Below are 219,507 nucleotides of genomic sequence, written 5' to 3' on the forward strand. Positions count from 1 at the left end.
CCCCATTGAACACAGCCTCACCCTCCAGGACCCTGGCTAATGTCCTGGGACCCTGGCTAGCCCAGCAAGCTGGTGGCCACAGGGATGCTGGAGGCCAGCAAGCCTTGTGCAGATAGGTGTGTGCTTCCCAGGGCCCTGGTCCTCTAGGTTTGTGGTTAAGGCAGATCATGGATGTGGTGCCCCTGGGTAGCCTTGCTGAGGCTTTTCCACCACAAGGGCTCTCCTCACCTCTGCTAGTGCCCACATAGGAAGGGCAGAGCTGCTCCCTTCTGATTCCTAAAGCTGAGTTAATCCTTGTCTGGGAATCAGTAAGCAAGCCAGGGAGGCTGCAGGGCCTTAGCTGCAGTAAAAGGGGAGAGCAGTGCCTCTCTTGGAGCTGCTGTGAGGATCAGAGGGTCGAAAGCAACTGAGAGGGGGCTGCCTGGGTGGCTCAGTGGGTTAAGCATCCGACTTCTGCTCAGGCCATGATCTCACTGTTCATGAGTTTGAGCCCTGAATTTAGCTCTCTGCTGTCAGCACTAAGCCCCCTTTGGATTCTCTGACCCTCCTCAGCTTGTTCTCTCTCGCGCGTGCTTCAATAAATAAATAAACAAACCGTTTTTTTTTTTTTTTAAAACAAGGATTTGAAAGCTGCTGAGAATGGCCAGGGCTGCTCAGTGAGGGTGGGGGATTACAAGTCTCAGTGTGAGGCTCTGAGCGAGGATGGCCCCAAATGCCTGTGCTCCAGCTGCTCGCCCTGAGCAATGGGTGCATTGAAGCCTTTCCAGGAAGGAAGTGGCAGGATCAGATTCAGGGATCTGTGGGTGTGGTGGATGAATTGGCCTTTTCTCTCTTTCCCCAACACTCCGGACTCATTCCTGCCTCAGGACCTTTGCCTTTTGCTCAGTTGGCTTCTTCCTGTCAGTTAGGTCTCAGCTCGCTTGCCTGTGTGAGAGTTCACTCCACCACCTTGTCATTACCTTATTTTTCTCCGTAAAGCACTGTATGAGCAAGAGCAAGTATCTTATCTATTCTGTTTACCAGCGCACCTTGGCTCTTACAGTGGGATCACCACAGCTCAACAGATAATTGTCCAAAGGATAAAAGAGCGTGATGATAAAGCCTCAACAGAGTGGCAGGAGTGGGGACGGAGAGGGGAGGGACGAAAGCAATATTAAGGAGGTAGGATCTTGGCCACTCATTAGAAGAGGACATTAAGCATCTCAGATTTCTGGGTGAGTGGAGCGAACAATCACTAAGCCCAGATTTACAGAGAAAGGAGCTTCGCTCAGCCTGTTTGTTTCTCTCTTCTGTTTCTCTTTTCTCGAGAGCACTTTGGTTACAGCAGTGTGGCCAAATCACTCAGGGAGTGTGGAAAGGTTTGACGCACTGCCTCTCCCTCGCCCCTTTTAAGCTGATCTTTGCATTTATATGATACTGAAGTAATTGGACCTCCCTGTGAGAACCTGGGAGCACTTAACTTCCCTAGTGACTGTGTAATTCCAGGGTTAAAAGGGCTGCTGGTGCTGGGCTGATACATCTTTAGAGCACAGCAGTTCAAAAGCAAGTGTGTTGTGTAGGAACACCTCCTGGTTAATACTGCCACAGGGCCCCCGCACTTGGGACAGCCGCAGGCATCTGGGGGGGGGCGGGCGGTAGTTCTCCCAAGCTGGTGGCAGGCAAAGAAAGCTGAGCCTTGCCCACTGAATCAGCATGCGTCCTCCGGGCCCGACTGCTGAGTCAGGCCTGCATAGCTGGCGATGCAGCAGTATGAGGCCCAGGAGCGCTCTCTGACCTGGAAGCACTGCCCTTCAGGCGGGGGCTGGAGGTCGTGGCACTGCGGCCAGGGGTGTGGGCTGGTGAAGGCTGCTGTTGGGGGGTGGGGGAGGGGTGCAGCAGCAGGAGGTGGCACGTCTGCCCTCGCCAGGCACTAGAGGTGCAATTTGTGCGAGGCCTTTGTGGCTGAGGGGAGCGCCTGGAAACCCCGCTTGAGCTCTAATTCTTGAGGATCCGACGACACTAGGGCGAAGGAACAATAAGATGGGGAGGGTCAGCACGTTGACCAAAGACTAGATTTCCCTGGAGAAGAAAGAGAGGCCTCATGGCTTAGCCTAGCTCCTCAGGATCCTTTGGAGGAGCTGGGGACCCCTTCCTTTGGCCCCTCCTTGGGGGTTCCAGAGCGATTGAAACGCGCACATAAAACGCGTGAATAAGGGGCATGGCACACAGTGAACATCATTCCGGATACGGGAGAGCAGGAGGGCAGGGCCGGGGCGCAGGCTGGGGCAGCCGTCGGGCGCGCAGTGGTCTCGGGCGGTGGCGCAGGGCCCCAGCGCCCTTCTCTAGCGCGTGGGCCGGGACCCCGGTCGCGCGCGGGCCTCAGTTTCCCAGGCAGCGCCTCGCCCCGCCTCGCCCCGCCCCCCGGCAGCGGGCGAGTGACGTCACGGGCGGCGCGCAGCATTGTGGGGCGGGAGCGCCGAGTCGGGGGAGGGACGCCGAGACGCCATTTTCGGCGGCGGGAGCGGCGGAGCCGGAGCAGAGCTGGAGCCGGCGGGCGCAGGGCGGCGGCTACGGGGAGGAGCCGCGGGGGACAGCGCTCGCGGGCGGCCGAGGATGCTGCGGGGCGGCCGCGCCAGCGCCCCTCGCTCGTGACCGCGGCGCCGCTCCTGAGGCAGCCGAGGCGGAGGGCCCCGCGCATTCCTGCTCCGCGCACGCGCCCCGCGACCTCCCGGTGCTGACAGCGCGAGCGCGCGGCCCCGCGGGAGCAGCACGGTGAGTCCGCGGTCCCCTTCAGGTCCGCAGCCCGGCCGCACCCCCCTCCTCACCCATGTCCCCTCCCGGGACCGCGGTCCTCGGTCCCACGCCCTCATCCACATCCCCTTCGTCTCCTCTTCCCGGGCCCAGCCCCGCCCGGCTCCTCATCCCCGTCCACTTGTCGTCCGTGCCCGGTCCCTTCTCGGCGCCGCGGCCCTGGGTCTTCATCCACGTCCTGTGCCCGCCCCCGCCGAGACTTCATCCCCGGCCACAGCCCCTTCCCCGTCTCGGTCTCCGGTGCAGGTCCCGGCCCCTCCCCGTGTACGTCCCCCTGTGCGCATCCCCGGCCCGGGCTGCGGGCGGGCGGGCGGCCCCGGGGAACAGCTGCGGACCCCCGGAGCCGCGCGACAGGGGGATAGGGCCGCCCCCGGGAACGCGGCGCGCGGGGAGGGGCGGCCGGCCCGGCTGGCTTTGTCCGAATCCTCCCTCTTCCTTCCGGCCCCCGCCCTCTCCGGCGGCACCGCCCTGGGCGGACGCGCCTGTCATGCTCACCGGCGAAGGGCTGCCGGGCGGGTCGGAAGCGTGCAGGGTCTGTTTCTCGCACCGTGTTCACCTGGGCTGGCGTTGCTCTTGTGCGAAACTTGCAGCGGCCCTGGTCTTGGAATACTTACGCTGTTGTCAAGTATGGTGCGCCTCTTTCCTTAAACAACAACAACAACAACAAAACAAGCTAAAATGAAACACGAAGGAAGTAAAATTGGTGCCTGGTGGGTTGGATGGTTTTATAACGTGACGTTTGTAGCTCCAGGTGATTTTGTGATCGAATTGTTGCTCCTTGTTGTTTTGTCATTCAAAAACACACTAAGATTTTACATGTTACACGTTTAATAAGGAGTACTTGCAAAAATGTTTTTAAAAAGTGTGAGAAGAGACCATTTGAAATACGCTATTTAAACTGGTATGTAAAAGGGCAGTTCTTTGAGTCTTTGCATTAAATTCTAAGGCCTTTTTTTTTTTTTGGGTACAGCATGACTAAGCCATTGGTCCGAATGATTAGCTCAGAATACGTTGTAATAGTTCAGTGAAAAACCCATTAGGAATTTGGGAAACCTTCTTAAGTCTCTTGGTCTTATTACTGAATTCACTTCTTTCAGGGATTGGCAGCAAGCCTTCTTGGGGGTGCGAAATTTGATTCGTTGTTCTGTTTCTTAAATATGTTTAGGAATACAACGAGACTAAATATTAATTTCAGATTGTGGGGAATTACACGTGGGAAGCAGTCTTAAGAGCCATTTTCTCCAGGTCATCAGAGAATGCAACATCATGATGCAGTGGAGCCTTGGCAGCCCTGTGATGTTGCTGAGGGTGTGGGAGACCCCGGGTGGTAACTTCACTGTGACCTGGCTCATTCGCTTTGCTTTCGAGCGCCTTCTAAAAACGCTAGACAACACATAGTTAAGCTAGAAAGACATGCATGGGAATCAAGACAGTACCTGCAGGAAGAAGAGAGAAAATGCCACTGGGGAGGGGCGTATAGTATCGTAAGTATTTTAAAATAAATAAAACGTTAACTGTAGTTACTTAAAATTGTACATTAAAAAATTATACGTTCTTAAGCGTGTTCTGTAACGTTGAAAAATAGGTAAGCCGATGTGTAACTTTCCATGTGGGACTATAAAAGTTGATTAATTTGTAAGATTCATATAACATGGAAACATAAGTGGAATATGATAAGAAACCAGGACTTTATGTAACAGTCATCAGTAATACCCTCAACACAAGTACAGGCCAGTTTTAAGTGTCAAATTTCAGGACATAGAATGAAAATGATTAGCATGGTAAATGATGAAAGCTTGGTCTTTTGTTTTTTTAAATCAATCAAACCAAGAGTTGATTTTTTTTTTTTTTTTAATTTGTATTAAAAAATTTTTTTTAATGTTTATTTTTGAGAGAGAGAGACACACACACACAGGGCACAAGCAGGGTAGGAGAAGAGAGAGACGAAGTCACGGAATCCAAAGCAGGCTCCAGGCTCCGAGCTGTCAGCACAGAGCCTGACGCGGGACTCGAACTCAAGAACTGTGAGATCATGACCTGAGCCAAAGTTGGATGCTCAACCGTCTGAGCCACCCAGGCGCTCCGAAAGCTTGTTCTTAAATGTCTATCACGAACCAGCTGAGTGACACCTGAGTGGCTCAGTTGGTTAAACTTCCGACTTTGGCTCAGGTCATGATCTTGCAGTTGGGGAGTTTGAGCCCCGCATCAGGCTCTGCTCACAGCTCAGAGCCTGCTTTGGATCCTCTGTCTCTCCCTCTTTCTGTCTCTCTGTTTTCTCTCTCAAAAACAAATAAACTTAAAAAAACAAAAAATAACCCAACTGAATGGCAAGTGCTGTGCTAAGTAGTTGGGGAAATAGAGACTGTTCTCTTGGAGTTCAGTCTGGTGTGGAGACAGAGGAAAATTGATGGGTACTGCAGATTAGGTTAAATGCTGTGCTGAGTGTCCCGAGAAGGTGATTCTGGATATGAGACTCAAAAGTACCAAATGCCAGGGATTGGTAGTGGCCGTTCTGGAGGACACAGGCCCTGAGGCGGCATTGCAGTAGAGGGGAGTGAAGTTGGGGAGGGCAGGAGTGGAAAGGGAAGATGAGAGAAGGAAAGCAGGAAGGAGGATTGGGGGATTCTTGAGAGTGTGGTGACACTTTAGAAAGCGTGGGTAGTGTGGCAGGTGATTTGAACCAAGGTGAGACTCGATGGGAAGCTTTTAGCCCCACATGCGGACTGAGAGCTCCTGAATTGGGGCCGCGACAGTAGGAACAGTGATACAAATGGACTAGGGATGGCTTCAAGGGTTCCAGGGGCCCTGACTTGGGAGTGAGCAGACCAGTAAGAGTCGGACTGCAATCCGGAAGGCATGGAGCTGCAGGGGCGGGCGTTGGACCGGGTCACTCCTCCGCCGAGTCCCGAGAGCACTCTGCCCCCATGCCTTTCCTTCACATTCCGACTCTTGCCCTCACTGAAGCACACCCCGGCTCCTGCCGAGCCTGCTCTTCTGTATGTCCCCGTGTCCCCGCTTCCCCGTGTTCCTTAGCACTTCTGTCATTGTTACGGTATGCTTTCATTGTATTTAATTTCTTCGTTTATTGTCCGTCCCTTTCACTTCATGTCCACGATCTCCATGAGGGCAGGGATTTTTATCAGCGCTTAATAAACGTTTATTGAAGGAATGCATCTAGAATTACTTCCTTGTCACTAACGGGAGGCTCACTGGCTGGTGATACCCACCAAGATGGGGAAAATGAGAGGAGGACGAGGTGGTAAGCTTGGTTTTGGATAGGTTAAATCTGAAGTGTTTGTGGGGTGCCCAAGTGGATGGCGGGCAGTTGGAGATTCAGGTTTGGAGTTCAAGACAAATATTTAGGCTGCAGTCAGATTTGGAAGACCTTATCGTCTTGTTGAAAGCCAGTGGTGGTGTCTGTAATGACCTCTCTGGGAGCTTCTGACGCTTGTAGACACTGTGGAGTTGACCCTAAGATAGGTGGCAGAGGAGGTTGACGTCCAGGTGGCTAAGAAGTCAAGGAAGATTTGGATAGACAGAGCTACTGATGTGGCTTCTAGCAGGTTATCAGCGACCTTTCGAATTTTTCCTGAGAATATTACCTCCTAAGGCAGGTGTGCTAATTCAGAAATGATCTGCATGCTGTCTCCCAGGGCATCCTTGTGTCTTTCTGCCCTGAAGTCTCCCAATTAATATACTCTTCTGTCAAAATGAATTCAGATTTTATTTTTGTCTCAACTATTAAAAAAATTTTTTTTAATGTTTATTTTTGAGAGAGGGTGAGTGGGGGAGGGGCGGGGGGGGGGTGGAGACAGAATCCCAAACAGGCTCCAAGCTGTCAGCGCAGAGCCCAACACAGGGCTCAAACTCACGAACCGTGAGATTATGACCTGAACTGAAATCAAGAATCAGACGCTTAACTGACTGAGCCACCCAGGAGCCCCTCCCCCCAATTTTAAAAAAATGTTTATTTTTGAGAGAGAGACCAACGAGTGTGTGTGTGTGGGGGGGGGGATGCAGAGAGAGAGAGAGAGAGAGAGAGAGAGCGAGCGCGAGCAAGAGAGAATCCAAAGCAGGCTCCAGGCCTTGAGCTGTCAGCACAGAGCCTGATCCAGGCTCCAACCCACGAACTGTAAGATCATGACCTGAGCCAAGTCAGATACTTAACTGACTGAGCCAATGCAGGCACCCCAGTCTTAGCTATTTTTAAAAATTCACTTTTTTTTCATTTATTTTTTTTTAAACTTACGTATTTTGAGAGAGAGACACACACACAGCGTGAATGGGGGAGGTGCAGAGAGAGGGAGAGAGAGAATCTCAAGCAGGCTCCACACCATCAGCACAGAGCCTGATGCAGGGCTCGAACTCACAAACTGAGATCATGACCTGAGCCGAAACCAAGAGTGGGACATTTAATCGACTGAGCCACCCAGACACCCCCAACAATTAACTCATTTTAATTGAAGTATAGTTGACGTACAGTATTAGTTTCAGGTGAACAACATAGTGATTTGATGGTTAGAGACAGTACAAAATGCTCACCATGATAAGTGTACTTATCATCTGTCAACATACAAAGTTATTACAATACTATGTTTTAACTAAATTTTGAAGGCAGATGAAAGCAGTTTGGATCTGTGCTTTTAAATATGCTTGGGGGTGCCTGGGTGGCTCAGTATGTTGAGCATCTGACTTCGGCCCAGGTCGTGATCTCACAGTTGGTGGTGGGTTCGAGCCCCTTGTCAGGCCCTCTGCTGACAGCTCAGAGCCTGGAGCCTCCTTCGGGTTCTCTGTCTCCTTCTCTCTCTGCCCCTCCCTGCTTGCACTCTGTCTCTCAAAAATAAATAAATGTAAAAACAATTTTTTTAAATATGCTTGGTATGATGTCCATACTTAAAAAATAAAGCAGGTGGGTTAATATCAATAGAACAAGCATTTTAAGTTGAGTGAAGTGCATATGTAAAGTATAAGTTACTTCCTTGGTTCTAAAATATCCCAGTTACTTAAGTTTAAGCCTTGGATTGTTCCTTGATTGTATAAGGTGTATATTTATGTCCCAGCCTCTCTGAAGTTCCCTATACCACTACTAATAAAACTGATAATAGTGAAGTTAACCCCAAACCAGTTAAAATTGGTGCAGTAGTACTCCTCTCCATTCTACCGTGGAGGAAACTGAGGGTCAGAGAGGGCGAGTTACTCAAACCAGAGGTGCGCAGCTGTGAAGTCAGGCCTCTAATTCAGGTATTTTTGCTTGTACACTTCAAGCTTTGAGTCATTTTGCTGTCAGGAATCACAGTAATGCTAGGCTGCAGTTGCCTTCACCCGGGAACTCCTTGGCCAGTTCCATTTCGGAAGCCCAAGTGATGCAGTGTCCGTGGTGACTCCTTGGGGTCTCTGGCTAATGTGTACCGTTTCAGCCACCACATTGGCATTGTAGTGTTTGTGTTCTCCACAGAGTCTGGTGTGGAGTAGGTGACCAGTTAAAAGCTGCTTGTCAGGCCTTCCTTTTTATGGTGAATCCAGGTGGGCTGTTTTTCCTTAAGTGCACTTATTCTGCCTGCTTTTTTTTTTTTTTTTTTTAATGTTTATTTATTTTTGAGACGAAGAGAGACAGAGCATGATGAGCAGGGGAGGGGCAGAGAGAGAGGGAGACACAGAATCCAAGGCAGGCTCCAGGCTCCGAGCCATCAGCACAGGGCCCGACGCAGGCCTCGAATTCGTCAACTGTGAGATCATGACCTGAGCCAAAGTCGGACGCTCAACCGACTGAGCCACCCAGGCCCCCCTTATTCTGCCTGCTTTAAAAGGATTTGTAGTACTGACCAAACAGGGGGAAAATGTTAATTTCTTTTTTTTTTTTTAATTTTTTTTTTTTTTAACGTTTATTTTTGAGACAGAGGCAGAGCATGAACGGGGGAGGGTCAGAGAGAGAGGGAGACACAGAATCCGAAACAGGCTCCAGGCTCTGAGCGGTCAGCACAGAGCCCGACGCGGGGCTCGAACTCACGGACCGCGAGATCATGACCTGAGCTGAAGTTGGCCGCTCAACCAACTGAGCCACCCAGGCGCCCCAGTTAATTTCTATTCTTTTACAGATATGGTAAAAAATTAACTATATTTACATTGTTGTGCAACTGATGTCTAGAACATTTTCATCTTGCAAAACTAAAATTCTACGGCCGTTAAATAACAGCTTTCCATCCCTGACCTCCCCACCTGCAAACACAGTTCTTTCTGATTCAATGAATTTGACTACTTTATTATTTTTTTAAAAAGTTCATTTATTTTGAGAGAGCGAGTGGGGGAGGGGCAGAGAGGGAGTGAGGGAGAATCCTAAGCAGACTCCATGCTGTCGGTGTGCAGAGCCTGATGTGCGGCTCAAACCCATGAAACTGAGATCATGGTGTGAGCCAAAATCGGGATCTGACACTTAACCGACTGAGCCACCCAGGTACCCCACTGGTCTGATTTTTATAAACACAGGTTCTTCCTATTCTAGAATTTCACGTAAATGAGATTATACAATATATGTATTTTGCAGCCAGCTTCTTCCAGCATACCATTTTTGGAATTCGTCTGTGTTGTTGCCTGTGTCAGTGGGTGGTTCCTTTCTGTTCCTGAGTAATGTTCTGTTGTATGGATGTGTACCACACATAGTTTAGCCATTTTCCTCCAGATGCACATGGCCGGGGCGGGGGGGGTGCTCTTTCCTGTGTGAGACCATGTGGACATAACGTTTTCGTTTCTTTTGGATAAATAAGGAGTGGAATTGCTCGTAGCATAGCTGTATGATTAACTTTTAAAGAAACAGACCCAAAGTGCTTGTACAGTTTACGCTTGGACCAGCAGTGTGTGAGTGTTCTCGTTCTCCGCGTCCTCTCTGGCCTTTGCTATCACTTGTCTTTATTTCCACAGTCTAGTGGATGTGTAGTGGCACCTTGTTAGGGGCTTTGTGAGCATTCCCTGATGACTGATGATGGGCACTTACTCATAGGTACCTGCTTTTATGACATGTCTGTTGAGTCTTATCTGTGTAGAAAGGTTGTCTTTTTATTATTGAGAATAATAATTCCTTACGTATTGAGTATGAGTCTTTTTGCCAGATGTATACGTTGCAATTATTTTTTCCCAGTCTAGAACTTAACTGTATGCTTTTTGACTGTGCCTTTAATAACCACTAATTTTAAATTTTGATGAATTCTACTTTGTCAATTTTTTTCTTTTATGGTTCTTGCTTTCTGTTGTTTTAACTGCTTTTAAATCATTAAAAGATGTATGCTTTTTCTGGAAAATGAAAGATGTAAGGTATAAGTAAGTTGTCTATCTTCCCATTTCCTTTCTCCCCAGGGAACTGAATAAAATACATATGTATTTTTTTATTTAAAAATTTTTTGAAAACTTTTTTTTTCTTAAGTTTATTTATTAATCTTGAGAGAGAGGGAGAATGTAAGCAGGGGAGGGGCAGAGAGAGAGGGAGAGAGAGAATCCCAAGCAGGCTCCGCATTGTCAGCCCAGAGCCTGATGGTGGGGCTGAAACTCACAAACCGTGAAATCATGACCCGAGCCAAAATCGAGTCAGATTACTTACCCAACTGAGCCACCGAGGTACCCCCAAATATATATTTTTTTAAAGATTTGATTAAAAAAATTGTTTTTTAATCTTTATTTATTTTTGAGAGAGAGACAGAGCATGAGCAAGGGAAGAACAGAGAGAGAAGGAGACAGAATCCGAAGCAGGCTCCAGGCTCTGAGCTGTCAGCACAGAGCCCATCGCGGGGCTCAAACCCATGAACTGCAAGATCATGACTTGAGCTGAAGTTGGACGCTTAACCGACTGAGCCACCCAGGCACCCTGATTTGATTTTTATTTTTATTTTTTATTTAAAAAAAATTTTTTTTTAATGTTTATTTTTGAGACAGAGAGAGACAGAGCATGAATTGGGGAGGGTCAGAGAGAGAGGGAGACACAGAATCCGAAGCAGGGTCCAGGCTCTGACCTGTCAGCACAGAGCCCGATGCGGGGCTTGAACCCATCAACTGTGAGATCATGACCTGAGCCGAAGTTGGATGCTCAACTGACTGAGCCACCCAGGCACCCCGAAAGGATTAGATTAAGTTAGGTTAGGTTTGAGGAAGATTAGATTGGAGGAGGTACAGTGTACAAGAAGAATATGATGAGTCCATAAAATTTCCATTTTGTAATGGGTTTGTGGCAAGCTCTGGAATTGTCTCTCTCAGCTGTCTCTGTCAGTTCATGGCCCAGAGATGAAGTTTCTCATTAGGAGGTTCCTGATGGAGCATATCCTCCCTTGAGTGGAATTTAGTGACTCTTTTTTTTTTTTTTTTTTAATGTTTATTTTTGAGAAAGAGAGAGTAGGGGAGGGGCGGGGGGGGGGGGGGCGGCGACAGGATCCAAAGCAGGCTCCATGCTGTCAGCACAGAGGTGCTTGAACCTTTTGTGGGACTTGAACTCACGAACCATGAGATCATGACCTGAGCCAAAGTCAGACGCTTAACTGACTGAGCCACCCAGCTGCCCCAGAATTTTTTTTTTTCCTTCAGTTAATGATACGTACCAAAGAAAATAAAACACAGAACCCCACTTTGGAACCTAATCTATTTAGCTTTGTCAAGAAATCATAGAAAACTTCACTTTTCACTATTTTTATCCTATGTTCCCCTTTGTTAAACAACTAAAATCTCAAGTCCTCTTCAGTTTATTTAGTGACTTCCAAAAACAAAACACATTACCTATTGTGACTAAAAAGCAAAGTGACCAATGGTAATATTAGAGGTAAAAAATGTACTTATGTTTTGGCTCTGAAGTTGCAGGACAAAAATTATATGGTGCAGAATCAAAGGGGGAATATTACTTGAGTCAGAAGAGGTGAAAGTGGGCGCCTGGCTGGCTCAGTTGGAAGAGCATGTGACTCTTGATCTTGGGGTTGTGAGTTCAACCCCCACAGTAGGCTACGGATTACTTAAAAAAATGTGAAAACAAACAGTGATTCTTGAGTTATTTATTATTTTGAGAGAGAGAGCGAGCAGAGGAGGAGAGAAACCCAAGCAGCCTACTTGCTGTCAGCGCAGAGCCTGATGCAGGGCTTGAACCAGTGAACTGTGACATTATGACCTGGGCCAAAACCAAAAATCCGGTGCTTAACTGACTGAGCCACCTAGGCACTCTTGATTCTTGAATTTTCTGACGTTTGCTTTTCTTTTTGGTGGAGGCAGGAGAGGGTAAACGGTGGGGAGGAGAGGTGTTATTCCCCTAGCTTGTATAACAGTTAAGGTTCACATTTTAAGCCAAATCCAAAAAGGCCTCCTAGGGTCTTTCAATCAACTTCCAACCATGACATCTTTAGATAAAAAGACAAATGATACACCCCTTTATAGTCTCACAGTCCTGACTTATTTTGTTTTCTAAATATAACACAGTATTATTATAATAAATATATTTTAGACAGCTGCATATTGCCTACTCTTTCCCAAATAAGAATCACTAAATTTGGGGCGCTTCGGATTCTGTATTTGCCTCTCTTTCTGCCCCTCCCCTGCATGTGCTCTGTGTCTTTCTCAAAAATGAATAAACATTTTAAAAATTAAAAAAAATTCTGGGTATATTATACTGAAATGTTTCTGTTATGAAAAAATTCACAGGGTCACACAAACTTCTGATTCTAGAATATTAAAAAAAATTTTTTTTAAGGTTTTTATTTATTTTTGAGAGAGAGAGAAAGTCAGAGCGTGAGTTGGGGAGGGGCAGAGAGAGACACACACACAGAATCTGAAACAGGCTCCAGGGTCTGAGCTGTCAGCACAGGACATGATGTGGGGCTCGAACCCACACACCATGAGATCATGACCCGAGCCAAAGTCACACACTCAACTGACTGAGCCACCCAGGCGCCCCTAGAATATTGTTTTTAATGTTTATTCATTTTTGAGAGAGGGAGAGACAGAGTGTGAGGGGGGGAGGGGTAGAGAGACAGGGAGACCCAGAAACCTAAGTAGGCTCCAAGCTCTGAGTTGTCAGCACAGCCTGATGTGGGGCTCGAACCCATGAACCATGAGATCATCACCTGAGTGGAAGTCAGACGCTTGGCTGACTGAGCCACCCAGGTGACCCTGATTCCAATATTTTTATAACCCCAGAAAGAAACCCTGAACCCATTAGCAGTCAGTCACCACCCTGCTTTCCCTCCAGCCCTTGGCAACCATGAATCTACTTCTGTCTCTGTAGACATTTCATATAAATGGAATTATGCAATATGTGGCCTTTTGTGTCTAGCTTGATTCACTTAAGTACATGTTTGTGAGGTCCAACCATGCTGTAGCATGAGTCAGTATTTTGTTCCTTTTTATAGCCAAATAATACTCCATTGTGTGGATAGACCACATTTTGGCTGTTACGAATAATACCAAACTACTGGTGTGAAAATTCTACATTTGTCCAGCATTGGTTTTGGACCATTTGTGTGCAGGTTTTTATGTAAACACGTTTTCAGTTTTCTTGGGTATTTACCCAGTGGTGGAACTGATTGGTCCTTCACTTAATTTAAATTTTTTTTTTTTTTTGAGAGAAAAAGTGTGTGTGTGTGTGTGTGTGTGTGTGTGTGTGTGTGTGTGTGTGTATGAATTGGGGAGGGACAGAGAGAGAGGGGAGCCCAGGCAGGCTCCATGCTGAAAGTGCAGAGCTCAATCTCATGAACCATGCATGAGATCATGATCTGAGCCGAAATCATTTTAAAGTTTTGACACTTGTGTTACTTAATGCACAACACACTCTGTAATCTTGAGTTCCATGATACTGAATGTCTTGGTCTGTTTGGGTGGCTATAACAAAATACCATAATCTGGGGGACTTATGAACACCATGAATTTTTCTCATCGTCCTGGACTGGGAATTCCAAGACCATGATGCTGGTAGATTCAGGGTCTGGTGAGGTTTGGTTTTTGCTGCATAGATGGCTGTCTTCTGTGTGTCCCCACTTGGCGGAAGGGGTGAGGGAGCTCTGTGGAGTCTCTTTTATACGAGCACTGATCTCATTCCTTAGGGCTCCACCCTCATGACCTAAGTACCCACCTCAAAATAGCATCACCTTCGGGGTTAGGTTTCAACATACGAGTTTTGTCGGGACACAGACATTCATTCAGATCATAGCACTGAATATTTCCTTGAATACAACTTCAGTCATTTGCTATAGGCTCATTAGAGGTTCTCTGGCTGCTTCTCGTTTCTCCCTCTCTGTGCCTAGTGCTCAGTCCGGCGTCTGGTTGTGTGTAGAGAGATGGGCTGTGAGTCTAGCTGGCTGCGTTTCCCACTGGTTCAGCTCACATATCTCTTGGGAAAACATCTCGGTCGTGATGTTCTGCTACCAGTATTGGCAAAGTAAACATTTATCTGTTCTTCTATCTTATTTTTCTTTTTCTGTGCTAGACTTTGTTTTTCTAGGAACTTCATTTCATAGTCAAACTGTCAGGGGCACCTGGGTGGCTCAGTCCATTGAACATCCGACTTCAGCTCAGGTCATGATCTCGCAGTTCGTGGGTTCAAATCCCACGTCGGGCTCTGTGCTGAGAGCTCAGAGCCTGGAGCCTGCTTCAGATTCTGTCTCCGGCTCTCTGTGCCCCTCCCCTGCTTGTGCTCTGCCTCTCTCAATCTCTCAAAAATAAATAAAGGTTAAAAAATTAAAAAAAAAAACCTGTCAGAATAATTCATGTTTCTTTCTTGGCTGTCCTTCACTCTGTCGTTTTTTTCTATCACATTCTTTAAAAAAATTGAAATTTAAGTCCCGTAAAATAAAAGTTATAATTTTAAAGTATACAGTTCGGTGAATTTTTTCTGTATTTTGGGCAACCGCAACCACTGATCTAATTCCACACGTCTTTTAAATATATATATATTTAACTTTCTTTACCACATTAGTTCTTTCTTTCTTTCTTTCTTTCTTTTCTTTCGAGAGTGTGAGCAGGGGAGAGGGGCGGGGGGGGGAGGAGAGAATATCTCAGGCAGGTTCTGTGCTCAGTGCAGAGCCCAGTGGGGGGACCGTGAGATCATGACTTGATCCAAAATCAAGAGTCAGGTAGATGCTCAACTGACTGAGCTACCCAGATGCCCTTTTTTTGGTTAATTTTTGAGAGGGGGGAAGGTTTGTTAAAATTTGTCAAACTATTGAAAATTGTATTCCCTGTTTGTAGAATGTGCGTGTATAATCTCATTGTCTGTAGGCAGTATAAATCTCATGTAAGTATAAAGGGAGTATAAATGTATGAAAAGATCAGGTGGTAGAGATGGGAAATAACATTACATGAAAATTGATAATTTGGTATGACAAAAATTCAGTATGTATGATCTAGTATAATCTTTAAAAAGTGCTTTTAGCGTCCACCCAGTTCTGGTTTAATTTCTCTGTCTTATAAAATATTCAGTGTATTCAGCATTTCTATTCTTGTCTCACTTAGGTTGGTCTATTTTTATTGTGGCCGAAGTTTCAAATCCTTTCTATATTTGAGGGTTTGAGATGTTCCTTTGCCTGCAACCCCAGGCAGTCCGGAGAGGTGCTTGTCTGTTTTCTGGGTGAACCAGCAGAAGCACAGGGTGCTTGTGGTGTGTGTACGCGTGCGTGTACAGCAGTGTGGTCACTAAATCAAAGGTGCACCTGAACGCGGTGGAGGGAGCTTGGATTCTGTTCCTGTTCTGGGTAGTGTGGGCTGCGTGTCTTCAGCAGTCCGTCTCCTCATCTGTAAGCGGGAATTGTAATGATTGTTGACTAAACCACTTACAGACTTTGTCTTTTGTCCTTCTAAAACAATACACGTGGGGCCCCTGGGTGGCTCTTTTGGTTGAACGTCTGACTCTTGATCTCAGTTCAGGTCTTGGTCTCAGGATTGTGAGTTTGAGCCCCGCGTTGGGCTCCACGCTGGTAATGAACCCTACTTAAAAAAAACAAAAACCATACCCTTATGGAAATACTCCAGAAACGAAAATCCTGCACAGATGTGAGTTCTTACTATGCATAGCACGTGTATGCTTTCCCGGTTTTGTCTTTATCAAAGTTACATGCATACTTTTTTGTATTCTTTGTAGGTAGATTTTTAAAGAACAGACTTTTTAGGATAGTTTTCTGTTGACAGAAAAGTTGGAAGACAGTACAAAATCCCTGCATGCCTGCACTCAATTTCTCTTAATGTTAACATTCTACATTATTATGGCACATTAATGACAACTAAGGAACTAGCATTGGTACATAATTTTAACCAAGCTCCACATTTTATTTGGATTTTACTAGTTTTCCCCTAATATCCTTGTTCTGTTCAGAACCCCATCCAGGACACCGTATCACACGTAGCCATCGTTTTTCCTGGTCTGTGAAGTACTGGCCAGTATTTTGTAGAATAGCTCTCAACTTGCGTTTGTCTGACATTTTCCTCATGGTCGGACGGGTTTGCAGGTTTTGAGAATAAGCTCGCCGGGCCCAATTTTGGTTTCCGAAACCATTTTACCATCAAACAAACCAAGGCCCCTTCAGATAATGGCTGATTCTAGGGCTGGGGCAGGGAGAGTACAAGACGAGCCTGGGACATCTTGTGGTGCTAGAAAGTGCAGAAGTGCTCAAAAAGCAAAGGGGGGTAGGAGCATGTGAAAAGAACATGAGAGCCAGTTGACAGAACTCTCACTGGCCCAAACTGAGACAGTTTGAGCCACAAAATAAGTAACGTGGTGTGTGTAATAACGAGTATTCTTTAGATAAAACCTGAAGTATAAAACAAACCGCTCCTGTCCATATTGACATTGATGATTAAACAAGTAAATGAGGGATGAGGCAGAGAGGAGACACTGTCCTGTACAGAAGAACTCCAGACACCTTATAATCCCTCTTCACATTCGCCCTCCCCACCCCTCTGGGGGTGGGCTGCCCCCCTAGTGACGTGCTTCCTGCAGATGAGCGTCAAAAGGACAGCTGGAGTGGGTGTGTCTAGTGGAGGTAATCCTGGCCAGGGGAGGCCTGCACAAACCACGGCAGCCGGTGGTCAGGACTGGCACCGTTGCCTTTTAAGTCAGGGGGAGCACAGGGACTCTGGCTGTGATGCAGTGAGAATGGTACCCGTGGGTTTCAGAGTCACATAGTTTCATAAGTGTTGGTTTTTGCCACTGGCTTGCTCCCCCTTTCCTTCTTCCTAGAAGTAACTTTTTGTTGTTGTTGTTGTTGTTTTTTAATTTTTAATCTCTTTCTTTCTCTCTTTTCCTCTTTCCCTCTCTCTCTCTCTCTCTCTCTTTCTCTCTCTCTCTCTTTCTCTCTCTCTCTCTTTCTCTCTCTCTCTCTCTTCCTCTTCCTCTTCCTCTTCCTCTTCCTCTTCCTCTTCCTCTTCCTCTCTCTCTCTTCCTCTCTCTCTCTTCTGCTTCCTCCCTTCCTCCCTTCCTTTCTTCTTTCTTTATAATGTTTATGTTATTTTTGAGAGAGAGAGAGACAGAGCCCGAGCGGGGGAGGAACGGAGAAAGAGGGAGACACAGAATCTGAAGCAGGTTCCAGGCTCTGAGCTCTTAGTACAGAGCCCGATGCAGGGCTCGAACCCACAAACCACGAAATCATGACCTGAACTAAAGTCAGATACTTAACCAACTGAGCCACCCAGCCCCCAGTAAACATTTTTTTAAAGTTTTAAAATTTATTAGGGGAGGTGAATGGGGGAGGGGCAGAGAGAGAGGATCCCAAGCAGGCTCTGTGCTCTCAGCGCAGACCCCACCTGGGGCTCGATCTCACTAACCCTGAGCCGAAATCAAGAGTCAGATGCTTAACTAACTGAGCCACCCAGGCACCCGTTTTCACTTATTATTTTAAAATTATTAAAAAAATGTATTTATTTTTGAGAGAGAGTGCAAATGCATGAGCAGGGGTGGGTGGGTAAAGAGAGGGAAACAGAGGATCCGAAGTGGGCTCCACGTTGACAGCAGAGAGCCCGACATGGGCTCGAACCCACAAACTGGGAGATCACGACTTGGGCCAAAGCTGGAGGCTTAACTAACAGCCACCTGTGAAACGGTCCCGTTTTCACTTCTTTTAAGTGAAATACAATTTTTACATAATTACTGCTGTTTCTAAATAACAGGCTTATGTTGCTGTCTGATGATTTTTTTTTTTTTAAGATTTTACTTTTAAGTAATCTCTGCACCCAACGAGGGCCTCACACTTACAGCCTTGAGATCAAGAGTCCGTGCTCTACTGACTGAGCCAGCCAGGCGCCCCTGATGGTTTTTCAGTTTTTGACTTCCCGTTCTAGATAATTGGGACTGAGCTCTTTCTCTGCTTCGCTTTACCACACAGGTGCTCCTCCTTTGCATCTGCATAAGCTCCCGCAGAATTTAAATTTTGTTTAGGTGTGTCTTTACCGTTTATATTCTTATGACCGTATAAATGCCAGAGCTGATTTATGTAATGAACTGTGTGATTGCTTTTCCTATTTGACCTTTTGTTTCCTTAGGAGTTAATTATCTTGTTTTCATTTCCTTTGTAAGTTGGCGCTGATTCACCCGCCGTCTCCAGCACTCGTCCGGTGGTGGGTGCAGAGCCCCGTCTTCCCCCCGGGGGACCCTGTGCCCTGTGTTCCATGTTTTCTTCTTGACTTCTCATTTTGCTTGAGCGCATCTTCCTGTAGCCTGAGAAATGGTGCATGAGAGGTAAAAGTTTGTGAGACCTTGTATGTCTGAAAATGTTATTATTCTGTCCCCATGGTTGATGGAGAGTTTAGCTGGCTTTGGAATTGGAAATTGGAAATAATTTTCCTTCAGAGCTTTGGAGGCATTTGTTTAATTGCCTTTTGCTTCCAGTTTTGCTCTTGAGAAGTCTGAAGCCATTCTGATTGTTTAATTCTGTCTGTATGACCCCTACCCCTGAGCCCCTGGGAGCGTGTAGGAGATATATATCTATATCTGTTCTGTATCTATATATTTAAGTTTATTTATTTTGAGAGAGACAGAGACAGTGCAGGTGGGGAGAGGCATAGAGAGGGAGACAGAATCCCAAGCAGGCTCCGCACTGTCAGTGCAGAGCCTGACCTGGGGCTCCAACCCATGAAACCATGAGATCATGACCTGAGCTGAAATCAGGAGTCAGATGCTCAACCGACTTGAGTCACCCAGGTGCCGCAGGATATTCTTTTGTCACCACATTTTTATTTTCTTTAAAAAGTGTTTTTTTCATACGGTCCACATCCTATGCTTAGGACAGTGTCTGGCATAGGTAGAGTTGGTGCCCAATAAATAATTAACCGTCACTGAGCTGGTTGCACCTCTCACCTCCTCCTTTGGAGGCCAAGGCCTAGCTGTTGGTGTTCTGCAGGCCAGGTCGTAGGTGACCGTTGGATCCTTCAGCCTCTCACGTTGCCTCGCTCAAGTTCCTGCAGCTCACCCGCCATGGCTCAGTGGACATAGCGGGGCTCGATCTCATGAGTGAGATCATGACCTGAGCCAGGATCAAAAGTTGGACGCTCAACCGCCTGAGTGAGCCACCCACATGCGCCCAGAATTGTCCACTTTAAATTTGTCAGTTTTCATCATCCCTAACAGGAGTTGATTTTGTAACACTGAAGATTTCTCTTAGTCACTGGTGTGTTAGAGCGAGTAAACTCAGTCTTGGAGCACTTAGCTGGCTCAGTTGGTAAACGTGTGACTGTTGATCTTGGGGTCATGAGTTTGAGCCTCACGTTGGGTGTACAGATTACCTAAAATCAATAAATAAAATTTAAAAAACTCTCAGTCTTTGCCTAACAGACCGGTTATGTTAAAGGACAAATTAAGAGAATAATTTCAGTATTAGTAGGGGCTATTTTCAATTTTGCATATTACCTCTGCTTGGAGTATTTCAGAGTAGAAGTAAAGCAACAGAATATGCAAATTAATATTGCTGTCTGGTATTTTTGTCATACTTGAGTAATGGTGCGTTAGTGATATGCCGGTGTATTAGTTACTGCTAGTCGTATCTTTAGTTACTGTCAAGGTCTAAATCCTCTCCTTATGTGTATTCCGAGAAATTCATGATACAGACGAAGATGGATGGTTCAGTTGCCTTGTCCATTTATTTCAGGTTTGAGCATGTAGGGATTTAATTTTCTTTTTATTTTTAATGAAAAAAAATTTAACGTTAAAAAAATTATTTTAGAGGGGAGAGAGAGCATGCGAGGGGGGGGGAGGGGCAGAGGGAGAGAGAGAGAGCGAGAAAATGAGAATACCAAGCAGGCTCCACACTCAGCACAGAGCCCCATGCAGGCCTTAATCCCATGACCTGAGCCGATATCAAGAGTGACCTGAACGGAAATCAACAGTGGGCTCGGTGGACAGGGTGCTCAACTGACTGAGCCACCCAGGCGCCCCTAAATTTTTTTCTGGGAGGGGGTTGGGAGGGGAGAGGGAGAGGGAGGGAGAGAATCTGAAGCAGGTTCCTGCCCAGCGTGGAGCCCTGTGCAGGGCTCGACTTCATGACCATGGGATCATGACCTGAGCTGAAATCAAGTCAGACGCTTAACTGACTGAGCCACCCTAGCGTCCCTAATTTCTTTCTTAAATCAAGGGCCTGTTTTGGTTTCCTGTATTTCCAAAGGGAAGTCAGGCCTTTGAAAGGACAACATGGTATAATTGACCCTTCAATAACACAAAGGTTCTAGGCCTCGACACCCAACACCTGACAGCCCCGTACAGTCAGAGATCTGCCTGTAACTTTGGACTCCTCAAACACTTAGCTACTAATAGCCCACTGTTGACTGGAAGCCTTGCTGATGACATAAATAATTGATAGACATGTATTTTATGTTACATACACTATACGCTATATTCTTACGATAAAGTAAGGCAGAGGAAAGAAAACTGTTAAGAAAACCGTAGAGAAAATGTATTTACGTTACAATACCGTAAAATATCCACGTAGACGTGGACCTGCACAGTTCACACTCGTGTTCAGGCGTCAGCTGGACTCCCTCAGTTCTGCCCTCCGGTAGTTCATAAGAGAGCATGTCTGTTTTTACTGTTTTTCAACTGGCATCTTAGAAATAAATATTGCCGAATTTTGGGGTTACAAAATGTTACATGTAGGATTTAACTGGGGATCTGAATGCGGAGATAAACTAGGTTTCTTGGGTGTTGTGTCACATGAGTCACATGAGTGATGTGAATCCTTGGATATGAGAGTCGTGTGTCTTAAAAATACACATCAAAACCATTATACTACCCAATAAAAATAGCAAAGATTGAACCATGATTTAAAACAATGGAGACAAAAGTAGTTCTAAAATTAAAGAAAGGTGGAAGATCAAGCTTTAGGATTATTTTTCTCTTTATTATTTTAGGTAGTGACTTTTGTAATCTGTGGACACAGTACAGACTTTGTTGAGGATTTGAATGAGACAAGCAGCGTAATAGACCATAATAGCTTTGCCTGTTGAACGGTGGATTTGAGAGGTTTGACCATAAGAAGGGCTTCTCTTGTTTAAGGAGCTTAGTTCAGATGTCAGATTTGTCAGGTGCTGTGTTGGAGATTATGCATTGAGCACTGAGTTCTTTTGCTTTCACAGAGCAAATAATGGGACTTCAAAGAGTTCTCTCTCTCTCTTTTTTTGGAAGTAAAAGCATAGACATAATTTTCCATGGCTAGTAAGAATAACCTGGGGCCACATATTGAGTGTGTTACTCAGAAGGGAAGCGGGAGGGGAGTATTTGAGTACCATGTTCCAGGTGGGTTGGCTGTCTGTTGCCCCTTACATGTGGGGATTGAGGTTCCACGATAGGTGAGGGGATAATAGGGAGTTGGAATCAGATGTGCTGGCTCCCAAGGCTGGTTTATTCATTCATTTTAAAGTTTTTGTTAGGTTGTTTAAGTAATCTCTGCACCCAACCCGGGGCTCGAACTCACAACAGGGAGATCAAGAGTCACACGGTCTTCCACCTGAGCCAGCCGAGCACCCCGTGTTTCATTGATTTATTGAGCACATACTTCCTGCATGCCCGTGGAGCAGCAGGCATTGTTCTGGCTGACTCATTGTTCCAGAATCACTGGGAAGCACACACAGCCCAAGAGTTGCAAGAAAGTCTTAGGGATGCTGTGGTTGCTAGGCTGACAAAGTGTGGCGTTTGAGCAGACGTAGAGTCCCAGTATTTTACCCTTTAGAAATCAGTGTAACCGTTACAAGAACCCTTTCAACTGAGAGTTTATTTGGCAAATTTGAGAAGTTTCTTATTTTAAGCGAACTCTTACCTATCTTTCTTCTAGTTTTCTGCCATTTTGTTCAGGGACCGCTCTTTACCTTCACCTAGATGCATATATGTCTTCGCCTGAGGTTTCTTCTAGTTTCTTGTGGCACTTTCTTCACTTAATTTTTTTAATCAAAATGGAATTTAGTGTACAGTGACGGTAGAAATACAACACCTTTTTTTCCCCTTTAGCACTCTTTTTTATATAAGCTAGGTCATAATGACTTAGCCTAGAACTTAAGAGAGCTACGGAGCAGTCTAGGCATGTATGCTGCTGTGGGTTTCCCTCTGAAGAAGTGGCATGTGTAGGTCTATTTATATGATGGTGGGTTGGATGAGGGGGTATGGAAACTGCTATGATTGAGGGGTACCTGAGGGTGGCATGAGGTATGAGCTCGGGAAATGGAAGATTTGGAGAGTCTTCTGACTGAACCACAATATTTGAAATGTCTAGTAAGATAGTAAATATATTCTTTGTTTATATTAGAGGGGAGAAGTTGCCTCAATGGATAGAAATTTAAGGAGGGAGATTGAACTCAGCAAAAGGAATAACTTTCTAACTACCTATCCGAGCAGTCTAACAAGGAATCAGCTGTCTTGCAAAGTACTGAGGCCCATGTCAGAGGTGTGTCTGCAGGTGTTGAGCGGTCACTTATCAGGGATGTTCCTGATTGCTTAGCTCCCAGGTGGAAACTGCACTGATCACGGTCAGCCACTGTGCTTGGTGACTCAGCTGCATTCTCCTGTGCCTTTAACTGCCCGGATAGTAGGCCCCCTCTAATCCCTGGGACCCAGGGTAGTTTGGGGACTTCGCCTGTGCTGTGGCGGTGGAGCCAGGCTCTGCACCTGCTTGCTCTGGATTCTGAGGCCCATGCTTTCCACATAGCACCCCGTCCTCTCAGTGCCTTTTTTTTTTTTTTTTTTTTTTTTTTTTTTTTTAGTTTATTTATTTTGAGAGAGAGAGAGGGTGTATTAGTCGGGGAGGGGCAGAGAGAGAGAGAGAGAGAGAGAGAGAGAGAGAGAATCCCAAGCAGGCTGCACACTGTCAGTGCAGAGCCCAGTGTGGGGCTCTAACTCACAAACCTCGGGGTCATGACCTGGGCTAAAGTAAGCCCTGTAGGCGCCCATCATCTCCGTTCTTAAGAGAGCTAAGTGCCTCCCAAGAGCATTTGGATTCTTAACTGATTTTCTGTTAAGAACAAGTTAAAAAGAAATCTACCTTAACTGCTCCCCCACCCTTTTGTTTGTGCCCGTCCAGATACATTTGTATTTATTATCCTTGTCTGTGGTTAAAGCCTGTACCAGAGTGTGAGCACGCCGTGCAGTGTCACCAGTTCTGTTGCATATTCCCTGAGGAATTCAATTTGGATTTCTTTTTTTAAGTTTGTTTATTTTTAGTAATCTCTACACGCAACGTGGGGCTCAAACTCATGACCCTGAGATCAAGAGTCACACGCTCTACCGACTGAGCCAGCCAAGTGCCCCAGATTTGGTTTTCTTCAAATGTGTTGACTTATTCTTTAAATGTATTTACTTACTTGAAGTATCACCTCAGTCAAACGATTAAATTTTCCCATTTTGTTGTGATTTTTTTCCTGTCTATGAATCCTACCTGGTAGGATTTTGCTATTCCTGTTTAAACTCTTTGCCCCTCCCCATTTTTTCTCTTTTGCATAAGCAAAACTGCCCTCTCTTCCCCTTTTATCAGCCTCCACTCGAACCTCTAAAGATAGGACACTGACCATCTTTGTGATTGGTTGGGATTTAATTTTTTTTTTTTTTTTAAGTTTTAAATGTTAGATCTGCTATAGTTAACATGCAGCGTGATGTTAGTTTGAGGTGGACAATATAGTGATTCAACAATTGCATAGGTCCCCTGGTGGTCATCCCAAGTGCACTCCTTAATCCCTATCACTTACTTCCCCCATCCCCCCATCTACCTCCCTGCTGGTGACCATCGGTGTGTTCTCTGTAGTTACGAGTCTGTTTCTTGGTTTGCCTCTCTCTGTCTTTCCTTTCTTGTTGGTTTTGTTTCTTAAATTCCACATATGAGTGAAATCATATGGGATTTGTCTCTCTCTGACTTATTTCACTTAGCGTTACACCCTCTAGATCCATAGAGGTTGCAAGTGGCAAGATTTCCTTCTTTTTTTTTAATGGCTGAGTAATACTCCATTTTTGTCCATTCATCAGTCCATAGACATTTGGGCTTACCATAATTTGGCTATTGTTGATAATGCGGATGTAAACATTGGCGTGCGTGTATCCCTTCAAGTTAGTGTTTTTATATTTTTCGGGTAAATACCTGGTAGTTCAGTTACTGGATTGTAGGGTAGTTCTGTTTTTAACTTTCTGGGGAATGGACAGGATTCATGGACATTGACACTATTTACTGCCCATTCATGCCGAGATAGGTGGTTTGGGTAATGAAGTTGCTCTCACTTCTCACTAGAGTCTCCAGACTCTCCTTTGCATCCCCGAGTTTAATAGTGTCTGAAAAGACTCCGAGAAGGTGCTGGCTAGGTGTTCTGCTTTCCAGGGAGAGGCATGAGCCTCATTCTGGCAGGGGGCTAGGGAAGCAAGTGCAGCGTATCTGCTGGGCTGTGATCATGCCACCACCACCGAGTTGTCTTCCCTTTCCCGGCACTGCCCGGCCCCATTCATTCTCCCCGCCGGCTCCTGCCTTCAGAATGCAGCTGTCCTCTGGCTTACTCCCCTGGACTCTGGCCTTGTCACCACGAGCCTCGAGCACCATGACCTGTGGCCTGACGAGGCTGCTCGCAGGCAGTGGGTGCTTTCCCGCCTCTGCCCTGGCCCCTGTTGCTCCCCTGGCTGGGAGTGCCCTCTGCACTCCCGTCTGGAGGAGATGGGCTCATCCGGTAAGACTGCCTTGCCTCAGGAGCGGTTTCTTCGTGTGTCTGGCCTCCCCTCTCCAGTGGAGGTGCCTGCTGTCCCCCCCCCCCCCCCCAGTTCGTGCTCCCACCTCGCAGGTCCCGACAGTGCCTTTAGCTCTTGCTGCTCATATGTGCTTACTTTATCTTCTGGTAGCCTGTGGGTCCCAGCTGTCTGCATTCTAGGCCCTAGCGTGGAGTTTCAGTAAGACACTTGGATCTTCTAGTTTGGGGCAAAAAAGACTAAAATGCTGAATCATTTGGAAATTGCTGCCAAAAGTGGAGAGGGAGGTCTTCAGTTTGATTTTCCTCTTTTCTCTAGAGACACCTGCTCTGGACATCCACCTCTTCACCATCCTCCTCACTGTGCATGACGATCAGGCTGACACTTTGACGTAGTGCCGTTGAGATGTGAGCATTGGAAGCTGCTCCTGAAATGTTTTGTTAATTTGTTCAGCAAATATGTAGTTAGCATTTACTGTGTGACAGACTGGGACCGAGGCGGCCTGCTCTCCTGGATTTGCAGTGGGGTTGGAGAGCCATAAAGTAGATACATGACAGATGTAATGGTAATACAGACTGTCAGGTAGAGGAGTTACCTCTGTTCTTTTGTTGTTTTCTGAGTTCTTTGTGGTACAGAGGTGGATTTCTCTGAATAGTCCTACAGAGATAGCCTCTAAATTTCAAGAGAAATTGGCTCTCTTTATTTTCATCTGGTCAGTTAAAAGGATTACTGGGTTTTTTTTTTAATTTAATTTTTAATTTTTAAAAATTTACATCCATACTAGCATATAGTGCAACACTGATTTCAGGAGTAGGTTCCTTAGTGCCCCTCCCCCACTTAGCCCATCCCCCCCCACAACCCCTCCCATAACCCTCAGTTTGTTCTCCATATTTATGAGTCTCTTCTGTTTTGTCCCCCTCCCTGTTTTTATCTTATTTTTGTTTCCCTTCCCTTATGTTCGTCTGTTTTGTCTCTTAAAGCCCTCATATGAGTGAAGTCATGTGATTTTTGTCTTTCTCTGACTAATTTCACTTAGCATAATACCTTCCAGTTCCATCCACGTAGTTGCAAATGGCAAGATTTCATTCTTTTTGATTGCTGAGTAATACTCCACTGTGTGTGTGTGTGTGTGTGTGTGTGTGTGTGTGTGTGTGTGTGTGTATACACACACACACACACACACACCCCACATCTTCTTTATCCATTCATCCGTTGATGGACATTTGAGCTCTTTCCATACTTTGGCTTTTGTTGATAGTGCTGCTATAAACATGGGGGTGCGTGTGTCCCTTCGAAACAGCACACCTGCATCCCGTGGATAAATGCCTAGTAGTGCAATTGCTGGGTCGTAGGGTAGTTCTATTTTTTAGTGTTGTGAGGAACCTCCATACTGTTTTCCAGAGTGGCTGCACCAGCTTGCATTCCCAAGGAATTGACTTTTTGCAGTTATGCAAAAACAGCAATGTTCCACTGTAAAACTGTGTGTACAGTTATTAACATGGCCCTTTCATTAACTGCTTGGAGCCTTTACTCCCAAATCCTGGAATGAGTGGCCTGTATTTGGTATTTTGACACTGCTTCCCTTCACGCACCACTATCAGTACCTGCGTTCACCAGGTGGTCTGCCAGGGCTCAGGAGCTGCCCTAGGGCCTGTGATTTAGTGGGGCATGAGATAAAGTCCCTGGCCTTTTTTTTTTTTTAATGTTTTTCTTTATTTTTGAGAGAAAGAGACAGAGTGCCAGTGGAGTAGGGGCAGAAAGAGGGAGACAACCGATCTGAAGCAGGCTCTGAGCTGACAGCAGAGAGCTCAGTGTGGGGCTCGAACTCATGAGCCATGAGATCATGACCTGAGCTCAAGTTGGACTTCTAACTGAGGGAGCCACCCAGGTGCTCTGAGTCCCTTGCTTTTTATTTTTTTGTGTGTTTTAAGAGCTTATATATTTGTTTTGAGGGAGAGAGCAGGAGAGAGTGCACGGGGGAGGGGCAGAGAGAGAGGGAGAGAGAGAATCCCAAGCAGGCTCCATATGGTCAGCACAGAGCCCGTCGCAGGGCTCCATCCCACGAACTGTGAGATCATGACCTGAGCTGAAATCAAGAGCCAGATGCTTGGAGCACCTGGGTGGCTCAGTCAGTTAAGTGTCTGACTTCAGCTCAGGTCATGATCTCACAGTTTGTGAGTTTGAGCCCTGTGTTGGGCTCTGTGCTGACAGCTCAGAGTCTGCTTCCTATCCTCTGTTCCTCTCTCTCTGCCTCCTCCCCCCCCGCCCCACTCAAAAAATAAACGTAAAAAAGTCAGATGCTTAACCAACTGAGCCACCCAGGTGCCCCCCCCCCCCCCTTACCTTTTAAGTAGAGCTTACATTCAAGGCTGGAAGGCAGTATGTGGAAACAAACAAGATTTCAGGTGGTGCTAAGTGCTCTGGAGGAAATTACTTTGATGTGTAATCTGACTTCAATCCCTGTCTGTGAACAGCCTTTCTTTTTTAAATGTTTTTTTTTTTAAGATTTAAAAAAAATTAAAAAAAAATTTTTTAATGTTTATTTACTTTTGAGATAGGGCATGAGCAGGGGAGGGGCAGAGAGAGGGAGACACAGAATCCAAAGCAGGCTCCCGGCTCTGAGCTGTCAGAGCCTGATGCAGGGCTCGAACTCAAGGACAGTGAGATCATGACCTGAGCCGAAGTCAGAGGCTTAGGCTTAACTGACTGAGCCACCCGGGTGCCCCATAAAAATCTTTTTTATTTTAAAGAGGGAGAATGAGGGAGGGAGGGATGTTTAAAAACATCCACAAACCTAGACAGTTGGTAAAGTGGGGACAGTTGCTTAGTGTCCACAGTCACCATGATTTTGCTGATGCTGTTTTATGCCCCTTTCATTTTTCTTTCTCATTGTAATTTTAGAGCCCGTTCCAGACACTGTATGATTTCATGAAATGTTGTTGGCCTCTCGGCTATTCTGATCCCAGAGGCCCGCGGGGCCCCCGTTCTCCTTGAGTCTTTACAGTGCTAATGATCCTGCTCATGTCACTCTCTCACCGTGTTTCAGACGGACCTAGTCCTTCTCCTGCTACTCTGATTGTTCCCATGTTCCTTTGCTGGTTTTCTTCCTTCTTCCAACTGTGACCACTTCTCAAGGCTTTGTCTGGTAAATATGTTACCAAGAATTTACTGTCCTTTCTGCATTTCATTAAGGGGGAAAAAAGCTTGCAAACATTCAGAGAACTTTTGTTCACTGAGGCTTTGTGCTTTGGAAATGCCATTTGGTGGTTTTGCTGCTTTTAATCTTTGGCATTAATTTCAGTTGCTGTCATTTGTTCCATTAAAAAGAATTCAGACCTAAGCCAGAAAAATAATTAAATTGGTCTGCAAAGGGAAAACAAACAGTACAGTATTTCAACAAGTCACAAATACATGTTTATTATTCACCTAAAAAAATGTTAATTTAAGACTCTTCACACAATGTTTTTTATTAAAGATGTAACATAAATCAAACCTGTAATGAGATACCTAATTTGTTTTCCTTTTTCCATTCTAGAATGTATGACAACATGTCCACAATGGTGTATATAAAGGAAGACAAGTTGGAGAAGCTTACACAGGATGAGATTATTTCTAAGACAAAGCAAGTGATTCAGGGGCTGGAAGCTCTGAAGAACGAGCATAATTCCATTTTACAAAGTTTACTGGAAACACTGAAGTGTTTGAAGAAAGATGATGAAAGTAATCTGGTGGAGGAGAAATCAAACATGATCCGGAAGTCACTGGAAATGCTGGAGCTTGGCCTGAGTGAGGCACAGGTATACGTGAGGTCGCCTCAGACAGGAACATGCACTTGACAGTCTGGAGAAATGGAGACTTCATCTGAAATACGTAGTTTAATTAAACTAGAGGGAAGATACTTACAGAATAACATAGATCAGCTTGTATGTAATATAAATGGTGATTGATTTGGGTATGTGTGAGTTTTAACAAGTAGAGGCAGTAAAATGGAGGTAACCCTGTTTGTCATTTAGGATTTGATTTTGGCCGCATGTGTCATAAATGAAAACAGTGGCTTAAACACAGACATGTATAAGAGAAATACCAAGGTAGGCCTCCCCAGACAGGTTGTGTAGCTGCACAGTCCTCAGGGATGCCCAGGCCTCTGCATTATGCTGCACACAGCTTCTTTTGTGGAGTCAGAGCTGCAACCTTTTATGGAGTCCAGCTGCAGCCACATGACCACATTCTAGGATAGGGAAGGGACAGGAAGGGTGTGCCTCCTCCCTTTACTTCCTCCAGCTGGTACACAGCATTGCTTACGTTTCTTTGGCCACACCTTGTTTCATGGCCACACCTAGTTGTGAGGGAGACTGGGGAATGCTGCCCTGCCCACTTACATTTCCACCTTCTTAAGCCTGAGGAAGAAGGGAGAATGGATATTGGCCAACAGCTAATAGTCTCTGCAGTACCCTAAGACAAGATTGCTAAACCTTTGTGGGTTTGTTTGTTTTTTAAGGGCTTATTTATTTATTTTTGAGAGAGAGAGGGCAGCGGAGGGGCAGAGAGAGGACAGAGGACGCCAAGGGAGCTCTGTGCTGATAGCAGAGAGTTCCACGTGGGCCTCAAACTCACAAACCGTGAGATCATGGCCTGAGCCACCCAGGTGCCCCTAAACTTTTTTTTTTTTTTTTTTTTTTTTTTTTAAATGTTTCTTTATTTTTGAGACCGAGAGAGACAGAGCATGAACGGGGGAGGGTCAGAGAGAGAGGGAGACACAGAATCTGAAGCAGGCTCTAGGCTCTGAGCTGTCAGCACAGAGCCCGACGCGGGGCTCGAACTCACAGACCGTGAGATCATGAACTGAGCCGAAGTCAGAAGCTCAACCGACTGAGCCACCCAGGTGCCCCTAAACCTTTGTTTTTTGAGTAAACCTTTGTTTTTATCATGCTGGACATACAGGTGAAAAATTAGAAACAGCTAGGTGGTAACTGTTCCCCTGATAACTGTTGGCTCTGCCAGCACATTTCAGGTAAAATTACATACACTGAAATTTGGCCTCTTTTTTTCTTGGCTCTCCTCTTGTGCGGTGAATGAAGAAAGAAGTGGGGCCTGCTAGGTTACTAAGTCCCACGTCCATGAAGAGGACACTGTTCTATTCCACAGTGACTATCCATACCCTCATTCGAGAGTTTTTCATTCCCACTGTGTGAAAGACTAATTGTGGAACTTTAACTGTGTTTGCTTATTGTGAATCTGTTATAAGGCAAATTCTGTTGAAAAGTGATAGGAATATGGACTTCCTTTTTAGTTTGGCAAGTACTAGGGTTAAGAACAAAGGAGAAAACAGCCTTACTTTCTGGAGTTCAGGTTTGAAACTAGGAGGATGGTAGAGGGAAAGGCAGTTGCATGGTCTAAAGACAGAACGGACTGGGGCCGACTTTTCCCAGCTCACTCTGCGCGTACACTTCTAGGAGCTTGCTAATGCCTCAGGCAGGTCTGTCCCTGAAACTAATCAGTGTACCACAGGCAGAGCCCTGGGGCCGTCACCAGATTTTACAGCCTGGACTTAAGCTTATGAATGCAAAGTACATTCTGACAGCCTGGCGAGCTACAAAGATTTCTTCCCTTACCTTGGAACATCAAAGATTTGTCTGCCCGCCCTTCTCTGGCTCCGTCACCAGCCCCTCCCTGAGTGACCCCCGTACACATAGGCCTGCTTGGGCACACGCTCTCAGATGTGGAAAAGGGTCTCTGAGAAATTATGTTGGAGACACTTAGATAGAAAGTAGAAAAGTAACAGTTTTGTCAGAAGAGTTAGCCGTGTGTCCATTGCTAGTCTATTTGAGATGCTGTCAAGCGGCAGAGCAGCGTGGGGTTCCTGTACGTGTTCTGAGCGCACGCCCCTGTGTACGTGAGACCGAGGGTGGGAAGGGAAGTGAGCAGCAGTGGTACTTGTCCGTGTCACAGCACATCCCTGCCCGCGTGAGGAGAGCAGGCACAGTGTGCGCGTGGGCGGGAGGGGGACGTGTGGGCTGGACCCTGCAGTGCTGTCAGCGCTTCTGTCTGTCCAGGTTATGATGGCTTTGTCCAATCACCTGAATGCTGTCGAGTCGGAGAAACAGAAGCTGCGGGCACAGGTTCGTCGCCTGTGCCAGGAGAATCAGTGGCTGCGGGATGAATTGGCCAACACGCAGCAGAAATTACAGAAGAGTGAGCAGTCTGTGGCTCAACTGGAGGAAGAAAAGAAGCATCTGGAATTCATGAATCAGTTAAAAAAATACGATGATGACATCTCTCCATCCGTAAGTGGTTCAGAAGGAATGCAGTATTGACAGTTAACGCTGCTGTAGTTAGTAGGTTCTTTTGGTAAAGCCGTCAGTGTTTTCCGCCCCCGCTTTAGTGGTTGCATGTAGCAAGACCAAAGATTCTAACTTTTGGGACTTAGTCCCTGGGCAAGTCATGGAGGTTCTCCTTGCCATGTGCTTTTCATATATGTGTTTGCAAGTTCTTTTTTTAAGTTTGTTTTTGAGAGCGAGAGAGAGAGAGCACATGCGCGTGAGCGAGGGAGGGACAGAGAGAGAGAAAGAGAGAATGAATGAACGAGTGAATCTGTCCCAAGCAGGATCCAGACTGTCAGTGCAGAGCCCGACGTGGGGCTTGATCTCAGGAACTATGAGATCATGACCTGAGCCGAAATCAAGAGTTGGACACTCAACCGCGTGAGCCCCCTGGGCGCCCCTCATATGTGTGTTTTAGAACAGTGGTCAGAAATGTAAAAATACTTTGTAAATGTGAGGCACGATGCACAGAGGCACTTGACAAGGTTTGTCCCGGCTGGAGATCTCTTGAACGTTTTAACCCATGGAGTCTGGCTTCCACACCCAGCGCACTGCTGGAGCTCTCTCAGGTCAGCGTGCGTCCCACGCAGTCATTTGTCATCTAGCCTTGTAATCTGTAACTAAGTCTGTGGCCTGTGGTGCTGTGGGTCTTGACTTTCTCTTTGAGACTCTCTTCCCCCTGCTCCCAGGACACCACCTGGGTCTCCTGCTCCTTCACTCATGTTTCCTTCTTGCCTAATTATGCTTGGAATGTTAGGGTTCACCAGGGATTTTGCTTTTCTCCTTTTTTGTTGATTCTCTTTGGTGGTTCATCTCAGTCTTGATTATTTTCCATCCACCATTTATATCTGTTCAGTTAACAACTTTAAAAGAAATTTTGGACTAATTTCATTATTATTTTTTATTATTATTTTTTAAATGTTTATTTTGAGACAGAGTGCACGTGCGCAAGCAGGGAGGGAAAGAGAGATAGAAAAACAAAGCAGATGCCAGGCTCCAAGCTGTCAGTGCAGAGTCCAACGTGGGGCTCGAACCCACAAACTGTAAGATCACGACCTGAGCTGAAATCAGATGCCTAACTGACTGAGCCACCCAGCCACCCTGTAGTAATTTTAGATTCACAGAAAAGTTGAAAAGATAGTGAAGAGAATTCCCATATATCCTTTACTCAGTTTCCCCTAATGTCACATCTCCCGTCACCACGGTGCGTGTCTTCATCCACTCTGGCCACTGTGATGGAATACCATAGGCCACGTGACTTATTTCTCCTGCTTCCGAGATCAGGGTGTCAGCAGTCGGGTGCTTCGCGAGGGCCTTTTTCCTGGCTGTGTCCTCACATGGCCTCCCTTCGTGCGTGGGTAGAGGAAGAGAGCGAGAGAGCAGTCTAGTGTCTTTTCCTTTTTCCTCTTCGTGTAAGGAAGGACGCCAGTCCTGTCATGACGTCCCCATCCTCATGACTTCATCTAACCCACGTTGCCTCTGAAAGGCCCCTTCTCCACGCGCCATCATGTTGAAGGTTAGGGCTTTAGTAGAGGATTTGGGTGGGGGCGGGGGCACATCAGTCCACAGCACCCTGTTTTGTTAGGCTTGCCGTATTGCGCCCTTGTGGAGTAACTGAACGTTTTGCTGTAAAAGCAGCACTGCTGTACACTGCTGTTGGAATGAGAATAAATGGAGATGCTGAAGCCAGCCAGCGATTCACCTAGAATACTGGATAGTTTTGGAAGCTTTCATAGAGACTTTGAAAACTTTTTATTTTGAAAAAATATCTAGCTTGGAGAAGTGAGCTAACAGTGAGCTAACTCTGCCTCTCAGCATCTACACAAACGACCGTTTCTTGTGAACTGTGTTCGAATAAGTGGCATACCTCGTGCCACATTCCCCTGCTGCTGGGCCTATCCCCCTGGCATGAGGACAGACTCCTGTGGAATCCAGGGCCAGGTCAAGTCAGGCAGTTTGACACAGGCACAGTCGTCACCTGCTCTTCACTTTGTCCCGATTGTCTTGGCAGAGCCCTTCGTAGCACTGTTTCACCATGGCAGCGTCTGGTTCACTTAGTCGTCATTCATCTGAAACTGGTCTTTTTTTTTTTTTTTTAATGTTTATTTATCTTGAGAGAGAGAGACAGAGTGGTGCGTGAGCGGGGAAGGGGCAGAGAGAGAGAATCCCCAAGCAGGCTCCTTGCTGTCAGTGCGGAGCCTGACGTGGAGCTCAATCCCATGAATTCTGGGATCCTGACCTGAGCCAAAATCTAGAGCTGGACGCTCAACCGACTGAGTCGCCCAGATGCCCTTGTAACAGGTCCTTTTCAAAAGAAGCAAAAAAACCCACCTTTCTTCGCTTTTCATAACATAGACATCTTTGAAGAGTATAGGCCAGTTGCTTCATAGATTGTTCCGCAGTGTGGGTTTGTGTGATGTTTCTCTGTGAGTGTATTTAGACGACGCATCCCAGACAGGAATCTTATCTAGGTGACTTCTGTGTACTTCTTAGATTAACCCGTCCAGATGCGAGTGATGTGACCTGCCCCCGGGGTGATGCTGATTTCTCACTTGGTCGAGCTGTCGTCTGTTCTGTCCATTGTGTAGCCCTGGTTTTGACCCCTGCACTAATCTGTGGGGACACTTGAGTCACAGACTCAAAGCTGGCAGGTTTCAAACTGCTCTTAGGGATCTTGTGGTGGAGGCAGTGAGCAGGGAGGAGAGATCTAGCCTCCAGGTCTGTGGCATTCAGAGATGGGCCGTTTTGGTCTGTTTTTACATACTTGGTTTCCAAGTAAAATTTATTTCAAGTAAGAGTTTCCCCTTCTCTATTTGAATTGCTTCAGAATGCAGTGAAGAATCTAAGGCAGCCTTTTGCCCCCCTCACCCCCCGCCCACCTTCCTTTAATGTTTGAGTTCTAGTCCTGAGTGCTTTTTATTACTCTTTGCTAAATTGATGGATAAGCCAAATTGTGGATAATCCTGTATTTTATTTTGTTTATTTTTTGTTGAATCGTATTTATTCTCAGAAATGTCTCGTGTCTAAAACATAACTTTATAAGGTTATACATGTGAAATCTCCATGATGACAGTACATTTTATAGAACAAATATAAAATGTTTTTGCAACTTAACACAGCCCTCTGTTGTGTTTAGTCTTCCGATTTATTATCCACCATCTTTTCTAGGTTTTCCAAGAATGCACTATATTTGATTTTAAGACAGATGATCTTTTCTAAGATATTTTGTTAAAATGAAATTTACACTAATGATTTCCAGTACAGGATTTATAGCACTCGTAAGACTAAAGTTGTCCTGGGTTGATTTTATAGGAGGACAAAGACACTGATTCCACCAAAGAACCTCTGGATGACCTTTTCCCAAATGATGACGACGAACCCGGCCAAGGAAGTAAGTTGGCGAAGGGGAGTGGTTAAGTGGCAGCCTAGAAACGGAAGGTGGTTTGTCCTGTTGTGATGTCATTGCCACAATCAGTGGGCATCTTCGCGCCGGTGGCCTGCCTCACGGGAGCGGCCCTCTGTGCACTTGGATGGCGTTATGTTTCCCAAAAGAACTTCAGAGAGTTTCTTGGCGGGATACAGTAGTACGTTAGACCAGCCCCTGTGAGATAGGGTCGTGCATAGACGGTTCAGACGTGAAGTGTGGGCTCTTACGGGGTTGGAAAGGCAGAATTAGTTTGGTGCCGAGGGCAGTCTGCCTGCTCTGTTGGGGGCATCACACCACCCCTGACAAGTTACTGATGTTACGCAGCCTGCCTGGGGAGTGCTGCGTGGGTGGGTGTCCGTAGCGTGGGGCCCGAGCACCACCCTGGACCAAAGCTAGAGAAGAAAGGTGTAATTCAGTGCTGTCGTCCGGAGGATTGCCTCTCGGCACATCTCAAGCGAAACTCTGTCTGTGCAGTCCAGCAGCAGCACAGCAGTGCGGCGGCCGCGGCGCAGCAGGGCGGCTACGAGATCCCGGCGCGCCTGCGCACTCTGCACAACCTGGTCATCCAGTACGCCTCCCAGGGGCGCTACGAGGTGGCCGTGCCGCTCTGCAAGCAGGCCCTGGAGGACCTGGAGAAGACTTCCGGCCACGACCACCCAGACGTGGCTACCATGCTGAACATCCTGGCCTTGGTGTACAGGCTAGTAGTTCTCATTTTCTCCTCTGGTCTTTTCCCGGAGGCCGTGTTTTTAATGAACTTGCCCGTAAGCTGCTTCACCAGCTTTATGGTTCGCTTCTCCTCAGACAGCCAGGGGGTTAAATTCGAAATACTCAGCGAGCTCTGTGGCGAGGCTGTCACCCTGTGGAACAGATGCTGCCCAAAACGACCTAGGTCAGCCTTTCTAGAATAGCCCACATGCACCCTTCACTCTGGCCAAAGTCAACTCTTGATTTTTTCCAGCAGGCTCTGTACCAGGTTTCTTTTCTCCAGAACAGCCTTCCCACCTGTCTGTCAGCTCTCTCTCTTTTCTGAGTCTCGGATCCCACTCTCCCTTTGCCCCTGTTGTGTCGCCAGAGCCCTTAACCGCTGCCTTTCTTCTGGCGCCTGTGCACTGTGCTCGGCATCGGGGCTGTCTGCGCTTTGTTCTCTCTTCTCCCAGAGTCGTGTCCCATAAAGGTGGGGACCAGCCTGTGTCTGTGTCCCTGTCTCTCCCGTCACTCCAGCACGCTTCCTCCCTTAGGAGCCCCTGGCGAACACTTTGAAGGGAATTGAGGAATTAGCCCTTATGGCCCAGGGAATGACATGTTGGAGCCCTTTGTGCGTGTCTCTTAGCTGACCTAGCCTGAACTAGATCAGAGACGGGTCAGTGGGGACCTGAGGAGGGGGAAGTTACTGCTCACACAGTAGGAGTGGTTTGCTGTGGCCCTTCCAGTTTTGTGGGTTGCAAATAAAGGGTTTGTGTTTCTTCATTGTCCCCATTCAATGTGTTTGATACACACAAGTATAGGTAGGATTTTAGGCTGGTTCCTGTGAGGCCCTAAAGAGGAATATGTAATTCCTGTCCTCAAGGAGAAGCCAGAATACTGAATTTACTTTTTTATTAAAAAAATTTTTTTTAGTGTTTATTATTGAGAAACAGAGAGAGACAGAGCATGAGCGTGGGAGGGGCAGAGAGAAGGGGAGACACAGAATCCGAAGCAGGCTCCAGGCTCTGAGCTGTCAGCACAGAGCCCCATGTGGGGCTCAAACTCACGGACCATGAGATCATGACCTGAGCTGAAGTCGGACGCTTAACCGACTGAGCCACCCAGGCGCTCCCAGAACACTGAATTTAAAGCCAGGACAACTCCGTTTGTATCTCTGCTAAATGGCCCCAAGACCGAAGATGTTGTCCGGAGCCTTTAACTTTTCTGAGTCTCGGTTTTCTTCCTGGTTTTCTTTCCTGGTGTGCTGGTTCAAAGAGTGCTGGCTGGGTTTCTCATGTGTTCGAGCTGAGGCTGCTTGTCCTTGGTTTGGGGCCACGCCTGAGAACCAGTGTGGTTGCTCTTCGTGTGACTTCACTTTGGCCAATTGGTTTATAGTCCCTGACATGTTATGGCACAGTTTAGAAGGGTGCTCAGTATACCTTGTCTCGTTTAGTTGTTGTTGTTACTAATTACAAGTTTCTAGCAGGTTTTAAAACTGTCATACTTGCTGATTTTCACAAGAAGTTTGAGCCAGTTCATAATGTGTAGTAGGATAATTGGAGGAAAAAATCTCAAAACACTTGGCCAGAATTAGTGTGCTTCAGAGGTTCCATAGGCCTTCTGAACCCTTCCCATGTTTTGTAGGACAGACTGGATTCTGTAGGGCGAAGCCTTGCTGGGCAGCTCATACTCAGTTAAGAAACATGTGTGCTAGCTTTTGTATCACATTGTCAGTACATAAACCAAGGTGGGCAGAGGCTGGGTCTGGTCTGATGGTGTTTCTGTCTTACCACAGTCAAAAAAATATCCTCATTCCTCTTACTACAAGCAAATGGTGGCAAGTTGCATACCAGATTAAGACACTATAATGTGCCATATTTATTTTTAACTAGCTTTTTCATTATACACATAGCATATCATTACCTTCCAAAGCAACTCTGTGAGTTAGGTCATACACTTCCTTTCTAGATGGGCTGATTGGGACTGTGGGAGGCTTCTTCGTGTCCCAAAGCCTTGTAGCCGGTAACTGGCAGAGCCTGGGCTCAGATGCTGGCATCAGTTCTATCTGTTAGATAGATAGAGCAAGCTCACTTGTTCTGTGTGGGGCAGCTCGCCTTGTGGGGGTGGCATTGTCCTGGTGATCTAGAGGGGAGGGCAAGCTTCAGAAACTAATCAGGCCTGGATTCCAGTTCACATTTATTGGGGGAAGCTTTTTCTTGTACACTAGAGGTGTTTTTATTAGTTTTAATTGTTGATTTATTTTTTAAATAGTTGAAGCTTTTATTTCTGTAGTTTCAAAATTACATTTTAAAAAGATGGAGTAAGCTATATCCAAAACACTTACTGTATGTCTTTCAATTTAGAGACCAGAATAAATACAAAGATGCCGCAAATCTACTGAACGATGCCTTGGCCATCCGTGAAAAAACTTTGGGCAAAGATCATCCCGCGGTTTGTATATCTGGTTCTTTCATTCTTTTTACATTTTATTTTCCCTATTTTTTTTTTACCCAACTCATTTTAATATTAAACTCAACAGGGAAGGTTTAAGAGCTGCCTTTCCACTAGATGGCACAGGTAGGTGTCTTGACTTATTTGATAGCAGTGACAAACTTCAGTCCTGGGGACTCTGATATTTAGCATGTGCTGGTGCACACTCGTTCATCATCACCATCTCAAATGGATCACGTACTGTATTTTTTTTTTTTTTTTGTCTTAAATCAAATTGCATGTACTTCTGTAATTTTTTTTTCTGAAGAATTTATGTTATCTTCTTCTTAAAATCTGGTCAGATTTGCAAACAGATCTGTGTTTGCGTTGGTTGGGTTGGCTTTGTGGCTTCCAGTGAAATTAAAAAAAAAAAAATCAAGATCATGTCGCTGATGTTGATTGTTGAATTTTTGTATCCTGCACTTTACTTCGTAGAATCTGTACATAATGAATTGCTCTTTTGCTTTTAACCGAAGTCCTATTTCTTCCTTCACTGAAGAGCACTTCACTGTGCACACTGAGCACCGACGGATGTGTGAGCTCTGAGTCCTGTCCGTCAGTCCCGTACCGCTCCTTGACGTTCCTTTTGTGTTGGTAGGTGGCGGCCACTCTGAATAACCTCGCAGTGCTGTACGGCAAGAGAGGGAAGTACAAAGAGGCCGAGCCGCTGTGTAAAAGAGCCCTGGAGATCAGAGAAAAGGTGCGGCCAGAGGAGTGGTGCTTATTGTCTTGAGATGTGGTGTTTTGTGTCTTCTAAGTATTTCAGGTTTTAAGTTTTGAGAGGTGACCCCTGTGGTATGCGGTGACTGACCATTTCCTGAAAATAACTCATTGGATAAGGTATGAGGTGGACAGCCTGCAAAACACAGCCGATTGGCCCATTCACAGCATTCACACCGGTGTTTAAGAGGGGTGGGGGTGTCCGTGTCTGCCCGCCCTGCCTGATGTGGCCTGGGAATGCCTGCAGAAGGAGGAACTTCTGAGCACTGGCCGTGGGAGGCCTGAGGGCACACCATTTCACAATGGGGCATGTACCTGTCGAGAAGAAACACATTGAAATTTAAAAATAAAGTCACCAAATACGCTTGTAAAGCTTAAAAAATGAAGTTATTTTGAGAACTAAAGTGTAACTCAGAACTGTAGATGACGTCAGTGTCATGGATGTTAATTACGCCAGGAGCTACAGTTTATGGTAATTAGGTATTGGAAAAAATGTAGCTTGTCAATTCCAGCAGTAGGGAGGCTCAGGTGTCCGGTCCATTCCATGAATGACCAAGGGTAGTACTTTAACTTGGTATTTTTTGTGATTATTTACCCGCGATACTGCAAGGTCACTTAACTTTCAGCCATATGACAAGAGGAAGTAAAAAAGGGCTCATCATCAAATTATGCAGGAGAACTTCTTTTCTGCTGCCGTCTACGTGATATTTATGAAATAAAATGGTCAGATTTTGAGTAGACTAGGGTTAAAGTCAAGGAGAACCCATAAGTATCAAATTAAGGATTATGAACTCTATACGGTGATCTACCAGATTCATTTGTACATAGTGGCTTTCATTTACTCATTTAGCAATGCGTGTTGAGTTCTTGGGGGCCCCTGCTTGGTTAGAGCTGGTGAATTACAAATCAGAGAGAATGCTCCTTCCCAGGGGGCACAGGATGTAGTTGGCTTCCAGGATAGAATTCCAGGAGTGTGCAGAGAGCATGGGCCCCCCAAAGTCCCAGGAGGGGGCCGGGGTGCACCGGGGATGGCTTCCCATAAGTGGTCGGTGTTTGTACTGAGTCTTAAACAGGGTTCACAGGCAGGGAGAGCAAGGGAGTGCAGAGAGGGAGGGAGGGGCAGCATGCCTTCTTGGGGAGGCACCAAGTTGAGAGAACGAATCCCTTGCCCAAGGTACTGAAGAAATGGTTCAGCATTTATTCATCCGTGTGTCCATACCTCTGTGGATGCGGACATTTACACTGGCGAAGGAGATGTAACATTGGCACTCCTGGTTGTAATGGGCAGCAGACTACATACATAAATGAGATAGTTTTGGTTAGTGATTCTTGCAGAGGAAGAAACCAGGATGCTTGTGAGTTACCAGGGTGAGGGCGGGCTGGGGCTCCCTTCAGTCAGATGTAGGGAAGTGTGCCCTATGAGGGTTCTGCAGAGACCTGAGGGTTGATTAGTCAGTGGGTGGTGTGGCTGGGGGGACTGAGAGAAGGACGTCAGACATCTGGGATGAGAGTTCGGAGAGCCCTGAAGGGGGACTTTGCCGTGTGAGGGGAAGTGGTTTGGGGCGACTGCAGAGGCTTAGTGCGAGTGGAAGAGTTGGAAATTCCCTTTGAAGGCTGTACACATCGGGATGAGTCTTGTGCAACAGCTGGAGTCAGAAAGGGCCCTTCCACACCTTGGCACTTATGCCAGCACGGCCTTTATAGAACAGTGTCCTCATCTTTAGACCGTGCATGATCCACCACTGCCAGCTACTGTGTGGCTTATTCTAAGAATTGAAGTTTAAAGCATGTACGGTTCCTTCTCACCCCCAAGAATAAGAGTTCTGGTGAAGTTATTTTTATTATTACAGGGCACGGGGAGGCATGGCATTAAGCCTGGAGGTTAGGCACAGTCCCGTTTCTGTTTAGAAGGATCTTTCTCGTAGGTGGAGAATGGATTGGATGGGAGTGAAACAAATCAGTGTTTCTAATACACTCTATTTTGTTCCAGGTTTTGGGAAAGGATCACCCCGATGTTGCTAAGCAGTTGAATAACTTGGCCTTACTGTGCCAGAATCAGGGCAAATACGAAGAAGTAGAATATTATTATCAAAGAGCCCTTGAGATCTACCAAACAAAACTGGGGCCTGATGACCCCAATGTGGCCAAAACGAAAAATAACCTGGTATGTTGATAGAGGCACACTCTGTAGATAGAGCCAGAATTGTTTTTCTTTGAACTTTTGAAGTTTGTTTTGTAATTTAGCCTGTAGGTAAGAGTGTATATTTCATTTATATGTGAAGATTACTGAGTACTTTATTTTCTTTTAAGGCCTCCTGCTATCTGAAGCAAGGAAAATTCAAGCAAGCAGAAACACTGTACAAAGAGATTCTCACTCGTGCACACGAAAGGGAGTTCGGTTCTGTGGATGGTAAGAACTACACTACTGCTTCTGAGCGTATACAGTTGTAGAATGCATTAAGAGCGATTTCCTGCTGGAACTTGGTAATACCCAAATCATCCTAGTATTTTCAAGAGACAATGTAATTTGAATTTTAGAAATGATTTTGCAGATAGTGCTTAGAGGAGAGGACATGGCACAGTGTGAGTAGTCCTAGGCTCATTCGCTCACCTACCAGCCAGTGAGCGTTGGAGAACACCCGCGTACTTGCTCTGGTGTCACCAGTTACTCCAGTTACCCCCAGGGTGTCGTGCCTCTTGTAGTGAGGGGTGACGGGCCACCCACCCCACATCTTGCCTCGTTGCCCTCTCCAGAGTCCAGCCTTGCTTCATGCACAGTTCAGAGCATTAACTCCAGAAAGTCTCTCTGGAGACATCAACGGTTCTGGGATTGTCCTGTCATCCTGGTTCTCAAAGTGCCAGCAGGGATCAGTAGCGTCAGCACCACTTGTGACCTGTCAGACAGAAGTGCAAGATGTCAACTCCATCCCAGGCCCACTGGATTATTAGACTGCCTTAAAGAGCCAAGGCCTGTCTCCATATTCCTTAAAGTATCATAGGTACTTAATACAGTTTTAGAACAAATATTTTGTAGGATTTAAATTGCTCAATAAAACAGTGTTTGTATGTTACATAAGGGACCCCCCCCCCCCCCCACACACACACACATCAGGTGTTACATAAAGCATTTGGAATGAGGACAGTTGTTACTGGTGTGCAGGAAACCTCAGAATGCATAGGGAAAGAGGTTTTGGTTAATAAGTGTTTTCTTTATCCTTTATTCTTTATGTTTTTTTATTTATTTAGAGAACGAGTCGGGGAGGGGCGGGGGGGAGGGAATCAGAGGATCTGAAGCAGGCTCTGTGCCGACAGCAGAGACCTCAATGCAGGGCTTGAACTCATGAACCATGAGATGGTGACCTGAGCCAAAGTTGGATGCTGAACTAACTGAGCCACCCAGGCACCCCAGTAAATATTTTCTTTTATAGAGAGTTCCTAGAAACCACTCTTGAAAGATCTTTGAAGTGTAGTAATATTATTTTCCTCCCGTTAGTAAGTGGAGCGGTAAATCTCTTTTTCTCTGAGAATCTAGGAATGCCCCAGGCTCACCATTCTGAGCGTGGATTGTGTTTCAGTTGACACAGGACGGGACAGCAAGTGCCTCCCCAGAGTCGTACAGTTCACAGGGGCTTCCATATCCTCGCCTAACTGCAGAGGCTGTCTGGACTTTGTAGTGATTTCAGGTCCTTTCCTTAATGCTGCTTTTGCAAAATTCTGTTCTTGGGGAATATTTGTTTCCTTATGACTTGCTAGCTTCATTTTGCTAAAAACCGTAGTATAAAGTCCACAGTTAATTGGGTTCCAGTTAAAAAGGCAGTGTTCCTGTATTTGGATTTGCCTTCCATGCACATGTTAAAGCGTAGGACAGAAGGCATTTCTTTTTGGGCAAGATATGTGTGTCCTGTGGCCATCGATGTGTGACCTCCAGTCTCCCAGGGCCCTTGCTGCTCACGGTGCACATACTGACATGTGCGACCTGTTGTGTTGTCTGGGAGTCGTGCTCTATTAGCTGGTGTGTAGTTGGCTATTCCAGCAACAGAATAGTTCGGAATAGTTCAGTTAGATACGGCTAACCCTGCACCCACAGTGCAGCCTCACATACTGTTCACTTTGTCAAGACCAGTATTTAAAATAGGCTTTAGTGTCCTGTGACATGCCAGGTAACAATCATAGTTCTGTCAGGCAGTCTCGGTGTGTGATCTCGTTTCATTTTCTGAACATTCCTGTGAACTGGATCCAACCTTAATCCATTTTAGGAGTGAGGACACTGTAGACTAAGTGACTTCGCCCAGGTTAGGTGGTTAGTGAGCGGGTGACCTGGTGTGAGCATAGGTTTCTTCCTCGGGAGCCTGAAACCGGTCCTTGAAAGGTTCCTGCGTGCAGACACGGAAGGTGAAGGTCACCCATGATTTCAAGAGTTTTCCTTCTTTCTGTGCCAATTGATTTACACGATTAAAACCATGCTTTACATATAATCACAAATACTGCTTATTTTTCTTCAGACTTGTACCCTAAACATTTTTCATGTCATAAAAATATTCTCATAAGTGTCACTTTTCAGACTGCTTACCCTCCGTGGTGTGGTGTGGACACGCCGGTTGTCTAGAAGCGCTGGATGGAGTGGCGTGGTATAGGTTCCGGAAGGTTAAGACCGTAAGGGAGTATCTCGCATCTTTTGCCAGGTTCTCTCCAAGCACCTTATTCCTTTTTCTTGGACTTTTGTTTAGTGCTAGCTTTGTCAAATTCTGAATACTCCCCAGTGTTACGTGAAGATTCTAGCACTAAAGTTTCGTTGTAGGAGCCTCAGCATTCGTCAGGTTCGGTAGACAGCCGCCAACCTCTGCAGTTACGTCTGATTCTGCAGTTTCTACGGTCACTGAAACCTGACAGCCTCCCCTCAGTGGGCTCTCCCGTGCTTCGATTTCATAGTATGTTATGTTTTCTCCCCTAGATGAAAATAAACCCATTTGGATGCACGCTGAAGAAAGAGAAGAATGCAAAGTAAGAACACGACGTTTTGAGAGATTTTCTGAATTGAATACGTTGCTTTAAAAATAATTACTCATTTGTTATAATTTAGGGAAAGCAAAAGGATGGGACATCTTTTGGAGAATATGGCGGCTGGTACAAAGCCTGCAAAGTTGATAGGTATGTCTTTTTACCTAGAGAAATACAATTACTTGGAAGGTGCTGGTGCTTTAAGGGCAGCTTGTAAATGACCGAACACGTAAAGTTCCGTAAGATGGTGTGCCTGCACAGTCCCCTGTTGTTTCAAATTCCCGTCCAAAAACCTGTAATTTTGTGTTTTAAATGTTCATTTATTTAGAGAGACGGGGAGAGAGTGCTAGAGCATGTGCCTTGGGACGGGGGCAGAGAGAGAAAGAAAGAATCCAAAGCAGGCTCCATGCTGTCAGCATGATGTCAGCCTGATGTGTGGCTTGAACTCACGAACCATGAGATCAGTGACCTGAGCCAAAATCAAGCATGGGATGCGTAATCTACGCAGCCCTTCAGGCCCTGTTTCTTTGTTTCTGTACCTTAAGCGCCTATTATTAATAAGAAAGAAGCCTCTTGAAGTACTTACATATGCTAAAAGGAACTAGGTTTATTTCAAGTTTCTTAGTAAGACTGTGGTTATGGGCAGAGACACACTCTTCTTCACACACGTCGCACTCTTTCTGGCTCCTGTGTGCTCATTCCGTCTCCCTCTATGTGGAGAGGAGGGAGACCGTGAGCAGCAACATTAGGAATACCGTGTCCTTGGGGCGCCTGGGTGGCTCAGTCGGTTAAGCGTCCGACTTCAGCTCAGGTCACGATCTCGCGGTCCGTGAGTTCGAGCCCCGCGTCGGGCTCTGGGTTGACGGCTCAGAGCCTGGAGCCTGCTTCCGATTCTGTGTCTCCCTCTCTCTCTGCCCCTCCCCCGTTCATGCTCTGTCTCTGTCTCAAAAATAAATAAACAAACAAAAAAAAAATTTTGGGGCGCCTGGGTGGCGCAGTCGGTTAAGCGTCCGACTTCAGCCAGGTCACGATCTCGCGGTCTGTGAGTTCGAGCCCCGCGTCAGGCTCTGGGCTGATGGCTCGGAGCCTGGAGCCTGTTTCCGATTCTGTGTCTCCCTCTCTCTCTGCCCCTCCCCTGTTCATGCTCTGTCTCTCTCTGTCCCAAAAATAAATAAAAAACGTTGAAAAAAAAAAATTAAAAAAAAAAAAAAAAAAAAAATTTAAGGAATACCATGTCCTCTTTACTGCCCAGCGAAGAATAAGCTCAGCCCCCAGGGGAGGCATGATGGCTACTAGCCACACCCAGCACAGCTGTTTCTGTTGCCAGAGGGCCTGGGGGCAGCCACAGCCTGGAAAGCACACAGGCGTGTCCCAGCGGCCACAGGGCTCAGTGCAGCGTGCCCTGGCCCCTCAGAGAGTCTACGGTAAGGGTCGGGGTCGCCTCACTGCCTCACACAGCACTGGTAGGCAGGGGATCCTTGGGATAGAAGAACTATTTTAGAATTTTGCTGCTTAAGAAAATACCGTAGAAACTTAAGTGTTTCTCACGAACGTGTCTTTTAGTCCTTTAGATTATGTGTTGTTGACAGTTCTGAAACTTGTATTTAATACTCTGTGTATCCTGGGCTTTCCTACAGTCCGACTGTTACAACTACTTTGAAAAACCTCGGGGCACTTTATAGACGACAAGGCAAATTTGAAGCTGCGGAAACATTGGAAGAAGCAGCCATGAGGTCCCGTAAACAGGTCAGTGACATGCCTTCTATTTTTAACTCGCCTGTTAGAGGTGTTTTTTTGTTTTGTAATTAAAAAAACTTTTTTTTTTTTTATGTTTATTTTTTAAGAATGAGAGAGACAGAGCTGAGTGTTTTTAATATTTATTTTTGAGAGAAAGAAACAGTGTGGGGGGGGGAGGGGCAGAGAGAGAGGGAGACAACAGAATCCGAAGCAGGCTCCAGGCTCTAAGCTGTCAGCACAGAGCCTGATGTGGGGCTTGAACCCAAGAACTGTGAGATCATGACCTGAGCCAAAGTCAGACACTTAACTGACTGAGCCACTCAGGTGCCCCAAGATATTTTTTAAAGTTTATTTATGTATTTATTTTGAGAGAGCGCGCGCGCGCATGAGAGGGGAGGGGCCGAGAGAGAGGGGGACAGAGAATACCAAGCAGGCTCCATGCTGTCAGCACAGAGCCTGATGTGGGGCTTGAACCCAAGAACTGTGAGATTATGACCTGAGCCGAAGTCGGATGCTTAACCAACTGAGCCACCCTAGGCGCCCCTCACCGCTTAGAGCTTTAATTGAATGGGTTGAATGAGTCTTTTTTTTTTTTTTTTTTTAATATTTATTTATTTTTGAGAGGAAGAAACAGTGTGAATGAGTGAGAGAGGGGCAGAGAGAAGGAGACACACAATCAGAAGCAGGCTTCAGGCTCTGAGCCGTCAGCACAGAGCCCGACGCGGGGCTCGAACTCATGAGCAGTGAGATCACGACCTGAGCTGAAGTCGGACACTCAACCAACCGCCTGAGCCACCCAGACGCCCCGAATGAGTCTTTTTTAATATGACTTATCAAAAGCTTGACTTAGAAAATATTTAATATTTTAGTTTGTACAAACAAAACTATATTATTTAAAAGGTCGTAACTATAGGGATGCCTGGGTGGCTCAGTGGGTTAAGTCCCTGAACTCGAACCAGGCGTTGGTCTCAGGATCTGGAGTTGAAGTCCCACGTTGGGCTCCGTGCTGGGTGTGAAGCCTACTTAAAAAAAAAAAAACAGACCATAACCATGACACCGAAAGCACAAGCAGCAAACGAAAACCTCGATCGGTTAGATTCACCAGAATTAGAAACGTGTGTGCACTCAAGGACGCTGTTCAGATAACAAAGATACCCACAGAATGGGTGGAAGTGTTTGCACATCGCATCTGATGATGCTCTAGTGTCCAGAATGTATAGAGACAGGAGGATTTCCTAGTTAAAGAATGAGCAGAGGAGGAGGAGCTGAGCAGACATTTCTCCAGAGATGGTGCACAGATGCCCACGGGCGCGGGCGGGTGAAGTGCTCCCCATCGTCAGCCACCACCCTGCTTCACCCCCATGGGGACGGCTCAAGTGCGACACAGAATGTAACAGGTGTCGAGGGAAAGATGTAGAAGTTGGAGCCCCCATGTGCTTCTGGTGGGGATGTGAGGCGGCGCAGCTACCATGGACAGCAGCGTGGTGGCTTCGCAAGAAGGTGAACATGGGATCATCGGAGCGTTTCCTTCATCTACTGAGGCGTTTAGTCATGTGAAATACGGTGTGAGGAGATGGAGGGAGGGGTGCCCTTTAATGAGCAGCTTTCAGAGTAATGAGTAAGGGTGTTAACCCTGTGTGTGTATGTGTTTTTGTGTTACCTTGTGTGCACACGTGAGCATGTGTATGTGTGTCTGTGTAAATATATAAAAACGTATGTGGAGATGGCACATTTGGTTTTGTCTTCTATCTCTTTAGGACTGGAGAGGCAGGTGTGAGTTTTTCCCTCCGCCCCCCGCCTCTTTTTTAAGTTTATTTTATTTTTGAGAGAGAGACAGGGAGAGAGAGTCTCAAGCAGGCTCCGCACTGTCAGCACAGAGCCCAGTGTGGGGCTCAGACTCACAAACCATGAGATCATGACCTGAGTGGAAAGAAAGAGTTGGCCGCTAACCACCTGAGCCACCCGGTCACCCCAAGTTTTTCCCTCTTGAATGGTACATATGGAGGCGATTATGTGCTTGCTGGTTTATTGCCGCTTTTTGTCTGGGGTTAAAGTGACCCGTGTATACCTTAGAATTCTTTTTCTGAACAAAATCTGTGTGGACTGAGGAGAGAAAACCCAGGCAGAGTTGGTAGCAATGATGTGTCCCAGCCTGTGCCCCTGGAGGAGCCCCTTTCTTAAGTCTGGCCATACTTCCTGGGTCTTCTGACTCTGGAAGGCTGCTTGGGAGCTGGGCATGCACAGGGGAGAGCGCCTGGAGGCATTGGGAGGCCTGGTGGGGGTCTGGCTGTGTGGGGCTGCATGGCATTCCGGCACAGTGTCCACGTTTGCCACCCCTGGGGATGGAAGGTGGCTTCCACCGCCTTGATGCTCATCCCAGCTCTAGACTTCCATGACCTGTCATCAGGATTAGTGCCAACAATCCAGGCTTTGTTTTAAAGTACCAGGATGATGTATATCAACTGAGCGGAGTCTGGGGATCAGGAGTTGTAGAAGCTTAAAGAAGGGGATTGTCAGTGCTTTACCGAGAAAGGTCTCCTCCTGCCTGGTGAGGGGGCACGTCCGCTTTACCGTAAAGTCACATTAGTACATCATCTGTCTGAGATTTGTACCTTTTGAGAAAGACCCTATGGGAGTCAGCGCAGTATTTGCACGAGTTGTTGGGGTTGAAATCCCATTTAGAGTATAGATCGTTAGAACTGAAACGCACCCGGAGAACAGTCTGTGCTGTGGGAGGCCGTCCCTGCCGCAGTGAAGTGAAGTGAGCTTGCTGCTGCCCTCTCGCCCTGACACTGGGGCCGTCTGGGCGTTGTCCCGGCAATGTCTGATGAGACTTTGCAGACGGAGAAGTTGAGAGGGTTCCGCACTCGTGTACCTGCCTCCTAGGTTCTGTCTTGAACGTGTCCTTGCTCTTCGGCACATCTGTCCCAACTGCCCATCCACAGGTCCTTTCTTGGGGAGGGCGTTTCAGGTTTGTATGTGTCAGTTCATTTCCTTGTAAATACTTGAAGTGTGCGGTTTGCTTGCTGGAGCCCAATGTTTGTTGTTTTTTATTTTTATTTTTTTATTTAAAAGTTTTTTTTTTTTTAATGTTTATTTATTTTTGAGAGGCAGAGAAACAGGGCACGAGCAGGGAAGGGGCAGAGAAAGAGAGAGAGAGAGAGAGGGAGACAGAGAATCCGAAGCAGGCTCCAGGCTCTGAGCTGTCCGCACAGAGCCGGATGCGGGGCTTGAACTCACGAATTGCGAGATCATGACCTGAGCTGAAGTCAGATGCTTAACCAACCGAGCCACCCAGGCGCCCCTATCGTTTTTTAAAATTCGAGGTAAAACTAACCGAGTGGAATGCCTAAGTGTTAGGTGTACCTTCCTGAGAATCACTGCTCTGAGTTTTTCTTTCCAGTGTTTAAGAGCTGTTTTGTTTTTCTTTTCCTTAGTGAAACTTAACTATCTTAGAAATCCTGAACGAAACTTAAGTTCTAATGGATCAAACCCTTTCCCCCTTGCCTGGCTCACAGGGTCTTGACAATGTTCACAAACAGAGAGTAGCTGAAGTGCTGAATGACCCTGAGAACATGGAGAAGCGGAGAAGCCGGGAGAGCCTGAACGTGGACGTGGTCAAGTACGAGAGCGGCCCTGACGGAGGGGAGGAAGTGAGTATGAGCGTAGAGTGGAACGGGGTAAGTACAGTACACAGCCGCCGGCGTGCTCGGCCAGGCGCTCTGTCCCCGCGTCCCCCGGCCGCGGCCTGGGCCAGTGTCCTGCAGGGGTGCCTGCCAGCACTTTCCTCTTGTCTTATGTGCCAGACACTTTCCTGTTCTCAAATTACGTACAAAATTAAGATTTTTGTAAGTTTTTACCTTCTGCTAATGATGAAGTCTGTTACTTGTTTGAAGTGGTAATTTTCTTCTCCATAGGAACCCATGAAAGCTGTTTGGCTTAACTTTGAGCACTTAAATGCTGATTGAGTGTCCTGGTTATTTAAAGCATAATCCATAACCTGGATTTATTTTAATATTAGGATTAGCGTGGCAGATAACTAACTCGCTTTGTTAACTTAACCCATTTTCATCGCTAACTCCAGCGCTCCTAATTTCACTGACCAGGCTGCTGTTGATTTTGTTAGAAGTAATTCAGATTCCTTAAAGGGAGGTGATGTTGTCAAGTAGAACTTGTCTCTAGGAAAGAACAGGTTGGGATGGCTGCTGTTCGTGTCCCACTTCAGTGCTGAATATCATGTTTCCCCTGGGGGTCCAGGGGCTCATCTCTCCCCACTATCATCTGCGAGAGGTTCTCGGACGCAGAACTGCAGAACCCGTGCCTGTGTTTGGGACCTATCCCTCCAGGCTCTGCCTCTGGGTTTCACGACTTTGCCTTTATGGATGTTCTTACCACTGCTGTTTACCCAGTGGTTGCCGAAGAGCGTGTGGCCTTCTGAACATTTTTTTTCTAGTGTATTTTGGTCACACGTGGGTAATATTTTTGTCTATTGAGCTGGTATCTGTGGGATTTTGCTTTTATCAGAGAGGATTGAAAGCAGGATTAGCTTTAACACATCCAGGTGCGCTCTCGATTTTTTTATCATTATTATTTTTTGAAGTTGTGGTCCAGTTTGATTAGCTGATATGGTGCAGATGTTTTGCCAAATAGTAGTTTCGGGTTTTTCTATACTCCATCTTTTTGAGTGTATTTATTTGGGATTTTTCTATAGCTGTAGCGGTTTGGTAAGGATTAGCAATCTAAGCAGACACTTTGTACGTAATGTTAGGGGTCAGAGTTTCAGAGAGAACATCTTTTGACCGTCTTTATCTGGCAGCTGCCTCGCTTTGGGTTTTCCTGTGCCAAGACAACCAATCAGCATCCGCTTTGACCATCCCCCTGTCGGGCTGTAGTCCAAACAAAATGATGATGGTGCAGGCCCTCCTCTTGCCCACATCTGGCCACACTGTGTACTGTACTCTCCCCATGGTTCCTGTCGTCCTGCATGCCTGTGTAGAGGGCCACGTCCCTTCTCCGGCCTTTGGAAGCCAGGGTGCAGATTTGATACTCTCGAATGAAGTTCTGGAGGAGGTGTTTCTTGAGACAGTATTTCTAGGTCAATCTTCCTGTGAAATCCTATCATAAAGTTATTGACAACGTGGAGTTGTGTTACGTCTTCAAGACTGAGACTCAGGGATGAGGGAGAGGCGCTTCCCATCCAGGGTGGAGGGCTCGTAGGCAGCTAGTCAGGCCTGCCGCGGGGTCCCAGAGGCCGTGGGCACAACAGTCACTCCTCTGGAGCACACGCTTGGCCCTCTTTCCATTATTTCACATTTCCCGTCTCACTTTGGACACGCTCTCACTTAGGACGCTCACACGCCAGGCTTTGGACCCCTTTTTACTCGACATTAGACACTAGGAGCTCTGCATCTTTGACAGGATCCATCACAGGGCTCATCGATTGGCTGTGGGGTCCATTGGCTGAGAGAATCTAGATTCCAGATCTTAAGTCCTTCCTAAAACTCGCTTTGAGCAGCAGAAGGATCCCTTTTTTCAGAGTCTCAGCTCAAACAGTGGCGAGTTGAGAACTGCCCAGGTTAACCAGGCGGGGAGCCGCCCAGGTTGGCGTGAGCACCGCTGGGCCCCCGAGGTGCCTGCTCACATTCCGTCCGCCCTCACCTTTGAGGGAAAGCCACAGCTCCCAGCTTCTGAGGTGGTGGTACTGAGCTGTCCTGATACATGGTCGAAGTTTCACTTTCAAAGCATCCTTGTTCTGCTTTAAGAAGAGACCTGATAAAAGGCAGTATGCACCCTTGCATTTTTTTTGAGTGAACCTGGGTGAGGGGTAGTTTTGTGCAACCAAATGAGCCCGTTTTAAGTGTCAACTTCTAGTGAGAAGCTGGTAGACCGCAGTCCCCACGTTAGTCTTTGTCCAGGTGTGAGAATAAGTGTCCCTTGCCCTCTGTGTGTGAGTGCGGAGTTCCCCCAGATGGCAACAGGTTTAAGGACCGTTGCCACCTGCAAGGGCTAACCAGTGTGCCGCAAGAGTTTCTAGTGTTACGCAGTCCAGATAAACTAGAAACGAGTTGGGAGTTGAGGTGGGCGTCAGGGCTAGGCCTGTCCTCTCTAATTTCACGCCACGAATCGTGAGTTTCTGTTGGTGGCTTCAGGGTTTTCCTGGCTTATTTTATCATCCCAAGAACCTGTTTTACATTTATAATGAGAAAATGCCACCTGGATTTTATGTTGGCGTTCCGCATTAGAGTTTTTAAGTCTTTGGAAAACAGTTTCAGTGCTCTTTAAAAAGTTTAAAAACCGCTACCTTAGGAAAAAGCATCGTGTCGCTCTGTCGGGCAAGTGCTAGTCTAGTGGGGAGGATGGCGGGCGTAGGCCTGGCTGCCCGGTTCCGTGATCAGAGCCGCTTACGCCAGACTGAGTACGTGTCCTCATTCTCCACACTCAGAAGTAACGTCTAAAACGAAGGGCAGCTAGTCCGAGATCAGGCACACTAGGCATAGTTGCCCCCTGCAGACACTGAGAGTCTGGGTCTCAGCACAGGACTGAATTCTGTGCTATTAAAATGCAAGAAAAGTAAGGTTACTGGATATATGGTGACAATTCATAGGAAATTTTTGGATCAAATTCTTAGGGAAGTGCAGTTCTGTTCTTTTAGGTATGTACCATAAAGATTGTGATTAAAGTGCTTGAAAAATGTGACTTCCTCAAACTTATTTTTGTATAAAGTGTACAGTTCTGAAAAGCATTGTCAGGAGAAGCCTGAGTTCTCTTTTATGGTCCTGCTAAAAGTGCAGATGCTGTGTGCACAGGAATGCTTCCTGATACATCGGATTCCCTTTACCCTCTGTCCACCTGGCTTTGTGTTCACTGAGGGCTGGTTCCCTTCAGATACATGGGAGTCCCTGGGCTGCCTAGTTACTAAGCAGTCGTATCTGCAGCCATGCCACGAGGGCCCCAGGAGACCTCACAGGAGGACCCAGGGCCCCCAAGTCAGTCTTCTGCGCTCTGTCTCGATTCGCGCTGCCAGTGCCCTGCAGGCTCCTTCAGGAGGAGCCCGCCCCGCCTCCCTGTGTTAGTGCTTGTGAGAGCTTGTGATCCACTGAAGTCTTGCCTGAGATTATGAGGAATGGGACGGTACGTGCTGTTAATTAGAAATAGGCTTTTTACCTTTGAAAGTTATATTAGGAACACGACTAGAATGTGACAAAAAACAGCAAATCACCTGAAATCTGTGCTTAATAACTACTGCTCTATGTTTCTCAGCCAATACGCTATACACTTCTGTTCAGAGCCCACTTTTTTGACGTAAATACGCTTTCATGGCAGTCAGTGGAAGTAGTAGAGGCTCCCTGAATAGAAGCCCACCGGGGTTGGGGTGGGTTCCCACTGCACTTCCCGCTGGTCCTGGATGGCGAGGGGAGGGTGGGCAGCCTGCCCCAGCGCCCCTTCCCCAGCGGGGGGCTGCTTCCGGAACCTAGGTCCTGTGAGCCTGCGGGGGAGGGGGATGTTCACCGTGAAGTCCTTCTCCTGCGGTCCGCAGAGGGTCTAGTCCGGGAGCACTACACGTAACACCGCTGGAGCGTAGCGATGAATTGGGGGGCGAACAGCAGGTGCACGGTTTGTGGAATTAACATTTTAATGTCCTTTTTCTGAAAGAGCAACAAGAACTTATGTTTTCTTGTCCTCCCAGCATTCGTGGGGAGTTGGTAACAAATTTTATTTTTCCATTTTAAAGATGAGAAAAATGAAGCTCGGGCTGGTTAAATGACTTGCTCAGCGTCCCATGGTGAGTCAGAGCGGGCAGGGGCTCAGGTCCCCGCTGTCTGGGGCTTCGGTACAAGACCATTGGGTTTCCGGTCTGCTGAGACCCAGGATGCATTGCTGCCTGTGGAATCCATTTTCCATAACTAATTTTATTTTGGATTACCGACTGCATGTTTAAAATGTGCTGAAGATTCTTAAAGTCCGTGGTTTCTTAAAGTTTCTGAAATGTCTAAACTGTTAGTGCTTTCAAGGGAAAGTCCTCCCTGATTTCAGAGAGAACTTTATAGTCTAGGGATGCAGAAGGATTTCCGACGAAGTTAAAGATCATGAACGTGCCATTCCCGTGTGTAGCCTTTTTTTCCGGTGACTGTCAAGTCATTTCATTGTGGGATCTCCTTTATGTACAGTTGCCGGAAAACCTCGTTACAGTAAGTACTATGGAGATTTCTAGCACAGTGCCAAGCCATGCTCTGAAACTGGAATTTAATTTTGATGGCAGGAGTAACTAGTCTTAATAATGTATGTAACCGATAACGTGTGGCCCGGTGCCTCTTTGTGCCCGGCTGATAGGAGCAGGCAGAAGGTAATCCCAGATACTGAAGCGATTCAGAGCACCGCCGAGATCCGTGACCTAGAAATACTGTGAGCCGCGCTGCGCTCGTGGGGGTGGCTCTCTGCTCACAGCGGTTTCACTGGGCTCTCTCTCCGTTTCTGTCTGACAGGCCTAGCTGCCCTCTGTGACGCTCACACCGTCTCCTGCATGACGGGCGGCTGCTCCGGCTTTACTTCCCTCTCCAGTGCTGCCTGCTGTGTGTAGCAACCCCCTAGGATTCTTGTCAGAGCTCCACCTCTCTGTGACTGGCCATTCCTTTCGGTGCTGCTGTCCTTTCGGGGGGTTCCTTATCTCTGTGTACATGTAGCTTTGCCAGATATGTACTTAGTAATATAAACTGTGTTAATAAAAACCATTTACCGTGTGATACATGAGTTTAAAAATTAAGAGCGATTAGCTGTTCACTTTGATAAAAGGTAGTTAGAAGTACCTGCAGGTGTTGATGCAGTGGCATGACAGTGACCGTGGACGCTAGCTAGGCTGTAAGAATAGGGCATGTGCCGCCCCCGTCGCACTCCGAGACCTGGTGAGGCCCCCCGGGCCCCGGGCTCTCCCCTTAGGATCTCGCTCAAGTAGCATTTGCTGTGTAGTCTCTGTGAAATTTTGGCAACTTGGCTCTTCTCCACTAACCCTTAAGTGGTCAGTGATTTGTGTATTTGTGTCTTTCTAACTTCTAATAAACTCACTCCAACTGACCTGTGTCTTCGTGTCTGTCTGCTTAGTGGGACTTTTCACTTTTTCCATGGAATGCGGCATTGTGTGGCTTCTTGAAGGAATGGGGCTACTGTTAATCTTACTAAGTCATTCATTCTGAGAATAAAAGTTGCTACAGACACATTTTTTTTACTCTCTGTTCTTCATTTTCATATCCAGATAACTGCCAAATGTTTCACTTATTAATGTCTGAGTCCGTTGTGATGAAAGCTGGGCAGTCTTTTACTTCCCACAAGGTGTTTGAGGGTTTTTAGTTTTTGTATGGAATGAACGTTTTATTTCATTTTCCAACCTCACTTACAATCCAACATTTAATAAAACTTTTTAAAAAACTTACTGAAGGGTCGCCTGGCTGGCTCAGTCAGAAGACCATGCGACTCTTAATCTTGGGGTCTTGAGTTTGAGCCCCACCTTGGTGGAGGGTCGGGGAGGGGGGACTTATAAATAAATAAATAAATACATGAGAATTTTTACAAAATTATAAAATTTACTAAAGAAGCAGTATACCTAAGTATTGTATTTACATGGAATTGTTAAAAAGAAGTTGTCTCTGTCAGCTCAGCGTTTGGGGTCCAGTACTGTTACGTGGCCCAAATGCTTCTGTTTTTATTAAACGTGGAATTTGATTTTGGTGATCTTCCAAGAAGCAGCCTTCATTTTCTTAAGACTTTTTCTGTGTGTAGTTACCTTTTGTTTTGAAACAGCAGTAAAATTTGGGGGATGTTTTTTTTTGTTTGAATGTACTTCTTAATGTTCAAATGTTTTCATGATCATTGGATTATCTTTAATGAGATTTAAAATGGATCGAGTTCTATTTCAAGTGTGTTTATATGCATGGCAAGTTGGTAATTTCTGTAGCAGTCGCATTGCCAGCAAGTCACAGACAAGTAGGTCAGCCGTGACGTGAATTCTTGTTTTCATGCAGCTCTGCCTCTTGGGAGGTCGGCGGAGGACCGTCTGCGGTTTCACATTTGTTCACATTTCTTTCAGGACGGCACTGGATCTTTAAAGCGCAGTGGCTCCTTTAGCAAACTCCGGGCTTCCATTAGACGCAGCAGTGAGAAGCTGGTTAGGAAGCTGAAGGGAGGAAGTTCTCGAGAGAGTGAGCCAAGGAACCCCGGGTAACTATCTGCAGCCCCGCCGGGTGCCCGGCGGGCCCTCCTCCCCCAAGACAGCGGTGCCCGGCGGGCCCTCCTCCCCCAGGACAGGCTGAGGGATGACCGAGGGCCTTCCGTGCAGAGGCCGAGAGGGCGGATGCCTTCAGAAGACATCTGTGCAAATCTTTGACTTTGTGGCATGTTCAGAGGAAGCCTTAGTGGTGGAAAGTGGGAACTTCGTATTAAAACACCCGAGCGTATTCATTTGTTTACTCTAGACAGGCGTTACTTATTTTTTAAAATTAGCACTGGTTCATATCCTTTAAAATTAATTTTTAGTTAAAAAAAAAAATTAGTTTTTATTTAATTTTTTTTTTTTTTTGACGTTTATTTATTTTTGAGACAGAGAGAGACAGAGCATGAAGGGGGGAGGGGCAGAGAGAGAAGGAGACACAGAATCGGAAGCAGGCTCCAGGCTCCGAGCCATCAGCCCAGAGCCCGACGCGGGGCTCGAACTCACGGACCGCGAGATCGTGACCTGAGCTGAAGTCGGACGCTTAACCGACTGCGCCACCCAGGCGCCCCAAAAATTAGTTTTTAAAATCCTTTTAAAATCAAATGATAACTGTGATTGTATTAAGCCCACACGGGTATTAATACAGGAAGAAAAATTGTTTTAAATAGAAGGATGACAGTTTCAAGACTTTGTTATAAGGTGTTTCTTTAGGAGATTAAAAAACAGATTTCCCATGTGTTTAACAAAAGGTACACTCCTGCGTCCTGGAGTCTTTTGAACAATAACATGTAAGTTGTCAAAGGAATTTGGTTTCGAGGCATTCTGGTTTTGATCGGGTGTGTCAGCAGGAGATCGGCTGTGAACAGTGTGTGCATTTCTGGGTCACTGCTGGGGTCAGCGTCCTGTTTGGGATGCATTTCCCACAGAGGCACTGTTTTTTCTGCTCTTTGAAGCTCTCAGTTCCTAAATGGGGCCTGCTTTTTAGAGATGGACTCTCAGTGAGACCCTGTCGTACACCTGATCCCACCGTCCGCTCTGCGGGCGACGAGTCGCCCGCTGCTGGGGCACGGGGTCCCCTCCTGTAACGTGCTGGAGACACCGAGGGGAGGGGCTCTTCCCGCTGCTTCCCTTGCCGGTCCCAGAGGTGTCCGGTCTCGTTCTTCTGACCTCTAGGCCCGGGGAGCAGAGCCCTGGTGGGGCTGCCGGCCGCCCTTGGCCCCCACTCTGCCTGTGGCTGCACACACTGCTCGATGGCTCGCGAGGCAGGAGGCGCGATTTGGTTGTATAGGTGGCTGTCCCCCTGCTTCTCAAATGTTCACGAGCCCGTTTCCGTGGAGGGAGTTTTATGGGCTCCACACATTTGTCCTCAAACTACCTGGAAGGAACAGTGTTGGAAGCCGGTCGGGGTTTGTGGGATACGTGAGGCTTAGCAGCAGGTTGCCGTCCTGCCCTGCCGACGGTGCCCGAGGGCCTGGGACCCGACAGGAGCGTGCGTCAGGGAAACAGGTTTTAATTTGCCTTTGGGATAAAGTGCTTGTTTTAAAATATTTGCAGAACTAAATGATAGGTCATCGTTTGCCTCACCGAGTTTTGAAAGTGTAAACTTTTTTTTACCGCGATGTGAGGATCCGCACAGACTGTTGTGCAGTCGCCCAGTTACGTTCCCGGGGCGGGTCTGGGAGCGGAAGAGATTTGTGTCACCATGTGGGCGGCTCCTCCAGGACGGACACCCCGGCTACCAGGGGTGCTGGGTGTTCTGAGACTTTTTAAATGCGGAGTCCCGTGACCTGGACCTTCTTCCCACGTGACGGAGCCCACGGTTTTTCTCTTGGTCTCATCCGTGCCTTCTGTCTTGACTGTGACACAGAGGTAGGGACCCTCCGCAGTGCGGCCCGGCTTGCGGTGCTAGGACGCTGTCCGCCCGACTCCACACTTTACACCTAGCACTTTTCCTCTGTTATTCGAGATGATGCCTTACTGAACTTGATGAAAAATTAATGACCTTAGAAATGTTATTCCATAAAGTGCAGAAAACTGAATACTCTTTCTAGGTACGAGTGACCATGTTCATTAACTGGACAGGTGGTTCTCCAGCCACAGCATCAGCATCTCGTGGGGGCCGGGTGGGGTTGTGAACAGACTGTCAGGCCCCACCCCACCCCTATGCTAGTGCCTTTCTAGCAAGTTCCCAGCAGGTGCTAGTGCTGCTGGTCCAGGACCATGGTTTTTTTTTTTAAACTTTTTTTGATGTTTATCTTCAGAGTTGAGAGAGCAGGGGAGGGGCAGAGAGAGGGGGAGACACGGAATCTGAAGCAGGCTCAGGCTCTCAGCTGTCAGCACAGGGCCCGACTCTGGGCTCGAACCCACGAACCGCGAGTTCATGACCTGAGTCGAAGTCAGACGCTTACCCGACTGACCCCCCCAGGCACCCCAGGACCACCTTTTGAAACTCACTGAACTGGGCATTCTTCTGTGTTGCACACCCCGGTTTAAAATACCCGAGTGTGAATGCAGCTCCAGGAGGCTGGGGAGACCTGCTGGGAAGTCACCAGTTGTCCTTACTTTCATCTTGTAAGGAAAGGGAATTTGAGGAAGAAATTTCTTAGAGAAAGCCAACCAGCAAAAACGTATGGACAAAGTGAGGGCTTATGGGGGGTGGAGGGGAGGGAAAAAGCGGTGATGGGCAGGGAGGAGGACACTTACTGGGATGAGCACCGGGTGCTGTATGTAAGGCAATTTGACAATACATTAAAAACATAAAATTTAGAAAAATATGCATAACACGTGAAAAAAGCCAATTTGCTGTTTAACAGAATAATTAAATGTGGCAGAATATAACTTCCTTGTCATTTGCTTTGATTTTATCCTTTGTTCTTGGGTAGTGTTACGTAGAGAAGAACTCGTTCAGAAGTGTAGCAACCTGTGGGATACGTTGGGATGTTTTTGGTTTTTCTTTTTATCCTGGTTGGGGCATTTTGGGAGTGTGTTTTACTTGAGAATAAGTAAATTAAGGTCTGTGGTTTTGGTGTAGTTTATTCAATGAGAACTTGATAAATACCTGTCGTTTGCCGGGCGCTGTGCTCACAGTTGATGCTGGGCACTCGTGTCGTGACCCAGGCCTTGGTCCACATTCCTAGTGCATTTTGTATGTGTCTGGTTGTGCTGATCCTTTGGATCTGTGCTTCAGTGTCACAGCTCTGCCCTCAACTCATAGAGTAAATAGTGTGCCCTGTGTCATAGGTGGTTCAAGTTCATAATTACAGTTCCTGTTGCAAACATTTAAAAAAGAACCCTTGAGGGGCGCCTGGGTGGCTCAGTTGGTTGAGCATCCAACTTCAGCTCAGGTCATGATCTCACGGTCTATGAGTTCGAGCCCTGAGTCAGGCTCTGTGCTGACAACTCGGAGCCTGGAGCCTGCTTCCGAGTCTGTGTCTCCATCTCTCTCTGCCTCTCCCCTGCTCATTCTCTGCCTCTCTGTCAAAAATAAAGTAAGTTAAAAAAAAAAAAAAGAACCCTTGATATTGGTTATTTTAACTTGAAAAGCTAAGGGGACTTTCTGTTTGAGGGCATCCCTGGTAGTGGTAAGCAATTATGGTAACTTTATCCATAATTTAAGTTTGGGTTTTAGGTTATTTTGCAGGATATTGCATCAAGTATTTTAAAGGTATCAAATGGGGGAAAAAAGTAAACATTGACATCACTGTATTTCCTTAAATATAAAGCATGAAATTTCTCTTAAATTTTGATTTTAAAAAAAAATTTGCTTTTGAGAGAGAGAGAGAGAGTGCGAGCATGAGCCGGGGGGGGGGGGGGGGGTGGGGGCAGAGGGAGACACAGAATCCAAAAGCAGGCTCCAGGCTCTGAGCTGTCAGCACAGAGCCCGATGCGGGGCTCGAACCCACGAACTGTGAGATCATGACCTGAGCTGAAGTTGGATGCTTACCCGACTGAGCCACCCAGGTGCCCTAAATTTTGGTTTCTAAGCTTCGGAGTTTATTTTACTAGTAAAAAATTGGTTTTCCTTTTAATAAAAAAATATAAAATACATGAACGTATATATGTATCTGATCTCAACAGTGAGCTTCGAGTGTCTTTCTTTTACATGGTCATTCCGGGTGAGTGTTGGGATTTGGAGGAAACCCCAGGCTCCCTTCTTTAAAAAATTTTTTTAATGTTTATTTTTAAGAGATAGAGCACAAGTGGGGAGAGGCAGAGAGAGAGAACAACACAATCCGAAGCAGGCTCCAGGCTCCGAGCTGTCAGCACAGATCCTGACGCAGGGCTCGAACCCACAACCCACGAGGTCATGACCTGAGCCGAAGTCGGATGCTTAACCGACTGAGCGGCACCCCCCCCCCCCTCCGCCGGCTCCCTTCTTAAATCGAACCTGACACAAAGGCTTGTGCTGAGTCTGAGGGTGGCGCTGGCCAAGCCTCTCGGCTCCTATACGTGCCAGGGTTCACAATGTGACGACATAATGACACTTGGAATTTACACACACTACCTGAAGACAGATACTTTGCAGAGAAAGTGCTTTTTTTCCTGTGGGGCTCTAAACACAGAGCTGGGGCGTCTGTGCTAAGAATTGGGCGGACGTCCCCATCCGAGCGAGATCTAGGCTTGCTCTCCATCAGGGATGGTGCCAGGGACTCCCCCATGGTGACCGGGGCCTTTGAGGGTGTCTTTGTCGTGTGTCCTGCTCCCGGTTAACTGATGTGCCGATGGTTTGTCCTTTGCATGTCTACCGCCCGGTTGCAGCATGAAGCGTGCCAGTTCTCTGAGTGTCCTTAACGTGGGTGGCAAGGCAGCCGAAGACCGTGGTTTCCAAGTAAGGAGCCCTGCCCCACTTAATGCCCTTGACCGCTCAGGCCTACTTCGCCAGACGGCTGCTGTTTGAGCAGCCGTGGGGACGTTTCAGTATTTCTGAGTCTTAGATAAAGAGGCGTTGTAACGATATTTCTGTATTCTGCATTAATTTGAGGAGGTGAATTATGGGAATGTTCACATTGTGAACGTTCTCAGTATATCAGTTACCGATCTTTAAGTTTGATTAGCCTAAGTAAAATTTAAATATTCTGATAAAGTAATATCAGAATTTGGCCACTTAATTTTTGTTACTAATTTGTATGATTTTAGCCTGGGGTAAGTTTGTAAGTAATTGTCAAGTTACACTGTTGTTTAGCATCTTACAACTTTTCAGAACTTTACAAATGTAAGTAACTGACGTAATGTCGCTTTTACACTCAATCTTCAGCGCTCTTTTTTTTTTTTAGCTGTGTGAGGCTTGCACGAACCCGTCACATTTAAAACTGTTGGCACCTTGTCTATGAGAAATGGCCTTTTTGCTTCTGTTAAGTGTCCAGTGTGGCTGTCGGGGTGCGGCCCCGTGTGCCAGGCAGACCAGCAGCTGAGCTTCTGGGGAGAGAGAACCTTCTCAGCCAGACCTGCCCGTCATCACACCCGTTAGCAGCTCCCCAGGTGCCCCAGCCCAGCTGCTCCAGCCCAGCTGCTAGACTCCTGGACGCTCACCGACAGGAGCAGGCCTTCCTCCCCACCCTGCACCCGCGGGGGCGGCTGTTTCCAGGGGCCTCTCAGCAGGCCTTTGGTGAGCGGACGCGAGACGCCAGTGGTGTCTGGGCATATTTTGGGCGTGCCTGCTAATGGGAATACGAGAGGCGTCCTCTCCAAAGGTCTGGGGCAGCCAGGTCCCCTCACCCATGTCTCTCGGTGTTGGCACCTGTGGACGTGAGCGTCGGGGCTCTCGGAGGTTGACTTAAGAGTCGTGCAGCTGTCGCTACAGCTCTGAGACCGCTTGAAGCTGGCGTCATTTGACGCACGGGTCGAGTATAATTTCTGGTGGTTTTCTCACGCGGGAGCGAAATGATTGGCAGACTCGTGAGCTCCGAGCGCCGGCCACGCTGACCCGGCCCACTGAGGGTCGGGGCAGAGCTAGACAACAGTCCCCGACACTTAACGGGGACACGGAGACCCTCGGAGCTGGGCCACGCTCCTCTACTCTGCCCGGGACTCACCTCCCCACTGACTTCCGTTTCTAGGTAGTGACCTCTGCCGCCTCGTGGGGGTCTGCCCCGAATTCCGTTAAGCTGCCTGCAGTCCTGGCGAGCTAGAGCCGCCGGCGCGTGAGACTGGCCAGGCGTGGCGCCGGCAGCCTCAGCACGCGTGGGACCGGCCGCTGTCCACGGGCGCTTGCACTTTCTGCCGCCACGCCAAGATCTGTTTTCGATTTTAGTGTTAAGGCTACAAATGAAGACTCTGGAACCTTAAACCTAGAATGAGCATCTGATGGTCTGGGGCCATGCTGCCCGGAATTAAGAGGACAGTTGGTGCTCAGAGCTGGGAGAGACAGGTGACCCTCTCTGGTGGGGGTGGCTCTCTGCCGAGTCCCCAGTCCTGCCGTGTGGCGCCCCCCCCCCCACCCCCCCCCCCCCACCGCTGGACGCGCGTGGGTCCCCACCCCTCCGGGGCCCATCTCCCCTCTCCTGGGCCCTGTACACTCAGCATGTAGGCATCCGGGCTTAAAAAAAGGTTTTCTTTGTAGGGTTAGAACGGTTCCCAATCAACCCTAAGGGAATCTGCCAGCCAGACTGGCCGGCGAAGAAAATACTGAACAAATACTGTTTGTAATTCCGGATGACAGCAGCTGTAGGAAGGGGCGCGTCCAGGCCACCGAGCTGGAGGAGGACGACTCATCACTTAGCTCCGAAGGGGATCTGAAGAACTTGGGGTACCCCGTGAGATGCTGCACGTTTGCACTTTCTTTTCATGTCATGTTACCGGAGGGGTCACAGCAAGGGCACTTGCTGCCCCCCCAGCCCCCTGCTCAGAAATTGCACCGTGCTGGGGTCTGTGCTCCCCGGGGGCCCTCCGGCGGGGCTCACAGGGCACCTCGGCACTCGCCGTACAGACTCCCCGGGGGTCCCCGCGGGGGCACCCACCTGCCGCACGTGTCCTTCAGGCCAGGCGTGGATCTGGGGCTGCGGGCCGGAGGCGGCAGCATCCCGGGGCCTGGGGACTTCGTTGACGGGTGTCCTGGGACAATACCAGAGCACGTGGCCTAGACCACCTGTTTGGAACACTGCTCGCTCCCTCCCGGAGGCCAGCGTGCGGTGCCTGGGCCCGGTCTTCCGTGGCCGCGCCTCCTTCCTCAGCGCCTGGCCGGCTGGGCTTTGCAGCCTCCGGCTTTGTAACTGTTGTCCACTCTGCGGGCTGCGAGAGACCGCCGCCGACAGAGTGGGCTGTGTGTCCACGCCGGCACTGTGCACTTTGAAGTTCCCGTTTGAGGGGCGGGGGAGCACGGTGTCACCTGTGGAGCGGGACAAGGGCTGTCCCGTCTCCCCTGTCCCCTCCATCGGAAGTGCTCTTCCAGCCACGACGCTGATCCGATACGTTGGAAACCTACCCCCTTTCCCTTAGTGACACGTCTCCCTGGGAAACCAGGGCACTCAGGAAGGATGCACGTGGGGCCAGGGGTAGGATTTAAGCTCCCATTTGGTGGAAACGGGGCCCCGCCTGTGAGCCCGCCAGCCCCCTTCTCTGAAGGCCAGCCTGCCTTTGTGGGCTGTGAGGAACCACGCAGCCTCCTTACGCCGCGTCGTAAGAAACCCGTCATGTTTCAGAGGGGACGCTGCCTGGAGATGTGTAATTTCTGATTTTTGAGCTGGTATCAAAACAAATGAGCCTGGTTGTCCTCTGCTCGTTTGTCTGGCCGTCTGGGTTTTAATGTTCTCGAGGAGGAGAAGCAGTGGGGCGGCCGGCCCTCCTCCTCTTCAGTGTTTTCCTCTCCCGGCGAGGGGGCCTCAGGCCGGCACCCATTCCACATCCCTCCCGTCGAGTTAGAGGTCCCTGGCCAGAGGACAGGCAGGAAGTGACGTGAGCTGGCTCTGTGGGTCTGAGGGGGAGGTTGTGGGAGGGCTGGGCCGTCCGCCCTCAGCTCTCCGCAGGGTCTCTGTGTTTACAGTACTGGAGGGAGTCAGGTAGTTCTTTCCCGGAATTCGAAGAGATTCCGGTCATGTTTGGTCAGAAAGCCGCCAGGAATATCACGTAATGAGAAATTCAGTGTTTACAGTAACCTATAAATATTGCTAAAAATAGTTTATAGACAGCTCTTTCATTGTCATAACTTCATAGAATATTCTTGGGAAGCAGGTGCATACATGAGGCTATACTCTGGTATGTTTGCACTTGCTGTTGAGCAGTGCACTGCATGACCATCAGACTTCTGAAAATTGCCAAGTGCTACTTGATAACACCGATCGAAGGAGAGGCTCCAGCCAGCTGCGGGCGTCTCGTCAGGGCTCCCAAGCGTCATACAGGTGGCTGGGGCGGTCATGGAGACGTGTCATTTTGCATTTGTCCCATTATTATGGGGGGAACTGACGTGGCTTCTACGGTGTTGTGGACGTAACCATGGGGACCACCAGCCCGGGAGGACTGCCTGACAAGCCCTGGGGGTGGGCGGTGTGGGCAGGGAACTCCTTAGGGGGTCCAGGGCCGTCTGTCACTGAGACAAAAGTCCTGCTGCAGCCCTGTCCCTCGCCTGTGGTGGGCAGGCACCGTGCACCTGCACCCTGCACCCTTCATGCTCCAGTGGGCCTGCAGCTTCTGGGGAGGGGCTCGTTAGCACATTCGGTCTTGGGGGCTGTGGTTTGCTCATTGTTGGTGTGATTTGCCTAGAAAATCATCCGGAATTGTTTGTATTTAATTACGATAGTAAAATGGTTTATTTCCTTTTGCAAAGTCCCTGCACTTGCGGAAAGGCTCTTTTATAAAATTCCAACCCTAAAAGAACGGTTTCCTACTTAACACGAGCCATTCTCAACCTTCTGAGAGTCCCAGACTACTTAAAAATGGGATGGAAATCAGAAGTGAATTTTTCTGCTCTAGAATGTCAAAACAGTGCGAGTCTGCCCAGTTACGGGGACCTCTGCCTCCACCCTAGTACTGGGTCAGGTTATGTCCCTGCCCTCCTGGTACCAGCCTGGGGATCAGCGTCTGGCTCATGGAGTTGCAGGAGGTTGGCCAAGTCACTTCACTCTTCTGTGCCTCAGTTTCCCTGAGACCAAGGACGGTAACTGCCCATCCCCAGGGGCCGCGAAGGAGACGCACTCCGATGTGGATGAATTACTTAGGACAGTGCCCGGCAGAGAACAGGCCATAGCGAAAGGGTCCAGGGCCCGCGCTGTGCCAGGCAGCGTGGGGGGCAGTGGGGCGTGAAGGCAGACAGCCCTGCCCGGGGGGAGGCCACGTCAGGCGGGTCATCCGTGCTTACTGCCTTCCCGCCGTTGAGAAGGGGTAGCCAACCCTTGGAGCAGATCCTGTCCCAGCGATAGGTGTCCTGGGTCAAGACGTCAGTCCCCTGTGCCTGCAGAGTGTGGAGGGCTCCGCCAGACTCGGGGTTTCTTGGGACCTGGCCTGCCGTTCTGCAGCTGCCATATCAACGGGCCTCGGTCCCGGGAGTCCCCCGTACCCCCTCCGTGCTGACGGTGTAGGAACAGGATGAGGGGGGCAGGTGAGGGGCGAAGATCACCCGCAGGGTGCGGTCAGGGCGGCCGGGCGGGGGGAGGACGGCTTCCTCCTCGGGGCGGCGCCGGCTGACCATCAGCCGCATTAAGAGCTGATTGGACCAGGTCATTCCGAGGGCCGGAGAGACCCGCTCCTCCCAGAGACTGAGACAGAAAACAGGCCCAACGGTTACCGACAAAACCTCGGGGGACCCACTGCCACCCTCACTGTCCCGCCCGTGGGCTGGGCCCGGCTCACCCTTGTGGCCCGGGTGCCGCGCCCTGCTCCTCCATGGCCTCTGTCACCTGGGAGGTCCAGACCAGGGTCAGTTGCAGCAAGGACCCCACCGCCACCCGCCCCAGCATGAGTGGCCTCACTCCTCCACCCCCACCCCCCTGAACTTCCCTAAAATCCAAGCTGAGGCGGGGGTGGGGATGGGGGTGGGGGGGTGTCGGGGTCGGGCCCACCTGGTTGATGCACAGCACGGGGCTCCGGAACGTGCTGCTCAGCCGGCGCAGGGTGGCCCCCAAGGCCTGCAGACGCCTGGCCCTGGGCATTGAGGCCAGGCCGTCAAACTCACAGCGGAACGGGGCCGCCACGGAGTCGATGACCACTAGGCGGGCCATCCCCCGCGACAGCAGCACGGGCACCTTCTTACTCACACACTCCAGCAGGGCGTCCTAGAGGCCGAGGGAGGTGGCGGTCAGCGCCTGTGCCCTGCACTGAAGAACCCCTCACGGCCTTCCCATTTTACTCCTCACCCCGTGGGCCATCACAGTGACCAGGACTTCATCCTTTGGTGGCCCCGTGCCAGGAGCTGACCCCTGGGGTGCTGCCATAGCAGAAAGCCGGCTCATAACCGACCGCCCTGGTCGCTGGGACCATACTCTCGTCAGGCGGGTCTAGGGGTGGCGGTGAGCCCTGTCCCCTGCCCAGCCCCACCCCATGGCGGGGGGGGGGTGGACAGGGGCAGGCCACCCCTGCCTACCTCTGGGGCCCGAGTGCGGTGCCCTGAGCGGCCCTGGCCAGGCTCCCGGGTGGGGCCGGGTGGCCTCAGGCCCTGGTGCCAGGTGACCACACACTGGCCGTCCCGCCAGAGAGCAGCCAAGTGTCTGGTTCCTCGCCCTGAATGAAACCCAGTTCTGTGCTTCCACCTCTAGGGCGTCTTCGGTAGAGCCTCTTTTTGTGGAAAATGATGGCAGCAGCAGTGGCCTCGAGGACGCCAGCATTAACGTGAGTCCCGTCCCCTTTCCGTCACCGCAGGCAGCTCTGGGGACACCTGGGGGCTGGGCAGGTCATGGCTGCACTCGCTCCCTGCGGAGCCAGGACTCGGGCCCCCTCCCCCAGGAGGTGGAAACGGGGACCGCAGCCCTGAGGCCCTGCTTGTGCACAAAGGGCAGGCCCCGTCCCCACAGCAGGGCCCCGGGCTCCAGGCCGACACTGGGCAGGAAGGCAGACGCCTGGTGCCCCCAGCACGGTTTTCAGAACGGCTCTCAGAAACCACCGTGGGCCTCAAAGCGCTGGCCCTGACTGCTGCCTTCTCTTGCAGTGAAACCACACCCGGCCCTGGAGGACCCAGGACAACACTGCTTGTGTGCAGCCAGAGCCTGCCCTGTGACAGCCAGGGGACGGTCACCGAGGCTGGAGGGCCCTGGAGCTGAGAGCCTGCAGCACTAACCTCGTCTTCTGTGTCCCCGTGCCACCAGCACACTGTCCTACTAACAGCCACACCGCTCACCAGGACGCGTCGCTTGCAAAGCCACGGCCACACTCGGCCCCTCCAGGGTGACGGGGTGGGCGCAGCCTCCCTCCTGGGCCGCGGTTCCCGGGACACCCGTGTCCCGAAGGTGCAAGGAAGAGGCATTGGCTGCGTGGGCCCGTGTGCCCAGTCTTACCGTGTTACTTCCCGAAGCTGTGTGTGATATGTTCTATTGTAAATTTTTTTAAAATTAAAAGTTTATATGCCTTACCCTTTACTTGCAGTTTTTATAGCAATTCTTAAGTGGGGGAAGGTCCCCCGGGAACCGGGGACCCTGCCCAGCGGGTGCGGGGGTGCACTTGGGAAGCCGGGCTGCAAGGAGAGGCTCCCCCCAGCCCCATGCGGAGGCTTTCTTAACTTTTTTTTTTTTTGTCCTGCTATATGGTTTATTCTCAGCTTTTGAACCCTTTCCACTCGTTGCTCGTCCCTCCCTCAAATAATGATCTGAGTGGAGCACGGACCAGGTCACAGGGCCGCTTCCCCTGCCTGCCAGGACCACTGTGCTCCTAGCCCTCTCCCTGGGGCTTCCTGCCCCACGGCTGCCCGTCTGCAGGGAGGGATGCTGCTGATGCTTCCGGATACGTGTCCCCCGCCCCCGCTCGGAGCAGCCAGGTGGGAACCTCCTGTGCCCCGATGCACTTTCTGCTCCGTCAGGGGTAGAAGTCAAACCCGACAGACTGCTCTGGCCGGGACAGCCGGCCTGTCCTCTGGGCAGTGAATGGTCACCGCAGGGTGGCCGGGTGGCCAGGAGGCAAGGGAGGTGCTCCCTGCTACTGAGGGGACTGAGGGCTGAGGGGCACACCCCGTGGGACGGGGACGGTGGGTGGCGTGTGGGGCCTCCCTCCGCAACTCCCCGTGGGCGGGGTGACCGGTTCAGCCTGAATTTCAGGTCACGAATCCTGTGGCGGCTCACTGGCTGCCTGGTGCTGGTGGTGGCCCGGTGTGGGGGTCGTGGGTGCGCTCTGTCCACTGGCCCACCTGACCACCTTCCCCACAGAACTCGGGGCCAGAGAGGGAGGACGCTCACCACGTCGGCCACGTGCTCGACGAAGATCTGGTGGCCAAACTTCATCTTGTCGATCACCTCTCCCGGAACGTCCGGCCGCAGGTGCCGCTGCCCCGCAATGAGCTGCTGCAGACGCAGGTCCGGGAAGACGTCTTCGGTGCAGATGTACACGGCCCCTGGGGCGGCACGGGGGGGTGGTCAGCCCGCCCCCCCCCCGCGGCTTCCCCGCACAGGGGCTGGTCTCCCTTGCCGCCCCCTTGCTGTCAGGACGCCACCCCGCGGGTCTGCCCTAGCCTGTCTCGAGTGAAGCCAGTGGGATCATCAGGGCCCGCGGGCTTCTGGAAATGCCCTGCCTGCACACGCCCTCGGATTCCCCTCAGAGGCTCTGCCGGAGCACGCTTCCCAGATTCCCAGATTCTCCTTTCGAGGCTGCTCCTGTGATCCTGGGCTGCTGTGACCTGAACACCCTGGGGTGACGCCCTGGCTCCCCTGCGCCAGACAATGTACCCCAGGTCCGCTGGAGAGAACTGGGGACCGTCACAAACGAACCCTAACGTCTGTGGCAACTGATTTTCAACGAAGGTCCCGGGACAGTCTGGTGAGAGAAAGAAGTCTTCCCCGTGAATGGTGCGGGGACGCGGGGACGCGGGGACCGGGCCCTCCCTCACCCCCGGCACGGACTCCATCCGCCCATCGAACGCCAGAGCCGACGCTTTCAAACTCCGGAGAGCACGCGGGTGGGTGTTCGGGACCCTGGGTTGGGCGAGGGGGTCTCCGATGTGGCACAGACCGCACGAGTGAGAAAAGGCCGAGAGAGAAACTGGACTCGGTCACAGGATAATCCACAAGAAAACGAGGAGACCCCTGCAGAAAACACGGTGAACTCCGTGTCTGGGGAGAGGCTCGCGTCCGGATCACACGAGGATCCTACAAGTCGGCCACAGAAGGCGACCCAACCGCGAACCGGGGCGAAGGCTCCAAAGAGACATTTCGCCACAGGAAACGTCCGCTGACCGGCTTCCAAGGCCAAGTCCGTCCACCCGGCGCCGGGCACCTGCACCCTCGCCCAGAGGTGCAGGGGCAGGGGTGACACAGAGGCCCGCCGCGGGTGAGCAACCCCCATGCGCGGCCCGGAGGCCCCCGCCCATGGCCGGGCTCACGGGAGCGGCACCGACCCCAGTCCTCGGCTCTCGGGACACAGGGGAAGCAGGAGAGGTCCCCGAGCGAGGCCCCTGCTGCCAGCGCCCCACATGGGTCCCAGCGGCATGCGTGTGTCACCGCGAGGTCTGGCCCCGGCCGCGTGCCCCGCCCACCGCGTGGCCCAGCCTGTCCGGGAAGCCGGGCGAGCGGATGAGCTCGAGAGGAACCGTGCAACGTTTACCGAGGAGCTACCGAGGTGCAACCCGTCCGCTCCGGCACCACATTTAGTAAGAACGATTGAAGTTTTTAACGCTCAGAGACCCGCACGGGCAGCCTGGAAAAATCCCTCCACCGCACGCCCTGTGCAGACTTGACAGATGCAAAACCGGGTCAGGGGCCGGCCGCCCCCGCCGTCCTCGGTGGTCCTGTCTGCCCCGTCCCCAAAAGGGAAAAAGAGGAAAACGTTTGTCCGAGGTGTCCGGCTCCATGGACCACGTGGTTTGCAGGCTGGCGGCGGGAGAGCGCGCAAAAGTGCCCGAGGGGGACTTTGTGCCCAGACGGAGACTGTCCCTGGGTCCTCGAGGGAGCAGGGGCCGCTTCCTACGGAGGGCAGGCTGCAGGGCCCACGGCCCTCGGACCTGCCCTCTCCCTCGGGTGGAATCCACGGCACATGTGGAGAGAGACGGGGACCCGGGAAGATGGCCCTGGAGGTGGCGTCGGGCCCCGACTCGATGAGCGCGACCTGGGCACGGCCGGGACCCCCGCCTCCCCCAACTCTGCCCCCGCCTGCCTGAGAGGACAGCCACTCACCGGCCTCCAGGCCTCCGTGCCGCGGAGGGAACTGCACGGTCAGGCAGAGCTGCAGGGCCAGCTGGGTCTTCCCGGCGGAGCTGTGACCGGCCAGCTCGGTGACACCGTCCAGGGGCAGGCCGCCGCGGAGAAGGCCGTCCAGCACGGGGCAGCCCAGGCTCAGGCGCTGGTGCTGGGCGGGGAATCTCTTCTTCTGCCGGTGCAGATGCAGAGCTGGGGGCGCAGGGGGCGTCGGTCACCATGTGCCGGGGGCCCAGGCGACCTCGGAGCCAGAAGGCAGGGAGGAGGCGGGCGTGGAAGCTTCTCCTAGCTGCTGTGCTCTCTGGGCACCCGTGGGCTCTGGCTCTGCTTGCCAACCCACCCCCGCTTCCCGTACTGCCTGGCCTGGTCCCATCTCTTCTGTCCCCCTGCCCTTCCCCTGTACACCTGCTGTGTCCCTGTCCTGATGCTGTGACCGTGGCCCTGCGTCAATCCCTCCCCAGGCATGGGCAGAGCAGAGGCCCCTCCCCACCCCCCCCACCCGCCCCCAGTGCCCACCTGTGAAGACGCTGCTTCCCCGCAGGTGCAGGGAGGCCGTTCTCAGCAAGTGTTGCACGTCGAGGCTGGAGAGGCCGGTTAGTCTCTGCAGGTCTGGTCCAGAAAAATGCAAAACCTCCTTTATTGACTTCAGTTTGGCTGAAATTACACAAAGACAGAACAGGACAAGTTCAGACTACAGTAACGCAAGGCAGCATGGCAAAGACGACGGTGTTTTCCAGAGCACGGTCTTCCAGTTCTGGGGACCCAGCGGGCAGGGGCTAGATCCATCCACTCCCTGAAGCCACGGGAGCCCCTGGACAGAGTGTGAGGACAGCAGTGGGGAGGGAAGGGGCCCGAGAGGGGGACAGGCCTCTCCCAGGTGCCCAGAGCACATCAGCCACCTGCTGTGGCCACATCCTGAAAACATGTCCCAAGGAAGGGCATTTCTGTGGCCAGGCAGGCCGACACCAAGGCAAGGCTTGAGGGTGACCCCGGGGCAGGGTGAGAACCGTGCAGTTAGGAAAGCCAAGCCGGGCTCCAAACAAACGTCACTGCAGCGGAAAGCCGGGAAGGCGGGGACCGAGCTAAGACTGCGTGGCGGTTACAATGCCAGTGGCGACAGCCGGGTTGGGGGGGGGCGGGTCACAGAGTTAACACATCCAGAAGATCTGGTATTTGGAGAGGAGAGGGCATAAATTACTGTTGGGGGTGGATAAGTACATTACTTGCGAGCTAGTAGGAAAAAAAATGCGCTAAAAAATGTATCCAACCAACCCAGATGGCAAAAAAGGGAAAACAACACAAAAAGCAACAGAATAGGTAGCTCAGCATAAGAGAGAGTTAGACCCAAACATACCAGGAATTACCTTAAATACATGTGCACTGAAGGCTCCAGTGAAAAGACAGATGGACAGACTGGACCAAAGGGAAAACACAACACAATGACTGAAAGGCTCTGGAAGAACCAAGAGCCAAGGACGAAGGAACAGGACCAGAGACTGTGCCCCCACGTAAGACATCACCAAGTCACCCCCACGTGTGCTCCGGCTTCCACGCTTTGTGATCAACAAGCTTCCCTGTCACGTGCCCCGGGAGACGGGGGAGATGGGAGGCCCAGCACGCCAGCTGGTGCAGGGCAGCTGGGGAAGGACGCACCAGGAGACAAACACAACAGGGAAGCCGTCCAGCTCACCCATTTGGGCACTTAAAAAAGAGGCAGCCGTAGCTGACATACTGGACAATGTGGGAAAAGACAACGAGATGTACACGGAAAACACAGAATTTGAAAAAAGGAGGCAACTACCAACTTTGGGGGGAAGTAATAAAGGAAACCGTCAAAACCTCGCAGTTCAGCAGCAGTAATGATGTCCCCAGTCACAGCCCTCACGGCCCAAACTGTGCTCCAACTGTGGTGGGGGAGGGGGAAGTAGGTGCACCAGGAAGCCAGCCCTCACCCCTGTCACAGGCACCCCGTGCGTGATCGCAGACACTGACAAACCGAACACAGCGACGTAAGCACGTTTTTAGAAGTCCAGATATAAACACAAAGAAATTGCCAAAAGACTCCTGAGTGGCGGAAGTAGTTCCGTTTCACGTTTTAGAAAATAAACGTGTATTACTTTGATGAAAATAAAATTTAACTTGAAAAAAGTCCACACACACACACACACACGCCCCTGAAGACCCTGCAGCACACTCCAGCACTGGCTACTCATCAGGAGTAGCTGTCTTGGGGAAGGGGGACTCGGCAACCTCGCTGTGTCTCCCGGACACGACACACAAGTCCACCCACACGCTTCACGTATCTACTCGACACAAACACCGGTAAACATACCTTTCTTGACCGCGGCAGTGATCCTGGGATTCAGGTCCAACTGATCCAAATCCATTTCTTCAACAGGTTGACTGCGACCACGGATAATCTCCCAGGGACACGAATGCCGATGCGCTTGTTGTCAGTGCAAACCCCCCAGGAGCAGAGCACCGCGGGGTGACAGTGGCTTGGGTACGCAGTCTCCTTTGTGACGGGTTCACCGTCAGCCCTGAGGTTGGAGGAGAGACTTCACCGCACCAGGAAAACCACTGAAGTAAGTCTAAGGCGACACCCGGCTTAGAGGAACCATCTGCCACCTCAGAAACCAAGACTCGATCCGCACAGTGGTGCGGCTGAAGGGATGTCCCCCGGCCACCCCCACTCTAAAGGCCAGGGCGGCGCAAGGCAGTCCCCGTTCCGTCCCCTGCAGGAAGTGTTAGAAATGAGCATGTGCTCCAACCCGGAGTCCCGGCCTGGAGACCTGGTACACGGGTGAGCACCCTGCCTGGCCCACCTCTGGGGTGAGGACGACGCAGACAGGGACCACGCTCATTGGGCTCGCGCGAATGAAGCGTCTTCTGCGTGCGGCAGAAGTGTGTCCCCGCGGGGATTTGGAAAGAATGGAAAGAGTGACTTTTGAATCCCGCGAGACGTTTTCAAGCGGGAACCTCCACAACCACCCAGCTGTTTGAGCAGAGAACAGCGGAGACTGTGTGTCCGGCCCCCGCCCCTCTCCTGGCCAGCAGCCCTCCCGAGGCCCAGACCGCGCGCTGAATGCCGTGGGGACTGGAGCCCAGCCCGACCCTCGCTGGTCGCCCTACTCAGCCCAGGGTCACCCAGAAACCCTCTAGCAAGCCACGTTTCCATGTTGGCCTCCCAGATCAGCAAGGGTGAGAAGGCAGCAGGGCGTGTGGGAACACCAAGGCCAGCAGCCACTCGGGCTGAACCCAGGGCCCAGGTCCACCAGCAAGGCCTCAGCCGAGGGGAAGGTCGGAGGTCGCCTCCCCTTGCAGCGCTTAGAGTGTTACTGATTTGGACAACATCAGGTTGATTTTGGAGCTTCGAGAAGCAGGTCGCCTGCACGGTCACGTTCACAGGCTGGTCGGGGAAACCGGTGTGGCAGGGAGAAATCCAAAACACCCAGAACTGACAGCACAGGAGCCTGACGCTCAGGCGTGAGCAGGAGCTCCCAGGCCAGGGCTGACAGGAAACATGCCGAGGCCGGGGAGGACACACACAGCCCCGGCTCCCCCGCGGCCCCCCGACGGCCACCAGGACTGCAAATTGGAGGACAGCGGGGTCACCGTCAGAGGTGCCTGAATGCAGGGCCCCAGTGCCAACTACACACAGCGAGAGGAGGTGAGGACGGTGACGAGCTCCGAAGGTGCCCTGAGTATATGGAAGGTTCTAGCGGGCTGGTGATGTGTGTGACGTTTGGTTCCTGAAGACAGAAAGCAGGTAAGCAAGAAAAAGGTCATCTCCAGGACAAGTAGTAAGTTGCCAAAGGACACGCGGTGTGCCTTCCTGGCTTGGTGGGGAGAGCACCTCTGGGAGCCCTGAGGACAAGAGCGGGAAGAGGTGACCCAGGGAGGCACCACCCAAAACCTCCTCCAGGACAAGAGAACGCCTGGACAAGATACCAAGTCTGTTGTTTCCAAATTCCAGAGACGGTGTGTGTCCCCCCACCCCCAGACTGTGGAAAGACCCTGGGGCGTGCCTGGGGGAGGGAAGGCCTTGATGTGACACACACGGCCAACAGGCTGGACTGGGGTCTGGACTGTGAAGATGAATGGACAGGAGAGGGACGTGCCTGGATACTAAACTCAGATTCTGACCAGCCACTAGACACAGGGCAGGATATCAAGGCCGGTGACCACAGCGCCTCGAACCTATGTGGTGGGGGAACGGGGCATCCGGAAGCAGAGTGACCACTGGTGGAGCACCTGCGTAAGGCAGATGCTGACCGGGAGCTGGACAGACAGGCCCAGGTGGCCGCCCTGTCCCCCCGCCTCCCTGGGGGCAGGGGCGTGAGCCAGCCATCCTCCAGGCCGGCGCTCCTCCAGCAAGGGAGAGGCCTGGGCACGGAGCGCGCCCACAGCGGGCCCGGACAGAGGCAGCAGCTTCCCGGAGCATTAACGTTAAGTTCCTGTTTAAGGGGACAGTTAACATGCCATGCCGCTGGGCGAGGGGGTCAGAGCTGTAGGAGAGAACCCAACGTTTGTGGGAACCAGTAGAATCGAATACGACTTTCAAGCAGCTCAGGTCCCGCCAGAGGGAAGCCCTGAGGAGGGCCAGGGGGAATCACACTCTCCTGCTTCAGGGCCCCTTGGGCGGAGGCCTGAGGACCCCGACTGCCAACCCCACCCCACCCCTGCCCCTCCCAGGGATGGAAAGTTCCAGCTACAGATAGACTGGCCCACCGGCCCACCTGCACCCCGGGCAGCAAGACTCAGGTTTCCAGTAGCTTTGGCGGACTTACAAAAGAGGGCAGGGCACGGCGCCCCCACGGGGAGGGCTGCCCAAATCTCCCACAGAACAGAACCAAAGCCCGTGTCTCTCGCAAGTTCAAAGCTGAATACAGGCAGCCCCACTGATGCCCCAGACTCACCAGAGGAGTGCAGACGGTTATCAGACACACAGTCCGTTCCCAGGACTGTTCCAGGCACCTCGCACAACGCAAACTCAAGCCTCGCAACAGCAGTGTTCCCACCTCGCTGTGGCTGACTAGGAAACGGGCAAGCCAAGGTCATACAGTCAGCAAGCGGGATGCAGGTCCCGGCTGTTTGTTCCAAGTTCTTGACCCGCCTGTTAACAAATCCCACAGGAGCTGCTCAGTCTCCCCGCTCTCCTGCCTGCGGGGTGCCTCCCCGGGTGGGAGCAGCCGGCTCTCGCTCCAAGACCGGGCATCTTTTCTGGCTTCCCCTCCCCGGAGGGGGTGATGAGCCCTCCGGGCAGGGAACGCCTCCCGGTGACTTGGGGACCGTGCCTGGGCACCACGGTGGTTTCTCCAGAGCAGCCTGGCCTGGACACCTGGGCCCTCGTCCCTTCTCGAGACCCTCTTCCTCCTTTGAGAGCCCCTTCCCTTCCCAGCCCCTGAACCACCTTGTCCCGTTCCCCGCAGCGGCTCCTCCACACCTGGGGGTCCCGCAGACCCACCAAGACCCCGCCCTCCCCCACCCCTGCACACCCCGACTTCATGCAGCCCTCGCTCACCTTTCACCCAGCGCGGCGGCCTGCTCCGGTCCCTACGGGTGACAGCCCCGAGGGCGGGCCTCTGCGGCCCCCGCACCCCGGCTTCCGAGCCCACCTTCCTTCCCACCGCCAGGACCCCGGCTTCGGCTGTCCCCTCCGCCCGCCCGCGGGCTTCGACGGTGCGGACGACCCGCGCCCCCGCGCCGCGCGCCCCACGGCCAGCCACTCTCACCCCGCGCGCGCTCCGCTCGCCTCTTCGCACTGCCCCGCCCCCTACCACCTCCTCTTCCAATGAGAGCCAGGCGCCCCTGCTTGGATTCGCCAATGAGAGAGGAAGCAGCATACGACGCAGACTAACTGGCCAATCCAAAGTCTCCATCCTCCCGAGGGGGGCGGGGCGTGCCTGGGCGGGCCCTCACTGCCGATTGGTGTCGGGCCGCGGAGTGGCCGGGGAGGTGCCACTGCGTGGATCGAACAGCTCAGCGTTGGGGCGGGTCCCGGGTACCGATTGGCCCGCTCTCCCGGACGGGCGTGGCGATTGGACGCGGCCGTTGTCATCCACGCGGGCGGGGCGGGGCTCCTGGCGGGGCGAGGGTCCGGGCCTCGGGCGAGCGCTGTGGCGGCGTCATGTCCTCCGAGGTGGCCGCGCGCCGCGACGCCAAGAAGCTGGTGCGCTCCCCCAGCGGCCTGCGCATGGTGCCCGAGCACCGCGCCTTTGGCAGCCCCTTCGGCCTGGAGGAGCCGCAGTGGGTCCCGGATAAGGAGGTAGGTCGCCACCGCCCGCCAGCTTCCCGCCCCCCGTCCGCGCCCTGTTCGCCCGAGACCCCCGTCCGCGCCCAGGATCCCCTTCCGAGGCTAAGGCTACCCGGTCCGCGCCCCAGCCCCGCCGTGCCTCCCTGGTGCCCCGACCCGGGCCCCCGAGGCGCTTCGTCTGGCTCCTGCTGCCCTTCCGGGGCCCCCCACGGCCGCCGTCGGTACCCCGGGTTCCCGGTGACCGCGCTCCGGCCCTCCCGGGGCCTTGGGCACAGTGCCCTCTGCCTGGCTCCCTCTCGGGGCGTCCAGGCTCGCCCACTCCCCACTTAGGTGGGTCCCGCAAGGACCGCCCCTCCTGCTCCGTCCGGGTCTCGGCCCACCTGCGAGGTCACGTGGGAATTCCACTTCCATTGGATGAGCTGCTCAGCTGGGGCCCCTGAGACGCCGTCGCTGCCCCTGCCCCGTGGTGGGGGGTGGAGAGGCCCCCCGCCCCCTTAGAAGGCGGCGCGCTCCGGGTTGGGGGGGTGCCGCGCGGTGCGAGCGGAGGGCTGGCTTTGAGTAGGAGGGTGCAGGTGGACAGTAAGGAGGGCGTCCTGGCGGGCACCGCACCTGCTTGCAGGGGTGAGGGGTGGGGAGGCCCCGCGCTGTCCCTGTGGGCGGGGTGGGTGCGGCCCCTTCTGAAGGCCCTTGCGTGGCAGGCCAGGGGGTTTGGACCCGATCCCATAAGCCAGCAGCTCTCAGCTCCGGGGGGCCACGGGGAGGAACTCCGTGCGTTCCTGTAGATCAGTCCGTCCTGAAGAAGTCAGCGCGCCGTGATGGTCGAGTCGCTTTAAGTGACAAGCGCCCCTGCGTCCTGAGACGCCTTCCTCCCCCAGAACCGTAGTTACCGGCGGCAGGCTGTCAGCACCGGAGTGAAATCAGGTGTCCGAGGCGAGGCAGGCCCGCCCGAGCTGGGGAGGGGCGGCGGGGCAGGGCGGCGGCGAGGAGAGGCCCAGGGGCCGCCGCCCCCGCCCTCCTGCCCTCCCCGCCCTCTTGCCCTGCCCGCCGCCGCCCCCGCCCTCCCCACTGTGGCGTGCTCCCCGGGCCCTTCCCTCCCCTTCCCTGTTGCCCTGTTTGTGCTCTTTATTTTGCGCGCTTTTACTCTTGGTGCCGGTGCTCTCTGAACTGACAGCGCATACCTTCCCCACTTGGGCTCCCCGGTTCGTGCTGTGGAAGGTCAGAGATAAAGGAATGTGTGTCTTTCTCCTGAATGTGTCCGTGTCACAGAGTTCCTTCCTGGGTTACTGGGGCTGACACGTGTTACTGGGGTTGGGGAAGTGGGAATCGCAGGGAGCGTCGTGGGGACGGGCGGGTGAAAGGTCGTGCACAGGGAAGGGAACCGCGCACTCCCGCAGCGGGGAGGGAGGCCGTGAACCTCTGGCACTTAATCTGTGGCCACATCGAGGGTGGTCGGGGACTCCCGCCCGCCCCCCCAGGAGTCCGGAGAGACTCTGCCCGATTGACACCCTGCGGAACTTTGCCCCGCCGGACTCGGTGTCTGCAAGGAGTCCCAGAAGGGTGTCTGGACCCAGGCACGGTTCCCCTGCCCCCACTTCTGCACCCTGGGGTAACAGCTATAGCTCCGTGTGCCCTCTTGCCGGGCCCAGGGGTGTTTCCTGGAAAAGTGCCTGTGTTTTCGGGCCTGAGTCGAACAGCAGGAAGTGAGCAGAGTTGGCCTGATCTATTTGAGTCTGTCTCTCTATTGGGGGGGGGGGGGGGGCTCCTTTCCACCTAGAAAGAAAGGCCCCTCGGAGCCCCCCTGCCCCCTGCTTGTGGGAATTCTTACTCGTGACCTGAGGAGCCCTGGAGGCCTTCCAGGGAGCCTGGGGGAGGAGGGACGGGAGGGTGGACCTCCGCGAGCTTCGAAAAGGAAGCGGATTTGAAGCCTACTGGGGCCTGGTCCAAGAGGCCAGAGGTTAGCACAGCGAGTGTTCTGGAGGAAAAGAAACAGTCTGGGGCAGAATGGGCTAGGAGGTTCTGGAGGCTCCGGGGGAAGGGGGTGGGGCGGATCCCCTGCCACTAGCCTGGCCCTCAGCTGCCCCCTGCCTGTTCAGTGTGTGTACCAGGACCCTCGTGTGCAGGGGGGAGACTCGGGTGTTGGGGATGCCGGTAGTGAGAGGCAGGTGGGTCTGGGTGGTTTGGAGTGGGTGAAGGGAAGTAGGTAGAACGTGGCAGGAGGGTGACCCATAGGCCCTCAGCCTCCACCCGCTTCCGGTTGTTTGCCAGTTAGCATTGCTGACCTATCTGTGGATGGTCCTTCGTGTCTCATCTCGGCCCCGCTTTCCATCGGGTCACTCTGAGGCCAGCCCGTTCCACGTCTGTTGTGTACTTACTAGGTGCCTGACCCTGCACCAGGCTGGTCGCGTGGGCCTGCAGGGACGTCCCTTGAGAGTGTTGACAATTTGGGGTGTGTGTGTGTGTGTGTGTGTGTGCGCGTGCGTGCGCGCGCGCGCGCGCCTGCCCTGAGCCAGCTGTAGCTCCCAGCCTCCCAGCCGGCCTCCTGCCCCGGAAACAACAGTTGCTGGTCCCCCGAGGATGCACAGTCCGTGGCTCCCTAGTGGCTTCGGGGAGGAGGAAGCCTGGGGGTGGGCTCTCTGGGCACGAGGCCGTGAGATACTGTTTTAGCCGTAAAAGCCCTGTAGTTTTGCACCCCTCTTTCTTCCAACTTCCGCGCTGGGTATAACCAGCGATGCCGGCAGCTCGGGGCCATCATTTTGACACGTGGATACTCTGTGGTCACAGAAGTGGGAAGGAGAGCACGGGTGTCAGATCAAAACCAAATCCCAAGTTGGGAGAGACTGTTCTAGGCGGGGGGGGGGGGGGGGGACTGCTGCCGGAGGGAGACCCCGAACCCGGGGGATCTGCCGGTGTCTCCGGCCTGGCAAGGGCTTGCTCTGTGCGGGAAGGGACCCAGGACCCAACTGGACGAGAGCAGGTGGGAAGGGGAGGCGTCCACTCAGCGAGGGGGCGCGGATCGTGTGACCTGTGACCTGCGATCGGGGGTTGCGGCACCCCAGGTCAGCCTGTCGCACGCGGGTTGAGGGTGGGATTTCATCCGTGGGCCTGAAGGAAGGAGAGAAGCTTGACTCAGGTTTGAGCAAGCGAGGTGAATGGGCCTTTGTTCCGACCGACGAGTCTGGACAGACAGGGCAGCCGGTCGAGAATGGGGTGAGGAATGGGGATTTGGGGTCCATGTGCAGCCTTGTCACAGGTGGTCGGGGGCAACTGTGAGTCATCGAGGTCACACGGCCAGGGGGTCCTCTGCACACACTTGCCAGGCACAGGACAGGCGGGGGCTTTCACCCGCCTCGGGGACCGCGAGGCGGGGGGCACGCCACCTAGCGCATGGGGGTGCTGGGCCCTGTGGCTGCGTAGAAGCCTCTGATGTTGGGGGGGCGCCGGGCGGGCCCAGCACTTGCTCCCGGGGCGGGCTCGTGCCTGGGGCGCTGCGTCCGCCGCTGGCTCAGAGCCCCCGGTGACGGGGGTCTGGGTGGGGAGACGCAGGCGGGCCCTGTCCCGAGAGGAACACGTCTCCTGCGTCTCCTGCGATGCCAGCTGTTTTGCATCCACTGTCACATTCGTCCCCTCCCCAGGACCTCCTGTGTCTCTTTTGAGCTGGTTTTTTAACAGTTTACTGGTTCCCTCACTCATGAAGGAGTTAAATCTTTGAGAGGAGTCATTTAATATTTTAGGAGTAATTCTCTTATTCTCTAGAAAGGATTATCTTTCAATAAAGATACATTAATACATATATTGGGTTTTTTTATTTGTTTAAAAACATTTTTTTGTTTATTTTTTTTCGGAGAGGGTGGGAGGGGCCGGGGGAGGGAGACAGGATCTGAAGGATCTGCGCTGGTCTGTGCCGGAACTCACACACTACAAGATCAGGACCTGAGCCGAAGGCAGCACTTAACCGACTGAGCCACCCAGGCTCCCCTGTGCATATATCGCGAAAACTTATTTTCCGGATTTGTTTGTGTCTGAGAAACCTAAGACAGGGAGTGTCGAGGGCCTGGCTCCAGCCAGCAGGGGGGCGCTGTGGGAGCGGGTGGGCCCCCAGGGAGGACGGGCAGGTGTCCCCAAGCTCTTTTGTTACAGTGGCTTTGTTTTTGACATTCCTTTAAACTCTCTAAATTCTGTTTTCCACCAAAAAAATTTTTTTTGAGAGAGAGCGAGAGCGTGTGCGGGGAAGGGGCAGAGAGAGGGAGAAATTGTCCCAAGCAGGCTCCGCCCGCCGTGGGGGGCTCCAGCTCACGCACCCTTGATACGACTTGGGCCAAAGTCCAGAGTCAGACGCTCAGCCACCTGAGCCATCCAGGCCCCCCTCTTCCAACTATTTAGACTTTGAGGGGAGACCCTCGGGGCCAGTGCTGGTCCTGCGGTTGCCCGGGGCACCTCTGGGGCTCCTTGCGCGAGGGTCCGGTGGCGGAGGCCCTTCTGTGACCCGGCCTTGGCCTCTCCTCGCGCTCCACCCCGCGCGCATCCACCAGGAAGCTGACCTTGTGGCACCTGCCTCCCTCTCGTCTCAACTTCCACATCCGCGGGCGCGGGTCCGCCGTGCCCCCCCCCCCCCCCCCCCCGCCCCGCTCCGCTCCGAACCAGCACGGAGTCGGGGGCCAGGGGGGTGTGTGCGGCGTGCGGAGCTGGAAAGTTCGCGAGGAGCGCTCCCCGTGCCCCGGCCCCAGTCGCCCCTCCTCCGTGGTGCCTCCTTGCCACCAGCGTCCCGCCCCGCTGCCGGCCAGGCCTGCCTGCGGGGTGAGCGTGGGGGCCCCCCGCCCCCCCCCCACCCCCCCAGAGGCCGGAGCCTCCCCCAGCGACCCTAGCGGAGGCGTCCGTCATCTGGCCAGAGTGGCGCTTGTGCGGGACCCTCCTGGTGGGCCCTGCCCCCACTCGTCCTCCCGCCCTGCGGTGGTGCTGGGGGGCGGGGCCTCGGGCTCGGCAGGGTGGGTAAGGGGGGCCGGCCGCCCGTGTCTGGGCTGTGGCCGCCCTCGCCCTGGTTCCAGGCCCGCGGCTGCCGGCACCCGGCTCGCGCGTGTGGTTTCTGTTCCCTCCTGGTGCAGTTCGTTCATCAGACACCATAGCAGTTCTTTGGCCGTATTTTTACTCTCGTCTCTGCCTTTTTTCTTTCCTTCCCGTTCTCTTCATGTTAAATTGCTCCGTTGAGAATTTTAGAAGGCTCTCTTCTGTTACGTAATCAGAAAGTTACTTGTCTTGAAGATCTGCCCGTTTTCCGAATCACTTCGTTGCCTATTTACAGTAATAAAATCCTACGTCGCTTACGTTGCTAAGCACATTTTACGTCCTGGCCGTCGCCTTACATTTACAGATTGGTCTTGGGGCGCCTGGGTGGCTCAGCCGGTTGAGCGTCCGACTCTGGATTTGGGCTCAGGTCACGATCTCGGGGTCGTGGGACCGAGCCCTGCGCCGGGCTCTGTGCTGAGCGTGGAGCCTGCTGGAGATTCTCTCCCCCTCCCTGCCCCTCCCTCTCAAATAAAAACAAAATAAGATAGAAATTGGTCTTTCAACGTACCCGGACACACAAGCCCTACAGTAAGCGTGAGACCGTCTTTGTTAGCGTTGCTGGAGAGGGAGCAAGGGAGGGGCCGCCACGGGAGACCCCAGGAGGCGCCCGAGCCTTCCCGCGGAGTGGGGCAGGCTCTCCGGGCTGCTGGGCCTCACCAGTCACACCCTCGCGGTCGGTTTTTTCCGGTGGATTCTGTGGCTGGCACTGCGGGGGTCACACAGAGGCTGGGGCCCTGCCACGCTTCCAAGGCCCGAGTTCCAGAACTCACAAAAGGGAGAGGCAGCGGCAGGGCAGCGAGTATCCCGCTCACACTCAAAGCCGGTGGGGATTCTGTAGACGATTCTGGAAGGCCAAGGTGGGCCAAGCCCCGTATCCACGTCCAGAAAGCAGCTTAGGAGCAACGGGGTAACAAGAAACTGTTAGTCACACGATCTCGAAAAGCTTAGACCCCGCTCCCGGCGCGGGGGCAGCGGCCATACGGAGCCCGTCTGGCTGCAGGGTGGTGTCCGAAAAGGGTGCCCGCCGTGGGAGGACACGTGCCAAGGCCCAGCGTGGCTGTGGGTCCGAGGTCCCTTCCAGGAGCATTGCGGGGTCCCGGCACCCCTGGCCTCTGCTCTGGATCAACACGGGTTCGCGGGCACTTGGCTGTGTCTCGAATCCCTTCGGAGCTACTCGCTTGCCCGACTCGCGTGCGCCAGCCTACGGCTGCCTGGAGGAGGCCGAAGCCCAGAGGGGACACACAGAGCCAGGGGAGAGGTCACCCGGCGGGAGGCGTGGGCTGGCGCTTGCCCCTGCTGCCCTGCGGGACGAGCGTGCCCCTGGCTGAGTGGAGAGAAGGTGGTGGGTGGGGACGAGGGAAGGACACTGGGGGACGGCCCCAGCTGGGCAGGACTGACGGGTTTGCCCGGGTTGCGTGCGGTCTGGCTGTCCTATGATCAGAAGCCCTCCTGCGGGCGGGCGCTGCCCGGGGGGCCGGGAGGGGCTCTCCCACGGCGGGGGAAGCTGAGCGTCGTCAGCGGCGGGATGGCCCGTCGGTGCTTCGCGGCAGGTCTGGAGCGACTCTTGGCTTGTGTTAGAGAAGAAACCCGAGCTCGTCCCTTTGGTGACGATGTGGCCATTTGGAGTCCCTTGTCTTCAGTGCCGGTCGCACGGCCGCTGCACTCAGTCTGTTCCCTGCGCGCTGGGGTGAGGGAGGCCTCCCCTGCAGCACAGCGCCGTGGTCCCTGCCCTCCCGGGCGCTGCGGGGCCTGGACACCTGTCCCCCGGAGCCCAGCCGCCGGTTCCCTCTGCTTCCCTTACTCCCAGGAGCATTTGGGGGCATTTCCGGGGCCTGGCAGTGACCGCCTTTAACCCATATCCGACCCGCACCATCCACATCCCGCTTCAGCCTCATCCCGATGCACGTGTGGCCATGTCACTGAGGGACTCGAGGTGTCCCTCGTGGGGGCCTCCCCCCCGTTCGGCCGCCACGTCACCTACTTCACCTAGAAAGCGATGCTCGCATGTCGGGGCCACTTCCCACTAGTTCCAGCCGTGGAACCACGTGGTCCTTCCGGGACACCAACCCGTGGTTCCGGCACCAGAACTGGGGGTCCTTAGGTGGCTGCCCTAGCGTGGCCGTTCGGGCTCTGACCGCTGCCCCCGGCGTCCCCGAGATGCCCCCCGAGCTCATGCCCTGTCCCTGGCCTGTGGGACCCGGAGCCCACCTGTGCCTGCGACGTGTCACCCCCCCAGTCACGGGGCGGCAGGGCGGCTCTCCGGCAGCACCCCAAGCTGGGTCCTGACGCTCCTTCCCTCCTAGTGCCCGAGGTGCATGCAGTGTGACGCCAAGTTTGACTTCCTGACCAGAAAGGTGAGCTGAGGCCGTCGAGTGGGGGCCAGGCCGGCATCGAGCCCCTTGGGGGGCGGCCGACGCACCTGAGTGTCCTGGGGGCTGCATGAGAACAGCAGACGGTGACCCACGCCCGTGCCACCAGCTGGGCGCCGCCACACCTGTGGGTCTTGCCCTCAAAGGGGTGTCGTCCTCTGAAGAAGTGGGGCGTCCTGGCAGGTGGGCCGGGGACGCAGGGCGGCCTGCCGTGTGCGCGGCGCCCTTGGCAGCCCCTCCTTCCAGTGGTGAAGACCAGCATGGGGCCGCATGTGTAGACGGGTGGTCCCGAGGGGGGGGGGGGGGGGCACAGGGGGCAGTCCTCTGTCCCCTCAGCACCACCCCTGCGCCCGCAGCACCACTGTCGCCGGTGTGGGAAGTGCTTCTGTGACAAGTGCTGTGGCCAGAAGGTGCCGCTGCGGCGCATGTGTTTCGTGGACCCTGTGCGGCAGTGCGCCGAGTGCGCCCTGGTGTCGCACAAGGAGGCGGAGTTCTACGACAAGCAGCTTAAGGTGCTCCTGAGCGGTAAGCCCGGGTCGCCGGGTCCTGGGTGTCCGTCTGGCAGTTGACCTGGAAGAGCGCTGTCTCCCCCCCCCCGCCCCCCCCCCCCCCACACCCGGCTTCCCGTGGAAGGATCGAGCTGCCTCTGCTCTACAGAAACAGGAATGCGGCCTAAAGTGGCAGCCTGACTCCGCTGGGCTTGGGACGGCCATCGGGTGTGGGGCCCTGGGCCGGGATGGAGCGTGTGCGGACACGGGGCCCTGTGACGTGGGTGGCATCGGAGGAGGTGCTCCACGGGCTGTGGATCTTCCTCCCCAGGAGCCTCTGAAGGCTGGCCCCCCCCCCCCCCCCCACCGTGGTCTCCCTCCTGCCACCTGTCCCACGATCCTTCCGGGCCGGTTCTGTGCGCCTTCTGTCCCGTTCCGGTGCCGCCCTGGCTCCCCCGGGAGCGTGTGGGTGCCTCGTGGGGAAGGACGGGACGTTGCCGGCAGCATTGAGGGTGCGCAGAACCTCTCCCGATAGCAGTGCCCTGTGCTTTACAAAACTGCAGCATCTCCTCCGTCATGGCCTTGCCGCCTCACCTCGGGGACCTGCGGGCACAGCCACCGCTGTTGACTCGCTTGGTCTCGTCTCGTCCCGTCCCGTGTGCGCGCCTCCCCGGGAGCTGGCCTTGCCGGGCCGGGGGGCGGTGAGGGGTGGAGGGGCTGGTTGTGTTCTCACGTTTGTTTTTGTATCCTAAGGAGCTACTTTTCTCGTAACTTTTGGAAACTCTGAGAAGCCAGAAACCATGGTTTGCCGTCTCTCCAACAACCAGAGGTGAGAGGCAGAGGCTGCTGGGCACGGACAGCCTTGTCACATCGGCCCCGGGGTAACGTGGTGCGGACACCCTGTTTCCTAGATACTTGCTTCTGGACGGGGACAGCCGCCACGAGATCGACATTGCACACATTTCGACTGTGCAGATCCTCACGGAAGGCTTTCCGCCCGGAGGTGAGTGCGGCAGGAAGTCTGGTGCCGGCGCGGGCGACTTTGGGGATGACACAGGGGCCTCGAGGACGGAGTCTGTCGGCAGGGTCTCTGAGGAGCCAGCCCGTCGTCCTCTAGGGGCTTGGATTTAGTACATGGTTTTAGGAACTTGCCAGGTGAATGGGGCTTAACGTGTAAGATAGCGAATTCAGGAGAACCTGCCTGAGCGTGTCACATACAAGCTCTCCGGTACCGTTTATCGTTGGCCTCAAACCAAGGATGACGTTCCCAGTGCAGCGGCGTCATCCGTGTGCTCAGAAGGGTGTGGCGTGGTGGCCGATTGGGAACTAGCACTTCCTGCTCCTGTCAGGCACCCGTGGGGACGAGATTCCTTTCCATTTCCTCGGTGAGCTTCCAGAACGTTCAGCCCATTCTGGGTCTTTCCACCTGAACTTCTACGCTTCTGGCTGTTTTTCCACGGGAAGAGAGTTTGCATTCCGTGCTGACCAAAACCCACGTGACTTAATCCTTCTTGCTTTCTGTTTTCTGATTGGCTCTTGGTTGTTCTCCTCTCCTGCCTGCCCGCCTTCTTGATGTAGAAAAAGACACTCACACTTACACCAGCCTCCTGGGGAGCCAGCCCGCCTCTGAAGGTCAGCCACCTGCTACCCTCCTCCGGCCCTGCTGCCGCCACCGGGCAGTGCAGCCCGGGCCACGCCTCTGAAATGCACAGTCGCTTCTGTTGGTCGATTTGAAAGGGGGTTGGGCCCCAGACGCGGGTATATAAAGCATGAATGGAAACATCGGGGGTAGAGGTGGATTTGATCTGCTGGGTTTCTCAGCCCCGAGGGGGTTTAGTGTTGCGTCTAGCGGCCCTAAGCCGGCCGAGCGCAGGGGCAGCGGGGCACGGCCGGCGCCCTCCCGCCCCTTCCCAGCCAGCTCCGCACTTCGGCCTGAGCTCCCGGATGCCGATGCCGATGCCGAGGTCACAGGGCCAGGCCAGCGCTCCGCCGCCTCTGTGCCCTCCGCACCGTGTGCTCAGGGATTCCAGGCTGCTTGCCGGTGGCAGGGTGGGCATCGAAGACCCCCGGGTACAGAAGGCAGGGCCCAGAGAAGCTGGGGGTCAGCGGGGGTGTTCCTGTGCCTGCCTCCCGCTAGGAAGGCCACCTCGTCCCGGCCCCTCCCCGGCCAGGGAGAAGGCCACATCCCAGCTGGCCTGGTGCATGGTCTCCCTGGGCGGGGCCCGGGGGCTTCTGGCGCCACACGCCCCCTTCTGGAAATTCTGGGGGTGCAATGAACCCCGCCGTGCCAGAAGTTTTCTAGAACCTTTAAAACCGTAGACCCTTGTCTTCCCTGGGGCTGGCGGGGGCAGGTGGCACACTTGCCTGAGGTGACGGTGGCCGAAGGAGCTGCCTGCCTGCCTGTGGAGAGCCAGGTGGTGCGTGTTCTTAGCTTTGCCGGCTGCCTGGATCTTTGCAAAGTGCAGAAGCAACTAGAGATGACCCAGGAACGTGGCCGTGGCTGTGCCGATTAAACCTTACTTAGAGAAGCAGGGGGTGGGCAGAGTCGTGGTCTGCCAGTGGGGGCACTCGCCTCAAGGGGTCCCATCAGGAACCAGCCTGTCCACACGCACGGATGGTCAGGCCTCTAATTGTCCGCGGGGGTCATCTGCAGTCCGTGGACCCCAGGGGAGAGGTGGGCCCTTGGTTTTGACTCAGAGATCAGTGTCTGCTAGAAGGAATCTTCCACAAGGTGGAGTCCTGCTCAAAAATGGAGCTTGCATGTTGAAGCGGAGCAGAAAAGCCGTAGACGGGTTTCACGGTGACCCTTGGTCCCCACGGGACCGTTCTGTGGTCAAGGCCGTGAGAGCCACCCGTCCTTGAGCGGCTGGTTGTGGGAACAGCCGGGTGCGGCCTGCAGAGGCCGGTCCCCTCACTGCATCTCTGCAGGGGCTCACACGGCAGGGTGGGTGTCAGCACCTCTCTGGTGCTGGTCCCCGCTGGTCCCTCAGCCTGTATGCCAGCTCTCAACAGCAGGATGGCTCCGAGGCGGGAGCGACGGCCAGTGGGATCAGTACTGGCGTGGAGCCAGCCCTGGCTGGGTTCCCTGACCACAGGAGTCCCCACGTGGGACCGGGTGGCACTGTGGGTTTTCTCTCGGCTCAGTGATGTGGTTTTTCCTGGGCCCTGGAGGGCCAGGCGACTCGGTTCCTTTCCCATCCTGTGAATTTGGGGTCATCTTCCAGACGTCCACCGGTGCCCCTGGGACCCCCGCACCAGCATGAGGGGTGGGAAGGAGGCACCCTGGCCTCCACCGCAAGGGCACGTGGGATCCTGGGGTCCCCGCGGGCCTCACCTCGTCTCCCTTCTCCAGGAGGCAATGCACGGGCCACAGGCATGTCCCTGCGGTTTGCAGCACCGGGGGCGGAGGGCCTGACGCAGCTGAAGCTGACAGCTGGGGAGGACGCACACGCCAGCAGGAGGCAGTCGACGGCGTGGCTGGCGGCCATGCACAAGGTACCTGGTGGGCTGCGGTGGGCAGGGCTCGGGAGGCGGGGCCCTTCTTTAGGTACAGGCCCACCTCTCCCAGAGGAAGCCCTGCCCGCCCGGTGGGGGTGGGGGGAGCCCGTAGCAGCTGGGCACGGGACTGGTCACACTTCTTTCGTCACGTCGTAGGCCACCAAGCTCCTCTACGAGTCGAGGGACCAGTGACTCCATGTGGGACGGACCGTCAGCAGGGGACCGTGGAGCCAGCTCTGCACACACAGGCAACTAACCCCACACGTGCTGGGAAACGCAAGTCGAGCGTTTGGAGAAACAGATCTAGTGCGATATGCACAGCTCGTTAACACTCTAAACAGCTTCGTGCTTTAGAGTTTGTGCACTATCCTGTTGATACTTAATTGGAGGCGGGAGAGACTCAGCTACACTACTCACTACTGCTGAACTCTTTTTAGTGTAACTTCAACCATGTTTTTATGGGTGCCCAGGTTTGCTAGAAGGTTCTGGCCCCTCAGTGTTCACTCTTGCAGAGTAATGATTTGGGCAGTGGGAAGTCGGGCCCGATCTGTTTGCGATCCTGGTTTCTAGTGCGTCAGTTTACAGTCTCCCTGAGCCCGTTTTATAGACTGTCCACTTACCGCATCACTAATCTGGGCTACGAACAAACCTTTGACACTTCACTGAGGGGGAGAAGCCAGCTTTGCTTTTTGTACTTTCACTTACTATTTCCCTTTATTAAAATAATTGTACAACAATTTGTATATAAAGCTTATGATTAAAACTTATTTTGAAACTAACAGATCGGCCCTCGCCTCACTGTGTCCGGAAAACCCGAGCTCTCGTGCCACGGCTCCGCTCTGGGTCCAAAACACAAGACTCGCAGCCGCCGGTGGGAGACAGCGGTTTATTGTGCACGTTTACACGGCCTCTGCGGCGGTGGCTTCCAGCAGCAGAGGCTGCCCCACGGGCGCTCACTTTTCGTCAGCACACTGTGTACAATCGCTGCTTACAGGTGCCTGGCTACACGTTTATACATGAATTATACGCAGGACTCATACATGGAAAATAAAGCCTAAGGGCCTGGATTTTAATGAGAGAAAAAAAAACATTTCCATCATTCTGGTAGTTTCGAATGATCTAGTCAAAAAATACTTTTGGTATATAAAAGTCTGTACGTACAGTTCAAACTTAAGCGCCTTACTTGAAGTCCGGACCGGGCACAGGTTATTGCATCGTGGCCGGGCCAGACCCGGGAGGCTGGGCCCCCCCACCCCAGCTGCCCCTCCTGACATGCAGGCACCCCCACATCTGCCCCACCCTGACCTTGGGCTGCCGGCCCGTGGGCTGCACATCGTGCAGAGGAGGGGACGGTGCTATCTCGAGGCTCCTGACTGCTCGTCACTTGGTATTAAGGGCTCTGGAGCCCGGGACGCGTGTAGGTGACCTCTGCCAATGCTCAGCACACACGCATCACGCCCCACCAATGCCAGAAGCTTCCGCACAGGGGCCCTCTCGGTAGGGAGAGGAAGAGATGCGTGTGGTCGGGGTGGAGAGGATGGCGGGCGGCTGCGATTTCCGGTAGCAGGGGGCGCACACCTCACAGCAGCTGCGCGTTCTCAGTGCTGGGGTGGAGGGACGTAGAGGAAGGCCTTGGGGCCAAAGTCAGAGGGTTCGTCTTCACTGGCAACTGACCAGGGGTAAATGACAGAGCTGCTCATTGGCAACGGGGACAGCTGTTTAGAAAGCTGCATATTTATTTGGATTTACAGTAATTGGCAAAATTCAATCTTCCTGGAGGCAAAAGTACCTCTCCCAGTTACGGGCAAACTGAAGAAAGGGCCTCACCGAGAAACTGCAGGATTTCACATTGTGGATGCTGTCTGCGCAAGTGAGCACCATTATAAACACGTCTAGCTGCAGCTCCCGCAGAAACGGCAGGGCGGTCTCCCCGGCGGCTCCTCGCGGCGGGCAAGCGCGGGCGGCGCTCCAGACGGAAGCTCAGGCTAGCGTTCGCTGTCGGGGTTTGATCCGTGGATACAACTGCGAAGCGACGGAAACAGTTAGGACGAGGGCACGGCACGCCGAGCGGGAAGGGGCGCCCGGTGGTGCCCGGACGGCCGCCACTCGGCTGCCACGCGCCTGCCGAGACCCCGACTCCCCCTACAAGCCGCGCCCCCCAACCCCGGAGAACCTCTCTCGCAGCACCTGGCACCGCCTCAAATCCGCGCCGGTGGCCATAAGCCCCCAGCTCCCTCGAGGCACGCGGGGGGAGCACAGCGGCACCTGCTCTAAGGTCTGGTGTAGTTACAAACGCAACAGAGGGAGCAACGTGTGGGCTCCCCACCCCGGGCCGTTTCTGGGCTGCAGACAGTGGTGGCTGGCTGCCTGCCCGGGCTCCTGCATCAGGCGGCTGGGGGCTCCTCCGCCGGCACCCCCGCTGCTCCCACGGTGTGAGTGTGGGGCCTGCCGGATCCCCGTGCCAACTCCGCCAACTTGCCCGTTACGAGGGTGGCGCAGAGAGCGGACGAGGGCAGCCACCCGCCGTGCTCACCCTGCAGCGTGCAACCCCGCACAAAGCCCGGCGCCCTGCGGTTTACGGCTGGGCGGAGGGGACAGGACTCGCAGGAGTGACGGCGGCAGGGGTGGCCGACCCTGGACGAGCGGGCTCACGGTGCTTACCCCCAGCAGGTTTTTGGGCACGTAGCCCTCCCGGTCCCCAAGGCGAGCCCACCACCACTCAGTTTCACTCTCGTCCTTGCGCCTCAGGATGGTGATGGCATCCCCCTCGTGGAAGGACAGCTCGTCGCTGTTCTGGGCCTCGTAGCCCCACAGGGCGTACACCACTCCTTTGTTCATCACGCCCAGCTTCTCCTGCACCCCTGGGACGACAGGGCGAGCGGTCAGGTGTCCGCAGAGGGCGGGCCGCCGGCCGGGGCCGTGTCAAGACCCTGACGAGTCGTGCTACTGCTGTGTTGGGTCCCGGGGCCGAGGCGTGTTGCCGGACCAGGCACGCCGTGCGGTGAAAGTCACGACTCTCACCCAGAACTACTTCCAGAAGTCGATGGCCAAAGAGGCGGTGCGGCCGCTCCCGGGTCGGGGAGGCCCTCGACAACGCACCGCCTCGCCACAGCCACCAAGCAAGCTCGTGCCCCAAGTGACCACGGGGACCCCGAGAAAGGCCCGGGTACCTCCCGCCTCCATCCCGCCGGCACAGCTGTCCCTGTGACCACGGCCCCCACGAGCTCACCACTGCCCCTGTGCTCGGAGCCCGGAGCCCGCCTCAGCGAGCCAGAGCATCCCCACGTCTACCACAGGGCAGGGCCACGGCGCCCGAGCCCGGGGTGGAGCCGGCAACCTGCGGCTCTCTCACCCTCAGAAAGGCCGATCCTGGCTCAAGCGGCTTAGTCACGACAGGGCGAGCTCCACTCCGTGGCTCACTCGCCGATGGTCACCCCAGGCCGGGGACGTGGGTGCTCCCCCGCAGGCGGACCCTGGAGCGCCTTCGGCTGTGCTTCAAGCCCCGGCGCGCCCCAGAAACGTACAGCCCCCCAAACCCCCCAGCGGCTCTGCCCAGAGGCACCGCATCCACACAGAAGCACGGTTTTTAGCGACCAGGCACAGAATCTTTCCGCAACACGGCCCTTCAAACAGGTCTGCAGGAAGGAGCCCAAGGGACGGCGTGACCTCCATCCCGAGGAGCTTGGCGGGTGGCTCCCAAAATGGAAGGGGGCTCCTCCCCGGCCCCGCAGCACCGCGCCCAGGGGAAGGGCCCCCGCCCCGTGCCAAGACGCCCACGTACCGTAGAGGAACTGGGAACACTGGATGTAGCCTTCCTCCGTCTCTTCACACTTGTCCGCGGCGGTTTCGATGTCGCTGATGGTGGAGGCAAAAACGGCAGCGCCGCTCTCCACCAGCTGTTTGCAGAGGTGGACGCTGTTGCAAGAGGCGGCGCAGTGCAGCGGCGTCCTGGAACGGAGAGCGGGTGAAGGCACGCGAGGCGCTGCCCGGCCGGCCAGGCCCCGGCGGCCTCCCGGGGGCCTCTGGGGCCGTGCTGCGCCTCGAGGCCCAAAGGTTCCCGCGTCGGTCCTCAAAACGGCAGGACTCCTGCTGGCCCGTCTGTCTCTCGGCCGGGCCGCCGCCCGCTGCTGGGCGGTGGGGCCTCGGGGGCGGGGGGGGGGGGGTAGAGGCTGGGAAGCGGCCTATCAAGTAGGTGCCCCTCACGCGAGAGCAGGGGCGCGCTGCGCACGGCTGACGCGCCTTCACGCGGCCATGGTGGTAGGCGTTGGACGGATTTTGCCACAATTAAAAAACCCCAGATGTTCAAACCACACAAACAGGAGCCTGACGTTGCCAACAAGACCTAGCAGAGGCCCGGGGGCCCCGCACAGCAGCCGAAGGGCCCTGCGGGCAAACACCGACAAGGCAACCGCAAAGCGGGACTGAGTTTCTGCCACGCAGGTTATCCGGCCATTTCAAACCCGACGAAGAGTGACACTTTGCAAAACGCGCAGCCCGCGAAGTTGCTAGCACGTATGCGAAGACACGATCCCAGCTGTGCCTTTCACGAGAGGACTCACGGAACTAAAGTGGGGAGGAGGGGACCAGGCCAGGCGGCCCCGGGGTGCGACAGTAGGCCCGCCCACCCGTGTCCGCTTCTGCACTCGCCCGACTCCTGGACCGGGGGCCTCCTCCTACCGTAGGCCACGTGCCCCAGGGGCCCTCACCAGCCATCGCTGTCGGCAGCATTCACGTTGACCCCAAAATCCAGCAGGAACTTCACGATGTGGTGGTGGCCGGCGCAGACGGCATTGTGCAGCGGGGTGATCCCTTCGTCATTGGGCTTGCTAGGGTCTTCCACCTGAGGACACAAGGCCCTCGTGAGCCCGGCCTCCCAGCAGACGGGGCAGCCCAGGCCTGCGGCTGCGCTCACTCACCTCGTAGATGACCCTTTGCACCAGGTCAAACTCGCCTTCCAGAGAAGCATCTAGGAGCAGCGCCAGGGGGTTGAACCGGACTCTCAGCCCGTGCCCTGTCCGCTCCGAGTTAGGCTTCTTCAGGTTGGTCCGTTTGCTCTGCCGGGAAGGAAACATGCTTCTGATTTATAGGTAATGTGCCAACGCACCAAGCCGCGGTGGAGACGAGGGACAGGGCGAAAGCCGTGGGCAGCGTGTGCACCCGGCAAGGCTGAGCGGCCCCTGGCATCGAGAGGAACGCCCACTCCCAGGGCCCAGCCAGACCCGTTGTGCCACATGCAGCGTGCTCCGGGGGGACGGCACTGCTCAGGGGCACCCACGGTGGGTGACAGTCAAGCTCGGGAGTCAGCAACTCATTCCTACCCATCCCCGTGGACATTCACCTCCCCCTCTCTGCTCCACCAGTACTGAGCTCCCACCAGAAGGCTGTCTAGGAGGTTCTCATCCCCCTCGCCGCCTGGCCCTCAAATCCCGACGGCAGCTCCCCTTCCTCGGGGAAACCCGGCTGGGCCCTCCAGGAAGAGCTCTGCAGCCTTCCACACCTCTTCAGAGCCCCACCTGTGGACTGCGGCACTGTCCTCCCCCTGGGCCTCAGTGAGGGTGGGGACGAGTCTGGCAAGCCCCACAGTCCCCGGAACTACGGCTAACACAGCCGGGTCCTCTACAAACACTGGCTGGCTGACTAGGACGACACCCACCGTAGAGGCTCCAGGCGGGGGCACGGTGGGGGGCAGCAGTGGGGGGGCTTGGTCTTCCCCCGGTGAGGGGGCCTCGGCCCCAGGGCTGGGGACCTGTTCTGTGGACGGGGCTGTGGCCACGTTGTTGTTGTCATCCTCGGCAGGCTCGGCCGTTTGGTGGGTGCTCTGGGGACAGATGAGCCCCTCCGGTTCAGGGGAAGGGAGCTCATTGTCATTGGCGTCCGAAGACGGGGCAGGCTCGGAGGGGAGCGGGGCTGTGGGCTGGGCGGGGCCAGCCTCTCCCAGGTTCCCGTTGGCATTGGTATTTCCATTGTCCACGTCGGCCAGGGTGCCCATGAAGTCCTGCGAGGGGCCGGGCTGGTAGAAAGGGGTGCCCTCCATGCCGCCGGCCAGGGTGTTGAAGCGTTGGTACAGCAGCTTCTGGATGTTGGGCCCCCCGGGGCCCTCGGGCTCCGTGATGGAGCTGCGCTTCTTTAGGGGCCGGGGCGCGTTGGCCAGCTTCCTGCGCAAGGCCTCCAGGTCGGCGTCACTCTGGTAGCGCAGCGGCGAGTGCACGATGGGCGTGAGCTTGGTGGGGCTGAGCGGCCGCGGCAGGCTCTCCACAGTGCCCGTGCCGGTGCCGCCGTCTCCAGGAGGGGCAGGGCTGTCCTGCTCCGGCTCTTTCTCAGCACCTTCCGAAGGCGGCTGGGACTGCGACGTGCTTGTGGCCGGCGACCCGTGAAGAAACGGTAAGGGTGACGGGGACGTTGACCCGGATGGTAAAACGGGTTTACCGTACACTGGAGGAAACACAGAGGACAGGGGCAGCTAGAGCATCCTGCGGGGCCAGGGGTCTAGTCACCACATCCCTGCGGTCACACAGGAGGTGGGCTCAGGGGTCTGCTCTGGTGCTAAGTCCTACCTTTAAATCCCGGAGGAAATCTCTGTCCAAAGAACCCCACTGACTCCTTTTGGAAGATAGAGTGCCCCTCTTAACTGGTTTTTACATTTGGGCTTCCACAATTTAGGCTTTTTCAAATGAAAAAAACAAAAACAAAACATGGCTGCAGGCCCAACTTCCCCACCCCAAACCAACCTTCCTTGTTTCTAAGCCGGGGAGAAAGACCCACCTCTAAACAGCATCTGCGCCCCAGGCCAAGTCTCATGCTACGGAACACAGGCTGCCTCGGACAGGAAGGCCCGGCCTGCTGGCCCAGGCACTGTAGGGCAGGGGGCCAGAGCCCTGCCACAGGTAGCCGGGCTTCCGCTTAGGCGGGGGGGTGGGGGGTGGGCGCTCCCAGGAGTCTGGAAGCTGCAGCCTCTGCCCAAAAGTCTGTGGGGAGGCCCAAGCCCAGAACTGACCTGCAGGACCCCGCTGTGCAGGTCAGAGTCACCTCCTGCCTCCACGTCCGTGGGGCCAGGCTCCACTCTCTCACCCTTCCTAGGACACCCCAGCTCCCAAAGCAGCAGATGCTCCCTTGCCTCCCCTCCAGGGGCTTGGCTCAGTCACCGCCAGGAGGCCAGGAGGACCACGACTGGGCAGAGCACCCTCACCAGCCCCTGGAAAGCCCCTGCACAAATTCCCACAAAGCAGGAGAAAAAGAGGAACCTCCTTCTGGGAACCGGGCTTCCTGAGTACCACAGGAAGGCAGGTGCTGAGGCAGGAAGTCAGTTCCCATGTGATCCAGCTACAAAACTCCACCCATTGCCTTTTACCCCAAACTCACATGGACACCTAAGGCCTCACTGTACACAAGAATTAAAATTTTAATCCCAGGGGCACCTGGGGGGCTCAGTCAGTTCAGTGTCCGACTCTTGGTTTTGGCTGTCATGATCTCACGGTTCTTGACTTCGAGCCCCAAGTTGGGCTCTGTGCTGTTAGGTTGGGATTCTCTCTCTCTCCCCACCCCTCCCCGACCTGTGCTCTGCTTCTCTCAAAAATAAACATTGAAAAAAAAGTTTTTTTAATCCTAAATAGTTTGTGACCCGAATGTAAGGCTATGGACTGGCACTTTAAGTAAAAGTATGACTCCCTAGCCCCAAGACAAGGTACAAACCCACTGTACCTGCTTTAACAGACTTATTTAAGGTGCTGTGCACCGCTGGCTGGTAATTCTTAGGAGGCGTGGCTTGCTGGAGGTACATGGAGTAGATGGAACTTGAATTCACTGTCTGGGGTCCTTTCCTGGGGGACTGTGGCCTTGACCCTTTATCAGCCAGAAAGGGCCTAATGGCCACAGTCAGTGGGAGTTCAGGTTTGCTGTCCCCAGCCGGGAAAGCAGGCGGCCCCGCCGGCGGGTACGTGGGACTCGGCGGCACAGAGATCCTCTGCTGAATCTGCTGTGAGGAAGCAGACGTGTGGCCACCCGAGGTGGGCAGCGGGGCGGGTTTCTGCCGGCTGGGCGGGCCTGCGCCGGGCCTGGGCAAGCTGCCCTCCTTCCTCCTCTCCAGGGAGTTTGTGGAGCCGGGGCCCACGGGCGCAGGGCTGGGGTATGTCCCGTAGCTGGGAGGCAGCTGCTTGCCGACACTGGGGAGGGGGGGTGGCACTTTACCGATCTCGACGCCCTAAATTGAGATGTTAAGAAGAAAAACAAAGTCACCCTTTGAAAAGTTAAGCGTTATTTCTAGCCACAGTCACAAGAGAAAACAAAGTCGGACTTGTAACCCTTCAAATCAGCTTGTGACCGGGCACAGGGCCCACCGTGGGAATCAGGCCCATCACCCGCCCATGATGGAACAATCCTGAGCGAAACACATCTCCACTCGCAGGCGCTCAGTGCTGAGGGACCGCGGTCTTCTTCAGACTCGGTCATAATTTAGATACAAGCAGGATTAACTTGCCTCGTGACACCTCCCACCTCACAGCCCTCAGATGAAGATAAAGGCTGAACAGTGATACAGCGAGGACCCTGTCTGTGTTTCGTGACAGGGACAAACGGCCTACCAGCTTCTCTGTGGCTCCTAAAGTTGACAAGGGCACAGGCTGGCTCGAGACGGCCCCTTGCTTGAGAGGACCCTCCACGCTTGAGTCCTTCCAGTCCACACTGGCGATCTGCGTCGGCTTCACTGAAGAACTAGAATTTTGTTTTAACGTTGGCCAGTTTCCATCATTGGCTTGAAAAGAACACAGAATTTGAGTATAATTTTTCCTCAGTGTAGCTGAACCAACCTAAGAACAGCCCTCTGCTAGAAACAAAGATCGGCTGTGATGGAGCTCCGTTACCCAGGCGGCCGGCCACCCCTGCCCGCACACAGGCTTGTGCACAGCAAGACCAAGGGCGGCGTCTGCTGGCCAGGCCCCGCCAGCGCCCGCACCGCCTTCCCGTGTACAGAGACTCAGTCACCGTGCACAGGGCTGCTCCAACCCAGGCGAGGGGCCGGAGGACGGTGGAAACGCTCCCGGGCCCCTATCTAAATGCAGGTCAAATCGACTACATCAACACCAGGAAATAAAATGAGCCTGAGCACTTACTTTTCAAACATTACTTACAAAACCAGTCACATACAGCAACGGTCACATACAGCAATAGAAACCAAAGATTTATCCTTTGACTTCATAACAGGCTTGACCTGTACCACCTTCCACATTAAAAGAAAAATTTGCCTTTCCTCTGTTAGAAACTTCTATCCACTCAAAATAACTTAAGAGCAGAAGAGGCCAGTACAAGCTCCCCTGATTGGCGTAGCCAGTTATCATTCTGTTGCAGCGATCAGAAAGCAAAGTCACGTCCAGGTTTTTAGGAAAGCTGCTGAAAAGCTGCTCTTTAACAAGGCACTTTCCAAACTGAAAAAGGGTGCAGAAGCAACCCCTCCAAGCAGCCACAGCCACGTGAGTACATTCTAGCACCTGCAGGGGCCACATTACAGCCTCCGACTCAGGCTCCCGCTGCCGGGGCAGGCCCAGGTGCCGGACTGGACCCGAGTGGAGAACACCCAGCCATCAGCCACAGGGAACGCAAAGCAAGCAGAAGGGACTGGTCTGGGCGCTTCTGACAGCGACAGCACATCCTGGCTCCTCACCCACCCAGCCAGCGCCAGCAGGTGGGCATAACTAAGGAGCAGGAGGAAAGCCACTCCCCCTCAGAACAACAGCGCCAGAGCCAAGACCTGAGACCCGGGAGACAGCGTGCTCCGAGCCCAAGTGCGGAAGGCCCTCCCGTGCAGTGACCTCTGGGCGCCCTCGCCGGGCCCTGTCAGCGGCAGCCTCACGCGGCGCCGGCCGGGCCGCAAGGGTGCTGGCGAGGCAGTCCAGGGCCCCAGCCCGGACCACCCTGCTCCGCGCGTCCGGTCAGCCGCTTCCAGGCAAGAAGCGCGTGCGCCTTCACGAACCCTCGGCTGTACCTTAGATCTGGGGGCCGTCTGGGGGGGAGGGGTGTGGGCCAGAAGCACGCAGGCTCAGCAAGGATACGCGGAGGTGGCAACTGGGCCGATGGGGAAACGAGCAGGGCCCAGCAGACCAGAGAGGGAGGGAGGGGCCGGCCCCAGGGGTCTCAGAGAGTGGCGCCGGCCAGCTGCTCCAAAAATCCACAACGGGAGCCCCAAAGGGACTGAAAAAGGGACCGGGAATTTCCTTCTTCGGACAGGGGGTGCAGAGGAAAGAGCCTTTATTTTTACTATAAAGGATTAAAAGGGACGATTATCTTCAAGTACGATGGGAGGTTCTCGCACAGGAGGTAAAACTAAAGTTTTTAATGAACTCAAAAAATCATCTGGATTTCCTAAAACAAAACCCAAAATCCCCTGCTGTGCCAGCATCTGTCAGACCCCTTCCTGAGGAGGGGGTGGTGTGTGGCCCGGCCCAAGCTTCACACCTGTCTGTTGAAGGAAGGGACAAATTGCGTTTATGTGGCATTTTTCTCAAGCCTAGATGTGATGAGCAGACCCTTCTCAGTTTGGAAAAATAAACGATTGCTGATTCAGCAGTATCAGAAAGGGCCAGAGCCCCCACTGGGCCTGCCAGCTGACGTACAGTTTGCAAACGAGTCTGCAGAGTGCCCTGAGGGGCTGCGGTCAGGCCCGACGTCGAGGTCTGATACTGTCCGCGAGCTGGTCACTCTGGGCTTCCCGTGGCCATCTGTGTGACACGGCACCAGAAGGACAGTCGACAGCATGAGTTAGGGTCCCCACGGGGAGGTTTCTCACCCCAGCTCCACACCTGGGTGGGATTCTGTCCCCAGTGTGGGGGACACAGGTTTCTTGTGTGCGATCACCTTACACTGCAGTGGAAAGAACAAGGCTGGTGCTGAACTTCTGAAAGACACGTTCTCCAGGCCCGGAAGGGTGTCCTTTCCTCAAAACCCTTGTGAGGCGGCCCAGCCTCACACACCCACAGAGAAGAGGGGAATGGGAGACGTCCTTGGCTTGGGAAGTCAGCAGAGGGGAGCCTGGGGGGCTCAGTCGGTTGAGCGTCCGACTTTGGCTCAGGTCATGATCTCGTGGGTTGTGAGTTCGAGCCCCACGTCGGGCTCACTGCTGTCAGCCCGTCAGCACAGAGCCCACTTCGCATCCTCTGTCTCCCTCTCTCTGCCCCTCCCCCACTTGCACTCTCCCCAAAATAAATACAAAAATAAATAAACAAACAAACAAATAAATAAATAATAAAGTGAGCAGAGAAGTAGCTGGCTGTACTAATTATCTGCCCTGGAAACAAACACCTACTCCCACAGTGGGGCGGTTCAAACTATAAATAACCGCTTCTCAAAGAAAGCTGCAATTAGAGACTCGCACCAACCATGCACTCCACGTGGCTGCTGAGACACGGCCGTGGAGAGAGCCCAGCCAGGGCGCGTGGCCCACGACGGCTGGTGACGCTTAGCCTGCCGGGGTCACAACAAGCCCTGACACCCCACAGCAGGAGTGGCAGACTTGTTGCTGCTCAGACTGGGCAACAGGGAAGAGAACACGAGCGAACGGAAGACTGCCAAGCTCCACCCCCAATCCTGACAACAGGGGCCTGGCCCAGCCTGGCTCAGCCTGGCTCAGCACGGCCTAGCATGGCCCGGCCCAGCCCTGGACTGGTGAGCGAGGGAAGGCCGTGCGGTTTGCACCTGTGCTCCGCAATTCCACGTCTTACGGGGAGACGTTCAGCCCAGCGTAAAGAAAATCTTACTGCAAAGCAGCTCTGGCTTCCTCATGTTTGGAAAGCAGCCGCCTTCTTCCGAGAAGGGAGAGCAGCCTCCCCATGGAGAACCCAGCCTGCCCTTGGTTGGGAACCGGAGGCTGCACAAGGCTTCCCAGTGTCCCCAGGAGTGCTACTCGCCAGCACGGTGCTGGTCCCACCGCACGATTCGGTGTGGCCGAGGGCCAGAGTGATGGTCTGCAGACCTCTGGATTGGTTATGAACGCGCCGAGTGGGGAAAGGGAAGACCAGCCCCAGCGCACTGTCCACGGACAGGCTACCCCTCTGCCGGGATGGGCAGCAGGCACAAGCGCCCTCACCCGGACACAAAACCTGCGGCATCAGGTCCGAAGTATTCTGTGGTTTCAAAAGCCACACAGTAAGACACTCAGCTCAATAAAGAGAAATCTGTTCTCATTTTGGGGCCGTATCGCTGCCGTGGTGGCGCACAGCTCCCCAACACCGCCCTAGCGGACCGAGGGGGAGACAGTACTTGGGGGAGACTGAGGGTGGGCAGAGCCTGGGGCGTACCGTGGCGGCCTCCTCTGAGGTTCCTGGCCCCCAGGGTGCCCCTTCCCTGTTCACCTGCTTTCCTCCAAGACGAGGGCCCGGGCCACTCACCGGATTTGGATCTTCCGTGGGCAGCACTTGAGGCGATAGTGAGAGACTGGGGCTTTATGGGGTCCCCTGGGACAGAATAGCCACCGGCACTGGGGACCTGGATATAAGGCCCCACTGCAGCAACCCTGCCAGGCGTGCTGAGCGGCGACTGCGGTGACGACGTGCCATTCACACGGCTCAGCTACAAAATGGGAAGAAATGAGAGTTAAGGTTCTCCTAAATTAAAGAAATCACAAGCCTAGTATGACTGACTGCTCTCACCTGAGCCGCTCACTAAATAATGTGCCCTCAGGAAGCTCCATCACCCTAAAAAATCAGTATCTAGAAAGGGCAAGTGTTGAAAGAAGGGCCTCAACCCACAGTCCCACACAAGTGATTCTCTTTGACAACTCCTACCTATTTGCGAGCTGGGAGAAACAGGGGCTGGTGATGGAATAGAACAGCTTCCCAGGACACCTCTGCGGAACCCTCTATACTGGGGGATGCTCGCTCTCCCTCCCTCCCCAAGGTGGGCAGAGGCATCGGTCAAAGCCTGGGCTCTGAGCCTGGTTTCAAATCCTGCTTTGCCACTTATTCACGGTGCTGCCTTGGGCAAGTGAAAGTGACCTAATGGCTCTGAACCTCAGTGCCCATGTCTGTAAAGTCAAGCTGAGGCTTGCTGTAAGGACTGAACAAGCCGTGCAGGGCATAGTGACAGGGCCTGGAACCAGGAGACCCTCTGACCAGTGCCCTGAAGACAACCCTGCCATTCTCGGCAAGGACACCACACTACAGCCAAAGACACTGATCACGTGATGCTGCCTAACAACGAGAGGGTCCACAACAGGGATCTGAATGGAGAATCACGGACACCTTAGGGACCCCAGGTAGGCTGTAAGAGATCCATAAGCTCCTACAATTGTTTGCAAAATTCTGCATCCATGAGCATGTATCATTTTAGGGAGAGGGTCCAGGATTCTGACAATTGCCCAAAGGGGCCTAGGACCTTTGGGTGGAGACACATTTCTGCAGAGGCACCACATTCTTCAGGATCACCTCAACTATCAGGTGGAATGTAAGAAGTAACGTTTACCTAGCCATCTGTGATGGTTCATTTTATGTGTCAACTTGGTTAGGCCATAGATATCTACTCAAACAGGCCTAGATGCTGCTGTGAAGAGACCAACGTTTAAATCACTAGACTGTGAATGAAGCGGACTGTTCTCCACAGCGTGGGTGGGCCGTGTGCAATCGGCTGAAGGACTTGAGAGAGAAAAGACTGACGTGCTCGGAGAAAGAGGCCCCTGGGCCTGCAGACGACCTACAGACCTGAGCAGCAGCATCAAGGGCCCCTGTGTGTCCGGGCTGCAGGTGTCAGGCATGCAGCCTCCACAACCACGTGAGCGAGTTACTTAAAGTCAGTCTATACACCCAGCAATCACTCTCCACATCCCTGCTCATTCCGCTTCTCTGGAGAGCCCTGACCGATGGAGCACAGCCAGAAAGTGCTGTGTGAGCAAGAGGACGATACTCGAAAGAGCAAGGAGAACCATCATTTGACCATGGTATCTCCCCTGCCAGGTAAGTATGGGAGAACCGTCATTTGAAAACACAGAGTCCTACAGATCAACCACGAACTCTCTGGTTTAAAAAAAAAAGGGGGGGGGGGTAGATTGGTTTGTAAATAAGAGATTTCACCTGACACCACTCATTAGGACAAAGAAGTGGCAGTCCCCACCCCTCACCCCAGCCCACCCAGGCAGAGCCCCAGAAGGGCTCTCACTGGTCTCCTGGGAGCTGCCTCCAGAGCCGCAGCAGCTGACAAGAGGTTACTTGTCAAACTGTCAAAGTACCAATTACGGAGTGTGGACGAGGACACTTGGGGAGCTGTTCCCAGCTAGCTGGTGCCCGCGCCCGCCCACCTCCCCGTCCCGCTCCAGCCCTGCACTCAGGCACTGCTTCCTTCAAACCCTGGCGCCACCATGGAAGGCAGGCCAGGAGCCACACATAGCAGTGCCTCGTCCCCCAAGCTCTTGGGAGTGCTCCTGCTCACTGATGTGCCGAAAGTTAACGGCAGGACTCGGGGACACTGGCGAGGAGGTCAGGGAAAGGGGCCACAGGCCCCGGGATGTGGGGTGTTGCAGAGAAGCTGCAAAAGGAGTGAGGTAATGACCTAGAAAGATACCCATGTTGCAGTTCAAAAAGACGAGGAGAAGAGTGCAAATGATAGAATTCCTACAATTCCATTTTCAATTAAAAATTAAGTACCTTTTTGTCTGTATTAAGCAAAAGACTGGAATCATTAAAACTATCCTGTTTGGAGAATGGGAATAGGGTGGCAGGAACTTTCAAATTTTCTTTTAAGTATTTCTGCACTGTTTTCATTTTCCAATGAGCATTTATTACCTTTGAAAGTCAAAATACCAAATAAAGATTTTTAAAAAGCACTAACCCTTTATAGAGCACTTTGCTGCAGAGTTTACAGAGCCCTCCCACATGGGTTATTCTAAGAATGCTCACGACGACTGCTGGGGCAGGCAGGACATACCAGTTTGCAGCGAGGACTCGAGTCTGCACAGGTCAAGGAGTGTGCCCACGTGGCACAGCTTCAAGTGGCAGAGTGGGACCGACCATGCCCGGGTGCTGCCAGGCCAGAACCACAGCTTCCCCGAGGGTGGAGACACAATAGCACAGGGAGGATGGGGGTGGGGAGACAGTGGCTGTGGCTGTGGCCAGGGAGGTTTTGATTTCACATACCAGGAAATAAATGTGGCTTTGGAAAGAGTTTTCTACTGTCTTTTTTTTTTTTTAATGGTTTATGGCCAATTTATGTTTTATCAGCTGTGGCAGATGGGGGAGCAAAATGCCATTATAGTGAAGATGTGCAACTGTGCATTGAATCATTTTTAGTAGCTTATCTTACACAAATATTTTCTTTCTCACATGCCTGAATTTTCTTCCCATAAAGACGTTCACGCAGTTCATTGATCCGCTTGTCCATCACGGCCACCTCCATGTTGCGTTTATTCAAGAGTTCCTTCTGCTGCTGGAGCTTTGAAGTCTGTTCCTGGTTAAGCTGATTACGAATCTGCAAAATAAAAAATGCGACTTTTATGATTGGCATTAAACAAATTCTCACTGCCAGGGAAAGTAAAAACAGAAGAAAAAGTAGTAACGCTAAGTACTTATGTGTTTTTATAAAATGCACTGTCACCCATGAGCTCAATGTTCCACAGGTGTACATGGATGGCTCCAGAACGGAGTTCTTCTGTACCTGCAAGCAAACGTCTTCTTGAGAGCACACGGAGTGACTGGTACTAGTGACGGCTACGGAAGATCATGACCGTGGCCCTTGGCAATGGCACTTTACCGAGCATGTCCTCCAGGGACCCAAGGACAGGTGACTGCTCCACCCCACACAGTCCACTGAACGGGGCATCCTACTGCGGAGGCGGCAAGAAATTCACAAAGGATGGCCTTGCTCTCCAACTGGAATGTGCGGTGGCATTTTAGCGGCTTGTAGCCAGCACTTAAAACAATGAAATACAGAACAGAAGGCGTCAGTGTGTGTACCACACACAGAAGGTTAAGCCTTGTTAAGCTCTTTCAGATGCACATGTGTGTGCCAGACAGGAGGCAACGCGGACTTTGTAACCCAGGTTGCAGTCAGAAAACTTGGCAAATGAATCAGCGTAAGTCAATATACATCCATCACGCCTCAAAAAAAAAAAAAAAAAAATCCTTAAAAATCCTGCACTTCTGGAGCACCTGGGTGGCTCAGTAGGTTAAGCATCCGACTCTTGGGTTTTGGCTCAGGTCATGATCTCACGGTTTTGTGAGTCTGAGCCCCATGCTGGGCTCTGCGCGGGCAGCACGGAGCCTACTTGAGATTCTCTGTCTCCTTCTCTCTCTGCCCCTCCCCTGCTCACACGGTCTCGGTCTCTCTCAAAAGAAATAAACTTTATTAAAATAAACCCCTGAACTTTTAATAATTGCCTAAAATGTAAAAGAAGCCATACATTCTTTATTTCTATGCATTTACATTAGAGAACTTAACAGCAACAAAAGTAATTTTACTCTCTGTAGTTATATATTTTCATTTCATAAAAATGATATAATAACTTTTCTGGCAAGTGCCAACAGAACTGTAAACCTTGTTTCTGGCTTGAAAAATCATCTGCTGAATGATAACTTCTGAGAAATGGAAATCTTGAGGACTGTTCTGGACTGAATGCATCATCCCCAAATCCCTATGTTGCCTTCAGTGTGATGGTAGCTGGTGGTGGGGCCCCCGTGACGGGTCGGTGCCTTGTCAGAGGAAGGAGAGAGGCCGGAGCTGTGAGGACACAGCAGGCAGCCAACCCTCACCAGGAACCCAATGTGCCGGTACCCTGCCCTTGGACACCCCGCCCATGCGGCTGTGAGAAAATCGACGTCTGTGGCTAAAGTCCCCCAGTCTGTGGAGGTCTGTGACAGCAGCTGAAGCTGAGTGAGGCGACGATTTAACAACAGGCATCTCTCTCATCAAAACACAGTGTACACAGAGACATCAAACGTCACCGAAAGCTTAACTTTTCCCCCAGTTCATCATATTGCCAATTAAATTCCGTACTGAATCTCTGCACTGAAACGTGCTTAGTGAAAGAGTCACCAAAAAACACACACTGCGTGACTTGCTCATATGAAATTTCCAGAATAGGCAAATCCAGAGACAGCAGAGTCACGGTTGCCAGGTTAGGGGACAGGGGGTGTGGGGTTATGGTGAAGAGGGACGGGGCTTCTTTCGGGGGTGATGGAGACGTTCTAAAATGGACCGTGGTGGTGGATGCAGAACTCTCTGAAGATACTCAAAACCAACTAATTGTACACTCGCCGTGGGTGAACCATATGCTATGTGAACTAAATCGCAAAGCTGTTTTAAAAATTCGTTGTCCCGGGGGCGCCTGGGTGGCTCAGTAGGTTAACCGTCTGACTCGATTTTGGCTCAGATCACGATCTCACAGTTTGTGGGATGGAGCCCCACATCAGGCTCTGTGCTGACAGCCTGGAGCCTGCTTGGGATTCTCTCTCTCCCCGTCTCTGCCCCTCCCAGGCTTGCGCTGGCTCTCACTCTCCCTCTCAAAGTTAACAAACGGCAAAAAAAAAAAAAAAAAAAAAAAAAAAAAAAAAAAAATCCTTTTTACTGAGTACATTTTGTGCCTACTATTAAACTCTTAAGAAGAAAGCCTGAAAGAGGCCTTAATGTCACTGCTCCCCACACCCAGCGAAATCACCTGTAGCTCTTGGTACAGTCTTTTCAACTCCGCCGCCGCCGGTCCCGCCAGCTTGCCGTTGTAAGACTGGAGCCCGCTCAGCTTTCCTTTCTTTAAATCTTCCAGTTGCTGACTGAGCTGATCAACTCTTAATATTGCACTTTGTACTTCCTGCTTCTTTTCCTGGAACATGGCGCTGAACCTTTCTATTTCGGCAGCTAAAATGTCCCCCCAGTAAAGAAAAAGACATCATTTATTGATATTTGTGTGCATGAGTGGCATTTTGTTATTTTGGTTTTGTGATTTCTTCACTTCTGTGCATTCAACTCAGCTGTGGCATCACCTAGTGCTAGACTTTGGGGAGAAAACTGTGATATACGTAATCCAATGCACTTCCTGACGAGCCTCTGGAATACATGATGTGACTGCCCGTACAGCAAACTATGTGTGCACTAATTACTGAATATGCTTTAATTGGGGCAGCCAGTCCAAAGAGTAGCTTGGCCAAGCCACTTAGGAATCTCAGTGCACCAACAGACCAAAGTCTCTGTAAGGGGCATGAATCCAAGTCTGTCTTGCTGGTCACCGTCACACAAAGTAGGCACTAACCAAATTGATAATGGAACAAAGAACCACACACACAAAAGTAAGAAATGAGCATCTGTATGGTTTCTCTTACCACACAGATGAAGTTTAAGCCGTTCAATTTAAAGAGACCCTCCTGATGAGTGGCGTCTCACGGTGCCGTGGCCCCAACGCAGAGGGCAGCTAACATGTTACAGATGTTAACAACGGGCCTGCCCACCGCACTGAGAGACTTTCTAGGATCCCTTAACCTATCCGCATCCTTGGAGATGCAGCTATCGGAGCAACTCGTCACTGCGCTTTCTATAGCAAGATGTGACACTGGTCCACGCGTGCAAAGCGTCCAGAAGCTGGACTCTCATCTTATCTACGCCTGAGCATGGGCGCCGGGCGAGGCACAAACGTACACAAGTTGCCGTTCATGATTTTGCTGTAGTCTACTTGTCCTCTCATGGCGCGGATTTTCTTCAGCTTGTTTTCCTGGGCTTCGACTCGCTCTTTCAGTTTCTGAAGCTTTTCATTTTCAGAGATAGACTGCTGCTGACGGCGCTCCTGCTGCTTTAGGAAATGTAAACGTTGTTCCTGACAAAAGAACGAAATAGGTGACTGCGAAAATCGAAGTAGACGATCACTTTTATACATTAAAAAAAGGTCTCAGTGTGCGATAGCACAGCATCAGCTATCGGTAAACTGCTCACGGACCCTTGCAGACGTCAGCCCACACAAAACGGAATGACTGGGCACATACAGCTGAAGACTTTGATGAGGGCGCTGTACTCCGCACACCGATCTACACACTCAGTTCACATAAACACCTCCTCAGAGTCTCTCAGCAGGAGGACGGCCTGCGCGCCACACCCGTTCACACAGTCTCATCTTCATCCTGTGTGAAGCCCCGTCCAGCCTAAGTTTCCTGCTGTCGGTTGCACGTTTCCTGCTGCCACAAAGCAGCTTCCCAAGGTCCCTTATTTATCTCTTAAAGGAAACCGGCACTGAAGCAAAGGGCTTTATACTGAAAGAAGACAAGTTGATCAGTAAGGAAATAAACCTCTAATTTGCTAGGTCACAATGAACAGTCAAGGAAGTGTTTGTTTTCTTTAGGGTTAAGTTTCTTTGAAACTAACGAAACATTCCAAATGAAAACAGGACAATCCTAGAGTAAAAATATACACAATACTCTTCAATAGTCTTTTCTCTATTAGTGTGATGGGGTAACAGTTGACGTGAAATACAGTCCCACATGTACGTGTAAAATATACCTAAGTAAGGAGAGGATTAAGTGTGATTATGTAGGAATCACACGTGACACTCCAAAGTAAGGAAATATGCGCTTGAATGCGTACAGCATATACTTGTGTTAGCATTAACTTGTAATTTATGCTGCTGAAAATATCTAAGAATTTCCTTATTGGTAATACTCTTGGATCAGTATTTGGAAAGGAAACAAAAAGCAGAACTAGAGAATGTCATAACTGCATAACACTACGTGCACTTCATCTGAGAAACCTTATTAATGGGATGAAATACTTCCCAATTTACTTAACTCTAAACTGTTTTTTTTTTATTCTTGTATATCCAATAAACCTTGCAAGACAACTTTTCTTCCTGCAAGACAACTTTTAAAAACAAGCCCAATTTATGCTATAATATATCCACATAAAAGTGGATATAGTACAATGAATTATATGGTCACTCGATAAATGAAAAAAGTGGGATTGGACATTTGGCTATGAAGCAAATCTCTCCACAGAGAAAGCAGTAAGAACCCAGGCAGAAATGTTTCCATATTCTCCATATATAGCAGTTTCAGAGATCATTACAACAAGAATATTCTCCAGCAGGCCTGGGTAATAGGGCTGATTTTTCAGTCTGTGATAAGAAACAGTTCAAATTTTGTTACAGCATCTCAGTGACAAATGCACAACTCGGTGTAGGTAGAGAGCGTTAACTCCGCCCTGCGTCGTCACAAACCAAAGTCCACGTAGAGTGGCATAAAGGAAGCCTAGATAACCAACTGTCATTGTTTTGTGGGCCCATGACCAGTGTCTTCCTCCAGATTTCAGCTACAGTTGACTAAGGTCAACCACCTCCTATTCTGGGGTATCTGAGTGTGGGTGTCAAGGGTCTTGCTCAGATACCTTCCCAACTCGAAGAAGCTACAGTATTCATGTATCATTACGAAAGAGGGAACAAAGACAGGAGGACACTGTGTTCGATACTTCCATGACCTGGTCCTACCTACAAGTGCTGCCCATGGGTGTGTTCACTCCAGTCTAAAGAAACTGCTGAATAACACTCTTTACGAACATTTTCCCACCTCTGCTTTTATAAACTCACCTTGGCAACCAACATTTGCTGCTGATTTTCAATTTGCTGCTGTTGCCTGGCTGCCATATCTTGGAGCTCTGAGAGGGTAAGTTCTACACGTGGATTTCCAACCTATGGGGAGCAAAACACGGTCAGGCTGCAATGTAAGGTCTATCTGCATAATCGTTTTTCTCGTGTCAGAACAAATATACATCAGGATCTTAAAGAGCCTCCTTTGTAGAAGTTAGGATAATACAAATTACTTGGTACATAAGAACTTTTCTCACTCGTTGACAGCTTTTATTAAATATAAATAACAGCTTTTTAAATATATTCAAAAGGGACATGGATGCCTGGGTGGCTCAGTCGGGCAAGCACCCGACTTCGGCTCAGGTCATGACCTTGCGTTCACGGGTTCGAGCCCTACGTCAGGCTCCATGCTGACAGCTCAGGGCCTGGGGCCTGCTTCAGATTCTGTGTCTCCCTCTCTCTCTGCCCCTCCCCCACTCATGCTCTGTCTCTGTCTCTCAAAAATGAATAAACATTAAAAAAATTAAAAAAAAAAGGGACGGACACACACACACACACACACACACCCACCCCAAGAGACACACTTGTGGGAATGCAAACTGGTGCAGCCACTGTGGAAAACCATATGAAGTTTCCTCAGAAAATTAAAAATAGAACTACCATATGACCCAGTAATTCTACTACTGGGTATTTAGCCAAAGAAAATGAAAACACTAATTTGAAAAGATGTATGTACCCTTATGTTCACTGCAGCATTATTTATAATAGCCAAATTATGTAAGCAGCCTAAGCGTCCACTGACAGACAAATGGACGGAGAAGATGTGGTGTGTATACATACAGCGGAACAGTACTCAGCCATAAGAAATGAAACAGTGCCATTCAGAACACGGATGGAGGGGCGCCTGGGTGGAGCAGTCGGTTAAGCGTCCGACTTCAGCCAGGTCACGATCTCGCGGTCCGTGAGTTCGAGCCCCGCGTCAGGCTCTGGGCTGATGGCTCGGAGCCTGGAGCCTGTTTCCGATTCTGTGTCTCCCTCTCTCTCTGACCCTCCCCCGTTCATGCTCTGTCTCTCTCTGTCCCAAAAATAAATAAAAAACGTTGAAAAAAAAAATTAAAAAAAAATAAATAAATAAATAAAAAAAAGAACACGGATGGATCTAAAGAGTACAGTGTTACGCAGTCAGAGAAAGAGAAATACCGTATGATTTCACTCACGTGGAATTCAAGAAACAAAACAAAAGAACCAAGAAAAGAAGAGACAAACCAAAACGCGGACTCTGGAGAACTGATGGTTACCGGAACTGGGGGTGGGGAGGGGAGGGCGGTGGGGGAGGGGAGAGACAGGGGAAGGGGATTAAAAGTACACTTATCCTGATGAGTCACGTGCGGAACTGCTGAATCACCACATTGTACACCTGAAACGAATATACCACCGTATGTTAACTATACTGGGGGAAAAAAAGGGGGGGGTCCCAAACCGTTTTTTGACTGGCTATTTAAGGATGAATCTGAATGAATGGCGATGTCAAATGTTTGAGAATACACAACCTAAAAAATGAATGTGTAGCGACCCTTGGGGACAAATGTCATTTTACTGCCACCCGGTCTCAAGAAGCTGAAAAATACAGACGATTCTAAAAATACAAATAGCTCCTTAAAAACACCTAGGACTGACCCACCGCTGACAGAATTCTGTACGAGGAGCGAGTACGAAACGGGAAGATCCAGGGGAGCGGTCACTGATGGAACTGGAAGGCACGTCCCTGTGCTCTGCTGCTGATTAGTAACACCAGGCTCTGGACTAGGTGCCTCCACTGGTGAGGGTGCCTGAGCCTCACCGTAACAGTACCAGGTGGGAACGTTACATCCCCGTCCTACAGGGGAGAAAACGAGCGTGGAGGAGTTCGAAGAATCTTCCACAGGTCAGACGGCTCACGTGGCAAAGCAGGGCACGGGGTCCTTGTTTCTGACCATCGGTATAGCACGCTCTTTACTAAACACGAACTGCCTGTAGCTACCACGCTGGGCATGTTACAGGCAGTGTGACATGATCTTCGTAACAAGTGTGTGTGGACTGTATGTGCGCCCCATGGTGGGGGAGGAGTCACGGGGGAGAGGTGCAGGGACACGTGTTAGGGCACGGAGGCGGTGAAGGGGCAGAGTTACAATTCCAGCCAGGCCGCTCTCCCTCCGATCCCTCCTGTGGCAGCGTCCAGCCCCTCCCCAGGCCACTACTCTCTACTTTGTTCATCTGTACTCTTAGCAACCCTTTTCCCTTCCACCCTCTTGTAACCCCTGTTGCGCTGACTCTGGGCTTCCCCATCTCCCAAGGTGCTCAAGCACATTCTTGAAAAATGTCCACCGCTGCCATCTGGAACCCCCACTCTGTTTATCTAAGATCCTAAGGAAACAATATGGAGCAAACCCCTTTTCAGAACTAGACACCGTGAACTGCCACATTACAGAAACTTCCATCTGAAAACAAATTTGTTTATTGCACGAGAAGCAAAAATGCCCGGCCATACCCTCAAAATGCCTGAAGTTTCTGTTTTAACTCTAATAAGGGCTTGCTAATTTCCACCTACTACAATGCTCTAATCACTGCAATAAAAGGTATTTCTCAAACCATTAGAACTCTTACTTCTTGAAGGTATTTTTGACGAGAGAAAAACTATGTCCAGTCACCAAATCTCTCAATTTATGTTAATTTCTTAATTTACAACTTCAACAAACAAACCTTATTTGGTCTCCCCTCCAGTGACTTACAGCAACAGTGAAAAGAGCACAGAGGAGACCTTCAACCGGTCACCATCACACTGCACTGCTCTGTCATTCAGGGCAGTGCCGTGGGGCATAAGTAATTCAGGTAGATCTTACGCATACGCTAGTATATATTGTGACTTAACACTGTCCACCTTCAAGAAGACCTTATATACAGAAAACTGTGCATCAGTGTGCACAGCTCAACAAATTTTTTCAAAGTGAACATTCTTTTGTGAATTTTTGTTTTTTATTTTCATTTTAGTTCCAGCATAGTTAACACAAAAAATATGGAACGCTTCACAAATTCGTGTGTCCACCTTCCACAAGAGCCACACTATTCTCTACTGTTCCAGTTTTCTGGCACGTGTGCGGCACCACCCGTGTAACTTCACTGACAAAGTGTGAACGGGGCAGGGGCAGAGACAGAGAGGGAGACACAGAATCCGAAGCAGGCTCCAGGCTCCGAGCTGTCAGCACAGGGCCCGATGCGGGGCTGGAACCCACGAACTGTGAGATCGTGACCCGAGCCGAGCCTAAGTCAGATGCTTAACCGACTGAACCACCCAGGCGCCCCTTAACTGTATTTTAACTGAGTTCTAAAAACACCAACCACCATAAACTTCCGAGTCAACAAATATGCTACATTTTGTATGTTAGTATATCTTCCCTGAATTATTCAATGTGAAAATTCAGCGAAAAGAAGCACCTTTTCAGTTTTCAGGACAACGAAACCCTTCAATGCAGTCCTTTTACGAGGGGCCTGTCACTGTGCTCCCTCCAGGTCAGCTCAGCCCTCCTCCCAGTTGCCAGGTCTCCACGTGCATTCAAACAAACCTATGACCGAATCCCTCGTTTGTTTCTTGTCATTGCATGGAGTAAGAAGAAATCAAATCCCGTTCCCTGGGCTCCCGGAGGTCCCTCCTGGCCGAGTCACCTCGTGAGCTCAGCTCCAGGTCACAGAGAGGACGAGCCACTTCCGCAAGCAGCACTACTGGCGCAGAAGTGGGTGCTCGCGCTGTCTCTCAGAAGCGGCCCAGCAGGCTCCTCCACGCAGGGCCCAGAGGACAGGAAACACCTCGCCGGCCTCCCGCTGCTCTCATACCCTTCCTCTCTCCTACCCTTCCCTGCAGGGGCTGCTGCCTGGGCCCCACGGCTCGGGCCCCTCTCACGAGACGTTCTACCTGCACCTGGACTCTGGGGACATGTCTGTGTTCCCTATGAACGCGGGCTGCTCTCCCATTTCTCACAACAAACGTGGCCCACCCAACTCCACGTCTAAACTCCCCACTCCCCGCAAGAGCAGAGGAAAACAGGCACGTTGGCCCCCAGCCTTCACCATCACGTGTCCGGTCATACCCCTTCTTTCTCCAAACGTCCACACATCTACCTACAAAAATGATAAAAGACTCAATTCTCTAAGTTACAATACTTTTACATACAAAACACTGACCCGACAGAGAACTGACACTGGGCCGTCTAACTAATGAGACACATCCAGAGACTCCTGGCCCCGGCAGCTGCAGGGTCCTAGCCCGCCACTGGGCAGCGGATTTACAAACCAGTCGGGGCTTCCTCATACTCCAGTGTGGACGGCATTTTCCCAAACTCAAAAGCCCACACTTTTCATTCTGTCGTCCTACAAAGAGCCTACATCCTCCTCACCATTTCAACGGCCTCTCCAGGTTCTTTTTAAAAATGATTTAAGTGGGCGCCTGGGTGGCTCAGTCGGTTAAGCGGCCGACTTCGGCTCAGGTCATGATCTCACAGTCCGTGAGTTCGAGCCCCGCGTCGGGCTCTGGGCTGACCGCTCAGAGCCTGGAGCCTGTTTAGGATTCTGTGTCTCCCTCTCTCTGACCCTCCCCCATTCATGCTCTGTCTCTCTCTGTCTCAAAAATAAATAAACGTGAGGGGCGCCTGGGTGGCGCAGTCGGTTAAGCATCTGACTTCAGCCAGGTCACGATCTCGCGGTCCATGAGTTCGAGCCCCGCGTCGGGCTCTGGGCTGATGGCTCAGAGCCTGGAGCCTGTTTCCGATTCTGTCTCCCTCTCTCTCTGCCCCTCCCCTGTTCATGCTCTGTCTCTCTCTGTCCCAAAAATAAATAAAAAACGTTGAAAAAAAAAAAAATAAATAAATAAACGTTAAAAATAAATAAATAAATAAATAAAAATGATTTAAGTAATCTCTACTCCCACTGTGGGGCTCGAGCTCATGACCCCGAGATCAAGAGTTGCGTGCTCTACTGACTGAGCCCTCCGGGTGCCCCCAGAGTCTCTCAGCACCTCGTTAACGCAAGCCCCCTCTGGCCCTTATCGCCTTCCTCCTGATCCCTTCCCCTAATGCCTGTCTGCCTGGAGAGGCTGGAAGCGGCAGTGGCAGTGGAGCTCTGTAAATGAAGAAACTAAACTATGTGCTCTGACGGGCGTCTGGGGAGCTCAGTCGGTTGAGCATCTGACTTTGGCTCAGGTCATGATCTCATGGTTTGGGAGTTCGAGCCCCACATCGGGCTCTGTGCTGTCAGTGCAGAGCCTGCTTTGGATCCTCTGTCCCCACGCACCGTCCCCCCCAACCTTCCCCAACTCATGCTCTCTCTCAAACAAACACTAAAAAAATAAAACAAACTACGCGCTCGAGATCCCAGCGCGAGTAAGTGACCGAGACAAGTGGCAAGGCAGTCGTGAGGGGTGACGGGAACTGGAATCGTCTGGAGTGCGATACACATCGCACACCACACCAGGATCCCTCGCTGACCCTGGCTATGCCAGCCAGGATCCGAGACGTGGCAGGTAAGATAAAAGACAAGTGAAATGTCTCCCTGTGTTCTGTGTGTCACTACTCTGACCAACGAGATAAGAATCTCACAAGGGAAGCAATTAGGATACTCATCAAATTCGACTATGAGGAACAGAACCTGAGCTCAGTTTTCTTTATACTTAGGATCTTCACTGTGAAATAATAAAAACAGCATTTCTCAGTGTAGCAGTGAGGACTCTCGTAAAAGTGCATGTTCAGCCTGTCCCCTGCCCTAGGAAGGTCACGAGGAACCAGAAGAGCAGGATGTTTCACAACCTCACTCAGCCACCCTGGGTCTAGTCACTATGGGAGCTGTGGGTCTAAAAACAAAAAGATTCTCTTAAAATCTCCTTTCCCAAAACAATGAAACCAAACAAGAAGCTAACCCCTCCGTATGTTATTGTTCCTGACTTTACAGAAAGTTCTAATAAAATTATTTCACAACGCCCAAAATAAGCAAAAATAAAACAAACTTTTATGGTCTTAAATTTAAGATGTTAGCAACTTTTAAAAAATTGACAAGCATATAATCTAGACCATTTCATACACAAAATGGCCAAGATACCCATACTGGTAGTGATTAAAACAGAACGACAACTGGCTAGTTTAGCAAATACACAGTGAAACCAATGTTTACTTTTAAAATCAACTTTATTGAGGTATAGCTTACAGGCAGTAAAAAGCACCCATTTAAAGTACACTGCTGAATGAATTCTGACACCTGCTGGTCAATTCCACTCCTTTTGCCCTGCCCCCGGCCCCACCCCCCTCCCCCACAACTCCAGATGTGGGGCCTGTCATTCTGTCCTGATAGCCTCGTTCTGTTTCCTGAGAATTCCATGCAAATGGGACTGTACAGTGTGTGCCTCTTGGGGTTGTCTTCCTTCACACCCACAATGCTTCCGAGATTCACGGTGTCGTTCCATGTGTCGGTAAACTTGTCCTTTTTACTGCTGGGTAGTATTCAGCTGTACGGAGACACCACATTTCGTTTATCCATCTGTTAATGGACATGGGAGCTGTCTCCACTTTTGGACTATGATGACTAAAGGTGTCTTAAGTACTCACGTAGCGGTATTTACGCAGACAAGTGTTCTGGCTTCTCTTGGGTGACCAAAGTCAAGGAAGTAGAACAGGTAGGTTGTGTGGTAAGTGTATGCTGAACTCACAGAAACTGCCAAACTGTTTTCCAAAGTGAAGCGTGACATTTTACACCACCACGAGCCACGCAGCAAAGTTCTAGTTTCTCTGCATCCCTGCCAACGCTTGCTGTCAATGTTTACATTTTAATTATCTTCTTTTTAAATAAAATTTTAACATCTTGGCAAAGAAAGGATTTCATAAATATAATTTTAAAAGTTACAAAAAAATAATTCTAAAAAGGGTAAACATGTCCACAATTAAGTGATCAAAACCAAACATACTATGACCAGATTTTCAACAAATAAGCTATCAATAAATAAAATTTGCCAGAAGTTAGATAAGGAGAAGGGGCTTATTTCCCAGGCAAAGTCTCCTTTGTACCAATTATGTGTAGGAGTCATGACTCATGAAGCCATCATCTGCCTGAAAAACAGGCTACTAGAACTAAAATGTTAAGATGTTCAGAAAAACTATGACTTACTTGATAATTATGATGGAAACCTTTAGATCACACGTCAAATTGGTACCATGGCTTTAATTAAAAGTTATTTTTTTTTTTTTTGTCTCTTCAGGTAATTTTTTTTTTTTATTATTAAAAAAAATTTTTTTTTAACATTTATTTATTTTTGAGACAGAGAGAGACAGAGCATGAACGGGGGAGGGTCAGAGAGGGGAGACACAGAATCCGAAACAGGCTCCAGGCTCTGAGCTGTCAGCACAGAGCCCGACGCGGGGCTCGAACTCACGGACCACGAGGTCATGACCTGAGCCGAGGTCGGCCGCTTAACCGACTGAGCCACCCAGGCGCCCCTCTTCAGGTAATGTTTTAAACTTGAGAGTGGTGTTACCATAATTGAGGCATTAAAAATATGTAATAAAGTTTCTCAAAACAAACCACTGTAGACAATTATGCAATATATACACGCACATCTCCCAACCTAAGCTGCGAATGACATTAGGAAGAAGACTTCGTTTTATATCTTATTCAAACAGCCTGTCAGTATGTGCCAAGTGTATTTTTCTAACGTGCAAAAAACTTATCAAAGATTGCAGTTTTATCTATGAAAACAAAAGGATTCACCACCTTGCATAGTGTCCATTCAGTTAATGACTCTATCCCAGTTCCTGAAAAATTATGCCATTTTTCAGGCGGTTTTTTTTTCTTTTTGGTATAATGACTTTCACTCAAAACACACTAGATGCTCTGTAAGGAGTGATATTTTGACATTACTTTCAGACAAACAGTCACCAATTTACTCAACCCAGCCGCTGCTCATCAGAGGACAGGATATGGCACAACTCTAAACTGTGCACCAGGCTTGGATGAGTCCCAACGATGTGTTCTGGGTGCACATGCCAAGTGACGAAGAGGGGGTGTCTTCTACGACCCTCTGGTCCACTGTGCAGGAGGGTTAGCTCTACCTGTTTTTTTAAACATTTTTTTTTTTTTACATTTATTTATTTTTGACAGAGTGAGATAAAGTGAGAGTGGGGGAGGGGCAGAGAGAGAGAGAGAGAGAGAGAGAGAGAGAGAGACAGACAGACAGACAGACAGACACAGGATCGGAAGCAGGCTCCAGGCTCTGAGCTGTCAGCACAGAGCCCGATGGGAGGCTCAAACCCACAGTCCATGAGACCATGACCTGAGCTGAAGTCGGACGTTCAGCTGAGCCACCCAGGTGCCCCTAGCTCTACCTGTTTTGAAGTGCTCTCTTGTTTAGCTTGTGTTACCCTAAAGATGCTTTCCTGTCCTATAACTTTATTTCTGTTTAAATTTTATTTAGTTAACATACAGTGCAATATTGGTTTCAGGAGTAGAATTCACTCATTTATCCCTTACAACACCCCGAGCTCATCACAAGTACCTTCCTCAATTCCCATTCAGCCCATCCCCCCTCCCCCTCCCCCAACCCTCAGTTTGTTCTCTATAGTTAAGTGTCCATAGGGGTGGGGCGCCTAGGTACTCAGTCAGGTGGCCGACTTTGCCTCAGGTCATGACTCACAGGTTCGTGGGTTTGAGCCTCTTGTGAGCTCACATCCCTCCTTGGGATTCTTTCCCCCCACCCCCTTTGCCCCTCTCATCTCAAAATAAATAAACCTAAAAATAAAAGTCTATTGTGGTATGCTTCCCTCTGTCCTCTTCACCCTCCTTGCCATACATTCATGTGTTTTGTTTCTAAAATTCCACGTATTAGTGAAATCCTATAACATGTCTTTCTCTGAATGAATTACTTTGCTTAGCACAATTCATTCTAGCTCCATCCACGTAGTTGCAAATGGCAAGATTTCATTCTTTTTGATGGCTGACTTATATCCCAGGGTGTGTGTGTGTGTGTGTACATCTTCTTTATTCGTGAGTCGATGGACATTTGGTCTCCCTCCATCGTTTGGCTATTGTTGACAATACTGCTATAAACACTGGAGTGCACGTACCCCTTCAAATCTGTATTTCTGTATCCTTTGGGTAAACACTTAAAAGTGCAATTGCTGGGTCGTAGGGTAATTCTATTTTCGGTTTTCTAAAGAGCCTCCGTACTGTTCTCCAGAGTGAATGTACCAGTTTGCATTCCCACGAATAGGGTGGGAGGGCTCCCCTTTCTCTGAATCCTTGCCAACAGCTGTTGTTTGAGTTGTTAATTTTAGCCATTCTGACAGGTGTGAGGTGGTATCTCAATGAGGTTTTGATCTGTAATTCCCTGATGATGAGTGATGTTGAGCATTTTTTCATGTGTCTGTTAGCCATCTGGATGTCTTCTTTGGAAAAGTGTTTATTCATATCTTCGACCCGTTTCTTCAATGGATTATTTGCTTTTTAGGTGTTAAGTTTGTAAGTTTGGTTTTTTTTAACTTTTTTAAAAATCTATTTTTGAGAGACAGAAACAGACAGACCATGAATGAGGGAGGAGCAGAGAGAGAGGAAGACACAGAATCTGAAGCAGGCTCCAGGCTCTGAGCTGTCAGCACAGAGCCTGACACGGGGCTCGAACCCACGAACTGTGAGATCATGACCTGAGCAGAAGTCGGACGCTCAACTGACTGAGCCACCCAGGTGCCCCAGTTTGTAAGTTCTTTATAGATTTTGGATACTAACCCTTTATCAGATGTATCGTTTGCAAACATCTTCTCCCCTTCTGTAGGTTGTCTTTTAGTTTTGCTGACTGTTTCCTTCACTCTGCAGAAGCTTTTTATCTTGATGAGGTCCCAACAGTTCATGTTTGATTTTGCTTTTGTTTCCCTTACCTTCAGAGACACGTCTAGTAAGAAGCTGCTCTGACCAAGGTCAGAAAGACTGCTGCCTGCATTCTCCTCTAGGACTTTGATGGTTTCCCGTCTCACATTCAGGTCTTTTACCCATACTGAATTTATTTTTGTGTGTGGTGGAAAAGTGGTCCAGTTACATTCTTCTGCATGTTGCCATCCAATTTTCCCAGCACCATTTTTCTTGAAGAGACTTTTTTTGCATTGGATATTCTTTCCTGCTTTGTCAAAGATTAGTTGACCATACAGTTGTGGGCTATAACTTTATTATTATTACTTTTAATATTTATTTATTTATTTACTTACTTATTCATTTATTTATTTATATGAGAGAGAGCGCGTGCACGCAGAGACTGCGCATATGCACACTGGCAGAGGAGAGGCAGAGAGAGAGGGGGAGACACAGAATCCGAAGCAGGCTCCAGGCTCCGAGCTGTCAGCACAGAGCCCGACGCGGGGCCTGAGCTCACAGAACATGAGATCATGACCTGAGCCGAAGTCAGACACTTAACCGACTGAGCCACCCAGGCGCCCCTAAACTTTATTTTTAAGTTTGAGTGCAATCTCCCCAAAAGTTGGAAAACTGGTGACAAAAATGATGCGGAAGTATAACTTACATATCAAAACCATTCCAAAGAATGAGTCCTTTGCACTTCCCTCCTCACCAACCACACATACCGTGAAGCCTGCTTTTCCACTTTTGGCATTGGCGAGTACAACACACTCTCATTACGTGACACTTTATTTTCCAACTGCATCCACGTATTGTTTATTATTTACGTAAGGACGTCTTCATTTGTTCAATTCATATATTTCATACTTGTGAGAATGATTTGGGCATCCACAGCTCACATTATTCATTCCAAGGATACACATTAGTTCTCTATTGCTGATAACAGGTCACGTCTAAACTCATTGGCTTAAAACACAACCGACGTTCATTATGGCTCATAGCTTCTGGGGATAAAGGATTAAGGAACAGCTCGGCTGGGCAGTTCTGGCTCCAGATTTCTCAGAAGGCCCAGCCAAATGTTAGGGCTGTAGCTGTCCTAAGGCTTGACTGGGTTTGGAGGAACTGATTCCAAGATGGCACACTCTCATGGCTGCCAAGTGGACTCCTCACAGAGCTGCTTGTTTGTGCCTACTCACAACACGGTGGCTGGTTTCCCCCAGAGCAAATAATCCAAGACAGAGTGCCGGCGGGAAGCTATCTTTTTAGTGAACTAGCCTCAGAAGTCACACTGCACCACTTTCTCCAAATTCTATCTGCTAGGAGCTAGTCACTAAGTTTGGGAGAAAAGAGGGGAATTTAACTCCACTTTATGAAGAGAGGCGTTTTAAAGAATCTTCATATTTTATTTTATTTTATTTTATTTTATTTTATTAACTTTTATTTATTTTTGAGAGAAAAGAGACAGAGCATGAATGGGGAGGAGCAGAGAAAGAGACACAGAACCCGAAGCAGGTTCCAGGCTCTGAGCTGTCAGCACAGAGCCCGACACGGGGCTCGAACCCATGAACTGTGAGATCATGATCTGAGCCAAGGGTGGACGCTTCGAAGCCAGACTCTGACTGAGCCACCCGGGCGCCCCAAGAATCTTCATATTTTAAAACTGTCACATCCATTTGCTGTAAAACCTCATAAAGACTCTATACTTCTATCATCCTATTATTTATTACGTACAGGAGTTTAGTTGTTATTCCCAACAGCAGCGTTACAATACAACAAAGAAAGAGAATGTTTATGTTATGAGCATATGTTTACGAGAGCTAGCTAAGAGTGCAAGCAATAGAGGTTTTAACTATAAATGCTGCTTTTATCCTCAATGCTTAACATATATTCCTTGGTAGTCAGTTATCAGAAAAGGTTCGTGGATTCTGTCAGCAATTAAATACCTACTGGCTAATGGGTCACTTCAGATGTCAGCTCTCTTTTATTTATTTTATTTTATTGTATTGTATTTTTTGGTATTCTGATTTTAATACTCAACTAAATAACTTCAGCTTTGGTTATAACAGACAAGAATGTCACTATAATTTTACTTGGGAAAAGAAAGTTCCCTAAGCTTTCAAGTTGTGGTGAGATGGCATGCTGTAAGCTCAAGGGTCTGTCCTACTCATCCCTTTCTGGGCTAGTTTGCATGGAAAACACAAAGGACCTTCCGGAGGGTCTAGCCGCCCACCCGTGGCCTCCTCAAAGGAGCCCAGGTACCATCGTTCCTCCCCCCAGAGTCACACTCTGATTTGTACAGCACGCCAGCACTTTACCCTTGGCATGTGTGAAACCAAGCTCCTCCCTGTCCTTCCACCCTGGCTTCCTCCTAAATTTCTTACTTCCATTAATGGCTGTAGCATTTCCCCAGAAACCTCAGCCTCATCACTGACTTGAACCGACGTTGCTCAAAATGGAAGCTGCTGCTCAGTGTGGTCTCTCTCTCTCTCTCCCTCGTATCTGTGTCTGCCTCTCCATTCCAGAGCCGACACTTCCCCACCTTCACATTTTTGCTCAGATTGTTCCTTTTGGCTACAGAGCCCTTCCCCCAACTTCCTAAACTCTACCTATCCTTTAAGATCTAGTGGCCATGCCATCTGCTTCCTGAAGCTTTTCCTGATCCTCTGCAGAACCTCTCATGCAATTGTTCTGACACTCAGGATCTGACATCACTTCCAGAGATGGGAGAGAACTCAGTATTTCATGCATTCTGAATTCTAGAGATTCAACAACATACAACAAGCACTTGCAAATTAGACATGTATATAAACCTGAATTTATGGTTATCTTAGTAGGCGTTTACACAACCCTCCTAGGAAAGTTCTTAAGCCTGTTTCACAGACGAGAAAGCTGAGCTCTGGCAGCAGGCTGAACAGCTCTCCCAAGCACAGGGGTGGGCCAGGAGCAGCGTCAGGGTCTCCGGATGGCAGGCTGCATGCTCTTTCCCTCACACAGGATGTACTGGCCTCCCATTTTTTCTCACCAGGCTGCAGCACAGGCACATATGATTGCCCCTAAATACCACTCATTTATTGTACCAAAGGGTAAATGCTTTACCAGATGCCATCTGATTATGAGTTTGAATCATATGAAAATGCTGTTTTTGTAGATCGAAAAATGTAGATGGTCAGACATCAGCAATTTCATATGGTTCAATGTAAGAGGAAAGGATTAATTTCCCCCACTGAGAAACATAAAATCTAAAGATAACTTGATTCTAGCAAATAATAATAAAGAAATAAAATAGAAGAACGAGAACTCTAGGCTACTCTATTTTTGGAAGATTATGAGAAATGACAAAATAGACCGCTCAGTGATAGTGGAGGGCTTCCTGGAGGAGGCATGCCTAATCATTGCTCGTACTGTTCCAGAGGAAGTCTAAAAAAGCCTAACTCCCTCTTTTTACTTTCTTGGGATAATTTCATATAAGCAGATGCACGTGAATTACAGGAAGGAATGAAGTGAAATCTCCTTTCTTCTAAATTGTAGTTTACAGATGTGCCTTTTGAGCTTCTATCTCCATAACCTTGAAATTCTTCTTTCCAAATACTTCCTTTGAATGGAAGTCTCTCTCTGGGATTCCAGTTGTGGCAAGCAGTGACCTCACAGGGCTGCCTGCCTCCAGCCATTCCCATCCTCTGTGCTGGACACAGAACTCCAACAGCACTAGCACCAGAGGGCTCCCTCCTGTCCTTCTCTCGTTTTTTTTTTTAATATGAAATTTACTGTCAGATTGGTTTGCATACAACAACACCCAGTGCTTATCCCAACAGGTGCCCTCCTCCATGCCCATCACCCAATTTCCCCTCCCTCCCACCCTCCATCAACCCTCAGTTTATTCTCAGTTTTTTTTTAATTTTTTTTTAACGTTTATGCATTTTTTGAGAGACAGAGAGAGACAGAGCATGAGTGGGGGAGGGGCAGAGAGAGAGGGAGACATGGAATCCGAAGAAGGCTCCAGGCTCTGAACTGACAGCACAGAGCCCGACATGGGACTCAAACTCACGGACCATGAGATCTTGACCTCAGCTGAAGTCGGATACCTAACCAACTGAGCCACCCAGGTGCCCCTATTCTCAGTGTTTAACAGTCTCTTATGGTTTAGCTCCCTCTCTCTCTTTTTTTTTTCTCCTTCCCTTCCCCCATGGTCTTCTGTTAAGTTTCTCAGGATCCACATGAGTGAAAACATATGGTATCTGTCTTTCTCTGTATGACTTACTTCACTTAGCATAACACTCTCCAGTTCCATCCACGTTGCTACAAAAGGCCGTATTTCATTCTTTCTCATTGCCAAGTAGTATTTCATTGAATATATAAACCACATCTTCTTTATCCATTCATCAGTTGATGGACATTTAGGCTCTTTCCATAATTTGGCTATTGTGGAAAGTACTGCTATAAATGTTGGGGTACAAGTGCCCCTATGCATCAGCACTCCTGTATCCCTTGGGTAAATTCCTAGTAGTGCTATTGCTGGGTCGTAGGGTAGTTCTATTTTTAATTTTTTGAGGAACCTCCACACTGTTTTCCAGAGTGGCTGCACCGGTTTGCATTCCCACCAACAGTGCAAGAGGGTTCCCGTTTCTCCACATCCTGTCCAGCATCTATAGTCTCCTGATTTGTTCATTTTAGCCACTCTGACTGGTGTGAGGTGATATCTCGGTGTGGTTTTGATTTGTATTTCCCTGATGAGGAGTGGCGTTGAGCATCTTCTCATGTGCCTGTTGGCCACCTGGATGTCTTCTTTAGAGAAGTGTCTATTCATGTCTTCTGCCCATTTATTCACTGGATTATTTGCTTTTCGGGTGTGGAGTTTGGTGAGTTCTTTATAGATTTTGGATACTAGCCCTTTGTCCGATATGTCATTTGTAAATATCTTTTCCCATTCCGTCGGTTGCCTTTTAGTTTTGTTGACTGTTTCCTTTGCAGTGGAGAAGCTTTTTATCTTCATGAGGTCCCAATAGTTCATTTTTGCTTTTAATTCCCTTGCTTTTGGAGATGTGTCAAGTAAGAAACTGCTGCGGCTGAGGTCAGAGAGGTTTTTTTCTTGCTTTCTCCTCTAGGGTTTTGATGGTTTCCTGTCTCACATTCTGGTCCTTCATCCATTATGAGTGTATTTTTGTGAATGGTGTAAGAAAGTGGTCTAGTTTCATTCTTCCGCATGTTGCTGTCCAGTTCTCCCAGCACCATTTGTTAAAGAGACTGCCTTTTTTCCATTGGATATTCTTTCCTGCTTTGTCGAAGATTAGTTGGCCATACTTTTGTGGGTTCAATTCTGGAGTCCCTATTCTATTCTATTGGTCTCTGTGTCTGTTTTTGTGCCAATACCATGCTGTCTTGATGATTACAGCTTTGTAGTAGAGGCTGGAGTCTGGGACTGTGATGCCTCCCACTTTGGTTTTCTTCTTCAATATTACTTTGGCTATTCGGGGTCTTTGGTGGTTCCATACAAATTTCAGGATTGCTTGTTCTAGCTTCGAGAAGAATGCTGGTGCAATTTTGATTGGGATCGCATTGAATGTGTAGATTGCTTGGGTAGTACTGACATTTTAACAATATTTATTCTTCCAATCCATGAGCACAGAATGTTTTTCCATTTCTTTGTATCTTCTTCAATTTCCTTCATAAGCTTTCTATGGTTTTCAGCATACAGATCTTAATACCCTACAGGATTAAGTCCCAGCTTGTGGCACAGTGAAGATCCCGCCCCTCCCTGACCAGAACACTTCAGCTCTCTTCCCTCTTCAGCATCACCCCCTCCTCGTCCCCACAATTTATGCTCTCTTGTCCCCACCGTGTTTCTCGATCTCTGCTTCTCAGAGTGCCTTGTGCTCTTCCCTGTACCTTTGCAGACTCGTCTGACCTCTGCGGGGAGATCTTCCCTGATACCCACCTCAGTAAGTTAACCAAACCATAGCCTATTATTCTGGTGCCTTGTTCTACTTTTACTGCACTTCCCACACTGTACTGTGATTTGTTTACACACCTATCTCCAAAAACACCGCTGTGGAATTTGAAACAGACTTCAAGTAGCCATCACCAAACACCTTGCTTTTAGATCTCTGGCCTGTCTAAAACCAAAATAAATTGGACAGAATTGTTTTAGAAAGAATAGAGAGAAATTTAAGCCTAGGTAGTCGTTATCTGGACAGGGTTTTGTTTTGTTTTGTTTTGTTAGTAATTTCTTCACCTGTGCGTATTTTACACATTCTTCTGTATATTTCACAATAAAAAAATGTAAAAAATAAAAAATTAGACCAAACAGCCAGCATCCTATGTGGGAATGTAATCATAATGAGATATTTGTTTGAAACTATTAACTGATTTTTTTTTTTTCAACGTTTTTTATTTATTTTTGGGACAGAGAGAGACAGAGCATGAACGGGGGAGGGGCAGAGAGAGAGGGAGACACAGAATCGGAAACAGGCTCCAGGCTCCGAGCCATCAGCCCAGAGCCTGACGCGGGGCTCGAACTCACGGACCGCGAGATCGTGACCTGGCTGAAGTCGGACGCTTAACCGACTGCGCCACCCAGGCGCCCCTAACTGATTTTTTGAAGTATAACTGGATTCTCACGTGTAATGTCACTCCAAAAATGACCAACATGCCTTAAAACAAAACTCTGACAAAACAATTATGATCAAATCCATTTAAATTTTTTTCTTAACGTTTATTTATCTTTGAGACAGAGAGAGACAGAGCACGAACAGGGGAGGGTCGGAGAGAGGGAGACACAGAATCTGAAACAGGCTCCAGGCTCCGAGCTGTCAGCACAGAGCCCGACGCGGGGCTCGAACTCACGGACCGCGAAATCATGACCCGAGCCGAAGTCAGCCGCTTAACCGACTGAGCCACCCAGGCGCCCCTGGTCAAATCCATTTATACCCACATAATCTTCTAGCACATTAAATCACTTATCTTTCTGCCGTCTCCATGGTTATAAATGTTCAGGTTTGGAGGGCAAACGAAGTAGGTGATAATGATATCAAGATAAATATTATAAACATGTAGACTTATTTGTATCCCAAAAAACATTCAGTGACACTGAGTCTCTCTGACACTTCACTCTATTCTGGAGCTGAAGTATTTCATATTCCAACAATTACTAAGCCTCACCAATTAATAAGAGTCAACTAGTATCTAAAATGTATACTGGCTCCCCACCCCCTGTAATAGTACCGTAATATGCTATTTTATCCTACAAACGTGAATTACTCTTACGATTAAAACTCACCCAAATAAATTCAGTTTGGTTCAACACAGATTTATACCCAAGGCAAGCAGCTAGGAACGATCAAGGCTGGAAAGATCAGCAGGAAAACAGGGCTATCAAGGAACACAAATAACACGAAGAGAAAAACCACCACATGCCGCCTGAGAGCTACAAGCAAAACACCACGGGAACTGCTCTGTGTCTGACAGCACGGCCCCCAAGACACACAGAACTGCACTCCTGATCACCACACCTACAAGGTAAGATGAAACATAAACACCTATTTTTGACAGCATCGCTGGGCTGACACACCAGTGAGGAAGTTACAGAGAGGTGGCGGAAGCTCTGGGCGATGACGGAACACTGAAGCTGGCTTGTACCCTGGGGCCTTGTGTCTTTGTGGCTCCCCCTCCCGCCGCCTCCTTGCTCCCGGCTCCCAGGTTCACAGGCCACCACCGATCTATCTTCTGCTACTAGAAGTTGGTGACATTTCCCAGAGTTTTATGCACAGAGAATGAAGCAGTTTTGTACTTTGTGGTCTGGCTTCTTTTCAGCACAGTGAGATCCGTCCATGCTGCCTCAGGTATCAGTGGTTTGCTCCTCGTTACTGCTCGTAAGATCTCACCATACAGACGTGCAATGTTTTCTGTCCATTCACCTGTTACTAGACATTAATTCTGCCTCCAGATTTTGGGTACCACAAATCAAAATGCTATGAACGTTCATGTATAAGTCTGTATACACATTTGCTTTCTTTTCTCTTTGGTAAATACTTAGATCACATAAAAGATTCATGTCCAAGTTTTAAAGAAACTGTCACAGTTTTCCAGATTGTACCACCTTACATTCCCAACAGCAGTGTTTGAGAGTTCTGGGCTCTCCACAGTCTCATCAACACTTCTTAGGATGAGTCTTTTTAGTTTTAGACATTCTAATAGGTGGTATTTCTAACAGTGTGGTTTTAAATTGTATTTTCCCAAAGACTAATGATGTTGAACATTTTTCCATGTGCTTACCCTAACATATATTCTTTGGTGAAACATCTATTCAAATTTTTTGCCTGTTTCTTATTTGTTTGTTTGCTTATTTATTTAAATTTTTAAGTTTTTTAGGGGGGAGAGAGAGTGCATGCACACACAAGTTGGGGAGGGGCAGAGAGAGAGGGGGAGAGAGAGAGAATCTCAAGGCAGGTACCCCTATCTGTTTCTTTCTAAACCGGGTTGTTTATTTTCTTATTGGGTTTTAAGAGCTCTTTACATATTCTGGATACAAGTCCTTTGTCAGATATAAGATTTGCAAGTATTTTCTCCCAGACTGTGTCTTGTTTTTTTGTAATAAATAATATTTAAAGTACATTATATATACTAAACAGCCAAATAAACACAAGTAAAGACACAATTCATTAACTGCAATATATATCCTAAGAAACTACCCAGAACACAACATAAAGAGACAAAGAAAGTAAAAACATAAAAGAGAAAGTAAGCAGGGTGCCTGGGTGGCTGGCTCAGTCAGTTCAGCGTCCGACTCTTGATTTTGGTTCAGGTCATGATCCCAGGGTCATGGGATTGAGCCCCACGTTGGGCTCTGCCCTGAGAACACAGAGCCTGCATGGGATTCTCTCTCTCTCTCCCTCTCTCACTGCCCCTCCCCCCACTCTGTCTCTTTCTCTCTCTCTCTCTCTCTCAAAAATAAACTTAAAAAAAGAGAGAAACTGGGGCACCTGGGTGGCCAGTCAGTTAAGCCTCCGACTTCTGCTCAGGTCATGATCTCAAGCCCCTAGTGAGTTCAAGCCCCGCCTCGGGCTCTGTGCTGACAGCTCAGAGCCTAGAGCCTGCTTCCGATTCTGTGTCTCCCTCTCTCTGACCCTCCCCTGCTCACGTGTGCTCTCGCTCTCTCTCTCTCTCTCTCTCTCTCGCTCTCTCTCTCAAGAATAAAACATTAAAAAAAATCTTTTTTAAAAGAGAGAAATTAAGAGAAAAGGAGAATAAAATGAAAGATATAACATGTCTAATAAGCATTCCAGAAAACAAAAATAAGAATATGGAAGAAGAAATACCTGCACAGATAATAGTAGAGAATTTTCCAGATGTGTTGATAGATGGTAACACTCAGAATCAGTATACTCAACAAATCCCAACAGGGAAAACTGAAAGAAATCCACACCTCATCTTGCTTACAATGGAGGATTATTTAATCCTAATGTCCTTAAATCCCCAAACCAATACGTGACAGTAAAGGGATTTTGGCATCAAATAATATAAAACCACAGAAATAAACTAACAGGAGAGGAGACAACAAAAATGGTCAGAAGTGAACAGACAGCAGCCACAAAATAAGCACCTTAGCAGACCTGAGACACACTTGAACTAGACGAGGGGAGACTGGACAGTCCCAGGTGCATCATACAAGAGTTACGTCTTGAAACTGGCAACCTTTGACTCTAGACGTGGAATCTACAAGTTTATTCTCTAGACACTTGAAATGTTACTTGATTTGGAGACACTAGGCACAGGTGAGTCCCAGGTACCATATGTTACACAGGGGGTCCAAGTCACTATATTAATACCAAATACTTCCAGAAATAAACTCTCACATTTATGGCCAATTTTGATTTGACAAAGGTGCCAAGACAATTCAGTGGGGAATAACAGTTTTTTCACCAAATGCTGCAAGGGTAACTAGGTATTTTTACAGGCAAGAGAACAAATCCAGACCCTACTTCATGCACCATACACAAAAATCAACTCACAGTGTATCACAGACCCACATCCAGGAGCTAAAACTACAAAGCGCTTAGAAGTGGGGGGTAGGGGACGGATCAACTGGCCTCAGCAGCTTACCACACGTACTGGAATAGAGCGGAAACTGACTCACAGAGAAAACAGGAAAAAGCACTCCCAGGACACCTACATGAAACGGTGCTGGACAGAAGCATCCACACCGCTCTCCTAACAGGCCTGCTTAAAGGCGAGCCCTGGGTTGCCCTCTGGGAACTCAGACCGGGGAGGGATCCCACCGTTCCCAGAAGTGACGAGAGGCTCGCTGAACCTAAAATGTTTGTGCGAGTAATATGGTTTGTGTTAAATACTTGCTTCCTTCTGGGAGTCTGGTGCTTTCCTATTTGCTACAGAGAGGCTGCCCACAGGACTGGCTCTTAGTAGGGACCCCGGGCACTGGGGCTCTACTGAGCTTCCCTGGTCGACAATGTGTCGCACCTGTTGTCCCGGCTGGTGGCTGGGAGGACTGAGTGCATCCCGTGTGGCTCCGCCGGGGGAGGACTCTTGGAAGCTGGTGCCTGGTGTCCTCAGACTTCGTCCCACACAACTCTGTGTCCTCTCACACAGGAAATCCCAGACGTGAGCACAGCTAGATCCTGAGTCCTGTGGGTCCTCCCAGTAAACCACTGAAACTAGGGGTGGGCCTGGGGAGCCCCGGCACAAGTATATACAATGAGGAAGAAAATCCATTTGCCTTTCTATTACATAGTTAAACCAGATCTCCAAAGATGTTGGACAAGTTCTTTTTTTTTTTTAAATAAAGTTTATTTTGAGAAAGGGAAAGAGAGAGGGAGGGGCAGAGAGAGAGGGAGATAATTCCAAGTAGGTTCCGCATTGTCAGCACAGAGCCTGACGCAGGGCTTGAACTCACAAACCGTGAGAGCGTGACCTGAGCCAGAATCAAGGGCTGGAGGCTTAACCGACTGAGCCCCCAAGACGCCCCTGGACAAGTTAGTTCTGAATGCTTAAGACAGTGTGTGCATGTAGCCTGGTGGTTCCCAGATTCATTGAGCCGAGAGGCCAGTGGTCTGGGCATTTCTTTCTTAGAAAACCTGACTTGCTGACCTGCGACTTTTGGACAGCGGAAGTCCCCACCTTCTTGCCCCAGCAGCTGCTCATGGGCACGAATCATAGCAACTCGGTTTCCTGTCCTCTTTCAGCCTACACACCCTCCTCCTGCAGCTGCTGCTTGATCTACTCCTGGACGCTGCAGCCCACTGAGCAGAGGGTTCTCTGTCCAGGGTATATACAAAACAGTTTGGAAGAAAGAGGTTTTTAACATCTTACGAACTTTAAAACTGCACGTGAAAGTGCTTTGTAGACAGTAAGGACTCTGCAAATGTAATGCATTATTGGGCTTAACAGGCAGGTGTGTGTGCCATAAAATACAGCAGCGTCTTTGATGCGATGCTGCCAGTGCAAAGTTACATCCCCCGACGGCTCTCTGCCTTCCTCTAATTAAAAACTCACATAAAGGCTACAGACACATTTTTAATTTTGCTGTCAGGTTTCAGTTTTGTTGATCTTGAGACAGAAATATCATCTCTCCGTGAAGAAACAACTTCAGGGAAAAGATCACAGACTCATCACGTGAAAACATCAGAAGTCACTTTAGGACTGGAATCCTCTCCTTCTGAGTCCCTTCCCCGTATCATATGCACAACCCCGACTTCGATACAGAGCACTTAACACTCGATAGGTTTATCCTTCCCTGAAGTTCAGGTCACAGGCAATCTTAGAACTCAAAAGAATCTTTGCAATTCGGCTGCACAAGCTCTGAATGCTTATGACAGCATATGCATGTAACCTGGAGTTTCTCACACCAGACAGGGCAACACGGTCATATGGGGAGCTTTCCAGGCCCACCCCAGACTCACCGAGCCAAAAGTACTGCCCATTTACTGGGGTCTGGCCATTTATTTCTTGAGACTTCCTGAAGCAGATATGCCTGGCAGAACCTCACAGAGGCTCTAGATTTGAAGGGAGGAGAAGAGGATTTGTGGAACGGCCTTTAGAAATTGGAGGCTAAGGAAGGAGAATCCATAACCTTGACATCAGGAAGAGTTCTGAGTGGCACAAGGATTATGAGGTTGGAGGCAAGGAAAAGAAAAGGGAATCTAGTATACCATCTGGCTCTGCAGAATCTAAAATAATAAATACTACTAAATGGTTTTCAAGAGGCTTAGACAACAGTACAAATATTACCAACCTCGACAACATAAAAGTATAACCGCATGAGCTAGAAGGTAGGAGGGAAAGGGGAAGTGAAAAAAGGGGAAAGGTGCTAATACCCTCATCTTACAGAGAAAGAGAGAGTAGGAGATCACCTAAAGTCACAACAGTAGCCCATAAAAAAACAAAAGTCACATTTCAGTCATACTAAGTTGGCAAGTAGAGAGGCAAACCAACTTGCTCAAATTTAGCTAGCTAGAAGGTTCTAAAGCCCATGTGGGACTATGGGCCCTCCACGCTCCGGACCGTGTGCTCTTTCCCCACGTCTGGCCGTGCAAGCTCTGTGCCAGGAGGTAACTCGCCCAAGGTCACGCACCTAGTTGGTGGCAGAGCCAGAAAAAGACGCGAGTTCTCTAGCCCGAAGATCATTTGGAAAAGTCATTACTAAGATTTCCAGAAAGATCACATCAAAAACCCCTCTCGTTCTTCATCGTGCTCTCACTCACCTCCACGCCCTCATTTCCGCTCACACTCGCAGCACACGCCAACATTTCCTAACGCCGCTCCCCCACGGGGACGCGTGCCCTCCCTGCCCACCCGTCAGGCCTGGTCTCCCCCACGCCACGCCATCTGACGAAGGAAGTCCTCTCCGCTGGAGGCGACAATGAGGAAGACTTCAACTCACCAGCCATTTTGTCTTTCAGAGCCTGACAGAAGGATTAAGACATCAACATGAAGCACGAGGCAAGTCTGCCCGTTCACCTCTTAGACACGGAGACCATCGCTCCCAGGGCCCGGGTCACTGTCACACGCACTGAGGAAAGCTGCTGCCGCTCAGCTGTGCGCGGGCCACACTGTTAGAACCAGTAAGACCACCAGAGACGCTGCAGAACTTCACAAGTTTGGAAATATTCCATGGAAATGATACTTTCTACCCCCAAAGGAGTTCTTTAAAAGTAAATTATAATCCAACCCCATTAGTACCTGTAAAAAGCAATTTAAAAACTTCAATTTGATTCACTATTACTTACGCCATTTTCTGTGCGTTTTTCTGCGGGTACATTTATTACATTTCTCTGAGTTCTCTGCTCTTGGGTCTGACGGCCACCTGAAGAAATGAGAAGGCCAGCCTTACTAACAGACGTATTAGTACGATGATATCCTCCCATCCCTTCGCTTATTTATTCAACACAAGTATAAATTATCAGGCTGAACAATTCAACACTTAAAACAGTTGAAAAAATGCTTTATAATTAATTCTTATGAAGTTGTTTATGTGAAATGTTTTTCTCTCCTATTTTCAGAATCTTGAAAATGACTTATATTGAAAGATTTCTAACACTTAAAAATGGTCAAGATGGTAAGTTTGATGTTATATGTATTTTACCACAACTAATTTTTATTCAACATTTCTTAAAGACTTTTATATTTTATCAGGGACTAAAATAGAACTGAATATCCAGAAATCACACTGGTGCACAGAACTGGTCTTCACTGACAGGGTCCCCACTGACATGGGGCACCAACACAAATCAGGCAGTCTTAAGAATTCTTCTTTATTCCATAAAAATTCCAATGTTTCGGGGAGCCTGGGTGGCTCAGTAGGTTAAGTATCCGACTTCAGCTCAGGTCATGATTTCATGGTTCATGAGTTCGAGCCCTGTGTTGGGCTCTGTGATGACAGCTCAGAGCCTGGAGCCTGCTTTGGATTCTGTGTCTCCCCCTCTCTCTTTGTCCCACCCCTGTTTGTGTTCTCTCTCTCTCTCTCTCTCAAAAATAAATGAATAAACATTAAAAAAATGTTTCCCCCAGGGGCGCCTGGGTGGCGCAGTCGGTTGAGCGTCCGACTTCAGCCAGGTCACGATCTCGCGGTCCGTGAGTTCGAGCCCCGCGTCAGGCTCTGGGCTGATGGCTCGGAGCCTGGAGCCTGTTTCCGATTCTGTGTCTCCCTCTATCTCTGACCCTCCCCCGTTCATGCTCTGTCTCTCTCTGTCCCAAAAATAAATAAAAAAAACGTTGAAAAAAAAAATTTTTTAAAATAAAAAAAATGTTTCCCCCAAAAGGCTTCAAATTTAAACTGGAGAAATTATATGTCCTGTCATATTTTCTTAAATATATATATTTTTTAATTTGAGAGAGACAGCACCTGAAAGGGGGGAGAGGGCCAGAGGGAGAAAGAGAGATACACTCCCAAGCAGGCTCCACACTCAGCGTGGAGCCTGACACAGGGCTCAATCCCACGACCCTGGGATCACGACCTGAGCTGAAATCAAGAGACGGGCACTCAACCCACCGAGCCACCCAGGTGCTCCTGCCCTGTCGTATTTTTGTTTTTTAAACAAAATGAAGCATGCTGCACAATTGTGCACCTGGTGACTCTGAAGTCACAGAGACCAAGGTCTTTGGTGTGTCCAGTGCCTGCCTCTACAGCTATTACTTAATGTAACTGGAGAATTACTGCACTCCAGAGCCTACTTTAGTACTTAAAATGCATGACTTCAAAGGCACATAAACCTCATGTTTTAAAAAAAAAAAAAAAAAGAAAAAGGAAAACACTTTTGTTCTATATCTTTCCTATTACTTTGAAAATTTGCAGAAAAATGCTATAATGGAAATATGGCTCACTTCACCTTAAAGCATGCATTCTCAAAGACAGTGAATTGTCCCCAACGGGGCAAAGACTGGTTCTTGGGGGAACAGAAATATCTCACTCTTTTTATGTATTCAGCAGAGTTATATAGTACATAAATATATAGTACATCTGATGGGGAAAGATGCGGGACAAGTAACAGAATATCCGAAAAAGGGTCCTTAGGGAAGCGGAAATTCAAAAAGAGGTTAACCAAATATTTGTGGCATGGCACGCAAGTGAACACAGGCATACGGTATACAACAGCCATTTCATAGAATCTAGAGTAGTTTCCTAGTAGCAGGAATCACACAGGCACACACGTGCACGCACACACCCCCCCACACACACACGCACTTCCCTTAAACTGTGGCATCTAGCAATTTATGGGGTTAATTAAATTCTTAGTTATTCTTGGTATTTTTAAGGAATAACGTGTTCAGGTTAATTTAATATTTCATCATTTCTGCCTCTTCCAAACAACAGGCTATCAAGAAATTAGAATACTATGAGACACACAACATGAAAATTATACCAAGTGCCACTTAATCTTTGATGGTAAAGAAACCTGAAGACCTTGCAATTTAGAGTCAGAAAATAATGAATCGTAAGAGGTGACATTTAGTGAGCACTTTGCAGGTCACCTCACTAACCCCAATCACAGCCCTATGCACCCCACAGGTGAGGAGACGGGGCGCAGGGATGGGAAGTCATTTGCCCAAGTCCCACGCTAAGTAAGCAGCCTCGCTCCCAACTCCAGTGCACCGGCCCCTGGGGTCTACTCTGTGCTCTGCATACGGCCTTCATCGAGTTACTTTCCATTCCAAGCTTGTCCCCGAAGTGTACAGGTGATGGGAAGTGAACATTCTCTACGCTCTCCTCCAGGTTCCAAATAGAGAATCTTTACATTCTGGTGAGGCAGGTCTTTTACTTTTTGTTATGTATCTTGTAGTTCTACACAATAAACACTCAAATGTAATTAATTAATCCCTTTTTTTTAAAGTTTATTTTTGAGACAGCGAGCGAGTGAGCGAGCAGGGGAGGGGCAGAGAGACAGGGAGAGAGAGAATCCCAAGCAAGCTCCACGCTGACATGGGGCTCAAACTCACAAACTGGGAGATCAAGACCTGAGCCAGAATCAAGAGTCAGATGCTTAACCACAGATGTTAATCCCTTTTAAATAATATCAGTCGGTGACAACTACCTTGTACTCAGCTCTGTGGGAAGCACAGAGGAAACATGAGCCTTGGATCCTCAACTCTGGCTGCTTAAAGTCTGAACTGGAGGAGCAGCTCAGTGAACACGAACAAAACGGAACAAAGCACCTGTTCTACGTGCCATGCCGTCTCCTTCCCTGGGTTCTGAGACAGGGTCGCAGTATGCCCAAGCACGGGCAGAGAAACCAGGGCCGAGGGGAGAGCACAGGGGGCAGGGTGTGGGGACGGCCTTGTGAGTTGGGGACAACAGAGAATGAAGATGCCAGAAGGGACGTGGCTGAAACGGAGAAAGAAGGGGCAGGGAGGCTGAAGAGGTGGGTAGGGTCCTACTACAAATGCCACCTAAGCCAAGCTGAGGAGTGCCGAGTAGGATGGCAGGGACTTTGCCGGAAGTTCTGCAAAGCCATGAAAGTTGTGATGAACTTGGTTCTTCCAGTCCTGCCCAACAGTCCCAGCCAGCCCGGGTTGCCCTGTGAATTCCCCATCACCGCACCTTCCTGGGATCTTCCTCATCCCGGTGCCCTGCATTCTCCCCTCCGCATCCTGCTCATCCCTCGAGGTCCCTAGTCTGCCTTCTCTAAATGCTCTGCTCTGTGCTGACGGCAGTCTCCTTCATGCCATGCAGCTCAACATCCTCTCCTCCCATCTGTGCACCTGCTGTGTCAGCACCACTGGGCTGAGCAGTGCTGTGGGGTGATGATGAAGGTCCACCGGAAGGTCAGCGTTGTCACCTTCCTCGTGCCCGAACAGTTCTCTTTAAGTATCCCTGACGCTTCCGAACTCCGTGAGGTGAGAATAAGGCCTTACCCCCATCCCTCCACCCAGGACACTAACGGGGATGTACACATACTGTGTTAGTACGAGTAAATCACAAAACCTTTAAGTTAAGTGTAGCTAGGCCCAAGAGGGATGTATTTGGAGAGCTCAGCTAGGGAGCTGATACAAATTCTCTGCACGAGAATAGCACTTCAGCTGTCAGCTAGTCTAGCCCTCCTTCTTGGGAAGCTTTTGGGCAGAGAGGCAGGGCCCTCGTCTAAGACAAAAGCGGACGAGGAGCTGGATCTGGTCTCCTGACTCCAGATGGCCAGCAGCAGATAGAAGCAAGCCCAGAAGTGAAGGTGCATTGTAAAAACAGCACTGAACTCCATTTACAACCGTGGAAACAGGATTTTAAAGTAGCTGGTAGCTCATTCTAGGATCAGAATGTCTTTTCTGATAAAATACAAATAAAAGGGAATCATGCGCAATAAGGGAATATTCTTTTTACAAAAGGATGTCCCATTATTGTTTATTCTTTAAAAAAAATTTTTTAACGTTTATTTATTATTGAGAGACAGAGAGACACAGAGCATGAGCAGGGGAGGGGTAGACAGAGGGAGAGACACAGAATCTGAAGCAGGCTCCAGGCTCTGAGCTGTCAGCACAGAGCTCGACGCGGGGCTCGAACTCACAGACCGTGAGATCATGACCCGAGCCGAAGTTGGACATTAACCGACTGAGCCACCTAGGTGCCCCTCGTTTATTCTTTTTAAATACCGGAAGTAATCCACAATCACTGTTGAATAACAAGTTAAGGATCTCTTCAAGGCAGTATACATACTTTTACAAGAGATTCTCTTTGTTTAAATTCGAATTCAAAAATAGGAAGCATATTCCCATGGTTCAAAATTCAAAAGGAACGAACAGGTATACAATTAGACATCTGCCCTCCCTCCCTCACCCTGCAGCCATCCCACACGGCTGGCACTGTTACCAGTTTCTGACCGTGCTTCCAGAGCCACTTTACACAGGGACGAGCCGATGCGGATGGACAGAATTACGCTCTGTCCCTGGTGCACGGCAGCGGCACAAGGCGCACGTGGTGGGGCACGGTGCTCACTCACCTGTTCAGGAGACGGTCTACACCACCAGCTCAGGGCACAGAGCTACTCCTGACTTGTGGCCAGAGAGTGGCGCCCTGCGCGGCCGCACCACCACTCCCGTAACCCGACGCCCACGGCAGGCCCTCCTGTGGCTCCCACCGCAGGTTTCCGTGACTACTAACGCTGCGTGCACATCACTGTGCGTGTGTGTAGGCACAGCTTTAGGGTAAGTTCTCAGAAGTGAGGCTGCTGGGTGAGAGGTCTGGTGCCTTCCTAAGTCTCACAGATATCGCTAAACTGCCCTCCACAGAAGCCGCTGACCGACATTCTCATGGCAACATGGCAGAGCGTCTGTTTCTCAAGCTCCTGGCCAACGCTGTCATTAAATGTTCTAGTCCTCGCCGACGTAACAGGTGAGATACACTATCCTCCTGTCTTCTCTGCATTTCTTTTATGAGGAGTAAGGCTGAACACCTTTTCGCATACCCTAGGGCCACGTGGATTCACTTTTCTGTGACCTGTCTTTGTAGACTTCCCCTTTTCTTAAACGGGTTTTCCTTATCAATTTTTAGAAACTTTTATACATAAAGATAGGCAGCCCTTTACAATCTGAGCTATAAATGCTGTTTCCCAGCTTATAATTTGCCTTTTGACTTTGCCCAGGGTGGTTATTGCCACTCAAACCGTGTTGGGGGCGGGTTCTTCTGTTTTCGGTAATTCAGTTCTTTTATGGCCTAGTGTCAGGCTTAGAAAAGTCTTGTTCCCTCGAAAAATTTTAAGTAAAACCTGTATCTCTCAGAACTCTTCTAATCCTTTCGTGGTTTCGTTTATTCTTAAACTCTGGATATTCGATGCGTCCGGTATTTATCAACGGTTTCTTTCAACAGCAGGAGCCCTCACATGTCTGAACACATCACCTGACTGACTCAGGGTCCTGAGACGGAAGCAAGGGCAGAAGTAAGGGCGGAGTAACTGTCAACTGCAATAACAGAGGGCAAAGAAACGGGAGATCCCACCTCCCCCCTCCCCACTGGTGAGCAAAGGGAAAACAAAACGTGAACGATTTAACATCTATTCCTATTTTACTTAAATTAACTGTTACGGCAGGAATTAACAAACGGGGAAAGCACTCGGCTACCTTGCTCACTGCTCTCGGTTGGGGAATCCTCATGTCGAAGGAAAAATTTCACTTCTTCCCTGCGTGGCCCCCACTTCTGAAGATGTTCGTACATCATGTGATCAAAGGGTATGGGACGCTCTAGAAAAAAACCACATCTTACTTATTCCAGAAATAAAATGACTCCAACCAAAAGCAAAAAATAAATAAAAATAGATTTAAATAAATATACACATATACATTAGAATTCAAGGATATTATAAGCACTAAATTTTAATTCTAATGAAGTAAAAGCAGGAGTGTGAGTGGGAAATAATCTAGGTAACACATAAGCACGAGAAGTGTACATAAAAGCGATTCTGCAACATTAAATAGGGAACACTGGAAACTGCCCTCTATCATACTTATTTACTGTATCAGGAAGCAGTGTGCCTCTCAGTCTTCAAAGAAGCACATTAACAACCTGGCCCAGCATGGCCATTCACTACAATGCTGCGTGTGGCCATCAGACGCGCACGGGGCGCACGTCTAGGCCAGTCAGGTACCGCTACTGGGAATGCTGGCCAAAATGCAGAGGCTAAAACTACCAAGTTCATAATAAAAAATACATTCTACAGAATTAAATGTACTAATGCACTTCAAATATTAAAGAAAAAAGCTCAGAATAAAATCCTAGTAGAATATTGACACCAGTGACTAGAGAAGAGCACGGACGTATTTGTTAAACTTACGAGGTACATTTCTTATGTTTATAATCCTAGTTTCCTTAGAACTGCATCATGTGTAGAAACAGAAAACAAAACAAACACAAAACAAACACAAAAAAACCTCGGTTGTTTGCCTTCTTCTTAGATATCTGAAGAACTGCTTATGTTCTGGATACTGATCCTGGGTTGATTACATATATTGAAAATAGGCTTGTCTTTTAATTTTGTTGTTGCCTTTTGTTATACAGAAGTTTAAAAATAATGTAAGCACTTATCGATCTTTTCTGATTTTGAGGTTTTTGAACAAATTCTCTTAACTCCAAGGTCGAAAGAATATTCTATATTTTTTTTCCTACAAATTATAAAGTATTGCTTTTCATTGTCCTTATGGAACTGGTTTTGCTTTTCCTACTTTCATCATCAATGGTCCCCACATCATTTACTTGCTAGTGTCTCCTTTCCTCATAGAGACACCTCTGAGCCGTCTCAGGGCTCCTCAGGCCCCGATCTCTTCTAGCGGGCGGGCTGTCACTCTACCTCCACGCCGCGGCTGCAGTCTCCACTGCTGTGGTTTTACAGTTGGTGCTGCCATCGGCTAGGACGAGTCCCCTCGTGTGGCTCATCTTTGAAACGGTCTTGGCATTGCCCAGCCCTTTGGGCTCACAACTATTTGAAAGGAGCTGCTTGTCAAGTTCTTTTTTGAAAGGTAGGCTTTTGACTGTAATCATACTAATTTATTTACAAGTAAAATTTGGGGAGATCTGAAATCTTTGTAAACCGGGTCTTCTAGTCCATGAACATGGTTCTGTCTCTCCATTTTTTTCAAGCATGTTGTGTTTTTCAAGGATTTTTTTTTTAATCACCATAGAGATCTTATAAATCTCTATTCCTTTGTACCTTACAGGTTTTTTGTTTACATAGCATTTAAAAATAACTTTCATTTTATCTATTTTTTTAATGTTTATTTTTGAGGGAAAGAGAGAGAGGCGGGGGAGGGGGGGTGGGGACAGAGGATCTGAATCAGGCTCCAGAGAGCCCGACGCAGGGTTCAAACTCACAAACCGCGAGATCATGACCTGAGCCGAAGTCAGGTGCTTAATCAACTGATCCTCCCAAGCACCCCCAAAATAACTTTCATTTTAGAATGATCTTAGACCTCTAGAAAAGTAGCCAAGACAGTACAGAGTTCTGATACCCCTTCGCCCAGTTTCCCCTAACGTTAGCATCTTAACTGAGTATCTCTGTCAAAGCTAAGAAATTTACACTCGTACGTTACTGTTAGCTAAATTCCAAGCTTTATCTGCACTCCACTGGTTTTTCCCCTAATGTCCTTTCTGTCCCAGGAACTGAACCAGAAAACTACAATTGCATTTACTTGTCTTAAACCCTAGGTCTCTGCTGGTCTGTAATAGTTTGGTCCTTCCCTGTTTTTTTCATGACCTTGACAGTTTTGAGGAGTTCCAGCCAGGTATTTTGTAGAATGTCCCTAATTCTAGCTTGTCTAGTGTTTTCCCCCTGGTTATAATGAGGGGATGGATTTTGGGGAGAACTCCACAGAGGTGAGGTACCTTCTCATCTCATCATACCAGGGTGTGCATGTCATCACCATGACAGATCGTGTGATGCTGGCCTTGACCTAACTTAGCTGAGGTGGTATCTGCCGGGTCCCCCGCTCCAAAACTCCCAACTACTACCTCATTCTCCAACAGGTCGCTGGCAAGTGGTGGGTGTGTAGTGCATAGGGAGGACCGTCGGCTGATGACATTGGCCTCTTTGTCCAGAAACATCTCCCCCAACATTTCCTCACATGCTGAGGACTGATCCACAGGACCTATTATAACATCTACCTCTGTAATAGGAAATTGGAGGGAATTTTTCTTTCTAAAGGGTTGTATACCTCAGGAACTGTCCCCCTACCCCCACTTGTTGCTGTTACCAACATTAACAAATGTGGTTTATGAAGGTGAAAAATGAATTGTATTGTGAAATTTTCTTTTCTGGTAATTTCTTGCTTAATTATTAATTATGCCTTTCTGTTTTACATTTTATTCGTGTTTATGTTTTAAAAATATTCTTGGAAGCCCAAAGTAGCAATTTTTGAAGACAATGTGTGAGATAAGAGAAATTCTAAACCTAGGCCTACATTCCAGAGAAATGAAAACATATGCCCCCACGAACACTTGCCCAGGAATGTTCACAGCAAGCATTATCACAGCCAAGAAGTGGAAGCAACCCAAATGTCCATCACCTGCTGAATGGAGAAATAAAATGTGATCTATCTTACAATGGATATTCTTAAGCCAAGAAAAGGAATTAAGTACTGAAACATGCTACAACGTGGATGCACCTTGAAAATATTATGCTAAGTAAAAGAAGCCAGACCAAAAAAGCCATGTATCAGATGACTGGGTTTACATGAAGTACCTAGAGGAGTCCAACACATAGAGCCAGATGATCACACAGTGGTTGCCAGTGGCTGGGGGGGGGGGGGGGGGGGGGGGGGAAGGAATGGAAAGGTACAGACTTTGGTGACGGCTACACAACACTGTGAATGTCCTAAATACCCCTTAATTGTACATGTTAAAATAGTGATTCTTATGTGCAAATTTTATCTCCACTTAAAGGGGAAAAAAGGAAATCCTGAAATGCTCCCAATGTTGCTTGTGCCTGAAGTCAGGAAGGACATCAGCAAGACTAGGGGCTCACAGGCAGTGACCTGGGAGAGTGCCGAGGCGACACTGAGCAGTGTCGTCCACCTCGAGCACAAGCATATGGCTGGAGAGAGACCTTTCTCTAAATCTGCTCACCGGGAGAAAGCAAGAACTCTGCAGGCTGCAGTCCAATCATACATTCACAGTGTGATTTATTGCTCTACCCGAGGTTAAGTTCTACATTTCTTTCTTTCCTTTTTCTTTTTTTTAGTTTATTTATTTTTAATGTTTATTTTTGAGAGAGAGAGAGAAAGAGTGCGAATGAGGGAGGGGCAGAGAGGGAGACACACACAGAATCTGAAGCAGGTTCCAGGCTCTGAGCTGTCAGCACAGAGCCCGACATGGGGCTTGAACTCACCAACTGTGAGATCATGACCTGAGCTGAAGTCGGACGCTTAACCGACTAAACCACCCAAGTGCCCCTTTAGTTTATTTACTTTTGAGAGAGCGAGGGAACGTGAGCAGGGGAGGGACAAAGAGAGAGGGACAGAGAGAGAGGGAGATAGAGAATCCCAAGCAGGCTCCATCCACATTGTCAGCAGAGCCCAACGCAGGGCTCAAACCAATGAACCATGGAATCATGACCTGAGCCAAAATCAAGAGTCAGACGCTTAACTGAGTGAACCACCCAGGTGCCCCAGTTCTAGATCTCTATAAAGAAAGAAGTCCTGCCAGTCACAGCAATGTAGCAAATGGTGCGCTCCTAACGTGCCTTTTCTGTGCATGTAAGCAAGCTCTGTCTTGTTCTTTAAATGTCAGGGCAAGTACAGAAACGGTCTCATCTCAGTTGAAAATGAAATCTGTGTTTGCTCAGCTCAAGTTTAGCACACAACTGAGTATTTGCACAGAAAAACCAAGCACAGAGTGTACTTTAAAGAAGTAAATATCGGGGCGCCTGGGTGGCTCAGTTCGTTGAGCATCCGACTTCGGCTCAGGTCACGATCCTGTGGTTTGTAGGTTTGAGCCCCGCGTCGGGTTCACTGCTATCAGCTTGGAGCCTGCTTTGGAACCTCTGTCCCCCTCTCTCTCTGCCCTTCCCCCACTTGTGCTGTCTCAAAAATAAATGAAACATTAATTAAAAAAAAAAGTAAATATTATACATTTTTAGTTTTGAAAGTAACTTTTTATGTATATAGGCCCATATAAAAGATTTTTAAAAATCACGTGTACTGTAATTTCATAATGTTGAGGCCTATATGTAAGCCTAATCATGTTTTGCACAGAATTGTGCCTTAGGCCATATTTTATTCATATTGCTTTGGCTTATGGGGTTAAGTAGCTTCAGTTTTAGTCACTTTACTAATCAACATTATCCATAAGTTTTCATGTTTTTTACATTAATTAAAATAAATTCACAACCTTTATTTATTTTTCTAGCTCAATAAATGTTTATTGAATGAAAGAAAGAAAGACTTAATTATCAACAATTACCATAGAAAAATAAGTCACAGGAAAGTAATGTTGCCTTGACAACCTTTATTTAAATCTACCAAGTCTGAGCATAACTTTATAAAAATTAAACCCAATTTTGTCTTAAGTCAGTCATTTAACAAGTTTATCGTTTCCCTCTCTGAATTTAAAATTTCAGGGGCGCCTGGGTGGCGCAGTCAGTTAAGCATCCAACTCAGGTCATGATCTTGTGGTTTATGAGTTGAAGCCCCGTGTCGGGCTCTGGGTTGATAGCTCAGAGCCTGGAGCCTGCTTCAGATTCTGTGTCTCCCTCTCTCTCTGCCCCTCCCCTGCTTGCCTCTCTCTCTCTCTCTCACTCAAAAATAAACATTAAAAAAAAATTTTTTTTAATTTCAACGAAAAGATTAATTTCAAGAAAAGTAAGCTAAGTTTAACTCTCTTTTAAAAAAAAAATAGTAAAGGCTAACTAAAACATCATTTTTGTTTGAAAGTGAAAACAGAACTACCCCACATATATAATATGTACTATATACCTCATCAGTATCCATAATGGAAATCTATGATAAGACTTTCAAGTGTTCTTGGATAAGGCAAAAATAAAATTAAGTAGGAAATTTAACAAAAGGAAATGCTGAAGGTTCTACCTATATTCCTGATTTGCAATAGAGTGGACCCTGTGTGGGAAAGGGAAACCCAAGTACAGTAGGCTAATATAATAAACTGGCCAAATTAACACAAATTAACACAGTGTTACAGGCTGAGCTGTGTTCCCCCACTAATTCATATGTTGAACTCTTTGCAGAACCTCAGAATGCAACCTTTTGGAGACTGGATCTTTAAGGAGGTAATAAGTAAAAACGAGGTCACTGGGGTGGGCCTGAATCCAATATGGCTGGTGACCTCATAAGTAGGAGATTAGGACACAGACACGCACAAGAGGGAAGACCATGTGAGGACAGGGAGAGAAGGTGGCATCTGTAAGCCAAGGAGAGAGGCCTCAGGAAAGACTAAGCCTGCCGACATCTTGATCTCAGACCTCTAGCCTCCAGAATTGGGAGAGAATGAATGTCTGGTGTTCAAGCCAATGAGGCTGTGATACTGTGTTATGGCAGCCCTAGCAACCTAACATACAGATCCACAGAGAAACAGTCTCTTCTCAAAAGCATTAACAATTATACTGGAGTATTATACTTATGACGTACTGATCACACTAATAGACCACGAATCGTAGATGCAATCATTTTTATGGAAAGATTCTCTGAAACCTGGAAATTACCGTAAGGTTTCTCTAGGGTAAAAAAGACAGAGAATGGCTACCTTAAGTGCTTTCCCCCTTCCTCCGAATCTTACCCACTAGAAAATAGCTCTTCAGGACCCAGCTTTGCTGGTCTGTTTTACTCAACGACTTGTGTTTACTAAGGAGATATGACAGTGAACAGACAAGTTCCTGCCTTCAGGAATTTTAATCCAATGAGAAAACTATAGGAAAGCTACTGTATTATGTTCTGATAAATAACTATGACAGTACTGGAACGCAGAGGAGGGATGCTTAACACCCTCTGAGATTCAAGGAAGGGAGGAAAGGCAAGGGATGAATAGAAGTTAGCCAAGCAAAGGGGGCAGGTGCTAGGGATTGTTCTAGACAATGAGAATAGCACATACAGAAGCCATGGCAAATACAGTACACTGTGACCCTCTACTGTGAGGTCAACCTCATTCCTGATGAGGTAAAACAAACTATAATTACTTACCTATCCCCTCCTTCCTGTCACTGTTATCAGACTGATAACTGAGAACCTGCCCTCTTACTTCTGGTTTAGTAACAGTCCAACATTTATCAAAGTCAAGTTCCTCTCAATGTGCCCTGAAATCTCTGCTCTGAATTCTAAGGAGAACGTTAAAAGCACAAGACTTTGGAAGAAAATATTCAAGTATCACATACCTGATAAGGGATCTGTGTCTAGAATATATAAAGAACTCTTACTGGGGATGTATTGTATAGTATGGTGACTTTAGTTAATATTGTATTGCATGTTTGAAAGTTGCTAAAAGAAAAGATCTTAAAAGTTCTCTTCACGGGGCACCTGAGTGGCTCAGTCAGTTAAGCATCCAACTCTTGGTTTCAGTTCAGGTCATGGTTTCACAGTTTGTGAGACTGAGCCCCACATCAGTTTCAGCACTGACAGCATGGAACCTGCTTGGGATTCTCTCTCCCTCTGTCTCTGCCCCTCCCCCACTCATGCTCAGGCTCTCTCTCTCTCTCTCTCTCTCTCTCTCAAAATAAACATTTTTTTAAAAAATTTCTTATCACAAGAAAAAAAAAGTTTTGTAACTGTGTGGTGACAGATGTTAACTGGGCTTACAGCAATGATCATTTCACAATATATACAAATATCAAATCATTAGGTAAACATGAAACTAATGCTATATATCAATTATACTTCAATTAAAAAAATAAGCAAAAGTTCTAATTATGTCTCAAGTTGCCTGGGTAGCTCAGTCAGTTGAGTACCTCTTTTTTTTTTTTTAATGTTTATTTATTTTTGAAGGAGAGACAGAGTGGGGGAGGGGCAGAGAGAGAGAGAGACAGACAGACAGACACAGAATCTGAAGCAGGCTCCAAGCTCTGAGCTGTCAGCACAAAGCCTGATGCAGGGCTCAAACTCACAAGCCATGAGATCATGACCTGTGCCAAAGTCAGTTGCTTAACCGACTGAGCCACCCAGGTGCCCCGAGCATCTAACTCTCGACACTCAGGTCACGATCTCATGGTTTGTGGGATTGAGCCTCGCACTGGGTTCCGGCTGACAGTGAGGAGCCTACTTGGGACTCTCTTTCTCTCCCTCTCTCTGCCCCTACCCTGCTTGCATGGTCTCTCTCAAAATTAAAAAAAAAAAAATTTTTAAATAAATAGACATTTCTCTAGGGGTATCTGGGTGACTCAGTCGGTTAAGCGTCTGACTCCTGGTTTTGGCTCAGGTCACTATCTCACGGTTTGTGAGACTGAGACCCGCATCAGGCTCCAGGATGACAGCATGGAGCCTGCTTGGGATTCTCTCTCTCCCTCTCTCTCTGCTCCTCCCACGTTCTCACTCTCTCTCAAAATAAATTAACTTTTATTTATTTATTTATTTTTTTTTTTCAACGTTTTTTATTTATTTTTGGGACAGAGAGAGACATAGCATGAATGGGGGAGGGGCAGAGAGAGAGGGAGACACAGAATTGGAAACAGGCTCCAGGCTCCGAGCCATCAGCCCAGAGCCTGACGCGGGGCTCGAACTCATGGACCGTGAGATCGTGACCTGGCTGAAGTCGGACGCTTAACCGACTGCGCCACCCAGGCGCCCCTAAGTTAACTTTTAAATAGACACTTCGCTAAAGAAGATATGCAAATGGCCAATGAGCACATGAAAAGATGCTCAGCATCATTAGCCACTAGGGAAAAGCAAATCAAAACCACAAGATACCACTCACACCCACTAGGATGGGTGGAATTGTATACCTAATATCAAGCGTTGGCAAGAATGTGGAGTAACTGGAATAGACTGATGCTGAGAATGTAAAATGGTTGCTTTTGAAAACAGTCTGGCAATTCCTCAATGAGTTAAGCAATTACCACCCAGCAATTCTACTCTTAGGTATATACCTAAGAGAAGTGAAAACATACGTCCACACACACATTTGTACATAAATGTTTATAGCAGCATTACTCAGGATAGCTAAAAGGTGGAAACAACCCAAATGTCCATCAACTGATCAATGGGTAAATGGAATCCACCCAATGGAATATTATTCAGCAACAAAAAGGAATGAAGTGTTGATACCAAAACAACATGAACGAATCTTGAAAAACATCATGCTCCATGAAAGCCAGTCAAAAGGGAATACATGTTGTATGATTACATTTATATGAAATATTCAAAACAAGAACATCTACAGAGACAGAAAAGAGATTAGGGGCAACCTAAGAACGGAGCGGGTAGGAAGGGAATAGGAAATGACTACTAATGGATATGAAGTTTCTTTTTTGCAGTGATGAAAATGTTCTTTGATTGTGGTGATGGCCGCACAGCTCTGAGTGTACTAAAATTACTGAATTTAGGTAATAGGTGACACTTTCAATAGGTGAATTGTATGGTATATGAAGTATATCTCAACAGAGCTATTTAAAAAAAAAGTGTACGACTTTAGTGACTATCCCTAAGTACCCTTTCAACACTTCCATTTGGATGCCATCCCATTATCACCTCAGACTCAACAGGTTCTACCTGATCATTCTCTTACTTTCCAACACGGACCCATCCATACCCCAGTCACCTGTTTTTTCACACCACAAAAAGGTTACCCTCCTCCACCAGTGCTGACGGCCTTTGTGCGAGCTAGTTCTATCTCTTCCCTGCTGCCTACTTTCTCTCAATACCAGTCCCTTAGCTATCACAGGAGCATGATACTTTCATAATCTTCTCCTGTTCCTCCTTCACAGTGCTTCCCTTGCTGAGTATACCGTATCTACATTCAACCTCTCCTTTAGACTCCAAATTATTTTGCAGAATTTTCTGTATTCAGTATTATTTATGCTGATCTTCTCTGCCTAGCTGGATGACCAAGTCCTTAAATGTAAGAGCCAGGAGAGCAGAGCCTTGAACAACACAGATGTCAGGGACACTGAACCCCTGTGCAGTCGAAAATTCATGTTTAACTTTTAACTCCCCCAAAACTTAACTACTAATAGCCTACTGTTGGACAGAAGCCTTACTGATAACATAAATAATCGATTAACATATATTTGGTATGTTACATGTATTATATACTGTGATCTTACAATAATACCTAACTTTTTCTTAATTTTGGGGGGGGGGGTGGTATTTCTAGGCTATGTGGTTCATCTGTGAGTTTTTCCAAACTGTTGCAAATCTCCAAAAACGTTTCCAATATATTCACTGAAAAAAATCCACATATAAGTGGATCTGCACAGTTCAAACCTGTGTTGTTCAAGGGTCAACTGCACTTGCTTTTTACAATTTAATAAATATTTATGGCGTGCCTAGTGTTTTAAGGGTTTTATATACAGGGAAACATAAAAATGTTTCCGCCTTGAAGTATCAGGGGAAAAGAAGATGAACAAGTCAACACATACCAAACAAAACACTGTAAAGTCTCAGAGCACACAGAGCTCTCAGTGGGTTAGCAGTGAGATCTAGAAAAACCTCATCTAAGAGCTGTATCTACTTTCCCTGCTCATTTCAGATGGCACAGATAAGGGTCAAATCACATCACATATATTTTACAAAAAGCATTTGTAAAATCTTTCTCCCATGTAATATGGTATCATTTTAATTATTCAATACCTCACTATCACAGATAACTAAGAACCAGAAACAGTATTTTGCATTTGATAAACATTACATTTGACGTACTTAGGAATCTCTATAGAACCTAATACATACCATTTCCCCTCCACACTTCAGCTAAATGGCAACTGCCCTCTCCAGGTTCCTTGCAAAATTCTACAACATCTCGACACGTTGTTTCTGGTGTTATGGGAACTTCTGTTAAAATCTGCTCGTTGTTGCTCAAGAACACGGTTAATATCATCTGTAAGAGAAAAGATTTAAGCTACAATTACAGTCATTATCATAAGGAGATCAATCTGTGAACTTAAAACGATCCCCTCTACCTCCCACTCCCCCACCTGTACCAAAGTGCCCTACAGGATTAACTTTCGGAAACAGATAAGCTAATCCAAAAGTCATGTCGAGTGGCAGTCGGAAGAGCACGGAACTCTTGACCTCAGAGCTGTGAGTTCAAGCCCCACGTGAGGTGGAGAGATTACTTAACAAACTTAAAAAAACTAAAAGATAAATATAATCTGCGTAGAGAAATTAAAATGTAAAACAAGTCACAAGAATTCCCAAAGGGAGCAGTATTAGAAGGGACCCAACAGCACTACCAGATATTATGAAGCCCCAAAAGGACATAGCAGAAGCACATGAACCCATCAGGGCAACAAACTCTCAAGTCCAGACATGGTGTGAGTGAGGAAGGAGATGCCTCCACAGTGACGAAGGAAAAGACCGTGCAGTGAAGGAGGTCTGATCAATTAAAACTCCCAGCTGCAAGGGAAAACTGGCTTTATACTGCACATCATAGACCAGCATAAGTTCCTAATAGATCAAATATTCAAATATAAATCATAAATTTATAAAAGCTTAAAATAAAACCAGGTAAATTCCTTCTTATAACCTTGGAGTACAGAAGTTCATTCTCGCTATAACTAAAAAAAAAAAAAAAAAAACACCCAGACGCTACAAAAAAAAGATATATTCAAGTCATCAAATAAATGAATCTTTTACAAAGCAAAAAGAAACAGGAAAAAATATCTGCAATGCGTATGACAAATAAAAGGCTAAACTTCTTAATATATAAAAGGTTTCTAAAACTGGTAACAAAAAGACCAAATATCCAATTTATTTTTAAAAACTGGCTGAGGAAGGGGCATCTGGCTGGCTCAGTTGGATACGTGCAACTCCTGATCTCAGGGTTGTGAATTCAAGCCCCACATCGAGTGTAGACATTACTTAAAAGTTTAAAAAACATTGGTTGAGGAAATACAATATACCACAATAAAATGCAAATGCCCTTAAACATGAAAATTTATTATCACATATCTGAAAAAGAGTAAAATAAAAATTGTCCAGCTTTTTTTTAATCTTAAAAAAAATCCTACCATTTTGATCTAAGCTATAAAGTGATCATAATGGAAGGAACTTCTTCAAAAACATTTCTCCCAAGGTACGACTGAAACTGAAGATTTTCTTCAGTCAGACATACTATGAAGGACTTCAGTTTGTTCTTTGATCAAAGTCAGAAGCAAAGTCTGCATTTGTCCCCACAACCCCCTCTCACTTAGAACCTCAGCAGCTGATTAAGTACTTTATTTTAGTTCACCGTTAAAGAAATTTTTTCTCAGAGGTGCCCTAAATTCCTAAATCCTGAGATTAAATATCCTCACGTTGACGTTCGGGAACCAACACTGCGCCCCCCCACCCCCACCTCAGCCTGTCCTTCTGAGGGGGAGGGGCTGTGCATTTTCTGAACGTAAATCAGGAGAAGTCACTCCCTTGCTTAAAATATTCAGGAGCTCCACAAGGCTCAAGAGCAGCCCTTCCCCAAACATTTGTTTTCTAGTGATGAACAGCAAACAGGCATCTTCACTGAGCACCTCAGAGTCGAATGTTCACGTGAACCTCTACTTCCTCCCCCCGAGACTCTTCTGGGGCTTGATCTCCCTGGAACTCTGTCTGAGAAAAGCCTAGACTTCAGGGTGAGCTACCACTGCCAGCCCGATTCGGTGTCACCTTCCTGGCCTTCCGGTGGCCCGCACCCCCCCAGCCCCAGGCAAGTGCTGTCAGGCTGCTGCCCCAACCCCCCCCCCCCCCCCTTGCTTGACAACTCCAGTTCACCCTCCAAAATCCAGTTCACGTGCTACCACCCTTGCAAAACCTCCCTTGGCTGCCTCTGCTCACCAGGGAGGCCACATGATCCGTCCTTTGTGACCTAGTTCCTCTTCACATACATCTTTATTACATCACAGCACGAACATGTCCTCCGGCCCACGAGGCTCCAGCAGGTCACTTCTGAGTCTGTCACCTGCTGCTGCCTGGCCAGGATCTGGGGCGGGGCAGGCCCACGGAAATCCGGTGGACTCCATGAACGACACACTAAGAAGACTCTGCCCCACCGTACAACTGGGGAAGTACTGCATATAATCTAAGATACGTCCAGTTTGTCCAGTAACAAGCATGGTTCCCCTCAGTTCTTCTTGGATATTACAAATACATTTCAATTCTATAAGAACTTAAGCAGTTATTTCTGCTCACTAACCCATATGAGGAAATTATAAAAATGGGGGCTTTGGAATACTGAAATAAATGGCCTGGAACCTACAGAATTTGGAATAAAATAGTAATTCCTGGATCCAGTGCAAACAAGTCCAGAACTGAAGGGCCTTAATGCTTTAACCATTTCTTTCTTTCTTTTTTTAAATGTTTTATTATTTGTCAGAGTCGGGGAGGGGCAGAGAGAGAGAGAGACAGACAGACAGACAGACAGAATCCAAAGCAGTCTCCAGGCTCTGAGCTGTCAGCACACAGCCCGACGCCACCCAGGGCTTGAACTCACAGACCTTGAGATCGTGACCTGAGCAGAAGTCAGCCGCTTAACCGACTGAGCCACCCAGGTGCCCCAATACTTTAACAGTTTCAACAGAACCAGAATATATTTTTATTCTTGTTCACACACATTTATTTTACACTGCTAATGGTACATTATGTAATTTCATAGCCAATGCTTTTCAAGATCTAGCAATATATTTACCTAAATCATGCTTTATAAATCAAAAAAATCAAATTAGTGAAAATATATTTCTTCTTTTTTTTTTTTTTTTTTTACTACCTTCCCTTTAAGGGCTAACACTACAGTTCACTAATTAGCAGAGTGAACACTCTGTTTCCCTCAGTTCCTCAGAGTATTTTAAGTTCATTTATTTTGAGAGAGCATGAAGGGGAGAGGGACAGAGAAAATCCCAAGCAGGCTCTGCACTGTCAGCACCGAGCCCAACGCAGGGCTTGAACCCACAAACCGTGACATCATGACCTGAGCCAAGGTCGGACGCTTAACTGACTGAGCCACCCAGGGGCCCTTTACCAGGGTATTTTTATTCCTTATCCCTCCACCCCTGCCTGCGCAGCCCATGGTATGTTCTCAGTACCACGGGGCAGTGAATGTTTACATCATCACTTGCTCCTGGAAGACAGAACCCTGGCCAGAGCGGGGACCAGTATGGCACCCCCACCACGGCACAGGGCAGCCCCGTCAGCATGCACTCACAAAAGCTCGGCTTGCGCTCATTTGCTCTGAAAAGCAGAGTCTCTGATGAACATGTTGGCAGGATGAACAATGGAATGACACTATTTTGGGACACTTTTTGAATTACCCAGACTTTTCAGCTCACGAGTAAGATCAACATGGTGGGGTGGGGGAGGAGAGGCAGCATGGCACACTTAGGAGTCTGAACACTTAATTGTAAAAGCTAAGCCCTCCCAGATAACCTACCCCAAAGTCACTAAACACTACCTCAGGTTTTAAGCTCTGTTCTGTAATCTTTAGTAAACCCTATCTTTTCTAATCTTAGCAAACTTCATTTTCCCTAATCTCTAATTACCCAATCCAAGCTAATTTCATTATAATCATGACAGATTTAAAAGCTTTCAAGTTAAATGAAACTGGCATTGACCTGGATAGTGCAGGCTTCCCTAGAGCATCACCTAAGATTAATGCTGAGAAGGCTGCCGTTATTCTAGCAAGATCTCCTTCACTGAGGGAAACTGAACACCTCCAACACAAATATCGTAGCATATTGATCCTACAAGCACTGTTTTGTTTACATTTTCACATCTCTGAAATCACGACATATCTTACAATGGACAGCATGTCACAATCCAACAGGTAGTATTTTTTTCTCTCTTAATAGTAAGTGTAAGACAGAGATGAAACCCAACAGGATTAGGGAACCTAAAGAAAACAAGTGCAGGAAAAAAGAAAAGAAGTTAAGGTTTATCCTTCCTAGAAAATGAATATGCTGAAGATAAAAGATTTGGTTAACTACATTAGAAAAACACGCAAAGATCTGTACCGCCAGCTGTCACAAATAGAGCACGTGACGACAAGACACCCACCTCAAACCATTCCAGACAAGTCACAGCCACAGACCCTGCTGGCCCTGCTCCCCGTCCTCAGTCACCCCCAAACGTCCGCCTCCGCTTGGAAGTTTTCCTGACACCGGTGTTCACCCTTCCTGACCCAACCTGAGATCCAGCCTCCTGTTCCACTTTCCAGTGGCAGACTGTGGCTACTTGCAGTGCAATCAATATTCCTACATGAAATAATGGATGTTTTCTTGCTTACGTCCTCTAGCAGAACAGTATAGTGACTCACGGGAATGAGTTATATAACCCATTATCAGGCTCTGAAATCGTCTAAGTTTGTCTCAAGCTGTGTGTGTATTTATTGTTTAAAAAATCTAAAAATCCCCAAACCACTATAAGGCTGCTGAACTCAGAGCCTGAGTACGATGCTGGACACGTAAATGGTGCTCAGTAAAGGAAGGCAGACCAGCAAGCAGGTAACTGTATAACCCTATGAACTAACTTGGGAGGTCACTTTATCCTTACTTTCAAGAACATTTGAGCTACATAAAGAAAATCAACTAATCGCTAATAACCACTGATTTACATATCCACACATATCCTTTAAAATGTTCATAAATTTGGTATTTAAAGGATGTTCTTGGGGTGCCTGGGTGGCTCAGCTAGTTAGGCGTCCAACTTCAGCTCAGGTCATGATCTCACGGTTTGTGGTTTGGAATCTCTGTGCTGACAGTGCAGAGCTTGCTGGGGATTTTCTCTCTCTCCATCTCTCTCTGCCCCTCCCCCATGCATGCGCACGTGCTTTCTCTCAAAATGAAATAAACTTAAAAAATAAAAATACAACAAAATGTTAAACAGATTTACATGATCCCACAATTCCACTCCTACTTACCCAAGAGAATAAAAACACATGTCCATACAAAGTCCTGTATGTAAATGCTCATAGCAGCATTATCCGTAACAGCCAAGATGAGGAAGCAACCCAGATGTCCACCAACCAATAAATGGATAAATAAAAGGTGACATATCACGCAATGGAATATTATTCAGCCATAAAAAGAAACAAAGTGCTGGGGCACCGGCTGGCTCAGACGGTAGAGCATGCGACTCTTGATGTCAGGGTCGTGCTCATAAGGAAACTTGAAATAAGCCAAATTCTGTCATTGGCTCTACCACTGACTTGGCTGTGCCTGCCTGGGGAAGCAGCCCCTCCCGTCGCTACAGGTCATGGCTTCTCATCGGCAGCTCAGCAGGTAACGTGGATAGGACAACGCTTCAGGACAACGCTTCTCCGAGTTTGCTGGGCCTCACCCCCTCAGGTGAAACATCAGATCCCTTAGCTCACCAACCTCACCTACTTCCATTTTCTAGTGGAAAAGGAACTCAGGGACGACAAAGATAACTGAGGAGAAATCAAACAATAAAAGCTATACCACACTGCAGGTACTGGTAATAAATAACTCACCTGGCAGCTTATAAATAAGTAGCTCAGAAAAGCCATAAAAAGCAACAGCTGGAGTGCAGGTAAAGAAACATCAGAAGACCCTTTCAAGTTTTCTAGTGGGCTGTGTGCCCCAACACGAGAGTCAACATTAGCTCCCTTCTGACCCTAGCGTGTTGTAACACTGTTCACCAATTCACCAATTTAAAATCTCAGAAACATCAGGGCTGTAAGGAAAACTAAGTCTAAGACATCGCCCTGTGTGCCTCATCCCACTTCCCTAAACCAACCTCTCAAAGACTGAAACACATGCCAGGAAGCCCTTGCCCACTCACACAGAGCAAGGAGCATAAAGTAAGACGAACCTGGGAGGTACCCTAGCCTCCCTTCTCTCTCATGCTCCACAAACACGTTAGTAATACTGCTGACCCTAATTTCAAAGTACACCCAGAATGTGACTTCTCTTTTCCACTGCTGCTACCCTGGCCCAAACCACCACTACCACTCAGCTGGACATTTGCAAGAGCAACTTAATTGGTCCAGTTTTCATTCTTGCCCTTCAGGTATTATCACTTCGCTCAATACTCTCAAGTAGTTTCCTACCTCTCTCAGAATAAATTCCAAAGTCCTAAGTACCATCTGTAAGGTCCTACATGATCTGCATCTCTCTCTCTCTCTCTCTCTCTCTCTCTCTCTCTCTCTCTCTCTCTCACACACACACACACACACACACACACACACACACCTTGATCTTTCCTCTTACCGTACACCGCCCTTCACTTCCCTGCCCCAGCCACAATGAAAGAACACATTTTCACTGTTCTTCCAACAGAGCAAGCCAACTTCTGCCTCAGGGCCTTTGCACTGGCTGCTCTCTACCTAGACCACTCTTCCCCCAGCTACTAATAGGACTGTATTATTCTCTTCTTTCAGGCCTCTGCCCCAGTGTCACCTTATCGGAGGAGCTTTCCCTCATCGAACTATAATTCTTTTATCATACTGCTTTTTCTTTTCTTCTTAGCACTCACCACCACCACCTAATCTAGGTTATGTATTTATGTCTATCCTCGTTCTCCTCTCATTGGAACACAAGCTCCCTGAGAAGAGGAATTTTAGTTCGGTGCTATATCACCAGTGCTTGCAGTAGTGCCCAGAACATAGTAGGCACTCAATAAACCTCTCCAGTTATATATCATTTTTTCTCTTTTAAGTTTATTTATTTTTGAGAGAGAGAGAGACAGAGACACAGTGAGCGCGCACACACACACACACACACACACACACACACACAAAGCTGGGAGGAGCAGAGAAAGGGAGAGGGAAGAGAGAGAATCCCAAGCAGGCTCCACGCTGTCAGCGCAGAGCCTGACACAGGGCTTAAACCCAGACTATGACATCATGACCCGAACTGAAATCAAGAGTTGGACGTTTAATCGACTGAGCCACCCAGGTGCCCCAAAATTTCTTTTTTCAATAGGTTGAGTTAGAAAGGGTAGGCACACACCTTCTCATCTTCAAGGTCTCTATAGAAAAAGACTGCCAGTATTTTATCCCTCTAATCAGTAAGTTAGTCCACATCAGAGAGAAGAAAAAAAAAATCCTTGAAAAATGAAAGTCAGGAGCCCATTACACACACACATGCATGCGCACACACACACACACACACACACACACACACACACACACACACGCACGTTAACACCGGGCAGATTTCCTTGTTAAAGCCTTCCCTCCTCCCACAAGGTGGCACTGCAGGGCATCAGGGAGTGAGTGTTCCTGCCCCGCTCAAGTAGGGGAGGAGTAAGATTAACTACAAAGAAAACAGAGGAATAGTTTAATAGTAATAGTTCAATTTCCAAAATTGGGATTTGCATTGTTTTGGAATAAAACAGAACTGGCCTTTGGAGAGTGACGGGATTTTTTCCTAAGAAATGAGAAGTGCAAACCTGCAGGGCTGCATCTTTAACCCTCATGAGGGAACAGATACATTTAAATATCTGAGTAGTTGATCTCACAGTTTGTGAGTTCCAGCCCCGCGTCGGGCTCTGTGCTGACGGCTTAGAGCCTGGAGCCTGCTTCAAATTCTATGTCTCCCTCTCTCTCTGCTCCTCCCCCGCTCATGCTCTGTCTCTCTCTCCTTCAAAAATAAGTAAGAACATTAAAAAAAAGTTTTTAAATATCTGAGTAGCATCTATTCAAAGTTAAATGTCCATTAAACTAGATCCTCAATAACCGTATCAATTGTTTAGTTCAAATCACTGTTTTTATTTGCTTCAATAATTAAACATTTAAAAAGTATACATTCTAACATACAAAAATTCCCTCTCACCAATTTGAGTAGATGAAATCTGGGTTACACCTTATCGCTGGGAATACAAACCATACACCTTAGCTTCCCTTCACCTTATTAATGTCCTATTTAAAAGCATATGGATATAAAGGAAACCTGTGTAAAACCATGCAGAAATGCAAAATTCACAAAACTTTCCATAATGCTTTAGATATGTCATTACTATCAGGTGTGGAGGTGATGCAGCTGACCAAACTGAATCTAGTCACTAAAACTTAAAGAATCTTCCACAATAGGGGCACCTGGGGGGCTCAGTCGGTTAAGCGTCCAGCTCTTGGTTTCAGCTCAGGTCATGATCTCACAGCTCCTGACTTCAAGCCCTGCACTGGGTTCCATGCTGGTGCAGAGCCTACTTGGGATTCTCTCTCTCCCTCTCCCTCTCCTCCTCCCCCGCTTGCTCTCTCTCTCAAAATAAAGAAAAAACACTGAAAAAAACCCCAGAATCTTCTACAATAGATAAAGGGCAGTATCAACTCTGAACTCCTGTTGATCCGCGTCAGGAATCACTGCCTGGTATGACAGCTGCTTGACTGCCATCGTCCAAGTGGACAACACCGGGAAAGCAGAACAAACATAGATTTTCAAACCACAGGCGGTGACCTACCAGTGGGCTATAAAATCAGTTAGTGCCTCAAGGGCCAGTTTTAGATTTTAATGGAATAGAACATAAAAATATAAAATAGTGTTAAGAGAACAAAAAGACAAACCACAGACTGGGAGGAAATATTTACAAAATATATATCTGATAATGGACTTATATCCTATAAATATACAGAGAACTCTTAAAATAAGCAAACCAATCAAAATATGGACAAAAGATTCCAGAAGATCAAATAAGACATACAGATGGCAAACAAGCAGACAAGATGCTCAACCTCACAGATCACCAGGGAGTTGCAAATTAAAACAACAGCGACACCACACACCTATGAGAAGGGCCAAAACCCAGAACACAGACACCACCAAATGCTGGTAAAGAGGCGGAACAAAGAGAGCTTGCTGGTGGAAATGCAAGATGGCACAGCCACCCTCTGGAGGGCTGCCTGGCAGTTTCTTACAAAACTAAACATACCCTAACCATATGATTCAGCAACGGAGCTGCTTGATATTTACCCAAGTGAGTTTGAAACTTACATACAAAAGCCTACACAGGAATGTTTATAGCAGCTTCATCCAAAACTTGGGAGCCACCAAGATGTCCTTCAGGAGGTGAATGGATAAACAGACAGTGGTCCATCCAGACAATGGAATAGTATTCAGTGATAAAAAGTGACAGCTGCCAAGTCACAAAAAGACACAGGAATTTTTTAAGATTTGAGACACCGAGGGATCTTAAATGCATACTACTAAGCGAAAGACACCTATCTGAAAAGGCTACACAATGTATGATCCCAACTAAATGACATTCTGGAAAAGGAAAAAACTGTGGAGATGGTAGAAAGATGAGCGGTTGCCAGGGGTTTGGGGGACATACCCATATTCTATATGATACTGTAATAGTGGATAAATAACATTACACATTTGTCAAAACCCACGGACCTGTACAATATAAAGAGGGCACCCCTGGGTAAATTATGGCCTCTAGTTGAATAATTTATCAACATTAGTTCACCAATTATAATAAATGTAGCACGCTAAAGCAAGATGTTAATGACAGGGGAAACGGTTGGGGCTCAATTTTTTCTATAAACCTAAAACCGGTCTAAAACAATAAAGCTTATTAACTCAAATTAAAAAATGAAACAATACACTACACATAGTAAGGGTAAGTGTGGTCCCTTGAAATTCCAACTACATGTATTTATACAGAGAGATGCATGTGTGTGTCACCCTGGGTCACCCTGTAAAAGGTACTTCCTAGTGTGGGTCACGGTCTAAGTGGTTTAAAAGACACTGCTTCTCAGGGCCTCATGAAACCCAACGAAATGAAAATTCACTGCATTGCCGCCACTGTTTATCAGTGCTTATTATTAGGCACTGATACACACACCACACATTCTCAATTCCCACAGCAGCTCTGCAGGACAAACAGCACCCTTCATTTTACAGAGTAGAGAAAGGAGGCGTGCAGGGGTTCAATTACCTGTCCAAGGTCACTGAGCTCATTAATACCAGAGCAGGATGCAACCCCAGTCTGACTCCCAAGCTCTGCTCTGAATCACTAACCTGCTTGAGGCACTAAAGAGCAAACGTTTTAGGGCACCTGGGTGGCTCAGTCGGTTAAGCATTCGACTTCGGCTCGGGTCATGATCTCGCGGTTCACAAGTTTGAGCCCCGCGTCAGGCTCTGTGCTGACAGCTTGGAACCTAGAGCCTGCTTCAGATTCTGTGTCTCCCTCTCTCTCTGCCCCTCCCCTGCTTGTACTCTATCTCTGTCTTCCCAAAATAAATAAATGTGAAATAAAGAACAAATTTTTTAATAAATAACTTTCTTACTTATACTCTCCATTATTTAGTAACTTCTCAATTAACTAAGTTTAATCTAGTGCTTATATTTGAAACTGTCTGAAATGCAAAGTTAATCATTATACAAGGGAACCAAAACAAAGAAACGTGTATTTTTTCTAATTAATCAACTTAACTGTAAAGATTATCTGGCTAAAACCATATAAATGTTCTAATTAAATTTTCTTGACCTTTCAAACATTTATGTATACCCCAAATCCTCAGAATAAGACTTCGTCTGTCTATATATTCCTTTGTAAAATTCAAGAAAATATATTCCTATACGTATTTTTTAAAACTTATCTACCTACTACTAGGTATACAGCTAAGAGAATTAAAAGCATGTCTTACAGGTTTTCTTACACAGAAATTCGAGCAGAAATGTTCACAGCAGCATTATTCATAATAGCCAAAAAGTGTAAACAGCCCAACTGATGAATGGATAAACCAATGTGGTGTATTTCTAGAATGAAATATTACTTGGCCTTAAGAAGGAGCTACAACACAGATGGACTTTAAAAAGATTATGCCTGGGCTCATAAATCTGAAGCAGCCAGATACAAAAGTCACATATATGATTCCATTTACATGAGACGACCAGACTAGGCAAACCTGTTGAGACAGAAAATACAGCAATCTGACTGCCGGGGGTTGGGGGCAGGAGAAATGGGGAGTGACTGCTAAAGAGTACACAGTTTCCTTTTGGAGTGACAACAATATTCTAAAATTAGACATGGTGATGGCTACCCAATGCTGTGAATATATTAAAGCCACTGAACTGTACACTTTAAAAGTGTGAATTTTATGGTATGTGAATTATATATTAGGATAGTTCTCCCTTAAGAAAAAAAAATTTCTAGCTATGCCAATTATCTAACCTGTATAATCTATACAATCAGTAAAATATTTTTCCCAATGGAAATAACATTAAATATACGTTATCGCCTTGTACAGGTTTCTTTTATCAAATAATAAACATTTATAGTTGTACAAATTCTGTTTTTTCATGTCTGTTAATATCAAAAGTACTAATTTCTTTTGTCGGTAGGAAAAAAACCTTAAAGATATTTAGCAAAATAATGTCTCTGAAGAGCACTTTAATATAATCACGTGTATAGATATACCACAGTCAACTCTACTCATCTCATGACACAAAATCCGAATAGTTTGCAAAGGAAATGCAAGTCCAGTAACACTCCTATCTTTTTCCAACTGGTTGGCCATTTTCTCTTTCAGATTTGAGCCAGCTCTTGAATACCGCGATCCCACTCTGAGTTTGCTTATAATGCTCTCAACTACCACGCTTGAAATGTTTCTCATCTTTAGAAAACTACGCGAAAGTGAAGTGTGGAAAACAAAAGTCCCACTGCCTAGAGCTTATCTGTGCCATTGACAAAGGAAAAATACTCAAATAGATGTCCCTTGGGCCTTGTGGAATCTCAATCCAGGCACTAATGACATGAGCCATGATAAGACGTCCTAATGAAACAAGACAGACCACCCTTGTTACAGCAGAGTGATATGGTAGATGACGTTTCACCTAATTCGGTGAGTTCCATGGAAGAAAAGTTCAGCGTTAGCATTGTTCAATAACAACTGTAACCAGGATCTAGAAATCACTATGAAAATGAAAAATAAACATTAATTTACCAACCTCCACACAAAACAGTCATAAAAAAAAGACTGCCTAAGCATTCTGAATAACTTTAAAAAGTGAAACCTCCACATTTTATGTTTTCACAATAAATGCCTTCTTGCTAATATTTTATGCTAGCAAAACTTCTTGTTGGAGTGGCATACATACAGAGCTACAAATTTCTTTTTTCAAATTGTTATTGACATATTTTAAAGTTTATCTATCTAATCTCTACACACAACGTGGGGTTCAAACTCACGACCCCAAATCAAGAGTTACAAGGTCTTCTGACTGACCCAGGCTGGCACCACCTTTTGGACTTTTATTCTATAACCTCAATTTTTTTAAGTTTTATTAAATATTTTTAAGATTTTATTTTAGAGTGCGTGTGAACAGGAGAGGGACGGGGAGGGAGAGACGGGAAGTGACACAGGGAGGGAGAGAGACAGAGAGAGAGAGAGAGAGAGGGAGGGAGGGGGAGAGAGAGAGAGAGAGAGGGAGGGAGGGAGGGAGGGAGGGAGAGGGAGGGAGGGGGAGGGAGGGGGAGGAAGGGAGAGGGAGGGAGAGGGAGGGAGAGGGAGGGGGAGGGAGAGGGAGGGAGAGGGAGGGAGAGGGAGAGGGAGGGAGAGGGAGGGAGAGGGAGAGGGAGAGGGAGGGAGAGGGAGAGGGAGGGAGAAGGAGAGGGAGGGAGAGGGAGGGAGAGGGGGAGAGGGAGAGGGAGGGAGAGGGGGAGAGGGAGGGAGAGGGAGGGAGAGGGGGAGAGGGAGAGGGGGGGAGAGGGAGAGGGAGGGAGGGGGGAGAGGGAGAGGGAGGGAGAGGGGGAGAGGGAGAAGGGAGAGGGGGAGAGAGGGAGAGGGGGAGAGAGGGAGAGGGAGGGGGGAGAGGGGGAAAGGGAGAGAGGAGGAGAGGGAGAGAGGGAGAGAGGGAGAGAGGGATAGAGGGATAGAGGGGGAGAGGGAGGGAGAGAGAGAGAGAGAGAGAGGGAGAGGGGGAGGGGGGAGGGGGGAGGGGGGAGAGGGAGAGAGGGGGAGAGAGGGAGAGGGAGAGAGAGAGGGGGAGAGGGGGAGAGGGGGAGAGAGGGAGAGGGAGAGAGAGAGGGGGAGAGGGGGAGAGGGGGAGGGGGAGGGAAGATCCACACTCAGTGTGGAGCCCGACACAGGGCTTGATCTCATGACCCTGGGATCATGACCTAAGCCGAAATCAAGAGTCAGATCCTCAATCACCTGAACCACTCAGGCACCCCTTTTTTAAGTTTTATTAAAGCCAGATGATTTTTTTTTTAAATGTAAGCTCTATACCCAACATGGGACTTGAACTCATGACCTTGAGATTAAGAGTCACACGTTCAACCGACTAAGCCAGCCAGGAGCTCCCATATTGACATGCTTTAGATGTTCAAAATGAGAATGACATTTATAAGACCCTTAACATGAAAGGACTTTAACAATTTATTGATAATAAGAATACCTATTATTTCCATGCTTACGATGTTCATGGACAGGCCCTTTGTTTACCTATATTATATCACGTGGTTCTCCCAAAAGGCCGAGGGAGCAAGTTGCTAAGATGATCCGGTCATTATAGATAGACTGAAGGGTTGCCCAAGGACACATAACTAAAAAGTGCCAGGACGTCTGACCCAAGAGCATCTGACTCCAAAGCTTAAGTTTCTATTCGAATAGTTCAAGGACAAAACAGTGCTAAAATTCACTAACACTTAAAAAAAAAAAAACAAACCCACACAACTATTCAAGTTCTTCATCTTGATGAAAGTGTAAGAATCCATTTTTATCCCAGAGTTATCAGATAAGAACATAAACTCCAACCACTTTTCACAAGGGAAGAACTCACTTCATATAAGGTACAAGTACCTTTGAACAGAACACTGTAGGTATGAATTTAAGAGGGAACTGTAGAGATTCATTACAAGACCCAAGATGGGTGTACTCAGCAGCCTACACAGCCTCCAGGCAGAAACGATCTCACTAAAGAAAGGCTGAGAGGAAAAGTCTGAAGCCTTTCCACTCGTTATGAATTCACCTCTTCTAGGGACCTGGCCTGGGCTCATAAAGATGTGGATTCATGAAGATTCACCTGAGGTTTGGTTCTGCTCAGATACAGAAGCTGGGGTCTGCCCAAGAACCTTTACAAAACTTGCGTACAATCTGCAAAATTTCAGCACCATTCCTTTTGAAGACAGAATTACGTATTCCATCATTTATTAAAACGGTAGGCTGCATATGAGTTTTATTATTACACGGCCATAGTTTTTTATCTTTCTAAACAATAACTTATGGGGCACCTGGGTGGCTTAGTCAGGCATCTGACTTCGGCTCAGGTCATGACCTCACAGTTTGTGGGTTCGAGCCCCGTGTCGGGCTCTGTGCTGACAGCTTGGAGCCTGGAGCCTGCTTCAGATTCTGTGTCTCCCTCTCCCTCTCTGCCCCTCCCCGGTTTGCACTCTGTCTCTGTCTCTCAAAAATAAACAAACATTGAAAAAATTTAAACAAACAAACAAACAAAGACTTATGTGAATCACCTTACTTCTGAATGTTAGTATTGTCAGGAAGTTATGCATTTTCAAAAAGCGAAAAGAATGAGCATTCTCTCAGCACCTCCTAGACAATGACACACCAATCATGGCAGTCCTCGTGGTAACCTCAGGGCCCCCAACTGCGATGTCTTTTAGATGGCAATTCTCTCCACTCCTCTCTGGGACTCACACTTGGGCAAGTTTCCAGGGTCATGGTTATTCTACATGCCCACCTCTCTTGCCATTGCCGGCTCAATGAAGGAAAACACAACAAAAAGTGCTTTTTTTATTCCACAAGTATTTACCGAGTGCCTACTTTGTGTTGGAGATCCGGCACTGACAAAGCAGACAGGGCTCCTGCTTGCAGGGATCGGATTATAGTCTGGGGAAAAAGACAAAAAAATAAGTAGACAAAAAATATAGTAGGGTGGGTGGTGATATACCCTATGAAGAAAAACAAAACAGGCAAAGGAGACAGGGAAGAGGACAATTTTAATTTTAAATAAGGTGTCCGAAAAGGCCTCACTGAAGGAAGTGGGTAAGCCTGCAGAAAGCTTGCAGGAAGAGCACTGGAGCAAGTGTCTAAGCCCCCAGGCAGAAAGAATGCTTGGTAGGATTCGGAGTCAGCCTGGCTGAGCACACAGATCAGGGGGAGGAGTAGGGAGGACAGGTAAACTACTAACTAGGCTTGGCTCAGAGAGCTCGGAAGCCTTTGGAGGGCTGTGAGCTAAGTAAGAAGTGGCATGTTTTACCATGACGACTTGCAGGCTCACTCTGGCTGCTTTGTTGACAACTGACTGAGGGAGGGGAAAGAGCACAGAAATAAGAAGGCCCCTCGGGAAGCTAATATAAGAATCCAGGAGGGGAATCCAGGAGGGAGAATCCTGGAGAATCCAGGAGGAGAACCCAGGAGGAGAATCCTGGAGGGAGCACAAACTAGAAGCTGAGTAGGCTGCAGAGATAGCTCTGATGAGCGTGTAGACAAAACGGATGTGGCCTGGAAGAGAGAGAGGCTGTGCCTTGGAGAGGCGGCTGGCTATGCCTGGGCCAGTTCAGTTGCCCAGCTCTTCCATCGGCGTCCATGCAGTAAGGCCCTCCTTTTCCAAGATGTTTCTTTAGAAAGCAGAAGTTGGTTTTTGCCACTTGAACCCAAAATGACCTTAATTACTAAAATAATTACCATTTTACAAAGGAGAAACCTGAGGTTCTTGCACTCAAGGCTCAGCATGCATCAGCTAGGAAACAAAGCAAAACAAAACAAAACAAAACAAAACAAAACAAAACAAAACAAAACCGAGGGGCGCCTGCCTGGGTGGCTCAGTTGTTTAAGCATCTGACTCTGATTTCAGCTCAGGTCATGATCTCGTGTTCATGAGATCGAGCCCTATGTCGGACTCCATATTAACAACTAGAGACTACTTGTGATAGTCTCTCTTTCTGTCTCTCTTTCTCGAAATAAATAAACAAACATTTTAAAAAATCCAAGTGTTAGTTCTAGATTTGGTGAAGTGTCATCTGGAAATCAACTATTCAAAAAAAAAAAAAAAGAAAGAAAGAAAGAAAAGAAAAAGGTTTAGCACTCATCCAAGGCACCACAGTTACCAGGGAGCTGAGCCCACCTATGAACACCAGTTTGACTAACCCCAAATCCTGTGCTTGCTTCCTCACCAAACACTGCCTCCCAGGCCCCAACGGGTCCTCCACCTGCAAGCTACTAAAACAAAAACAACAGCGGAGGTGCGGAGGGAGCAAAGGTCAGCGAGAACACCTGCTTCAGGCCCAACACTTTACGAGGCCGAAGCAGGGACTGTCCAGCCATGGAGATGTCGTCTCCTCTCGCTCCACCCCACAGGGTCAAGAACCTCAGGCAACTCGGTTTGGCAAACACAGGCAAGTCCCAGCTCTGTACCAAATTGAAAGCTCTGGTTGTTTCTATCCAAACAGGAGACAAAATGGAGTTCAGGTTGGCAGATCATCTTTCCTTTGTTCGTACTGTCTTCCCACACCACCACAAAACAGTTTTCTTTCCCCTCTGATCTCAAAAGTAGTTAATGTATTATTGTTGGCTGAGCACTCAGGATGTTCTCACAAGAATCCATATTTTAACACGAAAATAAAATACTGTGCTCCCTAAGGTAATATTCATACTATTCCTATTAAAAGCACATATTTTAAGCTACAAATTTGAGATGACAGTACATAAGGGCCTCATTTTTTTCAATAGTCCCTAAGGTTGTTGGAGGAAAAAGATAAAAAATTTTTTGACAATTTGAGTTATTTTAGATTAAGTGATCACTTGCTTCTTAAAACTCTCATAAGTGTTAAATTAGCAGGGACATGCTGAGGGATGCCCGGGGTGGCTCAGTTGGCTGAGCATCCGACTTCAGCTCAGGTTATGAGCTTGCTTTGGATCCTGTGTCTCCCTCTCTTTCTGCCTTCCCCTGCTCATGCTATGTCTCTCTCAAAAATAAATAACATTAAAAAAAATTTTTTTTAAGGGACATGCCGAGAGTTTCAAAATTAAGCTATCATAAAGATTAGTCATCAAACCTCAGAGCCAGAAGGAACCTAATCTAACCACCACTCTCTTTCCCCCATTTTACAGATGAGGAAGCAGAAGCCCAGAGAAGGAAATAATCTGTCAAGGCTCATAAATCTTATGAACAAAAACAAAACCAAGACTGAAATCAGGTCTCTTGATTCTCAGCCCAGCAGGCTGACTCCCTCTCAGCAGTTTCTTTCATTACATTGTTTACATAATATTAAATGAGAAAGTCTGTAAAATCTCTAGTAAGAAGCCTGACATACAATATTCTCTCAAATCTAATTTCCTCCCTCTCTTATTTAAATACATGATAACAATTTTGGGCACTGAAAAGTTAGAAAAACCCTCAGGACTTTAAAAATTATAGAAATGAACTGAAATTAAGTCACAAAAGAGAACCATGAAACAAAATTGACATGGGAACATCTCATCAAATACAAATTATAAAGGGTAGCTGATCATAAAATAAACCTATTAATATGCTTTGAAAATATTGTAAGAGGGCCTCCCTAAATATCAATGGGATACTGGAAAAATGTAAGCTAAGTGACATGGTTTTATAAAAAAAAATAATAAGTCCAAGGCATTTGATTAGGATATAATTGAGGAAACCATATAATTAAGAACCAAACACGGCCACTTTGAGTGGAAAAAAAGAAGCTAATGAGACAGACTACCAGGACAACAGGCAAAAACCAAGACCCTTCCATTTCACATCTGGATGAATGGGCACCCAACATAAGTCATTCCTAAGAAAAAGTACACTATTTCATATACAACAAACTCCCAAGAGACAAGAACCACAAAGCATCAAATCTTTTCCATTTTTTTTAACGTTTATTTATTTTTGAGAGACAGAGACAGAGCATGAGTGGGGAAGGGGCAGACGGAGAGGGAGACACAGAATCCGAAGCAGGCTCCAGGCTCTGAGCTGTCAGCACATAGCCCGACGCGGGGCTCGAACTCATGAACTGCGAGATCATGACCTGAGCCAAAGTTGGACGCTCAACCGTCTGAGCCACCCAGGCGCCCCAAGAATCAAATCTTTTAAAATCAGATCTAAAAAGAAAACAAACACTCACAGATTTTTTTCCCTATGAAGATTCATTCCAACTATCACCTTACCAGCAGATGAAAAGGTCAATCTAATAAGATGACCCACCAATCCTACCTCAAAAAAAAAAAAGTATTGTCCGATTCTTCATCCAATAGGAACAAGGAAAAGAACCATTTATGACATGCAAGTGAAAGAGGCAGGAGCAGATGAAGCAGGACAGAAGACGTTGACAGGGTCAACTGGGTGGCTCAGTGGGTTAAGCATCTGACTCGGATTTTGGCTCAGGTCATGATTCATGCTCAGCATAGAGCCCGCTTGGGATTCTCTCTCTCCCTCTTTCTCTCTGCCCCTCCCCTGCTCATGTGCGCACTCTCTCTCTCAAAATAAATAAATAAACTTCAAAAAAAGGGGAGAGGTTGATAGCTTGCTCAAGGTCAACCCAGGGATGACTCCAAAAGCCTCCTATACCACACTGCCCGTCCATGAAAGTCCCAGGTTTCTCTTGGGAAAGGCATCACAACTTGGCAGGCCACCTCTCCCTGTCTTCAAGATGGTGCAGACAATGTGTTTATTCTCGAGAGTGAGAACCGGGATGGAGTGGTGGTCACGTGCACCTGGCACACTGAGCCCAGTTATAGGTTTGTCTCTTTCACCCAAGGTCAGCAAAAGGTCGTGGACCATGAAGACTCTGGTGCCCAGATCTGGGCTCCAAGGATAACCAAGATCCCACTCTGACGAATCAACTGGAAATTCACACCATAGGATCCAACATCAACCTTCAAGGGTTCTGTGGTCTTCTTGCTCCTTAGCTACTATGTCCAGCAGTAACAGTAATGGTACCTACTTACTGACACTATGTGTTAGACCTCGTGCATTCTCCATACATAATATCATTCAATCCTGCCAGAAATCCTGGGAAGAAGGTCATTGTTCTTTTTTAACTATTATTAGCTTTATTATTTTTGGGTGGCAAATTAACATGTAAGTTTTCTGAAAGTCTAACAATGGAGGAAACAAAAAATAGTTCCCCCAGGGGCACCTGCGTGGCTAAGTCAGTTAAGTGTCCGACTTCAGCTCAGGTCATGATCTCGACATTCTGGAGTTCGAGCCCCACATCGGATTCTGTGCTGACAGCTCAGAGCCTGGAGCCTGTTTCAGATTCTGTGTCTCCCTCTCTCTCTGCCCCTCCCCCACTAGCAATCTGTCTCTCAAAAATAAACATTAAAAAATTTTAATAGAAGAATAGTCCCCACCAATGACCCACACTTGAAACAGGTGGTATATATCCTTTCAGATGTTTTCTACTTCTATTTTTACACTAAGACTACAATAAGTAGGACGGTTTCCCAGCCAACACTATATTTTGGGCATTTTTCCATGAGAATACACATAGTTCTAGTTCACTCTTTTTAAGGCTATATATCATTTCCTCTATATGGCTATACCATCATTTATTTAGAGACAAGCACTGTTCCCTTCATTTTAAGGATGAGTAGATAAGCTCCAACAGGTTATGTAACTCGTCTAAGGTCACACAGCTAGTAAGTGGCAGGGTCAGGGCTGACACCAGCTCTGCTTCCAAAGTCTGCATACTCAAGCACTCCTGCCCTAAGTGTCCCTGCTCTGCAAGCTTCTGTCAACTAGACTATGAACCCCTTGAGGACAGCAAATGAGTACTGTCAAGTACCCAGTGCCTAGCACTGTGCTGGCACATAATAAAAGCCAATAAATATGTGTTGTCATAATTATCTGCTGAATATCACTTGTTTTATACTATGTTTACCTCCCTTACTAGGCCACTCATATCCTTCATAACGTTCTGGCACACAGTGGGGCACAGCCATATCTGTTGAAAGTACAGACCCAACACCCAGCAGAGAAGCGCCTCCCACTTTCGGCCTATGTCACTTGGCTTCTCTTGATCTCACGATTCATGTGCAACTCAGGCTCAGAGCCTGCTTGCTTCTCCGGGAGCTTCCCTAACAGAGGCCTTTCACATGGAGACCCCTCTGCTCAGCTCTAATACAACATCACAAGAAGTCAGCAATAGACAGGATCTTAGCAGTTATTTGCCTGACCCCTTCTTACTCTGTAGTAATAGAGATCATAAACCATGGTTTTATGACAAACTAATAAGGGTTCCACCCATGAGAAATTGAAAATTTCGAAACAAAAGTATAAGGCACTTGAATGTAGATTATGCTAGGTACTACCTGGGGAGGGGGACAAGATATGAAAGCAGTGAGATTCTGCAAAGATCTCCAAGTCGATCTGATTCCTGAAAACACTAGAACCCTGAGTTTATAGTCTTGCCCTGCCTGACTCCATGGCCGTGCAGAATTCTGACCTTGGTAATCTCTAGCACCAGATTTCTCCTCTATTAGCCAATACCTCATAAACTGCTAGAAACAGGTTCTTCTATTGTATCATTAGCCATAAAACTTCAGTTTAATATACTTTAATAACAGTCTCTGCATAACAAAAAAGCTGGCAAAGTAATCACAAAAGTTCATTTTTCCATTAAATATAGTCATAGAACTTAGCTACTTTTACTTTACTACCAAAACCATGAGCAGCTACTATCATTACTATAAAAATGTCCCATTTTCCCCTCCTAGTTACCCCATATGAGCCTTAGAATCTAGTTACTAGCAACTCTCCAAAAGGACTATCAGAAACCAAATGGATCAGAAGGTATTTTCTATTAATACTGATATTTGAGGATTTGTCCGATTCTGGAGGCAAATCATGTAAGATTAAAATTAGGCCCTCAGGTTGGTTTGATTTATGGTAAAACACTGCAGCAGAAAGAGGCGCAACAAGCCAAACCCCATATTGTGAAGCGGGGTGTCTCTCTGTACAGAACATAAACTGGACACATTTACAGAATCACTCGTTCATTCATTTAGGAAATTGTTACAGAGCCCAACCTGGCCCCGGGCCAGCCTCAGGGCACACACAGTCAACACCTCCCTTGTCAAAGAACTTGGAGCGGAGACAGAGAAGGGACAGCAGGACACTACAGTGGGAAACTGCAGAGAGCCACGAGAGCCCACAGAAGGGCTGCCTGACCCAGATGCCAGCCTCAGGAAGTACTTCCCAGAGGAAGCACCATGTAGGCTGCGGCCACAGGAGCTAGCTGGAGAGGAGTGGAGCATGGGTATAGGAGCCAGGGGGTGGGCAGATTATGTCCTGCTAGAGACAGTCTGTTTAACTGTTCCAAAGACCGCACAGGAGGGTAGGATGTTGGTCAACGCAAATGAAACAGCTGAGATTAAATAAACCACTATTAGGCACTGTTTTCTCCTATGCGAAGAACTCGACATTTAAGTACCCATGCCATAATCTGGTCGTGTTTCCAGCCGTGCCTTACTCTAAAAGGTGATAAAGGACCTTCTCTTAAATGTCTTCCACTTCCCAAACAGTGATCTTTTCATATTTTGGTATTTCTTTTGTTGCCCTCCTACTCTATTTACAGATAACAGTAATAAGGTAAAACTCTCAAAATAATCCAATGTTACAAGAGACCAATGGAAAAAATTAGAACTAGGTAGCCTCCCCAGACATAGTAGGGCTGATGAAGTATTTCTGAGTTTAACTGTAACAGTACTAAAATCATCCTTTCACATTTTCTTAATTTTAATTATAATCCTAAATTCTTTAATTATTAATTATACTATTTCTTTGGTTGTTAAGCAGCCTCAACGTTGCAGCAAACAGGAAAGTTACTCAAAGACATCAATGAAAAAGCATCCTCACCAAATTACAATTAACATTTTTTTTCTTCATGGTGAAAACTTATTAAATGCCCATCTGAAATTAAGCAGTCTCCAAAGCAAGAATGTCTTTAAAATGTAGTGAATGAAAATCATTTAACATTTTGGAGATAATAAACATTTGGGGGATAACAGCACATTATCTATAGTGTTTAGTATAGAGCAGGCACTGTCATAGGTTCTTTTCATATAACAACGCTTTAATGCTCACAAAATCCGATGAGGTAGGTACTACTGTGCCTTCAATTTTACAGATGAGGACACTGAGACACAGACAGATTAAGTAACTCATCCAAGATCAAATAGGTAGGAAATGAGACAGCTGAAATTCAAACCCAAACAGCCTACTCCTAAGTCCACGTTCTTTACTACATTGCATTGCCTTTCAGTACTTTTTAAAATATAAAAAAAAATAGTAAATAAAAATTACTATAGGAGCATCTGGGTGGCTCAGTTGGTTAAGTGTCTGACTTTGGCTCAGGTCACGATCTCACAGTCCGTGAGTTTGAGCCCCGCATCGGGCTCTGTGCTGACACGCTCTAACATGAATAAACGTTAAAAAAAAATTTTTAATTACTATAATGAAAATACAAGTCATCCATAATCCTTGAGGAATTTTTTTGAATGATAGCATTCTCTGAGGGTCTAATCCCTTTGAGCCAAAACCTGAAACTGCGCTGTCCATGAAATGGCCACTGGCCACACACAGCTAGTGAGAACCTGAAAAGTGGCTAGTCTGAAATGAAATGGGCTGGATGTGTAAAATATGTTTTTTTTAAATTTTTTTCTTAATGTTTATTTATTTTTGAGAGACAGAGCGTGAGCAGGGGAGGGGCAGAGAGAGAGAGGGAGACACAGAATCCAAAGCAAGCTCCAGGCTCTGAGCTGTCAGCACAGAGCCCAAAGCGGGGCACAAACCTACTGACCTGTGAGATCATGACCTGAGCTAAAGTCGGACGCTTAACCAACTGAGCCACCCAGACGACCCTGTGTAAAATATGTTCTGAATTTGAGAGGCTTAGTATGAAAAAAGGATGTGAAGATCCTCACAAACAAGGTTTTGACATATTATTAAGTTTCTTGACACTTTTCTCATCTACAATGTATCCAGCCACTGTCTACATCGCCGATATTATTTACTCTTTTCTCGATGACTCAGTCATCATCAGGAACTTTAACTACCACCTGTGTGTAATCTGTAATCTGTAATTGTGTTATCTTTGGTGTTGACTGAGGTCAGGCTGCCCACCCTCAGACCACAACCTTAGGTTGTGCTCAAAGTGTGTCTCCGGTTTCCAGCAGCCTGTCTGCCCGCAGCTGCACCCCTCTAGCAACCTCAGATACAGTGTCTGAAGACTGAGGAGCCAGGTAAATCAGAGGTGTGCGATGCGGAAGAGGAAGAGTGAGGTAAGGCCTGAGGAGGGTCTCCCACATGCTGGCTTCAGTGCTAGATTCTTCGACGACTATTCTGACCGCTCAGAGGCCCTCCTCTGCTTCAACTACTTAACAGACTCCTCCCACAGACTCCAGACACGTAGTACCAACTTTATTTTTCCTTAATGTGTTTATTTTTGAGACAGAGCGTGAGCGGGGGAGAGGCCAAGAGAGAGAGAGAGACACAGAATCCGAAGCAGGCTCCAGGCTCCGAGCTGTCAGCACAGAGCCCGATGCGGGGCTCGAACCCACGCACCGCGGGATCGTGACCTGAGCCGAAGTTGGACACCTAACCGACTGAGCCACCCGGGCACCCCAGTACCGACTTTAATTTAAATTGGAGCACTTCACAACTCAGCTTAAAATCCTGCAACAGTAGTTGCAGCTTGAGAAGGTGAGTAAATCCCAGAGAGGGACGGTGGTGCTGGTTGCACAGCGTGAGGGTACTGATGCCACAGGACCGTACGCTTAAACGCGGTTAACGCGGAAACTTTCATGTCACGTGTATTTTACAATTAAAAATAGAAACCTTCAACGGTTTCATATCTTTCCTAGGATCAAGCTCACACTCTTACGCAGGTCATACACGCTCCTCCGAATCTGATCTGTCCCCACCCTTTAGCCTCCCTGGCTTCATCCGGCCTCATGCTCCAGGCCAACTCCCCGAGCACAGCACACGGATTCAGATCCCAATATCTTGTACGCGTTAAACCCGCTACCTAAGAGCCTTTCCCCATCACCTCTGCCCCTCTCCTTCATCCTTGGAAACGCTACTCAGATGTCCCCTCCTCGCTGAAAATTCCCCTGACATTCCAAGGTTGAGAAGTCTCCTCTTGCCACTGTGCTCTGCTCGTACCTCGTACTCTGCCACTCTTCCCATTTTTATCTTTTCGGAAGGGCATTTTTGTTTACTTGGCCGTTCCCCACTGTGGGCTCACGGAGAGCAGGGACTGCCCGGCCTGGCACAGAGCCAGCATATAAGCACTGTGCCCCAAATGCTTGTTGAGGCCATTCAGTAAACAAGTACTTGCTGAACGCCTGTCGGAGGTAGGCGACGTCCCAGGCACTTGGGGATACCGCAGTGGGAAGTGGAAACAAAAGGCTGCTCTCCCGGAGCTTCCGCAAATAAATGCCAGGTGGGCACCAGTACCATGAAGAGAAGCAAAGCACCGTAAGGGGACTGCAAGGGGCATTTCAGACAGGGTGGCCTGGAAGGTGCCATCTAAGTAGAGACCAGCAAGGAGGGGGCAACTTCTCAGCTCACTGATGGAACACTGAGTGAAATGAGTCCTATTCTGGTTCTAAACTGTGGTCCGGAAAACAGAAGGTACTGGAAAGAGAAGGTCAACTTTAACTTCCAAGAAAAGCAAACCATTCATCCCCCCTCTGTTCTATCGACTTGATAGATCTTGCCACTACTATTTGTTCTCTCAGCGCGCAGAACACAGGCAGTCCACCTCAGTGCGAGGAAGTGCACCGAGGATCCTTCTCGGAGCCCCGTCCGCCATGAAGCCTCACGGCTGCTAGAGCAATCTGAAGAACGTTTACTGAGTACTTGTTCTGTATATTAACAGAATGCTCTAAGCAGCTGACAGTCTTCACAACAGCGTTTTGAGATCTACTGTAATTAAACTCCTTTTAAAGAAGACAGTAAGGCACGAAGAGGTTAACAATCTGTCTGAGGTCATGGACTGGGAAGTGGCAAATACGGAATCTGAAACCCTGGCCCTGGAGTCTGAGCCGATAACCACTACACTATACTGTTTCACACCTATTTTCTATCACAAAATACTTTGTTCCTACGGCTTGGTGTCCTCCTTGCTGACCCTAAAAGTTTACTTCAGCTTTCTTCACATTTTGACCAACCTCATTTCTCATTTCTAGTTCTACCACAAAAGTCTCCGCCTATCCGCTGATCATTTGTGAGGTTGACTACGAGTTACTGCTTCTACTTTCAAGGTTGCCATCAGAAACATGAACGTGCCACAGAGGAAAAGCAGAGCACAAACGATCGACGTGAAGTCACGGACTGCACTGCTCCAGCAAGCGGGCACGCGAGGTCTTCCGGGCGCCGAGAGCACGCGGGTGGGCAGCCGGGCCAGCCCCTGCCCACGAAGCTCAGCCTGGTCTCGCGGGGCCCAGGGTGGGGCTCACTTACAAGCACGAGGGACGGTGTGTGGCATGCCACAGACACCCGGGCAGCGATCTAGAGTGCCTAAACCACAACATTAAAAACCACTTAACATAGGGCCGATGATTTTTCTCTTTATTTTACCCTAGGATTTCAGCGTAACCCCTTTCTGGATAGAGCAGGCATCTGAAGCTCAATCCGACCAAAATGGAACTCACTGGTCCCCGCAAGCCCTTAAAACAGACCCCTTCTCAAGTGGTCTCTATCTTAAAGGAAAGACGAGCCTGGCTGCTGACGCAATAAACCTGTTATCCTCAGCTCCAGGCACCGGACTTCCTTCCTCTCTCTCTCAAGCACACACACACTCACACGTGGGTACACACACTCACATCTCTGCTCACGTGCCATCACACTCACACTTCCACACTCATACACACCCCCCACCACCTCTTTTACCCACCGACCAGATCTCTCTCGTCTTCGGGTCAAGCCTGCCTCGCACCAATCGGTCCCCTTACTGCTTCTCCTGCTTCTGTTCACTCTCCCTCACTCCACAGTCTATTCTCTCCGGCTTCAGAATTATCCCTCTTTCATACAAATCACCACTGCACACTTTATTTATTTATTTTTTTTTAATTTTTTTTTTAACGTTTATTTTTGAGACAGAGAGAGACAGAGCATGAACAGGGGAGGGGCAGAGAGAGAGGGAGACACAGAATCTGAAACAGGCTCCAGGCTCTGAGCTGTCAGCACAGAGCCCGACGCGGGGCTCGAACTCACGGACCGCAAGATCATGACCTGAGCCGAAGTCGGACACCCAACCGACTGAGCCACCCAGGCGCCCCTGCCACTGCACGCTTTAAAAATGCTTGCTGGTTTCTGACCACCCACAGGGTCAAGTGTGAATCCCATCACATCACACACACGCACACACCTCTTCGCGATGGGGTCCAAAGCTACTTTCCACATTATATCTTCTTTCATTCGACAAATTGTCACCGAACACCAACTACGTGGCCGGTCCCTTGGACAGGCACTGGTGGTAAGAGGCCAACAAAAAGAGACAGCATCTGCTCTCGTGAAACTTGCAGCACAGGACAAGAACAGACATTAATCAAATAGCCACACAAACGAATGTTTCGACTGCAAGTATGGCGAGTACTACAAAGACGCTTCAGGCAAAGTGTTCTGAATTAGACACGGGTGATGGTCATACAACCTTATGAAGACGCTAAAAACCACTGAACTGAACATGTTAAAAGATGAATTTATGGTATATGAATTATAGCTTTAAAAAAAAAAAGATGCGCCAGGCTGCTTATACTGGTAGACGTGGCCAAGGCAAAGATGGCAAAAGCTTCCCAGAGGAAATGCAACTTATCACAAATAACTACCATTTATGGAGCATTTACTACACACCAGGCTCCTTTCACCATAATAATCACCCTGATCCTCCTAATCACCCTATAAATTTACAATTACTATCCTCAGTTTAAGAACTGAGGGGTCAAGTAACTTTACCCAAAGTCGGAGAGCCAAATGGTGATGCCAGAATCCACACTTAAGCTGACTGACACCAGGACCCACACTCCTACTGCTACACCTAGGTCATGCTGGCTACTCAGAACTTACAACACAAAAAATAAACCACTGTTTCATTTATTCCAATAGAAATGTCTCATCATATCTTTGGTCTTTAAAATAGCTTATGTGAATAACCTGTAAGGTCCTACAAGATCCTAAACTCTCCCACCACCATCACCTTTCTGATTTCATCTCCCCCACTTTCCTTTTCACGCACTCTGCTTGAGCCACACAGGGTTCCTTTTGTTTCTCCAGTATGCCGGGCATGGTCCTACCACAGGGCCTCTGCATCTGCTTCAGCCATGACGATTACAATCATAACATATGTTATAGATCATGATTCTACCAAAACTTCAGTTAACATTTTCTGTAGATATACTAACAATACTACTAACAGGATCCTATATGAACTATACACTAATATTTCAAATGTCATTCATTAATTTTATTTTTTTAATTAAAAAACCCTTTTCTTCTTTAAATTTATTCATTTTGAGAGAGACAGAGAATCCCAAGCAGGCTCCACACTGCCAGCACGGAGCCTGATGCAGGGCTAAACTCATGAAATGTGAGACCATGACCTAAACCAAAGTCGGACACTTAACCGACTGAGCCATCCAGGCACCCCTAATTTTTTCTTAATGTTTATTTTTGAGAGAGAGACAGAGTGTGAGCAGGAGAGAGGCAGAGAGAGAGGGAGACACAGAATCTGAAGCAGGCTCCAGGCTCCGCACTGCCGGCACAGAGCCCAATGTGGGCTTCAAACCCATGCACCACGAGACCATGACCTGAGCTGAAGTGTAACGCTTAACCGACTGAACCACCCAGGTGCTCCGCTCCGTTTATTAATTTTAAAACAACCTCATTTCACAGTCTTTTATTGCTCTACATATCACCAGGCAAAGATTTTTATTTTACAAAATCCAGTAACAGTAGCTTTTGCTTATCAATTAGTATGAGCAAGAACCATGCAGTTATATTTGCAGTGAAATAAAGCAATTAGGCCAAGAAAGTGTCACAATAGAACTTGATTATTGCCACCATTTCTAAGTTCATCCCTAGAACCACCGTTTGTGAAATAACTATGGCAACAATACTTCTGGGCACCAAAATACCACCAAACTTTTGCTGAAGATTATTGCCCATCTGTGCAAACACACACAAAAACACATGCTGACAACCAGTTATATAACTTCAATACAATAACATGATAATCTAAGTTCCTATTATGCTAGAAATCCTAAGTAACTCTTAAGCATATATACTGGCATAGTATGTTTAAGTAGGATGCTGAGAAAGGAAAATGACATTTACATTTAAAAGAGTTGTCCCGGGGTGCCTGGATGGTTCAGTCAGTTGAGCGTCCAACTTTGGCTCAGGTCATGATCTCACAGCTTGTGGGTTTGAGCCCGGCATCGGGCTCTGTGCTGACAGCTTGGAGCCTGGAGCCTGCTTCAGGTTCTGTGTCTCCCTCACTCTCTGCCCCTCCCCCACTCATACTCTGTCTCTGTCTCAAAATAAACATAATAAAAAAAATTTTTTAAGAGTTGCCCCAAAACTCAAGATGATGAAAATTATCATTTTTTATCAAAAAGATTCACCTTGTTGGGGCACCTGGGTGGTTCAGTTAAGCACTGGACTCTTGATTTTGGCTCAGGTCATGATCTCACAGTTGTGAGATCCAGCCCTGAGTCAGGCTCTGCACAGATAGGCTCTCTCTGCCCCTCCCCCCACTCACACATGCGTGTGCGCACTCTCTCTCTCTCTCTCTCAAATAAACAAACTTAAAAAAAAAACAACTCAGGGGCGCCTGGGTGACTTGGTTAAGCATCTAACTTCAGCTCAGGTCGTGATCTCGCAGTTCTGGGTTCAAGCCCCACGTCCGGCTCTGAGATGACAGCTCAGGGCCTGAAGCCTGCTTCAGATTCTGTGTCTCCCTCTCTCTCTGTCCCTCTCCTGCTTGTGCTCTCTCTCTCTCTCTCTCTCAAAAATAAATAAAACATTAAAAAAATTTTTTAAAAAAAGATTCACCTTGTCAACACCAAAAACCCAAATAATCTAATTTAAAAAATAGACAGCAGACATGAACATTTTTCCAAAGACATCCAGATAGCTAACAGATACATAAAAAGATGCTCTCCATCACTTATCACAGGGAAATGCAAATCAAAACCACAATGAACTATCACTTCACACTTCTCAGAACAGCTAAAACCAAAAACACAATAAACAAATGTTGGGGAGTATGTTAAGAAAAACGAACCCTTGAACGCTGTTGGTGAGAGTGCAGGCGGGTGCAGTCACTGTGGAAAACAGTATGGAGTTTCATAGAACTACCATATGATCCAGTAATTGTACTACTATTTATCCAAAGAATACGAAAACACTAATCTGAAAAGATATATGCACCCCTATGTTTACAGCAGCATTATTTACGACAGCCAAATTAAGGAAGCAATCCACGCCAATCAATAGATGAATGGATAAAGAAGAAGGCGCGCATGCCCACACACACACACACACACACACACACACACACACACTGGAATATCACTCAGCCAGAAAAAAAAATGAAATCTTGCCATTTGCAATGACAGGATGGAGCTAGTGAGTACAATGTTAAGTGAAATAAGTCAGAGAAAGACCAATACCATCCGATTTCACTCATATGGGAATTTAACAGACAAAACAAAGGAACAAAGGAAAAAGGCAAATCAAAAAACAGAAAGAAAAAAGAAAAAAGAAAAAAACAAAGAAAAAAGGCAAACCAAAAAACAGACTCTTAACTACAGAGAACAAACTGATGGTTCCCAGAGGGGAGGTGGCTGGGGGATGGGGAAACAGGTGAAGGAGATTAAGAGCACACTTGTAATGAGCACTGAGTAACGTACAGAAGTGTTGAATCACTAGATTGCACACATGAAACTAATATAATCCTGTGTTAGCTACACTGGAAATTAAAAAAAAAAAAAAAAAGAAGATTCACCTTGGGATTCTTTTAAATATTAAGCTCTGTTTGAGCTGAGCATAAGGGGAAAACATTTAGCCAAACTCGATTCACTAGCACCCACAGCGAAATGCCTTGACTACAGCAAACTTCCCTAAGTGACGGGCACAAAGGATAGGAGCAAAGGCTTTGAGTCAGCTTGTTTGTTTTCAAACCTCGTTTTACCACTTCGGAGCTGGAGCACCTAGCCAAGTTTCTTTACCTCGTGAGCCTCAGTTCTCCATAAAAACAAAGACACCACCACAAAACCTATGACACAGAGCTTAAATGCATAATGACAACCACCATTCACCCGAGCACTCACTATTACCAACTCGCTATTACCCAATCGAGCTCTAGGAAGGTCAAGAGCTGCAACTTTACGGCTGCACTTCACACTGTAGCCTTTAAAGAGCTCTCCGTGTAGACGGTTCTTAAGTTCAATAAAACTGCAAGACAAGCTTTTATGTACACACCTTTGTATGATTGAGACTTAGTTTTTCTTTTTATGAATCTGTGGGCAATCTAAAGGCTGGAGTTATTTTAAATGGCAATATTATGTCTGTAATATTTGTTTTAAAGAAGCCAGAGTTTTAAAAAAATCTTCTCTAGTCTTCAGTGCTTTGTTTGCTAAATTAGGACACAATTCAAGCCTATCAAGTGACTAAATTATTAGTTAACAATAATAGTGAACACCTACTGAGCTCTTATCTGCTCTATCATACAAAGACACTTGGGCCGTGAACAAGTTTACTATCAGGGCTGTCAAAACAAGTGTCAGGTTGCCTCAACCTGTGATGTAGCCTGATTACTGACTTTCATGAAAGTATCTGCTATGTATTAGCTACTGGACCGACCATAAACAGCTGGAAATCACCCAAGACCAACTCACCTCACAGATGAGAAACTGAGGTCCAAAGAAATTAAGTCCAAAAGTTACACAGGTACTAAAAAGTGTGGACTAGAACCTAAATCTCTCTTCTTCCAGTTTGTTTTTATCAATTACACGACAGGTGATGGCTTAAAGAAAGAAAAGACCAGGGTGCCTGGGTGGCTCAGTCAGTTAAGTGTCCGACTTCGGCTCAGGTCATTATCTGGAAGTTCGTGAGTTCCAGCCCCGCGTCAGGCTCTATGCTGACAGCTAGGAGCCTGGAGCCTGGAGCCTGCTTAGGATTCTGTGTTCCCCTCCTTCTCTGCCCCTCCTCCTCTCGTGCTCTCTCTCCTCTCTCAAAAATAAATAAACATTTAAAAAATTTAAAAAAGAAAGACCTATTCTAGTACCTCAATTTTTTTTTTCTGTATAGTTAGGAAGTATCTGAAATAAGTGAATGTTTGTTTAATGAAAGTTAAATGTTAAACACAAATTAATTTAACCCATAGCCTATACAATTAATATGCTGAAAGGGCTCCTAGGACAGAAAGGAGTGGAATCAGCTAGTCATACTATGCAGTGCCTACTGGAGGTAAGGAGTCTCACTGCTAACATTACCAAAACACCAGAGTGCTTCCCTTACGAATAAAACACTTTAGAACCACAGAACTTCCTTTACTCACATCAACGTTGCTTTGGAAAAGAAAAAAGTATCCTTAGCACCATTCCCCAGATCTATTTCACCTTTGCACAAGAAGTTTTACCAGCTGCAAAATGCTCCCTCTCTTCTGAAAAGAAAGATGCCGACCAATGAGCAAGGCAGTTTTCATTCTTTTCATGCTCTGAGCCAGGCTCTTTATTAACATTCTTATTTCTATCAAAGTTATTTAGGCATAGCCTAAATGCTTCCAGGTCCAGATCTTAGGCACAAGCCAATGAGTAATCTTTAAAGCACAGCCCATTTTCTTCTTAGGAAAACAGTTTCATTTTTATGTTATTATTTTATTTATTTTAAAGATCTCTGGAATGGGAGACCCAAGCTGAGTCCTTTTTTTCACTTATTATTAATTTTATTTTATTTTTTTATCTGAAAGAGAGAGAACATGTGCCCGAATAGGGGAGAAGGGCAGAGGGAGAAAGAGAGAATCCCAAGCAGGCTCCACACTCAGCACGGCGTCTGATACGGGGCTCGATCCCATGACCTGAGCCAAAATCAAGGGACAGATGCTCAACTGACTGAGCCACCCAAGTGCCCTGGGAAAACATTTTTAAAGTGTCATCCACTGGGGCGGCTGGGTGGCTCAGTCGGTTAAGCGGCCGACTTCGGCTCAGGTCATGATCTCGCGGTCTGTGAGTTCGAGCCCCTCATCGGGCTCTGTGCTGACAGCTCAGAGCCTGTTTCAGATTCTGTGTCTCCCTCTCTCTGACCCTCCCCCGTTCGTGCTCTGTCTCTCTCTGTGTCAAAAATAAATAAACATTAAAAAAATTTAAAAAAATAAAAAATAATAATAAAAATGTCATCCACTGACCAAAAGGTGAATGACAACAGACACTAGAACACAGTACTATTTTAACAAGGGAAAATTCCAAAATATAACTTTGTTTAAAAGTAAATAGTCTTGGAACTTTGCGTAACAGGCAAATTGAAGACTTCTTCAAAGGCTTTATTGTGTCAGATGAGAACATGGCCAGATATCCTCCCATTCATTCCCAACAGATGAGAGACTGGGTGCTGCAGTAAACCATCTGATCAATTAAAAGGTACCACAGACACCACACACTAACTGCCAATTCTCAAATAACTAAAAGAAATATCCTCTAAACCTGTGTTGCCCAATATGGTAGCCACTGACGACACGTAGCTACCGGGCACCTGAGATGTGTTACTCTAAACTGGTGTGAGCTATAAACGTAAAACTTCACTAGAGTCACACAGGATTCACACCGGATTTCAATGACTTAGTTAAAAAAAAAGTAAAATATTACATTAGTAAATTTTTCATATTGATCACATGCTACAATGCTTTTGATATACTGCATTAACAAAAGACATTACTCAAATACCACCTTTTTAATGTAGTTCCTAGAAAATCACATTTGTGTGGCTCCCATTACATTCCTATTAGAAAGTACTGCTCTGAGAGGGAGGCAAACCATAAGAGACTCCACTCTATGGAGAACAAGCTGAGGGTTGCTGCAGGGGAGAGGCGGGGGGTGGGAGCTGGGCTAAATGGGTGATGGGTATTAAGGGGGGCACTTGTGATGAGCACTGGGCGTTATGTGTAAATGATGAATCACTAAATTCTGTTCCTGAAACCAATATTACACTATATGTTAACTGGAATTTAAATAAAAATTTAAGACAAAAAAGAACAATATGAACTAGAAAAGAAAGTATGTACTGCTGTATACAAAGGACGCAAAATATGAGCCAGTCTTCCTTTGATGATTCCTCATGATGACGAATACCAAATATACAGTAAAGTAAGAAAAATCATTCACATCTTGGATACATAAAGATAGGACCAATTAAGAATGGCAAGTCCTTAAAACCTGTGTTAAATTTACAACCAGCCCCAACTGTGTTAATAGACGAAGGGCTCAATCCTACAAGTAGTATTTTTAGGGATCAAGAAGGAAATACAGACCTAGAGGCCACGAAGGAGAGACTAAGAAAAATACCACGTTTCTAGAAGGCATTTCAAAACAAAAGCAGTGTGTTTGAAATAGCTAACAGACGTGGTTTTTTTTTTAAGTAGTATTTGATTATTTTGAGTATCATGAAATTTCCCAATTGCCAGCTAAGCACACTTCTTAAAAAAGAAACATGATAAGGAAGAGACTAGAAACCCTAACCCCGTGGAACGGAGGTAAATGTCAGTATATCCTCTGGAAAATGTAAGCCAGGTCCTTAACAGGGTATGTGTAAACATTACACGGTGATGAAACCAATCAAAATTGCACAGACACCCTTCAATATTACTGCAGTACCTAATACAATCAACTCTCACATGATTCAACGAAAACTGCTTTCAAAACTGCCGAACACCGTAACGCCTTTCCCAAATCCAGCCAGCGAGAATCAGGGAAGCACAGCCTCCAGATGCCTTATCTTTCCGAGGTTACAGTTAGAGCCACGCCGACAATAAGTACTCGCATGGCATTGTCTGACCTGCACTTTTGGACCCACCACCCTTTTTGATCCTCAGAAAAGCCTCAGACACCGGCATGTCTTTATTCCTGCCGTAGACGGGATTCCGGGCTGGAGACCTTGACTTGTTCAAGGTCACACAGCTAAAAAGTAGCAGAACCGGGACTCAACTCCCGACCTTCGGATCCTCACCCAGTTCTCCTTCCATTACAAGACAATCATTCATTTTCAACCAAATGTCTAGAAACCCCACAAGCCCTGATGCCAGAGAAGGACCTCAGGATCAATGAGGTCAAAGCTTAAGACTCTGCAAACATGTGCTGGAATCAGCTCAAAAAGGGGAGAAGAGATTATCAAGAGACAGGAAATGACTTGAAAGATCAGGGGGGGAAAAATTCTAATCTAAATGTCCTTGAGTGCCGCGGCGCAAAAGAGCAGCATCCAGGCTGAAAATGCAGAGAAACGGTACTTTCCTGCAGAAATGTGATTTCCAACGTAGAAATTGTAGGTCACAACAATGATTCTGCTGTTACTTGACTACAAATGTGTTCCTGAATTTTACCCAAAATAAAGGCACTCAGAAAACCAGTACATCCAACCGGGTGCCACCAGTCCTACATTTTTTTTTCCTAAGTCACGGCATTTATCTCACACACACACACACACACACACAAAAAAAAAAAAAAAAAAAATCCAGATTAGAAAAATTGTAATTCAGCACCCGCTGCTCTTTAGATTACAGGTAAAGGAAACGGCAAACGTAGCGTCCTCTTTCTAGCAGAACGCATCCCTGAGGACAGGACAAAGGCGGCACCGCCACCGGTGAACCTCGTTCAACCCCCAGAACACGGTGACAGCAGGCCAGTCGCAGCAGAACGTACAAACGAGCAGGACGCGGAACAGGGGAATTCCTAAGATGGCTCTCCAAATCCATTCCCCACGTAAATTCCTAAATGCAACACGGTTTCAGAATCAGGGCAGGGCTGGGGACAAATACGGGGTTCCAAGCGTGGGAACGCCACACGGAGGTGTACACAGCGCCGACTGCGAACGCGACCCCAGAAAATTTCAGGCCGGGGGGGGGGGGGTCACACGGGCGCCGCGAGACCCCGAAACCGAGCGGGCGCCAAACGGCAGCCCCCCCTCCGCCCCCCGGCCCGTCTGACCACCCGCCAGAACGGATGAAAAAACCGACTGGCTCCAATTTCATCTCCTGCTTCCCCTCCCGGGCAGCCCCCGGCTCGGGAGGGTCCGCAGGAAGGGCCGGGCCGCGGCCGAGGGGGCGCCGGCCCGGGGGAGCGGGGGATGGGGGGGGGGGACCCCCGCGGCGATCCTCGCCCGGACCCCGACCCCGGCCCTAGCCCTTCCCCGCCCGGCCCGCGCTGACAGCCCGGCGCCGCCCCCACCTGCCCGCCCGGGGGGCGCCGGGGCCGGGCGCGCCCGCCAGGCCACTTCCTTCCCCGCCCGCCCGGCCTCGCGCGGGCCCCGGGGGCGGGGAGCCGCGGGAGGAAGGAGGCTTGGCCGGCCGCCCACGGAGGAAGCCGCCGCCGCCCGCACCCACCGGCATCATCGCGGCGCGGGTCCGCGGCGCCTTCGGCCGCCTGACAGGACGCTCGGCGCCGCGCCGCGCCCGCCGCTCCGGCCGCTCGCACAGGCCGCGCACCCGCCGCCGCGATCTCGGGCCCTCAGCGGCGAGGCGGCGGCTGCGGCGGGCTGCGGAGCCTGACCGGCCCTGTCGCGGCCGCGGGCGCGCTGCGTCGCTGTCCCGGGACCGGCCGCCGCCGCCTCCGCCCGACCGCCTCGCGCCGCCGGCCCTCGGGCTCTCTCCTCAGCCCCCGCAGGCCCCGCCCCCAGCGCGTCGCCCCACACGGGGCCAGCCGCCCGCTCCGATTGGCCCGGCGGGGCCAGGGGCGGGTTCGGGGAGGCGGGGCTCCCCGGCCCCGCCCGCCCGAACCCGCTCTCGCGGCGGCCAGGTGCGAGCGCGCCCGTGCGCGTCCGCGCTCCCGCGGGCGGGCGCGCTGCGGACGCCTAGCAGCTGCCCCGCCCCGTGTGGCGGCCTGTGGGCTCGGGGCCGCGCGCGACCGGGAGCGCAGGCTCTCCGAGACCTCTGGAACGGGAAAACCGAGGCCGGAAGAGGGCAGGGCCGGGGAGGGGCCTCCCCGCGGCGAGTCACACCAAGGCCGGGACTCGAACCTTGGGCCCCCGGCGACCGCCGAGGGGCGGGGCGCATCCTGCGGCGACGGCGCGCGCCAGCGTCTGACCGCGGCCTGACCCCGGGTTCCCGGCGCCGCGGTGGTGGTGGGGGGGGGGGGGGGGGAGGGTGCTGCAGCTGGGGGCCCGGCCGGAGGGGCGTGGTGCGCCCCAAACCACCCACGTGACCCGGCCCCGCACCGATGGGGAGGGACCCGGGAACCCGCCCCGCGCCGCGGCCCCTGGGCACCTGATCGGCCGTCCGCCACCGCGTCTTCTGCAGCTGGCGGCGCCCTGCTGCAGCCGGCCTTCCTGCGCCGCACCCGCTCCCCAGCCGCGGCCTAGAAAGCCTGGGCCCACCTGGGCCAACATCCCTGCGGCTCGGACCACCCTGGTTAGAGTCCAGGCCCCATCTCTAGGGACCCGGTCTCTTCTTACAGCCTTGTCTCCCGTGGCACCTCCCGCTGTGGCCTGAGCGCCTGAATGACGGACACCAGGGCCATGTGTCCAGAGCCCCTCGCAGGGCACGGAACAGAGTGTAGTAAAGGCCGTCGAAAGGGCAGGCATCCGTTCGTTTGAACCCTGAGAGCACATTGTGTCTGATGTCCTCGCAGGCGGCGCTGACACTTCATGCGCGCCCTGAACATGGAGGTCTGTTTACGGCCCCAAACACCAAAGGCCATAAACCACCTTGGGTAGGGCCCAGCGTCTTGGAGACGACAGCAGGGGGTCAGGGCCCATCTGTAGCCTGTCTCGTCCACTGAGAGGCTCAGGGCTGGGGTGTGGGTCTGGGGGACAACGAGGGTGGAGGCCAGGGAGTGAGCAGCGTCCTCTTCACGGGAAGCCACCCCTGTTCTTCAGAGGCCACAGGGGTTAGTGTTTAAGAGTGCAGACTTTCCAGTTGGACAAACACTGCCTCTGCCACACCCTCACTGTATGATCCTAGCCAAGCTACATCTTCCGTATCTCAATTTGCCCATCTCTATAATGGGAGATTGCAGAAATAATAGTGGCTGCCTCATGGGATTTGGGGAGGTTCAGACATGACGTATACAAAGTTCCCGGCACAGTTTGTGGTACATGGTAGGTGCTCCGTAAATAGTTTCCTGTAGTAATGCTGTCATTAGCAAGCAGGCTTAGTGTGCCTACGTCCCTGGGAGCGGAGTCACCCAGGACGTTTCAAACGTATGCACACAGGCAGCACTGGCTCGTGTCACATCTCTTCTGGGAGCAGGGTTCGGAGAGAAGAGGAAGCTGTGGGTAATGGGAGGAAGGAAGTCAGAGACCCCGGGTCTCATTCCAGCTCTGCTTCTCACTCCCTGTGTGGCCGAGGCAACACACACCCCTTCTCTGGGTCTCTGTTTCTCCGTGCGTAACCAGAGAGGAGTTAGATGCTGTGATTTCTGGTGGCTTTCCTGCTCTGACATGCTGATGTTCCTTACCCATGTGGGTGGGTGCTGGCCCACTAAGCCAAGCAAAGGACAGGCTTTGCCGGGGCACTGCAGAGTTGGGACACCTGCCTTGAGGTGGTCAAAATGAGCCCACGCTTCTGAAAAGGAAAGCCTAGCCACCGGACCCTTGGGGACAGATAGCTGCAGCTGCCCTGCCCTCACACCAAGGCCTCGTCTATCCTCCAGGCAGACATGTATCTGAAGCCAGGCTGGTCAGTGCCCCCCACCCCCCCTCGACAGGCTCCTTAGCTGGTTCTTCTCCCCACCCTGCTGCGGCCGCCATGCATCAGGCCCTACCACTTGCCATGAGACCAAGTGTGTTTGTAATTGGCCTCCCTGCTCTAACCTCCTCCAAGCCCAAATCATCCCACACACAGACAGAACTAGGTCACATATACACACGCCCGCCCTGCAAAGCTCTCCTGTGTCTGCTCATCACCCAGACTAAAGTTCACAAAAGGTTCTTCAGGAACCACTGTTGATGGTGGGATATAGACTTCAGTATATCGTAAGATGTGCAGGGGGCGCCTGGGTGGCTCAGTCGGTTGAGTGTCTGACTCTTGATTCCAGCCTAAGTCATGATCTCGTGGTTGTGAGATCCAGCCCTGCATCAGACTCCCAGAGGGTGGAGCCTGCTTGGGACTCTCTCTCTCTCCCTCTCTCTCTGCCCCTCCCCCACTTACGAGTGCTCAGCTCACATGCATTCTCTCTCTCTCTCAAAATAAGTAAATAAACATTAAAAAAAACCAAAACAATAACGGGGCACCTGGGTGGCTCAATCAGTGCGGCATCCAACTTCAGCTCATGATCTCATGGTTCATGAGTTCGAGCCCCGCATCGGGTGAGCTCAAGCCCTGCTTTGGGCTCTGTCAGGGCAGAGCCTGCATGGGATTCTCTCTCTCTACCCCCCTCCCTCTCTCTCTCATCCTCCCTGTCCCTCACTCACTCGCACCATCTCTCAAAAATAAAAAAGTTAAAAATTAAAAAAAATAAAATAAAAGCTATGCAGATCGTTCAGAGATACATACTAGCATATGTAAGAGGTCCAGAATCTGTTTGAAAACGAGCAAAAGGGGGACAGCAAGACAGGGAGGGGTGGTGAGGCATACACAGCAAATTCTTGATAAGTGATGAATATGGGTGGTGGGCACAGGGGGTGCGTTGTATTTTTCTCTCCACTTTGTATGTCTGAAATGTGACATATCAAAAATGATTAAATGCTCTTCAAAGAAAACACAAAGGCCTTTCAGGGAGAAAATCAGCATGGACTCATATTTGCACAAAGGATTCCTGAAAGATGCACAGAACATTAATAAACTAGTGGCTGTGGGTGGGAACGGTCGCTTCACAATGGACAGAAATCTGAGTGAGACTTTTCACTATTACTTTTTAAAAATAAACTTTATTTTTCAAACCATTTTAGATTGACAGAAAAATTCCAAGGAAAAATAAAGAGTTCTCACAGGCTCCCTCCCATCCCAGTTTCCCCTATTATTAACATCTTACATGAGTATGGCACGTTCAACTAGTAAACCTATGTCAATACACGAGTATTTAACTAAAGACCATACCTTACTCAGATTTCCTTAGTGTTGCCTAAGGTCCTCCATTCCAGGACCCCATCTAAGACACCACATTACATTTAAGATATCATGTCTCCTTATGCTCCTCTGGGCTGTGACAATTTTCCAGTTCCCTTGTATTTTTATGACCTTGAAAGTGTTGAGGAGTATAGGTTGGGTGGGTTTTTTTTTTTTTTTTTTTTGGTTGGGTGGGTTTTTGAATATTATTTTTATTTTATTTTCTCAAGTAGGCTCCACACCCAACATGGGGCTCAAACTCATGACCCCAAGATCAAGAGTCACACACTCCACTGACTGAGCCAGCCAACACCCCCCGGGTTAGGTGTTTTGTAGAATGTTCCTCACTTGAGATTTACCTGATGTTTTCCTTATAATCAGACTGAGGTTCTGGGATTTTTTGGAGGAAGACCACACAGGTGAAGTACCATTTTCATCACATCCTACCAAGGGCACAAACTATCAATATGACGTATCACTGTTGATGTTGACCTTGATCCTCTGGTCATTATTACTTTTTATATTTGATTTCTGAACCAGATGAAATATTACAATTTAAAATTAAAATATAAAAAGCTTAAGACCTATATTCATTTGCTAGGGCTGCCAAAACAAAAGATCACAGAACAGGGGGCTTAAACAACAGAAACTGACCGTCCTGGGGGCTGAAAGTCCCAGAAGAAGGTATGTGCGGGGCTGGGTCTTCCGAGGTCTTCTGAGGTCTTGATCCTTGGCTTACAGATGGCCATTCCCTTGCTGGGAATGTTCTCATTGTACGTGCAGCCCTGGTGGCTTTCCCCCTGTGTAAGGACACCCGTCATATTGGATGAGGGCCCACCCATATAACCTCTCTTTAACCTTGATTCCCTCTTTAAACACCCTATCTCCAAATAGTCACATCTGGAGGTTATAGAAGGGTTAGGACTTCAACATATGAATCCTGGGGGGCAGGGGCACAATTCAGTCTATAACAAGATGCCCTCAGAGCATAGCCACAATCTACTTTTCCAACTTAATCTCCCATGTCCCTAGCATTCCACAGCTAGAACTTTTTTTTTTTTTAAGTTTATTTATTTTGAGAGAGAGAGAGCACATGCATGCATGCACACATGGGGAAGAGGCAGGGCGGGGGGGGGGGAGAGGGCGAGAGAGAGAGAGAGAGAGAGAGAGAGGGAGGGAGAGGGAGGGAGAGAGAGAGAGAGAGAGAGAGAGAGAGAGAATCCCAAGCAGGCTCCACACTGTCAGCCCCGAGCCCAATGGAGGGCTCAGACTCACCAACCGTGAAATCATAACCTGAGCCAAAGTTGGATGCTTAACCGACTGAGCCACCAAGGCGCCCCTCCACATCTAGATCTTATACACCAGCTGTCCCAAACCCTAGCCTTCCCTCCTCCAAGTCCTTGTTCCTCCACCTTCCTGTGCCCACAAAAGCACTGTCAATTTCCCCAAGAAGTGGTACCTGTTCTTGTCACAATTCAAATCCTTCCTCTTCTTCAAGGTTTCCCCAGATCCCCCCAGGAGAACTCATCTGTACCACCTTCTCCCAAACTGCTCAGTCCTGGCTCACCTGTCACAACGTGCCACCTTAGAGCTGGCGACATACCTGTTCAGCCCAGGGGTCAGTTCCCTCAGGCGACAAGTGTCGCCTGGGTTTCCCCTGGGTGCCCAGCACTGGTCCAGGCTGTGGGGACAGAACCTTGAGCAAGACAGACATGGTCCCTATACTCATGGAGCTTATATTCTGGTCAGGGGAGAACATGACAAACAAGAACACAGAATAACTTCCCACACTGGTTAAGTGTATTAAAAAAAAAAAAAAAAAAAAAAGCCAGATAATGTGACAGAGGTAGCTGCTTTTTCCAGAAGAAGGTGACATTTGAGTTGGGAGCAAGATACCGAGGAGGGAGCCTTGCAGGACTCCTCAGGGAGACTGTGTGAAGGAAGAGAAAAAGCAGGTGAGAAGGGAATGAACTGACAGCAACTGTGGGGGCAGCACTGGGGGCTCAAGGCAGGAGCCGGGGGGAGAGCGAAGGGAGGTAAGATCAAGTCTGGGTTTGGGGGCCATGATGAGCCTGGATTTTATATTGGCACTTTTCCAGGGGACGAGAGGGGCCTGGTTTCTGCTTTCCAAGGCCCGGTGGGCACCACGGGGAGGATGGCAGGAGTGGAGAAGGGAAGCCCCTTAGGAGGACTAAGGAAGAAGGTGGATGTGGAGAAGGGGACTCCTTTCCGTTGTGCTTGAAGGGGGGTTCTTAGGAAAGACAGAAAGAAAGGCCCTGGGATGGCCCCCGAGGCTTCCAACCAGTGCTGGGGAGCTGGTGTGGATCAGCCCGCCTGGTGCCCACAGAGCCCACTGCAGGCCTGGGGAGCTGGCACTGGTGGGTCCAGGGCTGTGTCCTGTTTTGCCATGCTGTCCCTGGGGAGGGCCACCCTCCCTCTTCACTTCAGGACCCCCTCCCTCGGTCCACCCCCCCCCCCCACCCCACCTTGCCATCTACTCAGCACTCCAGCTAGACCCTGGGCATGACCTAGGCCTCTCCCCCTCTCTGCCAGCCAACCCTGTTTCCCACTGCACCCTAACCTGAGCCACCCCCGCTGATTGAGCCCCCCTAAGGCCAGAAGGGTGTTTCCAAAGTGTAAATTGCACCTGGCCACTTCCCCAGTGGCTCCCCACAGCCCTCAGGGTTCCCCACACCCAGCAAAGGATAATTAACCGCCCCCCCCGCCAGGGGCTCAGGAGCTCCTGCTCCCCAGCCCGTCCACCTTCCCGTGCCAGACACTCCCCCCCACCTCCACCCATCCCCAGGCCAACTCCTACCCCAGCCACTCCGCCCTAGAGGTGGCCAGCGTGCCCCCAGCCCCCAGCCCCCTGCCCCACAGTGTGGAGGTGGGGACAGTGGGGAGGGGGCTCCACTCTCACAGTTCCCGGGAGAACCCTTGTTGGCTGTGAATCAGTCGTGGTTCCGTTCGCTCATGTGGCGCATGAAAGGGTGTTTTTGTCGTCAAGGTTAGAAAAGAACACCGCCAGCGATCTGTGTGTTTTTCGTGCTTCGCTGGGCTGTCGGGGGTGTGTGCCCTCCGCGTGTGGCCCCCACCCCGCCGGCACAGGGCAGAGCGGGCGCCACTCTGCGGGTGGCGCGTGGCCCGTCGCGCGCACCGAGGGAAATGCGCCCGGCCGCCGGGCACCGCGCCCGGCCGCTACCACGCGCGGGGGCCTCAGGCGGGGTCTGGGGAGCGGGGGAGCGGAGCCCACTCCGCCGCCGCCGGGGCCGAACGGCCGGGTCACTCACTGCCTTGGGGTGCGGCCTGCTGGTGGCGGGACACAGCAAATGCTCAGCACACGGTAGCTTCCACTCACCCTGCGGTGGACCCCGTGAGGCAGGTGCTCTCTGAAGCCCAGAGAGGTTTCGCCACTTGCCCAGGGCCACGGAGCGGGGACCTAAGGCGGCTGGGACTGCAACAGCTCCCGCCGGTGCCGGAACGCCCGCCGCAGCGCCCCGGGCGCCGCAGGCTCCGCCCCTCCCCGCCGCGCCGCAGTCTCCGCCCCTCCCCTCCGTGCCGCACCTCCGCTCCTCCCCGCCGCAGGCTCCGCCCCCAAGTGGGCGGGGCGCCCCCAGAGAGCCGGGCTTCCCCGCGGTTCCGCCAGGTGCTTGCACGCGCGCGCACACTCACGTACGCACGCATGCATGCACACGCTCACAAGCCCTTCGTCCTGGTCTCAGGCCTCAGCCGCATTCTCCCCTCCACCTGGGATTCACCTCGGGCCTCCGTGGGAAAGAGAGAGGTCTGGGCTGGGCTGGGACGCTCGTTGACTCGCTCCTTGATTCATTGGTTTCTGATCTTTATTGTGTCTCCCCTCAGTGCTAGAATTGAGGCTACGAGGTCGCACTCCCTGCCCGCAGGGAACTTGTTAGAGGTCTGGCCATAAACGCAGTTTAGCCGCAGGTCTTTTGTTCTTCCCCAAGCATCCTACCCTAGTCATGCCCTTCCCCCACTTCGTTGCAATGTTTTTTTCCGAACATCTTTCCACTGGCTGCATCACCTCCCGCCAAGCCGCTCAGGGTGTCCTCAACAGCCCCCCTCCCCGTGCTCTCCTACATTTCAGGTGCTTCCAGTTTCCACCATTATTCATGATGCTGTCACATCAGTCAGGGTCCCATGGGGAAACAGATGGCTTCCGCAAATTAGGGAAATTCCAGGAGGGTTATTTACAAAGGGAGGTTGCTTACGGAAGCGGGGGGGGGGGGGGGGGGGGGGGGGGGGGAGTAAGGGAGCCGCAGGGAGAGTGCTGGACTCCAGGGCCAGCTCAGGGAGACCGTTACCACCCCCAGGGCTGCAGGGTGGAAGAGGAGGTCACCAGCAAAAGAGAGGCACCAAGGGGAGGCCTGACCTTGAGAGCAACTGATACAACCTGTCCAAGGCCCCCCACCGGGAGGAGCTGGAATCTGTCCCCTGATCTCCTATCAGGGCACTTTACTGGGCAAACCCACTGGATTTGGAGGGACGGTGGGTGCAGTTCATGGAGGTGAGCTTCCCCAGGCAGAGAGCCAAGATTGAAACCCAGTTCTGACTTTAAATCCTGTATTCTGCACGCACTTTGCGTTGCTTTATGAGCTTAGAATCCATTTTGCAATAAAGAAGTTAAGAAAATATGCTTTCACATAGTACCTATGAGCTTGGACTGTGGAACTAGACCACCTGCAACTTAGTTCCGGCTGTGTAACTTTGGCCAAGTTATACAACTTTTCTGCGCCTCCCCTTTGCTCATCTGTAAAATGGGGATAATAATAGGGTCTCCCACAAGGATGCTTGCCTGGATTACATGAAATGATCCATGTGGCACATGGGGAATGCCCCACAGGCATTTGCTGATACCCTGTACTGGGTGAGCCGTTGCTGCCAGGCAAGGAGGGTCCCTGAGCCCCGGACAAGCCAACGTCCTCCTCGCTGATCTGCAACCTTAGGCGCCCAGGCGTGCCAGCCTGAGCTCGAAATGCCCACAGCCGAAAGATCAGCTGCGTAGCCGTGCCTGCTACTCTCTCACTCGCCCACCTCAGCCTCCTCCACACAGACACGAACACAAGCTAGAACAGGGTGATCTGTCCTTTTTGCCAGCCCCAAAGACGGCAGCTGGCAGTGGGCTAGGCTCTCTTGGCATGTGGAGACCATGTGACCGACTAGTGTGATTTGTAGTGGGGTGCCCGAGATGGTCATGGACAAGTTCAGGAAGCTCCTGCACGTGAACAAGGACGACACCGAACATGCCTTCCTGTGACCCAGACGGGAAATTGGCCACCTGTTAGCCTGCCTGGCTGAGCAAGGAGGGAGGTTCAGCTGAATGAGGTGTAAGGAACTTGTCAAGTCCACGCAGGAGCCTTGCTGGAGAATAATACTGCTCTTGAAAGATGGGTCTGGCTGGGCCATGAGGGGAGTGAGCATACACACACACACACACGCATGCACGCACGGGTATAGGTTACAGTGCCTCACTCGCTTCTTGTCACCTCCCAAACGGGCTTCCGATGCTCTTTACATGTAAAGAGTGATTGGAGACAGAAACACCTGATTCAAATTCCAAATCAAAGCCCAAACGTGCAAAACTCGGGATAAAATGGGACAAAACACCTAGCTTTCTTTATGTTTCGAGTTACAGCTGATCCTTGAACAATGCAGGGTTTAGGGGCCCTCATGCAGTCGATAATCTTCATGTAACCTTTGACTCCCCCCAAAACTCAAGTGCAAACAGCCCACTGTTGACTGGAAGCCTTACCAATAACACAAAACATCGATTAACTCATATTTTGTATGTTGTATGTCTTCTATACTATATTCTTGTAATAAAGTAAACTAGAGGAAAAATACTTTAAGAAAATCCTAAGGCAAGAGAAGATACATTTACAGTACTATACTGTATCTATCAAAAAAATCTGTGTATAAGTGGACCCATGTAATTCAAACCTGTGTTGTTCAAAGATCAACCGTAATTCTTATTCTTACTAAAATAATCTATGGGCTTGATTCTTTTTACAATATTTTTTTAATGCGTATTTGTAGTTTTGAGAGAGAGGGAGGGAGAGAGGGAGACACAGAATCCGAAGCAGGCTCCAGGCTCTGAGCTGTCAGCACAGAGCCCGACGCGGGGCTCGAACTCACGGACCGTGAGATCATGACCTGAGCCGAAGTCAGACCTTTAGCCGAGGGAGCCACCCAAGTGCCCCTCATTGACTCGATTCTTAACCACACAAATAGTGTGCAAAGACTTGGATGTAAAACAGCAGGCCCAGGCCCATCTATGAGTCATGTGCCCCAGGGACAATGCTTTCAACTCTTCTATAGTTTGTGTGTACATGTGTTATCTTCGTATTTGTAAATATCATGCTGTTGTCCCTTGATTTTTCAACTCTCAATATTATTGACTGGCTTCCTACTCTGACGGATGAGAATTTAGCAAGCTTACTCCCCTGGGCAAATTTTCCCATTGTGTTCATGTGTTGAAGTCATCAGGGGCAAGTAATACAACAATTTAAAAAAAGAGCCTTAGGGGCGCCTGGGTGGCGCTGTCGGTTAAGCGTCCGACTTCAGCCAGGTCACGATCTCGCGGTCCGTGAGTTCGAGCCCCGCGTCGGACTCTGGGCTGATGGCTCGGAGCCTGGAGCCTGTTTCCGATTCTGTGTCTCCCTCTCTCTCTGCCCCTCCCCCGTTCATGCTCTGTCTCTCTCTGTCCCAAAAATAAATAAAAAACGTTGAAAAAAAAAATTTAAAAAAAGAGCCTTGGGGCACTTTCTCTCAAAAATAAATAAACATTAAAAAAAAAAAAAGAGGCTTAACAGGAATTTCTTTGATCCCAGCCTTAGCAACATTTTTTTTTTCAGGTATGTCTTCTCAGTCAAGAGAAATAAAAGAAAAAATAAAAGATTAGGACTACACCAACTACAAAGCTTCTGCCCAGCAAAGGAAACCATCTACGAACAGAAAGGCAGCCTACAGAATGGGGGAAGATATTTCCAAATCACATATCTCATAATGGGTTGATTTCCAAAATATGTAGAAGAACTTCTATAGCTCAGCACCAAACCAAACAAGCAATCCAGTTAAAACATGGGCAGAGGATCTGGATAGACATTTGCCAAAGAAGACATCCAGATGGCCAACAGACACATGAAAAGATGCTCCACCTCACTCATCATCAGGAAGTGCAAATCAAAACCACAACGAGGTATCACCTCACACCTGTCAGAACGCTGTTCTCAAAAACACAAGAAACAGTAAGTGTCAGCAAGGATGTGGAGAAAAGGGAGCCCTCGTGCACTATTGGTGGGAACGTAAACTGGTGCAGCCACTGTGGAAGACGTATGGAGGTTCCTCAAAAAACCAAACATACAACTACCACGTGGTCCAGTAATTCTACCATTGGGTATTTACCCGAAGAAAAGGAAAACACTAATTTGAAAAGATACGTGCGTCCCTATGTTTACCGCAGCGTCATCTACAATAGCCAAGATGTGGAAGCGGCCCAAGTGTTCACTGACAAATGAACGGATAGAGAAGATGTGGTGTAGACACACATACACACAACGGAATGCTACTCAGCCATAAAAAAGGGTGGGATCTTGCATTTGTGACGTCACGGACGAACCTAGAGTGTATTATGCTAAGCGAAGTAAGTCTAGAAAGACAAATACCATGTCATTTCACTTACACGTGGAATATGAAAGTACAAAACAAATGAAAAAGAGGGCCTTAGGGGTATGTGAAGGCATTAGGAAATATGGAAGTCGGAAAACGCCACAGAAAAGCCTTCCCTTAGGCAGGAATGGTGTCGTGCAGGACCCCTCTGCCCACTCCACGTGCAGTCTAGGGAAAGTGGGGGTGCACCTGCGGAAACTGCAGAGATGTTCCCTTATATTAAAACATTTCGTTACAGGGGCGCCCGGGTGGCTCAGTCGGTAGAGCATCTGACTTTGACTCAGGTCATGATCTCACAGTTTGTGGGTTTGAGCCCCATGTGCTGACAGTCTGGAGCCTGCTTTGGATCCTGTGTCCCCCTCTCTCTGCCCCTCACCCGCTCATGCTCTGTCTCTGTTTCTCAAAAATGAATAAATGTTAAAAAAATTTTTTTTAAGTCTAAAAAAAATAATAAAAAATAAAGTATTTCGTTACAGGGGCTCCTGGGTGGCTTAGTCGGTTTAAGCGTCTGACTCGATTTTGTCTCAGGTCATGATCTCACGGTTTGTGAGTTCAAGCCCCGCATTGGGTTTAGCACTGACAGTGCGGAGCCTGCTTGAGATTCTCTCCCTCTCTCTCTGCCCCTCCACCGCTCTCTCTGTCTCTGCCTCTCTATCTAAATAAATAAACTTAAAAAAAAAGAATTTAAGAAAATGTCATTCCAAAAAGCAAAGTGTTCAATATATCCCAATTCCAGTCATTCATAATCTGTCATTTTAATGCTTTCATGAAGAGAAAATAGTGAAGCCAAGAGTCTCGCCTTCAAACCTGGTGAGAGACGATGTTGTAATATTCAAAGACAGCTAAACATCTGCTAGTTCTAAACATTATCTGACCCAGTTGTAAAACAAAGGAATGTTTGTAATATGTTACTCAAAAAATAAAATTAGAAAAGTAAATAACTTGTAGATGCTGTTAAATAAATAAATAAGGGGTGTCTGGATGGCTCAGTCGGTTGAGGGTCCGACTTCGGCTCAGGTCATGATCTCGCGGTCCGTGGGTTCGAGCCCCGCGTCGGGCTCTGTGCTGATGGCTCAGAGCCTGGAGCCTGTTTTAGATTCTGTGTCTCCCTCTCTCTCTGACCCTCCCCCGTTCATGCTCTGTCTCTCTCTGTCTCAAAAAATAAATAAACGTTAAAAAATAAATAAATAAATAAATAAATAAATGAAATTTTAAAAAACCACTTTGTTTTTCATTCTATAAAGAAAGCTACCATTAGATTATATTTTTGTTGTTGAGGAAACGGATCTCGTTTATATATTTATTTGTTAACTTTTATTTATTGGGGCGCCTAAGTGGCTCAGTCGGTTGAGCATTTGACTTCAGCGTAGGTCATGATTTTGTGGTTTGTGAGTTCGAGCCCCACATCAGGCTCACTGCTGTCAACGAAGAGCCCACTCTGGATCCCCTGTCCCCCTCTCTCTCCTCCTACCCCCCCGCCCCCCACTCAAAAATAAACATTTCCAGGGGCGCCTGGGTGGCTGAGTCGGTTAAGCGGCCAACTTCAGCTCAGGTCATGATCTCGCGGTCTGTGAGTTCGAGCCCCGCGTCGGACTCTGCTGACAGCTCAGAGCCTGGAGCCTGTTTCGGATTCTGTGTCTCCCTCTCTCTGACCTTCCCCTGTTCATGCTCTGTCTCTCTCTGTCTCAAAAATAAAAAAATAAACATTTCCAAAAAAATAAAGTTTTTAAAATTAATTTATTTACATAATGTCTACACCCACCCAATGTGGGTCTCAAACTCACAATCCCAGGATCAAGAGTCCCATGCTCTTTTTTTTTTTTTTACATTTATTTATTTTTGAGAGACAGAGTGAGACAGAGTGGGAGCGGAGGAGGGGCAGACAGAGAAGGAGACAGAATCCAAAGCAGCCTCCACGCTCTGAGCAAGCGTTCAGCACAGAGCCTGATGTGCGGACCGAACCCACGAACCGTGAGATCGTGACCTGAGCCGAAGTCGGATGCCCAACCGACTGAGCCGCCCAGGCGCCCCAAAGATGTTCACTTCTAAAAGACACCAGTTTTGGGGCACCTGGGTGGCTCAGTCGGTTGGGCATCCGACTTCGGCTCAGGTCACGATCTCACGGTTCGTGGGTTCGAGCCCCACGTCGGGCTCTGTGTTGACAGCTCAGAGCCTGTAACCTGCTTGGGATTCTGTGTCTCCCTCTCTGTCTGCCCCTCCCCCGCTCACACTCATTCTCTCTCTCTCTCAAAAATAAATAAACATGAATAAAACATTTAGAAGTGAACCGCTTCAAGGGTCAGCGTCTCCAAGAAGGAAGCAGAACCCTAAAAGCTAAGGCTGCAAAGGAAGGCCCAGCTGAGGTTCTAGGTGCAAATGCCAGCGGGGAAATGACCCCGGTAGCCCCGTTTTTAGTGTCATTTTTGTTTTCGGTAGGGTTCTGGGCACAAAATCCCAAGATGCAAAGCACAAATCTATTAAAGGACTTCTAGACTTCTATTCAGAACATATAAAGCACGCTTATAACTCAATAACGAGACAAACAGCCCGAGAAAAAAATTAGCAAAACATGTCAAGAGACACTTCAGCAGAGACACGGCTGCCACGTAGGCACGTGACAAGGTCCTCATCATCAGTGAGGCAGCGTCACGCACACACCCGCCACAAAGGCTAAACTGGGCGAGGCCGACAATGTCAAGTGCTGGTGGGAGCGCAGGGTGGTTCGGCCCCTTTGACGCCAGGCCGGTACTTTCTTTGGAAAGTTGATGTCGGTACACACGCACCCACGCACACCCCCACACAACTCCCCCACACTCACCCACACACACACTCACACACACGAGAACCAGTCCCAGTCATTTACGCTTGAGAAACGAAAATACAAGTTCGTACAAGAACCTGCGTGTGAATATTCATAGCCACTCAAGTCATGAGAACCCCAAAGTCGAAATAACCCAACCTCCCTTCGCATGGAGAGTGTGGTGGTAGATCACACAAGGGAGTAGGACTTCAGCAATAAAAGGGAACAAAGTGACAGAGCGAAAAGGATGCATCTAGAAACAGCGTCATGCTAAGGGAGGGAGGCGGACAGGAAACATTACTCACCGTGTGCTTCCATTCATAGCACGTTCTGGAATGTCATGGGGACAGAAATATCATAGGAACAGAAACGAGATCGGTAGCTGCCGGGAGAGGAGGGGAAGCTGACGGCAGTGAGGTGGGAGGGATGCTCAGGGTGCGAGCTATTCCGTACTGTGCCTACACGGCTACCCACGTTTTCCCAAACCCATCAAACCATACATTCTAAAGGAAAACGTTCATCGTATATAAATTATGCCTCAGTAGCCCCAACTCTTAAAACCGTTCCCTAGATTTGGGGCAGTCTGCGTCTTACCCTCCTTTCTCCGTAAGCCCTAGTATTTTTCACGGACGTGTTTACAGGGAGCCAGATGTCAAAGGAGCATATAGATTTAATTACAGCAAGGCTATCTCAGTTACAATTACATTTTCTTCCCTCTGTAAGTTTTTTTGTTCTTCTGGGAGTCGCTATGTCTCAGTCTGGACGGGTTTCTCTCAAGTCTGCTGCGCGGCTGTTGTCCTGGGACTTGTCCCTGCCCCTCTCTGCACAGAATCTGTGCCCTAAACCCTTTATCTTCTTCTTTTCGGAGCACACAGCTTCTTTATGGCAAAGACATCCTTCTGGAGCTCCTCGAGAGAGGGTGCACGTGAGAAAGCTGTTCTGAGACCTTGCATTCCGAGCTTTTTTTCTTTTATTTGTAATGTTTTATTTATTTTTGACAGGTCGGGTGGGGGAGGAGCAGAGAGCATGGGGACAGAAGATCCGAAGCAGGCTCCAGACTCCGAGCTGACAGCACAGAGCCCGACGCGGGGCTCGAGCCCACAAACCGTGAGATCGTGACCTGAGCCGAAGTCAGATGCCCAACCGACTGGGCCACCCAGGCGCCCCCGAATCTTTTTGCTATTCTCACAGCTGACTGGTAGTTTGGCTGGGTGTCAAATTCTGGGTTGGAACTCATCAACTCTCCGAGGTTTGAAAGCATTCTATGTCCATCTCGCCTCCTGGGGTGCTACGGAAGCGATTCTGGGACCTCAGGCCCTGAAGATGGCCGGCCTCTTTCCTCTTTGGAAGCTTTTCGAGTGTTACACGTACGTATCCCTGTTGATCTGAAATTTCAAGGTCAAGTGCACTGATGTGGATTTTTGTCTATTAACTGTGCTGGTAACAGGCAGGGGTCTTTCATCAGGATATCTATATCCATTGGCTTGTGGAGTTTTTCTTAAACTTTGAGAATTTTATTTCTCCTGTTTCCTTTCTTCTTTCTTTTTCTTTCTTCTTTCTTTCTTTCTTTCTCTCTCTCTCTCTCTTCTTTCTTTCTTTCTTTCTTTCTTTCTTTCTTTCTTTCTTTCTCCTTGTGTAATTCCTGACATTCAAATCTTGGACCTCCGGGTCTGGTCTTTTCATTTTCTCATCCTTCCTCTCCTGGTTGCTATCTCTGTCTTTTGGGAGATTTCTTCAGCGTAATGAAATGGTGATCCCAAGACAACCTCGTCCACTTTCGTGGCTTTAAATGCTATCTTTGCATTCATGACTCTCGCATCACATCCTCAGCCTGGACCTCTGGCCTCAACTCCACATTTCTTTCTCTCGCTGCTTTCTCAGAATCTCTGCTTCCATATCTTACAGGCATCTTGGCTGAATCTGGCCGAAACGGAACCACGGGTTTTTAAACTTCCTGTGGGAGGCTGAGTAACAGCCCCTCAAAAAGATGACCACATCCTCATCCCCAAACCTACAAGGTGGACGTTACCTTCTATGGCAAAAAGGACTTGCAGGTGTGATTGGCTGAAGTCTCTGGGGATGAGGCGGCGGTCCCCGGTCCTCCAGGTGCGTCCGAAATGCCATCACAAAGGTCCTCCTAAGACGGGGGCAAGAGGTCAGAGGCGGGCGAGGGGGATGACAGAAGCACACGGCTGGAAGTGATGCAAGGAGGGGTCGTGAGCCACAGAGCGCACGTGGCCTCCAGAAGCTACAAAAGACAAGGACACATATTTTCCAGAAGGAGCCAGCCCTGCTGACGCCCTGGCTCTAGGCCAGTGAGACTGACTTCAGACTTCTGGCCTCCAGAACTGTCAGGGGATAAATGCACGTTGTTTTACACAACCGAGAATGTGGTGATTTGTCACAGCAGCCGTTGGAAAGGGACACACGACCCATCCTCACATCCCCGCAGCCTCCCTCAACTCAGGGGAGGGCACCCCCTCTTCCCAGCAGCTCAGGCCAGACCTGAGTCACCTTTGAATTGTCCCTCTCTGTCCCATGTCCCAGAACCCGGTCTACCAGGAAATTGTTTCAGCCCTACCTTCAGCACATCTCCAGAATCTTCCCAGTCCCGCCACAGCCACTGCCACGACCTCAGGCCAGCGTGGCGTCATCCCCCGCCCCCCTCCTGCCCCCAGAGCACTCTAAGAGCCTCCACACCTGCTCCTGCCTTTGCTGTTTGCTAACCACCCACCACCTGCCCTGGAGTCTATTCGCAGCCTAGCTTTCTCACCATCCTTCCAACATAAGAGATCCAGGCGCCTGGGGGCTCAGTCGGTTCAGCGTCCGACTTTGGCTCAGGTCATGATCTTGCAGTTTGTGAGTTCAAGCCCCGCATCAGGCTCTGTGCTGACAGCTCAGAACCTGGAGCCTGCTTCAGATTCTCTCTCTCCCTCTCCCTGCCTCCACACCGCGCCCCCTCCCACCCCCCGCCGCTTGTGCTCACTTGCCTGTGCGCCCCCTCTCTCTCTCAAAATTAATAAACATTTAGAAAAAAAAATGTAATCCTTGCAGTCCCTCCACGGCCTACAGGGTTGACACAAATGCCACCTCCCCTCCCCTCTCCCCTTATCCCCAGAAACTCTCCCCCTTGCTTACTCTAATCCAGCCACACTGGCTGCCTTGCTCAATTGTGCCAGCCACATTCCTGCCCCAGGGCCTTTGCACTTGTCTCCCCTTGGCCTCAGAAGTCCTTCTCTCAGATTCCACATGACTAAGGCTGACTACATAATTTGTGGGACCCACTGCAAAATGAAAACTTGGGACTCGTCATTCAGAGAGCATGAAAAAACCCTGTTATTTTCTTAAAATTTTTTTTTGACATTTATTTATCTTTGAAAGACAAAGAAAGTGGGGGAGGGGCAGAGAGAGAGGGAGACACAGACTCTGAAGCAGGCTCCAGGCTCCGAGCGGTCAGCACAGAGCCCGACGCGGGGCTCAAACTCACAGACCACGAGATCATGACCTGAGCCGAAGTTGGACACTTAACACTTAACCGACTGAGCCACCCAGGCGCCCCCCCAAAAATACTGTTATTAAACGTACTAAAATAGAAAATATTTCTTTCTTCTACAGTTTCTCTCTTGATCTGTCATGCTGGGGTTTTTTTGGTTATTGTTGTCATTCAATACTCCCTGCTGCACAAGGAGGCTTGCCATGAACGTGCAGCCCTGACAGGTGCCCAGAGCCCCCCCCACACGCACAGACCACGGGCTGCTGAGCGACCTCTAATAGCGGTGTCGGGAAAGCCATCTTCTCCTCTTCCCCCGGGTGACCCCAAGGTGTTACAACCTCTGCACAGGAAGCAGTCAGTACCTGAGCTGGAAGTGGGTGGGAGGGTTGCCTCCGCCGAATCACCTACAGAACGGGCCACCCTGAGATGCCATGAAGTGTGTGTGACTGTCCCTGCCCCTCCCTGTGCTCGTGCCCGGGTCCCTGCTGGGGACAGAGGGTGGCAGCAAGCTCCAGGCTGGTGTGCGTGTGCGGGCGTGATGGAGTCTGGGGTGCCAGCCGGCAGGGGAGAGGGTGGCCAAGGGGCAGGGAGGTGGCCGGCAGTGGGATTACCCACAGACCAGCCCGGGCTCCAAGCCCCCTGCGCGCGCCATCATTCCATCCAACTTTACCTGGGAAACGCCAACTCAAAGTTCAAATTATTCAGAGTTTCAAGAGTTTGAGTGAATGAGTAAGCGAATGAGTGAGTGAGCGAATGAGTGAATGGGCTGTCTTCCCCTGGCATCTCTCCGCAGCCCCCTCAGGCCCGCCAACGCCCCCTCCTGCTGCTTTTTCACTTTCACAGCCGGCACTGGCCCCTCCTGGGCTCCGTATCAGTCCTGTTGCTGCCCTGCAGGCTTGGGGCAGTCCCCGGAAAGCCACAGCTGCCACCCACGCTGTCTCCCAGCTCCTCCCCCTAGGTCATTGGCCCTAAGGGCCACTCTCCTTCATAGGCACCGACTTGGTAAAACCTGCCTCTCAGAGGAAAGTACTACAGTCCTCGCTCCCACTTTTCAGGTCTGTGAACGGAATCAGAGAGGATGAGAAACTTGCCCGAGGCCACACAGCTGCTAAGTATTGGCTGGGCACTTGAACGTGATGGGGACGGGCCACACTTAGCAGTGGGCAGCTCCGGCTGTTTAGGTCCCAAAGGCCCAGGTTTGCAGGGCTCGGCAGAGGGGCCAGGACTTACGCCGGGCCCTGAGGGGAGGGGCTTGAGCCTGGGCCCGCATTCCAGAACTCTGCCTGTTGGAAGTCTTCCCAGCACCTCCTGCGACGCTCAGGGCCTCCCCAGAGGCAGAGTGGACTTGCCAGGTAACTGACATTGTCCTGTGACTCCAAGATCCTCCCTCCTGTACCTCCCTGGCTGTGAGCTCCCCGGGGTGCTTGTTTCTGTTTATTTACTGAAAGAGAGAGAGAGCTCGAGCAGGGGAGGAGCAGAGAGAGAGAGAGAGAGAGGGAGGGAGAGAGAATTCCAAGCAGACTTCTCCCTGTCAGCACAGAGCTCAACGTGGGGCTCGGACCCACAAACCGTGAGATCATCACCTGAGCCAAAATCAAGAGTCAGACGCTGAACAGACCGAGCCCCACAGGCGCCCTCCACCCCCCCGAGGGCACTTTTACACACACACCGTCCTCTCTCCCTACCGCAGCCCCCTAGAAAGTGAACACTGTTATCGGCCCCGTTTGAAAGATGGGGAAACTGAGGCCCAGAGAAGTTGGATAATAGCCCGTCACCCACGGAGACAGGGCAGGAGCGGGCCCGGAGTCCCTGCTGCCTCAGGCTCAGTTCCAGGGGCTCCCACATGTGTGGGCGGCGGTGACCGGCCCAGGGCCGGCTGAACAGAGTGCCAGGCAGCACCAGGTGGGAGGCGGGGCTGGAGGACAGCAGTCACGCCTGGGCCCGCAGGCTCTGGCTCGGGGCCCTGAAAACCACCCATCTGGTCGCTCGGCAGACCCAGATTTCGCGTCTCAGAAGGGCCGTGCGTCTCCTCTGTGGGCTAGCTGAGGGGAGGGGCTGCTGGGTCAGCTCCTCCGCGGCCCCCTCCCCGCCCCCCCCCAGCAGGGCCCCTGTTCCCTGGTTACTCCGTGCCTCCTTCACTCCTGCTGTCACCTGAACCCAGGGTGTCCTTGCTTCCTCCTCTGGGTAGAGTCCAACTCGGTCTTCAGGATTAGCCCAGAGGCTGCCTCCTCCAGGAAGCTGTTCCTCACCCACCCACCCACTCACCTGGTCTACCTACGCCTTTATCTTTCTAAATCCTTGCAGGAACCAGACACAGCCTCAGGGCCCTCAGTTTGCCCCCATTTCCTGCTCCAAAACCCGGCACAGGAGGGGAGGGGAAAGTGTGGGCTGCCCTGAGGCTCTGGCTGGGCTCGGCTGGATGCCCAGGGCCGCAGGAAGGAGTTCGCAGCACCCTCCTCCCCTGGTCCCCCAGGGCTGCACCCCCACCCCACCTAGGCTCAGGGCCACCCTACGTGGCTGCTCGCTGGCCGTGAGTGACCTGTGTCACTAGGACCCCTATCTCGTTTGTGCATCGAGGTAATGAGGCTGTCGTAAGGGGCAGGTGTGTGCGAACCAAGTGGCGATGTCGGGCCTTTGTAATAATTCCACAGGCTTCGTATCTACTGGTAGGTTCCGGGAGCTGCTAGCACTCCTAACTTGTCCTCCATCAACCAAGCCTGTAAGCAAAACCTGGTGCTGGGCTGAGGGTGGGCAGGGTGGCCTAGAGATGGTGTGTGTGCGCGCGTGTGTGTGTGTGAGTGTGTGTGTGGCGTGGGTGGGGGAAGCCCAGGCTCTGCTTCATTTCGACCTTCAAGGGCCACGTGTCCCCACAAACTCCCTCTTCCCTCTTCTCTGTTACCACTGTCACATGTGCCACCGTGTGAGTAAACGTGTGCCCTCCTCTGAGTCTGCACCCTCTGTGACCCCGCCGGTCTGCGAGGGCCTGGCACCCCGAAGTGTGTGGGGCAGGGGTGAGGTGAAGAGGGATCTCGGGTGTCTCCCGGCCCCTCACAGCTACCGACGGGCAAGCCGAGGCCCAGGGAGGCTGGCGAGGGGCGGGGGCAAGGGACACAGAGAAGTGGGGCAGCGTTGGGAGGCCGCAGTCAAAGCAAGGACCTTAAACTAGGTCTTCGGTTTGATCTCAGGTGGGGATCTGGGTTCCGGAAGGCTCTGAGAGCTGCAGTTACAGGTCAGTTTCAGGCCAGCCAACGGGGCATCCTGGGGACGCAGTCGTGTGTCATCCTGTGCCTGCCCGGAGCCGAGCTCAGGTGTCTCCTTAGCGGCCCGAGTGGCCAGAGTGGGGCGCGAGGCAAGCCACCCTCCCAAGGGCTTTTGGGAAGCTGCATCGGTTCTGCAGGGTCTCCAAGAAAAGGGGCCCCAAAGACCTACGGTAGTCTGAGCCACCCCAGACGTCCTGGGGTGAGGGCCACAGGCTGGGCTTTCCCCCCCGCCCCACCCCCGGTCCCCGGCTTCGCAGTCTCTGCCCAGCCCAGGCCGCATGCCTCCTCTCCACAGACAGCAGTGTCACTCTCTGGGCTTCCTGTCCCCAACCACACTCTTCTGTGGGTTCACACAGCAGCTTGCTGAAACCCAGATCTGATCAGGCCATCCTGAAGCCCTCTGGCTCCCGACTGCCTGTGGGATAAAGTCTCCCTTTCCGTGGCATTCAAGGCCCTCCGTCTCTACCAATGTCTGGAACGCCCTCAAGAGAGGAGAATAGGGGTTTCCCAGGTAGGCGGTGGCAGTGCTGAGCCTTGACCTGATGTGGGCTGGCCGGTGCTCCGAACTGCTGGGCTGGGCACAGCTTTCCTGGTCCTGAGCCTGCATGCGGGAGGTCATCTGGGAGGGCGTGTGGGTGTGTCCAGCGAGCGCGTTGGGCCGCTGTGGGATATTCCCCACAGCTTATACTGCGAGGGCCACATCCTGGGACCGGCTTTTCTTCCGGCTGTCTCTCCTCGATTAGAGCTCCTGAAGCCCCCCCCCCCTTCCCAACCCCTGGGAAGTCCCAATCCTGGGCCTTGGAGGACTTGGCAGGATCCATGTGGCCTTGGTCAGAACAGTGTGTGGGGCACAGAACTGGGCCTCTGGCCCCCACAGATGGAGTCACGGGCTCAGCTTAACTCCCTGCTCCAAATTGCAGGAGCCACATGATTGACTCCCTCTTCTCCCCACCCCCCTGCCCCAGGGCCCAGCCAGATCTGAAGCTCAGTCCCCGCTGGGCAGCTCAGAGACAGAACCTCTGAGAGCCTGTCCAACCCAGGAGGGTCCTCCACCTCCGTTACTGTCCTTGTGCTTTGGCCTTCGTGCACCAGGCCTGTGTGGGCCCCTCAGGGCTGTGGCCGTGTTCTGGGCCCCGTTCTCTGCCCTGTGGTCTGCCCTCCATGCTGCCTGCTGCTGCCCACCGGGACCAACCACCTTGTCCCGTGCCTGTCACTGGCTCTGACCGCCTGTCCGATGGGCCCGGGCACCATCCTCCCTGGGCATGGCCTCTGGACGCTGGCTGGTCAGGCGGAATCACCCATTAATGGAGCGATAAGCCCCTGGAGTGTGCAGGTCCTCTGTGGTAGCCACTGTGATGTCTGTGGCTGCGTTCTTGTCAGATGTCTGCAGCCCGTCCCCACCTCCAGGGACGGTGCTTCCTGTATCCAAGTGAAGGCACCAGGTGAAGGTACCCAAGAGAAGGGCTCGAAGCTCCGCCGCCCTGATGGCGCATCCCACGCTGTAGAGCCTCATCCTGGGGAGAAAGTGTCTCACTGGGGCCAGCAGGTGGGCCAGACCCTGTCCCCCCCCCCCCCCCCCACACACACACCGCCCCCCGCCCCAGCCCTCTACATTCCTGGACCCTCTCCTGTTGTCCTGATGGTCACGGCCTGGCCCCAGGTTCAGACGAGGTCCGCCTACAGACCCCTCCCCGGGGGTCTGTGGCCGCCCCGGGCAGGGAGAACCACTTAGTGAGGAAGCAGCCTCTGTGCCGTGCCCGCCGGGGCGCGCGGTGAGGCTGAGCGCGCACGGGGCTGGGGGCGCCCCAGGTGCGGCAGAGAGGGGCACAGACGCAGGCTTGGCACCCGGGGCGGGGCATCGTGTGGGGGCGGGGCCTCAGCTGGTGGGGGCGGGGCTGCTTCCCGAGCCCGCCCCCTCCGCCGCGGGCCCCTCCCGCCCGCCCGGACTTCCTTCGCGTGGGGGGCTCAGGTCTCGCCAGGCGGGGTCTTGCGGTTCCTTCCCCCGCAAGGGCTCTTCCCGAGGGCTCTCCTCGCCCGCAGCCGCCCCCTTCTCGGACCCAGTGTCTTCGGTGGAGACAACGACAACGTGGACAACGTGGAGAGTGCTTTGGCTCTCCCTGGGGCCCCCTCCGCCTTTCCTGGGCCCCTGCCCTTGAAGGGTCCACCGCAGACGTCCCGCCAGAGCCTCCGCCCAAACCTTCTTACCGGGCTGCCAACCCCCCCCCCCCCGGTCTCAGCCCTGTTCCCCTGCCCATCCCCCCAGTCCGTCCTCGAAACTGCCCCTCCGCGAGGGGGACCCAGTTTAACTTCTTACTCCAGCACCCTACCTGCCAGCAAGTGTCATCGCAGCCACCAGAGCCAGGCCAGTGAGATGTGCCGTTGCCGAGGGACCTCGGCGGGTCACTTCCACAATGGCCACCAGCATCGTGGCGCAACTGGGCCTCAAGGATCTTTTCCTACTAGACTTAGGATGGACTGTCCCCTACGCAGTGTGACTTGCGGCCCTGAAGAGCCAGGAAGCTGAGAGCCCTTCCCCCAGAGTGGGGTGGGGCCTGGAGGAGGAAGGGCGGCACCTCCCCTCCCTGCCCCACCCCCCCCACACACACACCTGGGAAGTCCTGTTGGGTTTTGTTTTGGAGGGGAGAAGTTTTCCAGAACCACAATCAGTGGGCAGAATGTCTCCTGAGGCCCAATTGGCAGGCACACGTTCCTTGTGGTTGGTTTGGGGTCTGTCCACAGTAGAAAGATCGGCTGCGGTGGCCTCACAGCGTCCCTCCGAGTGAGGCCCGGGTCCTTCTGCATCTGTGTTCTCTTGCAGAAAGTGACCAGTGCAGCCACCTTTTTTTTTTTTTTTTTTTTTTTTTGAGCCCCTGCTGTGTGCTGTGAGCCGTCTATGCACTCCCTAATTCGGAGGGCCCTGGCAGCGGGACTTTGGCTCATAGCTGCACCCCCAGAGCTCAGAACTGTGTCCGACACGTGCTGGGCGCTCAATAAACTCTCGTCGGTTAGATAACAGAGGCCCAAGAAGGTAAACTCAGTGCCGGAAGTTGAAAGCTCCATCGGAGAAGCAGGCCTGGACCAGGCAGGAGGGGCCCCGAAGCCCCAGCTCCTCACGGCATGTGCCATCGCACCCCCTGTGATCACTGCTGGCTTACAGGTCAGTCTGGTCCTCACTCTGGGAGCCCTGAGGGCAAAGCTCAAGGGGCCAGCCGCATGGAAGCATCAGGAAATGATGGAAGGATGGACAGGTGAGTGAGCAGGCAGACAGGTGAGCGGGCGGGTGGAGGGACGAGTAGGTGGGAAGGTGGGGGGGGGTGGATAGATGGAAGGGGGATGGGTGGACAGGAGGCAGGTGGACGGTGTTCCCCACGAAGGTCAGCTGACTGTCCCTGACGCCCTGCACACCCGAGTGCCCCAGGGCTCCCGGCCTCGAGGGATCCTAGAGGCTGCCTTAAAACATCTGAGGAGGTGGGTGGGGTTTAGCCGGCAGGAGACAAGGGTGTGGAGGGCTCTTCCCTGGGAGAAGCAAGGATACCCCCTCCTGACGCTGTGGCTCCAGGGTGGACCAAGGACCTGGACCCGTGGCGGAAGTGGGAGGGAGGCAGATGGTGTCTCGAGGCAAAGCCGAGGGTGGGCAGTGGGTGCTCGCCCCCTCTTGTGCTCCTTGCACGTGGCAAATAAAACCTGATTTGCCTGGTGACTCACATTTTCAGCTGCAAACACTTTCTAATTAACAAACAACAGACAGTCACAAATCAAAGAGCACAGAGCTGCTTATGAGGCAGAGCTACGGGGTGCCCATCCACCCCCCCCCGCCCCCCGCTCTCCCCGTGTCTCCCTGGCTGGTAAGCCCTCTCCCTGAACTCGGTTCTGCTCATACCGGACCGCAGCTCTACATGACAGGTCGGCTCCAGTCCCTGACTTGCCAAACCAGGCACTGTGGACCCCTCAGTCTGAAAGATGGAAATTTAACTATATTACATTCCTACCTTTCCTATCTATATGCTTACTTTTATTCTTTCACCACTTTTTTGGTGACCTAGAATAACATTCTACCGTGTACCCCAGGGATTCCACTGCTAGGCATACACCTAAGACAATTGAAAACATGTCCACTCAAAAGCCTGCATGGGAAGGGCGTCTGGGGGCTCAGTCGATGAAGCATCGGACTCTTGATTTCGGCTCAGGTCATGATCTCACGGTTCATGAGTTCGAGCCCAGCGTCGGGCTCTCGGCTGTCATTGCAGAGCCGGCTTCGGACCCTCTGTCCACCTCTCTCTGCCCCTCCCCCGCTCGCGTGCGCGCGCTCTCTCTCTCTCTCAAAAATAAATAAACATTAAAAAAGGGACTGGGGCACCTGGGTGGCTCAGTTGGTTAAGCATTGGCCTTCGGCTCAGGTCACGATCTCGTGGTTTGTGAGTACGAGCCCCGCATCGGGCTCTGTGCTGACGGCTGGGAGCCCGGAGCCTGCTTTGGATTCTGTGTCTCCCTTTCTCTCTGCTCCTGCCCCACTCATGCTCTGTCTCTGTTTCTCTCCCAAAAATAAATAAACATTTAAAAAAATGAAAAAAAAAAAAGAGACCGATTTCCTTTAAAAAAATGTATACTTTCACAGCGGGCCCCTCCCCCCTTGGGAAGGCAAGGTTACTGGTGGCCTCTGTTCCACTCCACCATCCCCCCTCAGTCAGCTCCAAACACTGAGCCTGAGTCACCGGCTCGAACCCGCGGACACACCAGCAGATGCTGGGGGCTGAGGGTGGAAGAGGGTCTTGGAGGGACAGGATCCTGCGATCGCAGCTGTGAGAAAACAATGGCTGGTGGGTGTCGAGCTCTTAACCACGTGCCAGGGCGACGGCGCTTGGTGTTTTCTGGGCATCATCTCGTGAAGGCTCAGGATGTCCTGAGGTCGGGTACATGTCCCCATTTTACAGATGAGAGAATGGAGGCTTAGAGACATTACGTGCGAGCCGAAAAGTGGCAGAGGGGGGATCGGAGCCTGAGCCTCTCTGAGCGTAAGTCCCAGACTCTTGACCACCGCGGAGAATGGCCCGCACGTGTTTCTGCCGCCAAATGTGGGGTTTTGTGCGCTGCCTTCTCCCCATACCCATTCACTTCAGGCGGTTTAAGTCCTTTGTGCAGGGCAAGACCCTTCCCGAGAACGTCCCTCGGTGCAGAGCAAGGCAGCAGAGACAGGCCCCCGCCCCACCCCTCTTGTCCTTTCCGCCTGGTGCCAGGAAGCTCAGACCTGCCTGGGCCTTCATCCTGACCTTAGGTGGGTGCAAGCTGGGCCACGACCATGACCGGCCGTGTGACAGACAATGGGATGCCTGTTGGCAGTCCGGGATGCTGGGATCAGACAATATTTAGCTTTCCCTCGGTGGAGAAGTGTTTCCCCTCCCCCGCGGGGGCAGGAGCCGGTTCCCGCTGGGCAGGGCGAGCCGCTGGGCCCCCGCCAGGAGCCTCCCTGCCACTCTGCCCGCAGCAGCACCATTGCAGTTTAATCATTAACAGCGCGTCTGGCCTTTGGTTGCAGGTTGGAATGTGGGAGCTGTGCCCAGGAGCAATTATCTCTGACACATTATTTTGTGTAAAATCACTTTAGCTGCCATTAGCTGATAAAGCTGGAATAAAGGGGGGTCCATTAACCAGTACTGACCTCTTGGCCTCTGGGGCTCCCTGGGAGGTAACTAAGGGACCTGCCTTTTGGGGGCTGTGAAATAGCTTCTAGAAAAATTTTTTACGTTTATTTTATTCATTTTGAGAGAGAGAGAGAGAGAGAGAGAGAGAGAGAACATGCGTAGGGAAGGGGCGGAGAGAGAGAATCTCAACCTGGCTCCATAATGTTGGCACAGAGCCTGATGTGGGGCCCGATCCCACGAATCCTGAGATCATAACCTGAGCTGAAGTCAAGATTCGGATGCTTAGCTGACGGAGCCACCCAGGCGCCCGTGGGCCTTGTGGCGTGTTCTCGGGCCCCCTGCAGGCGCTGCCCCTACGCCTCGTTCTGGGATCGGCAGAGAGCCCACGGGGGGACCAGCCCTGGGCAGATCCGCCAGAGGCTGGGGTCCCCGAGTGAGAGGCTGTTGGGGTAAATGGCTCCCCCACGCGCCCAGCCTGAAATGCTGACTGCCGAGGGTCCACACAGCAGCCAACCCCCGCCTCCCATCCTGGCGGCTGGACTCTCCCCAGAAAGGAGGGGCTGCTGTGGGATGCAGGAGTGAGCTCCCCGCCCCACTGCTTCCTCCCTCAAGGTGTCCAGTCAGGGCTGTCCTCCACCAGAGTGGCTCTCTGGAAGCCCCCAGCAGGCACGCAAAGCCCAAGCCTCCTCTTGCCCCTCCTTCCCCTGACCCCTGTCACCGCTGGCCCCCATTCTCCTGCCCCCTCCTGAGGACAGCCTGGCAGGTGCGGGGGCGGGGGCAGGGGTGGGGGTAGGGGTGGGGGTGGGAGGGCTCCCAACAGGAGTCAGCAGCCCGCACTGGGTTTCTGCTGCTCTGGCATCTGGGGCAGCTGGCTGGAAGGGGTGGCTGATTTAGAGAGGCCTGCTTGGGATGGAGGGGACTGGCTCTCCCGGTCTCTACCCATCCCCCTCCTGCCCCCGGGCTTCATGCTCAGGGTTCCCACCCTCTCTGTCCCCTCCTAGCTCAAGCCCCCGCCTCCCGGTCCCCTCTCTGTTTAGTTGCAGCCCACCGCCCAGCCTGAAATGCTGACTGCCGAGGGGCGACATTGCAAGGGGGCCCTGCCAGCCCTCCCTGCCAAGGCGTCCAGAACCATCTGGGCATCCCCCACCTTTCCACTCTCCCAAATTCCTGCCTCCTGAGCCCTGCCCCTTCCCACCCCACCCCCCAGGAATCCTCTGCCCACCTTCCCCCTCCCTGTGCCGAAGAGCCCCTTGGGGCAGAGCCATCCCCCATAAGCGGTGCCCTGTGTGTGTCGTGCCCACCGCAGTGTCAGTGTCCAGCGAAACCGGACGTCACAGTCTTGCTCAGGAATAACTGCACGGTCCGCGCACGGGTGGACACAGTCTCCGATGCTGAGCTTTGGAGACCGATGGGTTACAAGCCACTGCTGGGAAGGGGCCTGGGTACACAGAGGTCCGGGCCTTTCTTCCCTGACTAGCCCCTGGCCTCCCCGTGTGGCTCCACATTTCCAGCTGGCCCCGGGTTTCACCTCCTGCGAAGGGCCCTCCTGCCTGCCAGCCCTCGGTGTCAGCTGGCCAGACGCTCCCAGAGGCCGCGGCCGGCTGTGCGTGGGGCTTGGCTCCGGAAGGGCTGACCCGGGCTGCAGGATGGGCACACCCCTGCTCCAGCTTGCCTACCGCCCCCCTGGGAGCCTTCCTGGAATCCAGGAAGTTAAGGAGGACTTGGGCAGGAGCCCCCCAGGGGTCTGACAGCCCCGCCTCTGTCTTGTTCCTGGCCCTGCCCAAGTACAGGGGTGCTCAAAGAGAGGGCCAGAGGGGCCTCGCCAGGAACAGAACTTCCAGGCCCCACCCGTGTCTGTCCTTCAAACACGGCTGCCTCCATGCCCCTCAGACCACAGCAGCGGCCTCGTCCACTCTTGGGCCTGGCTGCCTGGATAGGGCTTGTGTACTAGTCTCTGTTGCTTTTGGGATCAAGTCTTAAAGAACTTGACCCACAGGGGCGCCTGGGTGGCTCAGTCAGTGAAGCATCCAGCTTTGGCTCAGGTCATGATCTCAACGTTCCTGAGTTCAAGCCCCACATTGGGATCTGCGCTGACAGCATGGAGCCTGCTTGGGATTCTCTCTCTCTCTCTCTCTCTCTCTCTCTCTCTCTCTGCATACCCCCCATCATTAAAATAAATAAATAAACTTTAGAAAAGGGAGAACTTGGCCCACGGAGAGGTGGCCACAGAGGTCAGTGGGAAAAGGACCCTCTTCTGTAAATAGGGTTTCAGGAAGCGGGTTGGTTATTTGGTAATTTTATTTCAAGTTACATCCCAGAGAGACAAAATTGCTCACCGTGAGCAACACCTCTGAGACTTTAAAAAAAAATTTTTTAATGTTTGTTTATTTTTGAGAGAGAAAGAGACAGAGCATGAGTGGGGGAGGGGCAGAGAGACTGGGAGACACAGGAATCCAAAGGAGGCTCCAGGCTCTGAGCTGTCAGCAGAGAGCACGATGCGAGGCTCGAACTCACGAACTGTGAGATCACGACCTGAGCCGAAGTTGGACGCTCAACCAGCTGAGCTGCCCAGGCGCCTCCTACACCTCTGAAACCTTTAAAAGAAAGCATAGGCTCATGGGCGCTGGTGAGGAGGGGTGTTCTCACCCTGGGCTAGGCACGGTCACCGGCTCCCCTGCCGGGGTGTCCATCCCCGTGGGACCCACAGCCTCCCGCCGGGCTCCACACGGGGCCTAGAGGGTGCATCGCCCCAGACAAACAGGCTGTGTTATCTCCAGCGCCACTCCGGGGAGGGAGAAGATATTTTCCAGATGTTTGGGAGCTGTTGCCCATTCGGGCCGTGCCCAGGCAGAGCGTGGGCTGAAAGCTTTGCGTGGGCTCCAAATGGCACCGCTTGGGCCCTGGGGCAGGAGGGAAGAGCCAGGAAGCCGCAGGCCTGGGTGGGGTCCCTGGAGCCCTGCTGATACTCACGTGCAGGCCTGTAAGGGCCGGCACTGGGGGTCCCGGCCTGACCTTGGGAACTTGGTGCCGGCCTGGGGGACGGACATGGCCGCAGTCCATTCTAGTTCACTGCCAAGTGGGACAGGCTGGGTGGGGAGGTGGCCTGTGAGCAGGAGGCCTGGCAGAGGGGCCTGGTCACCCCTCCCCACATAGCTATCTGGACGCAGCAGATGAGCCAGACCCACCCCAGCCCCAGAGCTCGGGTCTCCAGAGTCCAGCCCGGGAGGAAGCTCCCACAGGCCACTATGATGAGGATGAGGAGTTCGCAGAGGTGACGCAGACTTACCCGCAATTCATTTGCTCAAGACTCTGCCTCCTGATGTGTAAGATGGGATGAGACTCAGGGCACAGCTTCAGGGCCGTCCTGGGGATGAGACCGCACAGTTCAGGTGCTCTGGACATAGAGCTCAGGACGACGCCTGGGGGTGTGCCCAGATGCAGAGGAGGGTTGAGGGGCTCCGTCTGTGTCTCTCTGGATCAGTTGGGCTGACCGTGTGGACACGGGCACCTTGGTGGGGGACACAGGATGTCTGCAAACTCCAAGGCCCGGGAAAGCCTCATGCTCAGAGGCCGGCTGTGGAGTCGAACGTAGAGGGCGGCAAAAGGCTGGTCCCATGGGAGGGCCTGACAGCAGGGCCGCAGGGCCAGAGGGATGGCTTCCTGTCCTCTGGTGCCGGTCGGGCCTCCTCGGGACAGCACTGGCCTGCCAGCTCCCGGGGCAGGATGACATCCGTATTCAAGATTCCCAGGTTGCCCAGAAGAACTCGGTAAATGTCCGATAGCACGGTTGAGGAAATGTTAGTCTCAGACTCTGCCCTTGTGTCCCGAGATTCTCCTGACCCTTCTTCTGTCCCTGCTCCCCTGCAATGCCGTGGGGCTGGTTCCCTGCAGCTGAGTTTCTTTACGGGAGATGAAAACAAGGCTCAAAGAAGAAAATACACACCTGGAGTGTTCTACAGCTGGTCCTGGGCTTTAAATCCAAGGCTGATGGGGCACCTGGGGGGCTCAGTCGCTCGAGCGTCCAACTTTGGCTCAGGTCATGGTCTCACGATTCATGAGTTTGAGGCCCAAATCGGGCTCGCTGCTGTCAGTGAAGAGTTCACTTCAGATCTTCTGTCTCCTACCCCTGCACCTCCCACATGCACTTTCTCTCTCTCTCTCTCTCTCTCTCTCTCTCTCTCTCTCTCAAAATAAATAAATAAATAAATAAATAAATAAATAAATAAATAAATAGGGGCACCTGGGTTAAGCATCTGACCCTTATTTCGACTCAGGTCATGATCTCATGGTTCCTGAGTTCAAGCCCCACGTCAGGCTCTGCACCACTGGCATAGAGCCTGCTTGGGACTCTGTCTCCCTCTCTCTCTCTGCCCCTCCCCTGCTGGCTTTCTATCTCTCTCTCAAAAATAAATAAAGAAAGAAACATTAGAAAAGAAAGTAAATCCAAGGCTGATCTTGAAGTCTGTTTTATCGCCAGGACCTGGAGGGAACCACAGGAGACCATCCGTGGCCAGCAGCCCCCCGGCTGGTGGGGGAGGACCCCAGCCCTGCCTGTAGCATCCGGGAGGGAGGCTGCTGTCAGCATGAACCTGCAGATGTCCACCTCTGATGATGAGAGCCCAGCCCTGAAACGGAGAGCCCAGCACAGCCCCTATGGGGGACCACAGCAATCAGGATAGACCCGTACCTTGGAGACTCCCAGCTGCTCCCCATTATCCCTTTAAAAATTTTTTAATGTTTATTTATTTTTTAGAGAGAGAGAGAGAGAGAGAGAGAGAGAGAGAGACAGAGCGTGAGTGGCTGAAGGGCAGAGAGAGGGAGACACAGAATCCGAAGCAGGCTCCAGGCTCCGAGCTGGCAGTACAGAGCCCGATGTGGGGCTCAAACCCACGAGCCATGAGATCATGACCTGAGCCGAAATCAGACGCCCAACTGACTGAGCCACCCAGGTGCCCCCATTCTCCCTTTATACGGAGGTCCAGTGGTCAAGCCTGGGCTTGGTCACCCTACCCATTGGTCTTAGTTATTGGTCCCAGTATGGGCCCCCGACACAGGCTGACCAGTCAGAATCTCTCTCCTGGAAACTGACTCTGAACTGGCTATGTCCAGAGGAAGGGCCCCTTCCTCCTCCAACACAGGAATATTAAAAATTACATTTTATGACCGCATTGGCATAAAGAGGAATAGATTCATATTATACATTGAGACATTTTCTTCAACCTAGAAGTTGATTTTTCTCCTTCTGATTTTAGAAGAAATAAGAACATTCTGGGGGGCCCTGAAGTATCGTGAGCCCTGGCACGGAGCCCGCTGTGTCTCCTGGAGACATCCTGCCAAAGGAGGCCCCGCTTCAGCACCAAAGGCGTGCTGGTCAGCTCCCCCGTTGACCTGGGAGACATCTGGCCTCCTACTGGCTGGTCCCCTTTTCAGAATTGCTTTCTTAGTGCTGGTGGCAGGAAGAACTAATAATGGCCTTCTGGCCTGGGCCAGGTTCCGAGAATTCTTGTGCAGGTTGCTTTTTGTAAAGAAAGGGAAGGAGCTTCCTCCTCAACAGGCTGGGGTCACAGAGGAATGGGGCGGGAACTTGAGTCTGGGGGTGAGAGGAGGGCAGTGGGCAGGCCAGACCCGGGCAGGTGCCAGTCCCTCTGGGCACAAGGCCAGCTCCTCCAGCATCCCTGGATCCCTCGACACCCTGCGCGTCCCTGGCAAAGAGAGGCATCCGGTGGCCATGCTGTAAGAGGAGGGCCCCCTTTGGGGACGTGGGTGGCAGCCGCTTGCTCTCAGGGCCGAGGTGCTGTCCGGCTGCTTCCAACCCCCAGCCTTTCCCTAGAACAGCGAGAGGAGTGGGAGGTATGGATGTAAAAACTGAAGCCCTGGCCAGGCCAGTCTGGGCAGGCCCAGAGTCGGCTGCCCTCGAGTCTCGTCTCCAGCCTTCTGAAGGCTTGGGCACGCCCAGCACTAGGCTGTGCGCTCGCTGGGCCTCCCTCCCCTCATGCTTCCTGGGTACGTCCTGGGCCCCTGGCACCCTGATGGACACAGAACCATCAAAGCCTTCTGGGCCGGACACTGTGGCGGGGGCGCTGTGATTCACGGAGGTGGGTGGGGGGTGGCCAGGGCCTTGCAAGGTGGAGCCAGGCTGTGCGGTCCCTCCGGTGGCTGGCTCTGCAGAAGCAGAGGACAGCCAGCCTCGGAGCCGAGGGTGGGGAGGAAGCCAGGTGCGCAGCCTTCGGAGCCGGGAGATCCTGAGCGGGTGTCTGTATACCGGAGTCTCCACCTGCAGCGACAGCTTCCTCCCGGGGCTCTTGTGGGGCTGGGATGAGCCACACTCACGGTAGCCGGGGGCATGGGAGTCTCCCTGCCCCCATCTGCTCTAGATGGTGCACTCCTCACCTCTGCCCACCCACCACCCAGACAGGTGGACCCCCCTCCCCAGCTGCTTCTGACCTCTACCATTTCCTAGGCTGGGAGGAGAGGGGGGAGGGGATTGGCTCGGGAATGCCTCCAAGCACTAGCATGTGCTGTGTTCACCCCTAGCCCATCCTCACCCCCTACTGCCCAGGAGGGACCCGAGCCTCCTCCCTCACCCCTGGGCTTGGGGCTGAAGCTTGGTGCTGGGACAGGACAGGTGACCCCAGATTCGTTCCAAAGCAGGCTGAAGGCACAGGATGCATTTCACCCAGCCCCTCACTGGGCCATCAGAGTCTCTGGGAGCCTCTGTTCCCCACTGGCCAAATGGCACCCCCAGCTCTTGCCCTGCCCCCGTGAGAGGATGGAGAGAAGAGGTGTGTAAAGTTCTGTGACCTCAGGAAGCAGGGCTCCTCCCAGCAGAGGCACCTGGTGCTCCTCCTGGGGCTGGCTCCTGCCCGGTTCCCTCCCGCCCTCGGCTCTCCATTGAGCTGGTTGGCCTTCTTCGGGATGCTGGATGCTGCTGCTGCTGACTAGATGATGACTGAGACCGAGCAGGTGAATCACCAGGAGGATGAGCGGGGTGACGGAGTGCGTGTTGCATCTGGAGAGAGCTCGGGCAGGAGCTGGTGCTTCTTTGTGCACGGTCGGACCCCAGCTCTATGCCACATGAAGAGATCGCGTGGTCAAATGTCAGCCTTCGGGGGTGTCACACTCCCTGCAACTCTGGTCTAGCATTTTAAATTTGCCCAAAGCCTCAGACAACGGAAGTGGCTCTGGGCCCTTTGAGAAAGCCGCTTCCAAGGGCTGAGCTCCCAGGGCAGGACAGGGGAGCCAGGCCCCAGGGAGGGCAGGAGGAGGGGAGCCAGGCCCCAGATAGGGTAGGAAGAGGGAGGCCAGGCCCCAGGTAGGGCAGGGGAGAGGGGGAGCCAGGACCCAGACAGGGCAGGGAGAGGGGTGGCAGGCCCAGGTAGGGCAGGGACAGGGGAGCCAGAACCCAGGCAGGGCAGAGAGAGGGGAGCCAGGCCCCAGGCAGGGCAGGGGGAGGGGGGCCAGGCCCCAGGTAGGGCAGGGGAGGGGGGAGCCAGGCCCCAGGCAGGGCAGGGAGAGGGGAGCCATGACCCAGGTAGGGTAGGGGGAGGGGAGCCAGGCCCTAGGTAGGGTAGGGAGGGGGGGCCAGGCCCCTGGTAGGGCAGGGACAGGGGAGCCAGGCCCTAGGTAGGGTAGGGAGGGGGGGCCAAGCCCCAGGTAGGGAATGGGAGAGGGGGGCCAGGCCCCAGGTAGGGCAGGGGGAGGGGAGCCAGGCCCCAGGTAGGGCAGGGACAGGGGAGCCAGGCCCTAGGTAGGGTAGGGAGGGGGGGGCCAAGCCCCAGGTAGGGAATGGGAGAGGGGGGCCAGGCCCCAGGTAGGGCAGGGGGAGGGGAGCCAGGCCCCTGGTAGGGCAGGGACAGGGGAGCCAGGCCCTAGGTAGGGTAGGGAGGGGGGGCCAAGCCCCAGGTAGGGAATGGGAGAGGGGGGCCAGGCCCCAGGTAGGGCAGGGGGAGGGGAGCCAGGCCCCTGGTAGGGCAGGGACAGGGGAGCCAGGCCCTAGGTAGGGTAGGGAGGGGGGGCCAAGCCCCAGGTAGGGAATGGGAGAGGGGGGCCAGGCCCCAGGTAGGGCAGGGGGAGGGGAGCCAGGCCCCTGGTAGGGCAGGGACAGGGGAGCCAGGCCCTAGGTAGGGTAGGGAGGGGGGGCCAGGCCCCAGGTAGGGAATGGGAGAGGGGGGCCAGGCCCCAGGTAGGGCAGGGGGAGGGGAGCCAGGCCCCAGGTAGGGTAGGAAGGGGGGGGGCCTGGCCCCAGGTAGGGCAGGGGAGAGGGGGAGCCAGGACCCAGGCAGGGCAGGGAGAGGGGAGCCAGGCAGAGCTGCACTGGAGGAGGGGCTAAGGGGCGGTAAGGTGAGCACCCCTTAAATGTGTGGGGGTGCCTCCCTCGCCTCACACTCGTCCCTGCCCTGCAAGTTTCTCTATGTCCCTGTGGGAAACAGGCCTTCCGTGTGGGACAGGGTCAGGAGAGGGGCTCAGGTCAGGCTCTCATTCCTGCAGGGGCAGGGAACAGAGGGGCAGGAAGCACAGACATCAGGTGCAGGTGGGGCCTGGGAAGAGGAGCTGAGAAATCCCGGGGCTTCCTCGTTTTCCTTGGGGCCCCCGCTGCCGTGGGAGTGACACCAGTGTCCCTCGTGGGGTGGTCAGGCTGCCATGCGGGCTGAGGTAAGGACAGCAACCCTGGCAGGCTCTCATTCAACCGGCCCTGAGCTGGCCTGGGGGGTTATTTCTTATTGTTTTAAAATTTCTTTTTAATTGTTTTACATTTATTTATTTTTGAGAGACAGAGAGAGACAGAGCATGAGCAGGGGAGGGGCAGAGAGAGAGGGAGACACAGAATCGGAAGCAGGCTCCAGGCTCTGAGCTGTCAGCACAGAGCCCGACGCGGGGCTCGAACCCACGGACCTCGAGATCATGACCTGAGCCGAAGTCGGACGCTTAACCGATTGAGCCACACAGGTGCCCCATTACTTATTGTTTTTAAAGTGCCCTGTGGTTATTTTCTGATTACCAAAGCGATACCTGCTCATGATAAAGACCTTTAAGCACCGTGTGGGTGGTTATGAGCCGGGTTCATGGAGGGGGAGGTGACACATCCCATCGCAATGCATCAGTGTCAGCAAGACGAGGACGGAAAGGCTTTAGTCAACCTCCCCTCGGACACAGGAGGGCAGAGACGCTGCACCCAGCCCCTCCCAGCCTAAGGTTGACCAAAAATGCTGGTGTTTTCTGCACAACCCTGGAGGGGCAGGGGCCTGGGCTCAGGTCACGGTGGCCACGGGGACTGAGCCCCTGGCACTGCCGAGGCTCTTGCTTCTCTGGGTGGGAGGGACAAGGGCTGGGCTGCTGTGATGCCCGGGTGCTCCCCGGGTTCGGTCGGGCAGGCCGCGCACAGCTGGCGGTGCATCTGGGCTGGTGTACCCTGTGTTTCCGCGGCCCTGCTTTTAGGGCTGAGCCCCTCCCCACAGCCCACAGGTCACCACGTTCATTCTCATGCAGTCTCACCACGGGCTGCTGCTGTGGACATCGCGACCCCATTTTACAGGTTAGGAACTGAGGCTCGGGGGAAAAATCCACAATTACTCCAGTGCTGAATCCGATTTGAACCTGGTGTCGTCGGGCAGCAGAAGCCTCTGTTCTCTCCAGTTCACCCCACTGCCTTGTGGGAAACAGGGTCAGGCAGGCAGGGGTCAGGGGCTGGGAGGTCAGAGGTGACCAGCGGGTCTGCGGTCGGGTCTAGGGGTGAGACCAGCCTTTCCCATACTGCTTTGGGGTGAGTGGCACAGCTTCATGCTAAGAGCTGGCTTCAGACTGCCCGGGTCTGAATCTGGGTTCTGAGTACGAGCTGTGTGCCCTCGGACAGGTTGCTCACCCTCTCTGAGCCTCAGTTCCTCATCGGAAGAATGGATGATGACCACCCTGCCTCATGAGCTGCGGTGAGGATTGACTGAGGTGACGTGTGCCTCGCCGTGTGAACACTGGGCACGATCGCAGAGCTGGGGTGGAACAGAAGGTCCACCTGGGAGAGAGGCCAACCTGGCCTGGCTCGA

The 219,507-nt window shown here is 50.2% G+C and overlaps 4 protein-coding genes across 30 annotated transcripts; 2 read left to right on the forward strand and 2 right to left on the reverse strand.

The window, feature by feature from the left end:
* Positions 1-2,453: 2,453 nt before the first annotated feature.
* KLC1 (kinesin light chain 1) lies at positions 2,454-66,996 on the forward strand. 14 transcript variants are annotated; one of them, XR_013555945.2, is made up of 18 exons: positions 2,456-2,751; positions 28,461-28,722; positions 30,979-31,209; positions 34,558-34,636; positions 35,147-35,372; positions 37,723-37,810; positions 38,448-38,549; positions 40,560-40,733; positions 40,880-40,979; positions 43,521-43,570; positions 43,650-43,717; positions 45,205-45,313; positions 48,823-48,984; positions 55,383-55,513; positions 60,264-60,333; positions 60,779-61,872; positions 66,188-66,260; positions 66,577-66,996. XR_013555945.2 is itself a non-coding variant. In XM_078447795.2 (17 exons), exons 2-16 carry the CDS (start codon positions 28,462-28,464, stop codon positions 66,221-66,223), a joined length of 1,887 nt encoding a protein of 628 aa, XP_078303921.1. In that variant the 5' UTR covers positions 2,456-2,751; position 28,461; the 3' UTR covers positions 66,224-66,260; positions 66,577-66,996. The 14 variants fall into 14 exon arrangements, 9 of the variants coding, with proteins under 9 accessions (XP_078303921.1, XP_078303922.1, XP_078303924.1 ...); XR_014137864.1 differs by lacking the exons at positions 66,188-66,260; positions 66,577-66,996 and adding exons at positions 27,972-28,070; positions 62,065-62,105 and having other exon boundaries at positions 2,636-2,751; XR_014137862.1 differs by lacking the exons at positions 66,188-66,260; positions 66,577-66,996 and adding an exon at positions 62,065-62,105 and having other exon boundaries at positions 2,454-2,751; positions 48,847-48,984.
* Positions 63,065-77,815, reverse strand: XRCC3 (X-ray repair cross complementing 3). 7 transcript variants are annotated; one of them, XM_060620918.3, is made up of 9 exons: positions 76,400-77,815; positions 74,683-74,798; positions 72,096-72,303; positions 70,280-70,417; positions 69,743-69,955; positions 67,814-67,968; positions 65,495-65,707; positions 65,286-65,332; positions 63,065-65,191 (listed from the first exon to the last, which is right to left on the reverse strand). In XM_060620918.3, exons 3-9 carry the CDS (start codon positions 72,148-72,150, stop codon positions 64,960-64,962), a joined length of 1,053 nt encoding a protein of 350 aa, XP_060476901.1. In that variant the 5' UTR covers positions 72,151-72,303; positions 74,683-74,798; positions 76,400-77,815; the 3' UTR covers positions 63,065-64,959. The 7 variants fall into 7 exon arrangements, with proteins under 7 accessions (XP_060476901.1, XP_060476900.1, XP_060476899.1 ...); XM_060620917.3 differs by lacking the exon at positions 76,400-77,815 and adding an exon at positions 75,772-75,859; XM_060620916.3 differs by lacking the exon at positions 76,400-77,815 and adding an exon at positions 75,625-75,710.
* On the forward strand, positions 75,889-88,214 carry ZFYVE21 (zinc finger FYVE-type containing 21). 2 transcript variants are annotated; one of them, XM_060620921.2, is made up of 8 exons: positions 75,889-76,031; positions 83,384-83,434; positions 83,806-83,974; positions 84,691-84,766; positions 84,849-84,940; positions 85,516-85,569; positions 87,290-87,432; positions 87,592-88,214. In XM_060620921.2, exons 1-8 carry the CDS (start codon positions 75,894-75,896, stop codon positions 87,625-87,627), a joined length of 759 nt encoding a protein of 252 aa, XP_060476904.1. In that variant the 5' UTR covers positions 75,889-75,893; the 3' UTR covers positions 87,628-88,214. The 2 variants fall into 2 exon arrangements, with proteins under 2 accessions (XP_060476904.1, XP_060476905.1); XM_060620922.2 differs by lacking the exon at positions 85,516-85,569.
* Positions 88,215-89,151: 937 nt separating this feature from the next.
* PPP1R13B (protein phosphatase 1 regulatory subunit 13B) lies at positions 89,152-190,106 on the reverse strand. Of its 7 annotated transcripts, none has more exons than XM_060620893.3 (17): positions 189,951-190,106; positions 147,173-147,320; positions 136,919-137,038; positions 131,104-131,180; positions 107,960-108,061; positions 106,030-106,204; positions 105,059-105,255; positions 102,709-102,873; positions 99,807-99,987; positions 96,012-96,181; positions 95,134-95,632; positions 93,089-93,867; positions 92,352-92,489; positions 92,142-92,275; positions 91,217-91,383; positions 90,097-90,296; positions 89,152-89,457 (listed from the first exon to the last, which is right to left on the reverse strand). In XM_060620893.3, exons 2-17 carry the CDS (start codon positions 147,318-147,320, stop codon positions 89,416-89,418), a joined length of 3,294 nt encoding a protein of 1,097 aa, XP_060476876.1. In that variant the 5' UTR covers positions 189,951-190,106; the 3' UTR covers positions 89,152-89,415. The 7 variants fall into 7 exon arrangements, with proteins under 7 accessions (XP_060476876.1, XP_081652127.1, XP_060476873.1 ...); XM_081796001.1 differs by lacking the exon at positions 189,951-190,106 and adding an exon at positions 183,812-183,937; XM_060620890.3 differs by lacking the exon at positions 189,951-190,106 and adding an exon at positions 182,933-183,209.
* Between the last annotated feature and the right edge of the window lie 29,401 nt (positions 190,107-219,507).

The sequence above is a fragment of the Panthera onca genome, chromosome B3 (assembly GCF_046562875.1).
Source record: "Panthera onca isolate mPanOnc1 chromosome B3, mPanOnc1 haplotype 2, whole genome shotgun sequence".
Taxonomy (NCBI): domain Eukaryota; kingdom Metazoa; phylum Chordata; class Mammalia; order Carnivora; family Felidae; genus Panthera; species Panthera onca.

Coding starts and splice junctions, on each gene's coding strand:
- ZFYVE21 (XM_060620921.2), top strand. CDS start 75,894: ATGTCCTCCGAGGTGGCCGCGCGCCGCGACGCCAAGAAGCTGGTGCGC. Junction 83,435..83,805: donor TTGACTTCCTGACCAGAAAG/GTGAGCTGAGGC, acceptor CTGCGCCCGCAG/CACCACTGTCGCCGGTGTGG. Junction 84,767..84,848: donor CGTCTCTCCAACAACCAGAG/GTGAGAGGCAGA, acceptor CCTGTTTCCTAG/ATACTTGCTTCTGGACGGGG.
- KLC1 (XM_078447795.2), top strand. CDS start 28,462: ATGTATGACAACATGTCCACAATGGTGTATATAAAGGAAGACAAGTTG. Junction 34,637..35,146: donor CGACGAACCCGGCCAAGGAA/GTAAGTTGGCGA, acceptor CTGTCTGTGCAG/TCCAGCAGCAGCACAGCAGT. Junction 35,373..37,722: donor ATCCTGGCCTTGGTGTACAG/GCTAGTAGTTCT, acceptor CTTTCAATTTAG/AGACCAGAATAAATACAAAG.
- XRCC3 (XM_060620918.3), bottom strand. CDS start 72,150: ATGGATTTGGATCAGTTGGACCTGAATCCCAGGATCACTGCCGCGGTC. Junction 67,969..69,742: donor GCACGGAGGCCTGGAGGCCG/GTGAGTGGCTGT, acceptor GTGCCGCCCCAG/GGGCCGTGTACATCTGCACC. Junction 65,708..67,813: donor TCGAGCACGTGGCCGACGTG/GTGAGCGTCCTC, acceptor CTCGGCCTCTAG/GACGCCCTGCTGGAGTGTGT.
- PPP1R13B (XM_060620890.3), bottom strand. Junction 91,384..92,141: donor GCTGCCGACAGCGATGGCTG/GTGAGGGCCCCT, acceptor TCTCCGTTCCAG/GACGCCGCTGCACTGCGCCG. Junction 90,297..91,216: donor GTGTTCCCAGTTCCTCTACG/GTACGTGGGCGT, acceptor CTGTCGTCCCAG/GGGTGCAGGAGAAGCTGGGC.